Genomic DNA, 257,060 nt, shown 5'->3' on the forward strand with positions numbered 1-257,060 from the left:
TTGCATGCTCTCACATGTAGAATCTTAAAAAAAAAAAAAAAAACAACAAACATTCAAATATGAAGAGAGAGAGAGAACAAATAGTGGTTACCAGAGGTAGGGTTCAGGAAGGAAATAAGGAGATCCAGGTTTTATCATAAATGTTGAATTTGAACAACATTTTTTGTAGCTACTGAAACATTAGTTTTTCTGTTTCATGGTGACTTATACAGACAGGTTATCAAAAACTGAAATGGCAAGTGGCTCAGGAAGCTGAAGCAGGAGGATCATGAGTTCAAAGCTACCTTCAGCAACTCGGCAAGGCCCTAAGCAACTCAGTGAGACTCTGTCCCTAAATAAAATACTTTAAAAAAGGGCAGAGGATGTGGCTTAGTGGTTAAGCACCCCTGGGTTCAATTATATATACACACTAACACACTGAAATGGTCTTGGATACTTAGGGTGAATTCAATTTGGGTTGAATTCAATTTGGGCCTGATGTATTATCCCTCCTCACATATTGTTAATTTAAATTGCTAATATTTGTGGAAATATATATATATATATATATATATATATATATATATATATTTTTTTTTATAGTATCTTTGTGTTTTTTTCACTTTCAAAAAATTTGTATTTTAAATTTTATTTTGTTACATATGATAGCAGAATGTGTTACAATTTATATTACACATATAGAGCACAATTTTTCATATCTCTAGTTGAACTTTAGGGCAAAGGGGAGGGAGGGGCAGAGAGTGGGTATGGGGGTAGGAAAGTGGTGGAATGGGATGGACATCACTGCCCTAAGTAGATGTATGAAGACCCGAATGGTGTGACTCTACTTTGTGTACAACTGGAGTATCTTTGGTTTTGATACCTGTATAATTCTGTCTTCATAAAAGGAGTTAGGAAGGGATACTTTTGATTCTATTTTGTGGAAGGCAGGGTATAGATTTGTATTTTGTCTTCATTAAATGCTTAATAAATTTATCTTTGATCCATATACATTAGGATTTTTCTTTGTTGGGAAGATTTTTGACTACAAATTCTATGCATTTAATATAGTAATAAATGTTTACTTCTTATTGAGTGAGTTTGATAATTCATTGGTGACTTTCAATGAATTGGCCTATTTCATCTAAATTCTCAAATTCATGTGCAGGAAATGAGTTTGTCATGTCTTTTTCTCTAATTGATGTCTGTGGAGTTCCTCTATCATTCCTAACATTAGTTATTTTTGCTTCTTACACTTTTTCAGCAATAATTTTCAAAGAAATGGTTTTTGGCTTCATTGATTATAGTTTTTTTTCCCTTTCCTATGCCATTGAATTACATGCTATCTTTATTATTTCCTTCCTTCTACTTCCTTCAGGTTGTATTAACATTTCTGCTTCTTTTTCATTATGGTAAAAGTTGGATTCTTGGTGTTTATTCATTTTACCATTAAATGCCAAAAATTTCCCTCTAAGTGCTACTTCAGATGTAACACACCTATTTTATATGTTGTTTTTGCAACTCATTCTATTAAATGTCTTGAAGATTCCTCTATTAATACATAATAACCTATGTATTATTTAGAAGTATGTTGTTTAATTTCCAAATTGTTGGGGATTTTATGGATATTTTTCATCTTCTAGTTTAATTTCCTCTTAAGAAACATATATTGTGTGATTTCTATCTTTTAAAATTTTCTCCCAAATTTTGTTGAGGTTATGATTTAGAAATAAAAATTGCTCATGTGAGGTATTGATACATGTAGATGATGTGAAAAGATTACCACAATCAGCTTATGCATCACTTCAGCTAGTTATAATTTCATGTGTGAATGTGTGTGGGGGTGAGAAGGCTTGAAAATACTCTTGGAAAATTTCAAGAATGTAATACATTAGCATTAATGGTAGTCAACATACTTTTCATTTTGTGTTCACAATTTAACTTATAAATAAATAGTTGTATTTTTTGGCCATCTCCCTTTCCCCTCACCCCCAAGCCCTTGTAGCCCCGATTCTACTTTGTTTCTGAGTTTAACATGTTTTAGATCCCATATGTAAGTGAGATCATGTGGTATATGTGTTTCTGTGCCTGTTTTATTTCACTTAGCATCATGTCCTCCAGCAGGTTCATTGATGTACTTGGAAATGGCAAGATTTCCTTCTTTTTTAATGCTGAGTAACATTTATTTCTGGGTGAAATATTCTATAAATGTTAATCATAATAATATGTTTGTGTTGTTCAGTTTTGTATTTACTTAGTGATTGCCTGTCTACTTTTTTTCTGTAAATTTTTGACAGAGAAATGATGGAATATCAAACTATATTTGTGTATTTGTTTATACTTTCTTAAAGTTTATAAATTCTATAAATTTCTGCTTAATATATTTTGATGTTCTGTCATTATATGAGTACACATTTAGGATTTTTATTGGGTTAAAAAAGTTTATATTTGGTTCTCTTGCTGTTATATAATTTCCTGTTTATACCTGGTAATACTTCTTCCTTCAACATGTGCTTTGTCTATTATACTGTCCATTTGAAAGTTATCTTAAATGTCAGTAATGTTAAGGAAGGACGTAATTAACTAAAAAATAATTTTCCTCCTTTTTGTTGTTTTGTGTTTGTTTGTTTTCTGTGATGCTATGTATTGAACCCAGGGCTTCACATTTGCCAGGCAAGCGTTCTACCACTGAGCTATAACCCAGACCTACATTTCCAGTTTTTAAGCAGAAGGTAGATAAAATATGCAGGGTTCATGACAACCTGATTATCCAACAAACATATTTTAATTTCAAATTAATATCAATGGCATAGAGATTGCTTAGGGACCTGAGAGATGACGATCATGTCTAAGCCCCCAGTCTGCTGGCAGTACATACTAGTTAGGTGAATAAAACTATTTTGAAAATTTCAGCCCACTAGAACTCCAGCTTTCCCCACACGAATCAGAATCATTAACTGATCATGTCCATGAATCATGAAATACAACACATTCTTTCTTGAGTAAGACACTGTGGGGTATGTGTTATTCCACAACATTAATCAAACATATAACCAAAGCCAGGCGGCGAAGTCAAATGGAATCATAGAATTGCCTTCTTCAAAAACCAAAAAATGATCCAGTCGTTCCTATCAGTATCAAGAAAGTGCATAGGGACCAAGTTATGAAGTGAACTGAAAAGTCTAAAGATAAGGAAATTAAAGGAACAATCTCACACGTCAAAATTTAGTTCCTAATCCATAGCTTACTCCAGAAATATAACTGGAAAACTTAAGAATTTCTGCATTTTTTTAATCAATAAGACTATAATCATTTTTAAGACTAGAAAGGGGCCATTATTTTTATTTTCTTTTTATGCTACCAGAAGAAACATATGGATACGTGAGTAAAATAATAACAATACATGCCATAAAATGAAGGTTGGAAGAAGTGATTGAAAAATTAGAATTAGTCATCTGTGATGGCAACTTAGACTCTGAACATCTACATCAAAACAAGGTAGCAAATGATTTAAGAAATTATTTTTTTCTATGTGTCTATTATATATGGCCACCCACATCAATTTAAAAAGCAGAGAGCAAGTGGCTGTGGTTGTAGCATAGCAGTAGAGCACTGGCCTAGCATGTGTGATGCCCTGGGTTCAATCCTCAGCACCACATAAAAATAAATAAAATAAAGGCATTGTGTCCAACTACATCTAAAAAAAAAGATTTTTTTTAAAAACAGAGAGCAAGCAAAGCTTAATTTTTCTGAACAAAGACCATATTATTTATAGTTGAGCTCTTCTTATTTAAACCTGAAATGACTTCCTACCACTGAAAAAAAGGTAGGAAAAAATAAGATCTTAATTTACAGTCAAGATAGGAAGGCAACAAATATATGATAGTGTACAGATTATGAACAAAAACTAATTCACACTATATCCAGTCAAATAGAAGTTGTGGATATAACAGCAAACATTAAGTACGAAAGTAAAAGGGAAGACTTAAAGGCAGGCTAGTCTACAATAATACTAATAGTATGAAATTATATAATAACATTATATAAGAATTATATAATAGTGGTCAATCAACTATTTAGAGCAATACATCACACAAAGGAAACATGAAGAACACTATCTGACAGCAAATGCAATTCAACAAACAAAATATTTTTGCTTCACCCCAGTATAAGAGGATCACATAAGACCAAATGCCAGATATTAAAATATGACTGAAATTCAAAGACTGCACATAACAAACTAACTGAATTTCCCTCCTTCCCCGAAAGCACTATTGAATGAACAAATAATTTAGAAACATATTTTAAATTGCTGCTATGGCGAATAGCTTTACATTTTATAATCATTTAGGAAATGTCTAAGCTCCCAATCTGCTGGCAGTACACACTACAGTTAGGTGAGTCGCCAAGGAATTAATGGATATTTCCCTCCCTCCCTCCCTGTCTCCCTCTCTGCCTGCCTCCCTCCCTTCATTCCTTCCCCTCTTTCTTCCTCTTTCTCTCTTGATTTTCATGGTTTGATGGTTTTCTGTGGTGGTATATATTTAAAAATCCTTTTTTATATTTTTTAGAGAGTATAGATTTCTTATTGATCATCAGCTGTCAGAAAACACCTTATGTTTATACCAGACTATTTTAAGCTGATTGTAACTTAACTTCAATTGTTTACAAAGTCTCTACACTTTTACACCTCCTCTCAGTTTACAATTTCATTGCCAAATTTTACATCTTTTAAAAATTTATATTCCTTGAAAATTATTACAGCCATAGTTGTTTTGAATATTTTTTTCTCATAATCTCTATTCTTGAAATATAATTGATTTATACATCACTATTACTCTATTAAGGTATTCTGAATTTAATACATATTTACTTAGAGAGTGAGTCTCAGATTTTCAGGTATTTTCATGTTACTCATTAATGTCCTCTTCTTTCAGCTTAAAGAACAGCCTTTAGCATTTCTTATATACCAGATAGTGGGGATGAAATTCCTCAGCTTTTATTTTCCTGGGAAAGTTTTTCTTTCTCCCTCATTTAGGAAGAACAGCTTTGTCAAATAAGGTTTTCTAGACTGGTAGTTTTTTGGTTTGTTTTTGTTTGTTTTTAGCACTTCGAATATATCATCCCAGCTCTCCAACAGCCTACAGTGTTTCTGCTGAGATCCTCTGACAGATCTGAACTCCCTTTTACATACTATTTTAAAATCTCTTGCTGCTTTCATAACTTTGTCTTTGATATTTGATAGCTTTATTATAATTTGTCTTGGTGAACTCTTCTAGGGTTGAATCTGGACTTATATGTGGATGTTACCATCTTTCCTCAGATTAAGTATAAATAATAAGACATTTTCCTTTTTTATTTATTTCTCACATACATGACAATAGTGGAATACATTACATTCATAATTATCCATTCACAGCACAATTTTTGTAACTGTATATAAAGTATGTTCACACCAAATTATGCCATTATACATGAGCTCTCTTATTTTTTTGCATTACAATTCTTAATACACCTTTATACCACAATTTATCATATTTCTGTTTGTATATAAGGTATGTTGACACCAAATTCACATCTTCATACATGTATTTTGTATAATGATGGCTGTCTCCTTCCAGCATCCTTGCTATTCCCCTTCTCCCTCCTTTCCCTCCCACCCCTATTCCCTATCTAGAGGTAATCTTCCTCCTATGCTCTCCTTCCCTACCTCACTTTGAGTCACCCCCTTTATATCAGAGAAAACATTCAGCATTTGGTTTTTGGGGATTGGCTAACTTCACTTCACTTAGCATAATCTTCTCTAATGCTATCCATTTCCCTGCAAATGCCATGATCTTATTCTTTTTTAGTGCTGAGTAATATTCCATTGTGTATATATGCCATTTTTTTTTTTTATATCCATTCATCCACTGAAGGGCATCTAGGTTGGCTCCACAGTTTAGCTATTGTGAATTGTGCTGCTATAAACATTGATGTGGCTGTGTCCCTTTAGTATGCAGTTTTTAGGTCCTTTGGGTATAGTCTGAGAAGAGGAATAGCTGTGTCATTCCCAGCTTTCCGAGGAATCTCCATACTGTTTTCCAAATTGGCTGCACTAATTTGCAGTCCCACCAGCAGTTTATGAGTGTACCTTTTCCCCCCACATCCTCGCCAACATTTGTTGTTGTTTGTCTTCATAATAGCTGCCATTATTCCTGGGGTGAGATGGTATCTTAGAGTAGTTTTGATTTGCATTTCTCTGATTGCTAGAGATGATGAGCATTTTTCGTATACTTGTTGATTGATTGTATATTCTCTTCTGAGAAGTGTCTGTTCAGGTCCTTGGCCCATTTATTGATTGGATTATTTTTTTTTGTGGTGCTTATCTTGTTGAGTTCTTTATATACCCTAGAGATTAGCACTCTATCTGATGTGTGAGGGGTAAAAATTTGTTCCCAGGATGTAAGCTTCCTGTTCACCTCACAGATTATTTCTTTTGCTTAGAAAAAACTTTTTAGTTTGGATATAGGAAACAATCTATAGAAAAACCAGAAGACAGATTACAGAATGCCAGCAGCAATTCATTATCCATCAATAATTACTTTGAATGTAAATGGATGACATTCTTCAATCAAGATAGAGTGAGTAAATGCATTTTTAAAAAAATGACAAACTATGTTCTGGACACCAGAAACTAACTTTACTAGAAGGGGCATACGTAGACTGAAAGTGAGGTGATGGAAAAAGATACTCCATTAAAATGAAAACTGAGAGCAAAAGAAGCTCTCCTTATATCAGACAAAGTAGACTTTAAGTCAAAAACTGTGAAGAGAAACAAGAAGGCCACTATATAATGATAAAAGGGTTCATTGAATATAGAACCAAAAGAATATAGCAGTGATATATGTATGTATGTATATATGTATATATATATATATGATGTATGTATATATATGCATATATATATATATGTATATATATGTATTTACTTACATATATCACTGACATAGAAGCACCTAAAATATAGAGTAGCTGTTAACTGATATAAATGGAGAGAAAGCTGCAATACAGCGGGAATAACAGGCTTTAATGCCTGCATTCAAGGAGAAAGAGATCACCAAGACATAAAATCAAAAAGAAAACCTGACACTTGAGGTATATTTTAGACTCAAAGGACCTTACACACATATACAGAACATTCCATCTAACAGCGATTGTACATATATTTTCTCAAGTAAACACAGACTTTTCTCCAAGACAGATTTTATATTAGGCTGCAAAACAAGTTTTAACAAAAATAAAAGGTTTGAAATCATAGCTAGTATCTTTTCTAATCACAATGACATGAAACTAAAGCAATAGCAACTGAAGAAATCTTGGAAAAGTTATAAATATGTGGAAGTTAACATGCTTCTGAATAACCAATATGTCACTGAGGAAATCAAAAGGAAATTAAAAAGATATTTCCAGACAGAAATGGAAACACAACATATCAAAACTTATGTGATGCAACAAGAACAGTCTTCACAAAAGTTTAGCCTGGTGTGGTGGCACAGGCCTGTTGTCTCAGTGATTCAGGAGGCTGAGGTAGGAGGACTGCAAGTTTGAGGCCAGCATCAGCAATTTAGTGAGATCCTGTCTCAAAATAAAAAGGGCTGGGGATATGGCTCAACGGTTAAGTACCCCTGGGATCAATCCCCAATACCAAAAAAAAAAAAAAAAACAAATTTAGAGCAATAAATGTCTACATCATAAAGACAGAGAGAGAGAGAGAGAGAGAGAGAGAGAGAGAGAGAGAGATCTCAAATAAAATAAATCTCCATCAAACCTTGAGGAATTACCAAAATAGAGAGAGAGAGAGAGAGAGAGAGACAGAGACAGAGACAGAGACAGAGAGAGAGAACAAACTAAGCCTAAAGTTAGCAAAAGGAAATAAATAAACACAAGAGATGTTTTAAAAATTAATAGGCAAAATTAAAAAAAAAAAAACTAACTTGGTTTTTTAAAAATATGAACAAAATCAATAAATCCATAGCTTGACAAATTAAGAAAAACTCAACTAGAAAAAAAATCAGAAATAAATGAGGAAACATTTTCACCATTATGAAAGAAATACAAAAGATGATAAGAAGCTACCATAAACAATTATATTGGAACACATCTTGAATAACTATCTAATAGATTCCTAGACACATGCAACTTATGAAAACTGAGTCATGAGGAAACAGAAAATCTGCTGGATGTGGTGGTGCATACCCATAATCCCAGTGGCTCAAGAGGCTAAGGCAGGAGGATTGCAAGTTCAAAGCCAATCTCAGCAACTTAGCAAGGTCCTGGGCAACTTAGTGAGACCCTGTCTTTAAATACAAATAAAAATTTTAAAAAAGGAGGCTGGGGATGCACCTCAGTGGTTAAGTGCTCCTGGGTTTAATCTCAAGTAACACACACACACACACACACACACACACACAAAGATATCAAAAGCCTAAAAAGACAAACGATTTAGTCAGGGTCCTCCAAAGAGAGAAAAACAATGAGATGTATGTAGAGAGAATGCTGAGAAATAATTTATTAGGGAAAGTGTCTGTCTTCATTTTCAAATCAGAGAAATCTCAAGATTGGCAGGTTGTCTGCAAGCTGAACACCCAAGGCAGCCAGCCAGTAGCTGTCTAGTCTGAAGGTCCAAGTTTGAGGGTCCAAGTTCTAAAATCAGGGAAGCTGGTGGTGTAGTGCTTAGCCCAAGGTATAGGTTTGAGAGCTGGGAGACCATCAGTCCCAGAGGCCAAAAGCCAGAACTTGGAATTCTGATGTCTAACAGCAGGAGAAGTATGCCTTGACTCTAGAAAACAGAGAGAGAGAGAGAGAGAGAGAGAGAGAGAGAGAGAGAGAGAGATTGATTTACCCTCCCCGCTCTTATTCCATCAAAACCCCTAGTCAACCGGATGGTGCTTGCTCACGTTGAAGATCTCAGATCTTCTCCATTCTGTTCACTGACCCATAGGCCCATCTCCTGTGGAAATATCCTTACAGTAACTCCTGGGGCAGCCCAATCACTTTATTCAAATCCCAAGTTACCAGGAATTCCCTTTCAGCAAAGGCAGCATCAGTTCAGTGCCTACTGAATTACTGAAAATAATGAATTCCATGATTGAGAACTTTACCAACTATCTGAGTATCTCTTAATTCAGTCAAATTGACAACCCAATTAAACACCACAACCAATAACTAGTAAGGAGATTGAGTCAGTAAAAAAAGTAATCCTTCCAAGAATATCCCAGAACTGGACGGCTTCATGGCTGAGGAGACATTATCACAGACACGACAGAAATTTAAGAGCTCATAAGATGCTGGGAGCCATTAGCCAAGTAGGTATGACAATTTCCTTGCCAGCGTACCCCATGTTGCAGTGACATTGAATGTAGGTGACCTTGCTCAAGGACGAAGGCGGATTAGGGCGTTCCCGGTTTAGGTTCCAGGTTTAAGGTTTAAGATTATTCCTGCTGGGAATAGGGCGTATCCTGCTGCCTGAGTTCCCCTTGAGTTCTGACGGGATTCAGACAGTATATTTTGGAGATAGAAGCCCAGTGGAGGGGGATTTGGGCAGAGAACGTGGATTTCCCCAGAACGTGATTGTAGACGGCTGGTGTGAGTTCGGGAATAAAGAGTTGCTGTTTGAATCTACAAGCTGTGTGGTGGCTCGTGATTGTGTGCCCAGCCAGACTGCGATTGAATAGAGTACCAGGGATGCAAGGATGGTTCACTATATGCAAATCAGTAAATGTGATACCTCAAATTATCAGAATCAAGGACAAAACATGATTTTTCTCAATAGATGCAGAAAAGCATTTGATTGAGAATTCTCAGCAGATCAGATCAGAAGGAATATATCTCAACACAATAAAGATCATATATGGCCATCCCACAGCTAATACTGTAATCAATAGTGAAAAAAAATGGAAGCTTCTCTTCTAATATCGGGAACAAGGCAGAATTGAGTACCACTTCTACTCAACATAGTACTAGAAATTCAAACCGGAGGAATTGGACATAAAAAGGAAATAAAAGTCATTTCGATAGGAAAGGAAAAACTAAAATTGTTACTGTTTTCAAACAATGCGGTCTTATGTATAGAAAACCATAAAGACTACACCAAAAAATTTGTTGGAACTAATAATTGTTCAAATGAATTCAGTCATTTTTGGATATAAAATCAATTACAATTTTATACACTAATAGTGAACTACCTGAAAAAGAAATCAAGAGAAAAGTCCCATTTATGATAATTTCAAAAAAATCAATAAAATAGGAATAAATTGAACCAAAATGTAAATAATTTCTACAAAACATTAATGAAGGAAACTGATGAGGATATAGATATAAATGGAAAGATATCCTGTGTTCATGGATTGAAAGAATCAATATTAAAATGTACCTAGTACCAAAGCAATCTACAGATTCAACATAGTCATCATCAAAATATCAATGGCATTATTCAATGAAATAGAAAAAAGAAATCGTGAAATTTGTAAGGAACCACAGAATCCCAGAATAGCAAAAAAAAAAAAAAAATCCTACTCAAGAAGAACAAAGTTGGAGGTACCATATTTAAAAGATGCACTACCAAACTGTAGTAACTGAAATAGAATGGTGTTTGCATTAAAACAGACACATAGACCAATGGAACAGAATAGAGAGTCTAGAAATATCCCCATATGGTAACAAGCCACGGTGCATTTTTGACAATGAGCCAAGAACACAAAATAAGGAAATGTTGGGAGTCTGGACTCTGGGAACATACAGAAGAATGAAATTAGACGCCCATTTCTCACCAATTTTAAAGAGTTACTTAGAGTTGATCCTCTGAATATATTAAACACTAATTATGAGATCCAAAAGTATGAGACTACTAGAAAAAAACAGGAGAAGTGATTCAGAACATTGGCATGGGCAAAGATCTGTTTGGAAACAATCTGAAAAATTCAAGTAATGAAAGAAAAAAATGAACAAACGGGATTATAGCAAACTAAAAAGTTTCTACACTACAAAGGGAATAATCAACAGAGTAAAAACAAAACTACAGAAGAGAAGAAAGTATTTGCAAATTATACATATGACAAGGGGTTAATAACCAGAATACCCAGAACATATAAACTACTCAAGCAACACAATAGCAAATCAAAACAAAATTAAAATTCTAAAATTTAACTAAAAGTCAGGTGTAGTGACTCAGGTCTGTGGTCTCAGCTATTCAGGAGGTGGCATGGGGGGTGTGGGTATGAATAATCTCTTGAGCTTTCAAGCAACATAGTGAAAGCTTGTCTTTAAAACAATGTGTTAAATATCTGAATAGATATTTCTTAAAAGAAGACATACAAGTGGCCAATATCTGTTGATCAGCATCATTAATCATCAGGGAATTCTTATACACTGCTGATGGGGATGGGAATTAGCATAGCCATATGGAAAGTAGTATGGAGTTACCTCACAAGGCTAAAGATAGAACTATCATACAATCCAGGAATCTCAATAGTAGGTGTAAATCTAAAAGAAATGAAATCAACTTGTAAAAGAGGCACCTGAACTCCTATTTATTGCAACACTCTTCAAAATAGCCTAGTATGTGCTTAATCTAAGTATTCATCAGGAGTAGGGAGTAAGATGTCAGTTACCAAACACTGGAGTTTGGGGTGGGGCGTGGAGAGACATTAGTTGAAAATCACAAAGCTTTAGCTTAACAGGAATAATAGGTTTATGAAATCAATTGCACAGCAGTGTCATGATAGTTAATAATATTGCATTTCAGAATAGATAAATTTCAAATGTTTCACTACAAAAAAATAAGCAAAATTATGAATATATCAACTGCTTGATTTAACCACTGATGTAACCATTCAACATTGTAAACAGATATTGGAACATCACCTTGTATCCCCAAGTGTATATATAATCCATGATTTGTCAAAAATAATATTAATAAAATAAGTAAAAAAATTTAAAATGAAATAAAATTAACCATGTGTTGTTTGTCTTGTTGTTTGCATATTATTTTTAATGACAAGAAAACTTTTGCCTGCAGACATAGGCCCATACCTAAGTCATTCCTAATTTTTATTTGAAAAGTATGTGGAAAAAAGTTTACTCTGCCTTTTCAAATTAACTTATTATCATTATCATTTGGTGGTAAAAAGGATATAATCAGAAAACCAAAATGAACTTCATGGAATTAGAAAAGGACCACTGAGTCTATTAGTTAGAAACATTCTGTTAGTTAGAGGCAGTTCCCAGCTCTCCCATCCAATGTCAGCCCCAAATAAGAGATAAGCTTGTAGTATTTTAAGAGATTTTACCTTCCTGGAAAAAAGGATGTCATCATGTTAAGGGAGGAGAAATCTGCAGCTCACAAAGTGTTAGCTGACTGCCCCAAACTACTTGGTTGGTGCAATGACAAGTTGGCAGAAGAGTTTGTCAGAGTGTTGTCTAATCCCCGGTGCTTTACTACCATCTTGTGGCGAAACGGGACTTGTTACAAGTACCACATGGGTTCTTTATGAGTGTCTGTAGCAGATCGAGAAAGTGTCTTATAAGTTATACTAAGATATTAATTTGTATTATAACTCATAAAGGATAAAGATTTTACTTCATTTTATTTTATTGGTTCTTTTTAGTTACACATGACAATAGAATATACTATAACATAATAATAAAAAGCTTGGTATATAATTTGTTCTACTTCAGTCCCCAGTATTTTTACCTTCCTTCCTCCCACCCCATTTACTTCCCTCTACTCTACTGTTCTTCTGACATTTACTTAAAGTTTTTTAAATTAGTGTCTTGTGGATGCACATAATGGTGAGAGTCACTGTGGTATATTCAAATATGTACATAGGAAAGTTAGGTCAGATTCATTCCACTGACTTTCCCTGTCTCTTCTCTCCTTCCTTACTTTCATTCCCTTTTGTGAATTCCTCTCATCTCACTTCTATCTATCTATCTATCTATCTATCTATCTATCTATCTATCTATCTATCTGCATCGGGAGGCAGGGGGAGAATAGTTACCACATTCAATCTTTGACTTGTGGGACTGGCTTATTTCACTTACCATGATAGTCTCCAGTTCCATTCATTTACCAGCAAATGCCTAAAGTCATTCTTCTTTTTTTATGACAAGTACTTTATTCATTAAATATACATTAAGCAGAGCTGCTGGTGTAGTGTAGTCATTCTTCTTTATAGCTGAGTATTGTCCATTGTGTGCATACATGTGTATACTGCATTTTATTTATCCAATTATCTGTTGAAGGGCACCAAGTTTGGCTCCATAGCTTACTATTGTGAACTGAGCTGCTATATACATTGATGTGGCTGTGTCCCTGTAGTATGCTGATTTTATATACCGAGGAGTGGGATAGTTGGGTCAAGTGGTCGTAGGAATGGTGGTTCCATTCCTAGTTTTTTTGAGGAATCTTCATATTGCTTTCCAGAGTGATTGTACTAATTTGAAGTCCCGCTAACAAGATATGAGTGTACCTTTTCCCTCACATCCTTGCCACATTAACTTTTACTTATATTCTTGATAATTACCATCCTGACTGGAGTGAGATAAAATTTTGCAGTAGTTTTAATTTGCATTTCTCAACCAATAAATGGGCTAAGAAACTAAACAGACACTTCTCAAGAAGCTAAGAATTTTTTTAACTCATACTATTTTTTAATTTGTTCTAATTAGTTATGCATGACAATGGAATGGATTTTGACACATAGTACATAAATGGAGTATAACCTCTCGTTCTTCTGGTTGTACATAGAGTTGCATCAGTCATGTAATCATATATGCATATAGGGTAATAATGTCCAATTTGTTCTACTATAATTACTACCCTAATACCCCCTTTCTCTCCCTTCCCTCCCCTCTGCCTAATTCAGAGCTACACTGAGATTCTATCTCACTCCAGTCAGAATGCCAATTATCAAGAATACAAGCAGCAATAAATGTTGAGGAGGATGTAGGGGGAAAGGCACACTCATACGTTTCTAGTGGGACTGCAAATTGGTGCAACCATTCTGGAAATCAGTATAGAGATTCCTCAGAAAACTTAGAATGGAACCACCGTTTGATCCAGTTATCTCACTCCTTGATATATATCCAAAGGATTTAAATAGCGTACTACAGTGACACAGCCACATCAATGTTTATAGCAGCACAATTTCAAATACCTAAGCTATGGAACTAACCTAGGTACCCTTCAACAGATGAATGGATAAAGAAACTGTGGTATCTATACACAATGTAATATCACTCAGCCTTGAAAAAGAATTAACTCATGGCATTTGCCAGTAAATGGATGGAACTAGAGAATATCATGTTAAGCGAAATAAGTCAATTCCCAAGAACCAAAAGCCAAATGTTCTCTCTAATATGCAGATGCTAACTCACAATGGGGACTATGTAAGAATAGAGGATAAGTATTTTAACAGGCTATATTTAAATGATTATAGAATAGAGACAGGATTATGATTGGGAGTAGAGAATAGAGACAGAGGTAATCATTAAGATGAATATCAAAATAACCTATTAAACATAATGTCATGGGTTAAATAAATGTCATTTTAATTAACACTTAAGATGATGTATGGGCTGGGGTTATGGCTGGGTGGTAGAGCATTTGCCTAGCTTGGGTGAAGCACTGGGTTCAATCCTCAACACCACAAAGAAAAAAAATAAACTAATTAATTAATTAATTAAAATTATAAAAAAGATGATGCAGATATTTAGAGGTTATATACTGAAATTGAGTGTGAGAAAAGACTTAGACTAATAGCATTAACTTTCATTACATCAAAACACATGTAAGAGAACATTTAAAAGAAAATAAACGGAATTTATATCAGATTGACTTTAAATATTCCATGAGCCAATGAAATCAAGAGGTCCAGAATCAGAAGCTCTGAATGTGGCTGAGGTCTCAAGATGTGGATGCATGTGTTACCCAGGCAACAGGGTAATTAGGAACATGGGTTTGCCAGCAGGGGATGTCGGATGGCACGGAGAAGACAGCAAGCAGAGAAACCTGTAAATGATCAAAAACTAGAGGATTAAGAATACAGGGAATCAAAGAGAAGGATTTCAAATAAGGTCCTGAGGAGGAAAGCTACCATCTTCTTCCTGGACATCTGAAATGAGAGAGAAAGATGAAAAAACGAGGTGGTGACTATCAAAACCAACACTTACTGAGGGAGAACTCCCTTTATGCATGCGTACATAGGAGATCTGTGGAGGTTATCTTGGTTGCTTAGAAGGAGGGAGCCTTGCACTCCATACATGCTGACCCTCTTTCCCTCTTCAGAAATGTCTACCAAACAATGACAGAAAAATATTGTTATCAAAGACATTTTTTTCCTCTGGGTGTAGCATATTTAAATAAGTGCTTTATTATCCACCAGACTATGATTACTGCAAAAATATAGTCTTGTTCTTTGGAATTCTTAGAAAAAGAATAGAATAGTGACATTGTATTTTAGAGTAGACTTTAGAAGATACCAAAGAAGAAGGAGAGTACAGTGTGGCATAATAAAATAAGGATGACTTCCCCTCTTAGACACTGTCATGCAAGAGACACGTTTACCTAAAATAACATTAAAATATCACTAAATATGCGAAACAACAACATAAAACCATCAGACATTGAAGGACATTGATTCCTGAGCACTGAAATGATAAATAAGTTCACTCTGTGGCTGGCCTTCACTTCTGCACTGTGGGAGACTCCAGGGTAAGCCAAAAGGAACTGTGATGGAACAACCGTGAGTTGATGATGCAAAGCTCAGAGGAGAGACCAAAGTGGCTAGTGTTTGCAGGACCTCAGCACAGGAGAGCTGCACTGAAGGGTCAGATTGCTATCAGTGCATGTGTAAGAAAATTAACCAGAGTCAAGAAAGAATCACCAGAGAGGATTAGAGATAACAGAGCCCTAATCTCATAAAAGGTTGGTGATGGTGCCTCTTTGAGATGAAAACTTCACTGGTTAACACTAATACAAAATCATTTATTGTATAGGGCATGAAGAAGCAGAATAGCTGCAGTTTTCCAGGCCTGAACAGAGAGCTGCTAAGAGGGAGAGTGCACATCAGTGCATAGTAGTCTGCTCAGAGGAAGAATAACTGAGAGAAAAATGTTTCTATCCTTCAGAGGTTAAAAGTTTCTAGAGAATTTAAGAAAAATGACCAACAGGACATTCATAAATTCCAACAACGTAGGCTTCCTTCCGTGGAGGTGAGTGGCGCTGGTCAAGATACCGTGTCTTGTTGATCTGTGCTGAACATGTATAAATGCCTCTGCATCCAGGCTGAATCTAAATGTGAGGACACTTAATGAGGAATTTGCAGAAGCTGGGCAATAGGAATTGACCAAGCAGAGCACAGTGCTCCGTAAGTTTCAGTGTTTCGTTTAAATGCCAAAGAAGTATAGAAGAACATTTTTGTCACATTCCAGAGAAGACAACCCAGAGGCTTTACACAGATTACATCACTGTTCACAGGATTAGAGAGCTGATTAATCCCAATGGTTGTCTTTGACTCGTGGCTCAATTGTTCAATTTATTCTGCTTCTAAAATTTGAGTTGCAGATCTGAGATCCAAGTCAAATAAGACTTTCAGAAAAGTTTTATTTATTTGCAAAGCTGGAAATGGAACCCATGGCCTCCAGCATGCAAGGAAAGCACTCCACCAAGGAACTACTGAAAAGCTCAGAAAAGTTTATTAGGGAAAATATGGGAAACAGTTAATCAATGAGAGAAAAGGGCCCACAGATGGAACCGAGTTATCCAAGATACCAGCTGCAAGCTCAGCAGGAGCAGCTGTCTGTCACCAAGAACAGAGATAACACAGGGATAAGGTTGAAAAGGATTGTTGTGATGAACAGAGAGGTTACCTTCTTCCATATCAGAGCCCATTCAGCACCTTCCATCATGGTGAAACTATTCTTCCATGAGATTTCCTAAGAGTTGCAATAAATATTTCATTAATAGACAATCAAAACCACAAAATTACTTTCAAAAATTATCTAGCACCTTTATTTTGTATTCAAGAAATTAAAATCCAGTGTATAACTGGAATTGACTAAAGACAAAAGCCAAATTATTGGATTTCCTACCCAGTCATGTTTCCAGGATTCAAAGATGCCACTTTTGTGAGTTAGTATGACATATGCTACAGAATTTTTGAAAACAAGCTGTTAAGTCAGGCCTGAGTTTGTGATGTCTGAAGCATACCAGCCCTCACCTATTTGGTCAATATATTCTCCTTTTTTGGTTGAATTATTCATGAGCAGAATGACCTGGGGTTTGTATATTCCTGTCATTGTCCCTGTATAAAATTACAAATCCATTGTTGGGATGAGGGCTCCAGTCTGTTGCCATAAGGAAGGTTTTTGCCCCTTCAAAATGCCCTGGCTCCTGTAGGCATCGAATCTGAAACCATTGTGATGTGAAATTTCAGAGTCTAGTCACAGACTTCATGTCATGTAAATGCAAAAGTCTAAGTACTAAATCATACATGAAGGACCCAAATGTTGAAGTTGTCTCATCCTAGTTTAGAGTTTCAAACACATAAGAGGCGGAAGATATGGAAGAGAAGGTGAAACTATAATTTGTCTTAAAATCAAAGAATTGGGGAACTTGAAGAGATATTTCAGAACTTTAAGTAGAAATCGGTCAACTACCATATAGAAATGTGAGGGCTCAGAAACAGAAAGAACCTGAGGAACACTGCTCAGTACAATGTGTCTGCTTTCTACTCCAGTGGGCTGTCTCGTAGCACATGTCCTTCTGAGTGGAGGCTGATGGCTATCTGCAGAAACCGGAGCAAACCCCTGGCTTCAATGGTGGGGTACTTGACAAGAAAGGTAGATGTCAATTGCTATGAATGAGCACAGCCATAGTTGTCTTTTTCCTGATAAGTATTCACAAGCTCTCAAGACACAAGACGCAGGGATTGTCATAGGTTACGAAATTGTTGCCGGAGATGGGTTGTTTTAAGTCAGGGCGTGGATCAGGTCTTTGACTGAACCAACACAAGTTCATTTTCTTATGAGGACATTTGATCTGAAATTGAGTTGAAAAGAATGATACAATGAGAGCCATGCTCAGACAGGTGCACCACATTTGGACTTTCTTAGGAAAATCTAAGCAGTCTCATTACCGTATTCTGGTCTCAAAAAGAACTCTCACAGGCTCCATTTACACAAGCAATAGAACTAGGCCCTATGCATAGCCCACTGAATAACCACGTGATACCCTTGTTAGGATCTCCTTGGTACTTAGAACAGAGGTCTGGTATGCTATAATGGATTGGGGAAGTGGATAAACATGAAGAAGGTATCTGGGACATTGATCTGCTCTCTCAGTGTCCCTTATACCCATACTACCAGACTAGGAAATATTCTTAGACATTTTCTAAGCCACTCAGCTAAGGAAACTGAAGCCCAATAGTTAAAAAAGACATTTCACTGGAAAACTACAACTTAATTTAAAATATTTATTTTATCCACTGTGAGAACATTCAGTGCTATCTTCTATCACAAAGATTCTAAAATGTGAAATCATTTAAAATAAGCTCCCTGATTTTGTAGGGAAACCTGAAAACAAAAGAAGAGGCATTCTCAACAGGCTGGACCCCAGGTGTTATGATTACTTGGAAGTTCTTCCCTGGACACAGCCGGCGTCATTGAAAGCTTGGAGCTTGAAGATAGTGGTCTCAGGGACCAGGGACTGTTGGTAACATGAGATTGGTACAGATAAAGCACCACATGTACAAGGTAGAGAGAGGATTGGACTGGGAATTCGGAGACAAAGGAGTAATGCTTGAGCTCAGAAGCTCCACTTCCTCTTTTATCTAATACTATCATCATGGCGAGGCCACAACCATCACTAACTAATCCCTCTACTTCCTCTCTCTCCATTTTCTATAGTTTCAGTATCTAAATATTAGTTGAATACTTGTATTCCATTGATTACAATTCTTTTATTGTACTTCATTTTTCTTTTAAAAACAAAAAAAAAAACTTTCTTATTAGAAGCTAAATCATCTCATGAGATCAAAATCCTCCCAACTCGTCCAACCTTCCTTATACCACCTTGCTTTTTAACATTTTAGGGTTTTTTTTTTCAGTTGTTCCTTGTCTTTTAGGTTGTTCTGACCACCTAACCAAGCATATTTTTGCTCTCAGACAAGTTGCAAACATAACTTGAGGCCCAGTTCAGAGGTCTTGTTCTTTCACATGTTCCTCCATCCCTACTCCCACATTGTTTTCTCTATTTACAACCTGCATAGCCATCATGTGAGCCATCTAAATACATTCATTTAGGGACATTCACTCCAGATGCTCCCTCCACCAGACAGTGAGCTCCTTAAGAGCAGGAACCATGGTAGTGCCCAAGTCTATGGGTCTTAAGAACCTGTCACCCTGTCACCTGCCAATTGTTGACACTCCTAAACATTCTCAGGCACTAGGGGGGATTTATTGGTGTACATATGAACAAACTCTGATTTGGTTCCCAGTTTGGATCACTCTGCTTTGGGCTCCTCTAGCAGCAGTGTGCCTCCCAGCCTCATACGAAGAGAACTTTAAGAATATCATTGATGATCTTGTTGCAGTAAAGTTTCAAATGACAATTCAAAAGAATAAAAAAAAAAAAAAAAAAAAAATCTCAGATTAGAATCTCAGTCCTGAGAAATCTAGTGAACAATTACCTTCATAATTCCATGTGGTGGCCACCATTGTCGAGGGCCTGAAACTAGAGAATACATGAAAATAGTTACAGAATCTAGTTCCTGGTAAATCACAGCTTACTCTGTTGGAAAAATAAATAATTCTGATGTATTACAAAGGAAGCTTTCAATAATCAAAAACACTATTTCATTTATACATGTATTCATTCATTAAAATACTACTATCTCTCATAATCAGTGGTATTACATCAATGCATCCTTGCTCCCATAAAAGTTGCCAGCCCAAAACACCAAAGTTTTTTATTGTTTGTTTGTTTTTTAACTAACACATATTAGCCTGTACTTGAGAGGATTCAGAGCAGGTAGCCAATAAAGTAAAGAAATAAGGTATGCTGGAATTCTGTGATCATTTGGCTGATTTTAGATATGTGAAAAACTGAGATCTTAGTTCTAGAGGCTAGATCTCTTTATGATTCCTCACCCTGACTTCATGATCCCCTTGAAAACAACATTTTCAAAAGTTCTAGATTTTTGACATGTGCTGTGGTCTAGGCATACTGCCAGTCATTTTTACATGGTACCTCACTAAATTACCCAAGCCTTCCTATCTCTATGAGTTAGCCTTCAAAATTTGCATCTAATAGACAGGAAAACTAAGGTATCTAATCATTGACCTAGAGTTTTTTGGTCTACCCCGACCCCTGTGTGTGTGTGTGTGTACGTGTGTTTGTATATGTGTGTATATGCATATGTTATATATATATATATATATATATATAACATATGCATATACACATACATATTTCATATATAATACCTATATTTATGTAAATGATCCAATGAAAAAATTTTTTAATTTAAAATATTGTCTTTCAGATTACAATATCAAAGCACACAAATCAGCCTTACATTTCTGCCAGGATCAGCCAAATTACTCACTTAAAACTGATACCAAATGTATCCAAATGAAGAACAAAAGAGACCAGAGTACTCGGAAAAATTTGGCCATTTTTCCTCCTGGCCTGTTCTTGGACAGATGCTCTGAGATATTGCCTCAGGCTGTAGCTCTCCGTTACAAACACCTAAATGAAGATAATCAGAATATTACAGATATTGAAATAAACAGCCCTCTCCAGTTAGTCCATTATCTCTGCAGCACCCTCCATTTGGAAATCCTATTACCTCAAGAACAAATGCTTAGGAGAAGAGAAATCTTGAATAACCATCATAAGGACTAAAAAATAGAGCTCAGAGACAGACCTGGGAATGTTCAGAAAACAGAAGGCACTCTGTGCACCATTGTATTATTTTAGTGTGGAAGTACTTCAGTACTTCATTACTTCCTTCAGTACTTTCCTTGAAAAGGAAACTCCTTTCCTGGAGTTTCACCCACATTCATTTTTTGAGAGAATACTAAAAATTGTGGCCACGACAGTCTTCCAGACAACAGTGCCTCCACAGAGGAAATAGATCTGTATTTGTTCATGAAGCAGAGAATAGCTCTCTGGATCAAAACAAAGATCCCTGATATTGCAGGCCAGGTGGATTGTGCTGGGAATCTTCTGACTTGACTGCTAAACTCCTGGGACATTCTAAGAAACTGTAGAGGAAGAGAAAACATTCGGTGCCATCTCACAGGGGGCCCCATGTCTATTTTAATTTGGACACACAGAGGGAAAAGAAATTGAACAAATTTTCTCTCAGGAACAATCTCCTATAGCATTTTTGACTTGAGACAATTGAGATCCACAGGTTCTGGGTCTGACCAAGACCACCCTTAACTCTCTCTGTATTCCTAGTCCTGCAACAGTGACCTGGTTCTCCCTGTGTCCTTTAGTTCTCTGCTCTGCAATAGGTGTCAGAAGGTAATTTATATAAACTTGTTTTTTATATACTCTGGTGGGATATGGGTTATTTAAAACATTACAATGTCTCCATAAAACTGCATTCCCCAGGATGGTTGGAAGTTTCTGGCACAATGTCCCGGACTGCCTACTCTGCTCTGAGACAATCTAAGACACCATGGACTTGCTAAGCACACCCACATTTCTTCCTGAAATATTCCCTAGATTCCTGAAGTAATAAAGAACCAACAGAAACAACCAGAGATCTAAAGCACCAAGCAAGAAGCCCCTCTCTTTCCCCATCCCTCATGCAAACAGCTAACCCACCTTACAGGAGAAAAGCCCGAGGAATGTAGGTGCCCTTTGTGATTAGTGCTACTCCTTCAAGGTGCATGTCTTAGGACCTCAGGAGAGGACAGAGTAGATGCTTAGGAGAGAGAAGGCACCCAGGCATCATATGCTGGTCTGAATAGGCCCTGGGAGGTCCACCATTCAGGTTGAATCAGGTCAAACATTAGCAGGGGGTATTGAGGAAGATTTGAGGAGGGTGAGAACGGATCACTGGAAAGGGCAGTCCTTAGTAATCAAGCCAAGAGAAGAGGCAATCTAACTGTGAAGGAACATGCGCCATCAGAAAGAGCTCAGCAGAATAACATTACATGTTTTACAAGAATAACTTTTTGTTTTTAGATTTATTTTATCTTTTTATTCTAATTTGTCATTTATGACATCAGAATGCATTACAATTCATATTATGCATATAAAGCTCAATTTTTCATATATCTGGTTGTATGCAAAGTGTATTTACACCACTTGTGTCTTCATACATATACTTAGGGTAATGATGTCCATCTCATTCCACCATCTTTTGTACACTCCTTGCCCCCACCTTTCCTCTCCCTTCCCTTTGCCCTATCTAGAGTTCATCTAATCTTCTCATGCTCCCACTCCCAATCCCATTATGAATCACCTTCCTTATATTAGAGAAAATATTTGGCATTTGGTTTTTTGAGATTGACTAACTTCACTTAGCATTGTATTCTCCAACTCCATCTACTTACCTGCAAATGTCATGATCTTATTCTCTTTTAATGCCAAGTAATATTCCATTGTGTATGAATACCACATTTTCTTTATCTACTGATGGACATCTAGGTTGGTTCCATAATTTAGCTATTGTGAATTGTGCTGCAATAAACATTGATGTGGCTGTGTCCCTGTAGTATGCCGTTTTTAAGTCCTTTGGGTATAAACCTAGGAGGGGGATATCTGGGTCAAATGGTGGTTACATTCCTGTTTTCCAAGGAATCTCCATACTGCTTTCCACATTGGCTGCACCAATTTGCAGTCCCACCAGCAATGTATGAGTGTGCCTTTTCCCCCACATCCTCGCCAACACTTATTTGTTGTTTGAATTCTTAATAGCTGCCATTCTGATTGGAGTGAGATGAAATCTTAGAGTAGCTTTGATTTGCATTTCTCTAATTGCTAGAGGTATTGAACATTTTTTCATATATTTGTTGATTGATTGTATATCACCTTCTGAGAAGTGTCTCTCCAGTTCCTTGGCCCATTTATTTATTGAGTTATTTGTTTTTTGGTGTTTAGCTTTTTGAGTTCTTTATATACCCCAGAGATTAGTGTTCTTTCTGATGTGTGAGGGGTAAAAATTTGCTCCCAAGCTGTAGACTCTCTATTCACCTCACTGATTGTTCCTTTTGCTGAGAAGAAGCTTTTTAGTTTCAATCTATTCCATTTATTAATTCTTGATTTTAATTCTTGAACTATAGGATCCTTATTAAGGAGGTAGGGACCTAATTTGATATGATGGAGATTTGGGCCTACTTTTTCTTCTTTTAGACGCAGTTTCTCTGGTTTAATTCTTAGGTCCTTGATCCACTTTGATTTTTGTGTATGGTGAGAGATAAGGGTTTAATTTCATTTTGTTGCATATGGATTTCCAGTTTTCCCAGCACCATTTGTTGAAGAGGCTATCTTTTCTCCAATGCATATTTTTGGCACCTTTGTCTAATATAAGATAACTGTAATTATGTGTGTTAGTCTCTGTGTCCTCTATTCTACCAGTCTATTTTGGTGCCAATACCATGCTGTTTTTGCTACTATTACTCTTTTGTATAGAATAACTAGTACCTTTAATCGAAATGAAAATGTGTAGAAACAACTGAGGCAAAGAAGGAATTTGCAGTGATGCATGAAATCTATGGTTGCTGTTTGCAGTGGGTGTAGCCTTGTTCCTGTAGCATCCTGAGCTTTTGCTTAGGCCTTAGCTTCAGCAACTTCATTTTAAAACTTCAGTTTGAAACCTGCAGTCTCACCAGGAACACCTAATGGAGCCCTCCAGTATGGCCCTTGGGCCCAAACAAGTGACTTCTCCCCACCCTGACAAGCTCAGAGTAAAGTCTCTGTCATGCTGTCCTCGCCCTGATAAAGGGGAAAGGCAAGAAAATCAGGGTGGGGACCACCAGACCAGATGCTTTAACCCCAGGGCAAATTACATCACTGAGAAATCCAGTGGCAGCTGATAGGGATTAAAAGGGTGGTCAGAAACCCCCAAATTTAGTATAAATGATGGAGACATTCAGCCAGCTGACACTGATGCCCTCATGATGGAGAGCCTGATGAGGACCTGAACTGACATCCCAACTCTTCTCATCATTTGCTGCCGCAGTCTGGCTGGGCACAAAATAACCGAGCCACCACAAAAGCCTTGCAGATTCGAACAGCAACTCTTTATTCCCGAACTCTCACCGGCACTCTGCACACACTTTTCGTGAACACCCTGCCTCCACTCCACCAGAACACCATGAGAACTCAACGGGAACTCCAAAGGAGCGGGCGCCTGAGGCAGCAGGATACGCCCTATTCCCAGCAGGATCCACCCCAAACCCAGAGCCACCCTAATCCCTGAGCAGGGTCACCTTTCAACCCAAAATGCCATGCGTCATTCCTACTTGGCTATGCTCTCAGCAATTTGCCTGATCCTCTGTATCTTCCTCATGGCTCTCAAACTCTATAGCCACATCTTGACCCTGGTGAGTGCTGCAACTTCTCCCTACAACCCTCTCTTGAACCAGCTGTCAGTTCCACTCCAGGAGAAGCCTGCCTTGGTTCCTGATCTGATTACCATGGTCTGAGTGAGTGTGCATCTGCTGGACTTAAAGTCTAAGACTTGAGACTTTTGATCTGACACTTGAGCTTAGCATGCAGAGGGATTGTCTGTCATGAGCCTGTGATGATTAAGTGTGTTTGCAGTGCTTAGACTTAATCTAGAATTGTTTAACTATGGATTGATTATGTCTATTGCAGTGCCTAGCATTAAGGGTTGTCATTTTATTGATTAAGAACTTATAGAGTGATATTGTATTGAGTGATTTGAGTGAATAAAGCATTGAAAAGGGCAGAAGTGTGTGCACATTCTTTATTTCTCCCCCTCGACTGCCATTGCACCTTTTGCCATCACAACGGTACGTTATCAAAGCTGAGTTTCTTCTGTCATTTTTGGCCTCTGCTTTTCTTTCTGTAAAGACAAAATTTTCTTTTGTAATGGAAATACATGTTCACTTAGAAAATTTGGAAAATAGAAATAGATACAAAGTCTTACAAGTCAGAGATCAGTGTTGAATATATATTGAATTATATTTTTCCGATTTAAAAATATATACATACACCCATATAAACATATATTTATTCTCATATTCTATCAAATTTTTGTAGCCTATATAGTTTGCTGCACTTTTTTATTTAGATATATACTATTGTATTTTCTTGGTTTCAGATAGAGTAATATAGAACATGAATTTAGATGCTTGATGACATATTCTGTTATATATATTAATTATAATTATTGTTTAATTGTTACTGATTTTAGTGATTCCAATTTTTCATCATTATTAAAATATTGGATAATAAATTTCTTATATCAGTTAATGTATCTCTTATTTTATTTTAATAAATACCTATAAATGAACCTACTGGAGACTTGGAGAAGAAACCTAAAATATGAAAAAGATAGTTTTATTTAATTTGCAGGCTCTATATTTGTGATCTAATGTGAAATATTTTGAAAACATCCTGTCCTATTCCTGAATGACAATCATTTGTTCCCCAGTGCAGATAGGAAGAGACACTCCACTGTGGAATGCAGTTTCTGGATCAGAAAGAGAAGACCTGGCCATAACATTTTGTCAACATGGAAAATAGCTTCTTTCCTTGGAACCAGAGAATTTTCCCATGTGCACTACATGGCATTCACATGCTCTTAATAAGGTGTTCTTTTTTTTAATATTTATTTTTTAGTTTTTGGCGGACACAACATCTTTGTTTGTATGTGGTGCTGAGGATCAAACCTGGGCCGCACGCATGCCAGGCGAGCGCGCTACCGCTTGAGCCACATCTCCAGCCCTTAATAAGGTGTTCTTAATTGAGTTAACATTTAAATAGCATAGAAAGCAAACTGACCCAGATCAGCCACCAGTAAATAACTAAGAAGTCCTTAAAGTGAGGCCCTGATTGTAAGCTCACCCAGGCTTCACCACCTTCTGCTTTCTTCAAGTTGTGTACCATTTCAAAGACTTCCTTGCTTCTTTCCACTTCTCTTTGGGACAACAAATCCTGTCCAAAATAACAATAGGATGTCTAAGGTGCAAGGGCTCTGGCAAGGGTCCACAACTAACTCCAGGTGCACACTTCTTCACTGTACCCTGATCAACATGCATCTGACCAGAGAGCCCTGCTTTCCCCCACCATAGTATCTGATACAAATGGGTAATAAACACACGTACATACATCCACAGTCACAACTGCCACAAAGAAGCTTTACCTTTGAAACAGCAGAGGAAAAAAAAATGTTTGTTTTCAACCTGCTGATTGCAATTCTTCACTGGTTGTAAAGCTTATTGCACAACTCCTTAAAAATAAACTATAATAAAATGAAATAGACTATAGAATAGGAATTGCAATACAACTTGAACTGTGTGTGTTTGAGTGTGTGTGTCTCAAAGTGGTGAGATAAAACATCTTTTTGAAAGAAAACAGTGGATCGCAGTTTTAAAGTCCCTTGACCAAATCTTTAAAGTCCCTAGAAGAATAATTTTTTTAATCTGAAATCTGTATATTCTTCTAAGGAGAAAGTAAGTTTATTTCCATTCCTAGACTAACTCCTTCCTCAAGGAGACAAAAATTCTCTCCTGAAAGCTGCCCATCTCTCTTAAGAAGAAATTTATTTACTTTCATGTTTTCAGGGGAGACCTTCCAGGCAGGCCAAAATAAAACAGAACAAACAAAATACCCTTACATGGACTGTTGGTTTTAATGCACTGGAAATGACCATTTCTGTGAGGACTTAAGAATCCTTGCTCTCCCCAGCCTTCAAATTGAAGGATAAAGGAAAATAATCAACTTGTCTCTTATTATTTGTTTTGTTTCCTTTTCCTACAATGACAGCAATGCTGTAATGAATCTAGCTTTCTACTTTCTCATCCCATAGTGGTCCCCCTGTCTACTTGCTTAGTTGTTGCTTGCCTCAAAGAAAACTAATATCCACGGTGGCAGAACAGTGGGTGATAAATAGTAATCACCCAGACTGAGCATCAGCCTTTCTTTTCCTTGCTTCCTGGGGCATTGACTTCTTCTGTCTCACTAAGACCAGTCACCAGCCTAGAATTTGTGTCCCTACAAAGAAACAGCTGATGCATATGTATCTACAAGAGGTGTGCAGATCACTAGGGTGTACAGAGGACTTACAGCGCCCTAGGAGAGTATCCTTGACTCTTTGCAATGCTGGGCTGAACATGGCAACACAGACCTCTCTTAATATTGGTTTCTCTGTTTCCACTTGTCCAAAATATTCTTTCCAAAACATTCTTTTCTTTGCATATGCTAAAATCTTCTACCACATCTGATTTTGCAGCTTTTTGTTTTTCTTGTACAAAAACTTTTACTTCTACACATTGCCCTGATTTAGCATCAATGACCAATTGTCTCTAAAATGTTTTATTCTCAGTTGACAATCATATTTCATTATTTCTAGAGTCCTGGGCCATGGGTTCTTAATTGTAGAAACTTGATGATGGACACATAAATACATTTATTAATGTATTTTCTCTACTTCTGTATGCATTAAAGTTTTTCATAATAAATTTTTGTACTGCTTATGTGACAATGAGCAGAACCAAGTAAATAGTAGTAAAATTTCATTTATGAAGAGATGATTTCTCACCAAGCAAAAATTAAATCCTCTAAAACTTAAAACTGAAACTCATACTGAGTTGTCATTACTCTAGGAAGCAGCCACTGTGTTGGACTTTCTGTGGCTCCATTGGCCTGGAAGGCTTGAATCTCACAAATGCTATTCCATCTGACTTTACCAAACAGTTCTGAAGCTTAATCAAATGAAGCGATTGTACATAACAATTTATTATAAATAAGAGAAGGGAAAAGCTCAGTACACTGTACTATTTTAAGTAAAAGTTGCCCTATGTTTGGGGCATCTTGGTTTCCTAGTGGCAAAACATGAGCTAAAGCCAAGGGGAAGGTAGTTGAGGGGCAAGGAGAGGGCTGAATGGAAATCTCAGACCTGAACAGTACTTGCTATTGCACTTGGTGGAAAATTTTCCAAAGGGCTAGAAAATTGGAGAAAAGACAGAGGACACACATGAAGAAAGATCTTGTTTCTATGAATATTCACTCTACAGCTTAGCTGAGATTTGAGATTTTATCACAGTGAATTCTAAATACTGCTAAGTTCACTAGACACTGTTTGGAGACTTGTACCTCCTCAGGATGCTGCCAAACACAAATCTCTCTCTTTCAAATTGTGGCCAAAAAAAAAAAAAGAAGTGAGATTTTCCCTCTTAACACATTGTTCAGGGTACAGTACAGTACTATTAACTATAAGTCCAACATTTTACACAAATCTGTAGAGCTTTTTATTTTGAATGACTGAGACTCTATACACATCGAGCAACCCCTCCATCTTCCTGTCCTCATGGCTCCTGCCCCCATTCTCTATTCTGTTTCTATGAATTTGACTATTTTAGATTCCTCATACAGGTGGAAACATGCAGTGTTTGTCCATTTGTGTTTGGCATATTTCACTTAGTATAACATCCTCAAGGAACATCCATGTTGTGATATATGACATTTTCATAAGTGATATTCAATTACATGTATATATGTGCCGCGTCCGGCCAAGGGAGCCGAGTCCGGCGAGGGACGGCGAGGTTAAAAGACACACAGGACACCAAGGTTCTTCATCCAGGAGTCAATAATAATCTTTATTGCTAACACACCTTTTTTTATACCCCAAGCAGCAGAAGTGGAAAACTACCCAAAAGCAGGAGGGAGGGGGGAGAAATTTAGTTTCAACATCTATTATTGTCAGGTACCGAAACCTCCCTTAACAATAAGTCCATCAGACCAGAAAAGGTCAAGGCATTCCCGTGGGATACATATGTCTCAGACGGATAAGCAGGAACAGAAAAACCGCAAGTTCGCCATGGCCTTGTGAGCTGGCCACACTGGCATGCAGAACAAACTAGTGGAGGTAGGGCTCCAGGGACCAAGGTGGACCTGTTGCCAACAAGTCCCCCTCTTTTGTTTTTTGCATGCCAGTGGGAATCAAGTAGCCCCTGTCTTAGGTCGTTCACAGCCCTTGCGATGCTTACCCGTCTCTGGGAAGGCCCCGATTCCCTGGCTTAGGTCGCACAGCAAGCGTGAAAGTTGCCCGTCACTGGGTACTACAAGATCAGCTCAAGGTGTTATGACCTATCAAGACACTATTGCGGTAAACGCTTAATCGTCTCCACCTACGGGACCCATGACCGTCACCGCCGAATGGCAGATGTGATTGGACCGAGAGATTAGACAGCAAAGATCCTAGTACAGGAAAGCAAGAGGGAGAGGTATGCATAGAAAAAAGATATGGCAGGAGTTTTTCTTTTAAGGAGGACACTCATCTTTGGATCGGTCTGAAGTATATCTCAGAGAGGCGATCATCCATCTTCAAGCGTTGATAGTGAACCTGTATCGGCTTAGAGGCTAAGATATTAATTTGATCTTTAATGAATTGTACTATCTTATTTACAATGCAGGGTCCTATTGCCACTACTAGAAGGAGGCCTAACAATGGTCCCAATAAGGGAAGAAGATAAGGCAAAAATCCATTAAGTCCAGTCCAGAGAGGGTTCTCAAATAATTCCCTCCTCCTTTTTTCTAGGTCTTCTTGGAGTTGTTTAATTTTTGTGCGAACTATGCCAGATTTGTTAGCATAAAAACAGCACCTCTCCCCAAGGGCTAAACAAATTCCCCCTTGATTGGCAGTAAGCAAGTCTAAACCCCGCCTGTTCTGAAGAACTACTTTTGCTAGGGAGTCTATCTGGTCTTGTAAGTCTTTAATGGTTCCCGACAGGGTTTGCACATCATCTAGGATGATGTAGGATTGGAACTGTTAAGTAAAGAAAAGGTAGTTTCTAGGATATCTAATGTATTGGCATCTAAATCAGGAAGCTGGGATTTGGGCACTATCAAGGGGTGGTATGTAGGCTTAGGGATCTCCGGCTTTAAAAGCTTAATCACCTGAAGGTGTTTGATAGCATCAGTGGGTCCCCCTCCGTCAGAGATTCGATAGGGGCCTGCATGGGCCAGCAGGAAGGTTTACCCACGACGCCCTCACATCCCGCCTCCGTTAACTGAGTCGTGATGCCTTCCCTTCCCCGGTCACCAAGAAAAGGAATATAATTATAAGTGGTCCCCCATTCTCCACGGGTGTTAGTTAGGATGGCCTCAAAATACTGTTTTCCTTGATTATTAACACAAATTGAGGCCGATGTATAACAGGAGATGTGCATTGCCGGGGTGTAATGACAAGTGGCGGGACAGCTTCCAAGAGTCTCAGTCTGATTAGGGACAACAAGTCCGGGCTTATTAACACATACCCATTTTGGTTGCTTAAATCCTCCGATGTTTTGATTGAGTTCAGCCGCCATGTAGGCTACTTTAGTCCCACAATCAATGCTCTGGATATAACCAGAGGGGGCCGAGTGCCGGGGCCCTCCCTTACACTCACAAGGGGCTCCAAAAAGATATTCATGAATATTCCCAGGTGGGGGTTCAAGCCCTCCTTCAGCAAACCTGTCCAGAAGGAGTGCCACAAGAGGGGTCCAGCTCATGAGGTGTGTCTCGGCACTCACTTGAAGGGGTGAGAACAACAACGGCAGGATCAGCCATCTTGGGAACTTCATTTTGTCTTGAATTTTCATTCACCGGTCTGGTGCAGCGCTCCGGGATCCAAATGGGCTTCTCAGTTCCTGGGGGAAAAACACATACAGCTCCCCTCACTCTAGCTAAGAGTGGAGCCGGGGGTTGCCACTTTCCGGTGGATAAATCTTTCCACCTTATTTGAGCATCTCGTACAGTGGGAGGGGAAAAGTGGCGTTGTGCAGCCGTGCGCCCTCCAGTGTCAGTGAGTAAAAAATTTAAAGTAAATAAGGTTATGCTTAGAAGTGCTTGTGGTCCCTGACAATTCCGGTATATCTCCCCCTCTTTTGTTTTTTGTAAATAAGTTTTTAAATGTTGATGGGCTCGTTCCACGATAGCTTGTCCCTGTGGATTATAAGGGATTTCAGTCTTATGATTAATTTCCCATTGGGTGCAAAACCGTTGAACCGCCTGACTTACATATGCGGGACCATTATCGGTTTTGAGGCATCGTGGGGTGCCCATGGAGGAAAAGGCTTTTAGAAGATGACTGATTACATCCTTAGCCTTCTCTCCAGTATGTAAGGTGGCAAAAATGAAGCCAGAATATGTGTCAGTGGAAACATGTATAAAGGAGAGCTTACCAAAGCTAGGGAAGTGTGTAACATCAGTTTGCCAGACATCATTAGGTTGTAGTCCTCTTGGATTAACCCCAAGGGAAGGAGAATGAATAAACGGTGCACAGGTTGGACATAATGAGACAATCTGTAAAGCTTGGTCTCGTGAACATCCTGTGTGGAAGCGTAAAGACTGTGCATTTAAATGAAATTTGTTATAGAATTGTAAGGCCTTATCATATTTGGTCGTCACACAGGAAAGGCCAACAGCATGAGTAGTAGCGTCTGCTTTTGCGTTGCCCTCTGACAAAGGTCCAGGGAGCCCTGAATGGCTTCGGATGTGGCCAATGTATAAAGGATCTCGTCTAGCCCAAATGAGAAGCTGAACTACCTGTAGTTGTTCTGTGATGGTGGATTGCTTTCCAATATATGATGCTGTTTCTATGACTAGAGCCAGATTGGCTACATATAAGCTGTCAGTATATACATTAAGAGGAATAGAGCTATAGACTTTGAGAGCTATGATTAAAGCTTCAACTTCTGCCTTTTGGGCCGACTGACCTGACACAGGTTGTCGGAGAATTTGAGATCCATCAAAAACGACGGCAAATCCATTTTTGGCCCCATCTGTATATACAGTTTGGGCCTTTGGAATAGGTTCCCTTTTTATAATCTTTGGGAAGATAATGGGACACCTTTTAAAGCTCTCCAAAAGTCTATGTTTAGGGAAGTGATTATCAATCTGACCTTTGAAGCTGTACAGGAAAAGACACCAAAGGTCATGTTCTTGTTGTAACTTGTGTATCATATCTTGAGTGTAAGGTTGAATAAGTATGTCAAAGGTTTTTCCAAACAATGCATCACCCAAATATTTAGCCTTTCAAATTAAGTTAATAACTAGCTCATAAAAGGTAGTCAATACCCGGGGGTTAGAAGCCGGCAAGTGGACCCAATAAATGGGACCCGTTTGCCAGAACACTCCTGTGGGAGTAATTTTAGAAGGTAGAACTATAAATGACAAGGGCAGAGAATAATCTATCTGCGTAATCTGCATGTCCTGCAGAGCCTCTTCTATTAGCCTCAGTGCTCGTAAGGCTTCTGGTGTAGGTACTCTACACGACGTAGGAGAAGGATCTCCTCGCAAGAGGTCATACAGGGGTTTGAGCTCTCCAGTTGGAATATGAAAGGACGGGCGCAGCCACTGTATTTCTCCGAGGAATGTCTGCCACTGATGTAAAGTTTTGAGCTGATTTATCTGGAACTGGGGTCTCTGGGGAAAGATTTCTATGTTATTAATGATGTATCCCAAATAATTGTAAGGGTGTTGAAACTGCACCTTTTCGGGTGCTATGACCAGCCCTGCCCCTTTTAGAAGGGATTGGAGGACTTCATAAGATTGAAGAAGCCTTTTTTTCTTGGGCCCTGCCAGTAAGATGTCATCCATATAATGAATGAGGTAGAGCTGTGGGAACTGTTGTCGAAAGGGTCGCAAAACCTCAGCTACAAAATATTGGCACATTGTAGGACTATTAGTCATCCCTTGAGGTAGGACAGTCCATTCATACCGTTGGTAAGGTTCCCTAAAGTTTGTGGAAGGCAAGGAAAAAGCAAAACGCTTTCGGTCTCGTGGGTCTAAGGGGATAGAGAAGAAACAATCTTTTAAATCTATGACAATAAGATGTCAATCCTTTGGGATTGCAGTAGGAAAGGGTAGCCCTGGTTGTAAGGGTCCCATGGGTTGCATAGTTTTATTAATAGCTCGTAGGTCCTGAAGAAGTCTCCACTTCCCAGACCCCTTTTGTATAACAAAAATAGGGGTATTCCAAGGGGAGGTAGAGGGCACCACGTGTCCTAACTCAAGCTGGTCTTGAACTAATAGGGAAGCGGCCTGTAATTTGTCCTTAGTTAGGGGCCACTGTTTTACCCACACAGGGTCATCTGATAACCAAGTAATGGACAGTGGAGGTGGCCGCACTTCAGTGGCCCCTAGGATAAATTTCCCAGTCCTCTCCGGTCTCTTCCCAGCCGGGTAACCTGTTCTGCTGGATCCATGGGTGATATTTTGCCCTCATGTCTCTTTCCTAGTCCCCTTCCAGGGATCCATCCCATGTCTAGCATTACATCATTAACAAAGTTATTATTTTCTTTCAAAGTTTGGGTAGTGAGAATAGCCCCCATTTGATGAAGCAAGTCCCTCCCCCAAAGGTTCGTGGGGAGTCCAGTCACTACATAGGGCTGGAAATGGCCACTATGTCCTTCACCATCTCTCCATTTTAAAAAGGAAGCACTTCTTTTTGGTCGGGTCTGTCCTATCCCCTGTAATATGGCCGAGGGACTCTGGAGGGGCCAGGCAGGTGGCCATTGTTTTTCAGAAATGACAGAGACATCCGCCCCCGTATCTAGTATTCCCTTGAAAGCCTTGTCCTGTATCTCAATGGTCAGGTTGGGATGCGAATCCAAATGAGCTACCCAAAAGGCCTGGGGAGTTCCAGTGGAGCCAAAGCTGCCGTCGCCCCGGGACCCACGGAGGGTGTGCCCAGGAATGGAAGCTAAGGGTAGCAGCAGCAATTGAGCTATACGCTCCCCGGGGGGAAGAATAACAATTCCTTGGGTAGCTTCTACTACTATTTTTATTTCTCCCTGATAATCAGCATCAACAACCCCCGTAAGAATCTTCAAGCCCCACTGAGTTGCGCTACCTCGTCCCAACACTAGTCCCACCGTCCTCTCTGGCAGGGGTCCAAAAACCCCAGTAGGCAGCGTCTGAGGTCCCATTTGGGGAGTTAATACCGCTTGGGAGGTGGAACTGAGGTCCAGTCCTGCGCTTCCTGGTGTTCCCCTGGGGAGTTCCCAGATAGAAAGGGGTTGGTCAGTGGGAGGCGGCGGAGACGCCCACTCCCTGGGGCACTGTTCTGTCCCTGCACTGCCCCGTACACTTTGGCTTTCGGGGCCCGGGGCGGGCCCCTGCTCCCGTTTTCCGACGGTATTGGGTTACCCTGGATGTCAAATTTTGACCTGCACTCACTGCTCCAATGATTTCCTTTATGACACCGAGGACAAAGTCCAGGCATCCCTCTGCCAGCACCCTCGCTCCTTTCCGGGCAGTTTCTCTTTATATGTCCCTCTTTCCCACACTTAAAACACCCCTTAGAGCGGGTTCCCCTGTTATCAGCTTTTTGCATTCCAGTCTTAAGGGCAGCAGCCAAAACCTGACCAGTAATATGAGGCCCATCTATATTTTTGCATGCTCGAATCATGTCATCTATACTTTTGGCCCGGGAGGACTTAATAGCATTTTGGCAGTAAGTGTTAGCGTTTTCATATGCCAGTTGTCTAATAAGTGGCATAGCCTGTTCCAGATTAGGGAATATTTTTCCTGTAGCCTGCATTAGGCGGGCTATAAAGTCTGAATAAGGTTCAGAGGGTCCTTGAGAGATCTTGGAAATTTTTGCTTTAGTCTTAGAAATGGGCAGGGCTTTCCAGGCATGAACTGCAGCTGAGGCTATTTGAGCATAAACACCTGGGTCGTAATTAATTTGTTGGCCTATGGTGGCATACTGCCCAGTTCCTGTCAACATTTCAGCATTTCGCCGTTGATGGCCCGCATTCAGGTTAATCTGAGCCAGCTCGCGGCACCTTTTATGATATTCACTTTTTCACAATAAGAAATCCCCTCCAGATAACACAGCCCTGCAAAGTTGCTGCCAATCATTAGGTATCAGTTGACTGGCTGAGAAAGACTGGAAGAGGGTCAATGTGAAAGGGGCATGAGGTCCATAATTAATGACCGCCTCCTTAAGCTGTTTTATGTCCTTGAAGGCTAGGGGGACATGGGCTCTGGCCGGCTGTCCATCAGCATCGGCGTTTTCAATCATTGGAAAAACCTGAGCCGCTCTAGAACCCCAGTGGACCCCCGCCCGTCTAGTAGGGGCGTCCTCATTCCAATCAGGATTATAGGGAGGAGGTGCGGCAACTGAGGGGGCCCTAGGCACCCTCACATTTGCCCTTTTAAGGCGATGTTCTAGTTTCTCTATCTCCCTTTCTAATCCCTCCTCTTCCTCAGAGAGAGAACTGAGGTCCTCAGGATCATTTTTGGGCTTAGAAATCTGGAGGCGTTTCCTACCCCCCGAGCCCGAGTCCTCAAGAGGACCCTCATCCTTTAAGGATTCTGCCATTTGCTCTTCCTGCACCTGATTAAGGGCCTGTTCACATTCAGCAAGCTGATCCTTGATCTTTACTTTATCTGTTAATAAAGCATCCTTTACCAACCTCCATAAGGAAAAGGTGGCAACTGGGACACTGTCCGAGCCCCGGTCCCTCAATAATTTCTGAAGGTCATGCCTCACCAGGTCCCAGTCACTATTATTAAGAAATCCTCCTGTCAGAAACCAAGGACAAGCCTGGGCAATAATTTTAACGAATTCGGTTGCAGTTTTAGTTTTTATTCCTGTTCCTTGTGTATTTAACAGCTCTTTCAGTTCGTTGGCCAGACGAACCTTCGCTGTTGAGTTACCCATGGTACGTACCCTGTCTCTTTAAAATATCTTTAAACCAATCCTCCCCCTTCTTTCTTAGAAGGTGAGCCCCGTCCGCTTACCCCTGCTTTCCGGATCTCGGTGGGACCTCCAATTGCCGCGTCCGGCCAAGGGAGCCGAGTCCGGCGAGGGACGGCGAGGTTAAAAGACACACAGGACACCAAGGTTCTTCATCCAGGAGTCAATAATAATCTTTATTGCTAACACACCTTTTTTTATACCCCAAGCAGCAGAAGTGAAAAACTACCCAAAAGCAGGAGGGAGGGGGGAGAAATTTAGTTTCAACATCTATTATTGTCAGGTACCGAAACCTCCCTTAACAATAAGTCCATCAGACCAGAAAAGGTCAAGGCATTCCCGTGGGATACATATGTCTCAGACGGATAAGCAGGAACAGAAAAACCGCAAGTTCGCCATGGCCTTGTGAGCTGGCCACACTGGCATGCAGAACAAACTAGTGGAGGTAGGGCTCCAGGGACCAAGGTGGACCTGTTGCCAACATATATGTACCACATTTTCTTTATCATTCATCTGTGTGCAGACATTTAGGTAGTTTTCACTTTTTGACTATTGTGAATAATGATGAACTGAACATCACAGTGCAATTATCTCTTCGAGATCCTGATTTCATTTCTTTTGAACATGTACCCAGGAGTGGGACTGCTGGATCATATCGTAGTTCCATTTTTAATTATTTCCTTTTTTATTTTTCTGTACTAGGGATTAAACCCAGGGGTACTTCATCTCTGAGCCACATCCCCAGATCTTTTTATTTTTTATTTAGAGGCAGGGTCTTGTTAAGTTGCTTAGGGCCTCTCTAAGTTGCTGAGGCTGACTTTGAACTTGCAATCCTCCTGTCTCAGCCTCTTGAGTTGCTGGGATTACAGGCATGCACTACTGTGTCTGATCTATTTTTAATTTTTTGAAGAATCTCTATTTTAGTTCCATTATGATTGCTTCATATTATATTCTCATGACCAGTACACAGGATTCCAACTTCTACACGCTCTTGAAACTTGCCTTTTGTTTTTCAATAATATCTATATTATCAGGTTTGAAGTGATTCTTATGTCAGAAACCCAGCTAGCTGCTGTTACCTCTTTTGATGTCTGGGTGGAGAAGGAAGTGGAATTTTCTTTTGGACTCTTCAATGTATATGTAGGACCTAGCAATTATCCTTTGTGAACTCAAATTGTCAATAGTTCATTTTAAGGACCTTGACAACAGCACTTCTGACAACTTTGTCACTTAACATTCTTGGAGCAAAGTGGATGCTGAGATGAGAACTTCATAGTTGGCAACTTTATTATAGCCATGCTAGATTTCTTTCATGTAATTCAAGGCATTAATTTTCTTTTCATCATTAATCCCATTGCTACACACTGCAAGTGTACTTCCTTCTCCCACATATTCTGCATATATGGGATTGAACTATTCCACAAATGAACAGAAGTGCATATTTCTTTATCTAATGAACAGTTTTCTAGGATTACTGAATATAATTTACATTCCTTTTTTTTCTGAAAACATAGACAATTCATTTAGAAAAAAACATAAACCTGGGTCTGGGAGAGGCGCAAGGACAGGACTTCATAATCCATTAACCTGTGTTTGTTGATTTAGACCCACTTGGATATGCAGGAAATCACATTCCCATCAGTGTCAATATCCTTGTGTATTATAAGATGTTGGAAATATCATCTCAGATTTTCTTCTATCTCTGTGAATTCAGTATTTTATTAACTGAAAATAAAGACATTTTTCCTGATCAAGATTTTATCAAATATATATCATATATTTAGCTAACCAAAACCAATTAATTAGTTGAAAGTAAGCATAATATTAATTACAAAAACATGCCTCACCACATATTTTTCTGGGCTTATGCTGCTTGCTCTTTGCATTCTTCTTTAACTGCAATTTCCATTATTTTTTTTTCATGAATGTAGGCTTCCTCAGCAAGGGAGGTGATTTTATTCTATAAATACATATTTCATGTAACTAGTTTGTTTCCAGAAATTCCAAATTTGTACCAGGAAGAGAATGTAGAATTGCTAAGTTCTTTGAAAAATAATACTCCTCCCTCTTCCTTGTAAGTTTTATGTTATTGACCAGAACCCAAACCATCTATCCTAAAACAACTCTTCTTTTAAAATCCTTACCTTAAATGTCTGAATGTACTCAACAACTTTTAAAGAGAAATTGATCCATACTTAATATTGTTCTATATCAGAGATATAGACAAGAACATTAAGCTCTCTTCTGGAGAAGTCTGATGAGAAAGATACTCATAAATAAGCAGCTACAAAATAGTGACAGCTGATAATTTGGGTGTAAGAATGGGGTATTGTGGGAACATAAAAATGCAGTAAATTATTCACATCCAAAGGAGAAAAGATTATGGAAAGCTTCTAGAGTAAAAGCTTGACTAGTAAAGAGGTAAAAAAATAATTAGTCCATAGTTTGGAGGGTGAACCTTGCAAGATGGAAGGAATAAAGGAAGGAAGACGACCAGGGTGAACAGAGAAGATCTTCAGGCTGAGGATGCAGCTCAGCTGGAGAGCAATTGTGAAGCAAGGTGTTGGTTTTGGTCCACTGTGACACACATACCCATATGCGTGCGTGCACACACTTATGCGCACATGTGTACACACACACCACACACAAAAAAAATGGGTAGGAAATGATATATGGGAACATGTTCAAGAAAATTATTACACTGTGAAAGGGAGAAAGACAACACAGATTTGAAGTTTGAGGTGAATAGAGGCCTAGTGTGTCAGGAAAAGTTTGAAGTCCATCTTGGGAATTGGGAAGCTACTTAAAGGTTTTAAGCATATATGGGACACTTATCTATGAGTCTTTCTCTGTTCATTCTTTATGACTGAAAAACATTTATAGCCATATATTATTTAGATAGCACTTTTCATTTCAATAGGGATCAATCAAAATGGATTTGTGTGCCAGGATGGTGTCATGGAGGAAATAAAGCACTCTGTTTTGCTTTTTTTCTAGAAGTTTATGATATCATGCATCACTAGTGATATCATGCATCACTAGTAAAGTCCACAGAGATGTTATTTGAGAACACATTTAGAATCTAACTGGATAAGATATGAGAACTTCCTTGATCAGAGTCAAGAACATCACAAATCATAGTAGAAAAAAAATAGCATATTATTTGGCTTGGGCTGCAATAACAATATACAACATTTGGGTGGCTTAAACCACAGGAATTTACTTTCTTATACTTCAGGATGTTAAAAGTCCAAGATCAGGGAGACAGCAAATTCAGATTTTGGCAAGGGCTCTTCCTGACTTTTTATTTTTTTCTTAATTCACATGAGCTTTCCTCTGTGCACAAGCAGAGATTCCTGGCGTCTCTCACACTTTATTAGAAGGACAGTAATGCTGTCAGACTAGGGCCTCACTTTTTAAATTCATTTAGCCTGAATGTTATGGTTTAAATGTGAAGTGTCCCACAAAAGCTCATGTGTGAGACAATGTAAGGTTTGAAGGAGAACTGATTAGGTTGTGAAAGCCTTAAACTAATTAGTGAATTGATTCCTGATGGGATTAACCTAGTGGTAACTGGAGACAGGTGGTGTGTGGCTGGAGGAGGTGGGGCATTGGCAGAGTGGCTATGAGGTGTATATTTATATCTGATTGTGGGGTCAGTCTCTGATTTCTGATCATCATGTGAGCTGCTTCCCTCTGCCACACTCTTCTACTATGATGCTCTGTCTCACTTTGAGCCCGGAGGAATAGAGCCAGCCTTCTATAGACTCAGACCTCTGAAACCATCATGAGGCCTCAAATAAACTGTTTCTCCTCTACAATTGTTCTGGTTGAGTCCTTAAGTCCCCAAAGATAAAAAGCTGACGAAAACACTGAATTACTTCCCTAATCTAATTACAGTCATATTGGGGGGTTCCAGTTTCAACCTGTAAACTTTGAGGGAACACAGTTCAGTCCATAATATAACACATCAGATTGGGGAACACATGCAAGACTTATATATATATATATAGACTTATATATATATATATATATATATATATATATATATATATATATATATAGAGAGAGAGAGAGAGAGAGAGAGAGAGAGAGAGAAGGGAGCGGGGAAAGATAAATATCTTGGGGATAAGATTTAAGCCTAAACACTAAATTCATTTATGTTTCATATATAGCTTGTACACATAAGTCAAAGGCAATTTTATGTAATGTTTTGAATAATTTTGTACATGAAACAAAGTTTTATACTGTGGAATTTTCCACTTGCTGTATCATGTCAGTGCTCAAAACTTTTGGAATTTTGCAGCATTTAGAATTTCAGATTTTTGTATTAGCAATGCTCAATCTACATATTTTTATTAAAATAGAGTTGGATTTTTTTACATAATATAAATACATTTATTTACATTTATGTATACAATACCAGCATTTGTTACTGCATCCTCTGGTGGGGAGGAATCTTCTGTTCTCACATGGTGAAAGACAGATGGTCAAGCAAGTCAAATGCTATGGAAAGACTCTTTCACAAGGGCTTTAATCCCATTCACAAATGGAGCCTTTATGAAGCTCTATACTTGCTATGGTTGAGATATGGTGTCCCCCAAAAGCTGATCATCATGTGAGCAAGAAAGATTAGAGGAGAGATGATTAAGAGAACTTTAACCTAATGAATGCATTAATCCACTGATAGGGATCAACTGGGTGGTAACTGTAGGCAGGTAGGGAGGTGGGTCACTAGAAACATGCTTTGGAGGTTTATAATTTGTGCTTGGTGAGCAGAGCTCTTTTTGCTTCCTGATTGCCATATCCTGAACAAGAAGTAACTCCAAGCCCAGAGGAATGGAGTTGACTATCTATGGACTGACACCTTCTCTGAAACTGTTAGAAGTGAATAAACTTTTTCTCCTCTTAAAAATACAAAAGCATTGAATAGTTGTGACAGAGAATATATATTCCATAAAAATCAAAATATTTTCTAACTGGCTCCTTACAGAAAATGTTTGCCAATCCATATTCTACATAGGTCCTCTCCTTGGGTGTTTCTGAAGCTTTGAGAAAGACAGGAAGACTCCAGGAGAGTTCATCATATAATAAAATAAAGAGATTGAAAGGGATAGATCTCTGAAAAATCCATATTCTGAAAAATAGTCTAAAGTATCAATTATCCTTTGTCATATCCTAGAATTTAGAATTTTAGGGCTGGTTTGTGAAGCTTTAGGGATATGGGTCTGCTTTTCATTTTCCTTCCAATCAGGATGTAACTCAAGAAGTAACTCCAAAAGTAGTTTCATTGACATTTCATGCAGCTAATTTTTGTTGTGATCATTTTGACATAGATGGCATTTTCATGTATCTCTAGTTTAGTGTATCTAAAAAGAAATCAACTTGAGGACTCTTTCAAATCCAAAATAATGTGTTCAGCACATTCATACTTTTAACCTTGATCTTGAGCCTCACTCTCCCTTCAATTTTATTTTCCTTTGTTCCCACCCTGTTCCTGATCTCTTTATCTCCACCTTGCTCCTGTCACACTGTGGTCCCTGGAACTCTGCCCTCCCTGTGTCTCATTCTATTCCAGACCCCACTGCCTCCACTCCACTCTGTCTCTCACCACATTCTTTCGTGGGGACCCAGGATGATTGCCCGGGGTTGGTTAATTCTTGAGGGCAGAATATTAAAGTTTTGTACATATTACATAAGAAGAATGAGAGAAATGAAAAGGGTTTCTTGTTTAGATACCAATAACATATGAAATGACATGACAAAACATCAGCTCCTCAACAAAAACCTTATTAGTCATGAAGAGTTCCTAGATTTCCTAGATATGAACAGGAAGGGGATGCAGCCTCCTATGCCATAGAATCTTTAAACCAAATCTTGGAATTGTGAAAGAAAACAGTTCCAACATTGTATTCTCATTTTTTTCTGAAATAACCCCATATTTTTCATACTTGAAAAATGATTAATAGTCCATAGGGAAAAAATAAACCAACATAGGGATCGATGGATTTTCATTCAGTTACAAAAGATAAAGATCACAGAATCCTGTTATAATTGGCCTAGTGGATGGAGGTTTCACTTTTTAAAAGAGCAAAGGAAAATATACAAAATTAACTCTTCAAATCCAAATAGGTTAGTAACACCAGGCACAGTTCGGAGGCTGGGAATGCCTTGGGCCATGAAGGGTTCTCTCAAGTTTTCTTCCTCTGGAATGTGTTCAGCACCAGCCCAAAATCTTCAGGTGAACCAGGCCCGGAGGTAGACCATGAAACAGATTCTGAGAATGAGTTTCAGCACAGAGGCAGGAGTCCACACATCATTTCATTCCACCAATACCTAATGCTTGGTTCCTCCTTTCCTCATTTCCCATGCCTGTTAGCTTCAGCCCTTGGACTGTGGATGGTCCAAATAGAGATGTATTTAACGTGTCAAATACACACCTATACCAAAGACTTTGCAAGTTAAAGAGTTTATGTTAGTTACATTAAGAGCTTTGGTATATGGGACTACATAAAATACATTATTTAAAATTAAATTTATTCATTTCTTTTGTAGCTCTAGAAAATTTGAAAGCATGGATGTGGATTGTACTGTTTTATTGGAGATTGCTACTCTGGGGACTTGAACATATGGGTAATCATTTCCTTAGTCTTTCCCAGATTATGGGTACAAAGCACCCATATATGGAATTGTCAAGAGGTAACATGGCTGGGTATGAGAAATTATTCATTAGTTCGCTAGTTCACTGGATGGCTTTACGTAACTGAGAGATAGTTATGCTCTTCATGAAAATGTAGGAGCCAAATAGGAGAACTGGTATTGTAGTAGGCAGCTTTATATACTGCTGGATGCATAGGGGTCCACACTGCCTTCTCCCTACCTAGGCACTCCTTCCCAACTATGACAGCAACTTGAACATAAAGAAAATGAGTAGTCTGTCTACCAGTGAGTTTATTAGCAAGACAAAAGGGTAGAGTTTATCCAGCTTCTGTAAAAAATTTAAAAAAAAAAGGTTCCTTTTATCTTAGGCAGTGACAAAGAAATCCCCCAAAGGGTGTTCTGCGGAGTCTACTTTTATTAAACGGGCAGTTGGACAGACAACACTGTGATCAGGGCATTTCAGAGCACAGACCAGGTGGGGATTTCTGTGTGCTCTAAGACCACAGTGTCTAGGAGGAAAGAGATGGAAAAAGACTGAAAATCAGTGGGTCCAGTCCCAACAGCTCTGCATTGTTTTCTATAGTAAATAAGAAGAACTCTGAAGCATTCTTTATATATACAGATGACGAAGGTAGGAGGTTCAGAATTTAGGGCATATTTTTTCCCTCATTGCATCCACCAATCCTTGAATCATTTGTCCTGGAAGAGAAGATGGGAAGGTCAGATGATAGAAGTCAGGGACACTGCAGAGAATTGAACTGTACACAGCTGTACTTTAATCAGAGATTCCTGCACTCTGCTAAGAATTAACAATTTATAGTTCTTTTCACATTTTATCCAGTGTTTTCCTATGAATATCGTTTGAGCTCCTAGCATGTTTGAACTCCTGTTGAGGTAGATAATACAGAAATGAATATAGCTTAACTCTGCTCTTGATTACATGTGACCTTCGTGATGATAAAAAAGGTAGGTGTCATTAACACTATTTCATAGTTGAGGAAATTGGGCTTCAGATCTTAGTGGCTTACTAAATTCTCAGATTAGGTCATGTTGAATCCAATGCCTGTGATATTAATGCTCTTCTATTACAGTTTGTTTTGCACCTTTAGAATAGAATCAGCTATACTCCTTTCCTGGCTTACCTGTTTTCAAACACTGTTGAACTCAAAATTTAAAACATTAATCAAAATTAAAAAAAAAAAATTAAAAGGGGGTGAAGGCCTAAGACTGTCCTTCTTGGTAACTGCATATCATCAGCTATTACCATCATGGCAAGAGCAGTTAAGTCATTCCAAACTTAACTATTTATTTCAGTACCTACACATCAGCTTAACAAGATTTCCTTTGGTTTGAAAGGGACAAGCTGTGGTCTTGTCAAATCTTTGATAATATGTCATAACGTTGAGAATAGTTATTTATTCATCTCACAAAATTATATTTGTATTTTCCTTTATGTGGGAACTTTTGGGTCCAGCTGCCATAGATGGGTCATGGTCCAACAGTGCTCAGATGACTACCATGGCTGTATATTCCCTGATGGTTGGAACCTATTGCCTGATATAGCAAATCTGAAATAAGATATTCTTTACAGTGACTGTTTTTCAGAATCTCCTGATGACTAAGGAATCATGACAGGGAATGGATTATGAAGTCAGAAGACACACACTTGACTCAAGATTTGCACTGAGTAACTTGGATAAATGGCAGAGTTTCTCCCAGGTTGGTTTTCTATAAGACGGGGAAGGTGACAATTCCTGCTCTAATCATAAGAATGGTATGAAGATGCAAAAGGGAAAATGTATTTGCAACTCTAAAGAGCTACGTAAATCTTAGTAGTTTCTGTATAATAGAAAGCACAACTTAGATAGTAAGCAAATGTATGAGTTTCAGGATCCTCAACCTACTTTTTGAGAAAGTTGCCACTGCCTGGCATCAATTCATTCTTGGGATGCCAGACTCTCTTGGACGATCTTCCACCCAGCAGTAAAGCTCAGGCAATAGGTTCTAACCTATATCTAACCCAGAATATACCACCATAATAACCAGCAGTGCAATACTGAGCCATGCCCATCTGTACCACCTGTACCCAAGATCACTCTAAACCACACAGAGGTAGATGAAACTGCACCCACATCCAGGAAACCTTCTGGTACAGAAATTTGTTTCACCAAAGAAAACTATAAAAATTTTCCTGTCATTAATAACACCAGCTGTGGAACTCTAGTGGAAAGGAAATACCCAGAAATTAAAGGAAACAACTACTCTCCAAAGCCCTGGGTGCCGACCCCCTGGCAAGATTCTTCATTATTTGAAAAAAATATATATATCTTATAAGTGTAACCTTAAGGCAAGCTCCTCCTGAAGTAGTTTTTGTCAAGTCACCCACACAGGATGCTTGTTACAGGGAGGTGTGGTCTATCTGGCTGGAATAAAGATTATTTCCACATCTTCTTTCTGAGATATATGCAAAGAGGTATGTTTGTGAGGAAGGAGAACAGTATATTCTGTCAATAAAATAGTATCAAGAATTTATATATGGAATAGATTAGAAAATAACATAGGAACTAGCCTTGTCTTTTATGGATGTCTAAAGATCCAACATAGATAATTGCCTGTCAAGTTACATGAGAAAGAAATAGAGGTTTCCTGGTTCTTGGTCTACTCTACTCTGCCTTCCCACTGCTATTGTGAGACCAGAAATACCTGATCACACTCCTAGTATTCCCAATTTCCCACATCAAGGCAATAGGGACTCATTTAGTGTTGCTTTCAAATCTAGCAGAATATTTTTAATTCCATTATTGCTAAAGCTTTTTGTGGCAGTGGCATGAAGTAAAGCCCATTGAAAAATAGTAAAGTTGTTAAATATAGTTTATTAAGATATTTTCATTTTGTTTGATGCAAATATTAAGTATAGTCACATTAAAATGTAATTAGTCAAAATATTTATTTATTTACATTAACTAAGCACTATGCCAGGGTCTTTTTCTAAATTTATACTTGGGACTATCTCTAAATTTATACTCTGGTCTTAGGTATAATAATGACAGTGATCATCATAATAAAAGTTGTTATTTGTGTTTTAGATGCTGTTCCATGTGTTTTAAAGTCAGTGCTTAGTGATTATTTTCAATAGTTCATTGAGATCTTTGGCTTACCGTATTTATGTGATTCACCAAAGGTATCATGCATGAAAAACATTAAAAACTTTCATTTGTGCCCATATTTATCTTCTAACTAAGTGTTTTCTCTTATTTGAAATTTTTTTCCAGGTTATAAATCATTTTGCCTGGGGAAGAAACTTCTCAATAAAGTTACCAGGGAGACTATCAAAGACAGACATATAACTATATGTGTTAAAATATCCTTGCAGGGATTTAAATGAAATGGATCAATGTTCAAGGCTTGGGAAAATTAAATGCAGTGTAATATGAGATGATATGAGCATTACATAGAAATGGCTGCAATCCAGCTCTGACCCTACCCCTATTCTCTGCTTCATCTTTTTCATGTGGTTTATAGAGAATAAAAATTACCCTGCAAACCGTAATGTTAGATTGGAGACATTGCTCATAAAAATCTATTAACGAGTCAAGTAATGAGTCTAAAATGTAAACTGGTGTTATTATTCCTACATATTTCAATCATTACTTAATTATCTTCACAGTAAAAATATGACCAATTCTGGGGTTACCAGACCTAGTGTCACTTCTCTGGCCTGAGAAATTTCCATCACCCAGAACAAGAGGACAGAGGCAGACCAGCTGCTTCTAACACTCTGAACAGGAAGTCCCGAGTACTCACAGATGCCTGTGCGTCCACAGGGGTTTCTGGGATGCTGCTTTCCCCACACTTCCCTTCACTACGTATGTGTATATTCATTTGACGCATCCTAAAACAGAACAGAAGAAGATTCAAGAATCCTACATGATATATAAATAAGGATCAACGTAAGTAAAACTGAACATCAAAAACTGGAGTTAGAAGGGCCTGGGATCAAAATGCAACCATTCTCCAGGGTTCATCCTCTAGGTTCAGTCTCTCTTGCTCCAGATATCCTCTAGCCCTGAACCTACACTGTCACATTTCATCCACTAATACTCATAGAATTTCAGAATGTTGGACATCATCTACTCCACAGGTCATGATTTTGTAGATGGGAAGATCAGATCCCAGAGAGAAGGCTGACTATATTAAATTTATGTAATATGACTTGGGGCCACGGAAAATATAACAAAGACACCATCAAACAGTCTGTACCTCATCATTTGAAATAATCTTAAATAGTAGGAATTATAGTGCCTATCACTCAAGAAATATTATGAATCAAACATGGACTTGTTTGCCTCTGGGGTTGGAAACTGGTTGTCTAACAAGAAAGGGCACTTTGTCTTTGGATAGAATTTATGTTGAAATTTCTCCCCTACAACTTCTCTAACATCATTGAAAAAAAATGGCCCCTCTTGTCTGGGATAACCTGAGTCTTCTCTTCTCTATAATATATATTCCCAGATTCTTTTGCCAAACAATACATCCTGAGGCATGCTTTATTAATATTTTCATCATGTAAGTTTCTGACTCTAAATCTCCCTTGAATAGAGGATCAATTTTTATGGGCCTATACAGTTAATACAAAGTTTGATGAAATTATATAGATGATTTAATTCCTGATACTTGTAATGAAAAGGAATTGGAGGATTTCTGGACTGGGTGTACAGTATACACAACAACTTATCTCCTAGACGATAATATTCACTGCTTAAACAAGGCTTATTAACTCTAAATTCTGTAGGGTTCATAAATGGTTTATAAGTCACCCATAAGCCCATAGATGTTATGCATACAAGTCTCTCATGTTACATCATTATTTTTCTATTCTTAAAAGCAGTAACTTTTTTATATTACCAAAGGAATCCTTGCTTCCACAAAGTTTTATTGAGCTACTGCTTTGGATATAACTGGAGTACAGTGAATAAATAATTAAAAAAACTATTTAGACCCAAATCAACAAGGCTAAGATGTTGTCTAATGTATTTCCTGGCTTTGTAACTTTTAATGAATTACCTGAACTCTCTAAACCTCTCTGAACAAAGATGCCAATATCCCTCCATAGCAGGTTATAGGGACTCCTTGACTGAATGTGAAGTTATTCTATCTACCATACCTTATATACTTACATATAGTTCCTAGAACACATAAGCACTTATATGCATAATTTATGTTTTTAAGTATGTGACCTGGGGATTTTTTTTTCTTTTATGAGTTATTTTATTCAAAATAGAATAAATGCCAATTCAGATATTTTCTAGGTTTGAAAATGAGGATATCAAGGAGTTTCTTCCTTATATCCTGGACCTTGTTTGCAGTGTTGAAAGAAGGCCCGAGTAGTAATTGAACTGCAGTGTAAGTCTAGGGTGGCGTGGGATGGAAAAGCCAAACTCCATCACCATAGTTTCATTGAAAGCTGGTCTACTGGAGCAAAGTGAAAACCAATAGTAAAAGCAATAAAATAGATTCCTTAAAATAAAAATATTTTCACATCTAATAGTTATTCTAAATAACCTGTGGAGTCAGCTGCTTAGAGAACTGTCTCCACTTTTTTAATGAAGATATCAAAGGAATGATGAGGCAATTTGGATTATACGGACAGTAATAAATTAGAATTAACCTAGACATCAGTATGCCATTTGCTCTGGGATTCCTTTTTTTTTTTTTTTTTTTGGTTCTGGTAATTGAACCCAGGGGCATTTAACCACATTCCAGCCTATTTATTTATTTATTTATTTATTTATATTTTGAGACAGGATCTCACTATGCTTCTTTGGTCCTCCCTAAGTTGTTGAGGCTGGCCTTGAACTTGAGATCCTCCTGCCTCAGCCTCCTGAGCCACTGGGATTACAGGTGAGCATGACACCTGGCAAGTTTTGCACTGTCTTTTGTATGGAACCACTTCCTTCAATAAGAAGTTTCACAGAAGGTGGGAAGTCAGTGACTCTCTTATAGCCATAGGACTTGTTTAGACATCATAGGTGAGGCTGACTCTACACAGCAGTGGTTCTCCACGCTTTCCTTAGCTATGTGCAGGACGGATGATGTCCATGCTCCCATAAGTATACGTGAGCTTATAGAGAAGCTCTGTAATGGCTGTAGCCAAACCCCTGTTTGTGTTCTCTTCTACTCAGTAAAGAATATAACAGTATACGTAAGCAGTTTTATCAAAGAAATAGCAGTGAATCCTTTCTATTACATATAAGAAAGATGTGGAATTTTGAATTTTTTAACTGTTATGATTTATAAATGACTAAAATATTCCCCAACAGGGCTGGAGATATAGCTCAGTTGCTTGCACAAGGCCCTGAGTTTTATTCCCCAGCACCACACACACACACACACACACACACACACACACCAACATGATATGATATCAGTACACTAGTGTAGGTCAACACTATCGCTGGGCTGCTCTGGGAGTTTTGAGGTGCATCCTGCATACTTACAGGTTTTCATGACAGAGCATACAAGGGTTGTTATATGTTTGTCCATCATCACCACAGACAGGCTGTAAATCCTTTGGGCAAAGAAAACCCATCCTTGGCAGCACTCGGTACTGTTTGCACATCTCGGAATCCTGAACAAACAAAGCATAAAGCAGACTTACTTAACAGCATTCAAAGAAAAGGACGGGTTTGGGAGCACATCCTGGTTTCCTTAATCACATCTGGGTAAATGATTAGGAACAGGACAGTGATACAAACTACATATTTATTTCACACCATATTAGACAGACTTAACCTCCTGGATTTGGCTTCTTTTAAGTATAAAAGACGACTTTCTAAACAAAGGAACCAAGGAGAACAAAACAATAAGAGCATAAATCCCATGAAGTACCAGGCATGGTAAGCTGTGCATGCCTAGGAAGAAAATTAGGATGTTAATCACACAAAAAATAACATCCACTTTTTAAAGGAAGGTGCTGTTAATGTACATCCTAGAAGGAAAAAAAAAAAAAAACTCAGCTAAATACTAGTTAATTGCATGGGTTTTTGAGACCTAGCTCTGCCACTAAGTAGAGAAGCAATTTATCTAGATTTTTTGAGCCTTAATTTCCTCACCTGAATAACAATAATAGTAGCTCTTACATTATTGATTTTGGAATTATATCAAGTAATGTATTTGAATGCATGCATAATACAGAGTCTACTGCATTCCAAAAGCTCAGTAAATGTTAGTTATCAGTACACTTTCCATGGTAATCATTGTATTTTCAACATAGAAGAAACATGTTTTTATAGTCTTTTGGAAGTATGAGTTGAACAATACTTAATGTGATAGCAAAAACAACAAAAATAATTTGATTATTCAGAAAAAAAAGTAAGACCAAAAGAAAAAGAATTAAAGGAGGGTGAACAGATTTGAAAACAAATAGGATGACAGAAGACAAATTTGATGGTGATTATAAATGTTACAAGACAGAAATGTCAAGCAGGAAGAACATGAAGGTCCTATTATCATTTATAAGAAATATACTTTAAGTATGAGGGAATTGGCAGGTTTAAAGTACAAGAATGAGTCTTAAATCACTCATGACTGAAAGTCATGATACAATTTAGAAATGATTTAGAGTAAAGGACAGCAAAAATATAAACTATCTAGGGGCTGGGATTGTGGCTCAGCAGTAGAACGCTCCCCTAGCATGGGTGGGACCTGGGTTCAATCCTCAGCACCACATAAAAATAAAGGCATTGTGTTGTGTCCATCTACACCTAAAAATAATAAATATTTATATATATATATATATATATATATATAAACTATCCAATCTCAGCAATTTAAGCAGTGGTTTGAGAGAAATTTAAAATTTATACAGATTGAAAAATAAGAAAGTTTTAAAATCAATTATGAAAACTACTATCTCAAGAATCCAGCAGATGATGGGCAAATTAAGTTCAAAGAAACCAGAATGGAAAAAAGGAGAAAGTAATGAAATAAAGAGAACAAAGCCAAAAGCTAGCTTCTAGAAGAGATTAATAGATTGATTAATAGAGTGATATCTACCTGTGAAGTCAATGAAAAAGGCAGAAAAATACACATCACCATTCTTAAAAATAAAAAGACATATCAACTACAGATATTAAAAGGATAACATGGAAACATTGTGAATAACTATATGCCAATGAAACTGACAACTTAGAACAAATCAATAAATTTATTGGAAACTACACTCTGAAACAAACACAAAGAAGAAATTAAAAATGCAACGGTATTATAACCGTTGATACTCTAAGGGATTTGGGCAGCAACTACTTGTTCTTTTGTTTTGATAAATAATTCAAACGTCTAAATAAACTGCTTTAGACTGTAGTGAGTTCCATATTAATATAAATATTCAGGGAGATTTCAGACAGGAACTTCTAGGAATCTTGGCAAATCTGGACTGAACTAGTTAAGTCCGTTGTATTTTCAGGTTACTGTAGCTGCAATGATTGGTATCAGGATAAAGCCCCACAAAAGAAGCAAAAGACAGAAGCAACAAAGGCAGGATGCTTCTTTTCTTAGTACATTGACTCTGAACAAATTCTCTTGACTCCACTTTTAAAGTGGAGCCAGAATCCCACCACCTCTGAGGAGCTCTACCCTCCATGGTGGTAAAAGCCAGCATAACTTTTTCACGAATTACTGCAGTCTCTCATGGATTATCTGGCTTCTGCCCTTGCCTCCCTGTAATGTCTTTCCAGAATGATTTGCTGTGTGTTCTTGGCTATTAGGAAGGGATTGGGCTGGAGGAGGCAAATGAGTGGAAGCTGAGTGATGGACCTTTCTGACCTGCAGATATTAGAAAATTAAGGCATCCTACTACATGTTTAACTACACATTGAGTTAGTCCCACCCAATTCTTAAAATTTCAGAATGTTCCCAATGCAATCACAGCTAATAATCTCAAAGAGCAGAAAGATGCACTGATGAGTAATCCCAGAGATGTCACCAAGCATGAACTGCATCTAGTCCTCTAAGCAAAGCTCTCTCTTGGGGCTGCACCCAATCAGCCTCCCCAGACCCTGCTAGCAAATGGGAATTATGCAAAAGGAGCAGCTGTAGTGAAAATGCAAGTGAATTAAATTCTTGAATAGGTTTTCAAAATAGTCATTCTTACCAGAGAAGAATTGGGTGAACCTGGGCTTTTTTCCTCTTCGGAAGCTCTAATGTGGAATGACATTTTATGAAGTTTTACCTTTTCAAAAGTTTCTTTTTGACTGAGCAAGGGAACAAAATATCATCATCATCATCATTATCATCATTATTATTATTATTTAAAGTAATAATCACAAGGGGAATGTGAATGGGATGTCTAGTGGGAAGTTGGGCAATCTTGGTAAAATATTATGGAACCCAGAACATTAGAGAGCAACCAGGAAAAAACATCTAGAAAAGTATGCAACAGGGAGTTGGTGTAGAGCTCTTATCACTTCATAGATGTGTGACCTTAGACAAGTGGCCTAGAGTCTTTGAGTCTCAATTTCCTAGAATATAGAGAGTACAGTGTTGGTAGTTCCTACTTCAAAAAACATACTCTGTGAAAGTTAAATAAATATTGTTATTCTTAGTGTTTTTCATAACTATTGATTGTCACCATCATCAACTTGTACATTGGTCTCAAAATTTGTTTGATCATTAAAACAATTTAGAAACCCTTTCTAAAACACAAATTCTTTAGCTCTAGAAATTTTGATTTAATAAATTTTTAAGTATAAAAATCTGCTTTTAAAAGGACTTCTCTGCTGAATCCAATAGAGTTGTAGAACAAAGATTTGGAATGATCCCTTTTAACTATGATGCTGAAAGCAGGCGGAAAAAATGTAAGTGGTACAGAAAGTATCATGGTAAGAACTTACACCTGGGTTTCCTGTCAGCAAGTTCAACCACTCCTTCTACTCTTTCTACCAAGCTGCGTATTCTCACGTTAAGGGCAAGGATTCTAAAGACTTATTTGAAGGACTCCGTGGCTCCATGAGCACACACAGTTATTCAATGAACTGTTTCTAAAAATGCAGCTCCCCTGCTTCTACAGCCAGAACAGAATCTTCTTACTCACAAGACAGCTCTGCACTTGTGGCACTTGTTTCTGTAGAACTTTCCGTCTTCGCCTCGCACGGGGTCATGCTCTCGGGTACAGATGAGCTCTCCATTCCTCAAGTGTTTCCGAAACTCACTGCACTCATCCTGGAAGATGAGAGAGGGGAGGTTAACAGGGCCTTTTCCTTTTTTTGCTAGGGGGCTTTAGGAAGCAAAGGTGGCTTTAGGTAGTCCTCCGCTGGCTCTGGGCTCAGACTCACTGCTCTGATCCCGGCAACCGAGGCCAAGGTACTCCCAGACTGTCTAAACTTTGCATCCTCTGCTTCACTCTGAACCTCTCTGCACTGGTCCTGGAAATGTAGGGAAACATAAAACAGTACTTGATACGCCTTCCTTCTTGCCCTTTCCCTTTCATCCACTGTTCCCCATTTCCACATTAGATGTGCTGTTAGCTCCAGGAGAATCCCACCAGAATGCAACTCTACAAATGTGATTATCACTGTTAAAGGACTGAATGGAGGTTCTTCTTTGCAGTCTTGAAAAGCAAAATAGAAAAGGCAGCATGGTGAATGCACACTATTGATTCGTTGATGCTGAGAAAATCATCTGGAGAAAACAGAAAAAAAGACATCAAGGAGAGAAACTAACCAGAAGACTTAAGATTAGTTTAACTTGCCTGTATTATTCAAACCAATGACTACCAACTACTGGAATCTTCATTTCTCCTAAAGCAGAAAGACTAAAGCAATAATTGACACATGCTCTAGGAAAATTATCCACAAAATCAAGAAAAGCATCAGACCCACAAAGTCTCATTATGACCCAGAGTGATAACAGTGGCAAATCAATGATCTTTTACATCAAATATTAGTATCTTTGTTATCCCAAGACTGCAGAAGAAGGCAAGATTCTAAAGGTGAAAGGCGGAAGAGTTATTTTGGTATCTTTTAAGAAACAACCTTTGCATCATTTGAAGGCTTGTTTGAAGGCTTGGAACTTGACTCTTCATCATTTTTTCTTTCACTGGCTTCTCGCTCACTGCAGAAGGAAAAAGAAAAATAGGATGTGTGTGCGTGTGTGTGTGTGTGTGTGTGTGTGTGTTTTAAGGCTTGTTAATGAATTGTCTTTAGACAAGTAATCTTGACAATTCTTTTTTAGGGGGTACTGAAAATTGAATCCAAGGGCGCTCAACCACTGAGCCATGTCACCCATTGTTTTTAATTTTTATTTTGAGACAGGGTCTCATTAAGTTGCTTAGTGTCTCACTGAGTTGCTCAAACTGACCTCGAACTTGTGATCCTCCTGCCTCAGCCTCCCGAGTCACTAGGCATGCACCACCAGGCTGGCTAATCTTGCCAATTCTAAACATTAGCAAATCTAACACTATTTTCTCATACTGAAAAAATGCCTAGTCTGTTCTGGGGGTTGGAGTTTTCATATCATATCTGTGGCAATCAATGCTCTCAAGTTTCATTGTTTAACTTATGATACTGTCATATAGAATGACAGAATCCTAAAAGGCCATTACTTTATTTTCTCTTAATAGAATATATTTATTCTCTCATCTACAGAGGTGTTTTCCTTTCCCACTTTCACCTCTCCAGGTGTATTATATCTAAACTCTCCATTGTGATTGTTCTTTACATAGTGATAGTGATTTGAAGTTTAGAAACGTTTTAAAAAATGCTCTCACTTTGAATCCCCACAACAACTGTATTGGGTATTCGTTGTATTTCACTCACAGAGAGAAGAGACTGAGGCTCTGCAAAGTGAGCTGGCTTGTCCCAGGTTACTTACTAAACCCCCTTTTGAAAGGCCATGGATTTTGTCATTAGACTGTAGCTATTTTCCTACCACAGGGACTTCACATAGGATTATGCTTCTTATCATTGAAATTAAAAAAAAAAAATCTTAGTGTTTTGGAAACTAACTGTTCTCTTCAGAATTGAAGATCTATTTATCTTTAATGTGTGAAGCCAAGGGCTCTTAGATTTTAAAGTAATAGGCATAATATAACAAATGCACAGACAAATAAGCCTCTTCACTTACAAGACGCTCAGACACATGGCACACTTGTTGACATGCATCTTGCCATCTGGGCCTCTAACAGGGTTATTTTCTCTGGTGCAGACAAGCTTTCCATCTTTCTGCTTGCTCCGGAATTCATAACACAGATCCTGTGGACAGGAGGGGGTGGAGGAGGAAAGATGATGTTACTATAATAGGCTAATCTTTGAAGCCTGAAAACATGATTGGTTGGTTAGATATGAATTCGTAACACTTGAAGGGGGAAAAAAAGAAAAAATGAGATTTCTGAGATGAAATGTGTTTTAAAGGTATTCTATCCAATCTCTGTCTAAATAGTTTGAATCCTGTCCACAGAATCTCTCCCAATAACTGTCTGACCCTAGTGGAATTTCACTACTGCTTGGAGAAAACATTCTATTTTTACATAGTCTCTTGAGATGCTGACCACTAAATCTGTTTCTGCAACTGTAGTCATTACTATATACATTAAAAAGTCTAATTCGACAGCCCTGGAATGAATGGAAAACACTCTTGTGGCTACAAACATGTAAATGTTCAGCTTTGTTCCTCAATACAATTTTTAAACCCCCCCCCCCCCCCCCGCCACACACACACGCTTTTTTTTTTTAATCAAATGCGGACTACGTGTCAGGCATTTGTTACATGCTCTAATAGGTTTCCTGTCATGGTCATAGAAATCCATAAGATAAATATTCATTATCCCCATTTTCAGATGAGAAAAATATGAATCAGCAATATTAAGTAGTTAACATCAAAGTTAGAGTTTTGACCAGGAATCTTATGACAACTAGGCTTTTCTTTTTACTGCTTTGCTTTTACATGCAAGATAAAAATCCTGTCTACTTCTTAAAAATAAAAATAGAGCTGAGTGTTTTTTCCCTCCCAGTTTTGGAACCTAGGACCTGACACATAGTAGGCAAGTGCTCTACCACTGAACCACACATCCAAACTGACTTTTTTGTTGGTTGAAAATAAGGACATCAAAAAGAAGCCAATATAACTGAGTCCACAGAACCTGGCATTTTTTTAAAGCTTTGGAGATGTGTAGAAGTCACTTGAACTTCCTTTAACTTCAAAGAGGCAAAGTAGAGATATGAAAACATCTTAAAAAATACTGCTAAATGCCTAGAGATCATAGTGTTTTTTTTCTTTAAATTGTGATATTCATAAACAATTCCAGGACTTCTTTTGTTGTAGTTGTTGTTGTTTTAATGCGCAGGGATCAAACCCAGCCTCACATATGCCATGCAAGCCCTCTACCACTGAGCCATGTCTCCCACCTTCCAGGCCTGCTTTAATCTGCTGCATGAAGAAGTGAAGAAGAAGAAGAAGAAGAAGAAGAAGAAGAAGGAGAAGGAGAAGGAGAAGGAGAAGGAGAAGGAGAAGGAGAAGGAGAAGGAGAAGGAGAAGAGGGGGAGGGGGAGGGAGGGAGGGAGGAAGGAAGGAAGGGGCAGGAAAGATCTCTGGAATTTGAAATTGAATACCTGATAAATATATTAAATGTCTCACAACCATCATTTTTAGAAGTAACTAGAATCATATTCTTTTCTAGGTGCCCAGAGTACCACAAACATTCATCTTAGTACCCATCTGCCTGTAGTGCAACTCTTGCTTTAAGGGTTTAGTCCCTTCTGTTTAATATTTATGTGTAGTCACTGTCTCTTGAATTTTTCTCAGTTGTAAAATTTCAACAACCCACATCATACATATTAGGGATTTCTAAATAGGGTAATTTTTACTTACAGATGAACCAGAGTTGCCTTTTGACACATACATGAAATCTCAATATTTTAAATACAAACACACACACACAGTTATTTTTTGGTGTGAAATTTCTAAAATATTACAAACATGAAAATTGACCAAAATTTTACATGAAATCCAGTTCAGATCATCTGAAATTTTATAATAAATTGTATTCTCAAAGCCTTTCATCACTAAAATGCACAATAGATATTGCCCAAATATTTTAGAGTAATCATGATTACTATTAATGTTTCATTTTGTTTAGTCCAGTACAGTGAACTGATGAAAAGTTGCCTCACTACTTGGAAAACCTGCTTAGGAAAATTTTACTATTTTGTTTTTCTATTTGGAATCTCTGGACAGATTAGAAGGATGACCCTATGTAATGTTCTATAGGGTGAACACTATTTATAAAGCCAAAATCAACTCTAGGTGGCACTGAAATGCCAGCTAAAGAATTTATCTTCTCGAACTCTAATTTTGGTACTTGCTTTCTTATTTGTAATTTTTGGTACCTGTTTATTTGTTTGTTTTAAAACTTTAGAAGTGAAATTCCCTGAATATATGATCACAATAATTTGAGAACTGTCACTTGCCCTACAAATGTGTGCATCAGAGCTGATCCTGGGGCTCTGGAGAGCAGGCTGTTTCTTTGTAAGAAGGAGCCTCGTCTTTCACGCTAACTGGAATGACGGGGAAATTCTGCCCTCCACAAACACTCTTCAGATGAATTCATGAACAGCAAAGCAACCTAGTGTAGGCATTAGTGTGTGGAGCATGTATCACCTCCTTGTTGTTGTTCTTTTCCCCTGTATTTTTCTTTTCTTCATCTTCTTTCTTTTTTTTCTCAGCTGCTTCCTTTTCCCTGAAGGAAAGGAGGAAAAGAAACATTTCAACCAAAGTGAATAAACCCCTCATCAATGACAAGATCTGCTTCTAAAACAATTTCTCCTTTCTCACATTGTTGAGAAATTGCACTTTCCTGACTTGCAGACAAGACCCCTTTTTTTGGTAGATACTCACAGCCTCTCCTTACACATGGCACATTTATTGCCATGTGTCTTGCCATCAGGACCCCGGACGGGGTCGCTCTCTCGAGTGCAGATGAGTTGTCCATTTTTTAGTTGGCTTCTAAACTCATCACATACATCCTGAAAAGAAGGAAACATTATGTCAGAAGTGCTGTTTTCACATAGTATTGACTGGATTTGACAATCAGATTGCATCCAAGAGCAAGGCAGCCAGTTAATCTTGCTTTGCTTGATACAATTATGGCTCATAAAAATGTCTGTGTCCCAATTTCTGGAACCTGCAAAAATGCTGCTTTACATGTCAAGGGCGGGGGGTTGTATTGAATATAGAATTAGATCTGGCATTTATGTTTGAAATGGGGAGGTTATCAGACTGGATCAAATGTAAATACAAAGGTTCTTATCCATGAAAGAGGGAAGCAAGAAAGTCAGGGTCACAATGATAGAGCATAATAGAGACTTGACAGGCCCTGGCTCGCTTTGAAGACAAGCAGGTTGCCTCCAAAAGTTAAAGAAGGCAAAGAATCAGAACTTTCTCTGGAGTTTCCGCAAAGGAACACAACTTTACTGATGTGCTGGTTTCAGTGAGACCATTTAGAATTTCTAAAATCCAGAAATTTAAGATAATAAGGTTGTATTGTTATATGCTACTGTTTAGAGTGATTTGTTATAATAGCAATTAAAAAACAACTATACTTGTTAAAACTCATTTTCTCTAAAATAAAGTTTAAAGGTTTTACAAGCTGCTGAGACAATTGAATAAACTATGATTTATTAATTGTAATGATTAATAAATCATTAGACTGGAAGGTTCCCATTTGACATTAAATTGCCAAATTTGCAAATTGCCAATAATATTCTTGTTTTTAACATTGGTTCCTGACCTTCAAAGGACAAGATGTTGGTTGACCATATTCACAACCCCTTTCTATGTCTATGAGGACTTAGAGAAAGACAGTTCTGTCAAAACCTAGTTAATGACTCACCTTTCCTGACTCTGATCCAGTCTCATTTGATCTGATGCCAGAATTCTTTTCTTTTTCCTCTAGTTCTTTTTGCCTGAGAGAGAAAAGTGTCAAAAAGTGTCACCTTAGCAGCACGTACTCAGGGGTGATGGTTTACATAGCCTGAACCTCCTCTAGAGCAACTCCCTCTGCCCCTCATAGAGGAGGACAGTCCACTGAGTTACTGACCTTAGAGCAGTTGACCTTCATCACAAGGTACATCAACTCCCAATTACACAGTCTCCTATGTTTGTGTCCAGATTTATCTTACTTTAAATTTCATTCTGTTGATCATATTCTCAGAACAATACAGAGCTTGACACTCAATCTATTACTCCTTGGTGTTAGCCCTTTCCTCAGGTCCTTGGTCTTTCAGTATAAGCAATGGTTTCTACTGCTGCATCAACTCCCCATTCCACTTCCTTAACTTTGAAGTCAACCCATTAAATCATCATTTCTCAAAGTGTGGAATCCAAAATAGAAATAAGAGTAATATGAAAAGCATCTGAGGATCACATTCTGTTTTATATCTTATCTTTCTCATTGTTATGGGTTAGATGTGAGGTGTCCCCCAAATGCTCATGTGTGAGACAATGCAAGAAGGCTTAGGGGTGAAATGATTGGGTTATAAAAGCCTTAACCCAATCAGTGAGTTAACCCTCCAATAGGGATTAAGTGGGTGGTAACTGAAGGCAGGTAGGGTATGGCTGGAGGGGTGGGTCCTCAGGGGCATGTCTTTGGGGTATATATTTTCTGTCTGGTAAGTGGAGTCTCTCTGCTTCACAGTGGCCATGTCTGAAGCTACTTCTTTGAGTCACACTCTTCTGCCCTGATGTTGAGCCTCACTTTGAGCCCCAAGGAGTGGAGTTGGCCCTCTATTGTTGAGCCCCCACAGAAGCCTCTTCTTCCTCTAATTGTTCTTGTCAGTCTTTCAGTCACAGCAGTGAAATAGTTGACTAAAACACTCACAAATGATTTATGCCAGTGGTCTATAAGTTTTTACATGCATTAAGAATTACCTGAGAGATTGTTCAAATTTTGTTTTCTTTTTCAAAATTTTTTTATTTGTTTTAATTGGTTATATATAACAGTAGAATGCATTTATGCACTTTGATATATCCCATACATAGATGGGATATAATTTCTCATTTTTCTGAGTGTACATGTTGCAGAATCATATTGGTCATGTAATCACTTATGTACACACAGTAATAATGTCTGTTTCATTCTACTATCTTTACTATCCCCACATCCCCTCAAGAAGGTTTAGAGGTGAAATTGGTGTTAGCCCTTTCCTCAGGTCTCCTCCCCTCCCCTCCCATCACTTCTCTGTACCCAATCTAAGATAATGCTATTCTTCCCTAGTGCCCCTGCCTTATTGTGAATTAGCATCTGTATATAAGAGAAAATATTTTGGCTTTGGTTTTCTGGGATTGGCGTATTTCACTTAGCATGATATTCTCCAACTCCAACCATTTACTGGTAAATTCCATAATTTTACTCTTCTTTAAAGCTGACTACTATTCCATTGAGTATACATACCACATTTTCTTTATCCATTCATCTATTGAGTGAGATGAAATCTTAGAGTAGTTTTGATTTGCATTTCTCTGATTGCTAGAGATGTTGAACACTTTTTCATATATTTGTTATCAGTTGTATTTCTCTTCTGTTGGTTCTATAGTCTAGCTATTGTGAATTGAGCTTCTAGAAACATTGATGTGGCTGTGTCACTGTAGTATGATTATTTTAAGTCCTTTTGGTATAAACCAAGGAGTAGGATAGCTGGGTCAAATGGTGGTTCCATTCCCAATTTTCTGAGGAATCTCCATACTGTTTTCCATAGTGGTTGCTCCAATTTGCAGTCCCACTAGCAATTTATGAGTGTACCTTTTTCACCACATCCTCACCAACATTTATTGTTGCCTGTATTCTTGATGATTGCCATTCTTTTTGACAGGAGTGAGATGAAATCTTAGAGTAGTTTGATTTGCATTTCTCTAATTGCTAGAAATGTTGAACTCTTTTTCATATATTTGTTGATCAATTGTGAAGTGTCTGTTCAGTTTCTTAGCCCATTTATTGATTGGGTTATTTGTTTTTTTGGTATTAAGTTTTTTGAGTTCTTTATATATCCTAGAGATTAATGCTTTATCAGAGGTGCATGTGGTAAAGTTTTTCTCTCAATCAGTAGGCTCTCTCATCACATCATTGTTTCCTTTTCTGAGAAGAAGCTTTTTAATTTGAATCCATTCCATTTATCGATTCTTGATTTTACTTCTTGTGCTTTAGGGTAAGGAATTCAGATCCTTAGGCTGATGTGGTAAAGATTTGGGCCTATTTTTTCTTCTATTAGGTGCAGGGTCTCTGTTCTAGTGCCTAAGTCTTTGATCCACTTTGAGTTGATTTTTGTGCATGGTGAGAGATAGAAGTTTAATTTCATTTTGTTACATATGGAATTTCAGTTTTACCAGAACCATTTGTTGAATAGATTATCTTTTCTCCAGTGAATATTTTTAGTACCTGTTTCTAGAATAAGATAACTATATATATGTGGGTTTGTCTCTGTATCCTCTATTCTGTACCATTGGTCTACAAGTCTGTTTTGGTATCAATTCCATGCTGTCTTTGTTACTATAGCTCTGCAGTATAGTATAAGATCTGGGATTGTGATGTCTCCTGTTTCACTTTTCTTGCTATGTATTGCTATAGCTATTCTGGGTCTCTTATTTTTCCAAATAAATATCATAATTCCTTTTTCTATTTATGTGAAGAATGTCATTGGGATTTTAATAGGAATTGCACTAAATCTTTTGGTATTATGGCCATTTTGACAATATTAATTCTGCCAATCCAAGAGCATGGGAGATCTTCCAATCTTCTGAAGTTTTCTTCCATTTCTTTCTTGAATGTTCTGTAGTTTTCATTGTAGAAGTCTTTCACCTCCTTTGTAAGATTGATTCCCAGTTTTATTTATTTATTTTTTTGAGGCTAATGTGAATGAAGTGTTTTCCTAATTTCTCTTTCAGTGGATTCATCACTGATATATAGGAATGTATTTGATTTATGGGTGTTGATTTTATGTCCTGTTACATTGCTGAATTCATTTATTATTTCTAAAAGTTTTCTCATGGAATTTTTTTGGATCTTCTCGGTATTAAATCATGTCATCAGCAAATAGTGATAGTTTGAGTTCTTCTATACCTGCTTGTATCCTTTTAATTTCTTTATTTTGTCTAATTGCTCTGGGGAGAGTTTCAAGGACAGTGTTGAATAGAAGTGATAAAAGAGGACATCCTTGTCTTGTTCCATTTTTTAGAGAGAATGCTTTCAATTTTTCTCCATTTAGAATGATGCTGGCTTTATTTGGCATATATAGATTTTACAATGTTTATCATGTTCCTACTATCCCTAGTTTTTCTAGTGTTTTGAACACAAAGTTTTGCTGTATATTGTCAAATGCTTTTTCTGCATCTATTGAGATAATCATGTGATTCTTGGTTTTAAGTCTATTAATTATATTTATTGATTTCCCTATGTTGAACCAACCCTGCATCGTGGTGCACTATCTTTTAAATATATTTTTGTATATGATTTGCTAAAATTTTATTGAGAATTTTTGTATCTTTGTTCATCAGAGATATTGGTCTAAAGCTTCTTCCCTCAATGTGTCTTTGTCTGGCTTTGATATCAGGGTGATATTAATCTCATATAATGAGTTTGGAAATATTCTAAATAATTCACAAATAAATTATGAATGGATAGTAGAAGAAATCAAGGATGAAATAAAGAAATTCTTAGAGTGCATTCATTAAAAGAATAAAAAGTCAACAAATAAATGACCTAACACTACATCTCAAAGCCCTAGAAAAAGAAGAACAGGTCAACACCAAAAAGCAGTAGAAGACAGGAAATAATTAAAATCAGAGTTGAAATTAATGAAATAAAATACTCATGGACAGGTAGTCTTCAAGTGAACTAGACAAACTTCTTGCAATTATGAAACTATAATATAGAAAATATAATGTAAAATAATATAGATAATAGACAAATAAGCAAATAACTAAATAAGACAATATGATAAAGATAATAAAGTAACAGAAAGGGAACACAGCTGCTGTTTTAATTATGGTATTCAGAAAGGCCGGAGAGTTTAGGGAGACCTGTAAATTATGGATGAAGTAAACCATTTGGAAATCAGGAAGAAGAAACAATTGAAAAAATTGACAAAACAAAAAGCTGGTTCTTTGAAAAAATAAATAAAATAGATAAACCCCTGGCCATGCTAACAAAAAAAAGAGAGAGAAAACTCAGATTATTAAAATACAAGATGGAGAAGGAAATATCACAACAGACATGTCTGAGATACAGAAGATAATTAGAAACTATTCTGAAAATTTATACTCGAATAGAAAATATCAAAGACACTGACAAATTTATAGATATATATGATCTACCAAAACTGAATGAGGAAGTCATACATGATTTAAAAAGATCAATTTTAAGTAATGAAATAGAAAATGCCATCAAAAGCCTACCAACCAAGAAAAGCCCAGGACCAGATGGATTCTCAGCTGAGTTCTACAAGACTTTCAAGGAAGAATTAACACCAGTACTCCTCAAAGTATTCCATGAAATAGAAAAGGAAGGAATCTTCCAAACTCACTCTATGAGTTTGGAATATCACCCTATGCAAAATTTGATTCACTGACCATATCAACAGTTTAATAAAACTGAATTTGATTTCAGTAACCTAATTTTTAAAAAGCAAGTCTGGTGATTCTGGTGCAGTTAACCCAAGATTCAAACAATATAAAACTTTAATTTGTGTTATTTCTTTTTCAGAATTTCACTTGGGTTTTCACACTAAACAAAGGATTTGTATAAATATAATTATATACCTATATATACATTTATGATTTTAATATTTACATATTTATTTTAGGGAGTTCCCTTTAAGTATACAGGAAATAGAGATGTGGCAATAAAATACACATTTAAGACTCACATTTAAAGTCATGAAATTTTAATCAAGTAAATTATTGGAAAAATGAGTGTTCCTATAATTATTTGGCTTTAGTGGAATTTGAATTATAGTCATAGCTCTGCTCAAAAAACCTCTAGTATCTTCTGAACACATATAGAATAAAATTCAACATCTTTCTCATGGCTCTAAACAGCCTTCTATAATCTTTCAAAACTCATTTCCTGTATTTGTCTCCCTTCCTCAATAATCTTTGATGATAATCTTTGTAACCTCCTTTTTGATCACATGGGCTTGCTAATTCTCACACACATACATTCAGACCTTGCATTGTCTCTTGCACTGTCAGAAACTTTCTTCTTCCTGATTTCCAAATGGTTTACTTCATCCAAACTTCACAGGTCTCCCTGAACGCTCAGGCTTTTCTGAATACCGTAATTAAAACAGCAACTATGTTCCCGTTCTGTTGCTTTATTATCTTTATCATCTTGTCTTATATAGCTATTTGCTTATTTGTCTATTATCTATATTATTTTACATTATAGTTCCTATATTATATTATAGTTTCATAATTGCAAGAACTTTGTCTAGTTCACTTGTAGAAAACCTGTCCATGTAGAGTGCCTGTCAAATGGTAGGCATTTAAAAGCCAACCATTGTAGGATGAGTGTCTTTAAAAGATTGTCAAAATAATCAATTTATGTTTTCTCCTGTTAACTATTCCAGGTAAAGATCTTATAATAGCAGATTTTTATCTTAATAATCTTATTCATTTGATGATCTGTGGTTTTATTCAAAATGTTCTTTTACAAAATATTTTGCTATTAAAGAATGATGCAGAAAGAAAGTCACAAATGAAAAGAGCTATATCATTTAAATTTATCATATCTACAAAGTATGAGTCATGGAAAAAGAGAACATGGTATTATGTAAGAGACCACAATATTAGTGATTATTTAGTACTGTAAATATTGTACCAAATATTTACTGAACATTAGGTCAACATTACTAGTGACAATTCACATTAAATGGATGTCTACTTTGTGCCTGTTGCTGGGCTAAGAAGTTTACATGGCTCATCTCATTGAACTACAAAAAGAAACACTACACAGCTACTGTGATTATTGTTGCCTCTTTGGACTTAAAATATGAGCTATTAAAGCCTATGGAAGGGATGTGACCTGTTCAAGAACATGGAACTAAAATACCCATCTAATGCTAACCCCTCACATCACCCCACTCTTGCTCCTACTGAAGATTTTAATAATGTAGAATAGATAATAGGCTGTTATTCAGAAGAACTGGATTCTAGCTTGAGCCCTGATGTTCACTCCTCATGAAACCCTGAATAAATCAATCTGTTTTTCTTAATAGTAGAGTGTAATATTTAAATAAGATTTTCTCACATGGCCTATATGAACAATTTTTTTTTCAAGTAGAAAGGTGAAGAACATATGTGTGTGTGTATATGCACACACGTGTGTGTGTGTGTGTGTGTGTGTTTTAAGGGGGCACTAAATAATTGTTAAACACTTAACAATTAAATGCCATAATTAAGAATATTGTGATAAGTTTGGGAACTGAAAACACTACTTTTACTAACAGATGGGATTGACAGTAATTGTGTTACTTGCCCTAAACGCACAAAACAAGGGCCAAACTGGGTCATAAAGCATGTTAATTCAGTACCATGAACCAAGGTAAAATAAACAGCAATAAGTGTGTCCATGAATACAACAGGAAACAAGCTCTCTTGTACGAATTGGCTATTCCAAATACCATCATGAAGTCCTCCTAGGGTTCAGGCACAATTGAAGAACAACTCTATCAATAACAGCATTTGGAGGTCACAAAGAATTATAATAAAAAACAACGTGGGCACCAGCAACTTGATTAGCTGCCCCCTAGGGTATATATTTCTTAGGAAATGCAAGAGAAAGAGATAATATTTTGGAAATGACAAAAATAATGATTTTCATGAAGGAAGTCAAAGAAAATTAGAAATAGCCATTAACTCAGGAGGAATACATGGCTATCATTTAGAAATGACTGTTGTAATAAGTACTCACAGTAGCTCTTTACACATGACACATTTGTTGTTGTATGATTTCCCATTGGCACCACGTACAGGATCACTCTCCCGAGTACAGCTGAGTTTTCCATTTTGCATATGATCCCGATACTCAGCACATGGATCCTAATAAGGGAAAAGAAAGCAGGCCTCCTGAATTGCTTAGACTATTGAATTATCATTGAATTTATTAAACAACCTGCGAAAAGTTCTTGCATATCTGCCTTTATAAGAATTACGATAGCTAGCATTGCTATATACACAGAAAGAGGGGCTAGACTCATCTGTATTCTAAGTATAAAGAGTCAGGTGTCCTAGCTTCTAATGCTGCTTTTAAGGACCTACATAAGCAAGTTATAAAGCTGACTGGAATTTAAAAGCATAGATGAAAGATGGGCAAACTATAGTCCACAGACAAAATATGTCCTGCTGCCGGCTCCCACATGTAAAGTTTCATCAAAACACATCCTTGATCCTTTTTTTAGGCTTTATTTGTGGTTCCTTCCAACAATAATGACAGAGTTGCAGAGTTACAACAGACACCATATGACCCACATGCCAGTTAGTAAATACAAGAGCTGACTTCTTTTGTGAGTAGAAAGGAGAGAAAAATTCTGGGGATAAGTGTAAAGTTACATAAATTATCAAAAAAGCTAGCTTGTTCAAATTACAGAGAAGATGGATAAAACTTCTGAACAGGTGTACTTGAGAGTGAGAATTCAACCTCCTAAAGCAGAAGATATTGAAAAAGCAGAAAGGACAGATTTCATCAAAGATAAAAATAATGGACATGTTTTAGATTTAGAAACAAAGAAATGATCTTGAGATTCCAAGGTCATAAGAAGATAAATAAGGTGGCCGTAGTCTTGGGAGGTTGTATTGACAGGCCCGAGGAGTTGCTTTATATGCAATATTGTCATCCTGACACTTAAAAATGTTTCGAAAAATGCACTAAATGCTTGCCTAAATTATTTTATTTCTGTAAGAGTACTGTTAGGCAAGGGAGACAAATGATGCATTCAGTGCTTCACAGGTCCAAGTGGGAGTGAGCAGGTCTGTATCCCAAACTCTTAGACTCCAAAGCCTGTGCTCTTTCACCATGTGATGCTGCCTTGGGCCAGTAGAAAAGATGCCTCAGGACTTGGATCCATCCAGGGTAAGAAAAAATAATGAAAGAAGATGCAGAGCATGTGAAAGAAGATGCAGAGCGTGTGAAACTGGTAAGAAGAAATGCTGACAGAAGTACTAGGTCACCAGAACAGGGGGCAGGAAACTGGGATAAGGCCTTCATGTGGCTAATTACTTCCAGGTTTAGAGAAGACAAAAGGAGCCCTAGAGAAGCTGTGACGTCTGACATCTTACCCTGCATCCTTCAGGAGAAATACACTGTTCCTCCAAGCACCTTTCTGGCTCATTACTCCCTATATTCTCCTTTGCTTCAGGACCTATCATTGCCCCACTGCCCAAAGTCCATCCCCTGGTTATGTCATTAGAGGTGGCTCTTACCTGAGCTTTCCCTCCTCCACCATTAGAACCTTGTCCTGAAGAATTTCTCTGATCATCCTCTTCTTTCTTCTTTCTTTCTTCACTTTCCTTCTTGCTAGAAATTAGAAAATGGAAGATAGCAAGAAACAGTTTCCAGAACACAGAGCATATTTCTATGAGCTTCTCATCATATGACCAAGTTAGATTTGTATAGTGTCTACCTGCACTTACTTAACATCTACTATGGACCCTCTTGTCCAAAAATAATAGGGATGAATTGGGTGGAGACCCTTGCCTGAAAAGCTTTCATGACAGTATAAGAAAACCAACATATACATAATCACAAATAAGGCAAGATGAGCCATTAATTAGCATTTCCTAAGTGTTAACTAGATCTCCAGCTGTATTTCTTATAAATACCTTATGTTTAAGAGGCCTTTCCCACATAAAATAATTAGCTTCTCTACCAAGCATTACCATCCTCTTGGATTCTCTGCTTTTCTGGAAGAAAAAAGTATTGGAATCACCTCTGAGGGCTCCTCTCTCAGCTGGTATAGCTGTGGCCACATAACCTTGAATTCACCTTCACAGCTCTTCCCCCTTGATCCACTCACCTTCTAACCTGCTCCTGTACTCTAGTTGTCTCTCACTGGATTATTGAAACCCTTTCCCCTCAGTCCCCACCCCCACCCAGTAGCATTCTGAATTTTGGGCCCTTCCCTCTCTTTCTCAATTTTACTACCAGCAAGTGGATCTTCCTAAAGGAACCACATTTTGGCCACTTCCTCTCCTACCTGAACCATTTCAGCAGCTTCCTAGGTGTAGAATTGACCCCAGAATCCTTGATTTGTCATTCAAATGTTGTAAGTTGGTAAATTATAATTAGACTAAATGTCTTGCTCCTGACATAATATAGCTCTCTTAACTGAAGTCCTCACCTCTGCTATTTCACTCTTTTTTCATTCCTTCCTGTCATGTCTATACCGGACCCAAACTGCAAGGTTCAGTTCTAATTCAACTTAGAACTTTCTATTAGTTGTGCTTTTTCTGAAGTACCATGCCAACATTTTTCATTTAACAATTCCTTTCATGTTATATTAGCTCATGTCTATATCTAATATCTAAGGGCCTATATGATTTCTGAGAATTTGTTTCATTCATCTGTGTATAATCATTAGATATGCTATATATTACACATGTTCAGAAAATTGCTATGGAATGAATTAAATATTTTAGATGTACTTCTAAACGTTTTATTTCCCAAAATGTGATATTTCCAAAATTGTAAATAGAAAACTCAAATTGACAGTAAAATCTGCATGTTTTCTTCCTAGTGGGAATTCTAAAATAATCGAGAAAAGGGATATACTTGTCAAAGGACTTAAATATTATCAAGAAAAATATTCTGATCTAGTAGTGATCGAGGCTCTACCCCAGAACTAGAGAATGACCTAATAATGTATTTTCTATTTCTAGAACTATGAATCTTGGCATATATATATATATATATATATATATATATATATATACACACACACATATATATATATATAAATTTTAATATATATATATATATATATATATATATATAAATTTACCTTAAAATTCTTTACAGATAATCAAGATAGATAATCATTTGTTTCTTCTATATGTAAGGAAGGGAAAAGCCCCCTCCCAAACACACACACACATATATATCTCCTACCTAGCTTTGCCTCCCAATTACTTTCTCAACCCACAGCAGGAGCTCTATCTGTGCACTCACAAGACTGCCTTGCACATGGCACACTTATTGCCATGGGTCTTGCCATCTGGGCCACGCACGGGATCGTTTTCTCGTGTGCAGAAAAGAGTTCCATTTTGCAAAAGGCTCCGAAATTCACTACAGTTATCCTAAAAGAAAGAGAAAAGGCAAGAGCTTGGTTATGTTCTTGGAAATTATTTTGTTGGTTCCTACTAAGTACTTCCTGAAAGGTGCTGGGATGAGGGAAAGAAATTCCCTAGGGATTTTTTTCTCTGACAATTCTATCACTCAATTCCTACTAAGAACATAGAACTCAAAAAGAGATCTGTGTTTCTTTTTCCTTGCAAGTTATCCCCCAAATCCAGACTGAACCAGCAATTACACACAAGTAAGACTCTTAACAAACTGGGTTCTCTGAGGACTGGTTGCAGTCCTTATTCAGGGGGTTGCTGTCTATCTCTATTACATCATAATGCAAAAAACAAAATTAAAAACGCTGCACATGTCATAGACTTAAAAGATTAGAGTTGGATAAATCCTCAAATTTCATCTGGTCTGACCATCCATACTGTCTCTCAATCCCTAACTTATGACTGCCAAGAAGTTACTCAATTTCTGCTGGAAGACATGCGGTGATAAGGACTCTATTACCTACCAGATGGTTTATTCCAAATTTTTACTGGATAATTCTAGCCATAATACTACTTTTGGTAGATCTTGGAAAACAGGTTTATTTTCCTAAGTTAATAAAGTAGGATGAATATGTTCCTTCAGACCAGCAAGCAAAGATGAAGCCTTTTACATCCTTCTGAAAAATCAATGGTATTTTTCCTCTTTCACGCATGTTCTTCAGATATTTGAAGAGAGCTTTCTGGATCTTCTCTCATGCTTCTGAATATTCTCTTCCAAGAGCTACACATACCCAGATACTTTAGTTGTTCTGTTTATGATGTGGTTTCAGTTCCATTTCCTTCTCTGGATTCTTTCCCTTTCCTAACAAATTCAGCATAATATCCTAAGTGTGGCCTGGTAAGCACTACTATGCTGACAACTGCATTACCAGTTAGAATTCCAAATTTTCCATCAAGAGACTTGGGTAAAGGTTTTTGCCTCTTTGTACTTCAGTTATCTCATCTATAAAAGGAAGTAATAGCACCTATTGTACATGGTTAAAATAATAGTGGCCAATATGTTTTCAGTACTCAATAAATATCCCAGATTATTATGAGAATATGTGATAAATGTATAAATATGCACAGTTACTAACATGTAGACACTACTCGATAGACGTAAACTCTAGAGTTATCTGAGAAACTGAGAGAGAATAAACGAATCACTTAAGATCATGGAAGTAACTACCAGCAGTAATTAGGATTGATTTTGTATTTTTCCAGGACAATTACCTTTTCAGATTCTCTTTTAACTTTTTCTCTGGATTCATTATCTTTTTCTTTTGCTTCTTGCAGGCTGTTAGAGATGGGTAGGGGAGAATCATTCATAGCACTCAACATAGAGAATATTAAAAGGAAAATAACTCTAGGTAAGAATATTCCATTACTTCTATACCTCTATTTATTTACCGCAGGACTTGGAAAAAAAATAAGTCATACACCTCCATATCATTGTTTTTGGGTTTTTTTTTTTGGGGGGGGGGTGGTAACAAGTGGCACTTGACCACTGAGCCACATCCCCAGCCCTGTTTTGTACTATTTAGAGACACAGTCTCAATGAGTTGCTTAGTGCCTCAATTTTGTTGAGGCTGGCTATGAATTCCCAATCCTCCTGCCTCAGCCTCCTGAGCTGCTGGAATTACATCTGGGATTACAGGCATGTGCCACCATGCCCAGCTATGGTTCTGGTTTTTAATATTTCTTAAAAAATAAGACACACATGTAATAGCAAACCAGTAAACAAATTTTCATGATGACATTTCTTTTGTAAAATACAGATATTGTCCTTCTCTCAAAAAGAAATTAGGATATTGATGAGAGGTTAACACTTTTTTCTACTTGTTAGTACCCAAAGATTACACCTTTGGATTATTCACAACTGTGCCCTGTGCGCAGAAAAGAGAAGGCCTAACCCTTTTATGCCATTAACTCCAGGGAAATTTGCCCTTAGCACATGGACCTTCCTTGATAGTAATTCAAGTACCTTTCAGGAAACTAGGAGAAAAGCATGCTAAGTATATAGCCTCAAAATAGTAAATCTCCAAACTCAATGCCTATACAGCCTTCATTATCTACCTCCTGGAGATACCAGCAGTGTCACCCTCTCACCCACCGGAGCTTTCCTTTGCAACTCTACTCACAAGAAGGCCTCACACATGGAACAAGTGTTGCCGTGGATTTTCCCGTCCAGGCCCTCAATGGGGTCATTCTCTCTGGTGCAGGGGAGCCACCCATCCTTCACATACTGACGGTATTCACTGCACAGCTTCTGCCAAAAGGAGGATGATTTCAGAATCAGATAACTAAGCACTGGAAACCTTTCTCCACTTACCCTTTTGAAAACTAAAACACAATGCCCTACAGCATAGAAAACATGATGTAGAAGGAGAATATTAGCCAAGATTTTTCTCAGTGGCCTAAGTCATACATTAATTGGAATTTAAGGTAGTTGTATTCATCTCTTTAGAAAATCTTCAAACATTATTCTGAAGCAAGCACTGTGGCAGATACAAAGCACAATTTATTGTCTCTTAAATTTTCAAAGGAATTTGTGGTATGCAGAATAATAACTCTCACTCTCACCAATATGTTCAAGTCCTACTACCTGGGACCAGTGAATAGATTACCTTACATGACAAAGATAAGGTTAAAGGCCTTTAGATGAACAGAGTATCTTGGGTTACTCTAATGGGCTTCATCTCAAGAACCAACCCCTAAAATTGAAAGATGAGACAGAATAGAGAGTGAGATATGATCACAGAGGAATAGTCAGAGAGATGCAGCGTTGCTGGCTTTGAGATGGAGGAAGGAGTCCAAGCATGTGCAACACAAATAGCCTCCAGAAGGTACAGAGCAGGATATGGATTCTTCCTTAGAGATTCCAGAGAGGCAGGCTGCCCTGCCAACCTTTGATGTTAGCCCAACTGGTATGTTTGTCTGACTTTAATCCTACAAAATCATAGATACGAAATTTACATTGCTTTCAGCCACCATGTTGTGGTAATTTGTTGTAGCAAACATAGAAAACTAATACAAAGTGTTTACTTTTTTAGAAAAGAAAACATAAAAAGAAATTATAAGAATTAAGCAAATTTTGTAAAATAAAGACATTTTCTCACATAATAAATGGTAGAGTTATTAAATACATTATTCAAGTGGAGGAAATCTTTAGGGAGAAACTAATGTATATTCTGAGCCTGAATTTTTATTTAGTCAAGGATATTTCCTAAGAGCAAAGCCATATAGAAGGCAAAGTTGTTGAATAATTAGTGAATTGTGCAATGTGATACATCCTATTGGGTAATGATATTACACAGATAAATACAATAAATACAGCAACAATAGATATTATATATTGAGTGCTTAGATATGGCTGGGGTTGTGGCTCAGTGGTAGAGCACTTGTCTAGTATGTGTGGGTTCAATTCTCAGCACCGCATATAAATATATGAATAAAATAAAGGTGCATCAAAATCTAAAAACATGTTAAAAAAAGATATGGGAGACACTGTGCTGTTAAACACAGATAAGTTTCTTATTGGTAATAATAACCTTCTCATTTTATAAATGAGGAAATTAAGACATAGAGATTTTGGCTATCTGAACTTAACTTGTAAGAAGACAGAGCAAGGATTTGAACCCTGAGAGCACAAGTTTGAATTCAGATTTTTAACCATGATATCATTCTACAAGACAGAAAGACATGAATTGATTCTTGGCATGTTCAAAAAGCAACAAGATGGTCAGTGTAAACCAGCAGAAGAATGGTATGTAGAACAATAGGAAATGAGGTCTGAGATGTGACAGGGATCAGACCAAGCCTGGCCTCTAAGCTACTAGAAGGACCTCAGTTCTTACTCTGAGCTGAGAGGCCTCTGGGTGACATGGCTTGCCTAATGTTTTTAAATGATTACTTTTCTCTCAGAATCAAAGATAGACACTAGGGAGTAAAGGTAAGAGGTAAGAGAAAAGTAGAGATGAGGTCTTGTAAACTGGAAAAGGATAAAGGAAAGAAGGGACAAAGACCTAGGCACAGCCCTTCAGGCATATTAGCCCTGTTGGGCTTAATATATAAGAAGAAAAGGAGTCTTCTAATCCACCGGGATCCAATATATTTCCTCAGCTTGCAGACACTAAGACCCTGGGACTGTTGGGGTAGGAGACAGGTTGAGGGAGAACGACATTGTATATGTATGTGACTCTGATGATTTAAAACAACTACCTCCACGGCTTCTCTCTTAACTTTTTCAGCCTCAACTTTCTCTGTTTCTTCTTCATTATGATTTTTCGTCTCCTCTTCTTCAAGCATGCTGCAATAGAAGACAACAGGCTGAGTACGATTCTCCACTGACTTTGGTAGATTGTTTCAAGAAGGAATGAGGAACTTTCAGAATGAAAGTCAAACAGTCTTTATGACACTTATACCCACCCCAACAAGTGCTATTGTTTTAGCCAATGTACAGATAAATTAAATAGTCCATATCCCCTCTCTAAAAATAGCAATAATAAAAAAGCACGAATTTAATCAGCTTATGCCCCTCCGTTGATCTTATAGTCTATAGATTTTATGACTTCAATCAGTGATCTATAAGAAGCCACGATTGTTTTGATTTTTTTCTAATTGTGAAACTTTTCCTATACAAATAACTACCACATCAAGGACAAGAGCAAATGGTAATGCCAAGTTCGATGATAAATCCATCATCATATAATTTTATGGGATAGGGTTGTAGCTCAATAGTAGAACACTTGCCTAGCATACGTGAGGCACCGGGTTTGACCCCCAGCATCACATAAAAATAAATAGTAAACAAAATAAAAGTATTAAAAAAAGATACCATATTTAAAAAACATGTTTTACCATGAAATACAAATTTTAAATATTATTTTGGAGGATCTAATGTTCATAGAGAAATTCTAGTTTGAGATCATAATAGTGATCCAAGTTCAGTAAGATTAAGCAGCTACTTTTTTGTTGTTGTTGTTTTGAACCAGAGATAAGCCACGTCACCAGCGCTTTTTATTATTTAGTTAGAGACAGGTTCTCACTAAGTTGCTTAGGGTCTAGCTAAGTTGCTGAGCCTGGATTTGAACTCATGATCCTCCTGCCTCAGCCTTTGCAGCCACTGAGATTATAGGTGTGTGCCACCAACCTCAGCAGCAGCTCCTTTTTTGAGGTTGATCACAAGCCTAACATTTTCATTCTCTTGTCATTTCCCTCTGACATGTGTCATGTCATGCTGGACATTGTGAGTATTTACCACCTCTGGTTATTACCATAGGACCAGCAAATGGAAAAGATGAGAGAAAAATCCTGATTTCTTGTCCTCCCAGTCATTATTTAATCTAATGCGTCACTCTGTCAATCTTTCTTTTTAAGAAATTACCTGCATACACTTAAGATAAGACCTGTGTGATTGGAGACTATTTTTGTTGTTGTTGTTGTATCTTTAAACAGACATTTAAATATTTTTCTCCACATTTATTTTAGAGTGATGTTCAAGAGGGAATTGGCAGTCTAACAAGGAAGGAATTAGAATTGATAAAACTCAGCTTCTCTAATGCCCCACACAGTGGAGCTCCACCCTTCAGGTTTATCCATAGCACGAAGCAACAGAAAGGCCTAGCAAGCTCTGACCTGACTTAACATTTCAGTACAAATCTGGCACATGAACCTGACTCTCAGGGGTTTCCCGCCACACTAATACACTTTCAAAGTGTGCATTTCACCTGTGTCTAGCACTTTCCCTGAAAGGGTAGACACAATCCTCTCTATTCTACTTCTCTTTCTTCTTCAGGTTATTATAACAATCTTTATGTCTCAGCCCCACACACATCTATTCAACTGGATTACCTTAACCCACATCTGAATATACTCACAGAGTGGTAATATACCAGAGGAGGTAGAGAGACCAAAGAGAGAATGCAATCCAGACCATGAAACTTCTGCCCACTTTTTGTCATAAATAAAGAGTGTCAAGTGTTAAAAACATATCAACACTGAAGGGAGTCTTTTCCTTTGACTTAATTAGAAGATAGAAGGAAGACTGGATTGAGAATAACACTGTCACTGTGTACTTCAGTGGTACTTAATGTCTTTTCCATGTGTTTGTAAGATTTTCTAGTTGACAATCCATGGTAGATATACTACAGATGTAGGAGGAATCTGAGGTTCAAGGTGAACAATGATGAAGAGAGTCAGAGGGAGAGCTGGGGTGGATACCTACAACACACTAGAACACATGGAACACTTGTTTCCGTGAATTTGGCCATCTGGGCCAAAAACGGGGTTATGCTCCCTGGTGCATACGAGTGATCCATTTCTCACGTAGTTCTGGAATTCCCTGCAGATTTCCTGGAAAATGAGGAAAATATTTTCTCAGGTCAGTTTTCTATCCTTTCCACCTATGAGGAACAAGTCATGCATGGCAGTATAGACAAAGTCAGGAAAAGTTATGACATATAGCAATAAATCAGTAAAGAAGTACAAAGATCCAGTCATACACTCAAAATTGCCCTGGTGTTACATCAGATCTGTAACCATAACCATCATCCTCCTGAGGATGCCTGTAATTATGGTGCAGAATCAGGCTGATGAGTTGGGCAGAGTTCAACAGAAAACATGCATGTTTGTGTCATGACGTATATTTCAATCTATCTGTAAGAGTTATAAAAAACCATGGTGAGGAGAGTCAATAGGCCTACAGGGAAGCCTTCCTAGAGGCGAGAGAGAATTGCTGAGTCAAGGTTTGTCTTTAGCAAGCCAAGAAGAGGAAAAACAAGCATGCTCATCTTTATAGATGTGAGCAGAAAAAGTATGATCCCTGGAGAAAGTGACATCTTTCCTAGAGTGAATCCCTGTCCAGGGATGGGGAATGAGGATTTAAATCAGGAGAGTACAATAGGAGAGGAGAGAAGGAGAAAAAGGGTGAGGAACATTGGGAATATCAAAGAGGCCTTGGAATATGATCAAATATAATAGATGAAATGGATTTTCAGTTTTAAATTACTGATAAGAAACACTTGCAGCTAATAAAAACATTTGTTAAAAAAGAGTTGGTATCAACCTTTTCCAACTAATGGTTAGGTTCAGACTTTTGTAGTTATTGTTCAAAAATAAAATTAAATGCAAATTGTGTATAAGGCTACTGTGTGAAACCAGCAAGCTTGTTTATTGTGGGTTCTAAGTGCTTCCCGTATATAGATGTCCGTCTCATTCCCAAGATTCAGAAAAGTTTTCTGCCATGATTTCACTGGAAAGGTTATTAATGCCGTTAGTCTGAATTTCCACTCCTTCTTGAATGCCAATTATTCTTAAGTTTGGTTTCTTAATATTGTCCCAGATTTATGTACCTAATCATAGTTTCTTATCTGTTGTTTTAATTTTATCTGTATATTCAAAGTCAGCCAACTTGTCCTCAAAATGAAATTTTGTCTTCTACCTGATCTAATCTGTTGAAGAGACTTTCAACTGAATTTTTTATTTCGTTGATTGTGCCTTTCATTTCTAAGATATCTGTTCGGGTCTTCGTCAATATTTCTATTTCTTAATTGAATTTCTCATTCATATCCTATACTTGTTTCCTTATTTCTTTCACATAATTTTCTGTGTTCTCTGGTTCATCGGCCACTTTTATAATCATTCTTTAAATTCTTTATCTTCTGTTTCATCCACTCAATCTTTGGAATAAGTTGCTAGTAAATTATGAGCCTTATGGTGACACATTCTCTTTTTTATTTTCATAATTCTTGTATTCCTATATTGGTATTTGTTCATCTGTTGGGATGGATTTGTCTTCTACTATTATGTGAAGACCCCTTTAGGGCATAGCTCTCTCTTGATGAAATGTTCCAGAGCATCAGGTTATTGTGAATATTCTTCCAAGGGGGTTTTGTAGATTCATATGGTTTCTATGGTGTTAGATAGTGTATCTTGACACTTGTTGTGTTAGTGCTTGAGGATTCCACTTTCTCTGTAGATCTCACAATAGTGGGGTCCATCTAGTGGGTCAGATGTTGTATGCAGCAGTGTATATGGAGTACATTCTCTGTTATTGCTCTTCTAGGCTTCACAATTCTGTTGTAACAGGGTACAGACATGATCTATATTGAGGTTCCTTATAGGTGTTGTGTCTACAGTCTCTGTGTTACTGCTGCTGTAGGAGTGAATGTCTGTGAGTGGTTCTAAGGCCACCTCACCATTCTTAGTTGGGACATAGTTATCAGTTTGGGGTATAGGTCTCTTCCTATCCTTTGAATATTCAATATTTTTTATAAAAATGAACCTCAAAATTTGAATAATCATAAAGCAAAATTGGTATTAGAAAAATTTCATAAAGACTTCCCTTTCTTTTTTTAAAGGATAAGAGTTTTCTTAGTTTATTTCAGACATGAAACAAACAAAAAATTTATGCTAATGAGATAACTAGAATTCTATTATATAGAAAAATTGCCAAGAAACAAAGTCAGAATTTCTGAGAAAATTACCTTTGCAGCTTCCCTTTTTTCTTTTGCTGTTGATTTTTCTTCTTGTTTACTACAAGGGACAGGGAAATAGAGAGAGAGAAAAAATGGATCTTATTCCAGGAGAGCAGATCTTTCACATTTATAGATTGATCAGTCACTGCTTTGATTATTCTCAAGATCCACCCATAGTACTTTGTCATTGTATTTATAATCAACTATAAAGGTTCACTACACCTGAAGACAATAGTGTTCAAGAGGAAGTCCCTTTATCAATGAGTAATCCATTTAACTTCCCAGCATGTGCACTGCAGTAATATTCTCTGATTTGCTTCTGTGGTCACTTATATAAAGCGGTAATATTTGGTTTGGGCAGCAATACAGCAGAGTGATTAGGGGGAAATACTCTGGACTGAGATCATCCTAGGAAAATGAGACACACCTTAGTCTCCCTCTGCCTTCCTTGCTTTTAAATGAAGAGCAATAGAGGTATAGGACAGGTAGTAAGAATACCTTTCTCTTAATAATGTATGGAGTATTAAATGAGTTGGTATATTTAAGGTCACTAGAACAGTACCTCTTACATCATCAATTGATTAGCATAAATTATATAAGGAACTGATATCATCAGCATTATCATCATTGTAAGTAAACATTCCAAAAATAGGCATATGACAAAATTAAGTGAGAGCAATAGATCTTTCTATGTTAGATAATTACTAGTGTTGCAAACTGAATTTAGTGGTTGGACCTACAGCATAGCTGGTATATGACACAAACAAATCCTGTTGTATAGAGAAAAAAAATATTGCATAATTTGTTAAAATGTTTTAATGCATTCTAATCAATACAAGATTTGACCATCCATCAAATTAAAACATTTTTAAAAGATGAAAAGATTATTTTCACATGGTATGAAAAAGTGCAAAAAATGACAATGGAGGAAAAAAGATCATCAAGAAACTCAGTAACCTTTGTTAGCATATATGGGTAATAAAAGTGTTTTTGAATAGAGAGTTTGTATTTATTGGAGAATTTTTGTATTTATTGTATTTATTAAAATAGGTTTAAAATGTGTTTTTCATACTTCTTTATGTGAAAACTGATCTAAAGAAATCCAAGTTGACTAAATATTTTAATGAGGAATGATCAGAAAAAGCAGCAGAACTACCCACTAGGTGGCAGAATTATTTCTGTAGAGAAAATGAAATGTAGAGAAAAAGAAAAACAGATTGAAAGAAGCCTATCTATAGGCAAATATATCACCGGTAGTTGGTAAAGCCTTGATAAGAGATTATATCCTGTGTACACTACAGTGAGAAGCATGTTATATTTTTTTTTACCAACATAAAACATAAACTCAGCTGATTTTCTGCCACTCTTAATTTCATTGGGCCTTCGTCTTTTCATTTGTAACTTGTGATAATATAGAACCTATTTCATATGATTATGATGAAGATTAAATGAGATAATGTAGCAAATTTTATCATATACCAGACAATTACATATATTCAATAAATGCTTATTATGATACCTAAATCATCATCATATTGACTTTCCAAATAGAAAAGATTTTTGGAGTTCAATGGCTCTAACATTATGGGAGAAATCTGATGAATTAGACTGCCCCTGCCCCTCATCCAACAGAGAAGACTTTTTGAGATCTTTTGCACAATATGTAGACTGTAGTTAACAATATATCGTGTATTTCAAAAGAGCTAAAAGAGTATATTTTAAATATTCTAATCACAGAGAGATAAATATATAAGGTGATTATGTTTCTTAGGCTGATTAAATCATTCCACATGTATATCTGTATAAAAATATCACATTATCCTCAGAGACTTTAATGTTGAGAAAGTAAATTGGGAAATACTTTTAGTCAAAACATGAGTTAGGGGAAATTGTAGATTCTTGTTTAAGGGTCCATACCATTTTACTTATTTCACAAACTTCAGGTTCCCTAAAATAGGTAACCAACTTCTACACATGGAAATCATTATCCTTAAGTCATTATCTTTATGTTATTATTCGTGTTAAAACCAAATCTTCCTCCCTATATACTTCTTATCCATTTTATTTCTATTCCCTAAATTCACACAGAATTGGTGGGAAGAAAAATAGTGAGCAAAAGAAAAAAAAATCTCATAAAATTTCCATATAGTACTAATTTTCTTAGTTTGACTAATAATATTTCATAGAGCTGAAAATAATTAGTATGATTATCATAGACTAATCTCCAATCTGGATGGAAAATTATAAATTACTTCTGAAATGCCTTATACCACTCTACATCTCTTTTGTGAAAAATTGTTTTGACAAATAACTTCTATTCATGATGATAATGTGATAAAAATTTTTATACAGATATACATGTGGAATGATTTATTTATCTCTCTGTGATTACAATATTTAGAATGTACTCTTTTAGCTTTTCTGAAATACATGATATATTATTAACTACAGTCTCCATATTGTGCAAAAGATCTCAAAAAGTATGTCTCATAATTGAAATCAGATCCTCTAGTTGAGATTTCCTCATTTCCAACACCCATCCCTTCCCAATTCTGGTCTCTGTCTATTTCTATATGTTAGGTATTTGAGATGTTATATATATATATCAGATCACACACTAGTTCACTTTTACATCTTGCTTATGCTGTATCTCTTATGCACTTATAGTCTGAAAGTTCTCCATTTGCTGTTACGATTTTTTGGTACTTTTAAATATGACATTCAAACCGAATTCTACATTGAAGAAGAAAGTGCATTATTTCCATTAAAACAGTTTTTCCAAAGCATTTCCCAAGCTCCCTGGCAATGCTCTACTCACAAGAAGGCCTGACACATGGAGCAGGTGTTGCCATGCATTTTCCCATCTGGGCCCCGAATGGGGTCATTCTCTCTGGTGCAAATAAGTTGTCCATTCTTCCAGGGTTTGCGGTATTCACTACATAACTTCTAAAGAAATCAAGGAGGAAAGTTGGAGGTGTTAAACAAAGTTTAGATCTGATTTGCAAGAATGAGTGAAATTTAGCCTTTTATTTTTTAAACTGGAGGTCAACTATTGGCCTATTTTAGGATACTTCTCAACTTTGAAGGCATGGATATTTTTAAGTGTCAATGGATCCTCAAGTAAGAAAATCACATCTGTACATGCACAGATGCAAACAAATCAAAACAACAGCTGTACAAAGGTTTCATAGAGTTTCAGGGAATTCACGTGTTCCCTGAATGTGACATGTACATCCCCAGGTCCATATGCCTCTGACTTATTAGAAAGGGTAGCTCACCTCAAAGGAAGCAGATTGTCTCTTATTTCTTGAAATAATTTCCTTCTTTTTCTTTTCCTCTTCTTCTGCTTGGCTAAATGAGAGTGGTTGAAGAAAAGATATGAGAAAGAATCAGAGAATTTTCAGATTGGAAGTAATCTCAGACAAAATTTGAAGTTAATTAACATGGATTAAATTCTTACTGTGTGCCTAAGCCGGTGTTCAAACTATGAAATAGGCATGACTTCATGTAGCATGTCATGCTAGACATTGAAAGTATTTACCACCTCTGGTTATTACCACAGCATAACCAAATGGAATAGATGAGAGGAAAAAATCCTGATTTATCTTCCTCCCAGTCACTATTTAATCTAATGCTTCACGCTGTCAATCTGTCCTTTTAAGAAATTACCTGCATACACTTAAGGTAAGACCTCTGTAATTGGAGACTATTTTGTTGTTGTTTCTTTAAACATACATTTAAATATTTTTCTCCACATTTATTTTAGAGTGATGTTCAAGAGGGAATTGGCAGTCTAACAAGGAAGGAATTAGAATTGATAAAACTCAGCTTCTCTAATGCCCCACACAGTGGAGCTCCACCCTTCAAGTTTATCCATAGCACGAAGCAACAGAAAGGCCTAGCAAGCTCTGACCTGACTTAATATTTCAGTACAAATCTGGCACATGAACCTGACTCTTAGGGGTTTCCTGCCACACTAATACACTTTTCAAAGTGTGAATTTCACCTGTGTCTAGCACTTTCCCTGAAAGGCTAGATGTGTCCTCTCTATTCCACTTCTCTGTCTTCTTCAGGTTATTATAACAGTCTTTATGTCTCAGCCCCACACATGTCTATTCAACTGGATTACCTTAACCCACATCTGAATATACTCACAGAGTGGTAATACACCAGAGGAGGAAGAGAGACCAAAGAGAGCATGCAATTCAGACCATGAAACTTCTGCCCACTTTTTGTCATAAATAAAGAGTGTCAAGTGTTAAAAACATATCAACACTGAAGGGAGTCTTTTCCTTTGACTTAATTAGAAGATAGAAGGAAGACTGGATTGAGAATAACACTGTCACTGTGTACTTCAGTGGTACTTAATGTCTTTTCCATGTGTTTGTAAGATATCTAGTTGACAGTCCATGGTAGATATACTACAGATGTAGGAGGAATCTGAGGCTCAAAGTGAACAGTGATGAAGAGAGTCAGAGGGAGAGCTGGGGTGGATACCTACAACACACTAGAACACATGGAACACTTGTTTCCGTGAATTTGGCCATCTGGGCCAAAAACGGGGTTATGCTCCCTGGTGCATACGAGTGATCCATTTCTCACGTAGTTCTGGAATTCCCTGCAGATTTCCTGGAAAATGAGGAAAATATTTTCTCAGGTCAGTTTTCTATCCTTTCCACCTATGAGGAACAAGTCATGCATGGCAGTATAGACAAAGTCAGGAAAAGTTATGACATATAGCAATAAATCAGTAAAGAAGTACAAAGATCCAGTCATACACTCAAAATTGCCCTGGTGTTACATCAGATCTGTAACCATAACCATCATCCTCCTGAGGATGCCTGTAATTATGGTGCAGAATCAGGCTGATGAGTTGGGCAGAGTTCAACAGAAAACATGCATGTTTGTGTCATGACGTATATTTCAATCTATCTGTAAGAGTTATAAAAAACCATGGTGAGGAGAGTCAATAGGCCTACAGGGAAGCCTTCCTAGAGGCGAGAGAGAATTGCTGAGTCAAGGTTTGTCTTTAGCAAGCCAAGAAGAGGAAAAACAAGCATGCTCATCTTTATAGATGTGAGCAGAAAAAGTATGATCCCTGGAGAAAGCGACATCTTTCCTAGAGTGAATCCCTGTCCAGGGATGGGGAATGAGGATTTAAATCAGGAGAGTACAATAGGAGAGGAGAGAAGGAGAAAAAGGGTGAGGAACATTGGGAATATCAAAGAGGCCTTGGAAAATGATCAGATATAATAGACGAAACAGATTTTTAGTTTTAAATTCCTGATAAGAAACACTTGTAGCTAACAAAAACATAGTTATTAAAAAAGAGTTGGTATCAACTTTTCCTAACTAATGGTTAGGTTCAGACTTTTGTAGTTGTTCTTTAAAAATACAATTAAAGGCAAATTGCATATAAGGTTACTGTATGAAACCAGTAAGCTTGTTTATTTTGGGTTCTAAGTGCTTCCCGTATATAGATGTCCGTCTCATTCCCAAGATTCAGAAAAGTTTTCTGCTATTATTTCACTGGAAAGGTAATTAATGCCATTAGTATGAATTTCCACTCCTTCTTGAATGCCAATTATTCTTACGTTTGGTTTCTTAATATTGTCCCAGAGTTATGTACCTAATCATAGCTTCTTATCTATTGTTTTAATTTTTCTTACTTAATTGATTTTTTTTAAATACACGACAGTGGAATGCATCACAATTCTTATTACACATATAGAGCACAACTTTTCATATCTTTGTATATCAAGTATGTTCACTGCAATTCATGTCTTTATACATGTACTTTTTTGCACTATAATTCTTATTACACATATATACCACAATTTTCATATCTCGGTTTGTAAGTTGACACCCAATTCATGTCTTCATACATGTAGTTTGGATAATGCTGTCCATCACATTCCATCACCCTTGCTAATCCCTTGCCTCCTCCTTTTCCCTCCCACCCCTCTTCCCTATCTAAAATCCATCTATTCCTCCCATGCTCCCCCTTACTCCCCCACTATGAGTTAGCCTCCTTATATCAGAGAAAACATTCGGCATTTGTTTTGGGGGGCTTGGCTAACTTCACTTAGCATTATCTTCTCCAATACAATCCATTTACCTGAAAATGCCATGATTTTACTGTCTTTTATTGCTGAGTAAAATTCCATTGTGTATATATGCCACATTTTTTTTTTATCCATTCATCCACTGAAGGGCATATAGGTTGGCTCCACAGTTTAGCTATTGTGAATCGTGCTGCTATAAACATTGATGTGGCTATGTCCCTATAGTATGCTGTTTTTAAGTCCTTTGGATATAGTCTGAGGAGAGGAATAGCTGGGGTCAAATGGTGGTTCCATTCCCAGATTTCCAAGGAATCTTCATACTGCTTTCTATATTGGCTGCACAATTTGCAGTCCCACCAGAAATGTATGAGTGTGCCTTTTTCCCCATATCCTTGCCAACACTTATTGTTGTTTGTCTTCATAATAGCTGCCATTCTGACTGGAGTGAGATATCTTAGACTAGTTTTGATTTGCATTTCTCTGATTCTTAGACATGATGAACATTTTTTCATATATTTGTTGATTGATTGTATATCCACTTCTGAGAAGTGTCTGTTCTGGTCCTTGGCCCATTTGTTGATTGGGTTACTTATTTTTTCAGTACTTAACTTTTTGAGTTCTTTATATACCCTAGAGATTAGTGCTCTATCTGATGTGTGAGGGGTAAAAATTTGCTCCCAGGATGTAGGCACTCTATTCACCTCACAGATTGTTTCTTTTGCTGAGAAGAAACTTTTTAGTTTGATTCTATCCTATTTATTGATTCTTGGTTTAAATTCTTGTGCTATAAGAGTCTTATTAACAAAGTTGTGGCCTAATCCCACATGATGAAGATTAGGGCCCACTTTTTCTTCTATTAGAAGCAGAGTCTCTGGTTTAATTTCTAGGTCCTTGATCCATTTTGAGTTCAGTTTTGTGCATAGTGAGAGATATGGGTTTAATTTCATTTTGTTTCATATGGATTTCTAGTTTTCCTAGCACCATTTGTCGAAGATGCTATCTTTTCTTCAGTGCATGCTTTTGGCACCTTTGTGTAATATAAGATTGTTGTAATTTTGTGGGTTAGTCTCTGTGTCCTCTATTCTATACCATTGGTCTACCAACCTATTTTGGTGCCAGTATCATGGCTATTTTTGTTACTATTGCTGTGAGTATAGTTTAAGTTCTGGTGTAGTGATGCCACCTGCTTCGTTCTTCCTAAAAAGGATTGCTTTAGCTATTCTGGGTCTCTTATTTTTCCAGATGAATTCAAAGATTGCCTTTTCTATTTCTATGAGGAATGTCATTGGTATTTTGATCAGAATTGCATTAAATCTGTATAGTGCTTTTGGTCCTATGGTTATTTTGATAATATCAATTCTGCCTATCCAAGAGTAAGGTAGATCTTTCCATCTTCTAAAGTCTTCTTTGATTTCTCTCTTTAGGATTCTGTAGTTTTCATTGTATAGATCTTTCTCTTCTTTCGTTAAGTTTATTCCTAAGTATCTTTTTTTTTAAATCTTATTGTGAATGGGGCAGTTGTCCTCATTTCCTTCTCAGAGGATTTGTCACTGATATACAGAAATGCCTTTGATTTATGGGTGTTGATTTTATATCCTGCTACTTTGCTGAATTCATTTATTAGTTCTAGAAGTTTTCTGGTGAAAATTTTTTTGGGTCTTCTAGGTATAGAATCATATCATCAGCAAATAGTACTAATTTAAGTTCTTCTTTTCCTATACATATCCCTTTTATTTCTTTAGTCTGTCTAATTGCTCTGGCCAGTGTTTCAAGAACTATGTTGAATAGAAGTGGTGAAAGAGGGCATCCCTGTCTTGTTCAAGTTTTTAGAGGGAACGCTTTCAATTTTTCTCTGTTTAGAAGGATGCTGGCCTGAGGCTTAGCGTAGATAGCCTTTACAATGTTGAGATATGTTTCTGTTATTCCTAGTTTTTCTAGTGTTTTGAACATAAAGCCGTGCTTTATTTTGTCAAATGCTTTTTCTGCATCTATTGAGATGATCATATGATTCTTATCTTTAAGTCTATTGACATGATGAAATACATTTATTGATTTCCGTATGTTGAACCAACCTTGCATCCCTGGGATGAATCCCACTTGATTATAATGCACAATCCTTTGATATGCTTTTTAATTCGATTTGCCAGAATTTTATTGAGAAATTTGCATCTATGTTAATTAGAGATATTGGTCTGAAGTTTTCTTTCTTTGATGTGTCTTTGCCTGGTTTTGGGATGGGGTGATATTGACCTCATAGAATGAGTTTGGAATTACTGCCTCTTTTTCTATTTCCTGAAATAAATTGAAAAGTATTGGTTCTTCTTTAAAGGTCTTGTAGAACTCAGCTGTGTATCCATCCAGTCCCGGGCTTTTCTTGGTTGGTAAGCTTCTGATGGCTTCTTCTATTTCCTCACTTGAAATTGGTCTGTTTAAATTGTGTATATCTTCCTGACTCAATCTGAGCAAATCGTATGATTTAAGAATTTTGTCAATGCCTTCAATACCTTCTATTTTATTGGAGAATAAGATTTCAAAATAATTTCTAATTATCCTCTGTATTTCTGTAGTGTCTGTTGTGATATTACCTTTTTCATCACATATGCTGGTAATTTGAGTTCTCTCGATCCTTCTCTTCATTTGCATGGCTAAGGGTCTGTCAATTTTATTTATTTTTTCAATAAATAAATTGTTTTATCAATTTTTTCAATTATTTATTGTTTCATTTTTATTGATTTTGGCTCTAATTTTAATTATTTCTTGCTTTCTACTGCTTTTGCTATTTTTTCTTCTTTTTCTAGGGCTTTGAGATGTAGTGTAAGGTCATTTATTTGTTGACTTTTTCTTCTTTTAAGGAATAAACTCCATGCAATGAATTTTCCTCTTAGCACTGCTTTCATTGTGTCCCAGAGATTTCGATATGTTGTGTCTATGTTCTCATTTACCTCTAAGAATTTTTAAATCTCCTCCTTGATGTCTTCTGTGATCCATTGTTGATTCAGTAGCATATTGTTTAGTCTCAAGGTAATGGAGAAATTTTTATTTTTTATTTTGTCGTTGATTTCCAATTTCATTCCATTATGATCTGATAAAATGCATGGTAGTATTTCTACTTTTGTGTATTTGCTAAGAGTTGCTTTGTGACATAGTATATGGTCTTCTAAGTGGTCTACTCTGTTGATAATGCTTTAATTTGAGGTTTTTATTTGGTTTATTATTTCTTTCATTTCAAGTATTTCTGTTTTTTTTAACCTCTCCCTTTTGAGGTGATCTTTTGCTTCTTTCAATTGTTTATGTAGCTTTCACTGCCTGTATTTGTTTTCTTATGTCTTCTTTGAAATCCCAAAACATTTTAACCATGTATATCCTGAAATCTTTCTCTGTCAATTTTTATGCTGTAGTTGCCAATGCTTCTAATGATATGTTGTTTTGATTTGTTTGTGGTACTTTCTTCCCTTTTTATGTTGCTCATGTGTCTTTCTTTGCAGCTCTGTGGATCTGGTGTGTTATTGTTTTAACTTTTGTTTATTGTGGGAGATTTGTAGTGCTCTTGTAGGATTCCAAGATCTCTCCTTTGTGGGGAAGAACAATGTTAACTGATTCCAATATCAACAACATCACCTATGAACAAATTGTTGTTATTAAGACATTTACAGTTTAGTCTCAATGTCCAGAAATGTTGGATTCAATTATTATTTAAAATATCATCAGTAGTTTCATAAAATGGTTTACAGTTTCTGCTAGTGGAAAATGAACTGAGGGTCAGGCATAGGACGATATGCTGAGGGGAAAAGATGTGAGGGTAGACAGTTAATATATCTTAGGAAATGTGAAGGAGAAATCTAGTGAAGAGGGTTAGTAGCAGGAGAATAGATAGGACCTCTCACCCCCAAGCTCACACCAGGTGGGCGGCGCCCTGGTCACACTGCACTCCTGTCCAACTGAGAGCTGTGTTTGTATTAGGTGGCCACTGTGCTGAGTTATCAGCACTGGGGAGGGGGGTGGATTGGAAATCAGGTACCTGCTCAAATGGCGAACCAATCTGATACCCACACCCATTACAAAATCCTGAGGAAGGTTTTCCAACATGGAGTTGGACTGCTTCCAGTGCAAGGGTGTCTGGTGATGTGGGGGGAGCTGGGCGATGGCCTTGTGCTGTGGATAGGTAGCAGCAGAGTGACCTGCATGGGAGCAGAGTGCAGTCTGGAGTTCTGCAGAGGTGGTGATAGTTGGTTCTGCTAAGCTGCTGGTGAGTCGTGCTGCTAGAACTGCAGGCTTTGGGTCCAGAGTCCAGAGACTTACTTGAGCGCAGAGGCTCTGATTTCTGCACTGGTGGTCCCAGCACTGGTGATTTCTGTGACAATCCACTGTATAGGGGTCTTCTCATACTCTCGGAGATGTTGTATTCCGTCTAGGAGAGACCTTGTGGAGAAGCTGCCTGTCTGCTTTCTTCATTTCATGCCACAGAACAGCCAGAAACAGGACTTCATCTATTCTGCCATCTTCCCACCATCCTGTTGTTGTAATTTTATGTGTATATTCAAAGTCAGCCAACTTGTCTTCAAACTGAGATTCTGTCTTCTACCTGGTCTAATCTGTTGAAGAGACTTTCAACTGAATTTTTTATTTCATTGATTGTGCCTTTCATTTCTAAGATATCTGTTCGGGTCTTTGTCAATATTTCTATTTCTTAACTGAATTTCTCATTTATATCCTATATTTGTTTCCTTATTTTTTTTCACACAATTTTCTGTGTTCTCTGTTTCATTGGTCACTTTTATAATCATTCTTTAAATTCTTTATCTTCTGTTTCATCCACTCAATCTTTGGAATAAGTTACTGGTGAATTGTGAGCCTTATGGTGACACATTCTCTTGTTTTGTTTCATTTCCATAATTCTTATATTCCTAAGTTGGTATTTGCGCATCTGTTGGGATGGATTTCTCTTCAACTATTATGTGAAGGCCCCTTTAGGGCATAACTCTCTCTTGATGAAATGTTCCAGAGCATCATGTTATTATGAATATATTTCCAAGGGGGTTTTGTAGCATAGATTCCTTATTGTTTCTGTGGTGATAGTGTATCTTGACACTTTATTGTGTTAGTGCTTGAGGATCCCACTTTCCCTGTAGATCTCACAATAGTGGGGTCCGTCCAGTGGGTCAGATATGTTGTATGCAGCAGTGTATATGGAGTACATTCTCTGTTATTGCTCTTCTAGGCTTCACAATTCTGTGAAGGTATGGACATGATCTATATTGAGGTCCCTGATAGGTGTGCTGTCTACAGTCTCTGTGTTATTCTCTCTGTTGCTGCTGTAGGAGTGAATGTCTGTGAATGGTTTTAAGGTCACTTCACCATTCTTACTTAGGACATTGTTATCAGTTTGGGGTTTAGGTCTCCCTCTAACCTTTGAATACTCATTTTTTTATAAAAATGAACCTCAAAATTTGAATAATTATGAAGGAAAATTGGTATTAGAAAAATTTCATAAAGACTTCTCTTTCTTTTTTTAAAGGATAAGAGTTTTCTTAGTTTATTTTAGACATGAAACAAACAGAAACAATTTATGATAATGAGATAACTAGAATGTTACTGTAAAGAAAAATTGCCAAGGCACAGAATCAGCATTTCTGAGAAAATTACCTTTGCAGCTTCCCTCTTATCTTTTGCTTTTCCTTTTTCTTCTTGTTTACTACAAGGGATGGGAAAAAAAGAGAGAGAGAAGAAATGGATCTTATTCCAGGAGAGCAGACCTTTCACATTCATAGACTGATTCATAGATTGATAATCCATTGCTTTGTCTATTCTCAAGATCCACCCATAGTACTTTGTCCTTTTATTTATAATGAACTAGAAATGTTCACCACACCTCAAGACAATAGTGTGCAAGAGGAAGTCCCTTTATCAATGAGTAATCCATTTAACTTCCCAGCATGTGTACTGCAATAATACTCTCTGATTTGCTTCTGTGGTCACTTTTATAAAGCAGTAATATTTGGTTTGGGGGGCAGTACAGCAGAGTGGCTAAAGGGGAAATACTCTGGAATGAGATCATCCAAGGAGAATGAGATGCACCTTAGTCTCCCTATGCCTTCTTTGTTTTTAAATGAAGAGGCAATAGATGTATAGGACAGGAAATAAGAATACCTTTCTCATAGGAATGTTTGGAGTATTAAATGAGTTGGTACATATAAAGTCACTAGAATAGTAACTCTTACATCATATGCAGTGATTTATGCAGTGATTAGCATAAATGATATAAGGGACTGATATCATCAGCAATGTCATCATTGTAAGTAAACATTCCAAAAATAAGCATATGATAAAATTAAGTGAGAACAATACATCTTTCTATGTTAGACAATTACTAGTGTTGCAAACTGAATTTAGTGGTTGGACCTATAGCATAGCTGGTATATGACACAAACAAATCCTGCTGTATAGAGAAAAAAAATGCATAATTTGTTAAAATGTTTTAATGTATTCTGATCAATACAAGATTTGACCATCCATCAAATTAAAACATTTTTAAAAGATGAAAAGATTATTTTCACATGGTATGAAAAAGTGCAAAAAATGACAATGGAGGAAAAAAGATCAAGAAACTCAGTAACCTTTGTTAGCATATTGACAAAATATGGGTGATAAAAGTGTTTTTGAATAGAGATTTTTGTATTTATCGGAGAATTTTTGTATTTACTGTATTTATTAAAATAGGTTTAAAATGTGAGATTTTCATACTTCTTTATGTGAAAACTGATCTAAACATATCTAAGTTGACTAAATATTTTAATGAGGAATGATCAGAAAAGGCCACTGAACTGACCACTAGGTGGCAGAATTATTTCCTTGTCTTTGAAAAGTGATTGTAGAGGAAAAGAAAAATAGATTGAAATAAGCCTATGAATAGGCAAATATATCACCAGTAGTTGGTAAAGCCTTGATAAGAGATTATGTCCTGTCTACACTACAGTGAGAAGCATGCTATAATTTTCTTTACCAACATGGAACATAACCTCAGCTGATTTTCTGCCATTCTCAACTTCACTGGGCTTTCGTCTTTTCATCTGTAACTTGTGACAATATAGAACCTATTTCATATGATTATGATGAAGATATTATGAGATTATGTGGCAAATATTATCACATACCAGCCAATTTCATCTATTCAATAAATTCTTATTATGATACCTAAGTCATCATCGTATTGACTTTTCAAATCGAAAAGATTTTTAGAGTTCAGTGGCCCTAACATTATGGGAGAAATCTGATGAATTATACTGGCCCCAACAGAGAAGACTGAATAACCAAATATCTGCCGAGAAATTAAATTGTTAAACACTTTTTGTCAAAAAATGAGTTTCGGAAATTATAGATTCTTGCTTAAGGGTTCATATCATTTCACTTATTTCACAGTCAAACTTCAGGTTCCCTAAAATAGGTAACTGACTTCTACACATGGAAATAATAATCCTTAAGTCATTATCTTTATGTTATTATTCATGTTAAACTCAAATCTTCCTCTCTATACCTCTTATCCATTTTAGTTCTATTCCCTAAATTCACACAGAATGAGTAGGAAGAAAAATAGTGAGCAAAAGAAAAAAATCTCATAAAATTTCTATATATTACAATGATACTTTACCTGTAATATCATGTATTTTCTTAGTTTGACTAATAATATTTCAGAGAGCTGAAAATAATTAGTATGATTGTCATAGATACTCTCTAATCTGGATAGGAAACTATAGATTACTTCTGAAATGCCTTATAAAATACCATTCTGCATCTCTTTTTTGAAAAATTATTTTAATTGACAAGTAACTTCTATTTATGAAGATAATGTGATATTTTTATATAGATATACATGTGGAATGATTAAATCAGTCTAAGAAACATAATCACCTCATATATTTATTTCTCTGTGATTAGAATATTTAAAATGTACTCTTTTAGCTCTTTTGAAATACATATTAACTACACTCTCCATATTGTGCAAAAGTTCTCAAAAAGTATGCCTCTTAATTGAAATCAGACCTTTTAGTTGAGATTTCCTCATTCCCAACACCCATTCTTCCCCACCCCAGTCTTGTCTACTTCTGTAAGTTTGATATTTGAGATGTCTTATATAAATAAGATCACACACTAGTTCACTTTTACATCTTGCTTATGCTGTATCTCTTATACACTTATAGTCTGAAAGTTCTCCATTTGCTGTTACGATTTTTTGGTACTTTTAAATATGACATTCAAACCGAATTCTACATTGAAGAAGAAAGTGCATTATTTCCATTAAAACAGTTTTCCCAAAGCATTTCCCAAGCTCCCTGGCAATGCTCTACTCACAAGAAGGCCTGACACATGGAGCAGGTGTTGCCATGCATTTTCCCATCTGGGCCCCGAATGGGGTCATTCTCTCTGGTGCAAATAAGTTGTCCATTCTTCCAGGATTTGCGGTACTCACTACATAACTTCTAAAGAAATCAAGGAGGAAAGTTGGAGGTGTTAAACAAAATTTAGATCTGATTTCAAGATTGAGTGAAATTTAGCCTTTTATTTTTTTAAACTGGAGGTCAACTGTTGGCCTATTTTAGAATATTTCTCAATTTGAAGGCATGGATATTTTTAAGCGATACTATCAATGGATCCTCAAGCAAGAAAATCACATCTGTACATGCACAGATACAAATACACGAAAACAACAGCTGTACAAAGGTTTCATGGGGTTTCAGGCAATTCATGTGTTCTCTAATGCCACGTGTGCATCCCCAGGTCCATATGCCTCTGACTTATTGGAAAGGGTAGCTCACCTCAAAGGAAGCAGTTTGTCTTTTATTTCTTAACGTACTTTCCCTCTTTTTCTTTTCCTCTTCTTCTGCTTGGCTAAATGAGAATGGTTGAAGAAAAGATAGGAGAAAGAATCAGAGAATTTTCAGATTGAAAATAATCTCAGACAAAATTTGACAGTTAATTAACATGTATTAAATTCTTACTGTGTGCCTAAGTCTGTGCTCATACTATGAAATAGGCATGACTTTAGGTAGTAAAACTATTACTTTAACCCATTTTTTTCTAATAAGAAAACAGACAGAGTGCCTAATTTGTCCAAGAACAGAATTGTAAGTGCAAGTGAAGAATTTAGACCCTGGTTCAGAGAGGGTTTTCTAAACTTCCAGTGCTCAGTACTATATCTATGACGACGGTCCAGACTTTGCTTTAATCTGTCATTTAATGCCTTTACCTATATCATCCTTGACACTCAATGGTAAGTCATTCCATTTTTGGAATCATCAAACTGTTGGGAAGTTCTTCCTGGCATTGAGCTGGACCCTGTCTTCCAGAGCTTTCACCCACTGGCTCACTGGCCTCAATTGCATCCGTGGAGGCAACCTAGAAAAGTCCTGTTTCACTTCTTGGATCTTTCAAAACTGTGACTCTTCCCTGGTCTAAGTGTAAGGACATGGTTTTTATATGTTTCTCCAATGAGGCAGTTTCTTCAAATATGTTTTAATTCTTATAGTTCCCTACAGAAGTAGTTCCTCTCCAAATTGAACATAAAAGGAAGCAGAGAGGGCAACTAGGCTGTGACTCTACTCACAAGAAGGCCTGACACATGGAGCAGGTGTTGCCATGCATTTTCCCATCTGGGCCCCGAATGGGGTCATTCTCTCTGGTGCAAATAAGTTGTCCATTCTTCCAGGATTTGCGGTATTCACTACATAACTTCTAAAGAAATCAAGGAGGAAAGTTGGAGGTGTTAAACAAAGTTTAGATCTGATTGCAAGAATGAGTGAAATTTAGCCTTTTATTTTTTAAACTGGAGGTCAACTCTTGGCCTATTTTAGGATACTTCTCAACTTTGAAGGCATGGATATTTTTAAGTGTCAATAGATCCTCAAGCAAGAAAATCACATCTGCACATGCACAGATGCAAACACACCAAAAGAACAGCTGTACAAAGGTTTCAGGGAATTCATGTGTTCCCGAATGCCACCTGCTCATCCCCAGGTTCATATGCCTCTGACTTATTCGAAAGGGTAGCTCACCTCAAAGGAAGCAGATTGTCTTTTATTTCTTGACGTACTTTCCCTCTTTTTCTTTTCCTGTTCTTCTGCTTGGCTAAATGAGAGTGGTTGAAGAAAAGATAGGAGAAAGAATCAGAGAATTTTCAGATTGAAAATAATCTCAGACAAAATTTGACAGTTAATTGACATGTATTAAATTCTTACTGTGTGCCTAAGTCTGTGCTCATACTATGAAATAGGCATGACTTTAGGTAGTAAAACTATTACTTTAACACATTTTTTTCTAATAAGAAAAGAGTCAGAATGCCTAATTTGTCCAAGGACAGAATTGTAAGTGCAAGTGAAGAATTTAGACCCTAGTTCAGAGGTGGTTTTCTAAACTTCCAGTGCTTAGGACTATATCTATGATGACTGTCCTTTGCTTTAATCTGTCATTTAATGCCTTTACCTATATCATCCTTGACACTCAATGGTAAGTCATTCCATCTTTGGAATCATCAAACTGTTGGGAGGTTCTTCCTGGCATTGAGCTGGAGCCTGTCTTCCAGAGCTTTCACTCACTGGCCTCAATTGCATCTGTGGAGGCAACCTAGAAAAGTCCTGTTTCACTTCTTGGATCTTTCAAAACTGTGACTCTTCCCTGACCTAAGTGTAGGGACATGGTTTTTATATGTTTCTCCAATGAGCCAGTTTCTTCAAATATGTTTTAATTCTTGTAGTTCCCTACTGAAGAAGTTCCTTTCCAAATTGAGCATAAAAGGAAGCAGAGAGGGTAACGCCCTCCCTTGTTTCTCTGGCTGTGACTCTACTTACAAGAAGGCCTGACACATGGAGCAGGTGTTGCCATGCATTTTCCCATCTGGACCCTGAATGGGGTCATTCTCTCTGGTGCAGGGGAGTCTCCCATCCCTCACCAACTGTCGATATTCACTGCAAAGATCCTGCCATGGTATGGGAAGGAAGTTAATTCAAACATCTACATTGGCCTAAATTAGTGTTATATTTTGATAAGCCCAGGATTTTAATTATATTTCTCATAAATGTAAAATTTAAGTCAACAACAATAACAAAATATCATTTTCTAAGAAATGGCCACACATAAGAAATAATAGAACATCACAATATGATATAAGAGGTACCCAAGCAAACCCTACCATAAACTGAACAGAATAAAATAAATGAAAATATACAGGTACAATATATCTGACAACTAAATGTCTGAGATCATGGAATTTGATGGTGGAAACCAGGAAATATGTCAAGAATAATTTAAGTAAGTCTGTCAAAAGTAGCATTTTCCTAGGTTAAAAAAATGAACTTTAGAATATGTGCACTACATTGTGAAAATAAAAGAAGCCAAGAGACACAGATGCAAAATTATATAGCACATAGTGGAAAGTGGATTTCTGAATGGAGGTAAAGAAGCAAATTAAGAGAGAGGCATGAGACTAAACTGTACCCTGTAGCTGATAAGGAGTGTCTGTGGGTTAAGTAGAGCAGTATTATGACCTGATTTACATTTTGCAATATTACTTTTACTGTATTAAGTTAATGTTTGGATAAGAGGAGGATAAGAGAAAGGACAGAATCTAGAGAGAGAATTAAGCAACACTCATCATTACAACAGGTTGTGCTGATCATTCATCTAATGAATACTGTAATATTTTAGAGGTGAAATCCATGTCTTTTATAGAATCAGGGAATTTTTATTTCGACTCAGATATTAAATTTCAGGTATTCATCTGGAGAAATTGCACACGTACAGTTTTTCTGGACAGTACTTAGCAATAGCTAAAAGCCTCTATCTGGAAAGGTTGAAACTAGAACTGGAACTCAATTATTGACTCCAAGAAGTTCTTTATAGTTGACAAGTTAGTCTCTGAAGATCCAAGAACAGCACAATATCCCACTGCATTCAACTCAATGCTATCTGGGATTGAAGGGTTGGGATTTTCTGATAGTTTCTTTGAGGTGTTCAGTTAGAGGAGGATTTGTTAGATGGATCCCACTCACTTCATATGAAGGTGCTTTTTCAGATCCTCTTTTGTTTCTTGCTTGGGCTTTAGCCTTTTTCTTTTCTTCAGCTTCTTGTTGGCTGAATGAAAAAGAAAATAGAAGAGATCCATTAAGAGCAAACACGTGCTGATTTTTTTTTTTTTTTTGCATGCCTGCACCACTGATCTTTCCTCCCTCTTAAGGAGGAGCATCCCTTTCCCTCTATCATGACATATCAAAAAGAAGCAACAAAGCAGCCTCAGGTTTGGTATAATACCTCCAGTTTGGTATAATGACTTCTTCATAGTTGCTACTTAACATTAAAAGAAAGATGGAAATAGTGTATCTGGAAAACTTGTTTTCTGTAAATTATCCTTCTTGCATATGGTGAGAAAAAGATCATCAAGGTTCACAAAGAAGATAGATATCAGAATTAGAATAATGGCGATATAACATCTGGAGGTGGAAAGCAGCTTTAACCAAGTTCACTGATTCATTATCTTGTTTCTTGTTTCTCAGAAAGGATGAGAGGCAGAAAGGCCTTGGCTATCTCTATTTTCAGGATGTAACTGCAACCAAAGTATCCTCCCTCAAGACCATGGTCCATCTACACATCATGTAGACAGTGGGTTTCAATTAAACTTAAATGCAGTGTTTATTCATAGCTATTTTATGTAAAAGCCAAAAGATGATACCAACCGGTAAAAAAAATCATGATTTCCACACATTGATAAACCAAATGACCCTAAATTTGTTTTGTACAATGCAATTGTATGGTATGCACAGTTACCTGATGGTATTTCAGCTGTACATGGCTATTAACCAGAACAAAAAGTTAAATATAGCTTTTTTATAATCTAGATATAGTCTAATACTTAGTCTGAGCATAACCAAATAAAGTAAGAACTATTCTAAATAGTAAAAGGAAACTGCTAGTTCTCACTTACTAAAAATGTCAGAGTATATAAAGTAATGTTTAAGATAATTTTAGAGAAGTTTGGCAATTCCATTCAATTTCTACCAGTGCTAACTTTTGACTCCAACTCCCATGGAAAATGAGGTGCCTATTTTGTCAAATAGGTTCACCTATGAAGCTTCAGTAACAAAGCAGCAACTAAGATTTTTATAAGTTTACGTTTGTCAGGAGGTTCCAGTGCTAAGAGAGTGAACGTCAGAGAAAACAAGGCAACTTAAAAATGACTCTGAGCACTTACTTTCAGCTCTACTGCAGCATTGTGCTTGTGACACTTCCAACTCTCCAATCTTGCACCATGGTTTTCCTATCTATGGAACAAACTGGCTATACTAGGGCACCATGTGACATTCTAAAACTTGATACTCACAAGAAGGCTTGGCACATGGAGCACAGGTTGCCGTGCATTTTTCCATCTAGACCACGGACAGGGTCATTTTCTCTGGTACAGAAAAGTATCCCCTTCTTTGCATGATCTCGATATTCGCTGCATTGTTTCTGAATAATGAAAATTAGATACTTTAGACATAGGTCTCTATTTGTAAATTTTGTATGCTGTTTATTCAAAGAAATTGGAAAAGAGAAATTTCAGATGAAAAAAAAAATAAAACTTAGGATTTAGGACTACCAAAAATTTTGTAACACTTCCCTTCTTGCAATATTCATCCATTTAAAGATTTAACAAATACATGAAGAGCATACAAAAATGAATGTGATTTAGGTCCTCTATTAGCCAAATAGAATAAGTAATTTCAATATACATGGCTAAGAAATATAACTCAGGTCTAGATTAATTGTGTAATGGAAGTTCTAAGAACTTTTGACTAAGTTCTGTCTTGAGGATGTACACAGGATCACTATGGAACAAAAGTCCTTCAAGAGGAATTATGATATGTAAAATCCTGGCAGTATTATACTACATGTTCTCTAGAGATAATTTGACATTTCCTTGAGTATAGTAGCTAAACAATTAGTTGTGTGAAAAAAGAAAGGTTTGTGAAGTGGTCAAAAAGGAGACCTTGAATATGATCAAAACCAGACCTCTAAACTTCTAAAGGAATTTGGATTTTATCCATAGGCAATGAAAACATGATAAATACATAGAGCAGAGAATGACAGAGTCATATTTGTTTTAGAAAGATTGTCAAAGAAATTTGTGAAGGAATTGAGTGAATAGAGATTGAAATTAAAGAAACTAACCAGATTCTAGAAACAGAAAGAAAGGAGGATGGGAAGGAACGAACCAAGGTAGGGAGAGATGGGGAAGGGAGGAATTGGAAGTGAGAGATAATCGAATAGTCGAGGCATATTTGAGCACTAAAATTACAGGAACTTGGTAAACTAAGATTAAGAGGAAGAAAGAAGTTAAAATTAAAGCCTAGGCAACAAGATGGAGTTACACAGAGGCAGCTTTAATGGGGCAGGTCACTCTGCCAAACTAAGCTATGTATCTGAGAAGGCTGGTAACAGTAAGAATAAATCTAAATAGGGTTTCTGCACAACAGATTTCTAGCATTTCAATAAATGACTCAAATATACTCTAGGATATTTTTAAACATTGGAATTTCATAATGCCAAGGACTCATGAAACATCTCCTGTTCTATGAAGACAACAGGGAGGGTGAATGGATCATGAGGACTGAGGAAGATGGAGACTCAGTGTATTACAAGTTTATAAACCAGACAATGCACCTGTGCAAAGGGAAACTATGAGGTGTCTGAGCTAAGATAACAGCAATAGAAAAACAGGCAGATGGTAAGTTAAGAGACATTTAGAAAATGAATGCAGCATGATTTTAAAGAAAGCATATTGACTTTGTACATGGTTATTGCTTTTAAAATGAATATCTTCACAGCAGCTACCACACTATGGAAGAGACACAACACACTTTGAGTTCAGACAATGTTTGGATATACCACTTTCATTTGGAATGTGGAATTATTTTACTAATGAGCCTTGATTATTTTCCTCCACATGGATCAAGAAATGGTAATGACATAATCATTTTTATAAGTTTAAAACAATAACTATAAATTAATTTCCAGAAAACTTGTTAGCAGTAGGGAAAATATTAAACAAATTTGAAAGTGCATATTAGAGTAATATGCCCACACATCCAAACCTCTCACACAAAAGGTCATGACCAGATGGATCAGACTCTTCCTCACCTCAATTTCTCTTTTAACTTTAACATTTTCTTCATTCTCAATCAGATTTTGATCTGATTTATTTTTTTCTTCAGAAAAGTTCCTCAAGCTGGAAAAATAAATAAATAAATGAGTAGAGGTGCTTTAAAACTTCATGCTGAAAAATAGTCTTAGGTATAGATAGAAAAGCAGCCAAGTTTTCCTGGATTCTGGCACAAGCACATCTAAATCATCTTAAGCTCCACTAAAAAGATCTTCTTTCTCATCTCTCCTTTTAAATATTCCCAGCTTAAATTTGTGAAGAGGTCATTCCAGACCCTATAGAGACATGAGCTCTCTGTAAATCATTGTGTTGTTATACCTCAAAATTCTTCTCTTATAGGATAGTTTTCATTCTGTCTTACAACATGTAAACATGTATGTGCATGTGCGTTCATGTCCATGGCTTATTTCTGCTATTAACCATAAGCTTCTTCACAGCAGGGATCATCATTTATATATCTACTCATTCATTCCTTCACCCATCATTTAGTTAGCAACTATTTTTTGGTAATTCTTGGCCTCGGCCTGGGTATACGATCATGTATATATGAATCTGTTCCCTATTCTCTTGACACATATAGTCCAATAGGGTGATAATCAACAAAGAGTCATAGAAACAGTTATACAATTACCATCTGTGATGATTGTTATTTAAAAAAATTACCAAGGATTTGAGGATTGATTTTTGATTAAGGACTTCAAGAGTTCTTATCCAAGTAAGAGAATCTTAAAATGCCAAGATTGAGAGACACTGGCAATACACAGCAAGTGGGTAAGAGCTTATAGAACTCAGCGATCTGAAGGAAAGTGTAATGAGACTTGTCTGGGACATCTTCATAAATGCCATAATTGATACATAGTGGGATTTGTCTTTTCCCAAGGCCACACATCCCAGATAAAAAGGTAATTGTAATACAATTAAAATGTGTAAACAATTTTTTTGAGGCTGTTTCATCAACTTTGTCACAATGATGTAATTACTAAAGAAAAACAAATCTTGGTATCTGCTTTTAACCCATTCTGTGCTACGACTGGGTACTGAAGTGGCTCACAAAGGTCCCCGGGGAAATGTGAAGAAGTGTTTTCTAAATCAGCCCTCTAACTGGAAAAGGGAGTCAGTTTGCACTCAGAAAAAGAAACAAAACTTTAGGGCTGGGGTTGTGACTCAGTGGTACAGCACTTGCCTAACATGTGTAAGGCACTGGTTTCGATTCTCAGCACTGCATATAAATAAATAAAATGAAGTCCATTGACAACTAAAAAAATATTTTAAAAAATTAGTGCTAAACTTAGTGATGGTATTGTGATTTGTGGAGGACATAAACTGCTCACACAATTCTCACGGACAAAAACTTCCACTCGATATTATTCTGAATAACATCAAATGGATGTTTGATCAGTCCTGGTGAGCCTTCACTCCTCCTTTCCAGAGATTGGGAAGTGTTCCTGTTCTGTACTCACAAAACTTCAGCACACAGCGCACATTTGTTGCCGTGCATCCTGCCGTCAGGGCCACGGATGGGGTCACTCTCTCGTGTACAAAAGAGTCTCCCATTCCTCACTTGGTTCTCAAATTCCTTGCAGAGGTCCTTAAAAAGACAAGGCATTATAGTCACCATTTTTCACTCTTTAATCTTGACGTTTTACATGATAGATTTATAATCACAGGATGTCAGGTCTGGAAGTATTGGTAAACACAAACAACATATTAAGGAGAATTAATGAGGAATAATAATCAATTTGTGCAGTTATTTGGCACTTTTATCTGTTATTAAAAGGCAAAAACAGCCTATGAAAAAAGAAAGAGTGTTTCCTAAAACTAAAACTAGATCTTGCTAATTCCTAATCCATAGGAACAAAAACAAAACAAAACAAACAAACAAACAAACAAAACAAAAAAAACAAGATTTTTCCCACATGAACCCAACAAAATACTAGTCAAGACAAAAAAAAAAAAATTCCAATGGACAAAAGATAGAATTCAAGAAATTAGATGTTTAAAGTTTACTAGGATCAAGTAAAAAATAATCCACTCCTCGTTTGCAAGGGAAAGAGAACAAGATGGTGTCCAGTGTTATGTGTACTCTGCTTCCTTTATCATTGTTTATTGAGTTTCTGACATGATAGGTGAAAATCTCTGAAAGAGTGAATCTAATTTTTTTCTCCTCCACCTTTGAGAGATTGACAGACCATCAAGACTAATATCTACTTAGATAACCTAAAAAGATTGTGAATTATCAAAATAACCAAAGAGAGATTCCTTCTCAGATTTCCTGAAGCTTTGGAAAGAACTTTCAGGTTTCCCCCCTGTGTTTTGAAAGCTCTATTTGGTGAGGGCTGCACTTAAACAAAAAAACATACCCCAAATTCCACTGGGTTTGAGATCTCCACGTCATATGTTGTGATGGCATATATTACTATAATATGTAAACTATTAAAAAATTTGCTATATAAACTTTTCAACTGTGTGACCCTCATCCTTCCATTTCAACCAAGGAAACATGAGCGTAAAGAGGATGACTGGGAGTCAGAGAACCTGGGTAGTCAGACTGTGGCTCGACTCACTGGGAGACCTTAACAAAGTCCCATCACTTTCGGGAACTCAACATTGCCACCCACACAGTGAGGTTTTTGGAATAGAAGATTTTAAGGATCTGTTTTAGATCAAGCATTTTCTGATTTTTCTTTATGATTCAAATTTCAATAGGGTGCTTTAAAGGAGAATCCTAATTGCCTCCTTATAATAAGAAAAACAAATCTTGGTATCTGCTTGGTATCTGTTTATGGAGGAGTAAAGTGTATGTGCCAAACTTCCTGGTTGTAACAATCTAGGAAAACAGATGCTGATAATCATGGCACAGTAATAAAATCAATGCCTAATGATTCCCATAAGGGAAACAATGATAATTTCAGTTTATAAGTTGTGATTCATCCAAGGAGATTCTGAAGAAACACTTTTGTGAGCAACCCACTGACAGGTTAATTACAGAGCCATATTGAGCCATCAGTGTTAGGCAGTCCTATTCAGTTACACCTAATGACCCCAGCCACATAAAGAAGAAGCCAGAGTAGCCCAGACATGGAGAAAACCAGGGGAGAACAACTTTCTGTATTCGGGAGTAATAAATGCTACCTATCACAGGACCCTTAGACCAAAATTTACCAACCACCATGGAAGGACTACTTTCAGTCCTTGGAGAGTGTCCAGCACATTGTGAAGGGTTCTCCATAGCCTTTTCCTCAAATTTAAACTCAGAATACCCCACTGAATTTGGAATTTTGTTTCATTATCTAACACTGTGACGTGGAAGGAGGGTCCGCTCTTGATTTCCAAACACTGTGCCTGTATTTTCCATATAAAAACACAAACCCTACAATCCACAAAAATAATGTTTGTGTTAGTACAAAGAATGCAGGATGTAGAATCATAGTCCAACAGGAAGAAGAGAAGAAATTGAGGTCTTTTATCCAACCTCCTTATTTTGCTGACAAGAAAATTGAGACTCAGAGAGGAGAAGATTTGCTTTGTCTCACACACCCACAGCATGACAAAACAAAGCTAAAACCCAGGTGTCCTAACTTCACAAAGGCCAGTCACTTAGCAAAGCAATTGCTGTACTTCTTATTTAAAGTTGGTTTGATGTGACTTAAAATCCAGACTGCATTAGCTACAGTGATTCTTTAGTTAACAAAAGGAATAACTTTTTGTATTAGATTGAAAAATAATTAAATTATCAAAATAATTTTTTGGGGAAAACCCCTTCATTTTAAGAGTATTTTTTGAACCACCATCTCAATTTTAGAGATCTTCATTTAAGCAAAAGCAATACCTTTATAAATGCAGATCTCAATAAGGTAATAACCATATGGAAAAGTGAATAACTCTAAACTCTGTCAGAGGGATTTGTTATAAAATACATCAGGGAGTACATTGTTTGAAGACTTTATTTTAAAGTCATTCCTCATTTATATTATGTTGCAATTGTTTAAAATATTATTCAAGTTAAAGTGGTTTAAGCCATGCCAGGGAGAAGGATGATAAAAATTAGCAAGATTTAGTATACTCAAACTTGATCCTTTTGGGGGGACTAGGAAACAAAGGTGGAGATTCATGTTTTGAGGTTTGAATGGGAAACGTTGGTTTAAATCTGAACCTAATGATAATATAGTAGGAATAATCAATTTGGGGATTTTTTAACATTAAAACAAAGCAATGTAATAGTCAATTTGAGGAATTTCAGCCAGGTGCAGTGGCTCACACCTGTAATTCCAGTGGCTCTGGAGGCTGAGACTAGAGGATCTCTAGTTTAAAGCCAGCCTCAGCAATGGTGAAATGCTAAGCAATTCAGTGAGACCCTGTCTCTAAATAAAATACAAATTAGGTTTGGGGATGTGGCTCAGTGGTCAAGTGCCCCTGAGTTAAAAAATAAATAAATTTAAGGAATTTTAACATTCAGAAGAAGCCACATGGTAATAAAAGACAATGACATTATTGCATTATTTTAAACTTTCAAGCATAATTTGGTTAATGTTCATGACCACATGAGCCAAATTATATTGGTGAATCATTTACCTTTTCAGCATTTCTTCGAATTCTATTTTCACCTTCTCGCTTGGCATTTTCTGCAGCTTCTTTCAAACTGTTACAGAAAGTAAACAGTTGGTTAGTTTATGGCTCAATCCTATTTTCAGAATCCAGCCTTACTCTAAGCACTTTTGTGTCCTCTGCCATAACCTGTTGAAACTGATCCATTTGCAGGAGACAAGCATTTCCCTGTCTTGAATGCTTGAGCCAGAGAAATTACCAAAGATAAGGAAGGGTGTGAAACTGACTCACTGCCAGTCAATTAGAAGCTTTGTTCTGTACCAGTGGATGGGTGTGCCACCTTGATTGACAAACAGGAGGCTGTCAGGAAAATTCCCTCTAATAGGCAGAACCAAGGTCTTTAGAACAATGCTGTGACAGGGGTGAAACCAAACTGCACATCTGAGGCATTGCTATCCACGCCCTTGTGTTTAGCTTCTTAAACCTGAAAGCATTTGTTTGCCTTCATGTAAAGGAATGGTTGTTAGTAAAAGCTGAATTTGAATTGAGCTCCTAAACCCTTTCACATCTATTACCTAATTATAGTCTCATCCTGGAGACAGGCATTGCAATATCACTTCTACAGTGGAAGAACCAGCTTAGAAAGCTCAAATACTCTTTTTTCAGCTGGTGCTTGAAAAGAAACAGAAAACCACAGAATTTAGGGCAGGTTTGAACACCAAAAGCACATGCCTCCTAGGTAAGAAAGTGGAAATCCACTTCTTTCCTGTCTGGAAACCAATAATAATCACTGTCTCCTGAACCTGATGGAACATGCCCTTGGAATTTACAACTGCTGAAGGTCATTTTCAAAAGCAAGTGTGAAGTTTATTAATATGTTAAATCTTCTTTTGCCCTGATTTTAAAGATTCAGTAATGTAAATATAGCACTTTAAGGCTTACTGCTGCAAGGATTAGAGTCTATTCCTAGTTTAACAGAATATAAAAGACTAATTGCCTTATATTCATATCTGAGTCTCCAGTGTCTAAAACAGTGCCAGGCACTCAGAGAAAGGTTCACCCAATTGTTCTTTTTCTTTTATTACATTCACTTACACTAACAATGAATTTAGACACATGGCACTATTATTATTATTATTATTATCATCATTATTTTTATCAAAGTTAAACTGTCATTATTCAACAAGGGTCTCTCCACATGCCCAAATGAAGCAATGCATGCCAAATTATTGACCTAGATCATTCTATATAAAATTGTTTTTGAATATTAAAACATTATGCCTTATAAAACACTGGGTATTTCCAAAAATGCAGGGTCTCAAATTAATAATGAGCATAACCACTTTATTCTCTCCTTTTTAGAAACTACAATTGATTATATGAAGAAAAAGAAAAAAAACAAGCCATTCTGAAAGCAAAGCCTGTTTCACATTATAAAGACAAAGGATTGCATGCTTCCTAAAAAGAATGTTTGCTCCATGGAGGGGTACCTGGGGAGAAACCCTGTGCATGCTCAGAGGACTACCTGGGTATGAGGATACTTACAAGAGCTCGGCACACATCGCACACTTATTGCCATGTGTTCGCCCATCAGGACCAAGAACTGGATCATTTTCTCTTGTGCATCCAAGTCTTCCATCTTTCACATAGGCCCGAAAAGCACTGCATACATCCTGAAGAACAGGGAAAGGAACTTGGCATTTGTTAGAATGACTGCAGTACTTAAAACACTGCTTTCATAAATTTTACAGAAGCCAGCACCTCTTGCATCATGATGGCCCTAGCCATCTAAAGCAGTGCCAACTGTGTAGAGGCAGCACAATGAGTAGTTGTAATTCATATACTTAAGTATAGAACTCATTTGCTTATTAGTTCATTAATGCAATAAGCCTTGATGATTGTGCTAGAATTCAGGTAGCTCACTATCTCCTAGGAGATTCAGATAAAGAAACATTTAAAATAGTATGTACTAAAATCCTTCAGGGAGGACCTCAGAGGCCTAAAGCAAGGGAACTGAACTCTGAAGAGCAGGAATGTTCTTCAGCTAGAAAATGTCAAGCCCCACATGCATTTGACACTTTCTTTTTTTCCCCTATCATTGCAGACTCACAGAATCAGCATTGAAAGTAGCTATTTATACTAAATATCATTTTAGTGAAGTAATTTACAAGGTCTTCTGTCAGCAAATGACAACTCTGGAGTTTCAAATCAGGTTAAATGACTGAACTTTAGGGCCCTTTTCACCACACATGCAGTTTCCTTTAGATTGATGGATTGATTTCTTTTTTAAAAATAAAAGCAGAAATAGAGTTGGAAGGTCTAACCACCTAAGTAAAGTGATTCTTTTCAGGAACTATCAACTACTTTTCCATATTAGTTGGTGTATTCACTATTCCATTTCAAGCAAAACAAGAACTACTTCCTTGCAGGCATGCACCAAAGAGGAAGAGGAGAGCACTCATTTTCTCTATAAGGTCACCCACCACCACCCATGGCTTTCCCCCACCCTGACTCCTGCCCTCACCTGTTCTGGATTACTGCTTTCACATTTTCCCTCACTTTTTATGCCAACTTGGGAGCTGGTCTTCCTGAAATCACAAGTTAGCAGATTTACCAGTTAATATCACAGAACTAACTCCCCACCATTCCCACCTTGCTTCTCTTCATTGTATTTTGATTCTTTTTTCCTCCTGAGTACAGTGCTACATTTCATTCTTTACTTCAGTTGTCTAATGACAGCCTATTCATTTAGAACTTGAAGTAAAAGAAATGGCCCTGTTGGAAGGCTGATAACGTTTAGAGTTGTGAATGTAATTTCCAGAGACCTTTTGTTTCCTGTGTCTGGGGTGGGAATTCACATGAGAAGATGGCCAAAGGAAGACTTGTAATTAGATGTGAGATGCTTCCTGGAACTTTGCTGTTGTTGCTCTTGTTATTTTAAGGAAACAAATTCAATCTTTTATTATCCAGCATCCCACTATAGTTCTCTTCATTTGGGTTACACTGAGTAGTAATCTATTTTTTTCAAGAAAAGTACTTAAAATTCTGATAATTTACTCTTTTCAGTCTAGTAGACCTTTAAAAAATATCTGGTAATATAGAACCATAAAGGTAAGACACTTCCTAATTTCTAAAAAGGCAGCTTGCAGTTTAAGATTTGTATAACAACAAAAATAACACAAATAAAAATAAAATATGTAAGACTTATAAGAAGTTTGTTTTCCAATGATATTGGCTGAGGAAAATTATTAAAATTAAATTCTTAAAATTTAAATTTTAAATTCTTAAAATATTAAGAAAGAAACCTAACGGGCAGTATGTTTCTCAGTGTATAATAACAAGGAGTATTCTAGAAATCTAAGGAGAGGAATTTTCACCTGGATTAGAGATTTGAAGATGTTAGACAGGATTCCTCACTGAAGACAGTAAAAAACAAGTGTTTCTTTTGTTTGCAATTGTGTTACAAAATAAATATATCTCATAACAACCTGCATGTTCTTCACATGTATATTTTCCTTTCTGTTTCTTTATTTTGGCCCTTGGTGGGAGTTCAGAGCCTAATTTTAGAATGTTTTCTGAAAATTTGAACATGTGAAGGATCAGAGTTTTATTTTGGTGGGAGATTCTTATTGTAAGAAAAGATAAAACTTAAAGAATATCAAAGAATGAGTATGACCCGACTACTCTTTTCATACATTAGGTATTATATTTGCAAAAACTCAAGAGCAGACAACTCAAGATTGAGGTCACAATTCAGAACCTGCACAGCAGGTCTGCATCTTGTTGATGGAAAACAATCAATAACCAAGCCTAGCCTCCAGGGTGGAGAAGGAATAAAAGGGGGGCAAAATATAGGGCAGTGAGATGCTTTATTTATTGGGTAAAGATTAAATAGATGAGAAGAAATTCATTATTTAAAGGTCCGATTTCTTACTCTAATTAATTAATGAATACTACTTTAATTAATGAACATATATATCATTTGAGATGAAATCATTCTGTTTAAAATGGCATGTTAGATAAATAGATTGATAGAAGTGTTTAAGGACACACCTGTATACATATAACGTCCATGTTGCATACAGGTATATGTCTATATATGTACATACACACATGTGTACAGATATTATACATATTCACACACATATATGAAATCTCCCTATCCTGTTTACTTAATAAAGACAGTGATGACAGTGCACACAAAAGTAAAATATAAAATTATGCTACATACATAACTCTACATACTCCTTTCTTAAAAGTGGTAAAAAAAAAGTGGTACTAATAGCTTATGGGTGGCTAACTTCTACAAAATGAATTATCTTAAAGATGGGGGGAAGCCGTCCTATGACTATGCAGAGAACAGGCAGACCACTCACTGATTCTCAGCACACAGTTCACATCTGTTGCGGTATGTTTTCCCATCTGTGCCACAAACTGCAGCATCATCAGCAGTACAGATAAAATCCCCATCTTTTTCTCCTTTCTGGAAATCACTGCAATTCAGCTGAAAGAGACATTATCAAGGAGCATTAAAATACAAGAAATAAAATATTCATTAGATATAAATAGGTTATAAGTTTAAGCCCAGAATCACATAACTCGCCATCAGAAAGAAAAAAAAAAAAAACATATTAAGATTAGTAAGCTAATAAAATCATGGGTAATGGAACATATCTAAGAATAGAGATATAATTACCTTTCAAAAGAAAGGATATCAGTATGATTTCGACCACATGCAATCTGGGTGGAGTTGGTCAAATCACTTCTCTGAAACTTGGTACACTGTCAAATCCTGCCCTCCTTCTCCATAGAGTGTTAGTGAGGCTCCACAGGTAATGTATATGAAAAGTCTGTAAGCTATAAATTATAAAGTTTCTGCAATCATAGATTGGAATGATTATTAAAAGCCACATTTCTGTGTTCATAGTTCTAACTCTACCACTTGCTAGCTGTATGGGTTGGGCAAGTAGCTTAACCTCATGGCACTTAATCTTCCTCATTTGCTAACGGAACATAATTTCACCAACCTCTCAGGACTACAAGGATATGTAAGCATGTTACTACATGTACAGCAGTTGAAATAGTCCTAACACATTCTAATCATCTGTTGTTATTTTAAATGTTTTCTCTACGGACAATCAAGCCAAGAAAGCTGAAACATCTTTTAGGGATAATCAGAGAAATCCCAAAACTCTGCTCTAATAATATGGCATAGACTTAAGGACACCTGTATAGTGAGAAAACAATTGCATCTGGCAATAACTGAAGGCTGGTGTTTATATCTCAGACGTGCCACCCACTTACCTCACCTCTTTGAATCTCATTCTCCTCACCTGAAAAATGAGAATTCACACCCTACCCACATTCCAGGTCTGTGGTAAAGATCATACAGATACTCACAAAATATTATTTGGCAACAATTATTGTGACATATGCTAACTAAAGAAGAGTGTTATCTTAAATTTAACTTCTATCTAAAATCAGTTGAATAAAATGGAAGTACCCCATGCTTTGGACCTCACATTGAAAAATATTTTTTGATGTCATCACTGTCAACATATTTTAATGGTAGATATGGAACACTTAGAACATATTCCTATGATGATCTAGTTTGCCACAAATATAGCAAGTAAGGGGATATATACAAATATATAGTAAATTTATCAACCAGAATATATGCTTGAAGAACTCTCCTAGAAGGCTATAAAACAAGAAGATTTTAATATAAAGAGGAAAACATAAAACACTATTCCACTATCCACTTCCTATATTCAGGAAGAAGTCACTAGTAGGGTGAAAATAAGATAAATAATTTTATTTCATTCATTTATTTGCTCATTTATTTCATAAAGTTTATTACACTTATATAAGACTTTAAGTACTCTACTAGACTGTGAATCTGCCCCAGCTATATATATATATATATATATATATATATATATATTTATTTATTTATTTATTTATTTATGTGTGTGTATATGTATATATATGTATAATATTGTTATAAGGACCTTACCTTCTGATAGAAAAAAATACATACAACAATTTTATATGATAGTGCTATAAAAACCAAACTAAACAATATGATAGTGCCTAGAATAGTGATGGTTTTAACTTTCAACATGCAAGAAAGATATTAGAATATCATTTACCAAAATGAGTAATCTACAAGAATGAAAACACAGGGCTGGGATTGTGGCTTAGTGGTATAGTGCTTGCCTGGCATGTGTGAGGCACTGGGTTCAATTCTCAGCACCACATATAAATAAATTAATAAAATAAAGATCCATCAACATCTAAAAAATATTTTTAAAAAAGAATGAAAGCACAGTTCTTTCAGAAAAATCACACTCTCATGTGTAGGCACATTGCACACACACCTGCAAGACCTTTTGTAACCGTGATGTTGAGACTCCTAAAGAAGGGAAAGGGGGTTATCTAAAGTCAGAATGATGATGAAAGCACTGAGTGCTAACTATATGTCAGGCACTGTGTTTAATGGATTATTTCATTTAATCCTCACAACAATGGCCTATGAAACATACCATTATTATCCCCCTTTATAGATACACTATCTCAGAATGAAACTTGTAAAAGTTCACTTTGGCAGAGATGGGATCCAAACCCTGGATGTACTTGTGTTCATGTGCTGTAGTGTCCATCCACTACTCACATGTTTTGTGAGCTTCCATTGGTACATTGAGAAATATTGTGTATCAATGACAAAATTAACCTAGAAATGTAAACTAAATTGTTGTACATCAAGATCATTTAATACTCAAATCTATATTCTGATTTCCCAGCTTGTCCATCAATATTTTTGTTATACCAATGCTTCTATGCTATTAATAGATCTATACTAACCATCTATTATCTCTCTCTCTCTCTCTCTCTCTGTCTTGCTTTCCAATGCTGGGGACAGAACCCAGGTACTTGTGCATACTAGGCAAGTGTTCTACTACTGAGCTACAACCCCAACCTTATTCTTTATTTTTAAATATATTTTCTATGACTATCTCATTATTCTTATTAGGCATTCATTTGTTGTGAGTATAAACTATTTTGAGATTTGTTTCATTGCTGTTTTTTTTTGTGTGTGTGAGTGTGTGTGCGCGCGCATTGGACGGTACAGGGTGTGTGTGTTTGCTGGGGATGGAACAAAGGTCCTTGTCTGTGCAAGCTAAGTACACATTCTACCACGGAGCTATGTCCCCAGTCCCATTTTGAGATTTTTGAATATTTCATTTCAGCCTCAAGAAGGATTTTTACAATTTGGAATTTAATTTTAAAGCTTACATTTGCCATTATTCTTAAGAAAAAAAAAAGAAGATCCTAATATTGAACTTTCTAACTGATATGGTGTTAAGTCAGTTTGAGGTGGCTAAGGGAACAAAGCACCATGCAACCTGCTCGCAGATGAAAGAACAACCAATCAGGTGCCCACAAACAAGCAGTGATGGTGTCTCAACCACCTGTCAATCAGCGGGGTCTCCTGATGAATCCTGGAAGGACATGGATCTCAGCAAGATCCCCGACCAACCCCAGGAGGACAAAGGACTCTAAAAATCTCCCTTTCATGTCCCAAGCCCTCCCTTCCTGCTCTAAGCCCAGTAAAATTCCAATCCAGCTGAGCCTGGCCACAATTCCCTGGTACCCACTGTGTTGGGCTGGAGCATCTTGCCCAGAAGCGAATCTCAATAAAGCCTTTTTCAGCAGCTTTAAAAAAAAAAAAAAGAAAAAAAGAAAGGTCTTTCTTCAAAGGTGACATTTGAGGGAAGATGAGATTAATGAGAAGTCAACCGTCAGAGGACTAAAGGAAGAACATTCTAGGTACAGAAAACATGGACAAGAATTCATAGAGATGACTGGATTATTTTGCTTAAGGGGCAGAAATAACTGTGGGTAGAGCATAAAAGAGCAATCGAGACAGATCAAAGTAATTAACTTGGGACAATTAGTGCTCTTTCCCTTCACCAAAAAATTAATGGCAATACTAGATCTCAGGTGTTGCGGGGGGGGGGGCAAATCAAAAGTCCAGCTGGGCGGCCATGAGAACAGGTGCAAGCATTTAATACTCCACGTCCTTCCTCTCCATACTCCACGGGTTGGTGAATCACAGACTACAGAAAACACCACTTCCTAATGCTGACAACTTCTGGGAGCTCGCAGATGCATCCTGACCCAGAAGAGCAAACTGGAGTGGGAGGCAGTGGTTCCAGAATCTTCAGTTTAGGCCTTATCCCTTGTCTTATGCTTACACGCACCAGGAACTTGACCTTGAACATTGTCTAACTCACTTTAGCAGGAAAAGGTAGCTAAACTCATTATGAAAACTTAACAGTAAAAATGTATGTAAAATAATGAATTGGATTTTTTTACCCAATACATATATGATTACACAACTGGTGTAATTCTACATCATGTACAACCAGAAAAATGAGAAGTTATACTCCATTTATGTATAATGTGTCAAAATGCATTCTTTTGTCATGTATAACTAATTAGAACAAATTTTAAAAATATATGTATATCTCAGTAAAACAACATAAAAGAAATTCAGTACATTAAACAGCATGTATCAACTAAAGAAAAATTGTTGGAATGGATAGAAAAATAATGCATCAAAAGCATTACTATGATTTAGAGAGATAAAAAATATAACAGCAATATGAAACAAGAGAATAGAAGTTATAAAGGAAGAAAAAAGTGGCATATTTTCAATTAGAAAATATTTTAAATAATATATAATATAAGGAATAAAAATTATATAGCTAAAATAGATGAATTTGCAAACCAGAGGAATGGATCAAGGTACTCTACTAAAAGGCAATGGAAGTAGAAAACTAATTTAAAATAGAAGAGAAAATCTAAAGAATATAAGGAATTAAATTAGAAGTCCTGCAGGTAAAAGCATCTCAACAAATAGAAAAAAAATTTTAGAGGTAATGACAAAAATAAAAGATAAAGAGAACTAAATAGCCATAGCAACTAATCACTAAACTCTTGTTAAAAACAAAATTGTGGAGGTTTACAGGGTGTTTTCAGAAACTAAACTGAGAAAAGGTAACATATTAGGAGAGAAAGTAAAGATAGCAGTAACAACAGACACAGATATAAGCAATAGTAAATAACTGAAAATATGGATTTTGGTTCAGGGTAGTTATAACAAGAATAAAACTAAATAGTTACATTCAAATCAGAACCAAAGAAAACTAAGAAAGAGTAATCTACTTTAAAAATAAGTTTTAGAAATTAGTGCAGTAACTGGGGGTGGGATGTAGTTCAGTGGCAAAGTGACTTGCTGGCACTTGAGAAGCCCTGGGTTGGAATCCCAGTACCAACAAATTTTTAAAAATAATAATAAGAAGAAGAAGAATTAGTGCAGTAACTGAAAATATGAAAAACTGTGGGACACAAGACCTACTATAACAGAGTGACAATAAATGTAAATGGGTTAAGCCCACAAAATAAAAGACAATTAGAGCTTTGGGGATGTGGCTCAGCGGTAGAGTGTTTGTCTAGCATGCATGAGGCCCTGGGTTTGATCCTAAGCACCACAAAAGCGGTGCTTAGGATCAAATAATATAAAATTAAATAAAAGGCTATTCATAGTGGATTTTTAAAAATAGAATCAAATCATGTTTGATCACAAGAGAAAAAGTTTAAAAGCTCACAAATATTAAAAAAATTAAGAAAAATAATGACAGATACAGCAATATTAAAACTTAAAAATAGACTTCAGTCAAAATGTATCATAAGTGACAAAGAACAGTACATGAAGTAAAAGAGAACAAGAAGGTATATCACAATAATGACTCTAATCCATCTAGATTAAAGGAATCAATAATACAGGCAAGTAATAGCAGTGGAGAAACAACCAATTAGAGATTTTAAAATATACTTCTCAGATGCTGATACATTAAAGAAAACAATTTTTAAAGTTTATTCCATTTTTATAGAAAATAATACTCAAGAAGCAGAAAATAATTTTTTCTAGAATAACATTTTTTTCTGAAACATTTATAAAATAATAGTTGTTAGGCAACAAAGAAAATCTTAAGAAATCCCAAGTGATCAATATCAGAGTCTCTATTCTCTTACAAAATTTTCCTAATATTAAAAGCTGGTGAAAAGTTTAAAAAGTGCTACATATGTTAAAATTAAATAATGTATTAATAAATTTGAGGGAGAGAGGATTAAGAAATGTTTGTTAAATAATGATGAATGGAAACATTCTATGTAAAAATCCTGAGACTGATGGAAATATCTTTAAATACTCTTGTCATAAAATAGAAAAAAAAATAAAGCACTAAGTATTTCTCAACCCCTTCTAAATGAGCAAAGTAAATGTAATTTGGAAAATAAATATAACAGTAAGGATTGTTTTAAAAGGCTGACAGAACAGGTTTCTAGTAGGATGGATAAACGAGAAAAAGAAGCCAGGCGTGGTGGCTCAAAATTGTAATCTCAGCTGCTAGGGATGCTGTGGCAGGATGCTCCCAAGTTTGAGGCCAGCCTCAGACAACAGCAAGACCATCTCACAAAAGAAAAACTAAAAAGGGTTGAGGAAGTAGCTCAGGGGTAGAGGGCCCTAGATTCCGTACCCTGTATGCATGCGTTCACATGCAAGCATTTGTGCACACACGCACACACACACACAAAAAAAAAACATGAAATAACTAAGACTAACCATATAAAAAATGAGATATAAATACAACGACAGCATATTACAGCTATATGCTAATATATTTGAAAACCAAAATGAATACATGAGTACAAAAAAAGTATAAAATTCTGAGTGGTTCAATGAAGTGAAAATTTGAATAGATCAATAAGAATCCAATTGATATACTGATGTGAGATATTTCCTTTGTAATATAACCAAGTCTGGAATACTCCCCAATCTATTTTTTTTGAAGTTAGGAAAATTTATATCTACTAATAATAATTTTCAAGTTACTACAAAATCAAAGTGTGTGAACTGAATACGATTTTAAACTGCTTTATCCATACCTTTAAGTTCACACATTTTAAGTACACAATTTGATAATTTTTACGTTTACTTACAGAGTTGTATAACCAGTTTTAGAATATTTCCATCACCTCAAGAAATTCTCCTGTGCCGTTTACAGATAACTCCCAGTTCCCAGCTCCTGCTTTAGAGAACCATAGAACTTTTCTCTGACTGTATAAATGTGCCTTTTCTAGACATTTTATATAAATCAAATTGGAAAATGTAATTGTTTAATTTCAGATTCTTTCACTTTGCAAAATGTTTCTAAGATTCAACCATATTATAACAGGGTCAGGAGCACATTCCTTTTTATTGCAGAATAATATTACATTGCATAAGTATGGTTCATTTTATTTTTCCATTCTCTAGTCGACATTTGGACATTTGAATTGATTTCAGTTTTCCACTATACTTGAGAGCATTATGTTAAGCTAAATAAGCCAAACTCAGAATTTCAAGGGTTGTATATTTTCTCTCATATGTGAAAGCTAAAGAGAAAAAAAATAATGGTGTGGGAGAATCTAACCAAAATAGAAGGAAGACCAATAGAGTAGAGGAAGGGGAGGTATTAGGGAATGAAACTGACCAAAATATATTTATACATTGTGAGCTTATACAAATATGTGATAACGAATCCCATGGTTATGTATGGTGATAACTTATCAATTTTTTTAAAAAACTTGCTACTTAGTAGTCACATGTCTGACTGGGTAGACACACATTCTCAGAAACTTTACTGGGTTCATAGGACTCAGTTTGATGGGTAATGTGGTAAATCCATGTTTAAAATGAAACATAAGGTAGGGATCTAAATATTTTATCATGTACATTCAATTTTCATACCATTTAGTTACGTTGACATGTTGCACACATATTAATTGATCTTAATTAATTGACTTAATTAAAGTTAAGGAATCTCAATTCTGTTCCATTGATCTTTATGCCTCTTCTTTTAATAATAACACATCACTGGGCACACCTGCTTTATAGTAAGTTTTGAATTCATTTACTTAGTGTCCTAACATTTTTATATAAGTACTAGGATTAATCTGTCAGTTTCTATTTTTTAACAACCTACTTGGATTTTGATAAATACATATTGAATTATTAGGTTTTGGAAGAATAGAAATCCCAACAATAGTAACTTTTTCATCTATGAAGATATAGTGCCTCATCATTTACAGTCATGTATCACTTAATGACAGGATGTTCTGAGAAATGCACCAAAGGTGATTTCATCATTGTGAGCACACTAGAGTATAATTACACAAACCTAGATAGTACAACCTATTACACAGCTAAGATGTATTATTTATGTTATATATCATAGCCTATTGCTCCTGGGACCACAATGAACAAAACAACAGAAGGTTAAATCAGCACAAAAGAAAATGAGGCAATCAGGAGCCATGGTCAAAAAGGACTTTTGAGTTTTCTGCCTTTGAAACATGGCATACTGTTTTATACTAGCCTCTTTTTATGAGTAGAAGGACTACCCTCTAAAATAATGATAAAAAAATGGTATATTAAGTTCATAAACCAGTAACATACTTGTCGATCAAGTATGCACATAATTATTTATGCACAATTTATGTGACTTTTCTAGGACAGGCAGCATAGTAGGTTTGTTTACACCTTACCACCACAAACGTGAATGATGTTTTGGATTATGGTGTTATAATCACTATAATCAGGTTAGTGATATGATATCACTAAAGACAAAAATGATAGAAACTTTTGAGCTTTGTTATGATCTTATGAGATCACTGTTATATATATCATCATTGACCCAAACATTGTAATGTGGTGATGAGTGTACTGAAATATTTTATATCTCACATAATATAAGCCTTGCACTTACTTTGTTAAATTTATTTCTATATATTTTAGTTTCTTATGAGTAGAATTAATAATCATTTGATCTTGGAATTTTTCCTTGCTAGTATATAGAAATACAATCAACTTTGTAATTTTTATTTTATTCACAGAAGCCTTGCTAAACTCATTTATTAGTTCTAGTGACTTTTCTTTTGGGGGGATCCTTACGACTCTCTGTATATACTATCACTTTTCTGCAATTAAAAAGTCTTTTCCAATCACTATTTAATTAAGTAATTTTGTCTTATACTGGCTAAAATCTCAGCTCAATGTTGAATAGAAGTGTTAAAAGTAAACTACTCTTTCTTCTCAATCTTAAGGGCAAAAGCATTCACTCTCAGACCATTAGGTAAGATGTTAGTTGTAGATTTTCACAGATACTCTTCATAGAGAAAATTAACTTCTACAAGTAGTTTACTGTGTGAGTTTTTAATCTTTTATGAGTGTTAGGTTTTGCCAAAATCATGTCTCAACATTTATTGACTTGATCATATGATTTTCCCTTTATTTTATCAATATGGTGTATTAAACTAACATTTTGAAGATAATTTTCACTTGTTTGTGGTTTTATTCTCACTTTGTGGATTTAATTTGCTAAATTTCTCTGTCTGTGTTTATGAGGGATATTTTCTGGAGATTTCAAATGATATCTTCATCTGTATTTTGTATCAGAATAAAGTTGACCTCACGGAATGAGCTGTTTAGTGTCTCCTCCCTCTCTTTTTCCTGAATGCATCTCTGAAGAACTGGTATTGTTTCTTCTGTCAGTATTTGATGAAAATCACCAGTGAAATCATCTGGGCCTGGGTTGTCTTTTGATTTATTACCAATGCAATTTCTTTACTTGCTTTGGTCTATTCTGATTTTCTACTTATTCTTGGTAAGTTTTTAAGAACATATTTCTTAAAAAATTTTCCATTTTATACAAGCAACTAATTTGATGGCATTTATTGATGCCTACTATTCAATTATTGATTTTGACAATTTTTGTCTTCTCTTTTTACTTTGACCAATTTAGCTAAAGAGTTTTTTTTCTTTTTTTATGACTTTGTTCATCTTTTCAAAGAAACAACTTCTTTTTTACTAATACTTTCTATTATTTCTTTGTATTTTATTAATTTCTTCTTTAATTTTTATATGCCCTACTTTCTGCTAACTTTGACTTTTGTCCACTCTCTTTTTCTTAGTTTTTCAAAGTGGATATTTAAATTATGACTTTGATTCCTTCCTTCTTTTCTGGTCTAGACATTTAAAGTACTAGATACTGCTTTAGATAAATTCTTTGTTCTGAATTGTTCTTGGTTTTTTTTTTTTTTCCATTCAGTTCAAATTATTTTCTAATTTCTATCATTCACTTCTTTGGTTCATTAGTTATTTAGAAAAACACTGCACAATTTCCAAATATTTGGGGTATTTCTCTAATTCATTTTTCTTGCTGGTTTTAAATTCAATTTTGTTGTCATAAAACAACATATTTGTATAAATTTAAGTCTTTCAAATTTGAGAAGTTTGTATCATAGATATGTATATATGATAGTTAACAAGAATATTCTTGAAGAATATCTTTGCAAATTGAAAGGAACGCCCATTTTTTTCAATCATTGGAGAAATACTTTTTCAATTTCAGTTTAGGTTGACTTAGTTGACACTACTGTTAAAATACTTTAAATATTTGGCCATATTTTGTCTAGTAGTTCCAGCAATTTTAGAGAGTAGAGAATTGAAATTTCCAACTACTTTTGTTAAATTGTCAGTTTCTTCTTTGAGAAATGGCATTTTTAAAAAAAATTGTGAGCTACTCTTATTAGATGTATACATATTTATAATGTATATCTTCTGGGGTATTGACACTTTTAAAATTATGAAATGTCCCTATTTGTCTTTAATAATGTCTATTTTATCTGATATTAATATAGCATATCCTGCGTTCTGATGCCTGCATTTGGCATATTATACTTTTATCCTTTCAAATTTTTGTGTTTTTGAATCTAAGATGAGTCTATTGGAACAGCTTATATATTTTTATATCAATTGTCAATCTTTGCCTTTTTATTGGTAGATTTAAACCATTTACATTTAACATATTTATTTATATGGATGCATTTACAGTTTCTATTTGCCTTAAAACTGCTCTTGTTCTTTTTGCTTCTCTATTACCTCATTTTTTTTAGTTTAAATACTTTTAGTGTGCCTTGTTATTGTTTCTGCTGATTCTATATACTTATTAGATGTCTTTTCTTCTTGGTAATTACTCTAGTAATTGCAATATAATTACTAATTTGTTGTAATCTATTTCAGATTGATATTTAATTCTGGTAAAATATATAATTTTTCCCAATATAGCTCTACTTTCTCCATTCCCATTTGTATATTGTTGTGTATATCTACAACCCAACAAAAAAGAATTAGAGTTGTTACTTTTAACAATATAAAATCTTTAAAATAAATCAGGAAAAATAAGAAAAAATGTATTTATATAGTACTTCATATTAACCCATATTTCAACATTTTTGGTGCTTTTCATTTTCTTCTGTAGGCCCAAGATGCCATCTGGTAGAGGTTTACTATAAGCTAAATAATCTCATTTATTATCGTTTGTTAAGGCAGTTCTGTTAGCAACCTAATATCTCATTTCACTGATATAGAAATATCTCTATTTTGCCTTAATTTTTGTAGTAAGTTTGAAGGATATGAAATATTTTAATTTTCTTTCCTTTTAGCACTGTGAACACATCATTACCTTGTCTTGTTCAGTCCTTGTTATTTCAGATGAGAATTCAGCTTTTATTTGAAATCTGTGTATAGAATGTGTTATTTTTATTTCTTCATTCAATTTTTTCTCTTTGTCTTTGTAATTTAAACATTTTTAATTCGTGGGACTACTGTGGGTCTCTATATTTACTGACTCTTGGGCTTGTTGAGCTTCTTGAATGTTCAGATGAATTTTTTCATCAAATTTGAGATAATTTAGGTCACTCTTCTTTCAAATAATATTTCTATCCCTTTTTATTTCTCTCCTGTTTCTGGTATTGCTATCACACATCTGTTAGCATGCCTGCTATTGTCTCTGTGTGTGGGTCACATAGTCTTACTATTTGTATTATTCATAAGTTTTACTGAAACTGAACATATTAGATAATGTACAATAGAAACTCAAGATTATGATTTTTCCTTCTAAAATTTATTTTGAATAATTTATTTAGTTGTTAGTTTTTAGTTTCTTTCACTACACTAAATCTTTTGAAACCTTGTTTTCTTATAATCTGTAGTTGCTGATGTGTCTGCTAAGAAAATACTCAGTTTTTATTTTGTAACTAGCTTCTAGGTTTTTCACCCTATGTCTTTGTAATTTAGGGGTCAGTCAACGATTAGACCTAAGTTTGTGCTCAAATACCTCAGACTAAAAAGACTTCCATCCTCTGTAGGTGGACCTTTGTGTATGAGGAGGATGTGTAAAGTTTAGACCATTTGTCCACCTACTCCAGAATTTGCTCTCTACTGGGATGTGTTGTGTCTTTTAAGAGCATGCATAGCCTTTTTATTCTCTGATGTCCACATGTGACAACTCCATCCAAACATACCTGCAAACTTAGGCCATCCTCCTTACTCTTGGTGAAGATCATCACTTCTATCTGCCAATCTCTGGGGATGGTAGCTGCCCATTACTCTAAATTGGGTAAGCTCTCTCCAGTAGCTTCCCTGCACTTGCTGATGCTCATGGCTTGCCCTGAACAGAACCTCAAATCCAACTGAGGCAGGGTGAGATGGAGATATTCCTAAGCAAGAACATCATAGACTCCCACTCTTCTTATCCAAAGTCAGGCAGTATTTCAAACATAATTCTGGCATACCTGCTTGTTAATTCTCAGAGTGCTAACATGATTGTTTTGTCCAGTTTTGCTTAACTTCATGGCTGCATTTGCTGGCCTCCTCACTCAGCCACCACTTGAAGCACTGCACCTCAAGGGTATTTCATATATCTATTTACAAACTAATAAGAATAATTACAATAGAAAGTTATAGAGTCACTTTAATTATAAACATAAATGTCAAACTCCATAATATTATCCAAATCCAATGGCATATCAAAATATTATGACTAATTATGATTTCCCCAAGCAAACAATTATACTTTAATTAATCAGGAAATCTATCCAGAAATTTATTATATTGATAGGAGAAATATCAGATTATTTTAATAGTTGCAGACAAGGCTTTTTGTGTGGTAATGACCAACACAGAGTTAGCAAACCAAGAACAGAAAGAGTTTCTGAAACTTTCGAAAATATATATAAAATATCCCTACTATAAACATTATAACTAATGGAGAAATTTTAGAGATGCTCTTCCCTTCAATATGAGGAGAAAGAGTTTAGTTTGATATTTATTATTATCGCTACTGTTTAACATTTCAAATCTAGATTCTTGCCAATGATACAAGGAAAAAGAAAATAAAGGAGCACTGATACTGAAAGAAAATGATAAAACACCAGTTTTATGCTGCTGTTGTTATCAACTGCCAAAAAACCACTATATTCAATAAACCACCCAAATTAACAAGATACCACATAGTTGTCTAATATAAGATGAACCTCCTTAATCAATAGAATTTGTCTATATAAGTAGTATCCATATAGAAATATCATGAAAAAATACTACTCAAAATATCAATGAAATTGTAAATTTTCCAAATATTAACAAAAATTATAAGAATCTCTGTGGAGACTATTTTGTAGATTTCCTAAAATATATAGAAATAATATGAATTAATGACAAACTATTCTATATTCTTGAGTTTGACAAGTTAGTATTATAAAAAGTCAATTTTACCTAAATTAATTTTGAATTCTTTGTATTACTGAACATATTAATTTCCCAAATTCAAACTGAAGTTTTATGAACTCAGTAATTTTTCATTTCTTATATACATGGAAACTTTATATATCTATGTATATGTTAGTCAAGTTTTAATTGCAAGAACAAAGAAATAGGACTTTCCTTACTAGCTATTAAAGCAGTGAACCAACTTGAAAAGAATAGAGAAGCTAAAAATACTCCTATACCCACAGAAACTTAATATCTTGTAACATTGGCAACCAGAATCATGAGAAATATTAAATGAACAGATACATCAATTAAAAACTGAAAATCTCCACGTGGACCAAGCATACTGGAGATCAGAAATTATGGATTCTGAACTGGTGTGGCAGAAATAGAAATTGTGAAAAGGAGTTCAGTTTGAGATATACTTTGAAGGCAGCACCAAGAAAGCTTGTTGATGGAGTGAATATTAGAGTTGGGAGGTGAGTAGATTACATACTAGATGAAGAAGAAGAGATCAAGGATAAGGTGGAGAGAGAATGTCTATAGGTGGAACATTCTCGAACAAGTAGAGCGCTTCATTCTCAGAGGTAGGGTCAGGGTTGATTTTTGGTGGGAGAAACCTAAGCAGAGAAAGTGAGTAGATTGTTCTCTTTTATAGTGGAGAGAAAAACACCAACAAAAACATAGTATAATTGCAAAAAATCATTTAATATCTAGACAAATTATTTGAAAGGCACACAGCCAAATATTAACCACTTTAGCTTATAAGTAAGTGGTTTCTTTAAGTAGAAAATCAAATAGTTGCATGTAATTTATCTAGAGTTAAAAATTAAAACTCAGGAAAAATAATCATCAGAATTTTGTAATTTTATTTCTTAAAAAAAACTTCTATTTGATTAAAACTCAAAAATCATTTCTAGAGATATAAACATCTTACTAGTAATATTTTTAAAATAGATTTTTAAATAGATTTGTTAAGATTTGGAGTGGTGTGTGTGTGTGTGTGTGTGTGTGTGTGTTTGATTTTTGTCCTTTGCTTGTGTTTTATGATTTTTTAAACACCCTGTATTGATCAGATATATAAATATACAGATAAATGTCAGGAAGAAGAGACTGGATCTTACATAGTGACCTCCCTCAGATATGACAAAGGCAGATTCAAACGTTGTTACTAACCATTTCTGGCTCCTACAGGTTTTTGTGCCAAAAAACATATATGAACAAATAAAAAAAAATTTAAAAAGACACATATCTCTTTTGTCACAGATAAAGGATTTACAGAGATTGACCAGTTGTGTGTTGGCTGTGCTATTGTTTTAAAAGTGAGACTAACTGAACCCAGGACAAGAAATTAATTGACCATGTTTAACATGGAGGTTGAGATTCTCAGACATCTCTGAGTAATACAGCCATGGAGGATGGTAAGTTGGTTAGACTATGGATGTTTTAAGTAATTAGGGTGTACCTGCTCAGACTGCTTGTTTTAATTATGTGTCAGGGCCAAGAGAAGAGAAAGAGAAAGAAAAAAATTGAAGAAGAAGCCACACAGGATATCTGAAGGTGATGTGAGTAGTTAGGATATTTGGTGACAGGCCCCAGTTTTGCCAACTAATTGTGAGATGTCATAGATCAAAAATTCCCACTGATATATGGTCCCACATCTTTTATTTTTAAATTTTATTTTATATTCTAAAAATAAAATGTTTGCATAAATAAAAATATATACTTACCAACATGAAATGACGAGGTAGTAACCTAAATCTATCTGTCTTTCCTTCTTACTACTTAATCTTTTTTATCAGTGAATGCTTTTTTAAAGCAAAATAATAACCTGAGTCTCAGTCTACAAAATAGATACAAATAATCAACCTTAGCCGATTAGGAGAATCTTGAAAGTAGTCGAAAAGATATATAATATAATCCAAAAGAAGAAAAAAGACAGGAAATAGAATGAGCCAAGAGCCTGCCAACACATGTTAAACACAGTGCAACTTTTTAAATTCAATTTTTCATTTTAAATATGACTCATTTCACAGATTAAAAAAAATAACAATAGTAACCAAAGATACATAAAGTGCCTAGGTTACATAATAAGAATTTTGGAATTTGATCTTAGTTCCACAGCACCAGAAAGCCTCTCTCTGGAGGTAGTCAGGACAGGAGGTATGTGAAATGGTCCCAGAAGACACACACCACCCTGGCTTACTTCAACTCAGAGCACCTGTCAGTACCCAAAATGTTTTCAGGGAGTTGGGTCATGGGTTGGGCCTGGAGACAAGATGTACCAGATATTTAGCCCACCCCTGGACTAAGCCAGGGTCCCTCCCTTCCAAGTATTTGGCTTCACGACAGGTATAAGCTGGTAATTGGGAAGTAAACAGATAGCTCTAATTAGGGTCAAACAGCACCCAAAACCACATATAACATGTTGACTCCTGATAGTCTCACCTCTGTTGGGGCAGTGGCTTTCACTAAATGCCCAGTTCTTTTCTGGGATTTTGCTTCTTTTTCCCTAGAAGAAAACAAAGAATAGCATCATTTAGACATTGCTTACCCACATTTGAAGAATAAAAACTTACATGGTACAATTAAATCAAAATTACACTTAATTTTGATTGTTCTTCTCAGTTCAATCTTGCATGTCAGAAGTGGAGATATGTCCAGAAATAATTACAAAAGCACAAATGTGCCCTGAATGTTGAAAAAATGTCTCAAAAAGGGAATATTATATGCAAGAATTTCTGCCTTTGAATACATTGCTGATTGCCTCCCTTGAATACTTAAAACAGCCAGAAATTCACCAACCTTAAAAACCTATCTGTGTCATTATTTGAATGAAATCTTTAAAAGTCAATATTTACATTGAATCAAAAATCTAATTTTCTGTATTGGTCCCAATTCTATTCCCTAAACCCTACAGAGCAAATCAACCTGGTCTGAGAATAATCGGAAGATAGTTTTAATACATTGCACCATCTCCTTTCCAGTTAAGATTACAAATTTATTCCAACACAATTTACATAAGTAATAAAAATAGTAATTGGAAAAGTGACTCCAAAGTGATCAACTTTCTTGCAAGTCTTAAGGTATTTTATCTTTGTTTTACATTATTTTTAAGTTTATTATATTCAAAATGTTGGTCTCCTATTAAAATTCATAGTTTTAGTCTCCTATCTTGGCATGCCTGTAATCCCAGTGGCCCAGGAGGCAGAGGCAGGAGGATCACGAGTTCAAAGCCAGCCTCAGCACTTTAGAGAGTCCCCAAGCTACTCAGCGAGACCCTGACTCTAAATAAAATATAAAAAATGATGAGGATATAGCTCAGTGGTTAAGGACCCCTGAGTTCAATCCCTGGTAGCAAAAAAAAAAAAAAAAGTAACAAACAGGAAACTTTATAGTAAATAATGGTGGGTTTACATTCAGCTTCAAAGAGATAAAAAAAAAATATTTAACCTGCCCTAAATTTCTGCTGCCCCCCAGATCTGCTATCAAAGTTTAATTATCCCAATATTCTTGGATATGTCAAATTAAATCCCCTGACACATACCAACCTGGCATTTTAAAAACAAATTATAACATAATTATCTTAAATGGATAAGCTTAGTATTACCTTAGTAACAGTGTTGAAATTCTGATGGCAATCAGAAATTGAAGATAGCCTCCCTGTTTAAAAACCAATTGGGGGCTGGTTCAGGCTCAGTGGTATAGCAATTGCCTCACATGTGTGAGGCACTGGGTTTGATTCTCAGCACCTCATATGAATAAAAAAAAAAAAAAACTAAAAATATGTTTAAAAAAATTAGAGGGCTATGGATCTAGCACAGAAGTAATGCAATGCCTTGGGTTCAATTCCCAGACTGAAAAAAAAATTTCAAAGTAAATCTTAAAAAAACAAAAATTATAGCACTTTGGTCAGAGGATTTATAATTGATAAGCTGCTTCTACCTTTATGGAATCACTGGAGAGAAGGGAATCAATTTCAGAAATACTGGACAGACACTGAAACATTGCATAATATCCTGACCAGCTTCCAGGATACTAGTTCTTTCTGATATGTAGGGAGCTGTAAACTACAAACAGCTCTTTGGTCCAACTCATTCCAGCATAATCCAAGAGGTCTGAAGACACTGGTAGCTCAGAGAATCTGAATGTATTCTGCTTATATCCTTCTGCTGCTTGATCCCCACAAGGAAAGCCTAGCTTTCTACTCAAGGGAGACTTTAAGACCCCTACCCCAGCCCTACTACAACAGAATTAGGTCCAAGGAAGCTGACTTCATTTCTTAGATTCTTTTTTTCCCCAAATCAAAACCCAACTACTTTATCAGAAGGCTGTAGTGTGCTACATAAGATATTAATATTGGGTCCTCTGAAATGCCTTTGGGATCCCATTTGAGTGATTATTGAAGTCATTCTAGGTGGGTTGCAATTATCCAAGAGTTTTCTAAGCATTTTTATTCAGCCATACAAGTTTAGAAAAATAATTTCCTCTAGTTCAGAGAATAGCATGTACCTCAAAAACTTGAAAGAAAGAGGAACTTTACTCACAGTATCATTTTGCATGTGACACATTTGTTGAAGAGCAATTTTCCTTGAGGGCTTTGAAAAAGTTTTTTATCCTGAGAACAGAACAATTTCCCATTTTTCATTAAGTCTTGAAATCCACTGCATGTTTCCTACAAAGAGGAAGTGGGTTGCATTGGCCGAAACTTTGTCAAAACAAAACTTTAAGAAAAACTTCCTTAGACAGTATAACTTAACAATTACTATCCCCTCCACAGAAAACATTCAGTCAATTGCTTCAAATAACACAAACAAAAATCACAACTTGAGCTTGCCTGTTAAAGATAGAAAATTCATCTAAGAAGCATTTATCTGATACAATTAGTGAAATAATCAGAATAAGGGTCTTGGAGTTAAAACAAAACTGAGCTAATATTTCATGGTTATCATTTATTCATTCAGTTATGCTATCTAAAATGAGAATGTTGGGTACAGTAACACACGCCTGTAATCCCAGCAGCTTGGGAGGCTGAGGCAGGAGGATCATGAGTTCAAAGCCAGCCTCAGCAACTCAGCAACACCCTCAGCAACTTAGTGAGACCTTGTCTCAAAATAAAAATAAAATAAAACAGGGGGTACAAATATATACATTTCATAGGTTGTAGGAAGATTAAATTTTGTAAGTTTATGTAAAGTCTTGAAGAATATCTGATACACAGAAAATATTCAATAAATAAATATTCCTTCATTATTATTAGTAATATTATTATGGTTCTGGAATATACAAAGATTATTGGAATATACAAAGATTACTGTAACGTTAACAATGTTGGGCTGGGATTGTGACTCAGTGGTAGAACGCTTGCTTAGCATGTGTGAGGCACTAGGTTTGATACTCAGCTCTCTCTCTCTCTCTCTCTCTCTCTCTCTATATATATATATATATATATATATTTGATTCTAAGTACCATATATATATATATATTTGATTCTCATATATATATATTTGATTCTCTCTCTCTCTCTCTCTCTCTCTATATATATATATATATATATATATATAGAGAGAGAGAGAGAGAGAGAGAGTTAGAGTTAACATAGTTGATGGCCAGGTGAGGTGGTGCATGCCTGTAAACCCTCAGGAGGCTGAGGCAGAAGAATCACAAGTTCAAAGCCAGCCTCAGCAATTTAGCAAAGCCCTAAGAAACTCAGGGAGACCCTATCTATCTCTAAATAAAATATAATAAAGGGCTGGGGATGGTGCTCAGTATTTAAGTGCCCCTAGGTTCAATCCCTGGTGCCATTAAAAAAAAAAGTTAATAAACCTCCCAAGGTTGTGAGAGAGTCCTAGCCATTCTTGATTTTCAACTTTGTATTTTCTTAAAATTGCCTCCACTCCTACCCCAATAACAACATCTTCAATATCAACTCTGTCACTAACACCAGAATAAAAGCTTGTGAAACTATGGAAGTATTGTGCCATTGTCTCAAAACCTACTCCTCGGACTGGGGCTGTGCTTGGTGGTAACTGGGGCTGTGCTTAATGGTAGAGTGCTTGTCTAGCATGTGTGAGGTACAGGGTTCAATCCTCAGCACCACATAAAAAAATAAATAAATAAGTTATTGAGGAATTCTTTTCAAAGAGTGAAAAATTTCTTAAAAAAAAAAAACACAAAAAACTACCCCTCTCTGTCTGTTTGTCTCTCTCAGATCATTCTCCAGTACCACTATTTGACTATTCTGTGTAACATCCTTGAAGACATATTTTGCTATGCGCTGTGGGCTTCGGTAAATACCAATGATTGCACTATACCGAGGTTAGAAGGAAAGTGGAAATCATTATGCATGTTAGAGAGGATAGGGGAACTACAGTAAAATCATCTTAAAAGTGATAGTTCTTTCTTTTCAGAAAGAGGCAGCAGGATGGAGAGTTCAAAGACAGCCTCAGTATTTTAGCGAGGCCCTTAGTAATTCAGTGAGACCCTGTTTCTAAATAAGATTTTAAAAAGGGCTGGGGATGTGGCTCAGTGAGTAAGTGCCCCTGGGTTCAATACCTGGTACAAAAAAAAAAAAAATCAGTGGTGCATTGGTGCCATCTAGCAAAGTACTGACTTAAAGTGTTAATAATCCCTATTAGCTTAGAAAGTTCACTAGGTCTTCGGATTAAGCCTTTGGGATATAAGATTTTATTATATTTTGATTTTTTCAAAAGAATAATTCTACTTCATAATGCTTGCTTCAGAAAATAAATAAAATCTTTGTTCTAACTCTGACAACCTTCTCCAAAGTGCTGATGATAAAATTCTATTGAGCCTCCTATATCTTTGTAATACTTTGATCAATCAACAATCACTTATTATGAGATTATTGTATTTTGCCAGGTGTCAGATACAGCAGCAAATTAGATAGAAGTATCCTTTCCAGAATAGTGCTTATAGTCTAATGGACAATCTAGCCTCATAAGCATGATGGGCAGTTGGAAGCAATTACAAAATGATTAACGGTAAAGAACAATAAAAAATATCAGAGTCCAGATCTTGGAAATTTTACTAAGGGTGACCTGTTAAAATAACTCTTAAGATTGTCATCCCCACCCAGTGATACTGTCAGAGTATCACAGTGTTAATTTCTGACTATAGATTCATGTCTAGGCATCTTGAGATCTGTGTCTGGTCTCTGATTCTGTAGTATTTTATGTCAACTTTGTAAGTTACTGCCTCAATTGCCAGATATAATTGGTTCTGAAACATCTTAAAAACATGACAACAGAATGAGAGAAGAGTTTGTGTCTTCATAATAGAAATATATCCCTTATGAAGTTATCTTAGAGAAAATATATAGAGCAAAGACTTAATAATATTGGAATTAAGCTCTAAATAATTGTTAGTTGTTGATCATAAAAGTTTAGCATCAATCCAGATAACTTCTGAATTGAACACCTACAATGTCACAATTTGATGAGAGCTAAGTTCCTAGAAAGACTCACATTTATTTGTTTGTTTGTTTATTGTTTTACAAAGGTTTAGCGAGTAGATTAAGAAACTTGCTCAAAATATCAATTACTTAAGATGAGGCTCAGTATTATTTTTTCTGAGTCATAAAATTAACTAGTGATTCTCCTGGGACACAGGAAAAGACTATATAAATTGAAAGCAGAAGTTGTATTTCTCTCTGGGGTAAACAGACTCTCTCTCGATTGCCATGATACAGCCTGTTGAAGCAGGAGAAGATCTAGACCAATAAGTCGTGTTGAGGTGGGGTGATGATTTTCTAGTCACTATTAGCCAGCAGTGTGACTGCCTGTCCTCAGCTCACTCTTCTTTTGTTATTGTTGCTGTCCTTATTTTCTGCATGTCTGGAGCCCTCTTGGGTCAACTGCTCTTTGTTTGCCTCTTTTGCTGTGGTCTTGCATTATCCATCATAACCCTCCAAGAACTGGCATCACCCTATCTGGGTATCAGCGCAATAACACATTTGCTTTGGCTTCACAAGGACCCTTCTGTGTTGAGAAATTTAATCATATGCTTAAGATCCTTTCAAGTGCTAGAGTGCTTTTCCATGCTGTTCTGGCTCATGTTTTTAACACTCAGCATGCTTGTTTGATGCTGGAAAGATCTCTAGCAACTGAACATGGAAAAGAACAACATTACTATCAATAGTTTTCCTTTCTATCATAATATCTAAAGAAATGTTTACCTCTTTGTGTGTTTCTTGCCTTTTATGCTGATATGATGTAGCTAAACCTATATTTTTGAGACAATGTTTGGTGAAATAGAATGTAACCATATGAAAAAAAAATCAGTGCAAAAATCTCAATCATCACCTATTCTCATGGATTCTGAAAAAGAAAATGTTGGCTTGGTGCTGTGAGATCTGTACTATACCCTTCTTTTTTCCAACTGAGCATGCTCTCTGGCTCCCCCAAATCAAGCCTTTTCCTCTACTCTACTATAGTTTCTAGAGCTCTCCTTAATCAGAAAACTTAGATGAAAGAGACTATGATGGTATTCCCTGGGATATTACTGTGAGAATTATCTTTTTAAAATCTTTTTCAATAAAATAGAGCAAAAGAGTAATTTAATTATGGTTCAAAGTATTTCAATAGGCAGAAGAATCATTTCACTTTTTTATTATTTTAATATTTATGGTCTTTGAGCAATTCAGTAAATTTTGTTATGTACATAACACCATTTTTAGTGTTCAATTAATGGCATGAATAGCAGTGTGTGCATGGAGGGGTGTTGGTCCTTTTGTCTTTCTAAGAGTTAAAAAAATTATTTCCATAGAAAATGATTATTCTGTTTCTCAAAGAAAAGACCATTCTCTCATTGGTTCAGCACCCTCTTCCTGTATCAGGGCCTCTGAGTGCTTCTGACTATTCTGTTAGAAGTTGCAAAAATCTTCACAGCTCACTTTCTAATGGACCTTCAGATTCTTTAATTTTTTTTTAATTTTTTTTATTGGTTGCTCAAAACATTACATTGATCTTGACATATCATATTTCATACATTTGATTCAAGTGGACCTTCAGATTCTTGTTCCAATCTTTCTCTTCAGGGAGAAGGTCCCTGACTATTCCAGTGAGAAGTGATACCACCTCCATTTCCTGGAATTACTATCCTGCATCCCACTTTATTTTTCTCCTAGCAATAATCATTACTTAATGTACTATATATTTTACTAATTTAGTTATTAACTCATCTTTTTATTAAAATACAAGTCAGAAGGGCAGGGTTTTCAACGATTTTGTTTACTTTAGAATATCCCCAGAATTACAAACAGGGTCTGACACATAATAGATGCTCAATACATGTTTATTGGATGGAATATTTACACTGGCTATAAACAAGATGAACAACCTCTTTTGCACAATGAATATGAAAACATTTAGCTCTTTAAGTGGTATACCATGGCTTGCTCAGCTGCTAAGTAGAACAACAGTATGGTTTTTGGTTGGTTTATTCTGTGTTTGTTTATGGGATTTTAAAGCACTTCTTTAGCACAATAGATTGTCTCTTATAGACATTAATCATCATCAAAACATTGGTTGTGTGCGTATGGGAAAGAAAATGAGAAAGACAGAGAGAGGGATTCATGTCTTCCTAAAAACCTGTTCACTGTGTATTTAACCAAAGCTCTTACGACCCATCTGTATAATGTTGGCATTATTAACAGAAGGTTTTGGCCACAAACCATTTTTCTTTAGGCATCTTGGAATGGATTCAATGAGAAAAAGCAAGACTAACCTGATTTGCATCTTCACTGGCAGCATCTGGGATGAAAATGCAGAAACCAAAGTTAAGGGAATGTAAACCGGTAAATGAAAAAAATGATTCACTCAATGCAGTGTTTTGATTGCTTTAATAACAATATGTTGTAAAACCACAAATTATTTTTGAACACATTAAGATTTATCACTGCAAATATAATGAGGGTAGTGGCACCAGGAATTCAGCATGTACACTCACGAAGGTCTACTCACTCAGAAAGCTGAAATTCTTTGGGAACTAATACTCAGATGCTTTCTGACACACTCAAAATATCTAATTTCCAAGAGATCTTTTCAGAGTAAAGTTTGGCAGTCTCCATCTATAAATTGTAATATAACTTACTATCAAAGATGTCATATCCCTTTAAATTTAATTTAAAAGCATAATAAAGCACAAAGTTTATCACATCTATACATAAAATTCCATTTTCTAAATTCTGGCAACGCTGCCTACTTACTATAGATGCAAATATTAAAGATATGATAAAAGAAAGATTAATTAAAATCAGACTATGACATACCCTCATTAACTGTCTTGTACCTATACATTTATTTTAGGAAAGTAGGTATCATTTGTGAATAATGGTCTCACTTTATTTATGTAGTTCTGTTTTAAAAAGTGATTCAGAACAAGATAAATCTAGGCAATCTGTATTCCCTTCACAATAAAATACAAAATGCTAAAACTCATCTTTTAGCTCATACAAAAATCCTTCTCATTTTAGGAGCAATACTTTGAATCCACTTAGCACTTGAAAACACAGAAATACAATAAGGTAGAAGGCACATTTGCTTTAAAATAAGGATAGATAATTAAATTTTGCTTTTGAAATATTTTATTTATACATATAGAATTAAGCTATCTATATTACTTGCAAAAGTTTTTTTTTTTTTAATGTTTAACATACCTATGTAGAGTGAATTGATAAGTTTGGTGAGGGGAAGGTGAAGAAGAATCTATTCTCCTTTCAGAACTAGTAGAGAATTAGTAGAAGAATTGCTCATGGATAAAAATTAAGATGTTTTTAAACTACTTGCTAGTTCTAAAGTTGACATAATAATTACAAATCCGTGTATCTAAATCTTCAAAACCTATATCGGCAAGACAGTTCAAAATTATAGATATACATAAGCATTTTCTTGGCAATTTGTGGAAAAAGGCCCTTCCCCAGGGCTTTAAGATGTGTGGCAAGAGGCTTAGATTGCATGCAAATTACTCACCTTGAATAAGGCAAAGAGCCAGGGTCAGAAGCATTGACACTGTGACTGACTTCATGTTGAAGATGATGTAAGGTGGCTACAGGTCTGCTCCGTGCATCGCTCAGCTGGTGCTCTAAGACGAACTTGTGAGACACAGCTCATTTATATACTGGCAGGTTGGTGACACATAAAACCAGTTGTTCAGGCTCATGCTAGACTTCATACACCACACCAATCTAGCTTCCATCCTTTAGGATCCTGTCAAGGTGGCAGATTTGAGCAGATAATGTCTATTTCTAAAGTAGTAAAGTATTTTCATGATACCTCCCCCAGAAAAGCAAGGGACTGAATCCAAGGACCTAACCAAAGTTGAGCACTCTATAATCCTGGATAAGAGCTTAGTTCCTTATTAGAGCAAGACATATGACCTGGTAGGCAACATATTTCCAACTGAGTTCCCTTCATAAGTGGAAAGGGAGGAGAAAAGAAGACAGGTTGGTTGTCCTACCAGTCAGGTACAAAGGTAAAGATTTCTATATTTGGAGAAAACTGCTTATAGTGTAAGAATCTAGGGGCCTTGCTAACTCTATCCACATATGTTCTGAATTATCTGAATTAATTGTCATAAGGGATAAATGACCCTAAGGGAGAATCTAGCCAAATTCTAACATTGAATACTCAGGGAACCAAACTCAGAGAAGGATCAATCATTTTCCCAAGAGCACAAGGTTGAGGTAGAAGGGACAGGTGACACCCACAGCAGACCACACACAATTCAATGTTCCTTCCACTGAACATACTGCTTCACCCCTATTCAGAACCAAAGGCAGACACTTAGGGAAAACAAAGCTTGTATATAATTACTAACGTTTTTTCAGTCTCAATGAGATTTTCTATCCTCAACGTAATTTTATAATCAAACATGTTCATAAATATCAGAGACTCAAAGTTAACTTCCCATAACACATAAATATCCAAATTACTGTTCAAAAAATGGGTCTTAATTAGTTTTTACCAAAAGTAAACTTATTCTTGTATTTTCCTATTATTTAGATTTTCAAGAAGAAAACAAGAAAAAAAACTCTTAAAGGTTATAAATATGTGTGACATTTTTCTAGAGAAAAATTTCTTCTTGGATCTTTCCTCCATCTTGCAAGTAATGCCTTTTTACTCCTAGCTTGTTTTACTCTACCAGTTCAACGCTACCACTCCAAGAACATGCAAAAACTATATGGTTTGATTTCAGTCATTTTCATGAGCTTCACATTCAATAGAAGCAAAGTTCTGGACTTCATGCAGTCAAAGACCTTTTTTTATAACTGTTCCAAGAAACTTATCAAGGCTGGCCAACTTTGAGGACATGACAGTCTCTGAGAACCATGGAAGTAAGAGCATGTCCTTTCTTTTGGTGTCCCATGAAATAATTTGTTTCCTACAAAAATATAATTATTGGTTTCAAGGGCTGCACTTTTGAAGTAGCTTGTTTCATTCTAATGGTTCAATAAAAGAAGTGAGCATAGGAAGCAAATTGCATTACTGTTACAAGTTAGTAAATCTCAGTCCATCTTGGTTTTCTGGAAAGGGAATGGGAGAGGGAGTCAGAAAGTCTGTTTCTATTCCTGTCTTTATAACTACACAGTGTAATGGAAACTAAGCAGGCTTTGGAGCAAGGTTATTTCTGAGTGCAAAACTTGACTCACCATTCCTATTCTGCCTTGGGCAAGTCACTTATTTTAGCCTCAGTTTCCTAATATGTAAACCAGAGATAATAATACCTACATTGTTCAACTGTTATAAGGCTTACAGGTAATTCGTACATTGTGGTTATGTGTGTTTATATATGTTTACTGTTTAGAACAATACCAAGTATATATTACAAGCTTTGTAGTTAATGATAGCTGGTCTTCGCATTATAATGACATGGTTGTACTAGATAATTTCAGAGATTTCAAGTAAAAGTCAACATCTCTTGCACATGGATCTCAATGGATTTCAGTTTAGTCAGTGTAGAATAACTTCCTGAACACATTTCAAGATGAAATTAAAACAAAAATATTCATGTTCTCTTTTTCATTTCTTAATTTAATAATAATTCCATATTTCTATAAAAGCCTCTTCTAGTTATTGACACACCAAACTAATTTTTGTCCTTCATCTGCCCTGTCAGACCTCATGAAATGTGTCCTAACTGTACTATGTATTGGGGGTAGAGAATCAGTGACTGTACAGCATCCTCCAGTGGCCCCAAATCTAGCCCAGATGGGTAGAATTCCCAGGAATGGAAGTGGCAGTAGGGAGGAACACAAGAACCATCAAGTGATTTCCTTCCTGAAGAATCTCTGCTATGAGGAAACATGGAAGGAGTTGGTGTCCTTCCTACTGACAAAACACCCATTGACAGACATGGCCTTCTAGCAGTATGAATAAAAGCTTTGGAATCAATAATCATTTATAAGAGGAGAAGGTGGCCAAAGGAGCATCCAAAGACCACCAGCAATACTGGAAGTACCCAGTTATCTAAGCTTTTTCTGTGGTTCCTTTCAGGAATGTTGTGAACTGGAAGTGATTCACCATACACTGTGTCAATCACTACTTGTTGCTGAAAACCGCCAGTGTTTCAGTTCAAATGAATGGGGCTGAAGTTTTGAATAACTGGGGCTTGGATCAGAGTTAGGTTATCAGAGTACTTCTTTTCAAACTCAAAAATCTGCTTTGTTTTCAGTTCTTTTAGTTGTTCATCAAACATGTGGGACCCTTTTTCCTCTCATTAGAAAGGACAGTAGTGAAACTACAATTTTACATGTTTATCAAATGACTCAGAATCTGAATTCACAGGAAGGACATTGACATGGAAAGAAAAAGCATAAAATAAGCAAGATTTTTGGAGAACAGTAATTTTACCAAAAACAAAGGTTATTTCCAAAATCCAGTTAGTCTTCTCTCTTTTTTTATGTAGAGATTTTTGATGATGATAATAATTAATAAATGACTATAGTCCCTAATGATTAAATCAACTTCTAACTTTCAAAGCAATGTGCCCTTTATTAGCTCTCTGGATTACTTTATGTAATGTTGTGAGGTAGATAAAACAGGTATTATTATCCTTTCCTCACCTACCCAAAAGAGTACCATTATAGAACCCTGGCTTGGAGACCCATGATGGCCTTGATTCTTTCTTGTCTTTTATACTTTTAACTTCCCTGAGTTCCTATGGACTCACAGACTTTACAGTTCAGAGGATCCAGACATTACAGTGTTTTAAACCAGCTACAGAGTTACCACTGTGGTTCTTTCCTCCGACCCTCAGTTCTCACTCATACACACACACACACACACACACACACACACACGTACTCATAATGAAGCAGGCAAAAAAAAAAAAAAAAGGTGTATTGTGACCATGAATTCAGAAGTGTGTTCAGACAGCCCTCAACTTAAGAGGTTCAACTTATAACTTTCCAACTTTACAGTAGTGGGAAAATGTACCCATACAACCATTCTGTTTTTCAATCAGTACATTACATGAAAGAGTCAACACTTAGGTTTGGGATTAGATAATTTTGCCTAACAGTTGGTTGATGTAAATATACTCAGAACACGGAAGACAGGCTAGGCTAAGCTATGGTGTTTGGTAGCTCAGGTACATTAAGCATATTTTCAACTTCACTGTCAATTTATGATGGGTTTATCAGGACACAACCCCATCATCTGTTGAGGAGCATTGGTATTACCTGTATTTCCTAATAGATCCTAGAAGATAAAATAATTATTTTATTTTCTTAATTTTAATTCCCTTTCTTATAATCCTAATATTTTCCCCAGGGATGCAATGTCTGTGTTCTCCTTTGTGGAAAACAAGCTTTACTGACCTTCTTATCTCGAAATGATTCATTAGCAACTAACTTCACTTCCTCTGTGAGAATTCCTTTTTGTTTGTCTGGAAAGACTAACAATATTTAGAGATAAGAATCTCATTTTATCTAAGAATAGAATGGGATGGGCATCATTTGTTTACTGAGCATATAGACTCTGCTATTTATAGATATAATTGTTGCTTTTAATAGATTAGGATTAAGGAAACAGGAAATTTTCAATGTTAATTTTTAACTTTAATAAGTTAAAAAGTTACAGTTATAGCATTTGGTTCTCAAATACAATATTCAATTTGTCCCTTAAGTTTTTATTACTTGAACAGTTCTGTTTTAGGGTCCCACCCTGTCCATAAATTGAAAGTTAAGTACATTGTAGTCTCCTGGGATTCAGCTTTACAAGTAGAAAACAAAGAGGCACAGTTTTTCCTCTCATTAGAAAGGACAGTAGTGAGTCTTTAAAATCTAACATGTTTATCAAATGGCTCAGAATCTGAAATCACATTAAGGATATTGACACCAAAGGAAAAAATATAAAGTGAGGCTATAGTCCTTCAAAGCAATAGATTAATTCTGAAATAGCTAAGAGGGTACTGAATTTTGGCAAAAGAGCATTTTGTATTTTATACATGTAATATATGTTTATGGTAAGCAAGAACAAAACTGCTATTTATAAAAAATATTGAAAATAGATGATCACTCCATCATATAAAAGTATTTTCAAAGAAGCATAAAATTATTAATATTGTGTATTTAGTGACAGATATGACAAAAAATATAAAGGTTAAGTATACTTTCATTATTTTCTTACAGGTAAAGAAATTAAGGGGCTGGAGTTATAGCTCAGTGGTAGAGCACTTGTCTCGTAAGTGTGAGGCACTGGGTTCGATCCTAGCACCACATAAAAACAAGTAAAGGCATTGAGCCCATATACAACTTAAAAAATTTAAAAAAAAGAAAAGAAATTAAGGTTTGGTGAGATTCTCTAACTTTCTCAAGGTCATATAGCTTGTAAGTAGGGACCTTTGAAAATGACAACAGCCAACACAATTAAAGGCAGTTAAGCTGCAGATTCCAAGCTCTTAGACATTGCATGATGTAATAAATGCATTTTTTTACACCCGCAACTAACTTATCTCAGGCATGCATAGAACAAAGCCAAGCAGATTCCCAGACTTCCCCTCATGTAACTCCAAATATTATCCAAGTGCACATTTTCCTCAGCAAGTTTCCTCACACCTAAAGTGAATGAGCTAAATAATATTTGTAAATAATTGTTTTAAATGAGTAGATGTATAAGATATATTACCTGAAAATTGAGCTGAGCAATACAATTTATAGTAAACTCCCACAATTATTACTTTATTTGATCTCTACTAAGTTAAGACAGAGGGTTTTCCTAGGAAAAAAGTAACCAAGGGAGGCTCAGCGACTCACACCAGGCCACATTGCTTCTAAGTGATTGAGCTAAGACTCATATCTAGGGCTTAAGACTTAAAAATTAAGAAGATACCAAATTAAATAACACTAACCATTGTGTCATATGACAATCATGACTCATTAGGAAGGTAAAATAAGAAGAAGGAATGAGTAATAAGTATGAAAGCAGAGAATCCTCAGGCATGGAAACAAATTACTAAAATGTGATTTAAAAAGTTAAAGGTACAAGCCTAAAGTGAGGATATTGTTATGGTATTCCAGAGGAGTTCTTAAGTTCTGTAACTGTCTCCACATGAACATCACAAATATTTACTAAAGCCTGTATTTTCTTGGCACTATGCTAGAGTTCAATGTCAAACTTGTGAACAAAACAGCATCTCTGACCTCTAAGAAAAAATAGTCTAGTAGAGGAAATGGAGGAATAACCAAACAAATCATTGTTCAACTGAATCTGCAAAAGAGTTTTTAAGATGATATCAGTAGAGAAAAAATTGCACATAATAGGAAGATTTTACCTATTGTAAAGGAGTTGCCCAGATTAAATTATGTTCAATTATTTAAACATGAACTGTTGAAGCTGGGTGCAGAGGCACACACTTGTAATCCCAATGACTCTGGAGGCTAAGAAAGGAGGATCACAAATTTGAGGTCAGCCTCAGCAATTAAGTGAGGTCCTAAGCAACTTAGCAAGACCCTATGTGTCAAAATAAAAAGTAAAATGAAGAACTGGGGATATAGTTCAGTAGTAAAGCGTTCTTGGGTTCAATCCCCAGTACCACATAAATAAATAAATGAAATATGAATTGTTGTTATTTGGTGAAAACTAGTTAAAAGAAATAATAACCCCCAAGCATGTACAAGAAGAAAGTGCTATCCCACCAGAAGCTGAAGTAAGTCTAATGTAGTTGGAAAAATAAATGACAGAAGGTAGGATGAATTATTATAGGTCAAGTAGGTAGGGGGATGTATGACCTAGGATAAATACACTTTTGTGTTCATCTGCAAAACAATTTGGAATCACAAACAGACAATTCTTTTAATTATGAAGTAGAATATCAATAGTACTGCTGGAAACTTCCCAGGAACATTGTGTATGCCCTTCTGTAACTTTATCATCTAAAAATAGATCTTCTTTTCTTGCTGACGCATAGGTGTCCTTCAATCCAATCTCATAATCAGACAAAGAAATGCTTTATGTAAGGCAACATATGTGGGGCATGGGCAATGGATGGCACATGTAAAAAGTCAGTTGGGATGCTTAAAATGTACGTCATTTACCTGAAAACTCAGCTAATGGAATTGAATCATTCCTTAAATAATTAAGAGAACCAAAGTTTTGCTTTGGTAATTTCTTCTGACATTTTTAGTTTACCCACTATATTATATACTATATACACAATTTAACCTGCTGTTATATTATATACTATATACACAATTTAACCTGCTGTACCACTAGTTAGTTACCTAAATAACAGTAATTGTTATGGGCCAGGCTATCTGGGCAATGACCAAACAGACTCCATTTTACCCTTAGACTCCATATCATGTAAGAAATTCTTCTCCATGGGAAAGCCCTGCCTTTGTACCAGTTAATAATTACCTAGCATAGCATACTTGACAACTGAAAATAGCAATTCTTTTTTTTAATTAATTTTTTTATTTTTTAATTTGTTATTTGTTTTAATTAGTTATACATGACAGTAAAATACACTTATATACTTTGATATATCATACATAGATGGGAAATAATTTCTCATTTTTCTGAGTGTACATGTTGTAGAATCACATTGGCCATACAGTCACATACATACATACATAAAGTAATAATGTCTGTTTCATTCTACTCTCTTTCTTATCCCCACATCCCCTGCTCTCCCCTCCTTTCACTTCCCTCTACCTAAAGAAAATAGCAATTCTTATATAATGTAAAATTGTTCTCTTTGGTTTCCATTTTTGGGGGGCAAGGTACCTTATCAGAGATTGATTGTCTAGATGTTAGTGACCATTCTCTAACTTGTACTGAACTAGGGTCCCTTCTGCTTGCTTGCTGCTATGCCAGCCTAGAAAGACCCCTGGGAAATACCAATGTGCCCATTGCATTGTCTCGCTAACTACCCAGTTCAGCTTCTGTACCTGTTTGCTTGCAGCTATGTCAAACCAGATGTGGTTTTTGCCTTTAAATATCCTAAAATGCTCAGGCTCTGGGCTGTTCCTTGCAGAGACAGTTATGGATACTGTGGGCAGGGGGAGGAGGGAAGCAGTCACCAGCTGGATAGCTAAATAAAGACTCTTCAATTTGGACAAAACTTGAACTTGATGTGTTTTCTGAGCCACCCACCCCACAACATTTGGAGACCCCAGCGAGATCTACTTTTCTCAAATTCCAGAGATCACTAAGGACCGCCAAGGAAGGTAAGGTGGCAGAGAGATTGCTTAGGGGAAGGCCTCTGAGAAGATGTTTCTCAGCCCCAGGCCATCCCTCGTTGGACCCCTGCCCACCTAAAACTGTCAAGAGTGCTCTGTGTTTCCTGGGAGAAGATAAGTCTGGTCTGTGTGGATCTGCCTCTGGAGAGGCTCGAGGGAAAGCTGGACGCAGCATTACTTCCCTGAGTCCAGGGCTATAGTGAGACGTCCCTTGGTCCTCTGATTTGGCTTTTCCTTGGTCTGGTTTGTACTCAGCCCTCTGGTCTAAGTCTGGTTTTCTGTTGGTTAAATTTGTCTTTGGAGCCTTACGGGTTGTGTGTTTTATTGTCTGTCTTGTGTTTGTGTCTTGTCTTTTTTGTTTTTTGTTATTATTTGTCTCCTTTTTGTTTGGTGTTAATTTCTATGTCAGTTTGTTTCTAATGTTAAAACAATGGTTAAGAAGGTTTTAACTGTGCTCACTAAAGCTTGCATTAAAATATAAACAGATGCCAACAGGACTAAAAAAAAATGTCAAAAGTAAAAGCTAAAGGTAAAAAAAGAAAAACATTCTAGAGATTGCCTTCATTTAGGAACTTGGCCAGGTGGCCAACAGGGTAGATAATGTCAGTTCCTACAGAGGGCAGATTAGTTCTAAAGGGTTTTATATTATTATTATTTCTAAATTGTGTTAAAAAGCATAATTTTGTCTAGGAAATTTGGCTTTTGTCTCTCAGTATTTGCAAGCATGAGTAACTCCCAACTATTAAAAATCATCCAAAGATTTTCCAATGTTAGTCTAAAATTTTGTGGCTGCTATCTAAGAAACCAGGAAAAACAGTTTAGAATAGAACCTCAAACTTAGGGAACTCTCCTGAGAAGATAAAAGGAACTGCCTCTTTGGGAAGTTCTCTCAAGGAGAATAAGGCCCCTTTGCTTGTCTATGTTCCCTTAATTCTTTTCACCTTTGATGAGCAGAACTATCTCAGGACAAAGGCCAGGAAGGCTTTTAAAATTCTAAATTTGTTAAATTCATGATTTTGATCCCACATGTCTAGTTTAATATGTTTTTCTGATTACACTTTGCTTTATTCTAAGACCAATTTACAATGGTTAACTTTCAATCTAATGGGTTTTTTGTAAAGAAATAAAGGGTGACACAAAGACAAGGTGCAGAGGCAGAGAAGGTGGCAGAGTGGCTAAGAAACCAAGAGGCCAAACTTTATTTATATCAATAGGTTACATTAGGTCATTAGTCCCATAACTACATTATTGTTTAGAGTACCAGTCAGGTTTCTTATTCTGCAGTTGCAGTTACATTTCACAGTTACAATATGCAATGTCAGGAGCTTTGTGCAGCTTTCAAAAAAGTCCATTGGCTAAAGTTACTGTTAAGCAGGCAGATCCAGGAGCACCAGAGCTTGGCAAAACATTGTAGTTATCTAGCAAGTAAGTTCCTTTCCCAGGAGTTATGTACCCAAGATTAAGGTAGAAGCTGATAAGATTCTAGCATGGAGGGCATTACCATAGCAATGGGTATCCTATGCCTTTGCACAGAAACTTTCCCAGGCACCAAGTGTGCCATAGCAATGCAGTCATCAGGGACCCCAATCCCTACACAGAACCCTCACATTTCCCCTTTCTTGTTTTTTAAGGCCTTTTGGATGAATAATGTCTGTTTTCTTTTTAATACTGGTAGAGTCAAAAATATAGGGTGGGCATTGACAACAGCAAGGACAACATAACAATCCCAGTGTTAGTAAACTTCCATCTATGAATAATTGTTTGACCCAAGTAAAGTTGGGTAACCACGAAGTTAGCCAATCCAATAGGTCTAAACCTCCATCATGTGGCTGGATCTTTTTAACAATATCTTTAAGGTAATTTATCTCCTTTGAAACAGAATTATTATTATCACTTAAATTAAAGCAACATATATTATTAATCTCCTGACACCCTTTATGATGTAATAATAGCAAATAATTAATTGTGGCCTGATTGTCAAGTATGGCTTGATGATGTTGCTTTTGTTCTTCATTAAGTATATTACTTGCCACAGAGATATGATTAATATTTTTTTACTATAGCATAGGCCAGTTTTATAGTGGTTTTGTAAGCCCTAACAGCTAGTCCAGGGATACCCACTAAGGAAAACATCAAAACGTCAAATTTTGCCTTAGAGAGAATGCTCACTGAATCTGCACAGTTTTTATCAAGGGGAATAGACCTTTTAAAGATGCTTTGTGCAGGATGGTGGCCTATTAAATCCTGAAGATGGTAAAAACAGTCTGCCAAGACAACAATGGGTACCATGAGACATTTTTGCAGGTATATAACAATTTCAGCCAAGCAAACCTAGATATTATAATGGGTTTTAGAAGTCAAGGAGTTTGTACTGAATTTTCACAGCTGGGGTACAACAGAAAAACATTATTGTCAAAACCAAAGCATTTACAGAATTTTGTGTGGGTTTAGCAATTAAAGTAGTGACTGGAGTACATTTTAATCCCATTTAAGCCAAAAACTGTTGAGCTGATGCTGGTAATAATTTTGTATTTCCCCCAAGTCACTGGATGTCTAGTAGCTTGGAATTCTCTTTTAATGTTTCTTCTCTTTCAAGGATAGTAATCATTGCCCTCTTGTTTGATGGGACTCTCTTCATCCAGCATGAAATGCAACTTGCGGATCAGGTTGTGAAGTCCCTGACTAGTTCATTTATAATTGATAGGTCTCACACACTGAGCCGGAATCCAAACTGGACCTGTTGGTGAAAGCATAGCAGTCTTTATGTTTCCCCATGTGGTCAGAGGCATAGGATCTTGTCATCCTGGGTTTGGTGGAACCCTGTTTGGGAATAAAATGTCTATCCAAAGCAGATGACCAATTGTGAGTATTACTTTGTATTGCATGTTGAGTGCATTAACTGTAAATAATACAATATTTAAAGCATATATTACCATGAGAGAGGCTATATCCCCTTTTTTGTTTTTGTTTTAAAAAGTAAATTTTAAGAGTATGATGCACTCGCTTAACCAAAGCCTGTCCAGTAGGATTATGAGGAAGTTCATGGTTTAAAATTATATTTCATTAACAACCAACAATAAAATTTTTTTTAAAAAATATATTTCATTGATTATAAAAAGCACGAGATGATTTTTAGAATCAATGAAATGATTATTTAAAAAAGATGCAGGGGCATATCTGTTTTTAAATAAGCAGGCTTGCCCATGTTGGCAAAGCAGAGTAATAAATAAGAAATGTAATGGGGCTGGGGTTGTGGCTCAGCAGTAGAGCGTTTGCCTAGCACAGGTGAGGCCTTGGATTTGATCCTCAGCACCACATAAAAATAAATAAATAAAATCAAGGTATTTTGTCCAACTACAACTAAAAATAAATATTAAATAAAAATTAATAAAAAAAAGAAATGCAAGCAGATACCTTATCAGACCTATGGTCACTAGCCCAAATGAACACAGAATGTGTATCAATTAAAAAATGAAGAAAGGAGTAAGGATGAAAAGGAGGTAATGGGTAACATCTATTTGTTAAAATGTATTAGAATGCCGGCCTTGTGGATTTATAGATTTTCACATAGGAGCCTGGAGAGATATACAGTGAGAACAGTTGTTGACTATAGCATGAGCCTGTTGAGAAGGGATGGAAAACATTTTTGTTAGTAATCAAGCATTTTGATAAAAAAAAAATCCATGGAAACTTACAACATCTGAAAATAAAGGACAAAGGGATTTCACAGCTTCATCTGTATGAGCGTTACCTTCCATCAACGATCTAGGAATCTTGGTGTGGTTGTGTATATGAGCAAGGAAGATAGGAGATGTATGATGCTGTAAAAGAGTTTGAAGGGTTAAAAAAAGAGACGGTAAGTTGGAATTTAAACGAGGATATATCACAGCTATTAAAATATGGGGAACAAGTTTAGTTAGATATTGAGAATCTGTAATAATGTTTAAAGTAGTAGAAAACAGTCTAGCGCTAAGATAATGGCAGCTAATTCAGCTCGCTGTGGAGAAATTTGAGGTAGGGTATAATAGTCCATTTATCATTAACAAATATTACTCCTCTTTATTTACTTTTATCTGTATACACCTTTAATACAAGAGGAATGGTAGAAATTAAGGAAAAGGGATATAATTAAGGAACCTAATATAAAAGAGAATTTTCTGTCAGGAGGCATGTGAAAATCAATTGGGGCTAAAATATCAGTTAATGAAACTTGATAGTAGAGGAAAATTGTAAGTATTAAAGATACAAAATTTTTTTATAAGTAAAGTATAAAACATGAATGTCCATACCTGTTAAGGATAAAATTTCAGTATGAACATCAGTAATTAATTGAGCAGTAAATTAACTGAGTCAGTAAAAGGCAAAATATTATAGTCTGAATAATGAGGACAATATAATTATTTTAATATAATTTTAATTATAATTAGCAACTACTGTTGTAAAAGCATAAGGTGTTTTAACAAAAACTATCAATGACAATGGCACATTAGATATTGAAAGTTGATCCACCATTATTGTTGATAATCCTTAATTTTCTATAAATCCTCTTTGAAAGAAGGAGTTAAAGAAAGAAAGGAGGTATCGTCTTGTTTCTTTAACAACTGGAAAAAATGAGAGATCAGTTTGGCATCAACTGTAATTTTTGATTTATGTATGTAAGAAACTGTACTTGGGCTGGGATTGTGGCTCAGCAGTAGAGCTCTCTCCTAGCTCGGGCAGGACCCGGGTTCGATCCTCAGCACCACATTAAAAAAAAAAAAAATAAAGATATTGTGTTGTGTCCATCTATACCTAAAAAACAAATATTTTAAAAAAAAAAGAAACAAACTATACTCATGAAGATTAATCCCATTTATGTTAAATCTACTTCACTTATTTTAATTGTAAAAATCATAAGAAAAACATGATTAATAGTATTAATCATCTCTGTTTTCTTGAAAAAAAATTTAGAAGTAATGGATATTATATTATATTTTAGATATTTTTTAGAAATTAAGACTTTATTGTTTTCTCACCTAGAGAAACCTATAAGTTAGAACCCTGAAGACATTTATATTTTTATTTGATTACTTGATTTGAATTAAATTATTTGGATCCATTTTTTTAATTTAAATTTTTATTCATGAACACTCATTTGTCTAAATGTTGATTTTAATATCAAGTACATGATATATAGATATAAGTCATGCTTGTATAATTGGAAATGCCAGGTATAAAAATCTTAACAGTTATCATGGACACTTAAATCAAGAGTTTCAGATTAGCCTGACTTTTTGTCCATGACATTTATCAGACTCATTCCCAACATAACCATATTTATATCCTCCTAAGGATTTATTAGAAGAAAATTTTGATGTGTTTTCTGAGTGACCCACCCCACAATATAATCAGGGTACAGAGTTTGAAATTAAAATTAATATGAAAAATATTTTGTACTCAGTATGCTTTTTGTTTATTTGAAGTGACACCTCCTTTGGGATATTAATGTATTACATTATTAAATCCTTACCATAAAGCCACTTAAGTTTTTCCTAAAGAGTTATTTAAATATTTTTGATCAATAAAATATACACAATGTAAGTGTATTTGACCAACATGTAAAGATCATCAGAAAATGCAATCACTAGCTTTAGTCTAAAGTTTAAAATGGGACTTTTTTCTTTACCTCTTAGACAGAAAATACCATCTGAGAAACTATTTTAAAAGTATATAGGAGGGGCTGGGGATGTGGCTCAAGTGGTAGCACGCTCGCCTGGCATGCGAGGGGCACTGGGCTCGATCCTCAGCACCACATAAATATAAAATAAAGATGTTGTGTCTACCGAAAACTAAAAAATAAATATTAAAAAAAGTATATAGGAAATGATTTAAATACTTCTTATAGTTCCTAACATTAATAAAGATATATTCACCTGTCTATTATACTCAGAGTATATTTTATGAAAGAACAATACATATTCAAAGATGGCACAATGCCAATTTGTAAGGAATAGGTATGTATAGAAATATTTATATCTTATACAGAGGACCCTCGACTTATAATGGAATTATATTCAGATAAGCCCATTATAAATTTTAAATAAACTATATCAATAATGTATTCTATATACTTAACGTGCTGAAGATCACAGCTCAGTCACATGGTGCACTACACAGTACCAGCATTTCCCCCACCCCATGATCACAGGCTGACTAGGAGCGATGGCTTGCTGCCCCTGCCCAGGATTGTACCACAGATCACCAGCCCAGAGAAAAATGAAAATTCAAAATCAAAAGTACCGTTTCTACTGAATGTGTTTGTTTTCATACAATTGCAACATTGAAAAATTATGAGTCAAGACATTCTAAGTCAGGACTATTTGTGTATTTGATCGTCACAGTATTTCTAATTTAAGCAAAGAATATTTATTTCCTCTTTGTGGCCAGGAAGATTAAAGATTAGTGTGACTGGCTGATGTGCCTCAGGTTAGTTAGCCATGAATGGTAGACATAGACAAAGGAACTTGGATGCCTGTACCATTTTTTTTTTTCTTTTTAATACTTGGGATTAAACCTAGGGGTGCTTAACACATCCCCACAGGCTGGCTTTGAACACCGCAATCCTCCTGCTTCCGTCTTCTGAACTCCTAGAATTACAAGCATGTGCCACCCAGCAGGCCTGATCTATTTTGATGCATTTTTTTCTTCCACTCACTCATATTCAAAAGAATTATAAACACAAATTCAGTGATTTTAGGATGGGAAAGAAAGACAAAATGTGGAGAGAATGCAAAAGAGAAACATACATGCAGAAACAGAGAATAGGAAGACGACAAATACATTAAAGATAAAAATAAATTTAAACAAGTCTTGATGATAAAGGTAAGCATTAACATTTGTAAAATATGTTACAAAGTCTAATGGATAGACATATATATATATATATATATATATATATATATATATATATATATACACACACACACACACACACACACTTATATATTTTCCACATGATCATGTTGGTGAGTAGGTTGGACATGTATTGCTGCTATCTTACCCAATTTACTAAAACTTAAAGACATAGAGGAATATTCTAAGAGGTACAAATGGTAAATAATGAAAATTGAAATTAGATATGTCTATTGACTCAAGATGCTTTTTCTAATACCCTTAAACTTTCCTGTCCATGTATTGATGCCTGAAGACACAGCTTTCTAACTTTCATTAGGAAGCAAATAAGAAGTTAAAAAAAAATTAAGTAACTTCTTTATATCCTGAAAAGACAAATAGAAATTAGTGTGTGAGATAAGGGATATAATAATTTGTTTTTAAATGACAAATATGATTTCTGCTTCTGGCCAAGATGTTTCCCACCTGCAATGATGAGAGAGAAAAAAAGAACACACACACACAAAAAAAAACATAGACACTAGTTTTCTGACACTGTACCTCACATAGTGCGGGGCAGTGATCCTTGGGAGAGGGAAAATAAATGAAGTTACTACAGCGCTGTCACAGCTACATTGCCACAGCCTCCTGCTTGGAGAGAATTTCCAGATTGCAGTACAGAGGAGATCACAGGTAGAGCCCTAACGTTTTCCTGAGATGAGAATATAAAGCTGAGGAACTGGGAGATGCAGGGAGGTAATATTCACATGGCAGAGTTGTAAAAGGAGAGAACTCCAAAGACAGAACTTCAGAAATGTGCAGCAAATAGTGCATTTAGAATCTTCAGCTGAGTTTTAAGTAGTAAAACGTGAGAAAACTAGTCGAAGCTATAGTAAGAATCACTCTAGGGATTAGACTTTACTCAGGACAGGAGACAGCTTGTGTTCCCACTAGTCAGAAGGGGGAAGTTTGTCACTCATTTAGATATCTAAGAAAGTGTTGCCCCCACATTGGGGCAAAATTCACCTCAAAGCCTGCTTTTTTTCCACCTAGCAAAGCTCAAAAACGAGTCTTGAAAGGATCACAGTATTTCCAAGTAATTTAAACAGTTTGCCAGAACAAAGCTTGAGACATACAAATTTAGGAGATAAGACTCATAATAATAATAAGAAAAACCAGCCATAAGAAATTGACTAGCTGAAATTAAGTAATAGGTCCTGGTATTACCGTCCTGCATGCAGCAAGGAAGTAACACTATAATTTTTTTTTTTTTTTTTTTTTTGGTGGTGGTGGTGATGCTGAGGATTGAACCCAGGGCCTTGTGAATGCAAGGCAGGAACTTTACCAACTGAGTTATATCCCCAGCCCCGCAATTTTTTTAAAAAAGAAAAGAGATATAGGAAAGTATGGTTTTTAAGATGGTGGACATCAGTCTCATAAAATGAAGATGAGGTCTATGAAAGACAAGAAGCAAAAAAGCCAGATGCTAAATTTGTTTCAGCCTCCTGGCTTGAGACAATTTCTTAGCCATGGAAGAAAACCCAAGCATAATCATGCAGACTGGCTGTGTAGAGGTGACAGTTCAGCTTCCAGGAGGGTCAAGGTAGCTGGTGTTTGCAGAGCAGAGAACTGGAGAGGAGAGAGCTAAGCCTAGTTAGGATTCTAGAGATCTAATGTTCCTTAAGTGTTCAGTGGAGTACTGATCATCAAATGCAGAGGGGAAGCAATTTGAAACCAAGGAAATATTTGTCCCATCTAAAATGATTAGAGAAAAATCATGCCGAATGTTCATGTGGGTTCAAGAATACTGCCTATTCCTACCATCCAGAATTTAACAACTCAAATATTCATATGGCTTGGGGTAGAGTATTCAAAGGGGCCTTGCCTCAGTAGTAGGGGACTTTTAGCCATTGGTGGCCTAAATATTTCTATGGTTCTACCTAACAAAATTTAATAACAAAACCCAAAATGATTTCATGATTTCTAACTTACTTAACTGTGTCCCAGAACAAGACTCAAGAGTATTTGTAGAAATACAAATATATTCACCACCCATTAATGAAATTAAGAAAGTCTAGTATACAATCTAAGATTGCAGGACACGCTAAGAAGCAATATAGGCCATGAGGAATGGAAAAATTAGCCAATCAGAACTGATTCAAAACTGTTATGGATGTTTTTATCAGAAAAGGAAATTAACACAGTTATTATAAATGTGTTTTGTTTAACATTTTCAAAATGTAAATTAGAGACGTAGAAGACACAAACACAGAAATACAAATTAAACTTTCAGTCTGAGATGACTATACAATAAAAGTGATTAATAATAAATTTGACCTTGTAAAAGGAAAGAATTAATGAACTTGCAGAAACATACAATAAACTATAATAAGATACAATGAAAAAAAAGTTAAGAATAAAAACAGCTCACTGTTGTGGAATAACAGTTATCAGATTCATAGAAATGTAACTACAGTCCCTGAAGTTGGACATTTTAAAGCAGATAAATATGTGAAGTTAACAGCTGGAAAGATTTTCTAAGTATAAACTGACAGATCCAAGGATCTCAATGAAACTCACACTCAAGAAACTCTACCCACACACCACTATCAAATTCTTCAAAAACAGTAAAACATAAAAAAATCTAGTAGCTGGTAGAGATATGGAAACCTTGTTATAAACAGAGAAATGAAAGTTAGGATGATGCCAAATTTATTTTAGAAAACAACGTCAGTGAAGAAGCAGTGAAACAACGTCTTTCAAAAACTGTAAGAACAAAAATAAAACTGTCAACCCAGAATTCTATGTTCAGCAAAATTACCTTTTGAGTGTTAAGGTGAAATAAAGTCTATAGAAATATAGACATAGAAAAGTTAAAAGAATTTATCACTTATAAAGACCCGCACTAGAAGAATGTTTTTATTTTTTTTAATATATCTTATTTTAATTATGTTTTTATTACTACATTATAATTATATATAATACTGGGGTTCATTGTGACATATGTATATATACACATAACATAATTTGTTCCATTTAATTCCTAGTACCTCATCTTTCTCTCCCTATCTTCCTCCCTCCCTCCTTCCCTCTCCCACCCCCTTATTCTACCCTATTGGTGTCCTATCTTTTTTTAATTGATGCATTATGATGACATATAAAAGTGGGATTCATTGTGATATATTAATACATGCACATAGCATAATTTGGTTAGGTTCTGTAAACAGATGAATGAATAAAGAAAATGTGGTATATATACACAATGGAGTTTTACTCAGTCATGAAAAACAATGGAATTATGTCATTTGCTCTTAAATGGATGAAACTAGTGTACATCATGCTAAGTGAAAAAAAAAAAAAACTAAGAAGGGATCTCATGAAAGTAGAGAGAACAGTCAAGGAAGAGGATAGAGGGAGAGGGAGTAAGTACCAAGGAATGAAATTGACCAAATTATGTTATGTACATGCATGAACATATCATACACACACAAATGTTAAAGGGATATTTTCAGGCAGAAGAATAACATGGCAGAGAAAAACACGGATCTATACAAAAGGGCAAAAACACTAAAAAGAGTAAGTGTATGAATAAATATATAAGAATACTTCTTATTTCAATTTCTTTTAAAAATAATGGACTATTTAAACAAAAACAACTGAAGATGCACAGCTAATAAACTAACAAAGAGATACAAATGAACTACTTGATTCACCTAAAAGAAAATGGAACCACAAATACAGATGGCACAAATAGAAAATACGTGGCACAAATATCAAGATGGTAGACTCACATCTGATCATATCAATAATCTATGTATTGTGTGCCTATAATTTATATAAATTATACATTTGTTAAATATAAACATATTCTATGTTAATATTAGATATAAATGTGTTGTGTATGTAAATTAAAGATTGTCAAGTTAGATTTTTAAAAAAGCAAGACCAACGTATTTGCTACCTATAAGAAGTAAGCTTCAAATATAAAGATATAAATAGATTAAAAATAAAATGACAGGAAAATATAGAAAATGCTAACATTAATCAAAAGAGAACTTGAGTGGTATATTTATATTAGACAAAATAGATTTCAGAGCAAAAAATATTACCAGGAATAAGGAGAATTTTTCATGATGACAAAAATCTATTAATCAAGAGGACAGGCCAGTTTCAAATGGTTGTACTTAATTAGTGAGAAGTAGCCAAGTTAAAGAAATTGAGACTATTTTTTATTGTTTTGTTACATGAAAATAAGGCATTCACATAGTAAGGTATCTGTTTAAAGTTCACTTTAATCTGGAGTTTTACCTCTTGTCACAAAAGACTTGAAATTCTTTATTATCTAGCAGAAAAAAAAATGGTAGTTTTATTCCATGTAACCCAAAAACCCAACTGACATTAGGGGCAGAGATCTCTCCACTCCAGCAGCAGCTCTCCTGCAATAAAATCTCAACCGAAAGAAATACAAGTGTCTGTCTGGCGGAGATTATGTTTTATGTCTCTGGAAATGACAGAAAAACTTTACTGACTCTTATGGATCCTGTAACTGGGCAGCTATTATCTGGGCCAATAATAGAATAAATGGATTTCAATCTATAAAATTTGAAGTTTATATAGAATTTAACCAGCAGAAATAAGGATGATGATAGTATAAAATTAAGGAAATGATCAGCACAGAGGTTTGATTTTAAATGCTTTTCTCTCATACTCTAATCAATAAGGATTAATGCCAATCAAAAAATTAAATCAGTATCAATTTGTAGGAATCGTGTTGAATTTTATTAATTGGACACTTGAAAATACTAGGTAATGGAAGGAAGGAGAGAAAAAAATAAAATGAAAAGATTCTTTGCCCTTAAGAATCTAACATCCTAGTAAGGATGATAATACTTGCTCAAAAGTGATTCAATAATACATAACATATGTCATAAAATAAGCATGGGGGAATATTCAGGAGATATTTTATATATATATATATATATATATATATATATATATATATATATATATATATATATATATATATTCTGGGAGATGAGCAATGACCCTTTTTGAAAGCTGTGATATTTTTGAATCTGGCTTCCCTTCCCACCCCCCTCTCTGTATTTGCAGTAGTAAGGATTAAACCCAGGGCCTTGCACATGTGTAACAAGCACTCTACCACTGTACAAATGGACTACACCCCTGGCACATTTTCCTTTCCATTTTATTTTGAGACAAGGCCTCGCTAAGCACCCAGGACAGCCTTGAACTTGTGGTCCTCTTGCCTCAGCCTCCTGAATAGCTGGGATTACAAGTGTACATCACTGTACCTGGCTTGAATTGGGCCTTAAGACTTTAGGATATTTGAATAAGAGGGGATAATAATGTATCTGGTCTATGTTTTTAGAATTATGTCAAAATGAATCCTATTGTTATGTATAACTAAAAAGAAAAAAAATTGTCTGATATTTCAGCAGAATAACATAAGCAAAGACCCTGGAACAAAATATTGTGGAATATCCATGAAAAGTTTGCAGTGCCTTTCAACTGCAATGAATAAATGAGAAGGAAAAGAGGGAGAAACAATTTTAGAAGAGTAGATGTGAGAATGACTAACATTAAAAAAAAATAGTGACTACACCAAATCCTGTCAAGGATTTGAAGAAATTAAATCTCTCCTCTGTTGTTGGTGGGAATGTATGGCCACTCCAAAAAATAGGTTGGCAGTTGCTTCAAAAACTAAATATACATTTATATCACCCAATAATTATACTTCTATATATTTATTCAAGAGAAATGAAAACTTACATCCACACAAAAACCTATACTTACTTGTTCATGGTAGCTTTATTTGTAACAGCTAAAAGTTAGAAATAACCAAAATGTTCCACTGTACCATAGAATCTTAATTAGCAATAAAATTATGCCTACATGCAACAACTGGATGAATCTTAAGGGTTTTAAATTGAATGAAAAAAAATCCCATCTCTGAAAGTCACACAGAATACTTCAATCTATATATTATTCTCAAAATTATAAAACTATAGATATGAAAAACATTAGTGATTGTCAGGGGTTAAGGGTGATGGTGGAGAGAGGTAGTGTGATTTTAATGGTGATGGGAAATTTAATAACTTGAGTGCAGGGTAATTATGCAAATCTATTCATGTAACCAAGTAACGGTATATATATATGCATTGTATCCAAGTCAAATTTCTGATTTTTACATTGTATTCATTGTATTATAATTATATACAATTTAACTATAGGGAAATGATGGATGGAGTACACAAAACCTTTTCCGATAATTTGGTAAATTCTTGTGAATCTATAATTATTTTGTTAAAAAAAGTAAGTCATGGAATTCTATATGTATTTACCATAGAACCTGACAATTTAACTTCTAGGTTTTTAAGTTAAAACATTCCCATGATACCTACAATAAAATACGGCAATATTATTCATAATTACTATAAACTGGAAACCAAATATACATCAACTGATGAATGCATAAGCAAACTTTGGTATATCAATGGACTGATGTTTAAGAATAAAAATGAACTACTATACTTGCATGGATAAACTCAAAAGCATTATTCTATAAAAATCCATATATAGAATGTTATACGTTATATACTTTATAATTCCATTGATGTGACATTTTTCCAAATGGCAAATGTTAGAAGCAGGAATCAGACAAGTGATTCTAATGGACTGGGGAAGGAGGTACATGAAAACCTTTGGGCCTAATGGAACAGTTTATCTCAGTTGTGCTGGTGGTTACTTAAGTAATTATGTCTATCAAAATTCTGCAACTGCACCCCCTAAATTGCAATTTTTTAAATAAAATTTATCGTGACAAACTCTACTTTAAAAACCATAATCAATACCAGGTCATTTAAAAACTATTTATGTATTATGCATTGAGCAACAGAAACAGATGTTTTTTTTTTTGTTGTTGTTGTTGTGGTTGTTTTAAAACCTATCGTGTTATCTCTGATGGTGGGTGGAATTGCTTATAACACTTTATGTTTCTGTTTTGAATTTCCTTGTCTAATAAGATTTTTGTATGAAGTAGGTATTATTTTTAAGAACAAGAACACTATTTTTAACAAAACAATCAGATATTGTTAGGGTTGAACAAGACATTGAAATTCATCAGGCACCCCCCTATATTAATCAGGGTTCTTCAGAGAAACAGAACTAATAGAATGTGTATGCATATATTAAAAAGGATTTCTGTGGGGACTGGTTCACATAATCACAGAAGCTAAAAAGTTCAATCACTGGCCATCTGCATGCTTAAGACCAGAGAAATTAGCAGAATTGCTCAGTCCAAGAAGCAGAAGACTCAGAACTAGGGATATCAATGACACAGGCCCTATTCCTAGACCAAAGACCCAAGAGCCCCATCAAGAGCCAATATACATATATGACTACACAACCAATGTACAACCTGAAGAATGAGAAGTTATACTCCTTTATGTATGATTTGTCAAAAGGCACTCTACCATCGTATATAACTAATTAGAGCAAATTTCAAAAAAAAAGAGACAATGATTCAAGTCTCAGAGTCCACAGGTCAAAAACTAGAGTCTGATGTCTAAGAGCAGCATCAAAAGAAACATATCCCTGTCTTGAAGGAAAAATCAAAGAGAAGGTTTCTGCTTTCCTATACCATCCCCAGTCAATCAGATGGTGCTTGCCCACATTTGAAAGTGAGTCTTCTCCCCTTTGTTCACTGATCTACGTAACAATATTCTCTGGAAAGACCTTCACAGACTCACCTAGAAGAAATGTTTTACCAGTCCTCCAAGCATCTGTCAATACTATCAACATCCCAAATTAACCATCATACCCCTTTAGTTTATATAGGTGACAATATGCTGGCTGAAGCAGAGTGAACTTTCCTAATTATTTCAAATTTTAAAATAAATTGCATATACCCTCAGTGCTGCATTTTCCTGAGCTACATAATTCAGTTACAGATGTCATAATTTATTTGAACTGGGGATAGGGGTGATTTTCCCCATTCTAAAACTCCCACTCCCATCATAGCAAAGTAAAGTGTTTCAAGACATCCCTGGACCAGTATCTGAAGGTGTATCCAGACAGTGCCTAGACAGAGAAGTTAAGTTTTCCAATCTATGTTGTCAGTCAGATTTTCATTGTTGTGAGAAAATACTTGAGGAAAGACCTGAGGAGATAGCTCAATGATAGGGCACTTGCTGGGTTCAATTCCCAGTGACACAAACAAAACAAAATACTTCAACAACTTAAAGGAGGATAGATTTTTTTCGAATCAGTGTTTTAGTTTCAGTTCATGGTTGGCAGGCTCCCTTGCTATAGCCCTGTAGCAAGGCAGAGCATCATCGTGGAAAGGGCACAGTGAAGCAGAGTTGCTTATCCCATGGTGGCCAAAAAGGAGAGAGATAAAGTGAGGAAGAGGCCAGGGACGAGATATAGTCATAGATTGAGGAATCCACTGATGAGCCCTCGTGATCCAATCATTTCTAAAAGCCTCACTTCTGAGTATTGCTCCACTAGGGACCAAGTCTTCAACACATGAGTCTTTGGGGGGACATTCTTAATTCAAACTATAATATGTCTCATATAAGATCAAAGACTTTGTGAATATGATTGCTAGCTTTTTTAACTGAGGCATATCATAAGAGTGCCAGCCACTCACGAGATTGCTGATCAGATTCAGAAGATGATGAGGAAGCTGCAGCAACTATTGTTACTGGTAACAATTCATGTCATACATAGTGAAGCCTGCTTTAGAACCAGAAGGAAGTATAACCTAGAAGTTCCGTGTTTTGCAGGGCATGGTGGCACATGCCTGTCATCCCAGCAACTTGGGAAGCTAAGGCAGGAGGATTGCAAGTTCAAAGCCAGCCCCAGCAACTTAGTGAGGCGCTAAGCAACTCAGCAAAACCCTGTCTCAAAATAAAATAAAAATAAAAAGGGCTGGAAATAGTCGGGGCAAGGTAAGGAAGAATGAAGGAATGTTGGATTGTGCAGAGGGGAATGCAGGGAGGGGTGGCACTGTGGGGATGGAAAGGATGGCAGAATGAGACAGACATTATTACCATATATGCATGTATGATTATACTACTGGTGTGACTCAGCACTATGTATAGTCAGAGGAAGGAGACGTTATGCTCCATTTGTATACAATATGTCAAAATGCATTCTACTGTCATATATAACATATATAATTAGAATTTTAAAATAAAATAAATAAATTTTAAAAAGGGCTGAGGATGTGGCTCAGTAGTTAAGCACCCCTGTGTTCAATCCCTAATACGGAGGGGTGGGGGTCAAGAAGAAAAAGTTCAGCATTGACCTTTGGAGCAGTGATACCTGTTTAAATTCTGACTTCTTTGCTATGTAACAATGAACAATTTATCCAAAGTCACTTTCTTGATTTTTTTTTAACCACTAAACTGAGGATTATAATAGTGGTTGTCCCAACTGTTAAAAGAGTTAATACGAAAAGTCTTTTGATGGCATCTTGTGCCTGGGAAGTTCTCCATGTTAGCTGTTATTGGAAGTCTACTGTTAGTCTATTGATTATGATGAATTGGACTTCAAAATGGGGGTGTCCTCCTCCAGGTCTCTTGAAGTACTGAATATCTCATGGAAGTGCCAAAAATAATGCCTAATCTTAGAAACACAAACAGCCTCCAGAGCAGAGGAGTCATTTAATCATTAGTGACCCTTGCTTTGGACAGCTGATTGTACTTATGTGGTGAAGCTTTTTCAGGGAATTGGGTCACCTTTCAATGAATGATTGCCACACACAGCTGGATGAATTGGCAAGTCATCTGAACAATGAAAAAGTGACACTTTTCAAATAGGTCTGAAAATCAAACAACTCATTCTAAGTTCTAAAATGTTCAAACATTTTCTATTCTTAAAAAGAGGGGGGATGTCTTATCCTGTAGCTAGAGGGAAAAACTGCCCTTCATATTGTTACCAGTCCCTCTCTACCTCTGTCACTAGCAAGGTAATAAATGTGATCAAAATGATGTCTGATGTTGAGATCGAGTTTTAATTCCAGTCTTCAGGTTTAGCGGAGGTGAGACTGAAGTTACTCAAGAAGTGAGGCTCATTGGAGATGGGAAATGGAGACAACAAAGAGGCAGATAATTACATTGTGCTCATCAAGTATATCAGCCAATGTAAAGCTATTGTCTTCAGAGGCAGCAGTACCCCAGCACAGTGGTACTCAATATATACTGAGTTAATTGATGACTTCTTTAACCTGAACATTCCACTTCAGTTACATAGGGAACAGCTATTAAAAAGAGTGGACAAAAACATGAGATTTGAAGTTAAAAGTGTTGTATCCTGAACTTGTCTAGGTAAATCTAGACCTGTTTATTTACATCTCTGAGCTCATTTTCTTTCTTTTGAAATATTTTACCATCTGCATGTCACTTTCATCATTAAAACATAGTTTATTAAAATATAGTTAATGTGAGCTATTAGGTGCTAAGTAAAAGCTAGCTAGCTGCTGGTCCTTCTATTCCAAGGCCAGGTTTTCAGAACATTGATATTGTGTATGTCAAGCCACCTGCATTCCTACCGTGACCCAGAGCACTCACAGGCTGGCTTGTTACATAGCTAAGTCTTAGAAATGGTGAGGGAAGGGCAGAATTAGAGGAGGAAAGAAAGAACTGGCACTTTTCCTCATTTACACCTAAATTAACTAATACATGGCATTTTAGATTAAAATGAGCCCTTTAAATAAAAAAAAAAATTGTTGTCATTTGGGTGTGGCTGCCTCAGATGCCACTGCTCTGAGGGTGGTTTGCAGCGGCACCAGGCCAAATCCACTGTGGGTGGGGAGACATCTCGAATACAAGTATCACTCCACCCTGCTGTCATGTTGCCTAATTAACTGGTGTGTGGAAAACAACCCTTGGGAGTCAGAGTAATCTTTCATTTCAGTCTGATGCAGTGGAGAAATAGCAGCCTACTTAGGGTAGAAATGGTACATCTCCTCTGACATCCATTTCCTGAGAGGCAAGTTCAGGAGACTGGACAATATAGTTCCAGTAGAAGTTCCCCTTTAAGTCCTTGCCCACTTGCATACATTTTTGAGATAAAAAACAAACAATCAAACAAAACAAATAAACAAACAGAAAAACAAGTGCTTTCATAACCCAAACTGCTTCTCTGTAGGTCAATATCATTTTAAAGCAAAAATAGCTTTATTTAGCCATATCATACTTTCTCCCTGCAATTTTGATAAAGCCATGAAGATGCAAGGATGAGTCCCAAGAGAAAGGAGGAGGGGGGAAAAAAGAAGAAAAACGACTCAGGTTAGGCTCTGGCAAGAAAATATATTCTGTCCTCTTGAGTGTATAATATTTGAGAGAGTTCAGTACTTTAAGAATCAAGTACAGATTTATGAACAGAACTCTGAGCTGATGTGGGCCTTAAGGTATTCCAGTATATTTTACTCCTTTCATTTTTTCACTCATTCCTAATAAGAGGGAGTCAATGATTCAGGGACAAATAGCTAGAAAGTGGCAGAGCTGAATCTTGTTCCTATTCTCCTGACTCCCAGTCCTGGTGCTTTTTCTAGACCACAATTTCCTTTTCCATCATAGATTCATGCCTGATTTGGGGGTTGATGGTTCTTTCTTCACTCTGTTTTCCCTCTCACGTACAGCATGCTGAGTCGTGGGGTTAACCTCTAGCTTGCATTTGTGTTAGTCCCCCTCTATTCTAGTGGTGATCAATTGGAGGCTCTTTTGACCCTCAGGGGATATTTGGCAGTGGTACAAACAGGGCACTTTAGCATTTGGTGGAAGACAGGGGTGTTGCTAAACATCCTACTGAGCACAAGATGCCTCTGCCAACAAATAATAACCCAGTTCAAGATGCCAATAAAGAGGTTTGGCAACCTGGCTCTAAACTTTTTAGTCAGATATGCTTTAAATGCTCATTAATTATCATGGTAAGGAGACAGTCAATTCTCCAACAATGAACTTTGCTATGTTATTTAAAAGAAGGTATGGATATTTACCAGACAAGTTAAGCAACACTGATTTTTGAATGATCTTCTAGACTAAACCAGTTTCTTACCTCTGTTTTGAAAAAAGAAAATCAAATCTTTATTCTCCTGAGTGCAGAATACACACACACACATACACACACAAATTTGATCCCATCCATAACCCATTTTGATCAAAAACCCTTTTCAAGAGAAGGTGTAGCACACTTGACTTCTTACCCTGGTCTTTCTATGCCTCTCCTCTGTTTTCCTGTCATTATTATGACATCAGAGTCTCCAAGGTAGTATTCCTCTTGATTGAATTTCCAGATCATTTATTTACAAGGATCTTTTAAAGTTGACATTGACATTCAAAGATTATCACACTTCAAAGCTTTGTTGTTGTCATTGTTTTGTATTTATGACTCTAGTCTCCTAAGCATGGTTTATCTCAAATTAGCATTACAAAGCTTACATTCTTAATTTCCTCTCCCCTTGTTCTTTGAAAACTTGCCAAATGTCTTCTGGCATTTCTTTGAGACTTACAATGCTTCTGTCTTTACTATATCTAATTTAGTATTTAAATGATAACATTTTTTTCAAAAAAATATTAAATATAATCAGAATGTGCATAATAGAAGTGTTTTGTTTACCAGTAGAGATGGGCACAAGGGCAGGGAATGTAACATTTCTTATTTCTATATGGCAGTGGAATGCATTACAATTCTTATTACACATATAGAGCACAATTTTTCATATCTCTGGTTGTATACAAAGTTATATTCACACCAATTCGTGACATCATACATGTACTTTGGATAATAATGACCATCACCAAATTATTTGATTTTTTCCACCATCATTTCTAACCTCATGCCCCCTCCCTTCCCCTCCAACCCATCTGCCCTATCTAGAAGGGGACATAACTTTTAAGTCAGTTTTATACGTCCAGCAGCTAGCTGAGTAGGTAAATACAGACAAGCATATACATACTTATTAGTATATTGAATTATTGATGAAGAGGAAACATTGAAAAACCAAAACCAGTTTGAAAATCAAAACCATGCTAAAGATGGATACTTCCTTTCACCCCCTCCGCCCCCATATTTCAAATGCTGTAAGGTAAGTTACAGATTGTGTCACATACATTCCTCATGTGGTGAAGGATTGTGTTTTTCTCCACTGACTGTATCATTCAGACTTGATCCTTTTCTTCATTTTTAAAACTCACTTCTCATTGTTTTCTTTATCTCTGTCGAAACTATTTATTCATCATTGGTTTGGTAATAATTGATCATCAGTTTCAAAGTTCTATAGAAGTGAATGGAGATCATCAGATATAAGCATTGCCCTTCAGAACCTTGTAGGCTAATAAGATAGTTAAGGCATATCTCCAATGAGCTCTACTTGAAATAAAAAGTTAAAACTTCCAAAAGATAAGGACTCACGAGGACTTGAAAAAAATCACAGTCAACTGAAAGTTCAAGAAAAAATTTATAGGAAAAATGAAATTTGACAAATGTTTTGTAATAAGATCTGGACACACAAATATGTGAGTGGGAATAAGGAAGAGAATATGTTGGGGCAAAGTGATATTTTAGAGTTAAATTTTAAGTGTGACAGAAGTGAATAAAGATAAGTATAGATATGATTAGAAAAGGAATTGGGTCCAAAATGTGAAGGACACATATCTGGATCATAGGTCTGATCCTGATATATTACTTACAAATTTTTCTGTCTGTAATTTTCTAATATCAAATCTTTATAGTAAATTAGTATGTGGTACTATTGTTATATAAAAATAAACATCTTAGTTAACTGTTATACTTTGAATATTTACTGAGTGTGGCCAAACTTTGGCATGCCAAATTGAAGAATAACCTGATATACCTTCATAGTTAAAGAATATAAATGCTACAAATATTAATCATATATAAACAATAAAGATATATTATTATTAAAAACATGGCCAAGGTTAGCACAAATGATATTTAAAAATGGAACTTCATAAGCAATTTTACTGGAAATGAGTCAAGCTATATGAATAATGTTTTGAATAAAATAAATGAGAAATTATCAAAGTTGTTTCAACACACTGGATATGAAGTTCAGTAGTAGAGTATATATTTAACATCTGCACAAAACTGGGTTTAATCTCCATCTCTCTCTCTCTCTCTCTCTCTCTCTGTCTCACACACACACACACACACACACACACACACACACACACACACAAAATAAAGTAAAACAAAGGGGAAGGAAGAGAAGAAGAGGAAGAGTCCAAAGAAGGAGAAAGAGAAGAAAAAATATTGCAAACTTTGGGGTTTTAAATCCCCTCCCCACTCCCATTTACCCAAGTATTCAGTGGATGATAACAGTTACTATGACAAAGTCAATAACAAATTTGTACTGCTCAAAGGGTTCGTTTGACACAGGATGGTTTTCTTTAACAAGTTTTATTACCAAGCTGATAACATTAAATGATAGAGGAGAAATACTGGAAGTAGAAAGCCAGAAACATAGACTGTAATCTTGGCCACCAGTTTCAAGTCATCTGACTAAATCAGATGGTTTAGGACAGAGGTTCCTTATTCATGCCATATAGAGAATAAACCAGATGGCTTCTAATTTCAAATAATGGCTATAACAGTAATTTGTCTCCCATGGTACCTGACATGTCTACATGAAATATTCCCACCTGATTTCTTTGAAGAAAAAGAAGCTCTAGGCTGTTCTTGGAGAATGAGAAAAGGTGGAAGATAACTGGGGGGGAGGGTAGACTAATAGCCACAGGCAGTCTATCCACAGGCCGAGGATGCCATGTACAGACTTGCTTCTTAAGGGCAGTGGATATCATCTTAGCTAAATAATCCCTCTAGAATTTGAGTAGTGCAATATAAAGAAACCACGAAACTGTCCATGGAAAAGGAAAGAAGACTCAAAGTTTTTAGACATCAGGAGAGTATGGAGTAAGAAGAACTCGTGATATGTTACAAGCATGTACAAATATATCACAATGCGTCCCATTATTGTGGATAACTATAAGACACAATAAAAAGTTTTTTTTAATTTTTTATTGTTTTGTTGTTGTTTTAAAAAAAGAACTAGTGAAAGAGGCAGCAAGGAAATCTGTTGTTATCAGAGATGAAGACATGGCTGCCAATCATTGTAATTACATTGACAATCCCCTCTACAAAATATGGAATTCAAAATTTTCAAAATTGTTAATCATGTGTACCGCAGCCAAACACACTTGTGTTTTCCTTTCACAACTACACACTAATTACAATGAAATGTCAGAACTTTGAAAAATATTCTCGTAAGTTCTGGCTGTGTAGGACTGAAGCACATTTTCAGTCTGCTTATTGGACCAACTATTTGGGCTGTTTTTGGTCTTGAACCAAAACATTTTCAGACTTTCTTTGGATCCTTCTTTCCTTTTGTTCTTCCTTTTTTATTGTGATACAAAACACATAAATTGAGATCTGCCTTCTCAGAAAAATGTTAAGTGTATAGTACAGTATTGTAAACTATAAGTACTATATTGTATACCAAATTTCTAGAACTTTTTCATCTTGTGTGACTGAAACTTTATACCCAGTGAACAGGAGCTTTCCATCTCCCCTTCCGGACACCAAGACAGCCAACATTCTACTTTCTGATTCTGTGAGTTTGACTACTTCTTAGATCTGGTGTAAGTGGGATCATGTAGTATTTGATTTTTTGTTACCAGTTTATTTCACGTAACATAATGTTCTCAAATTCACTCTTTTGAGTCATAAAAGAATCTTTTGCTTTTTACAATTGAATAATTCCATTGTCTGTATATATCACATTTCTCCCCTCAGGGTTCTTCTTTCTTTTTGCAGTTATCTTACAAATTTTTAAAAATAATCTTCCCATCACTAGATGTAGCTTGGGTATGACCTTGGGTATGACCTAGAAAACTATCTAATATAATATTCCGCACTTGTCATCTAGTATAACATTAACAATAGACTATCGGGTATTATTAGCCCAATTATAAAAGTAGAAACTGAGACTCAGAAAGGTGAGTTTCTTTGCACAAAATCATAAAAGTGGAGAGTGGTACAGAGTGAATTCCAACCTGAAGGGTGCTTTCACAAAGCCATGCCATTGGGTATCTTTCTAGTTTTAAACTTCCAAAAGCTTGTGATCCCACATCTCCAACTTAAAAAAATAGTATACCATTTTTTAATATGTTACCATACCTTTAACTCTTCTTTAACGAATAAAGGAGCATCATTTGTTCCTACGTAGGCAATAGATGGAAAATGTAATGTTTTTCCCATTTTATAGATGAGGAAACCTAAAATCCCACCCAATCTGGAGACTTTATAAAACAAACCAGTGCTAAAGAAAGAACACATGCTTTAGACCATGCCTTCTCCATCTGACAGGTGCATAAACTTTAGCATAAAGAAACATGATGTTAATGCTCTCATAAAATAACATGAGGATTAAAGTAAAATGGAATTTTTCCCAGTAATTGGTTAATAAAAGGGTTCTCTTTGCCTTTAATTTAAGATCCCACTCGTCCTCTTTTTAAAAATTAAATAAACAGACACTAGTATGGCAATATGTAAATCAATGGATGTGTAACTGATGTGATTCTGCAATCTGTGTATGGGGTGAAGGTGGGAGTTCATAACCCACTTGAATCAAAGTGTGGAATATGATATGTCAAGAAATATGTAATGTTTTGAACAACCAACAATAAAAAATTTAAAAAAAATTAAATAAAACCATCCATAAAATCCATCAAAATATCCAAGATTAAATTATAATGTGATGATTCATTTTATAGTATTTCCTTAGATTTAAGAATGTTATTTTATCCAGGACTACTCATGTCCATTTATGCTCACTAATTTATTTGTTCTAATAAGCATTGGAAGCAGACAGTTCAACTCTTAAATCAAATTGATTGAATATAAAGAGTGCCATAAACATGACAGAGCTCACTCAGAGGTCTTCCAGGGCGACAGTTACCTGTAGGTAGGGAAAGGCTAAAATACAATGACCTGAAAGCCAGGTAATTCGGAATTGAGTATTGATTTTTTTAAAAATTGAGTATTGGTTTTTAAAAAAGTTAGATGATAGGAAAATTGCCTTCTTTGGGCCCTTCCTTCCATATTGGTGAAATGAGGAAGAAGGATTAGTTGATTGCATCATTTTATGATGTAATGTTATTACAGGAGCTCAGTATCAAAGAATCTGCCCACTACCTTCAAATCTAAGTGGAACAGAGTTCCATCAGTCACAAGGAACCATTCACCTGTATCCAGGGACCACTCCTTCTTCTAGCACCTATGTACCAACCAAACACCCATTTGAGATATTATTATAATGATTAATTTCTTTTTTTTCTCTAGCTATGACTCTAACAGGGCAATGTCTTATACATTTCTGCAAATACAATATGTGGTAGAGTATTTAAATCCTTGTTTCTAAGGGAATTTTCTCATTCTTTGTCCTTCTAACATTTTTTAATTAAAATTTTAATTTAAATACTAGATTGTATTTTTAAATTGTGGATGTTACCTGACCTGGGCAGAAAAGTCTCTACTAATGTTGGTCCCTGACATTTTAAACACTCAGTCTTAATGATCCATACCTCCAAAAGCTTTGTGAAGTAAATGCTTGTGTTTAATTTTACAGCTGAGGAGAGTTAGTTATGAAGAATTCAGTTTCAAAATAAAATGTCTAGTAAGTATCAGTAATGGCTAAGACACACGTACTCCAACTCTAAGCTCCAATTTCTTTCCCCTTCTGAGCATCAATATGGCAAGTTAATTACTTTTAATTCAATATCTATTTCTCATCGCATTGAATTTAGATCTTGTATCTCTCAAGTTCCAAAGCCTTAACCAATCTCAATTTCAATGGAGTTCCTTCCCAAACCAGTTAACCAACACATTTATTGATCATGTAACACACACACACACACACACACACACCCCACAAAGATGGGCTTCAGCATCTCAGCCTATGCTAAAAAAATTCAGAGAATTTAAGCATGAATCATCTATGTCCTTTCCAAGGAATAAATAAGAAAAGGCCAGCCAGCAAAACTCTGTGTTCCCCTTGTTCCCTTTCATGAAATGGGGTTGATATTGGCCATTTCTATCAGCTGCTATCCCATTGCCCAGCCTCTACCACTCTCAGATCTGGAAGTGTCATCTAATCCACATTCCCATAACATTCACAAAAAGTAAAACAAAGAACACTGTCTTCAAATTTTATAGTTCAGCTTCTGAGTCCAGGAACTACTATTTGCTAGCTATGAAGTATCAGCAAATTATTTAAAATTTCTGAGCACTGACTGAGATTAAACTACTTCATAGTTATTGTATTAATTATATAAGAGTTCAAAATTCTTAGGATTAGTCAATAAATGGTACCTATTGTGAATTCCTTTAATGAGGACTTCTATCCACAAAATTCCTTCAATGGCTCCTCCCAGCCAAGATTTTATTACTCCTCTCTGTTTTACAAAGTCCACACATTCTAGCTTGGGACGGTGGAGTATGCTTGTAACCCCAGCAACTAGGGAGGCTGAGACAGGGGGATGACAAGTTTCAAGGCCAGCCCTGAGCAATTTAAGAAGACCCTGTATCAAAATAAAATAAAAATAACTAGAGATGTAGTTCAGCAATAGAGCACCTCTGGATTCAATCTGCATGACCCCCAGCCCCACCACATACACAAGAGTCCCCACATTTTGGCCACTGCTTTTCTGTTAGGATACATGTAAATCTCTATGAATCCTTTGCCCTTGATACCATCCTGGCTTATGAACATTTTTTTCTTATTCCTTCACTTGCCACTAGTGGAAGAATAAGAATTTTGAAACTAGGCACAGACAACTCTTGTAGTGATGATAATGAAGGTGATGTTTTGCCTGGCCACTTGACCAGATAGGGAAAACAGAGCAGAGAACATTTCTCCCTTTCAATAGTTCTACCAAGTTCTATCAGCACATGTGTGTTTTTCCCCAATTACTAGATTATTTGATACATGAGCCAGAGCCACAGATACTAGCTTCTATTTACTACAGATGTCTCATAGATTGTCAGAAGACAATGGCCAGAAGCACAGATTCTGAAGGTGAATTGCCTACCTTTGCACCTGCTACCAACTGTAAACTTGGGCAGGTTACAGCTTCAGATTACTTGTCTAGAAATTTTCAAGCTGCTATCTCATAATAAAATTAATAAAATTAAATAAATTTATATGTATATATATATATATATATATATATATATATATATATATATACACATATTAATGCATATATTGCTTAGAGCAGTTCCTGGCAATCATAGACTCTTAAAATGTATTAGTTATTTTTGTTGTTATTATTATTTAACTCCTGTTCTCTCTGATGATGCTCTCTCCAACTCCCTTCCAAGACATTCAAACTTAGTTGGCCAAAGATGGGGTCCTCAGTATGTAGTAACTAGAAATAGGATTCAATCTGGTTTCATAAGACTTAAAAAGGAAGACATAGGCACTACTGTGAGAGTCTGTGGAAACCAGTAATGTTTATACACTGTGGTGGCAGTGTGGATCAGTACTATTCTGAAGAGAAATATATGAGGGTCAATAAATATTTTTATTTAACTTATTAAAAATTAATTTATATTAATCAGCTAGTAATTACATATAATTATGGGTAGAGTAGGATATTCCAATACATAGATGCAGTGTGTAATAATCAGATCAGGGTAATTGGCATATCTGTCACCACAGACATATCATTTCTTTGTGTGGTGAACATACAAAATCCTCTCAGCTATTTTGAAATATTCAATTAAGTGTTGTCAACTATAGCTATCCTACCGTGCTATACAACATTAGATGTCACTCCTCTTATCCAACAATATTCCCTAGACCTACTAACAACCCTGTCTCCATCCCACCCTCCTTACACCCTCCCAAGATGCTGGTAATTGCTATTCTATTCTCTACTCCTTTGACATCAACTTTAGCTTCTACATATGATTGAGAACATGCAATATTTGTCTTTTGTGCCTGATTTAGTTTACTTATATCCTTTAGTTCCGTCCATGTTAAGGCAAATGGCAGAATTTCCTTATTTTTATGGCTGAATAATATTACATTGCATAAATGTATCATATTTTCTTTATCCACTCATTCACTAATAGATGTTTACTTGGCTTTTGAGAATAGTTTTACACCACATATGCAAGTGCAGACATGTCTTCAACATATTGACTTCATTTACCTTGGATGCATACCCAGTACTGCTTGGGTCATATGGTAATTCTATTTCAAGTTTTTTGAAGAAACTTCATATTGTTTTCCATAATGGTTATACTAATTTCCATTCCCACCAGAAGAGCATGAGAGTTCCCTTTTCTCTCAATGGCCAATCTTTTTTTTTTTTTTTTTTTGTCTTTTTGATGATAGCTGTTGTAACTGAAGTGAGATGCTATCTTGTTAGAGTTATGATCTGAATTTCCCTGATGATTAGTGATGTTCAGCCCTTTTTTTAAATACTTGTTGGCTATTTGCATATCCTCTTTTGAGAAATGTCTATTCAGATCATTTTCCCTCAATAAATATTTTATTTTTTTAATGTTTTAGTTGTTGATGGACATTTTATTTTATTTGTTTATTTATAAGTGGTGCTGAGAATCTAACCCAGTGCCTCACACATGTGAGGCAAGTGCTTTACCACTGAGCCACAACCCCAACCCACAATAAATATTTTAAATGAGCAGATTTTCAATCCTGTAATTCAACTTTCTTACACTAATGAAATAATAGAACCAGTGAGCTGTCCTGATTATACAAGTTTGATCATCACAGTACTCTTTTTCAGAGGAAAACAAAAACCAAAACTTAAATGTAGAACAAAAGAAAAACCATTCATGAGTAGGATATCATGGTGCAGCATGAGACTTGAGCTCATTGACTCTCCAATGGTAAACTCCCATTGCTAAAGCCTGACTTTGGAAATGTCTCCAGCTTCAGTTCAACTTCCTAAACCAATAACCTAGGATTTCCACCTGATTCTTTTTGGTCTGTGCTCTCTGTAAGAGTTCTTCTTCTGTAACTCTTTGTGACTCTCTCCATGGCTACCAACTGGACCAAGCTGCTGCCATCTCATGTGGACTGCTACTCTGCATTCTCATCAGACTCTTTGCTGCCAGGAGCACAGTGATTTATTTATTTTATATCTATATCTATATAAATAAAATATCATATATATATAATATTAGCCTGTGATTTCGTATAATATAAATTAGAGTGATTAACCCACATTATTTGAAACTTCTGATTCCACATGTAGAATCACATTCATACTTCCAGCTATGGCCACAATGTGCTAATGAATCTTTCCAGCTTCAACTCATTTTGTTTCACCCCTTCACTTACTATTTATTCTAACACCACCTGCCCTCTTCCCAATCCTCCATCATGCTGACCTCATTTCCATGTCAGCATCTTATACCAGGTGCACCTTCTGACTGGAAAGCCTCCCCGAGACTTGTGAAGGTCTGTTTCCTTTTCATTATACACAGCTCCATTTAAATATTTTTTCAAAGAGACTTTTCTTTACAACAAAATCTAAATCAGACTCTCTCTACTGCATTGCCGAGACCAGTCACTTTCTGTTACACAGCTTATTTCCTTTGTCTAATGATTCCCGTTCAGAATCTTCTTTTTATTAATCTGTTTACATTTCCTATTTGTGTTTCTGTCTGAAACAGAAACTCCATGAAGCAAGGACCTTACCACAGAAGGAATCATATGTCCATGAAAATGTTTAGTTATTATTGTTAATATTATTACTATCATTGTTACTATTGTATTGTCCAACTTGAGAATCTTCATTTGGTTTTCTGTTTTATGAAATCTTTACATGGATTTCATAAAACATGAATAGGAGAAATGGATTTCTCCCATTCATGTTCTCTCATATTCTTCCATTTTTAAAAATAGTAAATTCATTATTTTCTAAAGACGATTTTGAGTTTTCCCAAAATATTTTCATCATGTCACATCCATAACCATTTTTTAGTAAATTGCAATTTTAATTGCAATATTTATATAGCAGTAGGACTTGAGATATCTTTAGAATTCATGCCAGTCACTTAACCTGTCTTATCTCATTTAAATACCCTCAAGAACCTGAAGAGCTAACATCATAATACCTACTTTGTGAATAACACTTATGGACTGATTATTCTGTGCCAGGCACTACTGAAAGTGTTTTTATGTTAACCAGTCTCAACAACCCATTTTACAGGTCAGGAATCCAAGGAACAGAAAAATAAACTAACTTGTCTGAGATTTTATGCATACAGTGAATGGCAACCTGGGATCTCAAACTAGTTCATCTGAATTCAAACCCAATTTCTGAACATCTATACTGTATTGCTGTCCCACACAAGCAAACCTTTTTGGAGACAGGAATTTGAGAATAAGTGGCAGAATTATGGTTTGAATGAAAAACATTTACTCTAAATTATGAAACTATCTCATTTATTCCAAAGATATTTAGTGCTACATTCAAACTCATGTTTCATGACCAGAGAACTTGTAAGAACCGAGGACTCCCATCACCCAGCCACCGCTCATTCTTCTCAGTTAACTGCCCAAGCCATTCTCTATCAAAAGAAGTTTCCTTCTCTGAAGGATTGATTAGAAATCCTGTGGCTATTCATGATTCCCTGCTTATGCCCACCTCTGTCCAGCGAATGTGGACAAACAGGACTGGCATAGAAATGAAACTTTGATCATATACTGGAATCACAGGAGCACAGAATGACAAGCTTTGCCGTGAAGAAGCAACAGCTCTAATGGCTGCCATTGGCTGAGCACTACCTGTGTTCCAGGAACTCTGAACACTTTGCATGCATCATCTCATTTGGTCCCTCAGAACAATCCTGTGAAGTAGCTGTCATTATCTCCATTTCCAGGTGAGGAAACACAGACTTTGTGTATTTAATCAACTTGCCCAAGATCTTAGAGATAAACAACCAAAATTTGAATGTCAATCTGCCTGACCCCAAGACTACTCCTAAACAGTATACATATAAATTGCCAAACAAAATTAGACAGGAGTTTTGCATAGAGTTTTATTTTAATCCTGATTATCGATGATTTTAAAAATGGTAATGTGGGCAATGCAGCTTGGTAAGTCACATAGAAAAGAATGTGGGATGTGGGAGAGCTCAGAAGTCAGTGAGGGCATCCTGAACCAGAAAGTAGTTTCTAAACTTACATCACACAGGTTCGTAAAATGTTCCCTGACCGGACATGCAGCATCTCCGCTGTCACTGGATTACATACACAAAGCTGTCATTCCCAGTGTTGTTATCGTATCTTGGCAACCGATGCAGGTCAGAATTCCTGCATTTTAATTCTTGCAGATGGTGTTAGAGCTTTACACTGACTCTCAAAACTCAAAACTCAAAAAAAAAAAAAAAAAATCCTAGCATTCATCTAGCCCAACCTTTTTCACAATATAGCTTAAGAAATTAAAAAGTCTTTGTGGCATTAAAACTCTAGGTAGCAACTTAAATTAATCTCAAAGACATTGTGCAGTGAAAGAAGACAGATACATAAGCTCTTAGTAAAGAGATTTCTCTTTCTATAAAGATGAAACATGGGGGTCGTAGAAATCAGTGATAACCTAACAGTCATCCTATTACCCAACGATTTCACATACACAAACACATAAAGTTACTAAATGTATATGGACTAAATGTGCATTGTTCACAGTATCTGAAAGCTAGAAACTATCCAAATGCCTTAGCTGTGAAAAGGATGTGGTAACATCATACACTGGAATGCACTACGGCAATGAGAATGAACGACTCACAAATACAACCACCTATTTGGATGTCAAGACTCAAAAGCTAAATAATAGTATTAATTCAATTACATAAAACTCATCACAAGGCAAAACTATGCTATAATATTATATTTCAAGAGAATGGTTACCCTTGAGAATTGAGGAGACTGGAGGAAACATCAGGAAATACTGGCTAAACAAGTAGCTTTAGGTTTTGGAACCTGACTTAAAATCTGTTATATTCCTGTTTTTTAATGTATTATAAGCTGATGAAAAACGTGTAAAAGTCATAATCATGATAGATCGTAATTTGGGGGCAGGGAGAGGAATGATGGAATGCAAAGATAACTATTATGGTGGATGACTGAATCAAAAACTTAATTTTTCTTTTAGACCATAATAATTTTGTTTTAATTCAAAATTTAAGTTAAAAATGAAAATAAAAGCTGGAGAAATGTAAAACATTGTTAACAAATTATACTTAATAATCAAATTAACAAAATAAATTGAATAGGTAATAAGGTCTAGCACCTGGAATTACTGTGGTTTATGCAAAGGAAACTTTCCAACTCAGAATCCCTAGGGGTCACCCTCGGATTCAGTAACCTCACTACAAAGGTCCTCATGTACTTTTAAAGGATGTATGAGTTTAGAGGCACAAATACCATAGAATTAGCACAATAAACTCTAACATCCACATTTCTAATTGACCCTATGCTCACTTGAATCTTCAGTAGTGACCCCCAGAAGTCGGTATCACTGTATCTCTGGAATAAAGAAAGTGAAAGTTACATTGTGTTATAATCCACTGAAAGGACCACATTGAAAATACTGTACTTAATTGTAGATTCTATGTTTTAGGGATATAATTAATGAAATTGGATAGTTCCAGAAGAGGAAGACTGCTACTAGAGTCTGGAAACTATGACCTAGATAATAGTAGAAAAAAACATAGTGATATCCTACCCAGAAAAGTATAATTAAAAATACTGGAAGTGGTCTAGAGGCAGTGGTGCTGATTACTTTAGTCTGTGTGGCTGCAGATAATAGACTGAGATCCAAGTGTATACGTTACACAGAGATGAATTCCATCAAGTAAAACTTAAAAAAGCAAGTAATTCAAGATGAATGGGCTGGATAAAAGAAGTAACACATTGCCTATTTCAGTAAAGGTTTTGAGGATGGATTTTATCAATAAATGGAACGTTGAAACTGATGATGCCCCAAATCATTTTCTCCTAACTCCAATGCTCCTATTTCTATAAGGGTGATGTTTCTGAGAGTGGGATTTGACTTTGTGAGACCTAGTTTCTCGTATTGACCACTTTTAGTTACTAAGAAAAAAACAATGGGGTAAGTCTTTTGACTTTTCTCATCATCAAGTGAACTGATGATACGTTTGCTTTCTCACATTGTTAGTGGTATGAGGATGAAAATGTGTGTGTGGCAGCATTTTGAAAAGAGCAGCATCCATGTAGTTGTTATTGCATTCCTTATTTGAGGGATTTTACTTATTTCACGAAGGCTAAGGGGAAGAGGAAATTTATGCAACTGTCAAAAATATCTGAGTAGGAAGGGAGCAGCTGGGACTCAGGTGGAATGTGGGTGGGGATTTCCTGAGTTGCCTCTTGGAGGAGGGAAAATGTTATCAGACATTGTGGAAAGGAAGCTCAATTAGATATGGCTAAAGAGTAAAGAAGGTTCTTGGGAAGCTGAGTTCTCTGGCAACTGGTGGCACCAACCTGAAGGATAGACTACCAAGTTAGCCACTTGTAAAAGAAGATTCAGTTAAATAATAGGTATGGGCACATTTAGTGAATATAAATGTGTCTAGAGCGGTGATTTGAATTATGATCTTTCAACTGTCAGGCAACAAGAGTGCACCTGAGCTGGGAACTCGTGGTGCAAAGGCAGAGTTGAGACTGCCCAGTTTCACTATGGTGATACTCTGTTTAAAGGAGGGACCATGCTTGCCATGGGACTATCAGTCCTGACCCTGAGTTCAGACACCGGCTGCTAGGGGTAAGGAATTACGAGTGCAAAATTGATCATTATAATTGGACTGGCCAGAAGTTAATCCTTCACCCTGCATGCTTTGCAGAAACTTTCCCACCAAAAATCCTTTGATGTTAAAACCTATATAATAAATGTGCTGAGCTGGCTCTGGGTCAAGCATCCCTCATCAGGAGACGGAGAACCATGGGTCTGTTTGTCTTTTCTTCATCCCCCATTGCCCCTTACCTGTTTTATGAATTAACAGCTGTGCAGGTCACAGCATAAAGGTAATAGAAATCACAGCAAAGAAGTGATTATCAATGATACAATATCTTAGAGATGTTAATTAACATGGTCAAAATTTCAAAGTATTGAATATAAATTTCTTTTTTAAATATTTATTTATTTATTTGTTTAGTTTTAAGTGGACACACGATATCTTTATTTTACATTTATATGGTGCTGAGGATCAAACCCAGTGCCTCATGCATGCTAGGTGAGCACTCTACCACTGAGCCACAATCCCAGCCCCTTGAATATGAATTTCTACATACTATATGACTTATCAAGGTCTGGGGAGGAAAGACTCTAAAAATCTATACACATGGAGTTTGCAACACTAAATTTAAAAAAAAAAAATCCCTATAATTTAGTCTACCTTGGACAACTGTATGAAAAACAATTATACCCTCTGGATTTCGTTAGGCATTTGGGATAGTATGCCCTGTTTTATCCCCAATCTGGTGTGTTCTTTGAGTTCTCCAATAACCTTATTTGTTGAATTTTCTACCTTAGCAACCTATACAGATCAGCAATCCTAGCCCTCATTACACAGAATTTTCCTACCTCCAAGAAGCAAAATGGTAAGTCCCCTTTCATATCGTTTTGCCATCCTTCTATCTTTCCTACTTTGTAACTCTCACATTAACGACATCAAAGCCCTCCTTTTCTTCTTCCTATTATTTCCACCTAAATATCCCTTTTTAGCTTTGCTGTCTCTTCATTCCAACATAAATTAAATGTTAAATGTTTTAGGTATACTGTCACCTTCTGTAGTGTATTATCTTGAACTTCAATGGTTTATCCTTGCAAAGTTCCAATCCTTGTAGTTAAAGACCACCTACTTTCATACAAGGGCATAGCTTATACTGAAGAAAACTGGGCTCTGGATTCAAGAACATCGAATTTTAAAATCCTGTTCTGCCACTCCCTGCATCTATGCCTGAGATCATTAATGCGACCACTCTGTGCCTCATGCCTGCGTGCATGATATGCTCTGCTGTGTGCCCAGGCAGAGCACAGTGCCTGATACAATCAGATGCACAATAAATATTCGTTAAATAAAAATCAGCGTTCACCACCTAAACTTCATGGAAAGGGTCATTACTATCACACAATGTTCTTTTCTTTTTTCACTTCAAAATAATTTCACAATGTCAGTCAACTTTCTTTTTTTGCCTCAGGAGAAAAACTACTATTCCCAAGGCTAACCTTCCCCTCATCCTCTGTATTCCCTCTCTTCCCACATCTTTAAGGATAGCATTATCAAATTCCCTTATAATATTTTCAACACCACAAGGTGTTTTTTAAAAATTCATAAACATGATTGTCTTTCCCATAACTTACGGCCTTAGCTGTCTCTTCTTGCCTTTCATCTTGCCAAGCTTGGTCTCTAAAGACCAGTGTCTACTTATGGCTTTTACTTCTCTGCCTCTCCTTCATTCACCACCATTCCACAAATATGATTGCTTGCATCTTACAATTCTACCCAAGATCATTGAGAACAGCTATTAAAAGATATGCTCTTTTTTTTCATCTTCTTTAGTTTCTCATCAGAATGTTCCATAATCACAGCACGTACCCCTGAACTCTGCCTTTTATTATACTACTAGTACTCTTTTCAACCATCATAGGGAATATTCTCTTCTCCTACACGGGTCATTCGGGTCATTCGTTCTTAATCTCATTTACTTGTTATTCTTCCTTTCATTGCCTATCTTTTTGTTGTTGTTGTACTAAGGACTGAACCAAGGGGCACTCTACCCTGAGCTACATCCCCAGCCATTTTATTTATTTATTTTTACTTTGAGATAAGATCTCACTAAGTTGCTGAGGTTGGCTCAAGCTTGTGATCCTCCTGCTTCAGCCTTCAGACTCTCTAGGATTACAGGCATGCACCACCACACTAGCCATTGCCTCCTTTTAAAATCTGAGACGTCTGGCAATTTAATTTCTGCTCCATTGTTTCAGTTACATGTAGTTAGCTCCAAATCTTTATCTCAGGCAGAACTTCCTTTTTAATATCAACTTCTAATTTTCTACCAGTCATTAGTAATCATATCCAAAGTCAATTTCAACTGTTTCATTCTCACCCTAAGCTTCTTCCTGAGGCTCTTGTATCCTTATATTTAGAACTTTCCCACCTGAGCCAGAAACGTTGAAATAATTTTAAACATCTTTTTATGTAGCCACTTCTCACTGGTCCCAACTTCTTACCAATTCTATACTCATAAATCTATGTCTGTATCTTATCTGTATTTACAAGGTCTACATGCTTACTTACTTACTTGATTTAGTTTGTTTAAAGTAAGTTTCTTGCCCAGTGTGGGTACATGCCTATAATCTCAGTGACTCAGGAAGCTGAGGCAGGGGGATCGAAAGTTCAAAGCCAGCCTCAGCAATTTGTGAGGCCCTAAGCAACTTAGTGAAAACTTGTCTCTAAATTTAAAAAATCAAAAATAAAGAGAGGGGCTGGAGATATGGTTCAAAGGCAAAGTACATCAATCAGGTTCAATTCCTGATATTAAAAAAATAAATAAATAAACAGTAAGGCTCTTGACTTTCTCACCAAACTCGACCCCAAGCCCCAGTTTGTCCTATTACAAGTAAGCACACCACATTTCTTCCAACTGATCATGCCCAAATCTAGGTGTTCTTGATTTTCTACTTTCCTTAACTGCCAATGGAATCCATCATCTGTTCCTGAAGCTCCACCTCTAATCATTATGAATCAATGTGTTGTTTGTTTGCTCATCTCTATAATCACCTCAGATCAGGGCACCAAGTTCTCTCACTTAGGTTTTGAAATCTTGAATAGTTGAAATCCTAACAAGTATCCCTTTTCCAATTTATGCTGTAAACACAGCCAGACTGCCTTAAACATAGGAAGTTATTTTAAAAATTAACATTTTCAAAACATCATCACTAGCAGCAGCAGCAACATCATCATTGTCACGAGCACAGAATATATCCAGTATGCCAGCACTGCTCTTCTGCTTTGCACCTATTAATTAATCTCATCTTCTCAATATTCCAAAGAAGTTCAAGGTAAATAGGTCACTTAAGGCCACAGATTGAAATGAAATAAGGTCATATATCTCCCCTTTAGCAACTCTCCAACACATTTCCCATCCCGTTTATAATAAAACACAAATCCTTTACTGTGTCCCACAATGCTCTGCATAACTCACTTCTTATCTCAACCTTCATGTCTCAAATTACATGTCACTATTCCCTCTGAAAAACTTACCCCAAATAAAGGGTATTATTTGTCTCCTAACAAAACATCATGGGAATTTCCTCCATGACATTTGTCATATCTATAAGTTTTTGTTAATTTTTTTGTTTATTATAGTATTTAACACATTACAGTATAAATTCTACAAGGTTAGAGGCATGACTTCTTGCTCACCATTGTAACTTAAGAACTTGATATAGTCAAGGGGTAGGCTAAAAATAATTTTTGAATCGTATTTGACAATTCATATTTAAAGCCCTCTTTACTTATTACTATGTTCTAAATTCTTGAAATAAATAAAAAATTACAGTTTTGAGAACTTACCATCTTATAAAAAAGTCAATAATATAATAATTGGAAACATATGTGGGCGATGCCTAAAGAAATTATTTCTGAGCTGGGCACAGTGTCACACACCTGTAATCCCAGTGGCTTGGGAGGCAGGAAGATTGCAAGTTCAAAGCCAGCTTTAGCAAAAGTGAGGCACAAAGCAACTCAGTGAGATCCTGTCTCTAAATAAAATACAAAAATAGAGCTAGGGATGTGGCTCAGAGGTCGAGTATCCCTGAGTTCAATCTGTGGGTTCTCCCCCCCCCAAAAGAAACTATTTCTGAGAAGAGAATAATTCAATCTTTCTAAAGAAGAAGGAAGATTTTACAAATAAGTTGACAGTGGAATTAGATCAAAGGTTCTCAAACCATTAGGACTTCACTCCTTAGGTAAAGTCTAAAATATTTAATTGTCACACCTGGAGCAGGACAGAGGAGTTATTATTGGAATTAAGTGAATAGAGACCTGTGATGATGCTAAGCATTCTAAAAGGTGCAGATGGAACCCCCTAAAAAGGGATTATTACCCAGGTCAAAATGTCAATAGCTGCAAGGTTGACAAAGCCTAAATAGGATCTTAAAAGTTTAATGAGCATTTCCCAACCACTAGATGACTACAATAGCTTCCTGTCTTTTTGCACTCATGTATACACCATTGTTATTAGTTTTCTAAAATATGAATCCATTTCTGTCACATGTAGTTTACAATTTTTTCTGATACTATTATTTAAAATGTTGTTGAGCAATTATTACATACCAGGACAGTCTTGTGAATGATAATACTGTCCCCATTTTACTGAAGGGGAAACTAAGATTCAGAGAAATTAAGCAACCTAAAGGGTCTCACAACTGATGACTTTCTTTTGCCTACAGAATAAAATCCAAGGGCTTGGCATGTCAACTGACTTCACACTCTTATTCCAATCTTCTTTCCCAGATTTACCTCCCAATTATTTTTCTAAATGCAAAAGTTTAAGCATGATAGATTTCCATTCCAAAACACCTTTGGAGAAAAATGACACTATTCAGAAAAATTGAAGGAATACCTGCTATATTAGCAAACAATGCAAATCCTGCATGTCCATCTCAGATATTCTTACCCCTCCACCCAGAAGACATGGAAAAGAACATACAGATGAATTTTTCCCAACAGAATAACAAACAAACAAAAATCCCACAAATATCCATCAGCAAAAGATATAGATAAATACAGTGTGTTATTCATATAGAGGAGCAGTAAAGAGTAATACAAATGAAATAGATACAGAAACAGTTACATCAATATGGACAATTCTCACAAATACAACATTAAGAAAAGTGCAAATAGCAAAAATATAAATGATTTGCAATAACATTTATATGTACTTCAAAACACAAAATCTAAACAGGTCATTTACATGCAAAAGGGGTAAAAGCAAATAAATCACAACACAAATGCAAAATTCAGCATAATGGTTATACCTCATGGGGGAGAGACTCCTCTGAAATGTAGCTGTTTCAAAATATTTGGATTTTATTCTACTTATTAAGATGAACAGTGGCTATGTGATTCTTCATTATATTATTGTTTTTATTATACTTAAGCATAAATAGTTTGTGTATGTTGTTAATGTTACTATTACTTATATTTAGCAAATGTTTGAATTTAAAGCATTCTTATTTTTGAGTTGATATTTGAGTGTTTGTTATTCCTTTTGCCTAAGATGATCACCCTCATTTCCTACCTGGTAGAATCTTACTCGTTTGAAATACTGTGAATTTTGAAAGGGGAAATTTAATTCAGCCAAGATAATCAAGAAAGCATCAAAGTGCTAGTAGAAATTAAATAAGACTGATTTCTGAGAATTAGAAACAGAGTCAAATTTGGGGGATCACGCCAAGCAGGGGGAAGAGCTGGAACTATAACATGATAGTCATCTCAAGTTAAAGAATTCTGATGTTGCTAAAGAGAGGAGCACCAGCAGGAGAGGAGGGACTGGAAATGCAGAGAGACAATGAGATGTCCTGAATGGCATCCCAGCATCCTAAAATAGAGACTTTAATGGGAGAGTTACTAAAGAGTTTTAGCATTTGTTTAAAAAAAAAGATATATTGGGTAAAGAATTATGAAAGTAGATCAAAGAACAGATGTGATAAAGGCATGGGAAGTTTTTAGAGTTATTCTTAAATTCTAAAAGATAAATATCATATCTTAAGAAATCAACCTGGAATATTTTCCCACTAGTCACTAATAAATTTCATTAACTATATCAACAGAAATCCAATTTGGCAATTAAATTATTTTACTGAAAATCCTTTATTTGCTGGAAAGAAGAAATGCAGTTTTTGCCTACATCACATAGCCTGAGCAACTCTCAAGAAGTAATTACTTGTCTCTACAGAAAGCCTCAGAACTGGAAAGGTCAGAGACTGAAAACTTCACCATTTATAAGGGATTTCACATATATCTCATTTGATCAAAACATAACCCTGAAATATGTCAATGTAATTTTATGCCTTTTCCTATGGAGAGACTAGAGTCTCTTTATAAGGAGTTTAAGCAATTTCTAAGAAGTCCCACAGATAAGAGACAGAGCCCAAATTCCTTTTCACTACACCACAATTTCCTCAGCTGTCAAAGAAGGTTGTACTTGGTGAAACTGAAATTGCTTTTATAATGTATAGAAAGTGAAACACATACTTGTCAATGCATACTATGTGATTTAATTCATTGGAGGGTCAAAGTCCATTGTTCTCTTTAATACAGAAAAGACATGAAGGGCAAACTTTCCTCACCACACTGAGACACTAAAATGCCTTAGAGAAAAGTATTGCATACACTCCCATCGTTGGTGCCCCAAGAACTGCTCTCTGCCCACGTGGTCCTTTCCTCAACAAATGAGTGACAGCACAGGTCAACACTTTGATGCTCTCTCTTCTGCGATGAAATTAACTGCATTTCTTCTTCAAATATCAATACTATATTATTTTAAGTTTAGCACTTTGTTGTTCTTAAAAAGTCTTCAGAGACTTTTCTTCAGATCCCAACCTGTTCTTGGTTTTTGTGCTCTTCTTACCAGATGGTGAGGCTCCAGATTTAGATCTACCTCAGCCTAGTGCTCCAGAACTCTCCAAGAGCCTATCTTTCTAAGTGTTGTTTTACTCACTGGGGCCTGTACAAATAACTAGATTTCTGCTTGGACTCCTGCATAATTTACCTGAATAAAGTCCTAGCCCATTTAAGCCTGGGACTTAGCATAGTTTCTCCCTATATCCCTGCTACCTGGAGTTCAGCCCCACCACAATAGATGGAGCCCAATTCCTTGCAGGAATAATTCTGTGATACTGTATACTTGACTGCATGCTAAACATCCCACCATAATGTTTAACCTCCTGCATAAAAAATAATTCCTCTCAAATTTAATGCTGAGCTCCCCCCAATGCTAACAGCTTCAAGACAACAGCAATATGATTTACTGTGCCCAGGAGTTTGTAAAGTGCTTTATTTGTGTTATCTCATAGCAATACTGTAAGAAAAATAACATTACTATCATTTTACAGATAAGTAAACTAAGGCTTGGGGAAATTGAGCACTTACTAAATTACATAGCTAATAAGTTGAAGATTTGAACTCAGGTCTGTTAAATTTTAAAATCTGTATCTTAACTAATCAACTACACATGTTAACTATCTCCCCTGTCTTTCACCATATCCTTCCTGTAAACATTAAATAGTGTTAAATGGCCTAAAATAACTGTACCATCTGTGATTAAATCCCTGCTTTCCACTGTGCCATCCCAGCGGGTGAATGGAAGTTCATGTTCCAGGCTCTCCCAGTCATTAAACCCACCACCATTAACCAGGACATGCACAGAATCATCCCAAGATATGATATGTCATCTATGCAAACCACCCAATTATCTATGGAATTGAGAACAAGTAGATCCCAAATCCCTCTCTCCAGATGAGGGTAGCTGAGACATAGATAATTACTTTGACTAAACTGGGTTCAATAGAACTAGCCAGTTACAAAACTGTGGCCAGACCCAGTTTTCCTGTTGCAGACATGAAAGCACTGTACATTGAACTCCCCTCAAATGCACCTCAGCTAGGCAAGGAATATAGAAAGGACACATACTGAGTTTGATCCTTCTCTGTGCCGAAGTGCATGGAAATTCAGTTCTGTGTGATTGCTAGGAGCTAGGATGCTGTATTCCCTGCTTCACCTTTAGTCACCACCTCTTTGTCCATAGTAACCCAAGTACTAGGACAATAATCTATTCAGTGTAAGAAGCTGTCACATTCAATGATCCAGAGCCTGTGATACAATAGATTTGAATGACATTAGATAATTAATGGAAGGAGAGAAACAAAGGAATTAACTACCAATGAGGTAAGATCCCCAGATGGCTCTGAACAGAAATTGGGAAAGGAAAGATTCTGTTAATGGGATTGAACCACTTGCAATAGTTCAATCCCATTGAACAATTACATTGGTAAAGTAGGTTTTCCTTCAATGTTAACCTAGCTTTCCAAAACTAATTTTGGCTGAGCCATGTCAACATTTGACACACCTCAGGGTTGCTGAAACAATCCACAGCATTGAAGAGAACCCAATAAACATGGAGGCGTCTGTTCAACCCTTGCCATTTTTCAGTAACAAATCCGAAGAGGACAAGAAACGTCCTGAGACCACTTATTTTGTACCCTTCTTGACCTCCACTCAGGTCCTCAGGGTGGTATAGAGCCTTGAGTAGAAAGAAACTCAAGGATCATCTTTTCTAATACCTTCATTTTTCAGATAATACAACTGATGTACAGAAAGAACAAATGATTTGCCCAAGGTCACAGAGCGAGTCACTATCAAAGCAAAGATATACCACTGTTTTTTTTTTTTCCTTTCAGGAGTTATTAATTGAAGTTTTTCTTGTTGCTATTTTATATTTCATTAGCAGGTATAAAACTTGATAATTTATGAAATAGGACAAGTGAAAGCAAGATACTATGATAATTATTGTTTTTTTAAAAGTATGAACATCTTCTTGGTGAAAGTGGATGATGAAAAATTGAAAAATCCCATTAGTTATCATTTTCCAGTTGCTTTTTATTTAGAGTATGATAAACTGATTAGCTAATCCATCAAATGTGGAATTTTTCTTTAATTAAAGGTAGGTTATACATTAAAACTCTGATCTGATAATGGAATAGGTCTGAATTCTATGTCCAGAGATAACAGTTGAAATCCAACCTCAAACCTCATCAGCTCTACAACCATACGTGAGTCAATCTTCTGAGCTTCAGTTTGTTTATTCATATTGAATACACCAACAGTTCTAATCTAAGTCTCAGGCTTATAAAGAATACATGAGATAATGATTTAGCAACAATCTATATTCTATATTTTTGGTATTATTAATATTGGTCCCTAATAACAATTCTAGGTACTATATATATGTTTAAATGTATGTGTGTGTATGCATTACCTATATATTGATTTATGTATGTACTTATATATGTGTGTAGGTATGTGTATTAATATAAATTTTTAAATGTTTTTCTTAGTTATCATCATACATACTAACAGGACTCATTTTGACATAACCATACATGCCTGGAATATAATTTGCTCCACTTCAGTCTCTGTATTTCCTCTTTTCCTATTCTACTGGTCTTCCTTCTACTTATTTAATTTTTTTTAACTGGTGCTTTATAGATATACATAAAGGTGAAATTCACCATGGTATATTTGTATATGTACAAAGCATAATTTCACAGTTCCTCCCTTTTCTCACTTCTTCCTCTCTATCCCCTTCATCTTCTCCACTACTCTCCCTCTGGGTTCTCAGGATCCCTCACATTTTTTCTTATTTGTGTTATATATATTATATGTCATACGTAGGTTATGTATATTATATACACATATGATATGTAAGCATACAATATGTATTAGCATATATGTTTACATATGTATTATTATGTTATACATATACTATATTCATGTGTATTTGTGCCTTAACTCTCTGAACCCAGCTTGATTCAGTTCTATTGTTTAACATAAATGCACTCTTGTAGGGCCATTATACCTGGTCTAATTTTACTACCTATGGACTGTGATCTGTTTCCTTGGTTCTTACATGCATCTGCTAGGGTTCACACACCTCACATGCATTACAGTTATGTACCTCCCAGGCCTGTGGCCCTTAAGGCTTAGTATTATTTTTTCCAGTATTCTGTTTAGTTATTTACGTTTTACATGATTTTCAAAGGAATATAATTTTGCCTTTGCTATTGTTTATTTTTTTTAAGATCTGCCCTAATTTTTGTTGGAAAATACACATGTATCTTTCCCTATTGGATTCAAGTACGAACCCTGAATATAAAACCTGTGATTTAAAAGGCTTTACTCTGGGGATGTGGTCATTTTACTGAGCCTTTAATTTATAATGAGACAGGCATAATCAGCTATAATCCTCTGGGTGTACACAATATACAACTAAATTACGGGTTCAAGATTTGAGGAAGTGCCATTTTCATGCTGAACTACTATGAACATTGAAAGTAAATGAAAAAAGTGGCAAACTTAGAAAAGGAGAAAGTTTCTCAAGTTACTACATGGAAGACTGGAACAAAGGACCAGTATGGGGTGGGAAAACATTGTGAGTCAATAAATTATTAAATGACCTCTTTCATGTAGAATATACCTTTTATTTACAAAGCTTATTTACCATATCTCATTTTATCCTCACAACACTTCTAGAGAGGAAGTCAATAGGGATCTTTCTCATTGTGCAAACAGGTCTCTAATGCTTGGGGAGGTTCATTATTTTGAGTTCCTCTGTGTAGAAACTGGAAAAGTCCAGACAACTAGCTAAGATCTCTTTCTGAAATATAAATTTTATTTCCCAAGACTGAGTATCAGTTGCTTCATTACTTTTTTGTGTTCTCAGAGCATCTTATTTTAAAATTATCAAATAATTCTGTAGGATTCCACAAGTGAAATGTTATATCTCCATTTATGCAGTCTACTAATGGTACCTAATGTACACACAGACTCTTTAGCAACTTGCAAAACCTCAGGGACCCCTCCTCACCATAGGAACTTGATCCCCTTTGTTGAGAATTCCCTTTGTTAATGTGGGTTGCAAAATGGCCTATTTGAAAGGAGCCTGTCTCAATTGCAAGATCTTCCTCAGCAAAGGATTTATTACCTCACATAACAGGAAGTCCAGAGGTGGAGCAAGTCTCAGGCTTGGGTGACTCAGCTGCCAGGTTTGCATTATCCTTTGCAGGGGCCAAATGGCTTCAGCAGCTCTAGGCAGCAAGTCCTAAGAGAAAAAGATCATCTCTTCTTTAGGCATCATTGTAAAAACGAAGAACCTTTCCCAGAAGTCCGTGGCAGATATCCCATTGACTTGTGTGGAGTTTAGAAACATCCTGAACTAGTTACTAGCAAAGGAAATAGGATTTTTTTTTTTTTTACATCAATCAGGCCCAAACTGGAGTTATGGATAAGGTCAACTTCTACAGAGGGACAGTGATATGAAATAGATGAATGGAGAAAAAAAATCACCTGCTTTTAGGAGGAGGGTAGAATACATGCTGAAAAGGGAAACAACAGTGCTGGCTAGAAGTCAATATATGAGCATTATCAGTGGTATAAGTACAGGACCCACATGAAGAATGCTCAAGTAAAGTCCCAATATTAGATGATGGAATCTCTTTTATTGCAACACTTTTCTCAAGAGCCAAGAAGTGGAAATAATCTAAGTGTGTGTCAACTGGTGAATAGAAAAGAAAATGTGATATAGACGCAATGGAATGCCATTCAATCTCTCTCTCTCTCTCTCTCTCTCTCTCTCTCTCTCTCTCTCTCTCACACACACACACACACACACACACACACACACAATGCTGTCATTTGTAACTGCATGGATGAAACTGAAAATAATGATGATAAGTAGAATAGCCCAGGTAAAGAAACAGCATGATCTTACTCCTATGAGAAATCTAAAATGTTGATCTCATAGAAGGTGAGAGAAGAATAGTGATTCCTAGAGGCCAGAAGTAGGAGGGAGAGAAGGACAGAATAATGTTGATTGATGGGTACTAAGCTATAGTAGGTAGGAGAAATGAATCAATACATAGATTCCTTTAAAATGGAAGCCAATATCTGACATTTTAGAGTGACAAAGAAATAAATAGGTTTTCGTGGTTTGTTAACTTGAATGGCAGAAAATTATTTTTAAAAGATGCAAGAATTACAATAATAGCATATTATTTCTAGCAGTTTGTTATTTTTAGCATATTATTTCTAGTAATTCCATCATCTAATATTGAGACTCTATTACTCTAGCAAAAGTCCATTAATCAATTTAACAAACATTCACCAACCAAGTGCTATATGCTGGGAAGTGTTCTAGACATTGGGTATCAATCACTGAATGTGTATTGTGCAGTTAGGGGAAGACAGATATGTAAATTATAATATCACATGTCTTTGCCTATACTGCACAAAATAGTATGAAAGGATGGACCAATACATTGGGTTAAGGTTGTAAATGACTACCTATGTATATGATAATAAAACATGAATAAGAGTAATAAATAAATGTGCATGGACTTTCATCTTACAAGCAGAATGAAGACTCTTTATTGTTGACTCCATTGTGCACAAATGACTTCAACACCCTTAAGACTGTATTCTCTTGTTAAAAGCAGGATTGCATAAAGACTGAGATTGGAAACATGTCTAGTTTCCCAAGGGCAGCTCTAACAAGACTAGTGACATTAACAAATAACTAACTACAAGCCAAATTTGCTAAAGACATGAAAGACAACTCTCCATAAAGAATACTCTCATAGTTTAAAAATGGAACCCAAAGCTTAGGAAGTTAAAATTAAAATAATAAATACGAACTCTTGGATAAAATACTTAGATACTTTGTGAATAAAATTTTACTTAACTATCAGAAAGCCCCTGAGATGGTATTATTTTTATTAGTAGTATATTATCACTATCATTTCTATTTTTTGAGATGAGGAAACTGAAACTTAGAGGACGTTAGGCAATTTGTCCCAGCTGTATAAGTAATGACAGATGAAAGACTGAACTCAGTCTTTTGTCTCCAGAGCCATATGTTTAATCATTCAAGTAGTTCCAAAATGTGGTCTCTGGACTATCTCCATCAAAATCACCTGGAATGCTTATTAATAATGTAAACTCTTTACCCCATCCAGGCCTCTGAATGAGAATCTCTGAGATGGCCCCAAGAATAGTATATTTCATTGCAATTTTTTTTTCATATTACACAGTAGTCCACTGCTAAGCTAGTCTGTCTTTTTGACATTTAAGACATCATTATGGAAAAAAGTTTAAAATCTTACTAATGAACACACATGAACAAAAACTTCTCAAATTTATCTTATCTAAAGCCTTCAAAATATAGATAGTGAAACCCATGAAAGTTTAGAACTTAAATTTTATTTTAAAACCCACTATTAAACCATGGATAGAAGTATCAGCCTGATATCGGAGATGCTTGACTCTTTTCTTCTCCATTCTGACTCTAAGGGGGTCTACGTCTCTGCAATATCAGGTTCACTACACTTAAGGTCTATCCTTAGTAAGGAGGATCCTGAGATACACTCAGGAAAACAAGTTTCCCAGAAGACACATGGTGAGAAATGATTAAAATATGGGAGACCCTGATAAACAGTTTGAACACAGGTTTTGGATACAAACACTTGAATCCAAAGAAACTCAAATAGATTCAAACACACTTGATTTTCTACTCAACTTTTAGATTTGTTAAAACTTCGGCATTTTCTGTAAATGTGCAATTTTCCATTGGCTAAATGGCAATAATAGAAATGTCTATCCAGGTTTTGCTGTGAAGATTAATATACTAATAAATCAAGCATTTTACCACAGTGCTTGGTACATCAGGGGTGTTCAATAGGTACTGATTTTTTGTGGGGTGGGTACCAGGGATTGAACTCCGGGGCACTCAACCACTGAGCCACATCCCCAGCCCTATTTTGTATTTTATTTAGAGACAGGGTCTCACGGAGTTGCTTAGTGCCTCGCTTTTGCTGAGACTGGCTTTGAATTCTCAATCCTCCTGCCTCAGTCTCCGGAGCCACTGGGATTACAGGCGTGCTCCACAGTACCCGGCACTAACTGATATATTATCATCACTGGTAACACCAGCATCACATGGCTGAGGAAATGTCCATATGGCTCCTCTCTAGGATCACAGATCATAAAATCTGGGGAGTATTTTAGAGATCTCTAAATTTGATCCAATGTAGCCCAGTTTCCACTACCTAAGACTAAAGTTTCCTCAAATATTTTAACTTGTTTGCAACCTTGAATATTTAAAAAAAAAATTAAGTGCTTTCACAAATCTCAAACTAAATTTTTGAATATACTTAAATGACAACATAGGCAGTAACTACTTAAGTGGGATATGTAGTATTTTGAATCTGCAGCCAATAGACACCACACCACAGATCTTTTTTTCTTTTTTTTTTTTTTTTTTGGAGGTACTGGGGATTGAACCCAGGGGCACTTTATCCCCAATGCTTATTTTCTTATTTTACTTTGTATTTTGAGACAGGGTCTCATTAGCATTGTCCAGGTAGGCTCAAACTTGCAATCCTCCCACCTCAGCATCTCAAGCCACTGGAATTACAGACTTGCATCACCACACTCAGCTGACATCTTGTTACTTAAGATATTGTTTATATTCTTCACTGCTGGGCTGGGATGTAGCTCAGTAGCAAAGCATCTGCCTTGCATTTGCAAAGCCCTAGGTTCGACCCCCAGTTCCAAAAAAAGACAAAAAAAAGAACCCCACCAAAAAAAAATAAGATTAAAAAAAACCTATATTCTTCACTGCTTAGAAATTATAGTAATTATTCAAGGGTTTGTTAACAGATTAAAGAACAAGCAAATGCATGACTTGATCACAAACTTGTAATTCAGTGATCACTGTGTTTAAATATGATTGATTTACTTGAATTCCAAGGCATTTTATATTATGTTTTTACAAGCATTTTGAGAAGGAAACAGGATGTGTCACCACACTGCCACAGGTGTCACTGGAGCATACACAAGAAGCTGAAGGACCCCTGCTCTATAGCCTTATCAGAATGTGGCCCAGCAATCTGCTCCTGCACCTCAGGGAGCCTCACATCTCCAGAGGAAATCTAGGTGGAGTTTGAAAAACACAGTCAACAAAGTCCACTTGGTTACAGAAGCAAAGATCACTGTGTGAACCACCCATCATCTTAAAATGTAAATTAATGATACATTCCTTAGAAAAACATCTGAGTTACCAGCCATGAAAAATACTAACACAAGCAAAAGAATTTCTAACATTTAAACTACCTATTGATAAAATTAATCAGATTGTATTCAGTTTCATATGGTACTCTGTCTACAGACCACTTTCTTATAATTTAAGTCAGATATTACTGTACTGTTGTTTATAATCATCACTTGCCCAGCTTTTAAAAAAAGGAGGGAATAAAGGAATCAGCTTTCAATCATTCTAGCCAAACCATTTTCTCTGTGTAAGACATATGGTTATTTAAAAATTGAATTTTCATTTGTTTCAAATTATTTTATTTATATATAAATTAATATACAACACATTATATATTAATTATATAAATAAATATATAACATATATTAATTAATATATGCATCTATATTAATTATTTATATATGTAAATAAAAAGACATTTGTAAAATTGCAATACTCCATCATTCAGATAGCAAATGTTTTCATCTCCTCAGAATTAGGAGGCAATTATCAAATCCTTGACATAACCAAGGACAAGGGAGGTTGAGTTGTTGGTTAAGCAATGTGCGAATCCAAGGCACTCCAACTTCCAATTTAATGCTGTCTCCAGCACACAGTGTTATAGGACTGTTGGAATCGGGGGAGATAGAGAAAGGGAAAGATGGGACTGGGGAGAGTAGAGGAAGGAAGAATGAATAATTTTACACTTAACAAAGCAATTTCATGTAATCTCTTCTCATTCCACCCCCTGCCTCCCAACAAAGAGACCTAGGTAATATCATCAATATTTTCTTGATAAGAAAACACAAAAGATGTGTTTAAGTGATGTGGCCAGATTCATATGGCTGCAAAGGGGCAGGACCAAGATTTGAGCTCAGGAAAGCAAGTGAAGAAGCAGCTAGTGGCACCACCTTCCTGATGGAAAGAAACAATCATGATACTGCAAGATTCCTGTATTTCAAAGCTTTGAGGGATAAGTTCAGGTTTTTGAGGTCCATCTGGGTCTGACTCACCGATTACCTCTGGTGTACTAGACTTGGCTCCTGCAAGCCTTTGGGAAACAACTGCTTAATATGCAGAAATTTTGCAAGTCAGTTGACAAACAATTAGTAGCTTGAATTTGACCAGAGTAGAAATATTGACACCAACAAAACAGGCAAAAATTACAAACAAAGCCTTTATTTATTTATTGAGAACAGGTTTACTAACACAACACCGATCCATACACATTGTTTAACCACACCCCGGCTCTCCTTAACCATGCAGAACTACTTGCTGTTCCCCAATAAATCACACCATCCTTTGCCTCAATGCCGTTTTCCTTCTCCTGTTCCTCAGCCCTGCTTCTCATGATCTTCCAAGTCACAGCTTCTGTGTTCCTTTCTCTCTGATGCTCATGGTCCCCTAAGGCTCCTCCCAGCAATGCAGTCATTGTCACAGAGCACAGCACAGGGTGGGTAGCACTGTCCTCTCCCTCCTTCCTGTCTGGTCTGCCTCTGACTACATGCCACCTGAGTGCAGGGACTCTGTCTCATTCTACACCATGTGTATGACACCTGGTGACTGCTCAATATTTGGTAAATGAATAAGATGTGATTGAAGCTAAGAAAATTTCTAAGGGCTAAATCTATGAAAAATAGGCTTTTAATTTATTTCCCACAGAAGTAGGATACTAGGAATTAGAAAAATCATTATCAAACCAGAAGAGAACTTAGGGGAAGAAAACCAGCTACTTTAAAGTCGATGTCTTCAACCTACTTTGGTTCTAGATAAAGGTTGAAAAATACTTGTCCACACCACTCACTACCCCTTGATGATAGGAGAAGTGGCCCCTGGCTCTGTGGGTCTCAGGAGATTCCTCCATGCCTGGGCCGCTGCCATCTATTACAGCTGGCGTCCAGCCCAGAGGAGGTCAGGAGAACTGGCAGCTGCTTCCTCCAGAAGCTCTCTGCCCTGTTGTCCAGCGTCATCAGCTTGTTCCTTCTCCTATCAGGTTTGAAACTGAGGGGAGTAAAGAAGGAAGAGGAAATGAGGAAGCTGTGTGGGAGGAGAAATTTGAAAAAGACGAAGCTAAGGAGGGTGAGGGAAATTTGTTTCAATTCCATTTCCCCACTTTTTTTTTTTTTTTTTTTGAGTGTTTTCTTTCTCCTTCTCACTAATTGTCATTGAGATGACTCTTTCCCCTGTCAGGCTCACCTACAGCTCTGGCTAATGCACCCTTCTTCACTCTGATGTGGCTACTCATCTCTTCTCTATTCCCTTTTCTGGCTGTTCCATCACCTTTTGTCCTCAGCCATCCTCTTTGTTAATTTCTCATGTTTCTTCTTGTCTTTTCATGGGCTCCATGTTCTGGCTCTAAATCTTCTTTCGATTTCATCAATCTTATGTCCATCTCTCTTTCTCAACTAGAATCTGGAATAATGACCTTTGTCTTGAACACGATTTTCCTCCTTCCATTCCTTGATTCTATTTTTTTTCCAGTTTCAGTTTCTGTATCACTTTCTTCTGATATTTACCACCTTCTAATAAATCAATTTCAAAAGAGTATCCATGTATTAGAAGGAGATGGACATCAGGAAGGAAAGAAATTATTGTAAAGAACTTTTTTTGTATCTAAGAGATACAAACTAAATATTAAAGTATTTTATTTAATCTAAAGACAATAAATTTTTTAAAAAATATTGTATCACATGTAAGGTAATTTAACTTTGCCATTTGTTTTCCAGCTAGTTTTATAAATCTTGTATTCCTTCTAAATGGATCTCATCATATTAACTCTCCAAATTAAATCCAAACAACAGGGCCTGGGGGCATAGCTCAATGGTGGAACAAAAACTTAACCAGCAAAACACCCTGGGTTCAATCCCCAGCACTACCAAAAGAAAACAATGGTCAAAACAGTGTTTTAATCTTGTAATTTCTTCAGTGTCAACTATGTATCTATTGCTCAATATGTTACTCAAGTTCTAAAGCGTTACACTTAATCTGATTTCTAAAGATACTTCATGAGAAGTTTTTTTAATGGGCAAAAGCTGATTAGTTTTTACAGTTTTACTGCCATGTTGATGAACATATAACACCCATAGAGCTTGGACAGAAAAATTATGTATGTTCTTCTGAAGCCTTTGCAAGACCTTCATAATGTGCATCTGTGCTTGATCTCTCCTTAGCTTATAAATATAAAACTGTAATGCTGTCTTTTAAAAAGTGGAAATCAAGACTTTTGAGTTGAAGGATGAGAAAGTGTCATCACTAGGAAGAAGCAGATAGTCAATGACAGGCAAGGTGCTCTGCAGAGGGTGGGGAAGTTGGGTAAACCTTGTATTTAACAGGGAGGCATTCAGTCCATCATTCCTGGGACTAACTAACCAAGCTTGAAAGTAAGTTTAAAAAGAACAAATAGGATAAGGGAAACTCAGCAAATCTCTGAAGAGAAGCTCCAAGTACCAGAGCCGAAAAAGTAGGAGACATCCTACAGAGAACACTCTTCTCCCATCAGAACTTACTTATTGTCAGCTACAGAATGGCAATGAGTGAACGTTAAATCCAAATCTCCACTTGACTGTCACAGCTTGGTTGTAATTAAAAATATGAGCTTCTAAAGTAAATAAACCTGAATGCATATTTTTACTCTAAAACTCACTAGCTTTGTTCTGAGCTAATAATAGTAGCTTCATGCTTGGGTTGCTATGAACAGTAAATAGATGAGGCATATCAGCTTATAATAACATAGGTAATAAATATTGAATATGAGTTCCAGAGAAGAAAAGGGGATTTCCTGAAGACATAATTGGCCTAGGGCAGAATTAAAACTTGGCCATCATTAATCAGATTTTTTTTTTTTTTTTTTTTGTTACCAGGAATTGAACTCAGGGGCACTCAACCCCTGAACCACATCCCCATCCCTGTTTTGCATTTTATCGAGATAGGGTCTCACTGAGTTGCTTATCACCTTGCCATTGCTGAGGCTGGCTTTGAACTCAAGATTCTCCAGTCTCAGCTTCTTGAGCTGCTGGGATTACAGGTGTGTGGCACTGCACACGGCAAATAGATTTTTTTTTTTTAATTAGAGCATTTCAATTATACAGAATGGTGGATTTCATTTTGGCATATTTTCCCATATTTAAAAACACAATTGAGCCATTGCATTCCAAAATCAGTTTCCACACTCCTCCCTTTGCCTTCCCTTTCCTTTCCTGTAGGTCCTTCTTCTCTTTATGGCATCCTTTTCCCCCCATTTTGTCTTCCACATATGAGAGAAAACATACAATACTTTTCTCTCAGTCTAATTTTTATCACTCAAAATTGAGTTCCATCAATGTTTCTGCAAATGATACAATTTAATTCTTCTTTATTGTGGAATAAAACTCCATCATGTATTTATATGAGAATATGTACGTGTGTGTGTGTGTGTGTCTCACCTTTTCTTATCTATTCATCTGTTGACAGACACCTAGGCTGGTTCCATAACTTGGCTATCATGAGTTGTACTGCAATAAGCATGGATATGCAGTTTCTCTAAAGTATTCTGACTTTAGTTCACTTGAATAAATATCAAGGAGTGTTATAGCTGGATAATATGGTATTTTTATTTGTAGCCTTTTGAAGACTCTTCAAACTGATTTCTATAGTGGTTGTAATGATTTACTTTCCCAAGATTAGTACATAAGAATTCTTTCTTTTTCCACATCCACACCAGCACTTATTATTATTTATATTCTTTTTTCTCTTTTTTTTATTAGTTGTTCAAAACATTACAAAGCTCTTGACATATCATATTTCATACATTTGATTTAAGTGGGTTATAAACTCCCATTTTTATCCCATATACATATTGCAGAATCACATCGGTTACACATCCACATTTTTACATACTGCCATACTAGTGTCTATTGTATTCTGCTGCCCTTTTATATTCTTGATGATTGCTATTCTCACTGGAGTTTGACAGACTATCAATACAGGTTTTTTTTAACATTTTTTTAAAAAAAATTAGATGGACAGATTACCTTTATTTTATTTATTTAATTTGTATGTGGTACTGATGATCAAACATAGATTCTAAAATTCTTAATAAAATTCTGTCAAATCACATATAAAAACATATTTAAAAGATAGTGCACCACAATCAATTGGGTTCATCCCAAGGGATGCAAGTTTGGCTCAATATACAGAAATCAATAAATGCAATTCATCACATCAACAGTCTTAAAAACAAGAATCATAATTATCTCAATAGATTCAGAAAAAGCATTTGACAAAATACAGCACCTATTCATGTTCAAAACACTAGAGAATGGGCATAGTAGGAACATACCTTAACATTGTAAAAGCTATATATGCTGAGCCCAAGGACAACATCATTCTAAATGGAGAAAAATTAAAACTATTCCCTATAAAAACTGGATCATGACAAGGATGCTCTCTTTCACCACTTTTATTGAACATCATCCATGAAACTCTAGCCAGAGCAATTGGAAAAGAGAAATTAAAGGGATAGGAATAGGAAAAAGAACTCAACTATCTTTCTTTGCTGATGGATAACATGATTCTATACTCAAAAGACCCAAAAAACTCTGCTAGAATACTTCTAAAATTCATAAATGAATTCAGCAAAATAGTAGGATATAAAATAGACGCCCATAAATGAATTGTGTTTCATATTCAGTGATGAATCCACTGAAAGAGAAAATTAGGAAAACTATCTCATTCACAATATCCTCAAAAAAAATTTGGGGAATCAATCTAACAAAAGAGGTGAAAGACCTCTACAATAAAAACTACAAAACACCATTAAACACAGAAACTAAAGATGACCTTAGAAGATGGAATGAGCTCCATGCTTTTGGAGAGGCAGAATTAACATTGTCAAAATGGACATACTTCAAAAGTGCTGTGCAGATTTAATGCAATTCCTATTAAAATTCCTATGATGTTCTTCATAGAAATAGAAAAACAGTCATGAAATCCATTTGGAAAAACACAAGACCCAGAATAACAAAAGCAATCCTTATCAGGAAACGTGAAACAGATGGCATCACAACACCTTAAATTATACTACAGAGTTATAATAACAAAAACAGCATGGTATTGGCACCATAAGAGACATATAGACCAATGGAACATAATAGAGGATGCAGAGACAAATGCACATAAATATAGTTTATCTCATACTAAATGAAGGCACCAAAAATATCATTGGAAAAAAGATAGTATCTTCAATAAATGGACGTGGGAAACCTGGAAATTCATATGTAACCAGATAAAATTAAACCTCTATCTCTCACCCTGCACAAAACTGAACTCAAAGTGGATCAAGGACTTAAGTATTAAACCAGAGACCCGGGGCCTAATAGAAGAAAAAGTAGGTCCAAATCTCCATCATGTTGGCTTAGAAACAGATTTCCTTAATAAGACCCCTGAAGCACAAAATCAAGAATCAACAAATGGGATGGAATCAAACTAAAAACTTCTTCATAGCAAAGGAAATAATCAATAACATGAAGAGAGAGCCTACAGAATGGGAGAAAATCTTTGCCACCTACAACTTACATAGAAGATTAATCTCTAGGAGATACAAAGAACTCAAAAAACTTAACATCAAAAAACAAATAACCCTATTAATAAATGGGGGAAAGGAACAGAATAGGCACTTCACAGAAGAATAAACATGACTGGTCATCAAATACATGAAAAAAATTTTCATCATATCTAACAATTAGAGAAATGCAAATTAAAACTACACTGAGAATTTATCTCACTCCTGTCAGAATGGCAATTATTAAGAATACAAGCAACAGGAAATGTTGATGAGGATGTGGGGGGAAAGGTACACTCATACATTGCTGGAGGCACTACAAATTGGTGCAACCACTCTGGAAGGCAGTATTGAGATTCCTCAGAAAACTTGGAATTGAGCTACCATTTGACCCAGTTATCTCACTCCCGGATTTATACCCAAAGGACTTAAAATCAGCATACTACAGTAATGCAGCCACATCAATGTTTATAGCAGCTTAATTCATAATAGCTAAACTATGGAACCAACCTAGATGTCCTTTAATAGATGAATGAATAAAGAAATTGTGATATATATATATATATATATATATATATATATATATATATCACATACACATATACATACATACATATATAAACACACAATGGAATATTTCTCAGCATTAAAGAAAAATGAAATCATGACATTTGCTGGTAAATTGATGGAGCTTGAGAATATCATGCTAAGCGAAATAAGCAAATAAGCCAATTCCCCCCACCAAAAAAAAAAAAAAAAGTCCCAATGTTCTCTTGCAAATGCTAAGTCACAATAAGGGGTTAGGGAAAGGAAAGAATAGAAGTACTTAGGATTAGACAACAGGGAATGAAGGGAAGGGTGGGGGAATGGGAATAGGAAAGACGGTAGAATGAACTTAATCTTTAAATAAACAATCAATGTAATTCCACATCATGTACAACCAGAAGAATAGGAAATCATACTCCATACATGTATAATATGTCAAAATATATATCCTACGTCATGTATGACTAAAGAGAACAACAACAAAAAAGAATTGTGAACTTGTCTGACTAAATGTGTGGTTTATAAAATGGTCACATTATTTAAAAGGATGTCTTTATTTGAGATTTTACTCCTCCTAGTAGCATGAAATACTGTCATATTCTGCAGTGGCAAGCTGATTTCTTCCTTGGTTCCTCAGTTTGTGAACTATCAATGTATTTATATCTATATGTTCACTATGCTACAAATGTTATAGTGATAGTATGATTGTTCACTGTCCCTTTAGGAGACTTTTGAAGGATGTGGACATGGTAGAAGTAGGAAATAAATATATTCCTGGTGTGCTGTTTGTTTTGTGGTTTTCTTCGTCAGTACCACAAATTCTGAAGTTATTTGTTTTGTAACCAAATCTTTATATGAAGTTGCTTTGAGGTCAGCTGTAAAAGCCACAGAGGAATATATTTTCCTTCTGAATTAAAATTGCCTCAAGCAGTAAAAATAATAATAATAATAATAATAATTAATTAAAATTTCCTTCCTTTTTGAAAAAATTTTTCTGGTTTGCTGGGGATGGAACCCAGGACCTCACACATGCTAGGCAAGTGTTCTGTCACTGAGCCATTTCCCAGTCACAGAAGTGCATTTTTAACCAATTAAACTTAATGGGATTATATTTATTTTTCCATCTATAAACATTTTATGCTGATCAAATTTTTAAAATCATCTTTTCACACATTTTATTAGTGCATTAGTGTTGTACACAGTGGTGGAATGTGTTGTTACATATTCATTCATCCCCACAAAAATGCAACAATACAATTTGGCCAATATCATTTCCCAGCACCTCCCACCTCTCTCCTTCCTTTCTACTCCCTGGTCCCTTTCCTCTACTGAACTCTCCTTGATAAAAATCACTTTTAAATAGTCTCAGGAAAATATTTGATATATTTTTTGAAACATAGTCAAATAAAACTACATTTATAAATTAATGTTTTCTCAAGTATTTCAAGTGTCTGAGTATTAATGATTTTTTTTATAAATTTAGAAAAAATGGCAAGCAAAATTCTCCTAGGCATTATAATCCCGAGACTAATACAGCAACATCTCAACCTAAAGGTGCCTCAACCAATTAGCCAATTAACCATTTCAAATTTATTCACAAAGTTATTATTTCAATTAGCTAAGTTGCCTTTCTTGTTATAAATACATGAAACAACAAATACTCATAGGGACCATCTTTCCAGTTGAGGTATAATTGACATATCATAAACTATATATATATATATATATATATATTTAAAATGTACAATTTCATAATTTTATGTGTGAGAGATTACAACCACAATCAAGATAATAAATATATTCATCATCCAAAATTTTCTCGTGCCTCTTTATAAAGAATTTGAAAAATTCAATAAGACCACAACAGCCAAACTGAAAATTAGCAAGTAATTTGAACAGATATTTGATTTTTTAAAAATCACAAATTAACACTTGAAAAGATATTCAACCTTATTAATAATAAGGGAAATAAAAATGTCGAACTCAGTGGGATACTGGAACACACTCGCTAAAATGACATTGATGAGAAGGATTAAACATACTGAGTGTTGAAGCGGGTGTGGAGAAACTGGACCATTCACAAACCAAATGAAATGACTACCTTGGAAAAACAGTGTCTTTAAATAGCAAGACATCCACTTAATATTCAAAACAGCCATTCTATTCCTATGTGTTTATTCAAGAGAAATGAAACATGTTCATATAAACCTTGTACTAGCATGTTTAAAGAAGTTTGCTCTAATGGGCAAAGACTGGAATACACTGAAGCATCCATCAAAAGCGAATGGATAAACACACTGTGATGATCCACACAACAAAACACCACTCCACAATAAGAAATAAACTATACCTACATGGAATTTCAAAATAATTGTGCTGAAAGAAACAAAAGATGACATATTACAGGATTCCACATTTATAAAAGTTGTTAAAATAAATTAAAATGGAAACCAGACCTGAATAAAGCCTGAACAGACAAAACCAGTTAGTCCTCATAAATGACTTTACCCTTACTTGATCTGCAAATTTAAGCAAAACTGAATTTGAACTACTTCACATAAATGCCTATAGTCTACTAAAAAAAAAAAAAAACTGATCTTATGTTTAACTAATCAGAATAAAAACAAGTTCATAATTACATAAGTAGGGATGGACTAAATAAGGAAACTTTATAACTGTAACCAATCAGATATTTTCTTTGTATTATTTTTGCATTCACTCTATAAAACCATGTCCCTTGTGCTTCTTTAATTGACTGCTGGAACCACTTCTGCCTTTAAGCTGTGATACATGAATTGCTATATGTACAAATAAACTTTTTACAGTTTTATAGTGCTTCAGCTTATCTTTATAACAAAGTCAAAAAATGCAAACTACACTATGAAAAATGGGCAGTAGATGAACACTTTTCTGGAGAGAAAAATAGGAGTGGAAGTAGATTAATTAAAAGAAGCATAAGAAAGGTCTAAGAGTTATTATGAGTATGTTTTTATTGAGGCAAAGGTTGTCAAAAGGCCTCAAATTGTATATTTTAAATATGTGCAGTTTATTGTGTGTCAATCATAACTCAATCAAACTATTAAAGAATTATTTTGATCCAGTACAGTTAAAAGCCCTATAAATTTTTTATGGCAGAGGATCAAGAAGATCTTTAATGTTGTTAATGTCAATGAATACCTATAAATACATCCTAAAAGTGACTTTTTAAGTTCTTTTTTACTCATATATCAAAATTTAGACCTTGTTTCAAACATTCCTTCCTATAATTTTTATGATTAATTTAAGCCTTCATGAATTCAAATCTCCATTCATAATTAATGTTTTAAAAATCATGGTATGTAAAAATAAAACATAATCATACCAATCTATAAAATGATCCAACGTTGTATTTGCAAATATTTCCCAGAAAAAATAAGCATACAATATTCTTTTGATTTGCTGTAATTAAATTCAATAAAATTGCAATTTCAACAGAAATTCTATTTTATTGTATAATTATGTTGTGCTATTTAATAAAGAATGTAAATTTAAGATCTTGAATGTAATCAGTCATTCCATGTCCCAATTTCACAATTTTCCATTTTGTAAGAACTGTACTCATCACACTAGGTAAAGCACAAATTAACAACCTTTAAAATTAAGGTAAATTCTTATAGTTTCTAATTAATTGTAAATTAGGGGTACATGCTTATAATTTCAGTGACTCAGAAGGCCATGAGCAGGAGGATCACAAGTTCAAGGCCAGCCTCTGAAACTTGGTAAAAAAAAACAAACAAATAAACAAACAAACAAAAAACCCTTAGCAAATTAGTGAGACCCTGTCTCAAAAAAAAAAAAAAAAAAAAAAGGAAAAAGGGGGGGAGGTCGGGGTCGGAATGTAGGAGAGTTATAAAGTACCCTGGGTTCAAACCACAAAAATAAATAATAAATAATAAAATCATGCTTTAGAGTTTGAAAAAAAAATTAATATAAAATCTCTAGTTTTAAAATAAATGGTACAAAAATAATGTGATTCATAAAGGAGACTCTTTAACTAAAGAAGGACGCTGCTGTTTTTTCCCTATATTTTTGTGGGTGGGGGAGTAATTGGTCAATATTTAAAATTTGTCACTTCTACCTTTATGAGACCCTAGCTTCAAGTCCAAACTTTTTTTCTTTATCTATGATTTGATGTTACCATCTCAAAGATCCCTTTTGGTGATTTCCCAGCATATTATTCCCAGAGAATGACTTCTTAAAGCTTAGAAACATGAATAATTGTGTTTCTAAAGCTTCATTATATAATGAATCAATCCAGGAACTTATATTCCCCTGCAAGGAGTAAAATTTATGACTCCTGGGTGTTCTTGAGTCTAGGAATAAGATAAAGCATGGCTGAAGTTTACTTGTTATTTCTTTTTTCAACAGGTTCATTTCTCTCTTTCTCTTCATTTTGAGTGGAGCAGTATTCTTCCCTTGTATAGTCTGGTAGAAGGACCAGTTTCTGCTCCTCTCATGGGATGTAAGGAATTAATTTTCTTGCTGCTGGGCAATTTGCATAGGCACCTGCAACCTCTCCTTGGTAAACATAAGGAAGATAATCAAGGACCACAATTTTCTTGTGAGCTTTATCTTCCTACTGACTCTGTGATTCCATCCAACAAGGATGAGGGCTTCACCCATTTTCCCTTAGATGTGTTAGAGTATTATCATTCCAGCACTACAAACTACGTTTCCTAACTATGAGATAAGGTGCTTGTGTTTTTGTACAAGACTAGCTGTTCTTGTTCTTTGGGACCATTTTCTCCAGATTCTGCCCAAACTAAGCAAGTCATTATGGAAAATATGACAATAGTTTTTTTGAAAAAATGTTGTATTACTTGTAAAAGTGCATTATGGAAAGAAGAAAAGCAGTCACCAGCTGAAGCTAGAATCCAACAAACCCCAATTATTTAACACATGGAAGATTCCAGAAATAAATAATGCAATACTACTCTGCACCTATAAAATTGGGCGAAACCTAAAACACTGGTGATACCAAACATTGGCAGGATGTAGAGCAATGGGAACTCTTACTCATTGCTGGTACAAATGTAAAATGACAGTCACTTTGGAATACAGTTGGCATATATATTTTTTATAAAACTAAACATGTTATTACCATCCAGCAATCATGCTCCTTGGTATTTACCCAAAGGAATTGAAAAATTATATCAAACAAGAAATTATACTTATGTTTATTGTAAGTTTATTTATGACAAAAACTTATTGATGAAAATTGAGAATAACCAAGATGTCCTTCAATAAGTGAATAGATCAAAAAAACTTGTGGTACACCTATATGATGTAATATTAGTTACTAAAAGCTATCAAACCACAGGAAAGCATGGAGGGAATAAATACATATTGATAAGTTAAAGAGTCCTATCATTCTGGAAGGCAAACCATAAAGACAGTAAAAGACCGAGGGCTACCAGGAATTACAGTATGGGGAGGGATGAAAACGTGAAGAGTAGACTTTTTTCAGGACAGTGAAACTGTTCTGTGTAACACTGTGATTATGGGTACTATCATGATGATTTTGTCAAAATCTAAAGAATGTACAACATAAATGTGACCCCTAAACTGTGGTCTTTCAGTAGTACTAATGTAAAAGGTAACAAATGTTCCACAACAAAGCAAGACAATATTAATAGAAGGAACAGAGTGTCTAGGAACTCTGTACTTTCTGTTCACTATTTTTATTTTTTCAAGTTTTATTAATATATACTAATATTCCATTTTTGTAACAGAAGTTTTATCCTCAGGGTGCTTTAAATAAGATTTAAGATTCTTTCCAACTAATATGGATTTGCCATGAGTTAGTTTTCAATGAGCAATAGGTAGTAGCTTTTAAGCAATGAAATTGTCATTTGTGATTTTGTCTATTTTGAAATATGGAATATATGAATTGTTTTGTTTTAAATTTAAACTTTATTTGGATATAATTGATACACAAAATTGCACACATTAAATTAGGCATTTTTATGAGTATGGACATAGGTTTACACCCATGATACCATCAGCATAGTAGTCAAGGTACTAAATATCTCCATTATATTCATAACCTCCAGAAATTCTTTGCATTTGTGTGTGTGTGTGTGTGTGTGTGCGTGAGAGAGAGAGAGAGAGAGGTGTGTGTGTCTGTGCATGCACATGTTATGGTACAAACAGTTAACATAAGATCTATTCCATTAACGTTTTTTGAAGTAAAAACTCTCAACTCTATGTAATATGCTATATAACACAATTTGTTTTTTATAATTGAATCTTTATAAACATTGAACAATAATTCTCAATTTCCTTTTTCTTCCATTTCATGGTAATCAATATTCTTTTTTTTTTTTTTGGTATTGGGAATTGAATGCATAGGCACTCAACCACTGAGCCACATTCCAGCCTTTTTTTGTACTTTATGTAGAGACAGGGTTTCACTGAATTACTTAGTGCCTCACTAAGTTGCTTAGGCTGGCTTTGAACTCACGATCCTCTGCCTCAGCCTACAGAGCCACTAGGATTACATATGTGTACCACAACACCTCAGCAATCACCATTCTATTCTCTACAAATAATAGAATATCACAAATTATTGTTAAAGGCTGATATTCCGTTGTGTGTATATATCACATGTTCTTTATCCAAATGGATAAAGTCAGTTGGTGGTCCTTTAAGATGGATGAAAATGAAAACAAAAAATTCCAAAATTATTGTGATTAAGCAAAAACAGTACTAAGAGGGAAATTTTCAGTTATAAAACCTTTATGAAGAAAGTAGAAATAACTTTAACAATTTAACTTGACACCTAAAAAAACTAGAAAAAGAACAGTCCAGGTACAAAATCAGCAGAAGGAAGAAAATACTAAACATTGGGGTAGAAATAATTAGAGACTACAGAAAACAATAGAATGATAACCAAATTAAAAATTGGGTTTTTTTTAAATAAACAAAATTCACAAACCATTAGCTAAACTAAGACAAAAAATTGAAACAAAAAAATCAGAGTGAAAGATGGATATCAACAAGTGATGCCACAGAAATAGAAAGGGTCACAAGAGAATACTATTAACAGTTATATGCAAAAATATTAACCTAATTGCCACCATTGCAGTATGAAGAGGTAGGGTCTTTCAGAGGTGATTACTAGGCCATAAGAGCTCTGGCCTCATGAATGGATTAATCATGTGAATGGATCATGAAAGTGGGTTAGTTTTCATGGGAACTATATGTTGTAAGTTGAGACTCATTTTTCCCTTTCTTTCTGTTCTCTTAATGTGCTCACACGATGTCACAAGGGCCCTTGTCAGATGCTGGAACCATTCTCTATATTTCCCAGTCTCCAGAACCATGAGCCAAATAAGTGTCTATTACTTATAAATTAATCAGTCTATCATATTCTGTTATAGTTGAAAAAATGGAAGACAAATATTACTTTAATCACTGATCTATTATTACTTTGTCTCTGATCAATTTTGTGTTGACTTTTGTTCAGGGTGAGAGATAGGAATCTAGTATTATTCTTCTGCAGATGGCTATGCAGTCATCCCAATATTACTTGTTAAAGAAATTGTCTTTTCTCTAATGTAGGTTTGGGGCAACTTTGTCAAGAATCAGATGATCTTGGCTCATGGATTTGTTTCTGTCTTGTATACCATTCTGTTGGTCAGCATGTTTCTTCAGAATGGTACTCTTCAGTACCATTCTGTTTTCGTTACCAGTATAATTTAAAATTGGGTATTGTGATATCTCCAGCATTTCTCTTTTGCTTGGAATTACTTAACCATTCTAGGTCTTTTAGTCTTCTATATTCTTTGATATGAGTTTCGGGAGTGCTTATTCTAGTTCTGTGAAGAATGTCATTGGTAACTTTATGGGTATTACATTGAATCTGTATAACACTTTTGGTAGAATAACCATTTTGACAATATTTATTTTGCTTACTAAGAACATGGGTGGTCTTTCTATCTTCTAAGGTCTTCTTTAATTTCTTTATTCAGAGTTTTATAGTTTGGCTATGTTTTGTTTTGTTTGGCATTAAATCCAGAGGGGTTTAACCACTGAGGCACATCCCCAGCCCTTTTTAAAATATTTTATTTAGAGACAGCATCTCTCTGAGTTTCTTAGGCCTCCTTAAGTTGCAGAGGCTGACTTTGAATTCACAATCTTTCTGTATCAGCCTCCTGAGCCACTGGCATTACAGACATCGGCCACCCCTCCCAGCGGTTCTATAGTTTTCATTACAGAGGTCTTTCACACCCCCTTGGTTATATTTTCTTTTCAGTTGCTGCTGTTGTGTCATTGTTGTTGTTTTTGTTTTTTGAGGTTATTGTGAATAGGGTAGTTTTCCTGATTTTATTCTCAGTAGATTCACTATTGGAGTATAGGAAGGCTACTGATTTATTCATATAGATCTTATATCCTGATACTTTGCAAAATTTGTTTATCAGCTCTAGAAATTTTCTGGTGGAATGTATTGGGTCTTCTAGATATAGAAGCATGTTGTCAGCAATCAGAAATAATATGACTTCTTCTTTCGCTATTTGTAATCCTTTAATTTCCTTCTCTTGTCTGATTGCTCTGGCTGGAGTCTCAAGAGCTACATTGAATAGGAGAATGAGAGTTGACATCATTGGTTTGTTCCTGACTATAGGCGAAATGCTCTTAGTTTTCATCCATTCACTATGATGTTGACTATGAATTTGTCATATATAGCCTTTATGTTGTTTCTTCCATCCTTAGTGGTTTGTTGTTGTTGTTGTTGATGATGATGTTTTTGGTGATGCTGAGGATCGAACCCAGGGCCTTATGCAAGTGAGGCAAACACTCTACCAACTGAGCTATATCCTCAGCCACTCTTCAGGTTTTGTTTTGTTTTATTTTATTTTGTTATTTGTATAATCATGAAGTGATGTTATATTTTCTCAAAAACTTTTTCTGAATCTATGTATATAATTATATAATTTTTGTTCTTGATTTCTGTTTATATGATGTATTACATTTATTAATTTGTGTGTTGAACCATCCTTGGAATGAAAACCATTTGATCATGGTGCTTGATCTTTTTAATATGTTGCTGGAAATGATTTATTAGTATTAAATCAAGCAATTTTGCTTCTAAGTTTATCAAAATGTTGTTCTATAATTCTCTTTCTTTATGTGCTTTATCTAATTTTGGCATCAGGGTGATACTAGCCTCAAAGAATGAGTTTGGGAGTGATCCTTCCTATTGTATTTCATGGAATAATTTTCCGATTATAGGGTTTAATTCTTCTTTAAAGATTTGGTAACATTCACTGGTAAGTCCACCTGCTCCTGAGCTTTTCTTTGTTGGGAAGAGTTCAGTTACTGTTAGAATCTCACGGCTTGTTACTGGTCTATTTGGGTCTTCCCTACCATCTTTTAACATATGTCTAAATATTTTTTCATGTCTTCCAGATTTTTCTATTGTAATATATTCAAAATTTTCCATAATGATCCTCTGGATTTCCGTGGTGTTTTTTTGTAATATCCCTCTTTCATCTCTAATTATATTAATTTAGGTTTTTTTTCTCTTTTTGATTTAGTTAGTTTTACTAAGACTTTATCAATCTTATTTATCTTTTCCAATAACCATATCTTTATTTCATTAATTCTTCGTATTGTTCTTTTAGCCTCTACTTATTAATTTCAGCTCTAATCTTTATTATTTTCTTCCTTCTACTTGTTTGAAATTTGCTTTGTGCTTGTTTTCCTAAGACCTTGAGATACATCATCAGGTTATTTATTTGAGATCCTCTGATTTTTTTTATGTGAACATTTATAGCAGAGCTATAAACTTCCCTGTTATAACTACATTCACTCTGTCTCAAAGATTCTGATATGTTGTGGTTTTATTCTCATTTAATTTTAAAACCTTTTTAGAGTTCTCCCTTATTTCCTCAATGATCTACTCAGCATTCAAATGTGTATTGTTCAATCTCCATGTGTGTATAGTTTTCATTTTTTCCCCTTCCTGTTGATTTCTAATTGTATTCCATTGATCCTATAAGGGTCAATGAATTATCTTCATTTTTTTGTATTTGCTAATATTTGCTTTATGGTCTAGTATGATGCATTTTGGAGAAAGTTTTATGATTTACTGAAAAGAAAGTATATATTAGATGTTGTTTGATGGAACATTGTGTAGACATAGTCGATTTTAAGTGTAAACTCTATGATATCTATTTATTTTATCTCTGAATGACCTATCTATTAGTGAGAATAGTTTTTTGGCATCACCCCACTTTTATTGTATTAGGGCCACTTGTATCTTTATGTTGAGTAGTGCTTATTTTATGATTTGTGTACACTGATGTTCTTGGCATAAATATTTACAATCACTATATGTAGATGTTGTTGTGTTGTTTTTTTCCTTTGCCAATATGTAATGAAATTCTTTTTCTTTTCTGAATAATTTTGGCTTAAAGTCTGCTTTGTAGATGTAAGAATAGTTACTTCTGCTTGCTTTCAAGTTCCATTTGCATGTCATAAATTTCCAGTGAGGTGTGTCTTGCAGACAACATTCAGTAGGGTATCATTTTGTAATCTAATCTGCCCACTTGTGTATTTTAGTTGAATTAAGACATTTACATTCAGTGTTATAAGAAGCATGTGCTAGTTCCTGTCATTTTGTTTGATTCATACTGATTCTTCATTGCCTATCTGTTCTTCTAATGAGATATATTCTATTTGATGCTCTTATGGTTGCTTTTATCTTCTACTATGTGTAGGATTCCTTTAAGTATCTTCTTAAGTTGTGACTTAGTGGTAATGAATAACTTTCATTTAATGGTTATCTTGGAAGACTTATTTCTTCTTGAATTCTGAAAGATAATGTTGCTGGATATTGTAATCTATTTTGTTTCAGGCTTGAAATACATTGTTCTATGCCCTCCTGACCTTTCAAGCTTCTGCTAATAAAAATGCTATCATTCTGATAGATTTTTCTTTATAAGAAACTTGGTGTTTCTCTCTTGTGGCTTTTAAAATCCTTTCCTGAATCTGAATTGTTGACATTTTAGCTATTGTATGTCACGGAGATGTTCTTTTTCAGCTCTGTCTATTTGGAGTTCTAAATGCCTCTAGCACCTGCATATCCAACCCATTTCCAAGATAGGAAAAATTTCAGTATTATTTCACTTAATAAAATTTCTTTGCTACTATCCTATACTCTATCCTTCCTTGAGACCAATGAGACTTAAGTTTCTCCTTAGTGTTGTTACAGAGCTCTTGAATATTCTGTTCATACTTTATTCTTTATATAGTGTCTGGGTGTTCTAGTTCATCTACCTTATCTTTTTAAAATTTTTTTTGTAGTTGTGGATAGACAGAATGTATTTATTTTATTTATTTTTATGTGGTGCTAAGGATCACACCCAGTGCCTCATATACACTAGGCAAGTGCTCTGCCACTGAGCTACAGTTCCAGTTCTCAACCACCTTATCTTTGAGCCCTGATTGTTTTTTTTTTTATCTGATAGAATTAGTCTATTGAAGAAACTTTCCACTGAGTTTTTAAATTTAAATAATTTTAAAATTATTGTGCCTTTCATTTCCGAGGTTATCTGTTTGGTTCTTTTTCATAATCTTTGGGTCTTTCTTGAAAAGCTTTTTCATAAACTGTAAGCCTTCCTGAGTTCATTCCTTGGTTCTTTTAATTCACTGCTTATTTTAATCATCAATTTTTAAAATTCTCAGCCTGGAATTTTCTACACTTCATTATCTATGGATTTAGTTGTAGACAATTCTGAATTTTTGAAGGCAGCATCACTCACCTTGTCCAAACTTCTATGTTTAACCCCCAGCTCTGCTTTCAGAGAAAAAAACTAAACATCAGTAGGCGCTACAGCATGAAAGCAAATCATATGCCAATATATAATAAAAAAATGGTTGAAATGTTCTTACAACTTAATTGATTAAAGAGAAGAAAGAGAGAAGTAAATATATAGAAATGACTGAAAGTGGGCTGGGGTTCTATCTCAGTGGTAGAGCACTTGCCTAGCATGTGTGAGGCACTGGGTTTGATTCTCAGCACCACATAAAAATAAATAAATGAAATAAAGGCCCATCAACAACTAAAACATATATTTATTTTTTTAAAAAAAGAATTGACTGAAATTAGGCAATAAAAACGTTAAATTAATGTTAAACTATATATAAAATAGAAAGGGAAAAAAGGAAAAGGGAAAAGAATTTTAAAAACAAAACTTTGAAGAAGGGAAAAGAATTTTAAAAAAACAAAACTTTGAAGAAGGAAAAAGAGAGAGAAAATGAGAAGAGAAAAAAGAAAAGGGGAGGAATAAAAATTAGAGGGGAAAAAAGAAATATACAAATTAATAAATTTAATGAATTTTTTAAATACTTAAAATAGATAAAAGTGTGAAGTAACTAGTCATGCCAGGAAACCAAATAAATCAACATAGAAGACAATAAAGGTGGGAAAAATAAATAAATAAAACTAAAGTATTTAGGATAAAGAGACTTCTTTTAGATACTTCTAGTTTTGAAATTCACCTGGTGTCAGGGACTTGACCAATGTCCAAGCTCTGGTGGCATTCCCTCTGTCTGACTGTAAGGGTGAAGGCAGCAACCCAGAACCACTCAGTTCTGCATTGAAGTGAAGAGCTGTGTGTGACTTTATTTTCTACATCTAGATCAGTCTCTTGCTTCAGAAACTGCATGGAGCTCAGCCACAACCTGTCTTCCTTGTTTTCTCTCTGCCATCCTCCAAATCTAGGCAACTCTAGGTGGTCTACCGTAGGCCTGTGAGCCAGCAGGCACATGAGGGCCTCCGCAGCCCAGTAGAGAGGTCTCTGCTTGGCACAGGCAGAAGTTCTGTGTTCATGAGGATTTCTTTGTGAGTGAGGAGAAGCACTCCAGGCCTGGGTTTAATCACAAAGTCTTCTCCACCCTCTCCCACGGGAACATAGACAACTTTGAAAATTCTGTGGCTGGCCTAGGAACCTCTGGATCCCAGGTCTTGCAGAGGGGCTGGTACCTGGACTCCCCTTTTCCAATAGAACACATTCTAGCATGGGCAGGTGCTTTGAAGGCTGGCTCCATTCCCTCTGCCAGTCAGCCGAGGGTTTGCTGGCTTGGCCCCATAGCAATCTCACCATATAAATTACTCACGCGGCTTGCTACGAGTTATTCCTCAGAGGCAGTATTTGCTGTGATCTCCAGGGGAAATGTAGATGTGAAGCACTATGTTCCCCTGAGGTACAGGCTTAGTCATGATTCCAACAAAATAGTTCCTCACCACAGTTTTCTGCTTTTAAATTTAGAAAAGTAGAATACTTCCCTGAGAAGTCCCTGTTCAGCTAAATTCAGACTAACTTTCTCTTCTGCTCCTGCTGACATAACAATTTTGTCAAACATGCCTCTCCTTCTCCCCCTTTGTGCCACTCCCCTCTGACCTCCTGCAGTACCACAGAGGCCAGTGCAAATCTGATTAACTCTTCCTTACTCTCTACTCCAGTAACCAGAGTCTCTGAGCCTCTCCAAGTCACTGGCTGTCCACAACTGGATCTCTCGGTCACCTACCTCACGGAGTAGCTGTTCTCCAGTTTCCCTTCTAATCATGGAAGGACTGGGAAGTGAAGTCTGCCTCTACTCTGCCATCTTGCCTCTCTTCTCCACAGGGCTTTTGCCCTGTGGTAATTATAGTCAAAAGTACAATACAATGAGGTAAGGAATATAAAAGAGAATTCTTGTGCTAGCTGGATCAGGAGAAAGAAAAAGAAAAGATCAGCAAGAGGAACAATACACAACACACATAACCCTTTAGTACTACTCATGTGGAAAAAAGTACAAGTCCATGTACTCTATCAATCTGGCATGTACAATTGAAATTAAGAAATGTTATGCTATCCGTGGATACTCATAGAATATATAATACTTTGGAAAACTCACAATGTTGACAATAGAAATCAATCATCAGACTTTTATTGAACTTCCCTTCTAGTCCAACCCTCTGTAATTACAGACATATCTGAAGTTATTGCTCTCAACTATTTGCTATATGACAATTCTTTCACTCTAATTGCAATAATTGTTCTGGAAAAACAATTTTACTAGGCAGCATATTCTCAAGAAGATATATGTTGAATGCTCCTTGAACATGTAATGGAGGGGAAAAAAGAGTTTAATGCCTTATGATACTTTTATGTTTAATTTCATTTAGTTTTTCTAATAGATAATCTATCACACAAATTATATTATGTTTTCAATCAATGTTCATTTTCCTTATTTAACTGAGATCAACCTGCAAAGAGCAATGGAATTCTCTTCAGTTGAGAAATAATGATACAACAGAGTTTGTAGTTAACTCGTTTACTAGTAAAATAGGGTCATGAGTAATCTGATCAAGCAAGAAAAGAGAAAAAAAAGGACCCGTGCCTCATCTTCCCTCTGTCTCATATGCGACCACAAAGTGGTTGCACTGTTGAGCTCTCAGCATGTGCAGCCCATTGGTCTGTATGTCTTGGCCACATAGGAAGTTCCAATTTGGTCTTGATCAAGAAACAAATAAGGACAGGTGTTTAAGTGAGGCCTCCCACTTCTCCAACCTTGGCCTCCTTCCTAGTGGAGCATATTATCAAGAGAGTCTGAACCTTGCCCTCCAGCTCTGCCTTTGACTTGAGCTTTGCACTTTAGTTAGTGCTTCTCTGGAATCAGTACTGACCTCTCAGCTTTTTTTTTTTTTAACTTCTGAAATCCAATGATTTTAGTAGTTAAAAGTAGAGGTGCTACAACGATTCAAGCCACACTGCTATTTATTGCTTATGTGATGATGGGCCAGTTATTTAAAGTCTGTGCATCTTGATTTCCTCATCTTAAAATAGCACCTTCTTCACAGAGTAACTATGTTAATACACAGTGCATAGATAGCTCTTAGCACAATGACTGATGTGTATAAACCACTCAATGTATATTACCCATTAATATGATAATTACTGTCATTCAGGAGCTTGCCCCCAAATCTCAATCCATTATACTAACCCTATTTTTTGATGTTACCCATAAACTGACTACAGTCCTCATATTCTATGTGGCCAGAGTTCCCTACATGTTCCATAGCCCTCTTTTAATCTACTCAGTGGGATCCACCTACCGTGGCTGCTCTGCTCTTCACAGGTTCATCAAGTCTCAAAATCCCCACCCTTCCTGCTCTACCTTGGCTTGCTGGGAGCATTAGCCTTGGTGATGATACAAGCCTGAAATGGATCCGTATACTGGGCTCCTAGCAGAGACTTCTACCACATATTCACAGCATATGGCACGACAACTGGGCTTTGTGCAGAAACAGATTCTGGCTGCCAAGTGGAATTGTCTAATTCAAACTGAAAGACTGAAAGTTTATTTCAACATCCCTGAACCATGCACCAATGCAGTCTTTTTCATTCCAATCTACGTTCACTTTCCACCCACTATTCTCTGAAGTCATGTTACTCAGCTACCTTAACTTCTCTGTGCATGGGAACCTTCCAATTGGCACCAGTGTGTACTCTCAGAAGAGCTGGCCTCATTATCCAGTAAATCCCCAAACTTTTATTGCAAAATCCTTCCAAAGGATGCTCTCTTCTGAGGGATTAGATTATTGCCCTATATCATTTCTGCATTGGTTCTGTAGAAAGTAACTTTAAATTTCTGACACTTTCCATGTTGACTTTGACCAAAAATATCCCTCAGCTATCCTTTCCAAGCAATGCATAAAACAAATTGAACTAGCCTGCTTATTCAGAAGAAAGTTGATGATAATTAAAATGATTATAGTTAAAATAGCAGTAATATTTATTCAGTACTTACTATTTTACTATATATCAAGCCCTGTATCATACAGTTTTCCTGAATTTTCCTGAATACTGAAATACTACTTGAAGGTAACTACCAAATACAATTTATGGTGAGAAATACAAGAATATACAAAAAGAAGGCAGAAATCCAGAGGGTATGTGGACCAAATATCTTTTTGTTACTACAGCTAACATTATCCAGAGAAACATGATTAAAAGTCACTTTTGAGAAGAATACTGATAGTAGACTGTGAAATACCCTTAATATTAAGCTATGGATATGTTTCTGAGTAAGGATTTAAGTAGGAAAGATATGCATTAGCAAGCCTATGTTTTAGAGAGAGTCTCCAAGTACAGAATTTATCATTTAAATGGATAAGGGGAAGAGAATCTAAGGAGGGAGACCTGCTAAGTTGTTTCAACAGAATAGGTAAAAATTATGCAGGTCTGCACTAGAGCTGAGGTGAACAAAATGACCGTAGGGATGAAGAAGCAAGGACAGAGGTGAAAGATGCCGGCTACCAACATTTTATCAAACATAAAAGACTTGGTCTTCAAACACATAAACTTCTTAGGAAAACAAGATATATACAAAACCAAACCAAAAATAATTTAATATTGAGCACTAAGTGGTACAAAAATCCAGGGGAAGAATATATCAACTAAATTTGAAATTCCTGGGGAAGATTTTTAACAGAAGAAACTATGCGAACTCAAGTGAGGAACATCTTGCGATATTTTTGTTTTATTTCGAGATGGGGGTCTCACTAAGTTTCCCATGCTGGACTCAAACACAATCCTCCTACCTCAGCCTCCCAAGCAACTGGGATTACATGTATCTGCCACCATGCCCAGCCATTTTGCAATGTTTAAGGACCTGTTTGGTTGCCACAGCTGAGAGGGATGAGTCCTATTGGCACCTACTGCATAGATGCCAGCAATGCTGATAAACACCCTACTATGCACAGGAAAGCAGTCCTCCAACCTACCCCAGGAAGGAATTATTTGGCCAGAACTGTGAATAGTGCCAAGATTGAGATATCTTCTTAAAAATTATAAGCAATTTAATAGACTTTGAAGAAGTTATTTCACTTCTGATCCTGCTTCATCTTCTGTAAAATGGAGCAATAAGGGTGATAGTGTTCATGAAATAATGAAATAAGATTCTGCTTAAACATTTATCATGCCATAAGTGGTCAGTAGCTATAAATATTACTTTTTTTTTCAAAATAGGAAGTTTAGCTGGGTGTGATGGCACTTGCTTATAATCCCAGTTACTCAGGAGGCTGAAGCAAGAAGATTGCAAGCTCAAGGCCTGCCTCAGCAATTTAGTTAGACCCTTTCTCAAAATTAAAAAAAAAAAAAAATGAAAGAAGGGCTTGGCATGTAGCTCAGTGTTAGTGCACTTGCTTAGCAAATGCGTGGGCTTGGGATCAATCCCCAGTACCAGAAAAGAAGGAACAAATGAATGAATGAAGGTTGGAAGGAAGGAAAAATTTAAAGGACAAGAATTGAATTCAAAATGAAAAATTTCAGCTGATCTGAAGTTACTATCTCTGGGTCCCGGAGTTGAAAATATGTAACCTCATCTCTTACCTCCCTACCAGAATGCCACCACACATTGAACTACTTCACACTTTCATTTTATCAATCATTCTTAGCTTAACGATTTTAAAAGAACTCAAAATCTGCCTCTAGTTTATCTACATCTGGTGATGACATTGTATAAAAAAGGACAATCAGTAAGATTCATGTAAACTGTCTTCAGGATCTCTGTCTGCCACTCATAGGTCACATGCTGTTCAGTATTTGCAGTTCTATTTCTCTTCTGAGCCTCAATCTCCATACTGTAAAGGACATCACATGGTATGATGTAGTATCTCTCTTTCAGAATTAATACTCTGTCATTTATTCTTTCTCTCTCTTGTTCCTTATCTCTCCAACATATAATGAGAGTAAGTAATGTGGAAATTCTTTTCTGCAAATAATGTTTGCATTTACCACATTTGCTCCCTTTTCCCCATTTCTAGTGGCAGCACACTGAAGTAACACTCAATAGCTTTAAAAAAATATATTACAATAGACTTAATTGGACTCCCTGCCTCTAGCCTTTCTCTTTCAATCCATTCTACTACCACATGCATCTTCTTAGCAAACTTCCTTTCTATGACACTCCTGCTCAGAACTCTTCAATGGTTCCTTACTGCATATCTCATTCGCTAAAAGTCTTCCACCTAGTATCCAAGGCTCTCTGTGATCAAACAAATCTTCCTTTTCAGGGACATCTCCCCTGGCTTTCCTTTATGTACTACTCCTAGTCCAGGCATACTTGTCTCCTCACCAGTACCCCAGCATTATTCATTCCTGCTTCTTTTGTTTACATTGTTTTGCCCTTTTAAATACTTTTATGCACATACAACCCTACCACTGTCATTCCAGTGAAATGAACTGAGGATTTACTTGGACACAGTTGGCATATGGAACATAATGGAAAACAACAGAGTTTGCAGTCTGGTGGGAGAGACTGACATTTATCAAGTAATCATATACACAAATGAGAAATTGTAGCTGTGTTGAGTACTACGACTCCTAAGCACCATGGGCTATAAGAAAGTAAACTAAGATTCAACCTGATTGATGAGCAGTGTTTGTGAGAAGGTGGGAGTTTCCAGACAAAGGTCAATTGAGCTTAGGTCCAAAAAATGAGCTACCTGGACCAGGAGATGAAGAAGCCCACTGAAAGCAAGCACAGCAGGCTCTGAAACAAAGCTGGTTCCCTTCTTACCTATCTATAAATGAAAACTTTTAAAATAAAAATTCAAACTTATATGGAGTTTGTTTTGTTTGTACAGAAACGTAATGGTTACTAAATCATTCTATTTTGAAGGGTACGCAATGCTAACTGTCCTGTTCTAGGGACAGAACTTGGAGTAAAATCATGGCCATCTGATCCCTAGTGAGGAATTTTTCTCTCTAACTGCCGTCACTGCCCCTGCCCCTGCAGGTTTCAAAGTCTATTCACCTCCACTCAGCAAGCAGCGCAAGTGTGACTTTTTACCCTTACAGCCTTCTCAGTCCTCTCTGTCAAATGAAAAACAACTGGAACAAAATCATGGGATCCTACAAATCAGGAAAGTATCTGCAACATGAGACAACAAAGCATCACATCAAAAACAGTTCATAAAATTGTTAAGAAAAACAATGAGAATTCATTCAATTAAAAAGTTAATAAAATCCCTGCAAAAGAAGCACAAGTTGTTAGATACAAAATAAAACATCAGACTTTACTAGAATTAAAAAACAAAATGCAAAGAAAATGGAAGGCCCCTTCTGTTATAAACTGTTATGGGGAGCCGCTTCAGAAAGCACTCTAAGTCCAAATTCAAATCAAAGAGAGCTTTATTTACCTGGCCAGGGACTGTCACCCACCCATAGAGACTGAAGCTCTGTGGGAGAACAGCAACTTTCTGATCAGTGTCTTGAGAATTTAAGAACAAAAACTACAATTTAGTGGCTTTCTTGGCGTCATGTAAGCAAACCAATCACAGAAGTTAAATAAGTAATTAGTGGGACCTGTGGGCTCTAAGCAGGACTGGAATTTTCCAGTCAGCAAGCAAGCAAGATACAGAAGCTAAAAAAAGCAGTCAGCTTTGCAACTCAGTTAACTGCATTGCATCCTGGATTTGAGCAGGTGTTAGACAACTGTACCCTGAATTTCAGCAGTGGCCAGCCCAGCGGGGGTGAAAATCTACTTCAAAGTCCTGTAGAACCATAATTGTACTCAAACCCAGGGTGTAGCTCACCATGACCACCACCATAGCCTGAGTTGGGTACATTCTGTGGGATACAAAATACAGAAAAGCAATTTTTTTTAAATAAGAAAAACAGCTTTCATTTCAGTTTCTCAGAAAGAAATCTTGTAACAGTTATTTTATAGAAGGCAGCAAAATGGAATTTCAGGCCTGTCTATGACAGTTCTTGCTTTATAATTGTCTTATCTCACTTATCGAAATCTTATATCTATAATCTATTTTTATTAATCCATAATCTATCAGTTACACTCATTGATTGTATTTATTAGTTTATACCACAACAAAACTAGTATTCTCAAATATATAATAAAAGGAAAAACTATCAAATTTGCCACCAAAAATTAGCATCCTTAGCATTATAATAAAAATTGCAAATGTATATAATTATAGTAATGGTGATATGTGTTTTAAGTACTTTTATCCACTAATCTAAATATTTCCATGTATTAACTGCATGAAGTAGGTACTATTATGATTCTTACGTTAGAGATGACATACATGATGTGCAAAAAGTTTGAGTAGCTCTCCCAAGATCACTAATAGAGTGATACAACCCCTCTGAAAAATCGCCTAGATGCTATACAGTAAGAAAATTTAAAGCATCAGTATTTGACATGGCATAACTGTAAATAAATTTTTGTGAAAAAAATGTATTTTAAAAAGTATCATTCCAATTATTGCTAATTTTTTTTCACTGCTATAGATGTAACTAGTGAAGCAAAAGAGTGAAAAAATAAAAGCAATAGTAGAGAAATTATTGAATCAGTCTATCTCTATGACAAAATACATCAGCCTTCTAAAATAGTATGAATAACAAACACTTGACTAATGTAGGAAAATGTTCTAGAATATTATTGAATATGTTAAGGGTTAAAAATAATCTAAGATCATATATTATTATGATTGTAATTTCAACTTTGCTTTTTGAAAGTACTCAGTAAATACTTAAATGCATTTCCAAAGACACACAATGATATTCTTGGCTCTGTGAAGAGAAATACCTTATCCTTAAATAAAGAGATGGCAAATCTTCTTTGAAGGAACAATTAAAACATTAATTAAAGAACACAGAATCCTCTTTTAAAATGAGAACATGGATTTATATTATATGTAATGTCCTCATGAAAAGGTTCAGTTTTCAAACTGAAGGAACCTCAGCTCTTTAATTTTAACCTAAGTCTCCTTAAAATAAATCACACCCTTGAGGCTTCCTCAGTATTGCAAGAACAAAACTTTACCAAATCTTAGCTGCTTGTCCAGGGACCTGCTCTTCAGGTTTGACCAGTCACTTTGACCCACCAGGGTTAGGTCTGACTGACACTTCTGGATCCAGGAAATCAGATTCAGGTATCTTGTTCACTTCTTGAAGTGTCAGAGTTTGGTAGGAAGAGCCTCACCCTCAGGTCCACCCAAAAGAAAACTCAGTGACAGTCATCTCCAAGTGCTCCAAACTCTTCCTGGCTCCCCAAGCCTATTTAATTCCTGAGATTCTAAAGATAGCTACTATCAACATCTCTTATACAGAGCCCAGATTTAATCCCCACTCCTTAGAGTGACCCTCATTTGATGTCAGAGACTAGACTATATTGCTATGGTATTAATGGAGCTTAGCCCAGCTACCACCCTATTCCAAGAGATAGACGATAAGCAAGATCCAAGCTAATTAAATAAACACCACATGTCTGCTTTCCTATGCTCACCTCCACCATGAATGGAGGCCCTATAACTTGGTCTAATGACCTCATCTATGTGTCTCCATTTTCTCAACCGAAAAATTGGCATGATAATAGTACTTCTTGGCAATATTGCATTAAAAAAAGCTTTTAACACATAGATACCATGTTCATAAATGTTAGACACTGTTATGGTAATGATGAACTATGACCATAATGATTGATGATGATGATAATGATGATGATGATTACCAAGAGGTGCTAATCAATTCTTGTTCCGACAGCAAGTATAAAAAATTTGCCAGAATGTAAACTCCAGACTCTTATTTTTACAAATTATGTATTGTTCTGCTCAGAACCTCCTGCTGTGAGTGGCACATAGTTAGCTCTAGAGAAATAAATGAATGGATGGGTCTCCCATTTAACCTTCCTGTTGTCCAGAATGTGGACATATCCGGGAAGTAGTAATTCTAGAAAGGAGCCTTGAATTTCTGGGAGGGTTTCTAACCACCATCTAGGTTTCTAATCACCTCCCAAATCAGTAACAAATAGCAGCCTGGTTGGCAGAGGAGGGATTAAATAAATAGCTGTAATCCAAGAAGCCACTTCCAACAACCATGCAAGAAATCCTGCAGCTTCTCTGTATGAGTTGGCCTCAGTAAATTTCATGAAACAGTAGCCACAAATTCAAGAAAGCAAAACCTGAAGTTGGCACAGCAGATGCAGGAAAGTACATGTTCATAAGTAGAGAGTGCTGTTCCTAAAATGCCCTCCCAGGCCGCTGCAGCCGCTGCCGCCGCCTCCTCCTCCTCCTCCTCCTCCTCCTCCTCCTCCTCCTCCTCCTCCTTCTCTTTCTCCTCCTACTCCTCCTCCTCCTCCTCCTACTACTACTCCTTCTCCCCAAGGTCTCAGCTCTCCCCACCATCTGTGAGAATGAGGTGAGAAATTCAGCATAGACTAATCCCATTATCTCCAGACTGGAAATCTCAGAGACCTGGTTCTTATCTTCTCATTCCCAGAAGACATCCATAGTTACCCAATTTGCCATAGTGTTTGTTTCTGCTATGGAAACAAATTTATATGATGGCAATTATCAGTAAGAAACAATCTGGATAATTGGATTTCACTTCTTAGTTTCTTAAACTGTATATATAAGAATCACCTAGGTATCTTATTAAGTTTCTGGACATGAAACCCAGATATTCCTATTCAGTAGTTCTTAGATGGATCCCAGATACTTTTCTTGTCCCTCTCTCCTTCCTTTATTCTTTTCTGACTTCCTTCCTTTTCCTTTCTTTCTGTTATGCTTAGTCAGGTCTGAAAATCACAAATTCTCCAAATTCTTCTAACCTCCAGCATAAAACGTAAATTCTCATAATACAGCAATTGATCATCAAATCCATGTTAGATAGTGATAGGAAGTCTGACTTCTAGAACAAACTCATGTTTTTAGATAGTGTTCTATTTCACTTTAATTTTAACCTTTCTTTTCTCATTCAAATCCCCTTGGTATCTTAAAATTTAAATATAATACCTCTTCCACATCCCAAGTTTTTCACAGGTCTTTGGATGATTATTTATAATTCAGGATTATTTGTAATTCAGACTTTTCTAATTGTGTTCTAGGAGAGTGTTGTTAGGATGCATTCCCTGAAAACTTGATCTGTTGTCAAATAAGTCTGTTGCTTGGCAAGAACAGAGGCTGTGCTCAGTGGCAGCAGGACATTTGCACAAGCCAAGGCAAGGGTGATCATTCTCACCACCCTTGAAAAGGATTTATACATTGGATGAAAGAACTGAACTATCCTCTCTGGCCTCTTCAGTTCTGATGTTTTTGTCAAATGAACCTAGGGATCCTTCCTAGGATCCAGCATAGAAATGGAGGGAAAAGTGAGCAATGTGTATTTAACCCATCCACAGTCATCAAGGGTCAGCCCTGGGTCACACCCAGGCAGGAGGTTTTGCCAGTTAGTCATCATCTTGAGGGAAGGGCCTGCCGGTCTGCCTACTCCCAGTGTAATTCACTCAGTTCTCATCAAGGGCAATAGAAGATTTCACCCTTCACTTAGCAAAGGCTCAGCAGATTTCAGATGAAAGAGTCAGAAGTCATGGAAGTCCACACCTACCCTTTTCCAGACACTTGGGAATCTAACCTGATGTTGTCTTATACATTGTGCAAACATCTCAGGAACCATAAATAAATCTTTTAAACATTCACAGAGAGTGTACCAACCTTTACATCAACGGTTTCTATTCTCCCATAAATTATTTTGGTTCTCCTACTAATGTTTGCATGTTTTACATGGTTGTAATTACAGTGTACATATGACTTTGCATTCTGTATTGCACATTGTATGCATCTTTCGATCTCTTATGGCATTCATACTCATAATATATTCAGGGAGCTCACCTCATGTTCTTGACATATCCTCCAATTCATGATTTGAAGTTACTTCTAATATTTATTATGACACAGTGTGAAAATAAGCTTTTTTGATTGATCTCATCGAAGTTGAAAATAGAATAGTTAACAGTGACTGGAGAGGGTCTGGGAAAGGGAGGTGGGGAGGTAGGTCAACAGGTAAAACCTTAGGGTTAAATGGGAAAAGTAAGTTCTGGTGTGTATGGCACTATAGGGTGAATGTAGTTAACAATTATGTTCTTCACATCTCAAAACAGAAGAGAAGAATTTTAATGTTCTGACCATAAATAAATGATAAATTTTAAAATAACCAGTATACTAATTATCCTACTTATATACCTAGAGTATACACAAATTAAAACATCACACTATGTCTCATGAAAAAGTGTTAGTATGTGTCAATTAAAAACTAAAGTTGAAAATAAAAAAATGAACTCTTTTGTAAAGAAAGATTTTTATTGTCTTTAACTATGTCTTAGAATGGATGTTTGATCCAAAAGGCATAATTTTGCATGAGTTAAGGCAAATGAATCTTTTATAATGCTATACGAATTTATAGAAATATCAATAGGCATTAAAATTAGAGTCATGTTGGGTTAAGCTACACATTTGATTACAAATTTGCCAATATTCTATAGTATACATTCTTCTACATTCATTCATATATATTTACTTTTAAAAAAACTTTCAGGAAAAAAAGAATCACATTTTTTTTAAAAAAACAGCAAAAGAAGTTATTCCTATAGAAAAAATCCTCTTCCTCAAAAAACTAAGAATGGAACCACCATTTGACTCAATCATTCCTCTCCTCAGTATTTATCTAAAGGACTTAACATCAGCATACTACAGTGACACAGCCACATCAAGGTTTATAGCAGCTCAATTCAAAATATCCAAGCTATATAACCAACCTAGGTACCCTTCAACAGATGAATAGATAAAGAAAATCTGGTGTGTGTGTGTATATATATATAAATATATATATATATATACACACACACACACACACACAATGGAGTGTTACTCAAACATAAAAAAGTAGATGGATCTGGAGACTATCATGCTGAGTGAAATAAACCAGTCCCAAATCACCAAAGTTTGAATGTTTTCTCTAATATGTGGAAGCTAACCCACAATATGTGTGGAGAGGGGAAGAAAAGATATTCAGTAGATCAGATAAAGGATAATGAAGGGAAGAGTAGAAAAAGACAGTGGAATGAATCTGAAATAATTTTCTTATGTACTTGTATGAGTACACTACAGCGAATCCCACCATCATGTACATACATCCAGATGAATGGGGTCCTAATTAGAATAAGTTACAGTCCATGCTTGTATAATTATATAAAAATTAATTCCACTGTCATGTATAACTAAAAAGAACCTATAAAAGGCAGTGGGAATAGGACACAGAAAATTAATTCTTATCATCTAAGTAAATTGAACCAAAGTGGAAGTTGGAACTCTCTGAAAATCTAGTGAAAAGATACTGCACAATTAATTCTGCAATTGCACCATCTCAAGCTTTTCCTTACTTTTCTGGATGCTGTTTAGTGAAAGTGACATGATGTTTCTTCCTCATATAAACAAGGAAGAAATTCTAATTTACTTGCTTCTAGTTTGGTTTTCAAGGAATATGAAGATCATTTTACTAAACAGGACCCAGGACAGAATCATTGAGAAAGTGAAATGTTTGTTATAGGTATTTTGAGCAACTAAAGTTTTGAAACTAAAGTTTCAAAAAATAAAGAAAGAAATAAAAAGAGGCCGGGCACATTGGAGCATGCCTGTAATCCCAGCCATTCAGGAAGCTGAGGCAGAAAGATTGCAAGTTCAATGACAGCCTCAGAAATTTAGCAAGGCCCTGTCTCAAAATGAAATATAAAAAGGGTGGTGATGTGACTCAGTGGTTAAGTGCCCTGGGTTCAATCCCTAGTACAAAAAAAATCCTCAAATACATCTTTAATAATATTTCTTCAAAGCCCATACAAAACTCATATGATTTAAATTAGACCTTATGGTAGGCTGAATTCTACCATGGCTTCCAAAATTCTCATGCCTATTCCATGTGTCCTTTGAGGATGGCAGGTACTATTAGTGGGAGAGAGCACACCATTCCCAAGATGAGGTCATGTTATATGGAGAGATAAAATAATTCTGCATGTTTGAATAAGTTCCTTGATCTATCAATTAAGGTAATTAAAATGGAGATTACCTTGGGTGGGCTGCACCTAACTGGGTAAGAAGTAGTCTAGAGGTCAGAGATGGAAATCAGAAAAACATAAAATAGTAGCAGCACACTAGTACAGACCACACTAGAACAGTTCCATATTTTGAAGGGCACCATTTCTCAGGGACTAACAGGTAACCTTTGGGAGATGAGGAATTCAGCTCAATAGTTACAAGGAACTAAATTCTATCATCAATCAGTGAGCTTGAGCAAACCAGGCTCCAGTGAAATGAGATTTCAGCCCCAAGTGACATCTGGATTTTAGCCTGGTGAGACCATTAACTTAGTACCAAGACAACCCATGTGGGACTCCTGACTCACAAAAAGTGAGGTGATATATTTGTGTTGTTTTAAGGCACTCTTGGTTGGTGGCTGTTTGTTTTGCAGAAAACTAATGGAGTCCTTACACAAAATAATAAAAGTTTAAAAAATCTGATGACAAAGAATACTAGAGAGATAAGTAAGTAAATAATTAACTGAAAATACAAAGAGTTGGAGGTTATAAACACTATATTAATACATCATTTTGAAGTTTAAGGCAAAATGACAATTAAGAAATAAAATGTCAAAGATGGGGTTTCATTCTTGAGAGGAACAATAACAAAAATATGAAATAAGAAAATCACCAATGAGAATGGTCTTGAAGAATTATTTTTTCCTATAAATGTAATTGAAAAATATATTTTAGATTAGTGCTTATAGATTACTTTGTGGTTAATGATAAATTATTTTCAGAAGTAACTGATGGTATAAGAAAAGGAATCATTATCTTCACAAACAACTTTAAAATGTAAAATCAAACAGAACATAGTTTACACACTAATAAAAGTAGATGTAAATAATTATGTAAAACATTCAAAAGTGAAATTATGAAAAATAGTTAATAGATAAAAGTGAACTAAATTTTCATAATCAAAGACAAAGAGATCCCAAATATGCCTTGAAAGAAATTTGGCAACACCACTTTTAAGGGACATTTCTGAAACAAAACTACAGATTAATTAGCTGCTAATTCACTTAAATATGAAAAATCATATTAAATTCTCTTTCAGAGAGAACAGTTGTCAAAATCAAACTCAGTAAAAGAAATTAAACAAAATGTGATTAGAAAATTTTAAAGGTATGTTTTATAATAGTTAAAACTGCACAAAAACATTATGACTCAAAAGAATGTATACAGCAAAATATGTTATAAATCTAAATATCTGAAAAATACAAAGTTGTATATTAATGCAATAAATGAACCCATTATAATGAAACACAAATTTTCAACCAAAGTATAACACCGAGAAAGGTTTAAAATAATTAAAGATCAAATCTTTTGTGTCAGAATTTATAGATTCTAGTCAAATAATTATTTAGAGCAAAACATAAAACTACACCAAAAAATTATATAAAACTTATTATATCAGATTTAGAAATTATAAGCACATTTAAATTACTTAAATTCAGTTACTCAATATGACTAGTAATATAGACCAAGTCAAGGACTCTAATCAAGAAAAAAACAGTAGCATCTGTTAAACCACAACACAAAGAAAAGACCACTGACTCCAATTTTAAATCAAATTAAAGCAAGCTTATAATTCTGGCCAGGTCTGTCGCTCCCAAAAAACACTTGACTAGAGAACAGTACCCCAGCTCTCTAGGAGCATTGTTTTATAGCACAAAAAGTTGCAAAAGGGGGGTGTTTTGAGAACGTACAGATAAGAGGATTTTGACAAGCAAAATACAAAAGCAGATAGCAGGTTAATGATCTACATGGTTCAACATTTCAAGTTAGGGAGTAAATTTAGATCCCAACACCAGAATTTATGAGGTGCTGCTGAGGTTTCAGAGAGGGTTATTATCTGGTCAAGGAAAACCAGAATTTATGAGGTGCCACTAAGGTTTCAGAGAGGGTTATTATCTGGTCAGGAAAAGCCAGGCATGGGCGAGCTCAAGGCTCGGGCAGGCATTCCACACAAGTTTAGAAATAGCAGTAATTTATAGTAAAACAGAAATTAACTTTTCTTGACTTTGTGACGAGATGGCTCCCAATCTTAAGATGGAGTTAGGTTGGGCTTATCAGCATCAACGTCATATTATTATTGGAAGAATACATTCATAAAGTTATCACTTAAAAGGTCATGAGATTTTTGAAAAGTGTCATTAATATGGATGAATTTTATCAAAAAATCCAAAAATATCAAAAGTACAATGTGAAAGGAAATCTGCATGACCTCTTCAAAATAATAATCATAAGGTGTAACTTAATCAAGGTGATTATCTTTTATCTTTATGTTTTGTTATAAGGAATACCCCCATCTAGAAACCTTCCTAAGAATGCATCCTCATTTAAGTCTTTTATAAGGTTTATGTTTTTCTCAAAACTTTCACCTCTTTGTTCTTGTTCATACCACAAGAGAATTTTCATTATACCCTCGTGTGCCTCCACAAACACACACACACACACACAATCACGCACACATACATACAAGTATACAAACACACACACAACTCACAGTTGGCACCAATGGAAGCAGCAAGGATGCTCTGACCTTCTCACCATGCTAAAGGTTCTGGCATCATGTTGAGAACATTTGGGTGTTCTCCACTGTTCCATAAAGTGCATTTTGCAGTCAGTCGTGGGAGTTATAAGTGCAAGTATACTGCATGCAATTATTAAAACACCTTTTATGTTTTCTCTGTGCATGAAACCCCATCTAGTCTCATGGATGTCTGGCTGCAGGACAGGTCAAATAATGACTCTGTTTTTGCTGTTGATTTTTTTCTAAAGTGCCTCTCAAGAGGAGTCCCAAAAGTATTATAAACTTAAGCACCAGGAAGACCCATGTCGCTGAGTTCTGAGCTTAACTTTTTCCTCTGAAAAATAAAACTAAAAATACCTTATTTATCTGTTTTGACTTGAGACAGAAAATCAGGACTGCCATCAGGATTGTGGTTATGTGGCTAAGTTAGATTTTCCTTAAGTGTTTTCATTACTAATGAAATTGTTCTTTTACTTTACTTCCTTTCTTATTTTTTTAATTTTTGTTGTTGTTGATAGACCTTTATTTTATTTATTTATATGTGGTGCTGAGAATCAAGCACAGTGCCTCATACATGTGAAGCAAGCGCTCTACCACTGAGCCACGACTCCAGCCCTTACTTTACTTCTTCAGAAATTTTTAAAGACAGGTAATTCCATGTGCTTGCTCATTTTCTCCCTCTCTCTCCCTCTCCCCACCCCCCTCTAACACACACACACACACACACAGACACACACACACACACACACACACCACTCTACATCATTTAAAAAGTAATACACTCATGAGGCTGGGGATTTGGCTCAAGCAGTAACGCGCTCACCTGGCATGCGTAGGGTGCTGGGTTTGATCCTCAGCACCTCATAAAATAAAATAAAGATGTTGTGTCCACCGAAAACTGAAAAATAAATATTAAAAAATTCTCTCTCTCTCTTAAAAAATAGCACACTCATGCTTACCTAATAGCCCAGGAGGGGAAAAAATGATCCTCGATGTGACTTATAACGAAAAAGCTTGCAAAATGAGTAAGAGCACTCCCTGGTTCTGAGCTGCCTAAGCTGGATTCTTGAAGAATCTATCAATTCAATGAACTTGGGCAAATTTTCTAACCCTTTTCTGCATGGTATATTAAATACAAAACATAATAGTATCTGCCAAGAGGGATGTTATGAATTATATATATATATATATATATATATATATATATATATATATATATATTCCCTTAAAGTGGAAACTCACACATAGATAATATTCAATAATTATTAGCATATTAGTAGACAAAGAGTCTTTGAATATGTAATCAATGAAAATTTCCATGGTGAAGTATATTCCAGGCTTGACCAGAGTGAGACAATAAGGTGAGGTCATGCTTCTTTCTGATGATTCTCTGGTCAAAAATCAGCCATCACCCCCAGGTCTCTCAGGTTCTGAGTTTTTCCCCACTTACTGCTACTTACATTGTTAGGAAAACAGTTCTTTCCGTCTTGGCTCTTTATCATGCCACCATTCCAAAAATCTCTATTGCCAACAACCCCTGGAAATCGTTGTTTAGTTGAATACATCTACTGCCCTGAGGTCACCACTGTTATTCTTTTCTGGCATCAAGTGGAGAAGGTGGTCACCCCAAAATATTTTTACTTTGCTACCCAAAACTTTCCTGAACAAAGGCTCTTCCTTTTGTCTATGAATTCCTCAAGATTTGTGGATAATGGAAGGAGGGTGCAACATGGAGAGTGACTTTAAAAGGGTCTCTATGTGGAAGACTCCTCTTAATTTAGGAGTGATCTAAAATGTCATCTGCTCAGTGAGACCTTCCCAAATCATCTTCTAATGTGTCTTCCTGTTGTAATTGTCTCCTAATCATCATCATTGTGGTCATCATTGTTCTGCTCCCTCCTCATCCTTACTTTGATCTGAAAAATTACCTATAACATGTACACATGCATATATAAATATATAATGATTTCCATGTTTTAGAAAGGTAGTTGTTCATTTCCAAGTCTCTGGTGCCTAAAATACGACATGCCTCATCATAGGAAAACAAAATATATGTATTTGTCATAAGAGAGGAGGAGTGAATAAATTCACTCCTCCTGAATGGATGCAGAGAACCAGATTTGACTTAGGGTGCAGCTGATTTTTACTCATCTTTCAGATACCACTTACACATGATTTCCTCAAGCAAGGTCCTCCCTGACTTTCTAGACAAGCTAGACAGATCCCCCAGAAGATGATCCCTCTGCACTCTTCATTTATCTGGCATTCTACCTTGAATGATTTGTCTTCCCTGCCTGATTCTCAGGACAGGAATCAAGTCTATTTTATCTCACGTTGTGTCCTTCACTCCTAGAAGGATGTTTAATAAACACTTAACCAATAAAATAGTAATTGAAATAGTATTCAAATTAATAAAATAACACATAATTAATAAGTAACTTTCTAAATGGAAAACACAAAATTGAAATTTTGTGAAGAAATCATTCCAAAGCAACATAAACCTAAGAGGCCATGCATTATTTTTTCTTGACTCTTTACATCTCTCATTGTGAGTCATTCTGTTCTCATAATTACTAAATATCACAAATTCTTTCAGTGCAATTAAATAATCTTTCAGAATAACACTCAGCAATAAATGTATCATTTAACCCATAAAGCACTAACACCTCCCATTAACAAATCTAATGACTAAGAAAATAGTTTCCCTCTGTGTACTTTCACATTATTCCATAAGGGAGAAAAAGTATAATAATCAGTGCTTCTATTGTTATATCTGATGTCATCAATAGAAGAGCAGCATTCAAATCAACTTGTCCAAACAAGTCATCCTGCCTAAGGGCTCTCAGACTTCAGGAATGTATGGATGGGAGCACATTCTTTCCAAGCTTCCGGGTCAGAGTTCATGAAGCAGCCACTTAGCTATTTTAGAGTTTTGACTTTAAACCAAAGCACCCAGAAATGCCCATGTAGCACTAAAGAACACAACTTAGGTGTTTTTTGTAGAAAACAGTAAACTTTATTAAAGGGCACAAAAACCTAAAGAAATCCAGAAATACACTCTGATCATGAATATGAAGCATATTAATGATAATATTCATAAAGATGTGACTTTTTCAAGATAATAATCTATTAATTCAATAAAAATTTAACCAATTTTTGTAAAATTGTACAAACTGATTCCAAAATTCATGTTGATAGAGAGATAGATGATGAATACACACACACACACACACACATACACACACACACACACACACACATATATATATATGTATATATATATATATATATATATATATATATATATGGATAGCTAAGCCAATTTTGTTTTTAAAAATTTTAAGTAAACACTATTTTAATTATATAAATTTATGAACTACAATGTAATAATTTGATACATGTATAGAGCATGTAATGATCAAATTAAAAAGATGTAATGTATATACACAACGAATATCATGCAGCCATTAAAAAGAATAATTTACAGAAAAATAGATGGAACATGAGGACATTGTGTTGACTCAAATAAGTCACAGAAAGACAAATACCATGTATTCTCTTTCATATGCAGATGTCAAAAAAGTTGATTTGTGCTCAAAGTACTTACCAATAACAACAACAACAAAGTAAACCAATTTAAAAGGGAACAATAGATAGATATTTCTTAGAGAAAGAAATACAAATGACAAAAAATATTTAAAATGCTCAATATAATGATATTCCATCCGGGAAATGCAAATCAAAATTAAAATGAAATACCATCTCATCTCAGTCAGAACAGCTATTATCAAAAACAAACAAAAACAAATAACAAACAAAAAAAATAACAAATGCTGCTGAAGTTATAAGAAGAAGCAACTCTTATGCACTGTGGGTAGGAACACAAATTAAAACAGCCAGTATGGAAAATAGTATGCAGGTTCTTCAAAAAATTAGAAGTAAATCTACCACATGATCCAGCTGTACCGCTTCTGGGAAATAAAAGGAAATAAAATCAGCATACTAAAAAGATACTTGCATGCTCATGTTTATTATGGCATTACTCATAATAGTTAAGATGTGGAATAAGCCTAGGTGCCCATCAATGAATGAATGGAGAAAGTTTGGTACATACACAGAAAGGAATATCATTCAGCCATAAAGAAAATGAAATCCTGTCATCTGCAGGAAAAGGCATGGAGCTGGAGGACATCATGCTAAGTAAGCCAGACACAGAAAGGCAAGAATTGTATGTTCCCCCTCACATGTGGAAGTTGAAAAAATAGTTCACATGAATGGAGAATTATGATTACCAGAGGTTAAAGGAGGGTGTATAAAAGGAGTTTGGATTTGATCGGTGCAAATACGGATGTATTGAAATATCATACTGAACTCCATTGATATGTTCAATCAGTACATGTGAAATTTACATATCCATCTAAATGTAGAATAGTGATTACTAAAGGTTGAGAAGGGTATGGGGAGGGGCAAAAATGAGATTAGATAACAGGTACCCAAACATAATTGGACAGAATTCCCAGTGTTCTACAGTACAGTGAGTTGACCATGGTTCACAATAATCTATTGTACATTTTATGAGTAACTAGAAGAGAAGAGCCTGAAGGTTCCAAACAATGTAGTGATAAAGAAATGGAAACATCAGCCATACTGATTTGATCAGTACATATCATATAAATGCAATGAAGTATCACACTGTACATTATAAATATGTATAAGAAAATTTTTAAAATATTTTAGAAGGTGGAAATATTAATTACCACTTAATTAAATAGGGAAAAATCACAATTTTTAAGTAATAAAAGGTAATTGTGGTGAAGTTGCTCAGTCTAGAAGCAGACTTTTGTGTGATTAAAAAAAAAAATTTTGCAGTGCCACAGTTTCCTCATTTGTAAATTGGATAATAATGGCTGCCAGGCTCAGAGCATCAGCTTGAGGTTTAGGGGAGATGGTAAACATGACCATAACAATAATTATATCTCCCATTTGTAATTTACTATGTGCTCAATTTGTGATAAGCATTTTATCCAAACAACCTGATTTTAATGTCATAAAAAATATAAAATCAATGAATTTCCAAAATAAAAATTAAGGAACCAATGCATAAGGTATTAACTAATTTGCCCATAAGAACTGCAAGTGTTAAATTTTAGCTGGCACCATGCCTCTTGCAGAAAAATCCATGGATCATGAGGACATTGTGTTGACTGATATTGGCTGAGTGGTATTCATTGTGTGATATTCATTATTTGATCATTACATACTCTATACATTTATCAAATTATTACAATGTGCTCCATAAATTTGTGCAATTAAAATAATTATGACTAATTTTTTTTAAATTGGCTTAGCTATCCTTAGATATATATGTGTGTATCTATTATATCTTTATCAGCATGAATTCTGCTAATTTGTACAATTCTATAAAAATTTGGTTAAAATTTTATGGAATTAATAGATTATTATCTTTAAAAAGTCACATCTTTATTATATTATGTGATCATATTCATTACCAGAGTGTTTATTTCTGGGCTTATTTAGGTGTTTATGTCCTTTAATAAAGTTTATCATTTTCCCCCCAAACACCTAAGTTGTGTTCTTTACTGTTGTATGGATGTATCTGGGTGCTGTGGTTTAAAGTCAAAACTCGAAAATGGCTGAGTGGCTGCTTCATGCTCCTGGGTATGGCTCTCCTGACACCCAGGCAGCCCTGAGTGCCAGAGCCAGGATTTAAGACCAAGCTCATGGCATAATGCTGTACCACTTGCCTGTACTAGCCATGAAGTACAGCAGATGCAGAAATACTGAATGTCTTCATAAAATATTATAGATTTGAAATAACTTTTATTTTGAATTTTTGCCTTAGGATAAAACATGGTTATTAAATGTATTTTAATTTAAAAAAATAATAATAAAATAAACAAATAAAAGAAGTCTGTTACTTAATTTACCAAAATATCAACTGAAAGGAAAGACTATTTATCCAGGGTTGGACGAATCACCAAACTGACCTAAATGGGGAAAAAGAGTGCAGAAGATTGGATGACTTTGGTGGGCACAGTGATACTCCTTCGTTTCTTGTTACCATCAAGTGAGGAGGTGCAATATGTTCTATTGGTTTGGAGAGCAAACAGATACAGGAGCAGCACTATTACAGATAATTTCTGCAAAGAAATACAGCTATGCCTATGTAAGGATGCATATTTTTAAAGCTCCCTTCACTGTAGTAGGGGAGAGAGCTCAAAGTCTGAAATACAGTGTTTTCAAAGACTAGTAAGTAGTTTACTTTGGAGGGGTCAGTTCTTAAAGAAAGATTCTAGATGATCTTTCATCAAGGTTTTGAGGCATTTAGGAGCATCCACATTGGAATCCAAACTCTCTTGTCTCATTTCAGTCCAAGTTTCATAAAATTGACATATCTCTTAAAACAAAACTTACTATAACCTTTAAATTTTCTCTTTGTCTCCTTAAAAATAATTCAGAATCTTCTTAATAATAATAATCGCGACCACACTTAACAAGGGCTTAAGATGTGCCAGGACCTCTGTTCATGCTACATTGACTATCTAATAATATAATCCATTGGGCCACTCTGAGGGTGAACAATATTATTATGATTTCATCTTACATATGTAGAAACTAAAGCATAAAGATGTAATGTGATTTTTCATCGGTCGCACAAGCTGGCTAAGACACAAGCTGAATTAAATTGAAACAAGTCTAGATTCTGGTACCAATGCTCTTCACTTCCTCAAAACCTCGATGAAAGATTGGTTCTGGAATCATTCCCTAAGAACCGACCCCTTAAACTAAACTACTTGCTAGTCTTTGAAAACACACTGTATTCTAGCCTTCAAGCTCTCTGCACATCATTGCCTCTTTCCAAAACTTCAATTTTATGAATAATGAAATAGTTTCCTAATTCCAATTCTAGCTGTAGGCCACTTTTCCTATTAAACTCTGGAGCACTTTTCTTGACACTTTCCCATAGGCTTCTTACCACATACTGCTTTCTTTAGTTCCTTGGAGACAGAAAGTATGGTCCTTTCTGTTCTCTGAGTGTTTACAACCATCATTATTCAAAGCAGCCATTGCATAATTAATTATTTATAGAACAAAGAAAATGAAATGAAGAATACAAAGGGAAATGTTACTGATCAGGCAACAATGTATTTAGTTAATTCAGACTCAGCTTGGTCAAAGTTTGGAAAGCCAGGGACAGTGGCCCATGAGGCCCCATAATCACCAAGTAGACTCAATGGTTCCAGCAGCCTTGAGTCAGAGTCCCATTCTCCCTTCCTTTCGGGGTTTCTTTCCTTGATGCCTGCCACCATGTCTATGCCCCAGGACAGATGAAACCCTGATGTTTCCCCCATTTGCAATTGTAACCATTTTGAAACAAAACCCTCTTTGTTTGATGATCTTATCTTGGAAAACATGAAGTATCATTTTCAAAATAAACAATCATCAAGGTCAAATAGGGCAATAAGAGAATGATTTTAGGGAATAAAAATAAACAAATTTCTAAAACTTTTGGGTTCTTAGCTATTAAAAGTAGCAAAGGTATTATCAAACAAAAATATATTTGCCATACTTCATATTCATTACCTCATTCCAGATGACAATATTATTTTTATTTGTTTTATTTTGCAGAGAATTTAAGTAACTTGCCCAACTGCACATAGTTGGGTGATAAAACTGGAATGTGAACCCAGATGTGCCTGCAACCATAGTCACTTCTATTCATCTATAAGTCTGCTAACTCTTCCTAAGGACAGCTCCACCCACTGTCTCAGCTGTGCCATTGTGTCAGTCCTCTGTCCCTCTCTCAATGGACTCAACATCACTGCTCACCTTGCTTATCTCCTCATTCATCTTGCTCCCTTCCCTGAATGATTTCAGAAGAGGCTACAGAAAATATTTTTGCACCTTTCTTTTTCTCATACAAAATTTCCCAAACCCTGTGGCCATTTTCATTTCTAGAAGGGGCTAGAAATAAAAGGAATAGAGAGTCAACTCCCAGCACTGACTGATTCTGGAGATTTCCTCCACAAACCAAGAAGGGCACACTGAAGAAAAGATGTTTTTTTTTTTTTCCTTTCACAAGTGGATATCTCTGTCTAGCTGTACAACTCCAAGGGCTGTCACACAGGCAAGATCTCTATCCATTCACACGTATGCACAGAGAGGATTTTATTAGTAGTAATAATGACAACAATAAGAATAGCTAGCATTCATTAACATCTTCTGTTTTGCCCAATATTCACTAAACGTTTAATGTTCCTTCTCTTGTTTAATTCTCTTGTTCACATCACACTGTTAAGTAAATATTTCTATCAGCATTTGTAGTTGATGAAAAAAAGCTCATATAAATTTAGTAATTTTGTGTGAACCTATCAAGTCTATAAACTGGAGTTTGAAGATTGGTCTTTCAAAGTTCTGGCTATGAAACTTTGTTCCCATATTGCATCTGATCCCTCCCTATCAAAATGTAGTTAATATGTGTGTGTAAATATAGCACTGATATAGTGCCAACATGTACATGCATGCATGCACATAAAATCTTATTTATACATTATGCAATTCCACACCTACAGGTATTTTCTCACAGTGTCTTTCAAGTTTCACTGGGCAGTGTTGTGACCAAGCAAGTTGTATGAATTCCAAATAAATAGGATTGAAGAGTCTGAAGCAATTCGGTGAAGACCTTATTATAACTGAATTGTGGCTTTTTACAGTTTATAGACACTTTTATCTCCTTTTGGCTTGATGTTTGTATTAACTATGAGTGTTTAATTTTTCTGTTTTGTGGAGGAGATGCAGGCTTTGATAAACAGACCATTATCTGAAGTTAGAGGCTAGCAGAGGAAAGAGTAGCTCGTTGAATCTTGCCTCACACTCCAGCTCCTGGGTTTTCCCCTTACTTCCCACTGCCTCCCTCATACATTGCATGGATTCTTATGAACTCTGTCCTAAATTATTCTTTTTACTTTGCAATTGCTGATATAGATTATACATGAGTTGGACATTTCCCCAGAGTAAAATTTTTAACCAATTGTATTACCAGAATGTTTTTACCTGGGAGAGTCCTTAGTTTTTCTTAGTCTTTTAGTTCTCAGTGAAATGCCTGGATACCGTCCAAGGTGAAATGGGTTGAATGTCCCTGTGCCCTCTAATGCTGAGTCAGCTAATGTGTGACTGTGTGACTGAAGGCAGCTGGTTCCACAGGCAGCCTCTTGTTCTCAGTGGTCCTGGTGCTGAGAACAGCAAGACAACCATTGTATCTGCAGTGCTCCTGTTTGCCACCTTTTTATTCTAAGTCAAATAGTGGAAGACATGGCCTTTCCTATCTGAAACCTGCATCCCTAGGTCTTTGCTTATCCCTCTCTGGTTACATACGTTCATATGAAAGGAACATTCAACAATAATTCCAAGATATGACTTCTTGTGAATTAATGTTAACTCCTACCTAAAAGTTACTACCTATAACTCCATAAACAACTGTATTTCCAATACACCTAACTGAAGCCACATCTTGGACATAGATGCAATTCCACACTCTAACACTGCCAAGGCTGCTGAATAAGAAAAATATCAGAATCTAGTCTTTATGTCTCTTTATGTTCAATAGCACAAACCACCATTAAATTCTACATCGACTAATTCAGTGTTCTCTGAACTTCTCTCAAACCCTAAATCTTTTTTAAAAAATATTTTTTAGCTGTAGTTGGACACAATACCTTTATTTCATTTATTTATTTTTATATGGTGCTGAGGATCAAACCCAGCAACTCATACGTGCTAGGCAATTGCTCTACTGCGGATCCACAACACCAGTCCTCAAACTATAAGTCTTATCTCCAGAGATCAGTCAAGGAGATGTTTGCAAGCATAAATCTATCCTATTACCCTTATTTGCTCCATACATGGCTTCCCCATTATCCCTAGGGTAATATACACACTCTTGCAATGGTTGGCTACTGAGATTTTATTTGGAGAATATCTTCACAAGGACCCTTAACAAATTCAAGATCATTAGCCCATAAATACCCAACAAAGGATATTTTTCCTGTAAAATATTTGGATTCAGGGGAAAATATCTGAGAATAGCAAGACAAAGAGATATTTATAGTGAAGGTTGACAGTCTAAAATGTAATCACCCAAAGAAAACAAGATGTTATTCATAGGAATTAGAAAAACAGCAATCAGGTGCCAGACTGTGGTTAAGTCTTCTTTTTTTTTTACACTTTATTTAAATACTTTTTAGTTGTAGATGGATACAATATCTTTATTTTATTTGTTTTTATTTTTATGTGGTGCCAGTGCCTCACATATGCTAGGCGAGCGCTCTACCACTGAACCACAATCCTGGCCCCTATGGTTAAGTCATTATGAGAAAGAAGGATTGTTCAGCTCAAAATGAAGCAATAGAGTTTTACTTGTTTAATTTTCATTTATATATATACATATTTTAGAATTCTTGGAATTTGGCATCTTTAAAGCTAAATAGAAATCTAAAATAAGGCTATTAAAGACATAATGCCGTATATGAGGAAAGTAATTCCCTAAAAGGAGACATTTGCCTATCCCATGTGAGTTGATATCAGGGCAGAACAAGAACTCAGCACTCTGCCCTCTGCCTCAGTGCTTTCAATTTGTTGTATACAATCAATCTCTTTCTTCTTTCTTTCTTTTCTTTTCCCTCTGTTTTCTGTTCATTACAATACAGTGCTTAAGTTAAAAGAAAACACATATACACATGCCAAATGCATATCTCCACTGTTAGATATAAAGTTACTCTGTAAGATTGCTATGCAACTGTTGGAGGCTTATTCTCAGGTCTGTGCTTACCATATTGCAAACACGTAGCAGTTTGTGGACCAGCACCAGGCTGCACACAGCTCTTGGAGCAGCACTGGTCCACATGCCTTGCCTAATCAGTCACCTTTTCAGGCTCACAAGATCCTTCTTCATAACAAGCTGGCACTCGACTTGCCTAAGCTCTTGCAATGCAGCTGTTGCCACTTCCAAGTGAAATCTCTTACTCCTTGGATGATAAACTCACTGTGAACTTGTTTTTTCTCTCAGGATCCAGAGAAATGGACCCTAGACCTACAAGCAATGTTGGCCATAGGCCAGAAGACCTCTTAATGCTGAGAATGTTAGGCAACTTGGAAAATTTCAGAATGATCAATTGATCATATTGACATATATATTCTCTCCTGTTTTTTGACATTTGCTTCCAAGACATACACTTTGAGAAATATGTAATCATTTTTTCCAATATTACCTTGTGGTATCCCCCATTCACACCAGAACTTCTCAACCTCTTCTGCTTCTTTTAATTCCACATAAAATGCAACCTTCAGTATATTATAGTTCATTTCTTTGTTTTCCTATCCCCACCAATAATAGCAACATACATAATCTTTATTGTTTATCAGGTTCTTTTGGTGCTTTATACACATTCATTCATTTAATCTTTACAACAACCCTATGAAGTAAGATCATTCTCACTGTAGAGATGGAGAGAAAGTAGATGGGCTCCGTTTTGAACTTAGTGAGACTGAAACACCTATGAGCTACTCATGGGTGGATCTCCAGTAGACCATTGCACATGATCTTGGAACTCGGAAGAGAATTGACATTAGACTAAGATATTGGAATCCAGTCTATGGGTGGAAACCAGGGCAGCAGGACTAGACAGGATGGGTCTTCTCTGTACTCACAAGAAACTTACAAGCTTTCCCACGGTTGTGAGGAAGGATGTGAGGACAGAGCAGGCACAGTCTGGGAAAGAGGCCAGAGCACTAACGGCCATTAGCCACACCATGGTCTGCTACTGGATTCGAGTAAATATGTTTTCTTAATACTTTGCAACTGACCTGTTACTGGGAGTAGCTCACCTCTCTTTATGGTGAAAAAGGGGCCCAGATTCCATAGTCTCTGCCCTACAGAAAGGTCAGAAATAAACTTTGTTTCAATATAATGCTGTTGATGAAGAAGGGGAGGGGATTGGAAACTATGTTAGACAGGAACAGTATGTCTGTGGGAACAAGGAGGAGTGACCTGGAAACCAAACACCACGGGGCAAACACTCCACCAGTCTGAAATCTGCTGAAGGGTTCTCAAGGAAGGCCATGGGGAGACTTGCTCTTTGTGGTTCAAAGAGATGAAAGTAGGACATGCAGGTGAAAGCTACAGAGAAACACATTTCAGCTTGTTTAAAGAAAGACTTCCCATGGCGAGTCTCTAAAGATGGAACTGGTCACCTGGGAGCAGCCACCACTTGGTAAAAGCCATGTTCCATGGGAGGGCTGGACAGGATGGATCCTCTCTGTACTCACCAGGAACCTTTACAGCCTTTCCCACGCTTGTGAGGAAGCTGTGAGGACTGAACAGGTGCTTTTCCTGGTTGGGCAAGAACTAAAGGACAATAGCTACGTGGTTCTCAGACCAATCTTTCTGGAAAGTGAAGCAGGTGGTGGAAAGGCCAGGTCCAAAGGCGGTAGCCAGCAGTGCTGTTCACGGAGCAGTGGCTCTCAGGGGTTTCCTGATCAGAATGAAGAGTCCTCCCAGGAATTAGGAAGTGTCCAAGTTTCTCTTGAACACTGGAGTTCACCAAAGAGCAGACTCTCAGAAAGCTCCTGATCAGAATGACATCCAAGTGTAGCTGATCTCACCTACCAATGTAAGGTGCCTCCATGCAGCATCCCTGACAAATCCCACCTGGTGTCATGACACACCATCCATGATGAGGAGTTTTCTACCCCACGAGGCAACTTTCCATGGTCCAAGAGCTTTAAATTGCTGTTGTTAATGGTAAACCCATACCTAACATCTGTTGAGTTCAACCTCTGTGCCAAACATGGCTGAACATTTTCCATGCATTTAGCCATTGAGTCCTTGCCACAAACTTATTAAACAGGTTTTGATATAATCCTCATGTGGTCACAAGTGAGGAAATGAAACATTCATAATGTTCAAAATGTGTCCAGAGCCACACAGTGATAGAGTTATTGTAACAGAATATAGTTTTCACAAAATTCCATCATCCGTTTGCAACTTATCTGTTACATGTTTGAGAAACACCTTTACTAATATTCACTTATTTTTTTTTCCTTTAAACAGTGTATTATAAAAGACTTTAATACCTACCTTAACCATTTCTTATATATCTGAAATCACAAAATTGCTCTACTTGACAAGTATTTTTCCCCTAAGGCATATTAGAAATTAAATCATAACTAATACAAGTTTGCAAATGTTCATCTATGTTTTAAATAAAAGCATCTGACTTGGCAATGTTTTTTTAATATATACCATATTTTGGGAAGCATCCCCCTTAATCTGCATTGCTTCTCATTTTTAAAATGCAAATTTGACTAAAAAATCAGATTGATTTTTTTAGTAATTTTCCACTGTTGGTATTTTATTATTGCCTCATTGAGAAAAAGTTTCAACAATCTTGTTTCTAAGCCTGATTTTAGAATGTCTGAGAAGATCAACTACATCCCCATGAAGTCTTCTCCAAGTTGGTCATTTTCTGTTCCTCCAACCTCCTGAGCAGAATTTCTAAGTTCCTCTGGACCCTTCCAGACTGTGTGGTTCTTGCCTGAAACCCTCTTCTTGATGAAGCAGATACATATTATATAAGAGTAAACATAGCCTGAGTCACAGAGCCCAAAGCCTTCATACCATATCCCAAAGCTCCCTTCCTGCTCAGGCTCAGATCTAGCCAGAGATAGGAACAGGGCATGTAGCCCAGTGGGTGAAACATAGGCCTTGCCCAGAAGACCTGAACTTTTTCCATCTCTGCCCACTCTTTAGCTATCACTGACTTATAGGAGGCTGAATCTACTGAACTGAAAAAAAAATAATTTAACATTTCTTCTTCTGACAATCAGATCATTATGTGGATAAAGGAGAAAATAAATGTGTAGGTTTTGTTAACTGTGAAAAATTACAGATATTGGTTATCATTAGAGCATCCGTTATGGCTTAACTATGCCAGTACTTACCCTTTGGGTAGCATAAGTATAGGATAACCTCCAACTCTTCTAGAAAATATCAAATTGGAGAAAGTGGCAGTGGTTTACCAAGTGAGGGACTGCTATGTGCCAGTCACGATTCTAGGCCCTAGGAAACAGTGTTGACTAATATTTTAGCAATCAGTATGGCTTCTAGTTTCTACTGGTTGAATATCCAGTGGAAACTAGAAGCCAAACTGATTGCTAAAATATTAAAATAATTTCCTACTACTGAGTTCATGACATTTCCTTGAGTCCCCCAGTTCACATGCATTGCTGTATCTAGTTGAGCCTCTCCCTTAGTACTTAGGCCTCCCTATACCCCAGAAATTTAAGAATAAAGCCCAACTTTCTGAACCCTGTTTCAGAACATTGTGAGTGTGAATTCTGATTAACTAGTGTCCTGTGTCATTAGCTGTTCAATAGTTTGAGTATAACCCTAGCAGAACAAATTCTATTCTATGAAGAAGAAACAGAGGAAATGAGTGGCTGAAACAATACTTAATTTGATTGCAGATTGTGATAAGAGGGGAACCTTAGCATGATCGTACAAGACCTGTATAAGGAAGTGAGATTTGAGTCAAGACAACAACGAAGATAAAACAGTGAGAGAAGGCCATGCAAAAGATCTCAGGGAAGAACATTACAGGAAGAGCGAAGAGTGAGAGCTGTATGGCAAGAATGGGCTGGGTCTGGATGAAGAACAGAAGGACAAGGTCATAATGCAAGTTGCCCAAGATGGGCCAGGGCAAAAGTATGTGAGTGCTGGCAGTCTTTGGTAGCCTGGATTTCATTACGAGGGCAAGGTGACATAAGAATGATTTAGATACATTGGAGTGTGATTATCATATTCACAAAATGCCTCATTCCGAGGGATTCAGATTCCAGAAGACTCCCGGAATTTAGGAATATACCCTACAGGGCCCACAAGAACTTAGAAACTGTATCTAAGACACTGGAAGAACAGGAAATGGCCAACTTGGAGAAAGTTTAATGGAGATATAGTCAATCTTCTCAGATACCTATAACCAGCCTGATCTGGTCTTTACAACTGCCAGGTACTGGGGGCGGGGGTGGGGGTGGGGGGCAAGCTGAATTTCAAACCAAAGTGAAATTATTATTTTCCACAATTTTACATTTAAATTGTATCAGATCCTGCAAAGAAATTACATGGTGTTTTATAGAGTCGTGGTCAAGGAATATTTCACTGATTCTGCTGAGTGAGAAAGTAATTGAGAAAATTTGCCTGGTTTTGCATACATTTGTAACAGCTGGGCTAGCACTAAACATGGGTGCCCTAATTTTTGTTACAATACTCCATTGTCTCCTTGTGACAAGGGAATTTTGTAACTTTTGTGCAAGTCAGCTGAGGAATGACCCAGCCAACTTCCCACAACTACTCAGGGCACTCGGCCCACACACACCAATGACTATTTGGTCAGGTATTCAGAGAACCTGCATGTTCTAGCTAGTGTGGAGACAACATGTATGTACTCAGTTAGTCATAGGTACACTCCAGTTATTTTTCTCCAAATTTTAGAGCTACCTAATATTTGCTCAGGACATTATCTGTGAATACATGCAAACTTGTGTTCCCCTAAAAAATTCTAAACTTAATTAAGATCCAGCTTATCATAGCAAGGTGAAGAAAAGGCAATTGGATCAGGAAGAAAAGCATCTTTTTGTTCATTTTCCTAGAGGTCCCTTAACTAGCTGTAGCTTTAACTTGTGATTTTTCCAGAAAATACAAAATAACAGAAAAAAACATTTTCCTAGTTCTAAAACGGCATTACTAAACAGAAGGATCCAACTCCAGGATATAGTGGAAGACTTTGTCCAAAGGATGAGGCACAACGTCAAGATGGCCTTTCCTATACCTTGGTAATGAGGCTTTCCCTCTGCACCCTTTTCCCAGAAAGGTGATTCCAACTTGACCACCATAGATCTCTCCCTCTTACTTTCACCCCTTCTTTTATTCCCTTTCCTTTTTTAAAATATTTCCTACCTCCCCCATTAGCCTGAAAAGCTCTTTGAAGACAGAGAATGTATCTCCTTCTTCTTTGCCTACTTCATAGTACTCAGCATGATTTTTTTCATAATATTTCCTACTTTTTATTTTTCACCACATTCTTCTTCAATAAAATGGAGTATAATAATCACTACCATTTACAGAGTAACCTGTGCCATATACAACAAATTCTATTTAATCCTTATAGCAATCGCATGATGTAGGTGTCTTCATCCTTGTTTTACAAGCAAGGAAACAGAAGCTTTCAGAAATTAACTCGCCCAAGGTCACATAATTAGTAAGTAGCAGAATTGGGATTCAATCCACAATTTGCCTGATGCAAACTCAGGGCAACCTACACACTAATCTAGGTTGTCTCCCTGTATTAACTATTTCATTATAAAATTGGAAGAGCTTGAATGGGGAGACAGGCTTAGACAAGCAGCCACTTGCATGAAGGAAGCTGGACCAGTTGAACTGCCAAGCACAGTCCACATTCTTGAAGCGTACCTGGGTATTAGAGGGTGGGCAGGTACCTGTGGGAAGAAACTCATTTTAGACCTTAAGCTAGTTCCCATCCCCTTTTAATGCCTGACAAACAAGCTGAAAAGGAGCTGCCCTGAGCTGGAGTGTATTGCATGCTAATCCTATTCTCCTTGGGAGAAGAAAAGCGGCAGGAGATGATTTCTACAAGTCTTTGCCTGGCTTTGCAGACAGAGAGCTGAGTCAGAGGGAGAGTTGGCTGAAATTATGGAAAGGCAGACCAGCAGCCTAACCCAGGGTGGTGCCAACCTCTTGTTATTCAACCTTTCCCAGGAGTTGGAGAGAAGAATGCTCTCACAACAGTGAGAGCAAAGATTTAGTAACAGTGGGGAGGTGTATTGGTAAAGGTTTAATATGTAAGTGCCAATTTGGAAATCCCAGGACTTAGAGTCATTGAAAAGTTATTGAAATGAATAAGCTAAAACCCATCACACCAAGGCATGTGGAATAGTTGAACCAGGTTTAGTCATAGACTTGCGAAATTGTCTTTGACTTTCAATGCTGGAATGAATTTTTAAGATCATGGAGATGGATATTTTGAAATGTTCATTAAAATTCTTTTTTTTCTAGAATATCCTTCAAAGTAATTCTTCCCTCACTTGGTCACCTAAGCATTCTCCATCCTTGCATCAGAGATTAACTGAGAGCAGAAAGCAGAGTGTCAATTATTGGTTGTTAAGTTTAGTAACTCAGGTACTATGACCCAGCTACAAAAATACAAGATTTTGAAAGAGTGTATGATAAAAGAGTATTATCTGATCTCTAAAAGAAGGGGTAAATTTTCATGGCTGGGAAAAAAGAGATCGGAGAGACTTTAAAGTTAGTTAGAGAATGAGGGGCATAGCCAGAGGGACCATAAGAATGGTATTGAGTTAGCACCCAATGAGCCGTTAGTGTCCATCTGAGTGGGCTTTGCATGTAGCCTTACTATGGGGATAGCAGCTCCTGCCTTCAGATCTAAGTTGCATATGTCACCTATACTGGGGAGCTATGACAATCTTTCCTTGGATAGAGGTCAGTGTCCAGCCAATGGATAATCTGGCAGGAACAATAGCCACCTATAACCTCAGCCTTAAGCTTGGGCTGCTGCCATCCACCTTACTCTAGAATTGCCAATTCTTCATCAACACTCAAGGGTGACTGTGTACTTACGAAGAGAACACTTAAAGGAATGATGGTGTAGAAAAAAAGCCACAAGTAGATGTGAATAAAGGAAATAATCCAAGGATTTCTGTGATTTAACAGGCCAAAAAAAGTAGATTACCATCTACAATGGACAGAATAATGGTTTCCAACATGTCCATAGCCAATTCTCTGGACCTAAGACTGTGTTATTTTATGTGACAAAGGGTCTCTGCATTAGCAATGGAGTTTAGGATCTAAATACAAGAAAATTACCTTGGATTATCCTCAAGGGCCCAACCTAATCACAAGGGCTTTTAAAGCAGGGAGGCAGTGGGGTCAGAGCAGGAGATTGTATAATGGAAGCATGAGTTAGACCACACAGAGCCACAAGACAGCCCCAATTCCTCCAGCCTCTAGAAACCGGAAAAGGGAAGAAAAAAGTCTTCCTCAAGAAGAAAGCAGCTTGTTGCTAGCATTATCTTTCAACCGGCTCTGGGTCTACCAAATCCACATTATCTGGATTTGGTCCCAGATTTATGTGTTTTTAACATTTATCCCAGGTTTATGATGAAATGGCCTAACCAAGCCTATGCAGAGTAGGCTGAAAAACGCTTCATCTAAACCAACACATCACTCACCACAGCCACTGTTAAATCCAGGAATTTTAATGTCTTTTACCACAAAAGCACCAAGTGGTCCTTCAGTTTCACAAGAACACTTAAAGGGATTATGATCTCATCTCATTTTCAATAATAATAAATTTCCATTTATTGAACATATTCTTGGATAATCACTATGTTAATATTTTCATGTATTGTTTCATTTAATGCCATCAAAGTCCTATGAAATAATGACTAATATTTTAATTCACAATAGAAAAAAAAAAGGCTTTGAAAAGCAAACTGTAGCTGAATAGGATGAATAACATTCTTTCTGGATGCAACTAAAGTGTTGTGGACTGGCCCTAGAACCAATTCTACTAATTCCTACAGCAGCTTTGATGCAAGGTTTCCCTCCACATAATCCTTCCTTCTATAGGTTTTTTTTAAAATTATATATGTATTTTTATTTATTATTTTTTTTAGTTGTAGGTGGACACAATATCTTTATTTTATTTTTATGTGGTGCTGAGGATCAAACCCAATGCCTCACACTTGCCAGATGAGCTCTCTACCACTGAGCCACAGCCACAGCCCTCCTACGGCATTTTAGGAGACCTCTCATTATCTCACCAGAGTCTTAGAATACATCTGACCAACAAAAGGTATTTCCACACTGAGCAAATTACACAGGCCTAAGCAAAATATGGGTACCAAAGAATTGTCACTCCTGTAGGACAATGGGCAGCAGTAATCTGCAAAAAGAAGACAGGCAATAAACTCTGCAGTGTGGATGACTTCTGACACTGACCCAAAGGCCTAATGTGATCCCATAATCTGTATTTACAACTCAACTCCGAGTTTGTGATAGATGATGTTCCCTTACTAGCCACTGAGTGTTATCCTTGATTCCACTTCTATCCCCCCAATTCCTTTAGGCACACTGAGTCCCAGCCAAGTGGGGTTCCCACCAGCCTCCTCCCTCAGCATCGTCTTTCCTCCACACCTTAACCTCTAACCCATAGAATTTTATTTGGTCTTAGAAGGTATCAGGTTGTGACTCCTACTCGAGGTTTTTAAATCTATTGTTTTAACATAAACTTTACAGTCTACTTCCTTCCAGACTTTCTGGTCTTTGATTCTAAAAGTCATACTTTGGGTACTAAAAAAAAAAAAAAAAAAAAAAAAAAGCCCTTTTATTAAACTACTTTCAGCATTGAGTTTCAACATTCTGCAAAAGCTGGCAGTGGGAGCCTAAGATGCAGAAAATGATCACAATATTAACACGTACACACACACACACACATACACACAAAAAATAATGCAAAATGTTATTCCTCTTCGTAATTATTGTCCCCAATGTCATAATACAGGCAATAAAAAATGAAGCAAGGAATCATGCCCACATTTCTCTGATGTCAAAATCTTTGTGATGTCCAGGCCCTTATTAGACTTCTCTGATAAGTAAACCCAACTCTGAATTCCTGAAAGTTCTACTATAGGTCCTACTTCTTGGCCTAGGGAGTAGAAAGTTCTTTCTTTCTTAGGAGAGTCACAGTGAAATATTTTGGCACTGGTGTCATCTATTGACTAGGTGCCACCTTGTCCCTCTGCATTTATTCACAGACATGATGTTGCCTATCTTCTTTATCCTGGGCCTTTCTTTGGATGTGCACAAGTTTTTCTATGTCGCACTTGACTTGTGACTGTCACAACTAAGCTGCATTATTCCAAGGGAGGTTCAAATTCAACTACAGAAACTTTTCCAAGCTCCTTTTTCCTGGCACCATGCTCCCACATCAAAGGATGATTAGACCATGAAGGTATAGACTTCAACAGCACCTGTCTGTGAGATATTTTCAATGCAGAGAAAGTATTCAAGGTCAAATCAACCTCTCTCTACAGCCCAAAATGCACTCAGAAAGCCAGACATACAGGGAGCCACACAAAGCCAAGGAAAACTGTTCTGAATGTATTATTAGTAATAAGTTCAACAACTGAGAGAATCTGAAATCACCATCACAGGTAAGCTTCAGAAACCACAAAGAAAAAACCAGGGCATGAGTTGGAGACTTTTCCAAGTGATATAGTGTAGAGAGCAGAAGTATAGAATTGACTTTCAAAAACTTGTTTCATGTCCTTGAACAACGATTTCACCTCTCCCTATTTTATTTTTCTCAATTGTGAAACATCAGGATTTGTCTAGAATGTTTTCCTAGGGTATTTGCTTATGTACTTGGATCAAAAAAAAACATTTCTGCACATGTGCATGAAAAATACATATTTTATATATAAGCAATATGTGAACTAGTATATTATATAGTATAAAACAGCACAAAAATTTTAAAACATTCAATCTTCAAAATTTTTAATGTGTTTTTCTTCATCTCAGTGAATCATAAGCACTGAGAACAGGAATTGCAAAACTTTCTATAAAGGACGAGATAGTAAATATGTTAGAATTTACTGGCCATTGCTTTCTGTTTTAAAGCCTATTTTTTCCCCGTCATTAAAAATAACCACTCCAGTTTCCTGGTAGTTGCTCTTGGCATGGCATTTTATTCCACTTTTTTATCCTCAATCTGTATTTTTTAATCTAAAATGGTGTCAACTAAAGGGAATACTTGTACAATCTTGGTGGGAATCAAAATTACTACCATCATTTTGGAAAACAGCATGGAGGTCTCTCAAAAAAATAAAAGTAGAATTACCATATGATCCAGAAATACTCTTCTGAGTTTACATCCAAAGGAACTGCCCACATTAAGTTGAAGAGATTGTCTTTACTCTCATAGTCAGTGTACCACTATTCACAATAACCAAGATATGGGAACAAACTAAGTGTTGATCAATGGATGAATGGATGAAGAGAATATAGCGCATTTACACACTGGAATTCTGTACTATTTGTAAAAAGAAGGAAATTTGGTCATTTGTAACAACAAGGAACAATCTAGTGGATGTTTGCTAAGTAAAATAAGACAGACACACAAACACATATGATCTGACTTATGTGTGAAACCTAAAAGAATTGAACTCAGAAGTATAGAATAGAACAGTGGTAACCCAAGGCTAATGGCTAGGGCAGGAAGTGGGCAGTGATGGACATGGGGAAAGGAAATACATTAGTCAAAGGGCACAAAGATTCAGTTGGACAAAAGGACTAAGATCTGGTGATCTATGACACAGCATGGCAAATATAGTTAATAATAATGCATTTTACATCTCAAATTTTCTGAAAGAATAGATTTTAAGTGTTCTCACCACAAAGAAATAATAAGTATATAAAGTGATAGACATGTTAATTAACCTAATTCAATAATTCACAATGTAGGTATGTATCAAAATATTACATTGAACCTAATAACAGAATACAATAATATTCATGATGTGTGGAAAAGCACACACCACAGTCTCAATCAAACAAAATGGGATATTGTGTATATATGTACACAACCTAGAGGGACACATCCAACTAAGCTTCTTGTGACTGGATGACTTTGTTCTTTGCTTGTGTTTTTTTTTTTCCTGTAATGTACAATTTACTTTTAAAAAAGAAAAAATTATTTTAAAAAATTTCTCAACTAAACAAAATAATTAATAAACAAATAAAGCACATTCATAATGGTGTCTCCTGGAAAGAACATATCATTGGATTTTGTTTTTTGATACTGGGGATATAACATTTTAACATTTCTTCTTTAATGAATGATATCTTTTCTGTTGAGTGAGTATTTTTTAATGTAACATTTTAATTCCCATAATGAACAAAATATTGTCTCCTGGAAAGAACATATCATCGAATTTGGGGGGGGGGGGTGTTTGTTTTTTGGTACTGGGGATCAATCTCAGGGGGCACTCAACCACTGAGTCACATTCCCAGCTCTATTTTGTATTTTATTTAGAGATAGGGTCTCACTGAGCTGCTAAGTACCTCGACATTGCTGAGGCTGGTTTTGAACTCACAATTCTCCTGTCTCAGCCTCCTGAGCCACTGGAATTACAGGCATGTGCCACCAGGCGAGCCAGATTTTGTTTTTTAATACAGTATGACAGCGTCCACCTTTGGATTATTTAAGCCATTCACATTTAATGTTATTATTGATATGGTTAAATTGGTAACTATCTTTCTTTTTCTCTTCATTTGTTTTGTGTCTTTTTTTTTCATTTCTTCTTTAATGTTGTCTTTTCTGTTGAGTGGGTATTTCCTAATATAACATTTTAACTTCCATAATGACCTTTCTTTTACTATTTTTTGAATTGTTTTTAGTGGTTGCTCTATCACTTACTGGATACATTTTAAATTATTACAATCTGCTCCAGATTTATACTTACACAATTGAAGTAAATATGGAAATGTTACTACCGTATATTACAGATGCAGAAAAATATAACATATTATTCTTATACACATGAAATAATACTTTATCACATTACAAGTATGTTTTATATGTTACAAAAACAACTATACTTTATTATAATTATTATCTTCTATAATTTAATATCTGTTAAAGGAGCCAAGATACAGTATCTGTTGTAACTATTCAATTCTACAATTGTAGTATGAAAAGAATCATGGACAATACATACATGCATGAACACTGCTGTTTTCCAATGAAATTTATAGACACTGAAAGTTAAATTTCACATAATTTTCATGTCATTACATATTCTTGACTTTTTACCCCCAGTCACTTAAAAATGTAAAAACCAGTTTAGTTCACAAATAGTACCAAAACAGGCAGAGGCAGGACTGACTTTGAGGGCATAGTTTGCCAGCCACATGTCAGATATGACATTTCAACATGGGTTATGTGGCAGCCTGAAGCAACCCAGGCATACCTCCAGGTCTGCCATGGTGGTGAAAATAAGGCCAGAGATTGGGCTTCACATCAGTCTCCATTTCACAAAGAACACTTCTATTTTTTTTTTCCAAACTGGAAAGATTACATTTAACAAAGTTTCCTAGGAAAGAAGACAGAAGGGAGAGAGGGAAGGAAGGAAAAAGGAGAGGTAAGCTCAAAAATTCTCTCTGAAAGTCTACAATATTTATCTAAAATTATACCAAGCTATGAAAATGACAGAGCTTCAGTTAATCTTGGAACTTAAACATTAAGTCTAAATTAATTTTTGCAAATGGAAGCAGCATAAAAAGGAAAGGAATATAGATTTTTTACACCTGGACTTAAAGAAGCAGGCGAACAGAGATCTCTTTGCGCCCTCTTGTGTCCTTAACTAGTGATTACAACAGCCAATCTCTGAATATTAAGACCTTGTAACAAAGCTGGGCAGCTGAGTTAAATTCTTGGAGCCACGAAGTTGAGGTGGTGGCCAGGAGGTGTCATTACTAATCTATTCTGATATGCTATATTTGAACACGTCCTCTACAAACAATATTTCCTGAAAAGAACAGCACCACCTTTCTCCTCTTTACCTAAATACTACACACACTCATTCAAAGTAAGTGGATCACCCTTGTATTTCTTAGCTCACAATTTCATGCCTTCTTTGCATAATTAGGGCAATTAAGATAACAGGTTTTATCATCAGACATACTCAACTCTGCCTTCTTTAGTTGGATAACTCAGGGCAGGTCAATTAACCTTCTCTTTTAGCAAATCAATTAACCTTTTTACTAAGTGCTCCTGCAGTCATTAATCGATGAATGAAGAACATACTCATGTAAGGGTATTTCTTTCACCTATGACTGAACAAAGTGGCTTTGCTTCAGAAGTTAAAACTGGAGGCACAAAAAGCAAAAGAAAGTCCAGACAAATTGGACTTCACAAAAAAAAAATTACATACGAAAAGACATCACAAGTGGGAATGTAGCTCAGTGATAGAGCACTGGCATGTATCAGACCCTGGGTTCCATCCACAGCACTTTAAAAACAAAAACTAAGCAATGCTAAAAATGCTATCAAGAAAAGTGGAAAGACCATTTCTAAATGGGAGAAGTATTTGCAAATCATACACAGGAGAATCTACTTATCCATATTATTTGTAGTGGTCAGGTTCGAAAAGTCAATGGGATCATTGAACTCAAAACTGAAACATTGCTCTCAGAGAACACACATATGCACACAGTCCCAATTTAAACTTACATTGGTTTGTCATATGTAATGTATAAATAAAATATTTATATATAATACCTAACAAATACAATGTAAATCTTATGTAATAGTGGTTTTACTGTATGTATACACACAGGTACATATATATAAAATAATGGGATATATATATATATATATATATATATATATATATATATATATATATATACGTGCGTGTGTGTGTGTGTGTGTGTGTATGTAATGGATTATAATCTTAAATCCTAAAAGTAACTTACACTGACATTTTCTGTTTTCTTTAATTTACAAAAGAGAAAACAAAGTTCAAGTTTTACCAAGTAAGCAAATTTATATGAAGCCTCTGTGGAGAACAGTTTAGCAGATCCTCAAAAAGTTACACATAGAATTATCACATGACCCAGCTATTCCACTCCTAATATGTGCCTAAAATAATATTTTTAAAAGTATTCAAACAAAAATTACAATACTATTCAAAACAGCTAAAAGATAGAAACAATGTAAGTGTTGATCAATAGATGAATGATAAATGAAATGTGATATATTTGTACAATGAAATATTATTCAGCCATAGAAATGGAAGTACATTAATTCACTGATATCCATGCAGGATTATTTTCAGGAGCCCCGTGGACACCCAAATGTGCAGATGCTCAAATCCTTTACATAAAATGTTATATAGTGTTTTATTTGCATATAACCTATGTAATCCTCCTGTATACTTCAACTCTTCTTTAGATTATATATAATACCTAACACAATGTAAATGTTATATAATTGTTTTATACTGTATTGTTTAGGGAATAATGATAAGAAAAGTCTGTACATGTTACTACAGACATTTTTTAAAACATTTTCAATCTAGTTGTTGAATCCAAGGACGCAAAAACTGCTAATGTAGGACCAACTCTACATGATACAACATGGACGAGTTTGAAAACCTGCTAAATGAAAGAAGCTGGACATGAGAGGCTACTTACTATATAATTCTATTTATCTGAAATATTCAGAATGAATTAAGCCAAAGACGGCAAGCATATTAGTAATTGCTAGGAGTTGAGGGAGGGGTCAGTGATGACTTAATCTCCTTTGGGAATAATGACAATTTTTGAACCACATATAAATGATGTCTGCAGGCCATTATGAAAGTACTAAATGCCACTGAAATCTACAGTTTAAAATCTGCTAATTGTAAGTCCTGAGAATTTTACAGTTTAAAAATACACCACAGAGAAAAGTTGGAACTGTAACAAAGATAAGATTTACCTCACTTTCAAGATGGCAACATCTGTAATATATCAGTTTGGAAAGAATAAAATGGGTTTCTGCTGCCTGCCAATTGGACAGGGCAACAGAGAGAAAGACGCACTGCAGAGAGGTACAGAAGAATGAAAGAAAATCTGTAGGCAGAGGCATACATTCAGGATGCAAAGAGATGACAAGTGATATTCCCGACTCTAGTTTCTTCTATCTTCCTCCTGCCTAGATCGCTTAAGACCCCTACTGCTCCTAATAATTCACTTTTTTCTTTTCTTAAGTTAGTATTCTTTTGTAATTAAAGGTGCCCTACTTAAAAATCAACTCCAGTTGAAGGATCCACCACCTATGCCATGAAACCCACTGAGCCCAGAGAAAGTGTCCCATTTTAAAATTAACTATGGAAATATTGCCCCCTGAAGACATGAAAGGAATTTGATGAGGCCTTTAGAATAGACACAGTCCCTACACTACCTCCACCAAACATCATCAGACACTGATTAAATGCCTCTAATAATGACAAATCCATTATCATCGTGGGAGTGCCATTCCATATTTGAGCAATATTGGATAGGTACTAGAAATTTTTAGAGTTCATAATTTATTAGAAAATTACTCTTTGTAAAAGGGCAGAAACCTGTTCACTAAAAGTGTTATAACAGAGTCATTTGGAAAAAAAAATTGCAATGTGTCCCTTTCCCTATGATAATTATCCAGTTTGGAGACAATGACCATGTCCCCACCTACCCACTTTTTCTGGTCCCCTTGTGTCACACACATACACACTGTCTTCTCTCCATAGAATATTTCCAGGCCAAGGCCTCTTGCAAACATCTTAGAGCAGTTAAGATTTCAGGCTGGGGGGCTGGGGATGTGGCTCAAGTGGTAATGCTCTCTCCTGGCATGCGAGGGGCTCTGGGTTCCATCCTCAGCACCACATAAAAATAAAGATGTTGTGTCTATCGAAAACTAAAAAATAAATATTTAAAAAAAAAAGATTTCAAGCTGGGGCTGGGATTGTGGCTCAGCAGTAGAGCGCTCGCCTAGCACATGCGAGGCCCTGGGTTCTATCCTCAGCACCACATTAAATAAATAAATAAATAAATAAATAAATAAATAAATAAATAAATAAAATAAAGGTATTGTGTCCAACTAAAAAATAAATGTTAAAAAAAAGATTTCAAACTGCAACATGAGACTTGAGTTTGATTTGGCTGTACCCTACATGAACCGTAAGACTGAATGAATCAGTTAACTGCAGGATTTCAGTGTTCTCATTTGTGAACCAAGCATCAAAAAAGAGTTCAATAAAAAGAAGTTCTGTGAGATGCAAATGAAATACTTCATGTAAAGAACACAGCACAGTGTCTACAAGGTAGAACTTCAGTAAAGGCTAATGATGGTTGTTTTTAGTACATTAGGACTCCTTGCTCTAATCTAGCAGGGAAGATTTGTTTGCCAATGACCTTCAAACTAGGATACACAAGCATCATGTTAGTAGATCTATGCATTTACCAATTTGCCATAAAATCTGGCACCTTTCATTTATAGATTTACCTCATTTACATTTGAGAAAATTGAGACACAGGTGAAATAGTTGGCCCAAGGTAGATGGCAAGTTGCAACATCCCAACTACATTACTTTAGTTCATCATCCAACCACATGATGGCACTAGACAATAGACACTTGTCCTGCTAAGCCCTCAATATCATGTCCCAAGGTGGTATAAGTTTTTACCCATCAGCAAAGTCATTTTCCTCCAGGAAAGGGATATTTGCAGATATCTACTCTACTTAAAGTAAATAAAGATACTTTAAGCCACCACTAAAACGGTTTGGTTAGTAGTAATATTTAAGCATGAGATAATCACTTAACACTTAAATAAAATAAGGGGAAAAAACATTTTTTTTCTGTAGTACCAGGATTGAGCCCAGGAGCACTGTATTACGGAGCTACATCACCACTCTATTTATTTATTTACTTAGAGGCAGGGTCTCACTAAGTTACTTATGCTGGCCTTAAATTTATGGTCCTCCTGTTTCAATCTCACCAGTAGCTGGTGATTACCGGTGTGCACTACCACACCTGGCCTGAAGGAAAAATCTTAAAGAATATTAATCAAAAACTAAGAAACTTCCTATAAATACCCCTCTTCTGATCCCGCAGTACAGAGGTTCCATCCCCATATCCAGAATTTGACCAATTCTTTTGGAGGGATGAAAATAAACCACAAATTTAAAGTATGTATTAACTTGTGTTTCCTGTCTTTTGCTCTTTTCTAATGCACTAATGAGAATTCTGTTTGATCTGCATTTTCTATTAAGATTCACTCTCAGTTGGGCACAGTGGCGCACACCTGTAATCCTAGCTACTTGGGAGGCTGAAACAGGAGGATCCCATCTCAAAGCCAGCCTCAGCAACTTAACAAGGCACTAAGCAACTAAGTGAAACCCTATCTCTAATGATTTTTTTTAAAGGGCTGAGAATGTGGCTCAGTGGTTGAGTGCCTCCGGGTTAAATCCCCAGCACACACACACACACACACACACACTCACAAAACAACAACAACAACAACAAAAAACACTCCCTCTTCCATTTCAAAATATAAATTCAGAGTACTGCAGTTTTTGTTCATATCCTGTTTTTTTAAATGGAATTGGCAAATCAGCAGAGAGATGGAGACGTAAAGATAGGGAACTTACATTAGAAAGACAAACATTTTATCATTTAAAAGTGTAAAATGTGGAACTGAAAGAAAAGAGAAGAAAAAATAAAGTCAGTAGACTCATTCATTGTTGTGGTTTTTACTGAATTTCAGTTTTTGTGTGATAATGAAGGTTTATAGTGAAGGCTTAGACTGGTTGCAGATTAAGAGATGTGAGAATTGGGAGGAATTGAGGAAGAAAGAATGGTAAGAAGATTTGAATTATGAATTACATCCCTGTTGAACTCTGCCAAAAGATTCAAGTAAAGATTTGAATCACTTTTTATTACTTTGAATATTGTACTTGGTTTCTTTGAAGTTGAACCCACAGAATTTCAGGCAGTTGAAGTTCCCAGGTCTATTCTGATTACAGCAACATAGAGGCACCTACACGTTCACACCTTGCTGGTATGAACAGTGCTTATCTCTCCTGTTCCTCCCTGCTCCAAAGCCTGTCAAACAAATTATTTTCAATATACTGATCACTACTAAGAAAAGTGCTCCTTTACCACATTGAAGCATGTAATATAAATGCAAATATTTTATACATCTGCTCTTTTTCCCCTCCCTCCCTCTTCCCTCTCTCTCTTTCTCTCTCTCTCCCCCCTCCCTCTCCCTCTCCATCCCCCACCCTCTCCCATACTGAAGATTGAACCCAGGCACTCTTTACAATTTTTACATCACTTTAATCTCATTTGAACTTCTCAATATTCCAGGAAAGGAAACAAGGTCATTATTTTACCAGATGAGGGGAAGGAGAGTCACAGATCTTACCTTCCTGTGCAGGTGTCCCATTCAGGAAGCTGTAGAGCTTATCCCTTGTCCTTTCACTGCAAATCCATGACATTGGCCAGCACACTGCTCCACTGTTCAGATATGCCTTAAACACTGCTTCTCAGACAGTTCCATGTATGTGGAAGCAAAAACATTACTTGGACAGTTTGGAGAACTTGTTTCTGTCCTTCTTTCTATAACTTTGGATATGTCATTTTCCCACTCTGGTCCTGAATATCACCTTCCTCAGCTATTTGTATTTTAGAACTCACATATTATCATTAGTAATGATAATAGCCATTATGAATTGAAGACAAGCACTACTACTGGGTACAGAGATCTATCATCCATGAAATCTTCATGGCCTTGCAAGATTTCAGATAAGTTAAAAAAAAAAAAAACTTTAGCAAACTATCAAATGGCAGAACTACAGTTCAAATGCAAATCAGACAGATTCTCTTCTCTTTTTACAGTATTATCAAATAGCCCAAAAATATCTTTGAATTATCAAAATATGAATGATTATCAGGCTTTATTCTTTGAGGTATGATGCTTACCTTGTATATGCAGTCAATATGCTAGAAGTATAGAAGGTGTTAATATTAATATAATAATAATAATAAGAAGAAGAAGAATCAAATTGTATTAAGTGCTATTTATGTATCAACTGTTAAGCATATAAAAGGATATAAAAATTCATATTATATTTTACTCCCTGAAACAACATCGCTAAGTAGGTACTTCTATGAGCTACCTTTTTAAAGAATAGCAAACCAAGAACTGAGAGCAATGATTTTCTCTACACTATGGAGTGAGCTGTAGAGCTTGGGCTGGCATCTGGGTTTGCCTTCCTCAGAACCTATGTTCTTTAAAACTTCCTTGCTCTGCCAAGGTTTGTGGGTTTTGTGTGCTCCCTCCACCTGGGCCTCTGTCTTTAATCCAGCTGGGCAGAAGTTGGGAGTGTGATGGAAGCCTCTTTGCTGTGACTTGGGGCCCTTTCCTCCTGCTCTGCATTGTTGGTGTTCCCCAATCCCCAATCCATCTTCCTTTCTCCCTGCACCAAAGCCAGACACCTTTGTTCATTGGGTTTCCATTTATCAGCATTCAGGAAAATAAAGTTCAGGAATTAGAATGTGATAAGAAGTGCTTTTTTTCCTCCTCCATAATAAAGATTTGGGAACTTTACATAAAAGAAGAAACAGCCACAAAATACCTGTGGAGACAAGCTTTGGGCTACGTTCTAGATTGTTTCCATATTTTCCATATTTCTGAAACACACACTGAGCAAGTGGGACAGGTTTGGGCACTTAATCAAGTCAACTGTCCCTTGTCAATCCAAATATAGGCCATTCCACCCCTGACGCTGGGAGAGAAAGCCTAATTTTCACTGGGGAAAACACCACTCCAAGTCAAACAGGAATAGGAGCACTAGAGTTCCTGTCAGCATTTCATGGGTACCAACATGTGGCTTCCCCTCACACAGGCAAGGAAGAACACTCCACGCTGGGTTTCTGTACAGTTCAGACCAGCCCTGGCCTCTGAGCCACCAGGGCCATCACACACCCTCTTACAAGACACATAAACTGAGGGCCAGAGACTTGCTCAGTGTCAGTCAACTCCTAAAGACTGTTCTCTGAATCCTCTGACTTCCTATTTAAACGTGGGTGCTTACTCTTGGGAAACGCAACAACCCTGAGAGCAACCAGTAACTATGGAGGTCAGCCCTTGGCAAAATGTCCTTCCTTCCTAAAAGACACTGGAATGATCATATGTATAAATGGCTTTAGGGACCCAGTCAATGTCTACCACTGATCTGATAGAAGAGACAGAGAAATCAAGGAAGAAAGAGGAAGAAAAGAGGGGAGGGATGGAGGAGAGGGAAGGAGATCTTTATCAATAAATGCTGAATTATACAAAGTTAAAGAGATGTTTTATTTGGTATTTCTTGAAACCTTTAATATGATAAAAAATATATTTTGATTCCTTAATAGAGGAATAAGTTCCCAAATTTATGAGTCATTTTTTTGTCCCCTCCAAAAAGCTTGCATGTTTAGTACGTCTGTGAAACACAATTAGGGATATACTAGACCCCATTTGCAGACCATGATCAAAAGCTAAAATGACTTGTATTTTAGTCATCTTTTTCATTGCTGTGACTAAAAGACCTGACAAGAACCATTTAAAGGAGGAAAAATTTATTTGGGGCTCACAGTTTCAGATGTTTCAGTCCATAGACAGCCAGCTTCATTCCCTGGGGCTCAAGGTGAGGCAGTACATCATGGCAGAAGAGTGTGATGGAGTGAAGTGGCTCACATGATAATCAGAAAGCTCAGAGAGACTAAGCTCAACTCACAAAATATACATCCCAAATCAAGCACCTAATGCCTACTTCCTCTAGCCATACCCTACTAACCTACAGTTAGCACTCAGTTAATCCCCATTAAGGAATTAATTTACCAATTGAGTTAAGTTTGTCATAACCCAATCATTTCACCTCTGAATGGTCTTGCATTTTTTTTCACACATAAGCTTTTGGGAGATATCTAATATCTAAATCATAACATTTTACCCTCGGCCCCTAAAAGCTCATTCTTATCTCAGAATGCAAAATTTATTTTAGTCCATTTCCAAGAGTCCTCATAGTCTCAACAGTTCAAGCATTGCCCACTGAGGATGAAATTAGAAGAGTTATAGTCCATGCTTTTATAATTATGTCAAAATGGATTCTACTGTCATATATAACTGAAAAAAATAAAACAATAAAAAAAGTTCAAATCCAAAGTCTCCTCTGAGACTCAAGGAAAACTCACATCATGAGTTCCTATAAAAAGCAAAAGCAATTTACAGGTATCCAATGCATAAAGGTACAGAATAAACATTTCCATGCAGAAAAATAAGGGCATAGAAAGAAGGGATGGGACCCACGTAAGACTGAAATCCCGCTGGGCAAACAAGTCCTGTAGTTCTGTGTCTGCTGTCTAGAACACATAGCATCATGATGTTCTCTCCAGAGGGCTTGTGTAGCTACACCCCTATGGCTTTGCTAGTTACAGAACCCATGACCTTTCTATTGGCATGTCTCTGCTCAATCCCTGCAGCTTTCTTCAGCAGATGTGCCATGGTACTGGCATTTCTTAATCTTGGGTGTCTCAACTGTAGCTTCGTCTTCCTCCTCACATCTCTAGGCATCACCCTCTCAGGGGCTGCCTGCAGGGCCTCCAATTCTGAGCACTTTGCCTGGCCTCTCAGGCCTTCCTTCGAAATGTTGGTGGAACTGTGAAAACACGTGCAAATGGTACAAACGGTGTGCCTAGGCCCCAACTCCAGCATCCCGCAATCCTATAGAACCAGTACCACATGGTTGATTCTAAGGCTTGCCGCCATCTTGAGAAATAGCCAAGCCTCCACAGACCATGGCTGCAGCAGCCTTTGATGCCTGGATGACTGAGAATGATAAAAAAATTAAATTCAGTTAAATTAAATTAAAAAACAAAACAACAACAACAAAACCTCCTAGGCTGGCCTGTGCAAGCAAGGTGACTCACTGGTCTCAAAAGAATTTTTACTTTTACTCCCTTCAGCTTGATATGGGTGAGATCTTGCCAGCTACTGAGATGCCCTTGAACTATCTTTTTTACTGTCTCAGGACAGTCATTAGCATTTCTTTAGTGGCAGTAAAGTCTTTAACAACTGCAACTTCCTTAGCTTGTTTTACTCTCATCTTTCAAGTCAAAAATTTTTCCATCTTTTTTGCTCTGCTTTCTGTTTCTGATTATCACAATAAATTTGGCTAAAAGTTGCCAGCACCTGAAAGCTGTGTTCCCTAGACGTTTTTTCCACCAGATTAAAAAAAATCTATCACTTTAGCCAGGCATAATGGCACACATCTGTAATCTCAGTGGCTCTGGAGGCTGAGACAGGAGGATCTTGAGTTCAAAGCCAGCCTCAGCAACAGCAAGGCACTAAACAACTCAGTGAGACCCTGTCTCTAATAAAACACAAAATTGGACTGGGGTCGTGGCTCAGTGGTTCAGTCCCTGGTATCCCCATCAAAAAAAAAAAAAAAAAAAAATCAGCACGTTTACAATCAGCCTCACAGAAAGTCTCAGAACATATGCAAAATATAGATAACTTCTTAGCCACAAAGTAACACAAATGGCCTCTAGTCCAATTTCCAGTGGAGTCCGCCTCTAAAACCTCACAAACCCTGTCATTACTTTGCACACTTATTGAAGTTCTGGTTTTCTTAGCTTCCACTAGAATTTCCCAGTAAACTCTACTTATGACAATCTAAAGCTTTTCCAGCCTTCATTGTTAAACTTTCCAAAATTTCTCCCACAAATTCCAAAAAGGTCCAAAAGCTTCTAGACTACATTATCAGGTTAGTCACAGCAATGATTCTGCTCCTCAGTACCAATTTCTGTTTTAGTCAGCTTTTTCATTGCTGTGACTAAAAGACCTGACAAGAGCAATTTAAAGGAGGGAATGTTTATTTAAGGGCTAACAATTTCAGAAGTCTCAGTCCTTACACAATCGGCTCCATTCTTCCGGGCTCCAGGTGATGTAAAACATCATGACACAGGAGTGTGGAAGAGGGAAGCAGTCACACAATAATCAGGAAGCCCAGAAAAACTAAGCTCAACTCACAAAATATATACCCCCCAAGCATTCACCCAATGCCCATCTTCTCCAGCCACACTGTACCCACCTTCAGTGACCACTCAGTTAATCCCATTAGGGGATTAATTCAGTGATTGGGTTAAGGCTCTCTAACCCAATCATTTCACCTCTGAATGTTCTTGCATTGTCACACACATGAGCTTTTGGGGAACAGCTAATGTCTACATCATAACAACTTATTTAACGTACTCCAGTGTTCCTTTA

The 257,060-nt window shown here is 36.0% G+C and overlaps 2 protein-coding genes across 5 annotated transcripts; both read right to left on the bottom strand.

The window, feature by feature from the left end:
- Positions 1 to 16,925: 16,925 nt before the first annotated feature.
- Spink14 (serine peptidase inhibitor Kazal type 14 (putative)) lies at positions 16,926 to 20,697 on the bottom strand. Its single transcript, XM_046460000.1, has 4 exons — positions 20,628 to 20,697; positions 19,710 to 19,753; positions 17,925 to 18,061; positions 16,926 to 16,956 (listed from the first exon to the last, which is right to left on the bottom strand). Exons 1-4 carry the CDS (start codon positions 20,695 to 20,697, stop codon positions 16,926 to 16,928), a joined length of 282 nt encoding a protein of 93 aa, XP_046315956.1.
- Positions 20,698 to 42,499: 21,802 nt separating this feature from the next.
- On the bottom strand, positions 42,500 to 213,912 carry Spink5 (serine peptidase inhibitor Kazal type 5). 4 transcript variants are annotated; one of them, XM_058584235.1, is made up of 42 exons: positions 213,788 to 213,912; positions 183,369 to 183,485; positions 131,913 to 132,149; positions 130,669 to 130,694; positions 125,468 to 125,595; positions 123,369 to 123,432; positions 107,581 to 107,708; positions 105,729 to 105,792; positions 104,750 to 104,877; positions 103,232 to 103,298; positions 100,120 to 100,247; positions 98,638 to 98,725; positions 96,839 to 96,966; positions 95,514 to 95,595; positions 94,314 to 94,441; positions 93,522 to 93,594; positions 93,074 to 93,201; positions 92,286 to 92,358; positions 91,822 to 91,949; positions 89,119 to 89,167; positions 81,912 to 82,039; positions 80,689 to 80,761; positions 80,229 to 80,356; positions 77,420 to 77,468; positions 75,160 to 75,287; positions 73,155 to 73,242; positions 71,075 to 71,202; positions 70,167 to 70,230; positions 68,785 to 68,912; positions 67,041 to 67,134; positions 65,533 to 65,660; positions 58,462 to 58,534; positions 57,468 to 57,595; positions 57,231 to 57,309; positions 54,699 to 54,826; positions 53,609 to 53,687; positions 52,910 to 52,999; positions 52,669 to 52,796; positions 51,730 to 51,829; positions 49,076 to 49,206; positions 46,383 to 46,470; positions 42,500 to 43,277 (listed from the first exon to the last, which is right to left on the bottom strand). In XM_058584235.1, exons 3-42 carry the CDS (start codon positions 131,965 to 131,967, stop codon positions 43,269 to 43,271), a joined length of 3,834 nt encoding a protein of 1,277 aa, XP_058440218.1. In that variant the 5' UTR covers positions 131,968 to 132,149; positions 183,369 to 183,485; positions 213,788 to 213,912; the 3' UTR covers positions 42,500 to 43,268. The 4 variants fall into 4 exon arrangements, with proteins under 4 accessions (XP_058440218.1, XP_058440219.1, XP_046316209.1 ...); XM_058584236.1 differs by lacking the exon at positions 213,788 to 213,912 and adding an exon at positions 207,718 to 207,735 and having other exon boundaries at positions 125,468 to 125,538; XM_046460253.2 differs by lacking the exon at positions 213,788 to 213,912 and adding an exon at positions 207,718 to 207,734.
- Between the last annotated feature and the right edge of the window lie 43,148 nt (positions 213,913 to 257,060).

Source organism: Marmota monax, unplaced genomic scaffold (assembly GCF_021218885.2).
Source record: "Marmota monax isolate L192 unplaced genomic scaffold, Marmota_monax_Labrador192_F-V1.1 WCK01_AAM20220418_F8-fsc00006, whole genome shotgun sequence".
NCBI classification, from domain to species: domain Eukaryota; kingdom Metazoa; phylum Chordata; class Mammalia; order Rodentia; family Sciuridae; genus Marmota; species Marmota monax.

Coding starts and splice junctions, on each gene's coding strand:
- Spink5 (XM_058584235.1), bottom strand. CDS start 131,967: ATGAAGTCAGTCACAGTGTCAATGCTTCTGACCCTGGCTCTTTGCCTT. Junction 54,827..57,230: donor AAAAGAACAACAACAAGGAG/GTGATACATGCT, acceptor TCCTGTCCACAG/GATCTGTGTTATGAATTCCG. Junction 49,207..51,729: donor GTTCACCCAATTCTTCTCTG/GTAAGAATGACT, acceptor TTGTTTGTTCAG/GATTCCGAGATGTGCAAACA.
- Spink14 (XM_046460000.1), bottom strand. CDS start 20,697: ATGGCCAAATTTTTCCGAGTACTCTGGTCTCTTTTGTTCTTCATTTGG. Junction 19,754..20,627: donor ACATTTGGTATCAGTTTTAA/GTGAGTAATTTG, acceptor TGTATTCTCTAG/TTTCAGGCCCTCGACAATGG. Junction 18,062..19,709: donor CACCACATGGAATTATGAAG/GTAATTGTTCAC, acceptor ACTCAATTTCAG/ATCAAATGTCCTCATAAGAA.